Consider the following 224,818-nt stretch of genomic DNA (forward strand, 5'->3'; position numbering starts at 1 on the left):
GCAAAAAAATGTAAAGACTGTGATGTGATGAGGCATATCTGCTGCTTTGCCTTGGTACTGCAGAAATAAAGCTAGGGCTCCGCCAGCCTTATTAGCTAATAAAGGGATGTCACTCTCCCTTGGGCCTCAAGCTTCCACCAACAACAGACATTAATGTTCCGGCTATCAGAGTCGAGATACCAGCATCCTAAAGGTAAAACCACAGTAAAACAACAGTCTCTGTTGTCCCCACTGCTCGGAAACCCACCCACATGACAGTATCTCTCTCTCCTTCCCTCTCCCTCCACCATCTCCTCTCTCCCCTTTCTCCTCTCATCTAGCCCCCCCCCCTTCCACACCTCCTCTCCCCTCTAGCATCTCCTCTCTCCCACACTCCCATCCTCTCCCCCTAACCCCCCTCTCAGAGTGGCCAGTGTGATCTTACGGATAGGCCCTGGCCGGGAGGCAGCGTGTGTGAGTGAAGGAGTGAACCCAACAACCCTGTGTGTACAATCCATTAACGGGACCAGCGTTTGCCTCCAGGGGCTTGTCGCAAACAAAGAAAATAAAGAAGGGGATGTGTTTTTCCCACTGTTTGTGTAAAGATAACAGCCGGGAGCTTTCCCTTTCCAACTCTCCTAAAGAGCTCCTTAATCCCCGCAGAAATGTACATACAGATTGAACGCGTCGGTTGACGTTCAATCTGCCAGTTCTGCTCCGTCGTCAGTTGGGCAGTGGAGTGACACGGGTTGCTGGGAGTTTTCTATCTCTAGGCATCTCTAGGCATCTCTATCTCTAGAATGACATTAGCACACTGGTTGGTGATACAGTTATATGAATCGGGGGAGCTGTCAGTTGTGGTTCACATTTAGTACCTCCAGGTTCAGACGCAGACATGATGCAGACACTCATGAACGACATCCAGCTGCAAATAGCTTGCAATCACATCACCTACATAGCAATCACATCACCTACATAGCAATCACATCACCTACATAGCGATCACATCACCTACATAGCGATCACATCACCTACATAGCGATCGCATCACCTACATAGCAATCGCATCACCTACATAGCAATCGCATCACCTACATAGCGATCACATCACCTACATAGCGATCACATCACCTACATAGTGATCGCATCACCTACATAGCGATCGCATCACCTACATAGCGATCGCATCACCTACATAGCAATCGCATCACCTACATAGCGATCGCATCCCCTACATAGCAATCGCATCACCTACATAGCAATCGCATCACCTACATAGCGATCGCATCACCTACATAGCAATCGCATCACCTACATAGCAATCGCATCACCTACATAGCAATCGCATCACCTACATAGCGATCACATCACCTACATAGCGATCACATCACCTACATAGTGATCGCATCACCTACATAGCGATCGCATCACCTACATAGCGATCGCATCACCTACATAGCGATCGCATCACCTACATAGCAATCGCATCACCTACATAGCGATCGCATCCCCTACATAGCAATCGCATCACCTACATAGCAATCGCATCACCTACATAGCGATCGCATCACCTACATAGCTATCGCATCACCTACATAGCAATCGCATCACCTACATAGCAATCGCATCTCCTACATAGCAATCGCATCACCTACATAGCAATCGCATCACCTACATAGCAATCGCATCCCCTACATAGCAATCACATCACCTACATAGCAATCACATCACCTACATAGCAATCGCATCACCTACTAAGAACCATAAAAACTGAAAATCTCTACGCTGAGAACATGATCCTAATCATTATCATCAGTGGTAGCAGTGCCTGTGTGCTTGCAGCGTTCAGTGACCAGCAACCGTGCCAAAAGCAATTATCATCACTGGCATTGTAGCATGAGTAAGACCACTCCCCTGTGTGACTATGCCGACTGTCTGGCTGTACTACTCCCTCTGCAATCGTCAGTTTGCCACTGAGCCATACAAAATGAAGGGGACATAATCATGTGTGTGTGTGTGTGTAAATGTGTGCGTGCACTCTAGCAGGAGTGTGCGTAACTCCCTGACTTACTCATCTGCAGGGGTGCAACTTTGGTTTTAGAAGTGGGGGGGACATTAAGATTATTATAAATATATATTTTTTTAATCCAGTCTGATAAACACTCCAAACAGCCTACCCGATGTTCAGAGGTGTCCGCATGGTCCTAAAGCACACTGTTGACTCATTTTGTATCACATTCCAATGATAAAACTGGGGCCGGGACAAAAATGCAATTTCAGAATGTGGAGGGGGACATGTCCCCCCCGTCCCCGGTGAAAGTTGAGCCTCTGCTCATCTGTAACAGATTGTTGCAAATAAGAAATTCCTGTAAAGTCTTAATGACTCAAATGATCTGTAATGAAAGAAACTCAGATCTAAATGTACTGTGCTCATAAAGTGTTTTCGGTAGTACATATGATTTATAGGTACTCTTAAGACTGTCCTCCAGCCGAAGAACGTGGTGGTAAGTCAGTCAGCTGATGTTAGCCTGTGAGACCCCTCTATCTGTCAACTTGTTGCATTAACCTTTACACCAGTGCTTCTCAATTATTTTCTGTTACGCCCCCCCTAGGAAGAAGTAAACATTTCGCGCCCCCCCAACTCTCCGCCGCTACTGTAAATAGTATCTTTGTCTATAAAAGTGTTATAGGTACACCTCTGCATAACATTGTATGCTTATTAACATTAAAGAAAACAAAAAAAGAAAGAAATATAGATCAACTTACAACAAAGAATAACTTTATTAACATTGTTTTTTAGTCTGTAACAGAAAAGACTTAAAGTGCATCACTTTGCCTGAAAAAATAAATAAAAATTCAAGCCTTATTTAAACTGTAAACATTTTTTGACCATTAGATACTGAAAAATAAAATAAAATATAATCAATAAATAATAATAAATTCAAATTGATCAGCAACATTAACTCAGGAGCACAATATATGAAACACTCTAACTTATAAAACAAAAATGAATAAAACAATTTGTGCTGATTTTTTTTATCAAAATGAGGAAGTCAGGATTAATGGCTACAATGAGAACGTTTTGCAAAGCGGGACGATTGTTGGCAATATTCGGCACGTTTTCGCTGAAAAAACTCAAGCGGCTTATCAGCGTGATTGGGGTGTAATGTGTTTAAGTGACGCCTTCATTTATTTGGCTTCATGCTGTCCGCTGCCAACATTTTTAGACACAGTAAACATACCGGTCTTTCCTCGTCTCCCACCGTAGTCACAGTGAAGCCAAGCGCTACATACGTGTCGTCATATTTCCTCGTCTTAGCTTTCGTGAGACTTACGTTTGTCTCATTATCTCCGTCTCTCTCCGCCTTTCTTTTCATCCCTGTTAAATATTTTTCCATGGTGTCTCTTAAGGGTTTGTTATCTGCACTTCATATATCCTGCTCTGTGCTGTGTGCTCTTGTTCGGTGCAAAAAAACCCTACTCCCTGCGGCAAAAAAAGCATGTTCCCCGGGGTCACACGCGCCCCCCTGGCATCGCTCCGAGCCCCCCCAGGGGGGCGCGCCCCACTATTTGAGAAGGACTGCTTTACACTGACCTTAACCATGTGAATCATCCCTGTCACATCCATGCATTTAACCCTTAAACCTCCTCCCCTACACCAGCGTATCAAAAAGACTCACGTGTCAATTCTTAGTACAGTAAATAGGAAGACGTGCAACTTCAGCACTAGGCTGTGTGTGTGTATATAATAAATATAAAGAAATATAAAGAAATAAGAAAAAAGTAGACATTAAAAGCACCCATGCCAACACCCATGCCAACACCCATGCCAACAGCCACCTGACGTAATCAGTCCCTGCAGGAATTTGCATGTTTTTTGGTTGTGATAGTTGTGAGAATTTTGTTTTGATTTGCTGCAGCAATTCTGACCTTTTGCATGGCAATTATTGAACATTTTGGTCCCATTTACCATGAAATCTATGACGGGGGAGTGTAGCTTGATTGAACCATTTTATGCAGTAAAAGTGCGGTGATCGGTTTGAATTGCGAACCCTCTTTTTGAACGAGGTGGTCGAAAGTTTTATACAGTAATATTGCGGAGATTTGACTGTTTTTTATGACGTAATAGTGCACTGATTCGTCAAATGTTGCAAGCCCTCGCATAATATGCAAGAAATTGTTGAATTTGCACACAAAAAAATGGCAATGGCAAAATCCTGGAAGGACTTCGTAATGCTGTCACTGATAGCAGTGGAGGCTCTCTCTGCTGCCTGTCTCTACTCTGTGCCTCCCCAGTAGACAGTAGTAGCAGCAGTAGCAAACAGACTCAGAGCCTAAACGGCCGGGGCTGAGGGGACCAGCTTTAATTAAAGTCCTGTCTATCAGCAGGGCCTCGCAATGGCTCCTGGCCCCCACCACTCTGACAGACAGATGCAGGCTCTAATTGTCCGGGCTCAAAGATCAAGTGGAATTCAAATGGTGGAGGATTTGTATGTGTGTGTGTGTGTGTGTGCCCCTCATCCCACCCCGTAGGCTTGGCCAGCTGTGCCAGTGTAGTGTTTGAGCGAGGCGAACCTGAGTAAACAGACACACTGCGTCTGGGACTCAAACCTCCTGCAACCCAGCCCAGCCTGTCAGTCAAGTCTCCTCCTTAGCCCTTAGCGGAGGAGGACACATCTACAATTGACAGTTTTTATTAAACACTTGCTGTCTCGAGGGAAAGACTCAGCGGTTCACTCCATTTCTTGGGTTTGTCAGCTTTTGTTTCTTTCCGTCTTTCTCTGTCTCACTTGCTCTCTGTTTCTCGCTCTCTCACTGCCATGCTCATTCTCAGACTCATTTGCTCCACACAATCTGTCCGTAAACTCTCACTGTCGTCTCAACATTTTACACACTGATACTACAAGCTTGAACTGGTGCTATAATATTGCGCACACACATCTATACACACATTTTCTCTTGTCTTGAGACGGCCTTGAGATCTCCTGAGATTTTAGGAGGCTAGGTGCATTGGTCCAAATCCCTGGCCACTTGTGAATTTTAGTTAGAGTCTACATCGGCAAGTTTCCAGTGGAGGGATTTTCCAGCATGTTCCGTTCAATGGGGGTTAGTCACAGACAGCTGACACATTGTAGACAGGATCAAATACACTCTCACTAGCAGATACTTTAAAGGGGCTAGATATGCCTCTGCAATTCCCGCACATCCTTAAGGGGGTTGGGAACTTGATTAAAATCAATTCAGTGTACAAGCCAGGGCAAGGGAGAATCAGCCATGTGTTAGGTAAGAGATGCGAGGGAAGCAGAGGGAAGCATCGGCATTTGTGCTCGACATTTGTACAGACTTGTATTATGAGTGAAGAGAGAGCAGTGCAGAATGGCTGAACAAAAGCCCACTGGTTTGTGGGAGTTCCCATCTGTTCCCTTTGCAGCACAATAGACCCTCTCTTGCATGACATGTTTTTCTGCTGCTCACTGTTTCTGAGAATGCAGGGCCCCAGCCTAGGACTCATGAGGGAGGGTCAGCCCAGCTGAATAGAGTTGAGATGTGCGTGAGACTCGGCCGGTGTGTGCGTTTAGGTGGGGTGGCTGGATGTTGTGTGTGTGTGTGTGTGTGTGCATGGATGCATGAAGAGGTGTATGATTCTGATTCATGTCAGCTTATGCATGTGACTGATCTGCAGCTATGTGAAGTTGTGTGAGAGAGAGAGAGAGAGAGAGAGAGAGAGAGAGAGAGAGAGAGAGAGAGAGAGAGAGAGAGAGAGAGAGAGAGAGAGAGAGAGAGAGAGAGAGAGAGAGAGAGAGAGAGAGAGAGAGAGAGAGAGAGAGAGAGAGAGAGAGAGAGAGAGAGAGAGAGTGCGTGTATGTGCGTTGGTAACTGTGTGTCTCCGTGTGTGGCTCTGGTTCTTGTATGTGTGAACAGCAGGGACCTCTTCTCTGGTCACATGATTGAGTAGTCATCCAGGTCTTTGAGGCAGAAAGACCATCAAAAGAGCCTTTGTTTACAACTGGAGTGTGGAAATCTTGAACTGGGCTTTCTGCTCCTTCGGGGCTGGATAATGCTCTCTGTGGGGCTTTCCTCTCCCCTTTCTTCCCTGCTCCGCTCTGGGCTTCAGAGGTCATCTCTCCCCATTTCTCTCTGTCTCCCTTTCTCTCTCTTTGTCTCCCTCTCTCTGTCTCTCTCTCTGTCTCTCTCTGTCTCTCTCTCTCTCTCTCTCTCTCTCTCTCTCTGTCTCTCTCGCTCTCTGTCTCTCTCGCTCTTTCTCTCTCTCCTCCTCTCTCTCTCTCTCTCCCTCTGTCTCTCCCTCTGTCTCTCCCTCTCTGTCTCATTCTCTCTCAAACACAAAGACTGTAACACATTCTCTCCCCCTCTCTTTCCCTCTCTATTAAATCATTTTGGAGAGTTAAGTATTTCTCACTGAATCAATCCAGTACATGACCCTCTCTATCCTCGCACCCAACGGCTCCCTCTATCTTCCTCTCTCCTCCCCTCCCTTACATTGGGTATCTGGCAGAAAAAAATGGGGGAATGGGGTGAAGGGGGGGTAGAAAATGTGTCTCCGTGGCAACCTGTTGAATGGCTCTCGTCCTGTGCCTTCCAAAGAGCCCAAGCCATGTGACTGTAAAAAGAAAGGCTTGAATTCCTCCCTGACTGCCCCTGTATTCAGACAGCGATGGGCGAGCAAGGACCCCCCAAGCTCTGGGAAACAAGCTGTCCATCACCATCCTCACTCTATCGCCTATGTTGTTTAGAAATATTTGTTACCTTAATTTAAGGATATCTATTTAACAAATTATTATTTTCAATGACGGCGTACACCGGCCATACCCCGTACGACGCTGGGCCAATTGTGCGCCGCCCTATGGGACTCCCAATCACGGCCGGATGTGACGCAGCCTGGATTCGAACCAGGGACTGTAGTGACAGCTCTTGCACCCCTCTTCCTCCTTCACCTCCTCCCCTCTGGTAGTGAGTGATTAGGCCTGTAAAAAAGAGAGTGTTTTGAGAGTCGACAGACAGAGAAATGAATCTAGTGCTGCTGTGCTGTTTTGCTTAGATATAGCATTTCACCAGCTGCCTGCCTGCCATCCTGGGGCGTGTGTGAAACATAATGTCACCTCTGAAATAAAGGCCTGTTCTGAAAATGTATCTTCCGTCAAGAAAACGTCTAATTTCTCACACACAGGGCGGTTACTGTGTAATGGAGCACTTGACTTCAATGATATCTATTACAGACCTTTGTGAAATGTCAACAATGTATTTTTGTATGTGTGAGAAATGAAGATGTGCTTGTTGAACTCTGCGAGACTGAAATGGAGTGGATCATACAACAGCACTCAAAAATGTTTCACAAATAAATGAAGAGTGAATTATTTGACTTCTATGTATTTTGTTAGAGATCTATCCATATGCCATTTTAGTCATTTAGCAGACTCTTTTTCAAGGGCTTGATAGCAATAGCAGAAATAAGACTGTTATTTGCAAAACAATTCAAAATTACCCTATGCACAGAAGCCTTTCACTGTTGCCTAAAAGCTCCCATACAAAATTCATTGTCTCTGAGACACACTCAAATACAGTTCAACATGATCCATTAATCCTTATGAATACATAACAGACACAGTAATATTACAATAGGTAATTCCAACACTGTTATCACAGCAATCTCTATATCAACACATTTATTCACTATTACATTCCAGACTGTTTGGCTCTGAAAAGGATAGAGATGAGACGCTTTTTTGAGAGCGGATAGCAATTCCAGTCCTCCGCCAGACCACCAATTAGAATGCAGCCTTTAAGATGAATAATGGACAATTTTACACCCAAATCTCATCTTTTTTTGAAAAGTTAGACGGACAGCCTCTTTTGGAAGATTTTTAAGAGATGTGGAGACAGACAGACAGATTGGGGAGGAAGTGACATCGCTGTGGCGGTCTTTTAGCGTGTTGTGAAGGCTGAGTGATGTCTTCTATAGGAAGATAAGGGTGCTGGGGAATGGTGCACGAATGATGCCCGCCGTGCCCATCGTTTAACTGGCATGGGTAAACAGTGGGTAAACAATTCACTGTAGAGAGAGCTGGCCCTTCTGTCTGTGCCACGCCAAACACTCAACTGAGTTTAAAGGAAGACTGTTTTGGATTTCTGAAACTTCCATTATTTTCAAAGACTTGACAAGATGGCGCCGACAGACACGGTCGCCCTGTTTTTATCTCCTAGCCAACTTTTTAGTATTTTGCGTAATTATTTTATTATTATTTTATTATTTGCTCAGAACGTTTGTAATATTATTTCCTATAGCCGAAAATCACTTTTGGACACCAGCAATTTGACCAGAAATGTGACTTCTCTGACCTGAATCCTTTGTTTAGAATCCCGAGGTAGCCCCATTCATCCCGGGTCCTACACCAAAAAGTTGACGCCGGAGTAGAGGGAGAAGAGGTGGGGTTGTGTCAGGCTCAGGTGGCAAGCAAACCATCCATCAGTTCCAAGTATTCATCTATTACTCGCTAACATTCCTGGACAATAAAGTAGACGAGCTCAGGTGGAGGATCTCCTTTCAGAGAGACATAAGGGACTGTAACATACTCTGTTTTATGGAATCATCGCTCTCTTTCCAGACATATTGTCCCAATCCATACAGCCAGCAGGGTTCTCCGTTCATCATGTGGTCAGGATGAATGAAGCAAAGGCGGAGGGGTATGTCTCATGATTAACAACTCATGGTCACCATCAAATACCTGACGCATTACCTCCCGAGATAATTTTCTCGGGAGGTAATGCCGACACCGCGACAGCTCTCAAGGAACTACACTGGACTTCGTGCAAACTGGAAACCGCATATCCTGAGGCCGCATTTGTTGTAGCAAATAGTCTGGGTAGCCATTTGATTAGCTGTTCAGGAGTCTTATTGCTTGGGGGTAAAAGCTGTTTAGAAGCCTCTTGGACCTAGACTTGGCACTCCAGTGTGGGATGGCAGGAAACTTGACCCCGGTGATGTACTGGGCCGTACGCACTACCCTCTGTAGTGCCTTGCGGTCGGAGGCCGAGCATTTGCCATACCAGGCAGTGATGCAACCCGTGAGGATGCTCTCGATGGTGCAGCTGTAAAACCTTTTGAGGATCTGAGGACCCATGCTAAATATTTTCAGTCTCCTAGGGGGCAATAGGTTTTGTTGTGCCCTCTTCACGACTGTCTTGGTGTGCTTGGACCATGTTAGTTTGTTGGTGATGTGGACACCAAGGAACTTGAAGCTCTCAACCTGCTCCACTACAGCCCCGTCGATGAGAATGGGGGCGTGCTCGGTCCTCTTTGTCCTGTAGTCCACAATCTTCTCCTTTGTCTTGATCACGTTGAGGGAGAAGTTGTTGTCCTTGCACCACACGGTCAGGTCTCTGACCTCCTCCATATAGGCTGTCTCATCGTTGTTGGTGATCAAGCCTTCCACGGTTGTGTCATCAGAAAACTTAATGATGGTGTTGGAGTCGTGACTGGCCGTGCAGTCATGAGTGAACAGGGAGTACAGGAGGGGACTGAGCATGCACCCCTGAGGGGCCCGCGTGTTGAGGTTCAGCATGGCGGATGTGTTGTTACCTACCCTTACCACCTGGGGGCGTCCCGTCAGGAAGTCCAGGATGTGAGCCAAGACCAGCCTTTCAAAGCATTTCATGGCTACAGACGTGAGTGCTACGGGTCGGTAGTCATTTAGGCAGGTTACCTTAGTGTTCTTGGGCACAGGGACTATGGCGGTCTGCTTGAAACATGTTGTTCTTACAGACTCAGACAGGGAAAGGTTGAAAATGTCAGTGAGGACACTTGCCAGTTGTTCAGCGCATGCTCGGAGTACACGTCCTAGTAATCCGTCTGGCCCTGCGACCTTGTGAATGTTGACCTGTTTAAAGGTTTTAGCTGATGCTGATGCTGAGAGCTGATGCTCTCATGCATGTTTCAGTGTTACTTGCCTCGAAGCGAGCATAGAAGTTATTTAGCTCGTCTGGTAGGCTCGTGTCACTGGGCAGCTCTCGGCTGTGCTTCCCTTTGTAGTCTGTAATAGTTTGAAAGCCCTGCCACATCCGACAAGCGACGGAGCCGGTGTAGTACGATTCGATCTTAGTCCTGTATTGATGCTTTGCCTGTTTGATGGTTCGACGGAGGGCATAGCAGGATTTCTTATAAGCTTCCGGGTTAGAGTCCCGAATCCAGGTGAAAGGTACGATCCTTATTGATGTCACTTGTTAAATCCACTTCAAATCAGTGTAGATGAAGGGGAGGAGACAGGTTAAAGAAGCATTTTTAAGCCTTGATAAAATTGAGACATGGATTGCGTATGTGTGGTGTGCCATTCAGAAGGTGAATGGCCAATACAAAGGATTTAAGTGCCTTTGAATGGGGTGCCAGGCGCACCGGTTTGTGTCAAGAACTGCAACGCTGCTGGGTTTTTCCACATTTTGTTATGTTACAGCTTTATTCTAAAATGGATTAAGTCGTTTCTTACCCTCATCAATCTACACACAATACCCCATAATGACAAAGCAAAAACAGTTTTTTTTAAACATTTTTGCTAATTTCTAGTATTATTATTCTAGTTCTAGTATTCAGACCCTTTACTACAGCATCAAGTCTTCTTGGCTATGACGCTACAAGCTTGGCACACCTGTATTTTGGGAGTTTCTCTCATTCTTCTCTGCAGATCCTCTCAAGCTCTGTCAAGTTCGATGGGGACCATTGCTGTACAACTATTTTCAGGTCTCTCCAGAGATGTTCGATCGGGTTCATGTCCGGACTCTGGCTGGGCCACTCAAGGACATTCAGAGACTTGTCCCGAAGCCACTCCTGCATTGTCTTGGCTGTGTGCTTAGAGTCGTTGTCCTGTTGGAAGGTGAACCTTTGCCCCAGTCTAAGGTCCTGAGCACTCTGTAGCAGTTTTTCGTCAAGGATATTTCTGTACTTTGCTCCGTTCATCTTTTCCTTAATCCTGACCAGTCTCCCAGTCCCTGACGCTGAAAAACATCCCCACAGCATGATGCTGTCAGCACCCTGCTTCACCGTAGGGATGGTGCCAGGTTTCCTCCAGACGTGATGTTTAGCATTCAGGCCAAATAGTTCAATCTTGGTTTACCAGAGAATCTTGTTTTTTATGGTCTGAGAGTCCTTTAGGTGCCTTTTGGCAAACTCCAAGCGGAATTTAATGTGCCTTTAACGGGGAAGTGGCTACCGTCTGGCCACTCTACCATAAAGGCCTAATTGGTGGAGTGCTGCAGAGATGGTTGTCCTTCTAGAACACAGGTGTCAAACTCATTCCACGGGGGGCCGAGTGTCTGCGGGTTTTCGCTCCTCCCTTGTACTTGATTGATGAATTAACATCACTAATTAGTTAGGAACTCCCCACACATGGTTTGATAAGGTTAATAGCACAATCAATCAATATCAATTCATCAGTTCTACGAATTGTACGTCATCAGCAAGTTACATGTGTGATTGCATATAAAGGCTTTCTTGAGGATACAGGAGGCCTGTTGGGGTGTTTTTATATGAGTTGCTGTATAAACACAAGCCTGTAATATAATAAAGCTATTATTTACCTAACTTTGTCTAACATGCCTGTAGTGAATGCTATGGCATCTGTAATAGCTGTAAGATTGTGTCATTTCAGCGGCAAGGTCGGTTACTATGATAAGGTTGTTATTAAGGTTGGCTCGCGTCTAAAATAGGACAGTATTAATGTGCCCCTTTCCCACTCATAACGATGGTGCTAGGTCATTGAAATGGGACATACTTCTCCTTGTCCCCAAGGTTAGAAGGATGTACACACAAGTCCAGTAGGGTTGGGGTTTTATGACTTCTGTGAATGACAATTGATGTTTTGGGTGAAGAGCAAGAGCAAAGGAGAGAGTAATCTATATTCACATGAGCCGGGTACATTAGGAACGAATGGTGCATGGATGGACACACACACACACACGCACGGATGGACACACACACTCACAAATAAACACTCCCACACACATGCACACCTACAATCAGAGGCACACAGTGCAGGCAAACACACTGGCTTACTTACGCAGGGCACCTCTTCCCATCAGCATACAGATCAGAAGTGACGAGGATGGGAGAACAAAATCAGCTCAAATCAAATCAAAGTACACAGATTTTCAGATGTTATCACAGGAGCTGCGAAATGCTTATGTTTCTAGCTCCAGTAGTGCAGTAGTAGTGCTAGCAATACAATAACAATACACATATAATCCAAAAAGTTTATAAAATAAATGAGAAATGAAGGACTATCAGAGCGAGCAATATCAGAACGAGCAATGTCAGAGTCCGAAATATACAGTGCATTCTGAAAGTATTCAGACCCCTTGACTTTTTCCAGATTTTGTTACATTACAGCCTTATTCTGAAATGGATTAAACACATTTTTCCCTCATCAATCTACACACAATACCCCATAATGACAAAGCAAAAAACAGGGTTTTAGAATAAAAAAAAAACAGAAATACCTTATTTACTTAAGTATTCAGACCCTTTGCTATGAGACTCGAAATTGAGATCAGGTGCGTCCTGTTTCCATTGATCATCCTTGAGATGTTTCTACAACTTGAGTCCACCTGTGTTAAATTCAATTGATTGGACATCATTTGGAAAGAAACACACCTGTCTATTTAAGGTCCCACAGTTGACAGTGCATGTCAGAGCAATAACTAAGTCATGAGGTTGAAGGCATTGTCCGTAGAGCTCCGAGACAGGATTATGTTGAGTCACAGATCTGGAGAAGGGTACCAAAAAACGGAGCAATCGGGGGAGAAGGGCCTTGGTCAGGGAGGTGGCTAAGAACCTGATGAACAAGCTGACAGAGTTCCAGAGTTCATCTGTGGAGATGGGAAAACCTTCCAGAAGGACAACCATCTCTGCAGCACTCCAGCAATCAGGCCTTTATGGTAGTGGCCAGACGGAAGCCACTCCTGAGTAAAAGGCACATGATAGCCTGTTTGGAGTTTTCCAAAAGGCACCTAAAGGACTCTCAGACCATAAAAAACAAAATTCTTTGGTCTGACGAAACCAAGATTGAACTCTTTGACCTGATTGCCAAACGTCACGTCTGGAGGAAACCTGGCACCAACCCTACGGTGAAGCAGGGGGGTGGCAGCATCATGCTGTGGGGATGTTTTTCAGCGACAGGGACTGGGAGACTAGTCAGGATCAAGGGAAAGATGAACGAAGCAAAGTACAGAGAGATCCTTGATGAAAACCTGCTCCAGAGCGCTCAGGACCTTAAACTGGGGTGAAGGTTCACCTTCCAACAGGACAATGACCCTAAGCACACAGCCAAGACAATGCAGGAGTGGCTTCAGGACAAGTCTCTGAATGTCCTTGAGTGGCCCAGCCAGAGCCCGGACTTCAACCCGATCGAACATCTCTGGAGAGACCTGAAAATAGCTGTGCAGCAACACTCCCCATCCAACTTGACAGAGCTTGAGAGGATCTGCAGAGAAGAATGGGAGAAACTCCCCAAATACAAATCAAATTAAATGTTATTTGTCACGTGCGCCGAATACAACAGGTGTAACCCTTACCGTGAAATGCTTACTTACAAGCCCTTAACCAACAATGTATTTCAAGAAATAGAGTTAAGAAAATATTGACTAAATAAACTAAAGTAACATAAGAAAATAACATAACAATACGAGGTTATATACAGGGGGTACTGAGTCAATGTGCGGGGGTACAAGTTAGTCGAGGTAATTTGTAAAGTGACTATGCATAGAGGTATGCCAAGCTTGTAGCATCATACCCAAGAAGACTCAAGGCTGTAATCGCTGCTAAAGGTGCTTCAACAAAGTACTGAGTAAATGGACTGAATACCTATGTAAGTCGTATTTCAGTTTTTTATTTGTAATACATTTGCAAACATTTCTAAAAACCTGTTTTTGCTTTGTCATGATGGGGTATTGTGTGTAAAATGACGAGGAAAAACTTCAATTGAATCCATTGTAGAATAAGGCTGTAATGTAACAAAATGTGGAAAAAGTAAAGGGGTCTGAATACTTTCTGATTGCACTGTACATATCATGTACATATGCAAACACATGCCAATACTTCAGTGTTGTTGTGATAGGTTACACAAAATCTGTCATTTGAAGGCACAACCACACACACACACACCTCTTTCCCTGTGACCCTCAGCCATGTCCTGTCCAACCAGGAAATACTTTTCCCCCGCCCAACCCCAGACTGTTCTCAGAATAACCTGTGGTCTAATTTTACCCTCCTCATCTCTCCATTGTGTTAGCCCGGAGACAAAGGAGAGACAGCCAAGGTATGTTGTTTGAACCTTATATAATCAAACAGACTTTTGTTACTGTTTGGACATTCAATTGTGTAACAACTTGTTGACCCTAAAATCGCCCATATCCTCTGTGTTGCATAAGTCAGATCCTTCATATATTGTATAGTGCAAATATAGTTGTTCAACATGGTTGCTTTTGCCACCGTGGTGTCTGGTCTCCATGGTGGCAACAGTGGGACTGTTGCGGTAAACATGGACGCTGTTTACAATGTGCATTTTAACGAGTGTTCATCTAATTACCCAGCTAGGACAATTAAAAGGGGTGCTGCAACTCTAATTAACATATATATTGGATCAAGAGCCAATTACACTCATGAAGCTGTAATGCTGAGGTAATCTCTGAGGCGTACTGTGTGTGTCTGTGTGTGTGTGTGTGGTTGCATTTGCGTATCTGTGCACGACTCTTTTTCTCTCGTGCGTGCACGCGTGCGGATGTGCGTTTTGATGTTGCGTGCCTGTACGTACGTGTGTGTGTATCCACATGCATCTGTGTGTGTGTGTGTATGCGTGTATGCGTATGCGTGTATGCATGTGCGTAAAAACAAACAGGAAACTGGGCCTTTCCACAGTCTTTTCTCTGTACAGCGTCTCTGGGTCCTGTTTCTGTCTCAGTTAGAAGGGAGGGTGGGCGTGGTGCAGTGCAATGGTCAGCTCTACACTCCTGCCTGTCTACAGCTGCGCTGTAATTAATGCAAGTCCCTCGGTGGGACTGTGTCTCTGGAAAGGAAAACCCTTGGCCTGCAGTTGACTAAACTCCCGGCCCAACTATCCCTCTTCTCTGACCCTCATCAGAGCCTCTCAAATGGCTGATCCCATTAGCTCCAGTGACTCCCCCTCTCTTGGATCTGGTGCAAGTAGAGATGTGTCATAACTGGATTTAAAGTTTGGGGAGAAACTGGTTGTTGGGAAACTGGTCGGAGTGTCCGTGTGATTGGGGAGAGACAGGAAAGGCATGAGAGGATGGCTGGCTGCCAGGACCGAGGAGGGAGGGGAGGGGGATGCTCAGAGGCGGCAGCTGTACTCTGGGAGTGGGATGCGTGCCTGGAGAGTGAGAGTGAGAGTGAGAGAGAGAGAGAGAGAGAGAGAGAGAGAGAGAGAGAGAGAGAGAGAGAGAGAGAGAGAGAGAGAGAGAGAGAGAGAGAGAGAGAGAGAGAGAGAGAGAGAGAGAGAGAGAGAGAGAGAGAGAGAGAGAGAGAGAGAGAGAGAAAGAGAGGCTTCCAGTTTTCACATCCCCCCAATTGGAGGGGCTGTCTGAGTTGACATGCGCTGCCCCTTGCCCTTGAGAGGGGGAGTTATATTTTAAAACCTGCTGTAATGTTGTAATGGTCATTCCACACTCTTGGGAAAAAGGGTTCCAAAAGGGTTCTGCGGATGTCCCCATAGGAGAACCCTTTTTGGTTCCAGGTAAAACTATTTTGGGTTCCATGTAGAACCCTCTGTGAAAGTGGATCTACATGGAACCTAAAAGGATTCTACCTGGAACCAAAAGGGGGTTCTTCAAAGGGTTATTTTATGAGGACAGCCGAAGAACCCTTTTTGGTTCTAGATAGCCAGACTCGCTTTTAATACTGTGTTATATCACCATCATCACTCTACTTTGCATTTGTTTTATGTGATTTACCTGAAATATACACATGGACAAGAGCCACAATTGAATGAGAATTGTGACCCTAAATGTTTATAGGTATTTGTTCTGTAAAATAGGAGAAAGCGATAGTTGTTGCTGATCATATTTTACAACATTCCCTAATGGAGAGCAGGAGGAAAGTTAGACTGAGACAGAGATCAGAGACAGAGAAAGGAACAGGAGAGAGTGTAAGAGAAAGAAAGCGATTGGAGAGAGAGAGAGAGAGAGAGAGAGAGAGAGAGAGAGAGGATAGGTAGAGAGATTATTAAAATCGAGCTAATGATCAAAATCCAGGAGAGTGCCCATATGTTCCACCCCAAAGCCCTCTAACCTACAGAGAAATGAACATAGAGAAGAGTACCCTCAGCCAGCTGGTTCTGGGCCTCTGTTCACAAACAGAGCCCCAGGAAAGCAACACAATTAGACCCAACCAAATTATGAGAAAACAAAAATATAGCTATTTGACACACTGGAAAGAATCGACCAAACAGTAGCAGAATACCTGAACACTGTGACAGACCCAAAATTAAGAAAAACCTTGACTATGTACAGACTCAGTGAGAATAGCCTTGCTATTGAGAGAGGCCACCATAGGCAGACCTGGATTTCGAGAGAAAGCTATGTGCCCCATGCAAACAAAATAAGGTGAAAGATATTACCATATTAGAGACACATTTTCCCACAGATCACACAGACCCATAAAGGATTTGAAAAAAAAATCAAACATTGATAAACTCCCATATCTGTTAGGCAAAATACGTCAATGTGCAATCACAGCAGAAAAATGTGTGACCCGTTGCCATGAAAACAGGGCAACCAGTGGAGCACAAACAACAATTGTGAACAGAACCAATATTTATCTGTTTACTTATCTTAACTATTTGCACATTGATAGAACATGGATAATAATAAAACTTTTGGAACGTCTTCATCCTTTTGAAACCTTGATGAGTGTGACGTTTACTGTCATTTTTTTCTATTTGTTGGTTAATGTTGTTTTTGGTTTATTTCACTTGCTTTGGCCATGTAAACATATGTTTCCCATGCCAATAAAGCCCCTTTAAATCCAGAGAGCGAGAGAGAGAGAGAGAGAGAGAGAGAGAGAGAGAGAGAGAGAGAGAGAGAGAGAGAGAGAGAGAGAGAGAGAGAGAGAGAGAGAGAGAGAGAGAGAGAGAGAGAGAGAGAGAGAGAGAGAGAGAGAGAGAGAGAGAGAGAGAGAGAGAGAGAGAGAGAGACTAACAGGCTGTGATGGAAAGGGGTGGCCTGGCAATCATTGTACTACAACGGTCAAAGTGATCGTTGATGAATAGCAGCGGAATTATTCCTCTTTATGCAAGCTGACATAAAAAGCATTCCGCACGACCTGAGCAGGCTCACAAAAGGGGGCTGTGCCACTGGACAGACAGATACACACACAGGTATTCTGCTCGTCACGTCGACAGCTCAACGCTCACGGTCTCCCTCCGCGGCAGTGGGAAGGAAATCAGTGGCCGACACTGAGACGAAGGAAATCAACCCCACAACTCTGAGACCTCTTCAACCAATACACCTGATGATTCATTCTGATTGGGTACAGGATGGTATTTGATCCCGAACCAGATTTCCGATGGCAATGAAGATTGTATAGCGCACGCACGCACGCACGCACGCACGCACGCACGCACGCACGCACACACACACACACACACACACACACACACACACACACACACACACACACACACACACACACACACACACACACACACACACACACAGATAGTTAGACAGCACTGGGTTTGACATTAGCTCTATTAATATCTGAATGGCTGTGGAGTGACATCTTTTCTGCAGTAACATTTTCATCTTGTAATTGTGTTCTGTTCAGTAACTATAGGGATAGAGTTAGCCCAGTCGTTTGGGGAGTTCTGACTGTAAAGCACATGTACCTTTTGTAATGTTCCCTCCACTAAACCAGAAATGGAAGGTTCAGTTATGCATGACAAGCGAGAGTTGTATCTCTCTTCCACAATCAGAACAAGGCATGATGATTGAATCGGTTCCCCTTTTGAATCCCCTGTATCGTCCTTTTAGATGTTCCAGTCTGTCTTTTCCCAATCTAGACTGAATCACATCTGAACATGCGTTCACCACTCAAAACGCCTGACGAGGACCAAAACCAATGGAAGTGGCATCTGCATTTAGCATAAATCAGTGGAACTAAAGTGGTGAAACCATTTGAGCAAAGACATAAGGGATCTGTTGAAAGCGGCTTTTGAGAGTTAAATGCTACTGTAGGTGTGCACTGTTGCACGGCTAGGCATGTTAGCATGGTCATGGGATAAGCTGGATCTGAATTCATGGGTTCTACCTTCCCGCCACATTGGCTAATGCAAAGCACTCCAAACCGTAGGCTCACTGCAGGTGCTGATAGGGACAGATAGGAAGCAAAACTGCAAAACCAAGAACCAGATTAAAAGGGTTTATCGTCTGGAGCAGATGGATTTGACTGAAATTGACCTTATTGATGTGTGCTGCAAGCTACGAGAAACTGAGCAAGTGTAAACTGTAAAAGCACACCCGAACGCACACACATACACACACCAAACACATGCACACACAAACACATACACACACGTTGAAGCACAACTGTTTACTCACAATCGTACGCACATGCACACACGCACGTACAATGTTTAAAAAATATATATACAAACACACACACACACATTGAAACATACAACACACACGCACACACACCGGAACACACACACTACAGTGGCTGTGGCTGGCTGCTGCGCTGTGCTACTGTGTGAGTTGTGCAGAGAGAGACAGAGAGTGGGCATTTGTGTCTGTGCTTGGCAGAGTTTAGCTGTAGGATCAGAAAGGGCCCATGGCAGCACTGTCACAGCAGGAGGCAGAGAGGAAGTGCAGCAGAGAGATAGAGAAACAAAAGAAAGTGCAGCAGAGAGATAGAGAAACAAAATAAAGTAAAGCAGAGGGATGGAAACAACCTATAAGGAAGTGGTAGCACTGTAATTTATTGCAGAAGAGGATGTTGGGCAGAAAGAGCAAGAGAAATCGAATCAACTTGTCTACCTGACTCTGTTGGTGCCTTGTGATACATGTGGCTAGTTCTCTGGCTCTGTACAAGGACGATTTAGGAAGAGACACACAGAGCAGTGCACAGCCTACTCACAAGTGCCATCGATGACACAAGCACAGGGAAAACGCAACAAGCACAAATGTGACAAGTGAAAACAAATGATCTAACTCAGGCCAGTAACTTTAGTTAGACTTGATTGGCATGCGAGCTAGCAAGCTAGCTACTGGTAGGGATGAATATTTCCCCCAAAATCTACCAAGTTTCAATACCGGGAATAATTCATATTTATTCAGAGAGTGCCGGGGAATACCGCAAAAATCGGAAGTGCCCATTTAACGGTTTAAAACCAAGATATGGTCACTATGCTAGGTTTCTCCCAGGTAGGACTGTTGCTGTGCCACCATGTAAAGATTTCAAAGCAAGTGAAACTGATATTTAGTAATGACAGAGTAACTTTATTATTATTATTATGTTTTATTACATATATATTTTTTTCTTATTATATATATATATATATTTTTTTTTTTTTCCCTTTTCTCCCCAATTTTCGTGGTATCCAATCGCTAGTAATTACTATCTTGTCTCATCGCTACAACTCCCGTATGGGCTCGGGAGAGACGAAGGTCGAAAGCCATGCGTCCTCCGAAGCACAACCCAACCAAGCCGCACTGCTTCTTAACACAGCGCGCCTCCAACCCGGAAGTCAGCCGCACCAATGTGTCGGAGGAAACACCGTGCACCCGCCCCCCTCGGTTAGCGCGCACTGCGCCCGGCCCGCCACAGGAGTCGCTGGAGCGCGATGAGACAAGGATATCCCTACCGGCCAAACCCTCCCTAACCCGGACGACGCTATGCCAATTGTGCGTCGCCCCACGGACCTCCCGGTCGCGACCGGCTGCGACAGAGCCTGGGCGCGAACCCAGAGACTCTGGTGGCGCAGCTAGCAGTGCTCTAGACCACTGCATCACCCGGGAGGCCCTTGACAGAGTAACTTTGATCGCCAATGACATTGCTGTGAATTGCGAAACAGGCTGTTCATAAATTCCGAGCTTTATCGTGTTCCTCACTTAATTCAGCGCATTTCAGCTGTCGGTATAGGCTATCTCAACGCAGAGCACACTCAGAATGCACAAAGCACACCCCGAGTAGACTATAGCGTTGCTGAATCATACAAACGTTGTAACGGCAGTCAAATGACCAAAGTTGCTACCATTGCTAGATGACCTCCAACGAATGACAGAATATCTCTTATTTGGCTAAATCTAGTTGATGATTATACAGATAGCAGATCAGCTCATGAATAACGGGGAGATGAAAAGAGGAAATTGTTTAAATATCAAGGTATCTTAACAGGGACCAAAAAATATCCATATCTACTCTCATACACATTCTCTACCGAAGCTCTCACGTGCAGCAATACGAGACAGCTCAGAGAAGCAGGAGAAATGTTATGGATGTTATATGTTAAAGGTATGTTGACGTGCATAGGCGAGAGGTGCTTTGATAATGCAGCCTATGGATTATAGAATGAAGTTAGGAATTTTCATGCGAGACAGGAGTCAGGATTGGGACGATAGGAAAATAGCCAATATAAAAGGCTTTACAAAACATTATGGACACCTGCTCTTTCCATGACATTGACTAACCAGGTGAATCCAGTTGAAAGCTATGATCCCTTCTTGATGTCACTTGTTAAATCCATTTCAATCAGTGTAGATGAAGGGTAGGAGACAGGTTATAGAAGGATTTTTAAGCCTTGAGACAATTGAGACATGGATTGTGCATGTGTGCCATTTAGAAGGTGAATGGGCAAGACAAAAGATTTAAGTGCCTTTGAACGGAGCTACCACTTCCTCTTGTCCAGCCAGAGATCAATTAACCAAATATATAGACCGAGATTCATTGAAACAAAATCACATTGATTGATTATCAGACAAATCACGGGCTTTTGGTCGGGAGTAGGACAGGCTGAAGAGCAATATCCACTTGTATAACATGCTAGCAAAATGTTCTCATCAGCTAATATTCAGTATAAGCAAACTAAAATAAAGATGATCGTTAGCACTCGCATTAATTTAGCTAACATTTCCCGGAATAAACAAAAATCGTATATTGATTGATTTATCTAGACGAGTCCCCCACGCTTGTATCAAAACAGCGCAATGGCACTTTCCTGAATCAAAAAGTTGCTGAAATTATAATCTAGGTGAACACACACGACTATTGCTTTAAATTAGTTTAAAGGTTGTATATGGTTTTGGGAGTTTAAATTTAGGCAAGAATTTGATATATGCCTACTTTAATCCAATATTGTCATAATTCAGTTGACCATAACTAAGGTGAGTTTTCCTCTCTCTGCCCTTATTCTTGGCCCATTGGATGTTTCCTCGTCTACCCACTCCACTGCCACCGCGTTGTTCTCAATACCAGTTTAAATCACTATAGTTTCCTGTGTTCTACAAATCTGGCTTTTTTTCGGGTTGGGGCTCATTTAATTTCTGTGATGTCAGATGAGGCCTGGGCTCGGACTTCAGCTCACCGGGCTAGGTCGGACTGGGATCGAATTTTCAGTTCTGATGAGTCTCGTGTGCAGTCCGGCAGTGTCAATTGTGCGTGTGCTTTGAATTTATGGCGACTTTGTGTGAAGTAAATACACTAAACTAAAGGCTTCCATGCGACAACCCGTTTGGGTAATGTGCTATTTAATTTTTTTTCCAATCTGCTGCTAAGCATGTTGTATATTTTGTGGAATTGCATTAGTGCTACATTGTGTTAAAAAACAAACTGTTCTGGGGAATGTGAAGAGCGGTCTCTCTACAGTCCGTTGTTAATCCCTTGCTACCATTATGCTAGTTTTCCGTTAGCTAGTTTCCACTAGCATCTAACAGCAGGAGAAACAAAAAAACAGTGTTTGCGAATTGGGCACAGAGCTATGCTCTGCCCCTACCAGATCTGCGAGAAGGTTCTAGCAAGTGTACCCCTCTGTCGTTTGACTGTTGATGGATGTGGATGTCCGGTGCAGGTCCCAGGCTCCCAATGACTGTCATGATTTACAAGTTCATTCCAATTTGCTCTTTAGTGCCATCTGTTCAGTATCTGATGGAGCAGACCCAGAAGATCTGGGCGTTCATTTCAACACCCCAGGATGGTCCATTTACTCTGTTCTGGGACAAAATTCTGCAATCCCCCCCTCCCCAATGGCAAGCAATGTAATATCTGTCAATGCAAACCAAGCACTGGGCGGCAGACCGAACGCCCGGAGCTGCTAATGGCAGAGCAGAAGGTAACTGAACAGCTTGTTTTGAACAATACATTTCTGAAACAGTAAAATGTACTCAAATTGACCACATTTTTATGGACATTGTAAACATAATCCTTAAATTCTATTATATGTATTTTGTTGATTTTTTAAATTTTAAATCACAAGTAGGGCACCGCCCTTGATGCCCTCATGGACGGGCCACCACTGACACAGAGGTTCATGTGAGAACATGACTCACTGACTACTGCCATTGAAACTGAAAGCTAGAGGGGAGGGCCAGACAGTCATGGTCAACAGACTCTCACCATGGACACCGTGGACTCACTGATATGAGTGATAACACAGCACCACTCACTGGCCAAGGCCAGCAAAAACAAGCTTAAAGCAGAATAGAAACCAATAGTAATTCACTCTAGTTTCCTTTGTATATATATATATATATATATGTGAGACTACATCACAACTGCATCACACCTGCCCAGACCCACATGCTCACACCCCAAACTCCAGCTCCTGCATCACTCTCTGCCACACGGCCTCAAACTGCACCATTTTGTTTCTCTCCGTCGCCCACGCACCCTCAATATTTAGATAATAAAGCACTTGCACATCCACACTGGCTTCCATTGTGCAAGATTGAAAAATCTCCACACCTCCCTAATGTGTTTAGGGATATAAGAGGAGAGGCATGGAGTATGCCACTGTTTTGTCCTTAAACAATCCCAAAAAGCACACTCACACACACATCATATTGATGCTACGCTGCTGCTCAAAGAGAATCGAACATACCACTACCACAGAACTAGTACACTCTGTTGATTAAATACAGAGTCGGAGTGATTTAGTCCTGCAGTGCCTTTTCTTCAGAGACTTTTAATCACTGCAGACGTCACTTATTAAAGTATTGATGTTTAGATACAGGAGGCCTTTGAGTTATTTGTTGTTTTTGGCTCCTGGGGATTTGAGACTCGGCTCAGATTGTTTTCCGAAAGTACTTTTACTGTGATTCTATAGACACTGCGCACGCACGCACGCACGCACGCACGCACGCACGCACGCACGCACACACACACACACACACACACACACACACACACACACACACACACACACACACACACACACAGTATGGGGCTTGAGAATGTACCATCTCAGGTCAATGCCTTTTCCTTCCCCTCATCTTCTCTACTTTACCGCATTTTCACAAATCAAAGTTCTGATAAAGGGAACATTTTGCGTTACATTTTCAAAAGTTAATTGTTGCTCCAGGCGTCGAGATTAAACATCGCAGTGATGTGAAAAAGTTGGACTCTGATGAACAAAGTGTTTCTCCTCCAATTCGTTACTCTGGCAGATGAGCCGATTATAGTGGATGTAAATATTAAAGATGCTATGGCAGATTACCCTGCTGCTGCTGGATCTAGATCTGGGTTGCTGCTGGATCTTTTTAAACTGTCAATCAATGGCTTCAGTACACAGAAAGGAGCACAAAGGAAACAATTCAACTATTTGGGTAGTTTAAATTGGTGGGAAAGTTTATGTCTGTCTGTGGTGTAGTCTGGGAGGATACCATTTGGTTGTTCTGTAGATTTGGATGCTGTGTGTGTGTGTGTGTGTGTGTGTGTGTGTGTGTGTGTGTGTGTGTGTGTGTGTGTGTGTGTGTGTGTGTGTGTGTGTGTGTGTGTGTGTGTGTGTGTGTGTGTACGGATGTCAGAAGATTATGCAGTGTGATCCACGTGTGTTCAGACGTGAGTCGCCATTCAATATGTGTTTCTGTAATTCCAGCACACTGGTGATCTTTATGTCTCACATACTAAATAAATCTGTCCATTAAATTGACATTTCAGTTTCCATAGACCTTCATCAGGTTTTGTCTGTCTGTGTTTTCCAGGCGGAGGGAGAGGACAGCCTGAAGAGGATGCAGCTGATGGAACTGGCCATCCTCAACGGCACCTACCGAGACGCCAACATCAAGTCACGTAAGGATGACATCACCGCTCCCCCTCCCAGTCCCTGGGGGGGGGGGCAGGCTCTGACTGACACAGTAGAACAGCCCTTTGTGTGTCCGGGAGCTCATGGGTGTAATTCAAGCTGCTCCTTTTCTCTCACAACAAGTGAAGAGTGCTGTGTGGTGCCATGCACAGTGGCTGAACTGAACAGAGGGTGCTTTTGGCTTGCCATGTTCAGTATTCACCTCAGTGCATTTTCCTATTGGGTGGCACTCGGTCGAGTCGAGTTCTTTGAAGGGGGACGAGGGGAGGTCTGGCTATGACTGGGCGTCCATTTTGTGTCGCTGAGGGAGATGCGTGCGTCATTCCAATCACATGGTGTTTGTCCTAAACAAATCCCTGCCAGCACTGCTGTGCCAGATTCTAACTCAATACTGGAGATGAATGGAGGCAAGCCTTGAATACCTCTCTCACATAGTGCTAAATGCTGTGTAGCGGAAGCTAAGGCCAGTGTGTCCAACAGTTTACTTATGTAGCTTGTTCTCCTATTCCTGACTTATCTGATATGCTTTGAGTGTCCTATGATATGTGTGATAGATGCTAACTTCTGTTTTGTCTCCTTTTTCTCCCTCCTCTCTTCCCCTCTCTGTCTCTCCACACATCCCTCTCTTCTCCTCATCCTGCTGTGCTTCCCCGCTCACTCCAGCTGCCCTTGCCTTCTCTTTTGCAGCGAACGCCCAGGCGCCCCGCATCATCACCGGCCCCGCCCCTATGCCCCAGAATTCCCTGCGCACACCCACCCCGGCCGGCCCCACCCTAATGCCCCTGATCCGACAGATCCAGACCTGCATGCCCAATGGCTCGCCCCACCCGGGCGTCATGACCCAGGGTCCCGAGGCGGGCCTCATATACGCGTCGCCCTACGATTACCCCTACACGCTGGCCCCTGCCACCTCTATCCTTGAGTACCCCATCGACTCCAGCGGGGTGTTAGGTAAGAATGCGTGCCCCTGCGATTGCCCCGCAGCCCCCCACCAACACTACCACCCCCACGGCCAGTGGAATCCCGCCCCCACGCTGATCCTGCGCCACACCTCCTAAATAACCCCCCCCCCCCCCCCAGTCAGCAACAGAAAAAAACATTCCAGCTCTTTACTGCATCTTTCTTTTCACTGTCACGAGACACTTCTCTCATCTAAAAAGCCCTTTAGGTAATGTGTGCATAAATAAATAGGCTGTTAAGTGCTCCACTGGCTCGATGTGAATTATAAGAGGGAGCTGTTTTATTTGGGAAAAGGTCCTTACCCTCCTCTCTCCCGGTCCCCGTATACACACGCGGCCTTATAGCTTTGAAAAAGCCACTTTAGAAAATCAGATTAGAAATATCATATTACTCACACAACGTGACTCCATTACGAATGCTCCCAAAGGCACAGTGTAAACCTGAACTGCTATCAATGCATCAAAATGCCAACAGCAGCTTGTCCAATTGGGTGGAGCACATTGTAAATAGTCCGTCTGTATCGTGTCAGCCAGTAGCAACCAGTTTTCTGCCCAGTGCAGTGGACCAAGCCTCCAACTGTGTGTCTGGGTGAAGGGAGAAGGGGTGTTACTGTGAGGAGAGGGCCGGGGGGGAGGTCGAGGAGCGGCGGAGCCCAGCGAAGATTTCACCCTGTCTCTCTCTCTTGTGTAACCAATACAGCGTCCTCAAAGGCCGAAGAGCTGCCCCTCTACCTGGGGTTTCAGACCTGTCACTTTCCCATCACTGTGCAGCGAGGAGAGCCCTCCAACCGGCCTCCCTTTTAAAGAAACACCCCCTTCCCTCCCTCCTTCCCTCCATCCCCTCACACAACACACACACACCTCCTCCTTCCCCCCCTCTCCCTCCCCGCCACCACACGTTGGACTGGTCGAGGATTGGCCCTCTCTGAACAACCACAAGCCACATGGGGAAGCCTCAGCCCTTCCTCTTTTAACGTCTGTTCAAAGTGGCGTGTGTGTTACTGATCAACCCTTTTTGATTTCCTGTCCTGATGATGATGATGATATATCTGTGTATGATGATGAGGGAGAATAAGCACTGAGCCCCACACTGCTGGAGACCCCCCTTGGGGGGGGGGGTCCCCCGTCACCCTGTGTGGCTCTGGGGCATCGGGAGGGGTAACATGAGGTGAGGGGTCAGCGGAGGTCGGGACAGAGGGGTTACGGAGCCAAGGGAGTGGTGGGGTGTGTTGGTGACGAGGCATCTACTGTAGGCTTGACAGGCTTTATTCACAAAGGGATTTTAGGACTTTCTGTCCCCACACTGACAGTCTTTACTTCACTCTTATCATAATATTCACCAAATTATTCTTTCAGCTCAAGTGTAGCCACTCGAAACAACAGTCAGTGAGTGAACAACATGGCCCTTTTGTATAGAGCTTTTTTGTATCGACTCAAAAGGAATGTCCTAAAATGGCTTTGGGAATAGGGCCTGGTGTGAGATGCTTCTCAAAGGACCGCCAGACACTCCTGGCACTAATTCCCGGTTCCCTTCCTTTATTCTATAGGTGTGGCTTTCCCCACGAAAGGCTAAAAGAATTTCAAGGATCCTTACTGAGCCCCTCATTCGATCTAAGTGTTAACACACAGACGCTTTTGTTTCACAGCGGCCTTTTAGTATATCGAACCATGAGTCAGGCCTATAGCAGTCAGATAGACAGACAGACCCCCTCACTACTGATGTTTACACTGGCCAAACCTCCCCAAAGAGGCACAGCTCTTTATACCATGCATTATGTGTGTGTGGTGGTATGTGCATCCTGTACACACACATCCACACATGTATATGTTGTTTCACTGACTGCTATGTCTGGGCTTGTTGAATCTATACAAATACTGTCTCGCTTTACTAATCACTTAATTCATTGCCTTTTTTCATTTTTTTTTAATAAGAGATGTTACTTTTTTTATTACTGCAAATGTGCCTAAAAGCTTTCGTCTCTGGGCTTTAACCAGAGAGTGAGTGATCAGTATTATATTTCAAACGAATAACTAGAGAGATGCACTTCCTGATGCTCAACCTGAGATTATGTGACTAGTAAAGCTCCCCTCTGTGTGTGTGTGTGTGTGTGTGTGTGTGTGTGTGTGTGTGTGTGTGTGTGTGTGTGTGTGTGTGTGTGTGTGTGTGTGTGTGTGTGTGTGTGTGTGTGTGTGTGTGTGTGTGTGTGTGTGTGTGTGTGTGTGTGTGTGTGTGTGTGTGTGTGTGTGAATGCATAAATGCCTAATGTCTGTGAATCTGTAGCAAGGACTCGAGTAAGCAATGGATCCTTACAGTCAATGCTACTCCATTGTCATGGATGTTACTAAGTCCAATATTTCTCCTTGTTGCAACAAAATATATGAGTATAATTTGTGCCTTAACATGTATTTCTAATGATTTTTCCTAATTTTGTTAGATGTTTGGTCATATATAAGCCTTTATGAAATGATGAATTGAATTGATGGAAATGGTGAAGGATGAAATGACCTAATCCTTGTTTTGGTCATGTTGTTGCAATCCGAGCAGGTGCAGTGACTACTAAAGTTCGAAGGCACGAACTGCGGGTCCATCCTTACCAAAGGATAGTGACCGCAGACAGAGGTTAGTTTAGCTCCTACGCTTTTGTGTTTTATTGCTAATGCCTGCTCACTGTTGGTCCTGATCTGTTTTGCAATATGTACAAATTGTTAAGCTAGTCGTCCCAGTTTGTGATGTGATGCAACATTCTGCACCCCCTTCCTAGTCTTGGCCTCTGAGAACGTTTATTTAGGTGATTCTGAGGAATAGTGACCACAACACAGTAGGATAATGATGCTTTTGCAATCTAGGTAGAGACACAAACACGCATACCTGCATTTATAAAACAAACTCCTCCACTCCATTATTTCGATGACTTTATGAATCTGACATGATGTTGATGACAAATAATGGACTTCTAAAAGAAAGAAGATATAATTATCTGTGTTTTAGTTTGCCCCTCTGTGGAACGAGAAGGTTGCAATGTTATGCACTTAAGTCTTCAACTCCTTATTAAGTGGATAATGTTACATTATAATTGATCAAGTATGTCCATTTTGTATTTATTTGTTTGCGGAAATTACTTTTTGGAGAATCTGACCCATTTTATTGTCAAAGACAACACAAAAGTAGTGGGTGTAGACCTGTCATGTCCTATTTGTTTTTTTCACTGTCTAATTGGACTGCAGTAGCTTCCCATTTTCACTACAGTAATTTAGAAACAAAATTAAAATGTTTATTTAGTGTCAAAAGTCTCAACAACGGCCTTATGAGTAGAGAGGAGTGGACTCGTGGTGGGCTTTAGACTGGAAATAGCTTATTCTGCAGATAGGTAAACAAACACAACTGCCAAACCCTTTACTCTCTGAAGTCTACCCATTTCCTGCCCTCTTTATTTAAGTCCATGCTTTTACTACCCTCACTGAATGTTGAGAATAACTGAGGAAGTTATTTGAGAAGAAACCATGTGTGAAGTTACACAGGCAACTAGGATCTGCAGTCTACAGTGTCTTCTCTTGTTCATCCTTAGACCTCAGTGCTTCATACAACACGTGTGCCTCGTACATACACACACTGTGTATCATCACATTTACATTTCATTACAGATAATTACTCGTGACCTAATCAAGGAAACGGTTGCAATGTGCCAGGAGATTTGACGCCAATGCCAATTGATAACAGCCGTGTATTTATCAATAAGGCTACATTTTAGTACATACATTGAAATAGAACAATCCAGTGAAATTAAATGAAAGTTCAATACCCAAATTAATGAATCACCTTTTTTTGCTGCTAAATGATATGGAACAATTAAAGAGAGAGTTCACCCAAATGACAAAATAACATATTCGTTTCTTTACCCTGTCAGCAGTCGGACAAGGTATGACACAGCAACACATGTTTTGGTTTAGTTTCCCTGACACTGTTTCCACAGTAATCCATTTTGTAATTTGGGTGAATTATCCCTTTAACGTATAGCACTGTATGTTCATCGTGTACAGTCACAGCGTCGCACTTTATACGTTGTTGGACATTGCTTGAATCCTTATACTCTTGAAAAGAAAACATATTTATGCCTATCATCAACATGATCCATCACAGTAATGAGTCAGTGATATTCTTTACAAAAAAAGTTCAGAGACACACAGTATATTATACAAACTGTATCTAAGGATATTCAGATTTCACTGTAGAGCAGACTGTGAATTGCCTCTGAAAACATTACAGACCGAATCTGCCCTAAAACAAATGAGTAATGTAAAAAATAACTGTAACATGGAGTTACTTAAGAAGTGCATATTATTACTAAAAGGTCAAACCTTAATCAACAGTTAAAAATATGATAATGGTAACGGATAGGTAACACTGACATAATTAATGAGAAACCAACATCAGATTAAATTGCACAAAGGCCTGTATTTAATCTACCTCTTCATAGGTTTGGCCCCGTACTCTGATTAACAGTTTTACAACATTAAGAGTTTGGTCAACACTTTATCCAAACGTTAAGGTAATACAATATAATATGATTGACATTTGATTCAGTGCGGTTCGGATGGTGAACCATGAGGCAGGTGGATTGAGTGCAGGCCAACCAGTCAAACCTGTGTGTTTAGAGGCAGGCTGTCTCTGATGGAGGCAGGGGAGGAGGCAGATGTAAAATGGCATCTGAAATGTGGGTTTCTTTATCAGCTCATGTTGGCAAAGATGTTGAACAGTCTCAGTATAGTATCAAATAAGTGCATAAATTTGGGTCTAGAGATTTATACAGTATATTCTGATTTAGATCTTCCTCTGGACATTTTACAGTGCATTTGAAAGCGTTTACAACAGCTCTCACGTTTTCTCAAACTCTTAGTACAGTAAGATGTACAGTCTCTTGTCAATCTGGTGAAGAAGCCACACCTTTCTTCATTTTGCTTCGTTTGAAAAGAGTGACTACGCCACAGAACTTATTTTGCACTGAATGATTTTAAAAAGTCAAACGCATTTTTCATCTCTTCTGGTCCAGTCAGAAGGGCAGACATGTTTAAAAAGTGAAAACTACGACAAACCTCAGACGATGAAATGAGTAAAGTAATACATGTATGATCTAAGCTGAAGAAGTCTTAAACGGACCACTGTGGAGTGGACAGAGAATTCTAGGGTCCACTTGATGGATGAGAAATTGCCAGAGTATGAATGCATTTATTGAGAAGAAAAATCACCTTGAGACATTTTTTTTATGTTTTACTGTAAGCTTCTTTTTATTTGTTGTTGTTGCAAAGAAAATAGTATATACTTGTGGCTTCTTGAAATATATATATAAATATATATATTAAAAATATAAAGCAGGAATGTATATGAAATGTCAGATTTTACTTGTATTTTGCAAAGAAATAGCAAGGATTATTCTAGAGGGCTATTTGTAGGAAAGACACATAGCAGCTTTATAGAACCACTTTAGAAAATGTCCTATATTTTTGAATATATTTTAGGGCTTTATACAAAAGACAGGACCTTTTCAGTGTTTATATGCAAGTGCATTTTATATTATGTGTCCTGTGAATTGTCTATTGTCTCCTAAGCTGAGGGTACCGGCTGAAGTGACAGCTTTAGCATGCTCACAGCTTAAACTTCCATGGCTAGTGTGCTATTCTAGAAAATACCATGTAGTGTTGCTTTGTATCATTAAGGCAAAGATTTTCATGTTTGTTGTAAATAGAAAACATACTTTAAAAAGGCAATAAAAAATTATATTGAGTAAAAAAAACTATACACACTGTTTTGGCCCTAAATTATTTTGTCCACAATGATGTGGTCTTCTTGAATTTCTCATTGTATCCTCTCTAAATTCATTTATTCTATAACAATAAGACTTATTAATATTCATTTCCATCACTACTAGCCGCTTGACTCTTGACCCTCTGAAGGGCTCTAATGACTATTAACAGTCAGTTAACAATAACTTTACTGACTGTTGTCCAAGACTATTCCTTCCTCCATCTCATTTTGATCTTTCCCTCTGCCTTGATTTACTGTCTATTCACTTGACTGCTACTAACAATTAGACATACTGTTATTGTCTTATTTAAATTTCCTCCTTTTTAACATTTGAGCTATGGGGGGGTGGGGCTGTCGTTCATATTATGTAAAATCATGCTTTCGTGATTTTATGACACTGTATTAAAATAGATGAAGAGTTATTCCTGAATTATTGGATTCAATCAACCCACCATATGAATTGTCCTGTATCTATACTAACAAAAGAATGCATTCCTTTTCTTTCTCCTCTGTTTTTACACAACGTTCTCGCTCCAGCGCTCTGGCTTTGGTCAAAGGTGTTGTGAAAGATATGGAAACACGTGTAAGTTGGTCAGTCCCAGTTATGGAGAAATCCTATGGTGGGTTGAATGGATGCAAGGTATAGCTCTGATTGGTTAAGTCATATTGTCATCCTGCTGTCACTAGCCGAGACTAATCTCCTCTCAATCTTTGTTCTTTCCTTTCCTTTTTGTTTCTCTCCTTTATTATTTTTCTCTCCTTTCTGTTTGTTTGTTTCCTAACCCTCCCCCCCCCAGCCGCCACTGGCAACTAACCCCTGACCTTCTGACCTCTGAACTCTTCACACATGATGACCTGGCCATTGCCTGCCCGCAGATCAGTTCTCCGGTAGAAAGAAAGAACACATAAAGCAGCCTTGGCTTGTTACAGTCAGTCATGGCACAGCTTCTCATCAGCCGAATAATGGACACACTATAATGGCTTGGCGGGCCACTCCTGACTGCCCTGCCTGCTTAATAGGGGGACTGACCCTGGCTCTAGACCTGCACTGAATCATTGTTAAGCAATAAGGTCTGAAATGCCCCCTCTGAGCATCACTGAACGAGTCCCCAGCCAGGCAACTTCCAAACACACCACACCATACTCTAAAACACCCTGGTAACGGCTGGTCGCCTCATCCGGACTGAAGATGAAGAAGGCGGCCCCTCCCACCCCACCGACCGCCCAAACCCACCGTATGCATGTCGCCCAGGTGACTTTCCCACTGTCATGGTAACGGAGCTGGCTCTGAATGTATAGCAGCGCGGTGAGGCCTTCCGAGCAGAGTGCATGCACCTCTGTCTCTCTCTCTCTCTCTCTCTCTCTCTCCCGCTCTCTCTCCACCCATCTATCCTTGCCAACTGATTACCCCTCTCCCTTCACTGACTCTATGAAATCCTGGTTCTGTTATGAAATGGAAATTGAGGGGGGTTCATTTTAGCAGGACTTGAAGAGAGACTAGGGGTCAAACAAAGAGTATCAAGCATATAGAAGGTGAAGTACCTGTCCCGTTACCTGGCATTGTTGTTGTTTTTCTACCATGAAGGAAGATCTTGCAGTCAACTGTTTTTTTTAGGATGTAAAAGCCATGCTTGCCTATCTGCTGTACAAATGTATTGAAATTGTAGATACATGTGTAAAAATGGGGGAGAGAACACCTATGTAAAGAAAATAGACACTTTTATTATACATGGGTGCTCATGGCAAAGAGAAATATCTATTTTTCAAAAACATAGTCTTTTATATCTTCAAGTATTGTAAAGAGAAATTAAAAATTAAACCCTTTATGTCATGAAAACAATCATGTTTTCTTTCTGTGGATGGAGAGGTGAAGACCAAAACAACCTTTCATTTGATTTCGGGGTTGAGCATTTAACTGAAGTGGAAAAACAACAAAGTGCCTTATTATGGTTTCTGATATCTGAATGTGTTATCATCAGCCTTTAAGCTGCAGGCCAGGTCAGTACACACAGTCTGTCAGCCACAGAGATGCCCTTAGACGGAGTCAGTCACCTCAGCCTTGTTGTTACACTAGTCAGACACAGTAGGTCTCCTTCCACCATCATTTAAGTGTGACTCTAGGTAGATACACAAGTCCTTTTTGGTGGTTCCATAGAGTAGTAATATCAGTGGTATATCAGTAATATACCAATAGTGTCAGAGTCTAGGGCATTAGACCCTTTGGTACAATGTCCTATCAATGTCCTAAAGCAGGGATCATCAACTAGATTCAGCCACGGGACAATTTATTTTTAAGTGGATGGTCAGGGGGCTGGAACATAACTACAAATAATTTGTAGACTGCAAATTTACCGCAAGAAGCCCAAACAGAAATCATATTTGACTAAAACATAATAATTTCAAACATAGCTCACATTTATATATGATCACAAATATCACTCTATTATTCGTGGTAATACTTTGGAAGAGATGTCCAAAATTAAAATCACTTGGAGCTGATTTGCATGTGTTTTTACAGTCTTGGGGGGCCAATTAAAATCCCCTGTGGGCCAAATTCAGCCCGCGGCCCCGCCAGTTGGGTAACCCTGTCCTAAAGGGACAAATATATGATATAAGAAATCTGTAACATGTCCAGTTCGTATCTGAACTGAGAAAATGATTGGCCTTATAGTATTTCACCGTGACGCCCCTGAGACTCCGGTTGTCGTTGTCTGTTGAGGATGGCCTCAAGAGTTCCCCAATTATTATTTCCAGTAGTATGCTACTCATGCCAGTTCCTAGGTTTTACACACAAGGACATCTTGATATGCATCGTTTTTACTGTTAGTAGTGTTAGAAGTGTCATTCTGGACTGCCTTAAGTAGTTGTCATTGGCATAGACAACCCACTACCCGTGGAGCTGACTTCCCACATCCCTCTACCATGATGTATCTCTCTACCATTAGATGAGGACGTGTCTGTTTCTGCCCTCCTGATTTACTTCCTATAAAGGAGTATTGGGTCTGTAGTCTTACTGCTGACTCGACACGTGCTGTGTTAGTTGGAGGTGAAGGGTTTATGTGATTGTGGTAGCTAGTGATTGACTGTAAAGCCTGTGTGTACTTCCTGGTCTCCACCAAAAGATTGCTCCACATCCCCCTCTTTATTTACTATGCAACAGAATGGCCTCTGGTGGTGTATGAAGAGTTTCTGTGTCTCAGATTGTCTTCATGTGTGCCATTTCTTTTCAGTTTCAGTATTTATGTTTACGAAATGATTCTGTAGTGCAATTGCATATTATTATAATCAGTTATAAATGATGAATACATATGGATTCTCAATCATTATTATGATTATGATACGTGTTATTATCATTGTTATCAGAAGTCATTATTATATAAGATAATGGATTGACTTTGAAGCGAGGCGAATATGAATATTTTACATATAATTGTATTGGTGATAAAAGAATGGTAGCAAACAAATGGTTTCCTTGGTTGTGAGTGAAGATACATCAGAACCAATAAAGAATGGCATCCCATCCCTTAGTAATGTTACTGTTATGCTATTATCAGAGATGTTTTACTTGTGCCATTTTGACAGCATTATTCTTGACTTGGTGTTTTTTTTCTGAGTGTGCAAATCAAGCGTGTTGTACTGTAGGACCCCATGCTGTCAAGCAACTGATCCTGTTAGCATTTCCTCCATGGATGGTGTGCGACCATACCCAAATGATTTCCTATGAGAAAACAATATGTGTATTTGCAGCCATTGTTACAAGTTTATAATGTATTTTTCTATCTTATTTTATATGTGTGTAAGGGAAAAAAATGTTAAATGACTTACATAAACGACAAAAGCAGCTACGTTATTTGTTTGATTTGAGATTCTTTGTAGTTTATTAAATCAGTTTTTTCCTAATCCTGGTCCTGGGGAACCAAAGAGGTGCACACCTGATTCCTCTAACGATCAACTCATCATAAAACCTTTGATTAGTGGAATCAGGTATCTAGTGCTAGGGCAAAAACAAATATGTGCACAACTTTGGGCCCCCAGGACCAGGATTAAGAAACACTGCATTAAATTGACTCCTTGACAAAGTCTTATCTCTATTACTGATTCAGATCATTTAACTTTTTCCTTTCGTCCCGTGTTTTGTTGTGACGTGTTAGAGTTAGCCAGTATTATTTAATAAATGACTCCAAACAGACGTATTAATGAAAATGATCTGTTTTATTACCATTCTGAGGGCACTGCATCATTTTAGAAAGAGAGGCTGTAGGAGTTATTATATACTGGGTGGTTCGAGCACTGAGTGCTGATTGGCTGACAGCTGTGGTATACCACGGGTATGACAAAACATTTATTTTTACTGCTCTAATTACGCTGGTAACCAGTTTATAATAGCAATAAGGCACCTCAGAGGTTTGTGGTATATGGCCAGTATACCACGGCTAAGGACTGTGTCCAGGCACTATGTGTTGCGTCGTGCTTAAGAACAGCCCTTAGCCGTGGTATATTGGCCATATACCACACCTCCTCTGGTCATTGCTTAATTATCATGCATCTGTATAATGTAGTGGTAGTTTGCAGCTATGAAGTGTTAGATGACACATGAACCATATCTATGAAGGAATATAGCCTCTTAGACCATTGGGCCATTTGATTCAATCAAACAAGCATGTTGTTCTCTTAATAGTAACTTATGCAACATCCCTCAATTTCAGAGTATTTGAAATAGTTTTGAAAAATCATGTTATGACTTCTCATTAACTTATTTTCTTTGGCCAAAGTATTAATCTGTGTTTCATTTCAAACCCACCATAAAATACCCAAGTTTAAAGTAAATATGAGATGCTAAGCTCAATGTTTTTCAGGGTGGCTTTGTTGACTTCACTTTGCTACTCCCCTCTACATCCAGGGTAAAAACTCAAAACGATTTTCAATAGTTTGTTATGGATACTCTGAAGTTTCATGGAGGAGTCGTATCGAATCCTAGAAAATGGGGACATCCCAGAAGAAGGAAGCTCTATCTCATTGGCCTAGAAAGTTTATGGAAATGGAGGAAAATGCAAGCGGTGGGTGTGGCACAATTTTGGTAGGTCAACGGTCATAAACAAATTTAACTTCAGGATATATTACTGGAAGAACTACTACGTAGTGTAGAACCACATTTTATATTCAACACTGGCTTAACCAGAATAACAATGAGAAAGGAGCCTAGTGAGTTGACAAAATGGTGACTTGAGCAATAATGCACGGGGGGGTGTGGTATATAGCCAATATACCACGGCTACGGGTTGTTCTTAGCACGACGCATCGCAGAGTGCCTGGACACAGCTCTTAGCCGTGGTATATTGGCTATATACAATCAACCCCCGAGGTGCCTTATTGCTATTATAAACTGGTTACCAATGTAATTACAGCAGTAAAAATAAATGTTTTGCCATACCCGTATTATACGGTCTGATACCTACAGCATAAGACCTACAGCATCCGATGTCACAGGAAGGCCAAAAAGATCATCAAGGACAACAACCACCCGAGGCACTGCCTGTTTACCCCGCTACCATCCAGAAGGCGAGGTCAGTACAGGTGCATCAAAGCTGGGACCGAGAGACTGAAAAATAGCTTCTATCTCAAGGCCATCAGACTGTTAAACAGCCATCACTAACACAGTGAGGCTGCTGCCTACATACAGACTTGAAATCATTGGCCACTTTAATAAATGGATCACTAGCCACTTTAATAATGTTTACATATCTTGCATTACTCATCTCATGTATATACTGTATTTTATACCATCTATTGCATCTTGCCTATGCCGCTCAGTCATTGCTCATCCATATTTTTGTATGTATATATTATTCCATTCCTTTACTTAGATATGTGTGAAGGTAGTTGTTGTGGAATTGTTAGATTGCTTGTTAGATATTTACTGCACTGTCGGAGCTAGAAGCACAAGCATTTCGCTACACTCGCAATAAAATCTGCTAACCATGTGTGTGACCAATAAAATTAGATTTGAGTTGATGTCATATGCCATGGCTGTCAGCCAATCAGTATTCAAAGCTCGAACCACCCAGTTTATAATGTATCTTATACAATGAAGGACACCACAAAATGGGCTTCGAATAGGTGGTAAAATTATCTCCGATCCCCGATGTAGAAGCGGACAGGAACACAGTGTGGTACAGATGTGAGGTGGAGTGCAAATCAATACCCTCCTTCACACTATCTGACATTGGAAGGCATGGAGGATATGTAATTGGGAATTGTGTGATTACTATCTGCTGTCATCTTTAAGTCAATGGAGCTTCCTCAGATGCTCAAATGTCTCTCTACTCAAAAACACACAACAACACCTCTGCTCTAGCAGCCTGCTGTTATGAGTTAAGTTATTGTTATACCGGTTACGCCTGTTAACATTTTCCATATACAACTACTTCTTAGCATGGCAACTAGTCTACAAGTCTCCCTCCATCACAAACACACACATACTTTGTCCATATCCATACCCGCACATTGCAACCCTCACCCTTTCTGGGTTCTCATTCCTTGTTTCACTACTCATTCTCTTTTTCCCCGGTCCTCATCCTCCAATCCGGAGCTTTCCAGGGGAATTGCCATGTCTATCACAGGGTTTAAATTGCCTGGGCTGCAGTGGGCCTCTGCTCTGTGTTGATAAGATGTGCTGGGGTTCCTGGCGGCTATTTTGGGGAAGAAATCGCATCTTGTGTTGCCACCGGGTGTTGAGCCATGAAAGTGTTTGTGTAGAAGAAGTAAAAAGCTTGGCACCCAGATCTCTGATTGAGTTGTGGGATTCTGTCTCTCTCTCTCGCTCTCTCTCTCTCTCTCTCTCTCTCTCTCATTATGGAGTGTTAAAGTACATGTGAGGCTCTCTGGGCATCACATTTTAACTGCTGAGGAGGAGAAATGAGAAGTAAAATGTTGAAGTTCACCCTGCCATAGATCAACAGCAGCTATAACAGCAACACAGCCATGCCATGGGTTAGACGAGGAGAAGAGGAAGAGGAGGAGAGGAGGGTTAGAGCAGAATACTGGCGTCTCCGCTGTGCAGATTGATCTGTAAATTGCTTCAGCCACTCCCAGCAGAAACCTACATGTCTTGCAGAAACCATGCAGTGATCATAGTGTACTTTGTGCTCAACGTGATTGAAATCTAAAGTCTATGTTCCCATGTTAGTGGAGACTGCATTGACGGTAAGCGCTGCATATGTCGGCTCAATCGGAAATGACCTTTACGTTTCTGACGTGGAATCTGTAACGCTTCAGCGATACAGATTGAATAGAATCTTTTGTCTTTCCCTGCCATTTGTTTTATTCAACAGAACAGTACCAGACTCTGGCTGTGATACATCCAATATTCTGCCCCAGAGTGGGGATCAATCAGATCAGACAGAAGTACTCATCCCACTGCTGCTCTGAACCTGCATATGAGAGAGAGAGAGAGAGAGAGAGAGAGTGGTTGAAATAATATTCCCCGAATCAAAATCTGCAGACCACCGCCTCCCATCCCCAACTTGGAAAATGCCCCCCCAAACTCCCCCCCCTGTCCTACTCCTAATGTAACATAATAGAGTGTGTGTGTGTGGGGGTCTAATAAGTAGGTAAATGTCCTTAAGGGAGGGTAGGGACGGGTAGGCAGCACAGCACTGGCAGTGAGGATGAAAGCAGAGCTTGCAGGGACTGGGTAAAGAGTCCTGGGAGGATGTTCAGTCGCCACACAGGATCACCTTAGTATGTCCCAGAGCACTTTTGACCTTCATGTTGAGCTGGCTGGGATCTTGGTCAGCTTCTGCTGGCGGTTGGGAAGACTGAAAAGTGATGCATTGCGGCACCTTACTGGCGTCAGTCACGTCAATACCATAGTACCATTAAAAACTCTTAGCTCTGTTAGTGTCTTTTAAATGTGTCCCCTGGCTGCTCTTAGAAAACGTTATTAAAACATGTTATAATGCGGCGGTCTTTTTAATATGTTCTGTATTCAGTTCACTTCAGTATTTTATAATGGTTTAATTTCCATCTGTTTGAAAATACCCTTCTCACTTCGTGTTCTCCAACCAAAGCAAATGAAACGCATTTGATTGAGAAGGAAAGCAACTCCATGGAACACTGTTATCGACATGTGTAGTGTGTGCCGGGCAGAGCTCCCCTTCTCCGTATTTAGCCGAACCCTTGATTTGAACGTGGCTGCGGGGAGATGTTGTAGCCTAAACATCACATACGAGAGAATGAGCTCCACTTGATTGTGAGAGTGAGTAATTAGCTTGTTGCTTATCTAATCGTTTTGCCCTTTGTTTGGCACTTGTTGGTTTTCACCTCATTAAAATCAGCCTTATCAGGGATTGGCACAATGCACCACCACCTACTGAGCTGTGTGACCATGTTAACAGGGTAATATGTTGTTTGTTCTTCCTGCCTGTAAGGGCATTTAGATCTTTATTCAGTCTGTATCGCTGCAGCGATAGATTGCGTGATAGAAATGTAAAGGTCATTTCAGATTGAGAGGACATACGCAGCGTTTACCGCTACTGCAGTATCCGCTAACGCGGGAACATTTTTATCACGCTGTACCGCTGATTGAATAGAGCCCTTAGTCGGAGGTGGGTGATCAACCAGATTAATGGGGAAACGGGCATTTTGCATTACTGGAATCACACCATGCAGGGCCTTCGGTATGTGGGGAAACTAGTGGAAGAGGATGACATGGAACAACAAAGGATGGAAGAAGATCAGATACTGAGAAAAACATACAAATGAATGGAAATGTAAGAACATTATTGATGTCAGGTCTTTACTGCACCAACCAATAAATGATGGAAAAACGGTCATTTTCATTTCTCTCGACAGGCATGTGGTAACAAGTAGCATTCATTATTCAATGAGGGAAGTGAATGAATAGGTCCTTAATCTCCAAACCAAGAGTGAGCACAGGCTGGATCCAACTTAAAACTCCTTTGTTCAAGAAAAAGGCCCATAAATCAGTGCTTACAAATTTGTTTTCTAAGGTGTCCAAATTCCTACTGATCCGCTCTCTCTCTCACCCTCTCCTCTATCTCATGTCCTCCACACTGGTCTCAAAGAGGAACTGACGCCCCACAGCACTGTTTTCCTGTTTCCACGGAGACAGTGCCTCGCTGAGGTCCTGGGCACTGGGCTTTAACTTATTATTTATTTTTTTGCATTGGTCGGCTCCCAATAATGGAGCCCAAATGAGACAGGAAGGGCACAGTGGAGGGGGGTTTCGGGACAGGGATGGGGGCAGAGAGAAGTAAGCAACAAAAACATTCAGAATTGCATTCATAATGACATCACTACCATTTCCCACAGCGGTTCTCATAGAGCGAGCCCTCTGCCTTCATTCATTGGCTCGGAGTTGGCTTTTCAGGAGCCCGGGGAGGCCATCTCTCCCCTCATCTCAATGCCCTTTTTGTTGCAGAACACAGAGCTCGTTTCTAGGCCCACAGAAAAGCCTGGGTAATTTAGTTTGGGGTTGCCAGGAAGTCTGAGTCCTCTAGCCTGGCAACAATGGCAAATGTTATTGCCTCACTTTGAGGGCCCAGAAACTCCACAGCTGCAAAGCCTGAATTCTAATAGAAACTTTTTTTTTTTGGCCCACTCTCTCACTCTGTCCTTACAAATTCCTTTGAGTGGTTGCAGAGTAGCCTGACAGAAATTAGAAGAGCACTTCTCTGGGCGGTGTGGGTCCCCTCGAGGTTTTAGTGTGCTATAGTTGTTTATCACATTTAGAAAGACAGCAATTTGAATCAGAGGTTGTTGTCTGATAAGCTGTTCCCATATCTCTAGATAAAATAGTATTTGACTTACTATTTATGTAGCTGACATGAATCTGAATCAACGTAAATCAAGAGGAACAGTGAGTAGGATTCCTTTGAGACAAATAGCCTGGGTCCCAGTCTGTTTAGCTATCATTCCATTCCTTGCCCTGCTAAACGTGTTTAGCAATGACACGGAGTACAAAGAGCAGAATGTTAGCAAAACAGGTTCTGGAACTCAGGCTGTGAGACAAATACTATTAGTTGCATGTCTTTTACACACTAAGGGTTCCATTCAATCTGTGTCGCGGAAATTCAGCGTTACAGCCTGATAGAAATTTAAAGGCAATGTTCCTGCGTTTGCGGAGACTGGATTCACGGTAACCGCTGCAGATGAGGGTTTAATAGGAAATGACCTTTCCATTTCTAGCACGCTATCTGTAACACTTGGGGCGATACAGATTGAATTGAGCCCTAATTGTTTGTGGCCCTGTGAGATCTTTTTGGAAGCAGATAAAGAAAACAAAATGTCATTATAAAGTTGAGTTAGTCAATAAACATTTAATTGTGTTAAATACGAGTAGAAGACCTGATAAATAAAATCAGTGCAAAAACTGTTCTCTAACAATTTTTTGTAAAAGGAAGAAAAAACGTCTTCTGTTTCTGTAATGGGTCAAGCTGACTGACTTATTTTTTAAAAAGTGTTTTGCTGCCATCTAGTTGGGGGACATCAAATCACAGGTGAATTATCAACAGTAGCTGAACAATTTAACTCATTGAACATAAACCACACAAAAAAAAATTCTACTCATTAGTCAAGAACCACTGAATAGTGGTAACGCACAATCGAGTTATCAACTTAACTGATTTAGTTGTTCCAATATTCCGTAATCAACTATAGGCCTACTCATTTTTAAATATATTCAGGACATCATGGACCATTTCTTTCATGAATGGTTTATTACAAAAACGCAAGACAAAAACAAGTCAACTGTATTCTAATGGCAAACACAATACAAAAAACATACACCTCTCTATAGGATGTAGGTCCGCTGCATCAAAAAAAGAAAGAATGACAGCGAAAAAAGAAAACGATATGAGTTTCAGAATCTAAAAAGGCAGAGATTGCTGAAAAACAAAAGAGAGGAGAATATTGTTTGCCACTGGAGAAAAAAGGCCAGAACCACAACTGAAAACCAAACCAAATAAAACTGAACTCAATGAAGGTCTGTTTTGAGGGGAACCAGGGGAATTTAGCTCTTCAAACCAACATTAACTTACATAAATACAAGGAAGGTACCAAGCTTTTTTCATCATTTTTTTCTTCTTCAATTATCAGTGTGGGTGCAATAGACTGGGTCTGTGCTAGATACATGCCTCTACACACTTTCAAGAAATAAGAAAAAGAAACAGAGGTTAGAAGTGACAATTAAATTCCAATTTAAACAGTAAAAATGGTATTCACAAGGTCAAATGTCGATAATTGTTCAGAGTACCCTGGTTGTGTTTAAAGCAAATATAAACATCAAACAAGGAGTTAAGTTGAGCACTTTCAACAGATAACTGAACAGTTTAACTGGAAAATAAAATCCATCTGGCTATGCATGTATACAAGCATTATTTGAAAGCTTTGATGATATACAGTAAGTAGTTGGCAGCACTTGATAATATTTCTGTGAATAGTCATGGATTTTGTGAGAGGTTACATCTGAAAAGGTGGAACTTGGGGGCAAATGGGGAAGGCTTTGCCACCGAAAAGATGTTTTCAACTATAGCCATTGTGAATCACATTCACTGCCATTTAAATTGCACCTTTGTTCCCAATTCATAAATAAGTAGTGCAGTTTCCCCTACAACCTCAATAGACAAATACTTGTACAAAATATGAAATCCCTAATCTCAGGAATATTTGAAGGTATTTGTCAAAATACACTGCACATATTAAATATCTCAATTATTCTCACTTTCACAAATGCAATGTTTTACACACACGCACAGCAGATGTAAAAACGACATATATTGTAACTATTCTCAAGATATATTCATCATGCATACATATATATGGAGTCAATTTTATACTTTGTGGTAATTGCAGTCAGTATATGTTGACAAATACCACATATAGTATTTTCAAGTTCTAAGGATATGATTGGACTTCATATTTCGACATTAAATCCTTAAATCAACAATCTGAATGTTCATCCGAACTCTGTGTAGTAGAACTAAACGGTCTAAGCATTCATACTACATAAAAACTTGGTTGATCACTCGATGCTAGCAGTTCTCCAAAAAAAAAGATGCAACAAAGTAATTATCCCAAATATAAAAAGATGTCTTTTGTTTTGTTTTTTCATTTCACCACTGTGTGTTGTCATTGAGATCATAAACAAGTGATGTTAAGTAGGGGATGGGAAAGTAACATGTGCCAGCTTCCTGATTGAAGGATTCATCTTAGCACATTTATTGGAAATGCCTGGATTCAATCAACCTTTTTTAGTTTCTCATAAAGTACTTCACTGTTTTGATTTTATTGATGGTTGGTTTGAGAGTCATAGATTACTTGCGTGAACTGAACAGATAGAGTAAATCTTGAAGATAAACCATAGAAGCTTGATTGAACCAGGGACTGTGTGTGGTGGCATGCAGACATCACATTAATCCCCTAGAGGTCAAATCCTGATTTAGTTTGATAGCAAGGTTCATTTTGACCCTTGTCATGTCACGGAAATAAAAAATAGATTATATACAGAAAAATAGGAAATGGGTTTGCTCAACAGCAGAAACATTTTATAGCAGTTTTATTTTGATGATGTGTAGCAAGGGTGGCATCCTAACACGGCTGATATACTACACAGATGGTACGGTATACTTCACATCTGGCAAGACTCTAGCAACACTTTCACCCTAACCCTGCAGCTAACCCTGACCAAAAGGGAATGTGAACTAAATAAATCTAAATATTTATTTGCATGGGCAGCAGAGGACAACACAGTCAGTGTAATCTAGGAAAAAAAATATGCAATTTGCTGATACCATACCACAAGTCATCATCACACACACGTTATATACTCAAGAGTAATGCCAATTCAAGTCCGAAACAAGATCCCCAAAAACCTCCCAACCCCTGAAAGCCAGAGTAGTAAGCTGTGTGTGGGTAGTTGAGAGCAGACTACTACTGCTCTCACTCAGAGTCTGAATCAAGTGGTGCCATCTCATCTATGCCCTTCCACTGGCGCTGGTGGGCCTCCTCGGCGTGCTGCCGCTTGTGCCTGGAGTAGCTAGACGAGTGCACAAATGTCTTGTTGCAGGTGGTGCATTCGTACTTGCCCCCTGTGGAGTGAGATCTCTCATGGTGGTGGAGGTTGGACAACCTGGCGAAGGTCTTTTTACAGTAAGAGCAGCTGAACTTGTCTCCCTTGTGCATTTGCTGGTGCCTGGCGAGGCTCTGCGCCTGGCTGAAGTGCTTGTCACACTGCTCGCATGCATATTGTCCTTCCTCTTCCTCAGAGACTGATGTTTGGCGCTGCCGCTGGCGCTTGGCAGCTCTTGACCGCTTGTTCTTCTTGCAAAGGGTGTAGAAGTTGGGTTTGTCCCTCGAGCACAACTTGAGGCGTATTTTCAAGTCTGAGGACTTGGTGAGACTGTCTTTACCCTGGGCATAGTTATTCAGAAGATCCTTGACATGAGAGACTTGGTGTTTCGAGAGGCCAATGGAGTTCTTGAAGGTCATGTCACATTGTGTACACGCGTAGAACTTCTCTCCGGGGAGATTCTTCTCGATCGGGAACTTCTTCTCGCCAGGGATCTTCTTCTCGCCAGCCTGCTTTTTATTTTTCCTGCTGCCAGGCGGGCGGCGGACATAACTGATTTCTGCAGGTCGAACACCAGAGGGAATACCCTTCCCTTTTTTGTGGATGAGCCTATGACGCGACAAGCTGGAGCTGTGGTTAAAATCCTTCCCACAGATGTTGCATGGGTAAACTCTCATGCCCCGATGTGTTCTCATATGAGTGCCGAGAGCTCTTCTGCTTTTGAATCGCATTGCACACTGCGTGCATTTATATTTGTTCCCCTCACCTGACCCTGTATCCATTTGCTTGTTTGGGGGTAGGGGTGCCTTTCCTGTGTGCAATTGCTGGTGTCTTGAGAGGCTTGAGGAATGACTGTAGCACTTCCCACAGTAGTTGCAGCTGTAGTTTCCCCCTGGTGAGCTATATTCCCCTTTCTCCGAGCCTGAATCAGAGCCATCTCCAACAGGGACCAGATGGCTACTCCCTGGCTCAGTGTGGTCATCCTCATCAGAGTCGTTTACTATGACACTCTGTTCTGCAATGTCACAGCCAGGGAACTCCTCCTCATACTGGGCAAAAAAGGGCTCATCTGGCTCTGCCTTCACCTGGTCAAGATTCAGGCCAGATCCCTCGTCCGCCTCCTTTTTCACACAGGATATTGTGAACTTGGACCCGACCTCTGCCCACTTGACAACATATTCTATGGGCTGGGTGTCCAGTTCCACTGTGATGAAGTCTGCACCAAGTGCGTCCGGTTCAGACGAAGTCAAATCAGTTTCTGAGTCCTCCATTTGACCTGACCCTAAACGTCAATGTGTGTAACTTGTGGTCTTGTTATAATTACAGGGTCAACAGATTCCACCACTCCTAAAAGAGAGAAAAAAAGTAAAAACTGCTGTCAGCTGCCTAGCTAGATAGCTGTATGTCATCGTAACAAATTAACATCAACATCCAATATCACAAATAAACAAGAACGTTTGAATATCATAGATTCAAACATTGACATAATTGTACTTTCACTATCGAAACGTGGAGTTGAATTGTGTACCGAGGAAGTGCTTTGCATTACGTTGACTGGAGGAAATGAAACAAAAAACGACTGCTTAAGTAGGTGTGGTGCTACGTTAAACGTTTGTATGAGCTTGAGCAAAACAACAAATTATTGATAATTACAGACTGTTAGTTAATACACTACATTTGAGGTTGATTTACGCCACAATGACAGAAAATTACCAGACAAAGCTGCAACAATAAACAGGAAATACAGTAAGGTTTGGGATGAGCACAATGCATGATGGGAGTGGATTAAATCGGCTGTGACTAAAAGGCCGCATTACAACAGACAGATGTATAAAAAATGATTGCTTTCTTGTGCCCAAAACATAATCAAATCCTAAAATGACATCCAAGAACTATAGTGAATGACAAAGCAACATTGTCGCAGGGCGGATGCCGGTAGCTATATCGACCAAAGGGAGCTAGTAATGTATGTTTTATTAATTCCGCATTTTTAGCTCAGAAGGCGCTCTAGCTCAGACTACACACAAATACTCACAGCGGCGTGAATTCATCCCCCCCGCCATAAAAATAGCACCGAGCATTCGCCATGGACTATGTTTTTTGCGTATTCATGCATTATTCAATCGATTTCTCAGACACATATTTCTCTATTGATCAAGCAGCATAGTACTGATCATGATAATACATTAAACAATGAACAGGTCTACAGTCACTGATCATGTGGATCATCTTGGAAGGTTGACAGACTCAAGTCCAGCATCGATGACACATGCAGCTAGAGGGCATATAACGAGAGCCAAGGCTCGAGAGCTGGCTTCATACGATTTTCCACAGCAGATTCAGTGTCATCAGAAGTCCCCCCCCCCGTTACGAGATGGATTTTTTTTGACAGGAATTGCCACCAAACCGTGGCCCGAGCATATCACCCGGCATAATGCTCATTGCAATAGACATGGCAAGATGGCTATATTTCGCATAACCAAGACGTTGTATCGTCATGTTTTAAAATTATAAGGCTGGTTATGTAGTCAAATTTGACGTATGAACAATTATACCGAAAAAAGCGATGGTGCAAGTTAATAATGTTCTCGAGATGACTATTTACCGGGCTTTTATCCTTCTAGATTCGTTGTCTTGACCCTCGACGAAATTAGTCGATTCTGCCGCACCTCTGTCAGATCACAACCAGCGTCCACACGGATATCAAGCCTTGGCAATGGCTGCGTATCGTCACTGATTTTAAATACTGTGGATTGTCTAAACGCGTTGAAGGACAGTGTGTGGCAAGCTAGCCACATGCATTTTCAATCCATGATATATACCGCTCCTGCGCAGCACGCATTGTATCTCGAATTTCATTGGGCAATGAACCAGAGAGGAACAGACGTCATTGGACAGGACATAGCATGTGCCGGGTGTCGTGAAAACTGTAGCAAACACTATTAAAACAGTTACATTATTCGCCTTCAGTCTATTACTTGTTAAGATAACATGTAAATATTACACATTATTAAATTAAATCGTAATAACCTCCACCCTTTCCTTTTCGAACCACCTAAATACCAAATGTATTGTCGAGCCAAACAAAGGACATCGAACATTGGCTTTACGGCTTTTTGAGTGACGTCATTTGGTGGCTGCAGAGACGAAAGGGGAAGCAAATGTCTACTGTTTTCTGATGATCTGGTCCTTCTGTTCTCAACCAGGGAGGGCCTACCGCAGCACCTAGATCTTCTGCACAGACGCTGTCAGACCTGGGCCCTGACAGTAAATCTCAGTAAGACAAAAATAATGGTGTTCCAAAAAAGGTCCAGTTACCAGGACCACGAATACAAATTCCATCTAGACACAGTTGTCCTAGAACACACAAATTATACATACCTCTGACTAAACATCACCGCCACAGTTAACTTCCACAAAGCTGTGAACGATCTGATAGACAAGGCAAGAAGGGCCTTCTATGCCATCAAAACGAACATGAAATTTGACATACCAATTAGGATCTAGCTAAAAAATACGTGAATCAGTTATAGAACCCATTGCTCTTTACAGTTGTGAGGTCTGGGGTCCGCTCACCAACCAATAATTTACAGAATGGGACAAACACCAAATTGAGACCCTGCATGCAGAATTCTGCTAAAATATCCTCTGTGTACAATGTAAAACACCAAATAATGGATGCAGAGCAGAATTAGGCCAATACCCGCTAATTCTCAAAATCCAGAAAAGAGCCTTTAAATTCTACAAACACCTAAAAGGAAGCAATTCCCAAACCTTCCATAACAAAGCCATCACCTACAGAGAAATTAACCTGGAGAAGAGCCCCCTAAGCAAGCTGGTCCTGGGGGCTCTGTTCACAAACACAAACAGAGCCCCAGGACAGCACCACAATTAGACCCAACCAAATCATGAGTATAAAAGGTGAAATAAAATAAATAAATAAAATGAAAAAACGAAAAGATAATTACTTGACACATTGGAAAGAATTTACAAAAAAACAGAGCAAACTAGAATGCTATTTGACCCTAAACAGAGAGTACACAGTGGCAGAATACCTGAACACTGTGACTGACCCAAAATTAAGGAAATCTTTGACTATGTGAAAGGCCGCTGAAGGCAGACCTGGCTCTCAAGAGAAGACAGGCTATGTGCACACTGCCCACAAAATGAGGTAGAAACTGAGCTGCACTTCCTAACCTTCTGCCAAATGTATGACCATATTAGAGACACACATTTCCCTCAGATTACACAGACCCACAAAGAATTCGAAAAACAAATCCAATTTTGATAAACTCCCATATCTATTAAGTGAAATACCACAGCGTGCAATCACAGCAGCATGATTTGTGACTTCTGCCACAAGAAAAGGGCAACCAGTGAAGAACAAACACAACCTATATTTATGTTTATTTATTTTCCCTTTTGTACATCATTACAACACTGTATATAGACATCATATGACATTTGACATGTCTTTATTCTTTCTGAACTTTTTTGAGTGTAATGTTTACTGTTATTTTTTACTGTTTATTATCTATTTAACTTGCTTGTGCAATTTAAACATCTTTTTCCCATGCCAATAAAGCCCCTTAAATTGAAATTTAATTGGAAGCGAGACACTACACTCACTGTTTCCCCCCAGCTTTTTTCTAGTTTAATGAAAGTCAACGAACTATGTAGACCAGACCCAGCTGCTATTGCATTGATGTCTAAGGGAGACACACCCAGTTAAGTAGACCGAAACTGTCAACGCTAAAAGGCCTGCGTGAAGTCTCTTAAATTTATCCACCATCTTGGGTCGGAGTTGAGAAACTAGTAGTACACCCAATAATTTCAAAGAAGCTAACGGTAGCTAGCTAAGGTATAGAGATAAGTATTCAGTAATAGTAAGTTAGCTACCGTACCATACTCAGAAGATAGCTAACGTTAGTTAGCTCGTGTTAAGATAGCCAGAAACAAGACGAGGAAGCGCTAGCTAACATAGATAGCTAACAAACAGCCTGGGTTTGAATTAAATGCTCCCCAGAATAGCTGGTATATAGGCTAATGATAAATTGCAAGCCATTTAGTTACCTTTACCTAGGTGCGCTAATAGCTAATTCCTTGATTAAAGTAAGTTAACTAGCTAATTTCACTAACTAACTGAGCCAGGAAGGAAGAAATTCACAGGTTAATTAGGAAACATGGACAATACATCATCAAGTGGACCCAGTAAGGGTGGTTTCAGCATTATTTGGTGGAGCATCGCCTGAATATTCAAACACTGAATTCGGCGTAAATTACTTCTCAATGTGATATGGAAAGACTGCAATTCAATTCGACCTATTTGATGTGGCAATGAGCGTCAGCTGACTATTGTCTATGTGTTTTTCTCTCCTCACGCATTGACTGGGATGAGCCCCGGCTCACCGTATTTTAAGATATTTTACACATGTGAGTTCCAGTTAGTATAATGAATGACTTTGGTTCACAAACTGGATCTACAATACAACAAATCGGATGTGTTTAGTTTTACTGGGGGAGGTCGGATAATGTAATTATGTGCATGAGCACAACTGTAATTTTAGTCCCTTTCGAATCTGCCATGTCAGTGATTTGGAATTTACATGGCAGGAGAGTAACAATTCCAGCCAGAATAACCTCCAAGGTCCTCTGATAATGCTAGTCCCGTGTTTTGAGAGAAATGTCTGAGTTTGACAGGTGTTGCCCGTGGTTTGAGAAATAAAACAACTGATCAGATCAATTTAACGAAGTACTGCGCATGGCCTATATACTGTATGAAGGCCTTCATGTATCAACTTTCACAGTGAATGCTTTTGTTTATACGTTTTGTGCGAATGCATTCCCATCGCCAAATGCATCATTAAAAAAAATGCGCAAATGTAATGCAACCTTTGCTGTTAATAGATCGCAAAGCCGCATACAACTGAGCTAAACGTTTGGAAATGAAAAGTTAACTTTCTCATCCATAGCCTAAAAACGCATATCAAGTGCGCTGTTTGGTGCACATCTGAAGGCTGGGGGGCATTTAGGACGTCTTCTACTAAGGATCGCTAAACTATCCTAATGATTATGATCACACTTCCTCAATTCAAATATTATGGCAACTATATATGGTTTAGAAACTTTGGAACCAAGCTCAGTGTAGCCTGTTATCGCCTGAACCTGTTGAAATATCTTCACGCCTAGAAAAAACCCTCCATATTTCCGTCATAATGTCCATTTTTAAAATATATATAAATAAAATAATAATTACAAGGGGCAGTTTGGAATAAAATAATCCCGTCCGAATCGTGCTCTGGAATAACGCACATTCTGTGGTAATAATGACATACCCAACGTTCTCTAGTAATACTAGTCCGGTGCTAATAACTTATAATATTACCACAGGACCCTGATGACTTAATTTTACCGACTGATGCCAACAAAGTCAGAGGCCGATTTGAACTGGCTTTCTTCACCATCGGAGGCTGTTCTATTACAGGTGAAATCTTGTTTTGACCCTTAGTCTCGCTCTTGAGCCTGTATGAAATGTCAAATATAATTAAGTTGGATCTCCTTCACAAGTTATTTCTGGATTTGAAAGACAAAGTAGATTAAGAGTTATATTAGTCTCAATAATTTTTTCAGTAGACTATAATTACTCATTCTGGTATCGACCAGCAGAGGGCAGTCTTCACCAATTTGTTCAGTATGTGTCAAAATATTTCATATGGCTGGTTGATAACTTGTCATGTTCTCCATTATGATTGCGCTGGTACAATGATTCAAGGGTTCCATTTGATCTTTCTAAAGGTATTTAAATGCATCTATATGGGTAATAATGTTTAAGCAGCAAGATTTTTGGCCAACCTCAATCTTATCGGTTGTGTGAACAATCTGCAATCTGTATTGATTCAACTAGGTGATTATTTGGGACTTAAATCTACTCAAAGTATACTCTGCTCCACGCAAAGAAGAAAAGCTAAGTGACATGCATGGATAATCTGACGTGACATGGTATGACATTAATCCATCATTTGTAATTATTAACACTGGATCTCCTGCTTAGTTCATAGTGAGGATCTTACTCTGTGGTCCAAAGGTAAACTGCCGATGGGATCAGACCACTGCTAGAGAGAGGGGGGAGAAGCAGTGAATTACATACCTCTACATTTGTTGAAATTGATTCTCACCAAACCTCTTGGCTGAATTTATAATGCTGATAGGCAGCATCATTGTTTTCCCCAGTCGGTATCAGTAATAACACATTGTTCCATGGAAAACTGGATATAGTAGCCCTATATGATGGTGTTCTGTTGTAAATCTGACCTACGTTGTTGCTTTCATTGAGATTATGTCACACTCACCCGGCCATTGAATGACCCTGTGCTTAACACACCTGCGTCGACACACCTAACTTTTTAGTGCTGTAACACAGCTGGGTTTATCGGCCTTGTCAGCGCTCTTGACATCCCGAGCAATCACATGACTTAGTCCCTGTCAGGACAGAAGAAGGAGGGCGAAGTCTGCCTTGGCCACGGATAGATTGTGTTCACTGTAATGCCGGCTCCAACTGGAATATTGGTTTGACCAGGGTCATTCTTTTTCCAGCTGTTCGCTGTTAGAAGATAGACAGACAGTGTCATGTGCAGTGCAGTTTGACTGTTTGTGCATGTCTGAAGCTGAATCAGATCAATCATGAAGGTACAGCAGTCTAACTACATTATCATCTGACAGGCTGTTCAGCGCTTTGCCCGATGATCACCTCAACTCATGGATAACCCTTTTTGATATAGGATTTCCATATAAAGTGAAGCATAACTTCAACGGGCATGCATCAGGTTTTCAATACGCAGCCATTTTACTAGAACCCCTAGTCGTAAATCAACCCTTGTATCACATTGACGTTGTCAGAGTTGGTGTTTAGACTGTAGATGTCTGTGTTTTTAATGGATATGATATCCCCACTTTTAGGCTCCTAAATCTGGTGACCCACCAAGGAGCGACATGGGCGAACACACTTGGTTCACTGGGTGAGTGCCGTCATTCCCCACCAGAGGATTGACGCAGTCGTTGGTGTAATTTGAGCAGTGCCACACATTGGCATACTGTTATTGTTGTTTCTATTGAGATAATGTGGCATTAATTCACCTGTATGCTTTTGTGTCCTCAGCTTGGTTGTACAGTGTGTTTGGGGGTGGCCATCGAGAAGGCACGGGGAGCAGAGGATGACATCAACACTGTTGCTGCTGGGACAATGAAAGGCATGCTGTAAAAGTCCACAGGCTGGTAGAGGAACTTTTTAAAAATTTAAATAAATAAATGTAAAAACAGCAAACAAACACCAGTACAATAGCTGGCTGGATAGTATGATGTTGAATGCAGAACGGTAAAATCCGATTTGTTGTCTGGAAACATTTCCTCGTGTCTCCTCAAACACACACCCACCCACCCACCCACACCCACCCACACACACACACACACACACACACACACACACACACACACACACACACACACACACACACACACACACACACACACACACACACACACACACACACACACACACACACACACACACACACACACCAGACAGACCATGATAAACACTTCTAGATTTCCCCCCCAGCATATTCTTTTTAGTGGAAGCTAATAGAAAATACCAATCTAGGACTTTCTGGTTTGGTCGACCAGGAAAACCTGATGGTTTGTCTCAATGGTTAAACAGGTTTTGACATGCTTCTAATTTTCCTTGTAGATTCCACTTAAAACTCCACCCAGATGTCTGCATGTGATTGAAAGAGGTTGTTGCAGACACCACTTCCTGGTTAGACTGATGACGGGTTCAGTGAGTTTGGAGGGAGGGACAGTAGGCTGTAATTGCCAGATTTTGTTATCATATAGACCGTATCTAGACAGGACACTCCTCTGCTGACAACATTTCCCAGCATGCGTCGCACCAAATTCATGAGGGGAAGTTTTTCGAAAGCTCGCACTGGACTACACTGCTATATCACTGGGAGGGAGGGGCGTGGGAACAGCATCAGCCAGAGGGGTTAAGGACACCCAACTAAATACACAACCATGGGATCAACAACGGGTTTTAGCTTTAGAGTTCATATACTGTTAAGGTTGTCACATGAACACTGCTCCCCTGTCCGAGTTGACCCCACGGGTTTTCTTTGCCAGACAACTATTATTTCTGGTATGAACATGCTTGAAACTCGTCAAACAGACATACTGTCTGTCACATTTTAAACGTTAGACTCACATGTAGTCTCCGTAAAATCTTTCCCTTTCTGACTTTTTATGGTACAAAACAAAGTCTAGTTATGCTACTTTTTTCAAGGTTGATTTACTCTCGTTTATACTCTCTCCATCTGTGTAAAAGCCCTGCTGTTAAAAAAAAACGTGGTTTTGATCACGGTCGTAATATCTCTGTCACTGATGTGTTCAACGTCTAGAATTCCACTCATGCAATGTGTCCATTGGAAATGAATCAAGTGAAGAGGTGCCTGCTTCCAGTTAGGGTTTGTCTTGTCTAGACCAGAGTCATTTCTCTCTGTATGGCCCTGACCTTCACCAGTAAGGACACTCAGATGGAATCTGATCAACATTAAAAACAAATATTATGGACTTGCATTTGTGTGACTTGCTAACACACGTCACTAAACCTTGCAGCAAAACGTCTAGACATGCAGATCATTTCTTACGTCCATTAGGGAAGTAGGATAAACATAGCTAGTTGGACTTTTTGTTGTTGTCCTGAGGCAACTGGCAACCAACCTGCATAATTGTAACATTATCCCATTGTGCTGATGCCTCTGCTAGCTGAGTCTGCCTCCCATTCAATTTGGTTTCAGACTAGTGGTTCATTGAGAAGTCTCTTAATAGTAGTGGTAGTGATTCACACAGCGTCATAGTGGGATATGAATAACAATCCTGACACACACAAAGGAAAATAAATGTTTTGTATCTAGCTACAGTGCCCAACCCTATCACATAGCCTAATATGAAGGGATCTTCATTCTTTTAGAAAAATTCCCTGGTGGTGCATACGGCGTATGGAAATGATCCAAAAGCAGTTCAATGAGGTGTTTTGGACAATGACAGCATGTTTTGCATTCTCCTTGCATCAGTGCTCTGCTCTCATGGTTGTGGGCTCCCTTGTGTGGGTAGGTGGGGTGTTGTAATTCAAGCAACCTCTGTCTTCCTGCCATGGTGACATAAGCACCCCTACTGCATCACACACACTTATCTAGGGGCTGCTGGTTGTGGGTGTGGGCCTGTGGCTACAGTACGAGGACTTATCAGTCTTGTCCCTTACCGCTGTATGGGGCCAGGGACAGCCAACCATGCTGCTACTCAGCTCTCCTGATAAAGACGTGTTGGGTCTGCCTTTGCTTCTGCGTGCCCATAGCAATGGGTTCTCATTGAGACGCTTTGCCATTCAAACCTGATCCTGAACTGTAAGCTGATCTCGTGTACTTTCCTACGTTTCTATGTGAAATCATGCTTAGTGCTGATGATTTACAACATCGTGGTAACTGTCACTCAACCCCGCCTGGTGCATAGGGCATCGTGTTAACTAGGGTCCCATTAACCAATGAAGACATATCCCACTGTTGCTGTTAGCTGTGCGTACTTTCCAGGTTCCATAGGCGTGTGCAAATTCCCACCAACAAACTGCCCTTTTACAATGCCTTTGTCAAGAGTCAGTGTTGAATGTAGACTGTGGAAACATACCTCATGTCTTTGTTCTATTGTGGCTGTGTGGGGGGGATGGTTAGCTGCTAGATGTCTCTGTGGTACTAGAATTCCATTCGTTCCTTCACTGTTTATATTGTTGGTTTGATATCAGTGTTGGCTGGTTAGATTTGACTTGTGTGACTGACAGTTTGTGTTTTTTTATAGGGGGTGTACGTGGACCAGCGCGAGGGGGCCTGGCTCTGTCATCTCTCTATATAACAACTGGGACCACCTGAAGGGAAACCCTCCCACCCGCTACTGATGGAACATTGACCAGTCAAAACATTTCCCCAAATAGATCTTGATTCCTTTGTAGACATATCCTCCCTTTCCGTAATAACTTATCTTGTACCTGAGTGGGTACCCGAGTTAGGCCCCTAAGTTTGCATTAGTTTGACCTAATTTATGCTGTAATGCACATCAACGCTGCACATTCTGATGTGTATCAATTTGTTGCTGGTGTTAGGATTCATTGCTGTGAATATCTGATCAACTGTCTATGCACAGCTTTTCCCTGAATTGCACTGTCTGTAAATGTCACGTTGAATCAGTATTATTGACTGACTTGAATGTTGTTGCAAAGATTGAATGCTGTCTTACTGAAGTGAAAGGTGGAGTTGCTTCCTATGGATGTCTACATAAGTATCTCATTCCACAACTTTGCATGTGGTAATTTGCAAATGTTTGCGTTATTATTCCAAGAGAATGTTACTGTTAATTTTATTACAAAGACAAGTCAGTTTGTTAAACTAAGGGAACATATCAATGTCCTGCTTTCTATAAAAATGTATGATTTCCTTTATCAGTAATGTCTTACCAAGCCATCTTGTGATTTCACCTGACTTGCAAAGATGTAAAAAGAGGCTATCAAGTCAGTTCTGCTCATCACTGTAAACAAATCTCAAGAAGTAATGATTATTTTGCTGTTTCAAAGGTTGCAGTCATTGAGTTCAATCATATTTGACACTGATCTGTATGTTGAATTAGATTGGTCCTCACATTTGTTTACTTGTGACAGGTTTTGCTACATGAAGTTTCTGCAGTTCCAGAAAAAAAAAATGGTAACCGGGCAAAGAAGTTAACCCACTTGTCTCTACAGTCTTGGCACGGTTCTATTGGTCGAAAACCCTTTAAAAATAGATTGAAGTCAGTTTGCAGATTCTATATAGAACACTTGCAGCAGTTGTAGGGTATTCAAGAAATGTGAGCTATGCACTTCTTGACTCAACCCATTTTAGTGAGGGGGTGTCTGAGTAGATATAGGCCATAGGTTGAGGCCGTCACATGCACAGGCAGGGAGAAACAAAAACGCCTGTGCATTGAGTTCAGAGTATGGTTGATCTGTGGCCAAGCTCTGTCATCATGGGAAGACTGGTGGAACTTGGTCTGACATGGCTTATCTAATCCACAATAGTTGGGTACACAACTCCATTGTGACAGCAGCAAATATTGTCATCAGCACAACATTGGTTAATGCTTCACTGTGCATTTCTCCAGACCAACTGCCCATGCTTGCAACTTGGTTTGGGCAATAAAAAGAAGTTCAAACACTTGATTTACAAAAGAAGTCCAACAGAACTCAAGGTGTTGTTTTTATTAAGAGTTAAATATGGTACAACAGCAGAGAAAGTTAGATAAGCAATCATATGGATAGTATGTCATGGTAAAATGTTAAAAATGCACAGGAAAAAAAAAAAATTTAATATGTTAAAAATGAACATGGAAAAACAATTAGAAGCATTCATCAAGCACCATTGTGTTTCTCCTCTCCAACTCCCCATTGCACTTCAAGAGCCATGTACAATACCTTTGATTTACCCACTATGGAGACATCTACAGAGGTAATATGCAGAAAGACATATCAGTGGTTATCAATACAAGGTGTTATTTTTTGATCGGTTCTACCGTGATTACGCAGTAGTCGTTTGCCTCGTTCGATTCAGCCAATCGAAAGTAATTTCAATGGAATTACTATATTGGGCACAACGTTTTCAGCTTGCATATTTGCAACATGAAAACAATCAACTCTTGCACAGCAGTGATAAAATCTCAACTCACAGGGGATACAGGACAGGAAAACCAACACTGTTTTCACAACGTATCCACTAAATACAATGAAGCAAACTTGAGGCACATAAACCAGAACTATAGAGTTATGGTAGTGCAATAAATGTAGATGTATTGGTCATGGAGAACACCTTTAGGGTAAGCTTGTAATTCAGATGACTATTTTGAAGCCATTTAAGAGAAAGCTATACTGGTGTTTAAGACAAAATAATATTTCACCAGATCGGAAGAAAACATATACTAGGAAATAGAAATCAAAGTGTAGCTTACATTACCTGATAGTCTTATTTGAGTATGGGGGAAAACTAGATATAGTCACAGACTGATGGAATTCTGTGAATACCACTAGTGATGTATGCGTGACAACTCTTTACCGCATTCCATAAAAAAGGTTTCTTAAAATAAAATCTCACCTCCCTCACACCAAACATTCATGTATCGAGCTGGTACTTTCTCGAGAATAGAGATTCTCAAAATCACATTGTGAGTTAGCTTTAGATCCAAGGGCCCATCTTGCTAGCTTGACATTGAGAACACTACGATTATAGAAGACAAATTCAAAAAAATCCAGATGGCAGTACATCCACAAACCCCAGCCTCTACTTCAGACTAGAGGCACATCTCAGAGAGAGAGGGGGGGGAATGAGACCCAGACAAGCATTGGAGGAAAAAGTTAATCAAGACATTGTGCGCGACGATCAGCATTAAAGTGGCTCCACAATAGAATCCTAAAAATCTCCTCAAAAAGCTACTGGTTACAGCTTTTACATCTGGAAAAGAGGGGGAAAGGAAATAAAGAATTCAGGAACAAATAATTAACAAATTAGTTCTCAGATAAATATGAATGCCTATTGAGATTCTTACCTGTATAGGTGCAGGGTGTAGCCCCTTCTCTTGGTCTCCACCGATTTTCATACATGAAAATAGATCACATACTGTTGGAGGGGCAAGTCGCTCCTGAAATCAGACCAAGGAACACAGTATTGTGAGTATGACCCAGCTTTAGCTTGAGGCTAAAAAGAGTCACTGGTTAACCAGTGGTTGAGAGATTTCAAAACTAAAGAATGCAAAGACTGAGTTTCCCCAATCAGTCCATTACCCATAGCCTTACTTGAGCATTGGCCCGCTTGCGTAGAAGCCACTTGTCCTCCTCTGGTTCCGTGCTGGGTTGCTCCTTTGTGCTCTCCTGTCTCGGTGTGACAGCAGTGCTACTGTGGGTCTTCGCAGGTACGAGCCAGAACTCTGGCTGCAGTGGTATGCTGAAGGGGCTCACCCACTTGGGGCTGTCTTCCACCCTGCTGGCCTTCTCCTCCCCCTGGGAGGCAGGTTGAGACACCCAGGCTGAGAGGGATAAGGCTTGGGACGTAGGGCCTATGGTCTTGCCAGGCTTGCTAGGGTAGAGCCAGGCCTCCAGGATGCCCTGAACCTTCTGTTCTTGCTCTTGGTGGTAGAGGGTGGACTGTTTGCTGGGGTTGTTTTTGTCCACCGAGACCCCGTTCTTGTCCCGACCCTCCTTCTTGAGGAGCCAGGTGGAGAGGGCCTCTTTGCCGCAGTTCTCATCACACACACACTCGGAGAAGCTGGTGCAGGACGCGTTGGCTTTGCAGGACTGCTGGCCTGGAATGGCCTGCTGCAGCCAGTTGTCTACAGTGTTGGGTGTCTGGGGTGTGGTGGCAGCAGAGGTGGGGGTGGTTTTTAGGCACAAGATTTTTCCCAGGTTCTCAATCTCCACGGACTTGTCACAGCAAGAGCCGCAGTCTGATTTGAGCAGCCAATCGCTGGCGTGGAAGCTCTCCTGGAAAGGGTTGGAGACCTGGGGTGTGTTGGGGGTCTGGGGTGTGGTGGCAGCAGAGGTGGGGGTGGTTTTCAGGCACAAGATTTTGCCCAGGTTCTCAATCTCCACGGACTTGTCACAGCAAGAGCCGCAGTCTGATTTGAGCAGCCAATCGCTGGCGTGGAAGCTCTCCTGGAAAGGGTTGGAGACCTGCTTTTGCCTGTCAACATCAGAGGCCTGGCAGCTCTCGCTGGTGGTCTCCTTGGCAACAGTAGCTGGGGTGATGAGCCAGTCACTCAGTGTCTCCATCTCTGCCATCTCTTCCTCCTCCAGAGCCATTTCTAACTCAGACTCATCAATCTTCTCAATGGAGAAGTTTGAGCTGCTACTTGTGCTACAGATACTGTTGGTTCTCTCTCTGATGGGAGTCTCCTCCTTCAGCAGCCACAGCTCCAGGTCCATCAGGTGGCCCCAGGACTTGAGGAAGTCAAAGGGGGCCTTAGGGCAGGATGACTGGACGACAGAGGAAAGAGAAGAAAACATTACCTTTTTGACTTTGTGACAGTCTGGGTATAAATTGGACCAAATATTTTTTCATGTGAAAATAGATGTAATTAAATATTTGTTTTTCTAGGAACAGAGTCTAGATAAATTATAAGCAACAAGAAAATGTATTTCACGCCTTCTGGTCTCACCTGAATTTCCTTGCGGGGGATCAACCAATCCTGTGGGTTCTTGCTTGACTGGTATCCAACTGGGGTAGTAGTCACTGGACGGTTTCCAAGGAGCCAGTCGGAAAGAGGTGCAGACTCCACCCTCTACATATAAGAAAACAAACAGGCGTGCATGTCAGTACAGTGCATTTCCTTGTGAGTGAGGACTCCATGCATGTAGAACCAAAGGAATCACAACTTCACATGGAAAGGGTCTGTGGCATGGTACAAACCAGTTTCTTAGCTGCGATTGGAAAGCTCTGCTGAAGCCAAGGTTGCTCGCTAGTATTCGATTTTTGAGGGACACTATTCAGCACAGGTCCTACTTCCATGTGCTGGGGAGGGAGAGAGGGAAGTTATGAACATTCTATCCACATTTAAAGGACATGTGGGAGATGTCAGGGTTTTATGTAAGCAGTAACCACAGATTGAGGAACTAGGGCCACAAGGCAGTCAGCGAGGAAAGCATAACCAATACCTTCACCGTGTTGTTCTCAAACTGCAATTCCCAAGATTCCCCCCAGAATATTGATAACATGCAACTGTACACCTTCATAGAACTGTACACCTTCATAGAACTGTACACCTTCATAGAACTGTACACCTTCATAGAACATGGGACTGTACACCTTCATAGAACTGTACACCTTCATAGAACATGGGACTGTACACCTTCATAGAACTGTACACCTTCATAGAACATGGGACTGTACACCTTCATAGAACTGTACACCTTCATGGGACTGTACACCTTCATAGAACATGGGACTGTACACCTTCATAGAACTGTACACCTTCATAGAACAGTATACCTTCATAGAACATGGGACTGTACACCTTCATAGAACATGGGACTGTACACCTTCATAGAACATGGGACTGTACACCTTCATAGAACATGGGACTGTACACCTTCATAGAACATGGGACTGTACACCTTCATAGAACATGGGACTGTACACCTTCATAGAACATGGGACTGTACACCTTCATAGAACATGGGACTGTATACCTTCATAGGACATGGGACTGTATACCTTCATAGGACATGGGACTGTATACCTTCATAGAACATGGGACTGTATACCTTCATAGAACATGGGACTGTATACCTTCATAGAACATGGGACTGTATACCTTCATAGAACATGGGACTGTACACCTTCATAGAACATGGGACTGTACACCTTCATAGAACATGGGACTGTATACCTTAGAAAAGATTTCCCATGTTCTATAAGACTCTTTCCTTGACAACAACTGATATATCAATTTACATGTCTAAATCTTATGAAATGTACCTTTAACATTTACACGTTCACAAAGACTGGCAATGAGTACAGTTTTATGCCTCAGTGTTCAGGAGTTGGTTGTAAACCTCCATTAAGAGCAGATAGGGAGCTTTATGCGGGCAGGGTGACAGAAGAGGCTCAACCGGTAAACACACAGCCAAAGTTTAAACTTCTCAAATCAACATCGGGCATTGGGCTAAATCCAGTCTGAAGTGAATTTTGTTAGTAAGATGTGTGCGTGTGTAATTCTGCTTGTAGCTCCCAGAGGATCACGTACCTGGGTGGCAATGGTTCCAAAGGAGGTGATGGCCTGACGCAGGGAACGAGTGTCAGCCTGGAAGCTCATCTCAGGGGTTTCCTCAGGAGTCAAGTTCAGGGAAGATAACCTGAACACACAGAAGTAGACATTTCAGCCCCTTCCTCCCACAGTCAACTACATCTACCTACTTTACACATGCCAAACTTCAGGTTCTAATGTGACTATGCCCAAGTTATTTATAGAGGTATAATGGAAGCAAATACTGAAAGACTGAAATGATTGCTCAAGCGCCATGACTTAAACACCAACTGTAAACAATAATTGCAAATCCTGACTCCCAAATTACATTTAATTCAAGACAGAGGCCATTGTGGCAGCTCTTACTTTTCCATGCAGCTGGTGAGCTGGTTGGCCAGATTGTTGCTGTTGGAGTTCTCTAGCTGATGAATGAGAATGTCAAACTGGCCTCGGAGCTGTGGGCAGAAGAGAGAGAAAAGGAGACGATCAGACATGACACCGGTAACATGAGGAGAAGGTCAAAAGAGAGAAGAGACTAAATGGAACTTGGTCTTCAGAGGTTTCTGAGCAGACACTGTGCAGTGCAGATATTGTTGTGTTGTGCTGCAGACATGGGGGTACTACTCACACAGTGAAGCTGATGCAGCTGCGCCTGCAGAGCCTCTCCCTTTAGCTGCTCCACAAGGTTAATCTGCTCCAGCAGCCACACCTCACGGGAACGCATAAACTCCAGGTGTCTGCTGATACAGGTGTGAAGCTGGGACTTCACCTGTAAACACAAGAGAAATTAACAAATTAGTTTGCAAAAAAAAAAAAAAAAAAGACCTGCATACACACACAAACACACTCCCAAGTCATGGCTGGGAGATGTCGCTCCTGCTGCTGAAGCTAAGCAAAGTCAGACAAGACAGCACACTGACCTATAGACCCATCAGAAGTCTGATTCTAGCGTCCAACACAGTCAACTACTATATCCACATCAAAGAGTAAGGGAAAACACCTTTGCTTTTACCTATTCCTCTGCTGGGTAGTCAGAAAAAGGCTGGATGATTCTCTAAGATGCAGTGAGACGTGAGCTGCTGCTGCAGTAGTGGATCCTCTGTCGTCTGTGTCCTCAGACTGCAGTAACCTGCCCTCTCCCTGCTACTGCCTTATAAAGGCGGGTCAAGGAAACTATCCGGTGGTCATGTTTCAATTGTTGTCTCTCCGGTCCCTCTGCTCGTCCTCATCACGAGCCACATACTAGTCATTAAAAATGTGGTCACGTCAGGAGGACAAAGACCCGTTTTATCACAGCTCTAACAGGGCTTAGCATATCTGCCACAGTTATGACATACAATAATGCCATGGATCAGTTTGTGGGGAACTAATGACTACCCTGCCATGTTTGCTAGGCTTCCCAGCACATCAACACATACACGCCCTATACCCATCTGCCTTCCTTAAGCCTATGGTGACTAACCATGTTGCTTGTCCTAAATCCCTGAAAACCACTGTGTTTACAGCATAGAGGCCATTGTATTAAAATAAAATGTTATTGCTCACATACACATATTATGCAGATGTTATTGCGGAGTAGCGAAATGCTCGTATGAGCCCAGCTGTGTGCTCCTGACATAACCGGAGCACAAACGGACCCAGTGGCAGTTCCTTCTGATCCACTAGAACAGGAGGGGGGTCAACCCTGGATGGGACCACGGGGCTGTAAGAGGGTCCCCCTGGTGGCTTTACTCACCTCTCTGGAGTTGTCCTTGAGCTGGGCCTCAGCCCTCGTCACCCCACCGATGGCCTCCTCCAGCTGAGAGCGGGCCTGCACACACTGCCTGAGGGTGGCCTTCTCTCGCTCCTCCACAAGAGACATTCTGCAGAGAGACACAGTTCTTGTTACAGGGTTAGACTGATAACACGAAAAAAATGCTATTCTTTCTTTCCAAAGCCCTAAATCCTCCCTTGGTTCAGTGAGCCACTGTCTGCTTTCAGGGATCGATTGTGAGCCGAATAGGGGGTGCTCGAACAATCAAGGTCATTGCCTATACACCAATAAAGCAAATGCTAGTTTAATTCATGCACGAGTATGGAAATATTGTACCGTCAGCACTGAGCCTCAATTTCTGTTCCCTTTTACGTTGAAACCAACAAACAGGAAAGCGAGAGTTCTGTCCCTTTTCACTTCTGCTTTACATCCCTTAACACTAAGAATTTTTGGGGGGGGGAATAAGTATGAGATGTAAGAAATTAAACAAGGTGCACACACTCCCATCACAGTATTCATTTTGTCATTGTGACCACCAACAGGTGTAACTAAAGTGACCGATCAGAGTCCACGCTCCACAGGGAGATGGGCCTACTGTGCTTCAAAATATACTGAGTGCTGTAAACTGTAATAATTTACCTGTGTGGAGACACTTTTTTTAAATGATTTTTTAAAATGTAACTGGGCAAGTCAGTTAAGAACAAACTCTTATTTACAATGACTGCCTACACCAGCCAAACCCGGACGTCGCTGGGCCAATTGTGCTACCTGGAATACTACCTGGAATCGAACCAGGGTGTCTGTAGTGACGCCTCTAACCCTGAGATGCAGTTCCTCAGACCACTGTGCCATGCGGGAGCAATGACTGAGGTAAATTTTAGCAAGGGAATTAAGTTAAAAGGAATATTTAGGCCTTTCATTCTGAATTGGTCTCATGGCTTGTTGTTAACTCGATCTTTACACCAGCTTTGAGGTCTCTCAATTGACATCCCTCACAGGCATAAGGGAGCCCACAACAAAACCCCATCCTAAAACTGCTGCTCAATCACTACCTGTCATACCCATTTTGCTGGGCTTTTGACAGACAACAATGGACAAATTATAGTGAATGTTCAGCATGCCCTCTAGGTCAGGTTCTCAAACTCAGTCCTGGACCCCCTCCCCCGCTGGGTGCACATTTTGTTTTTTGCCCTAGGACTTCACAGCTAATTCAAATAATCAACGCTTGACGAGTTGGTTATCATGATGAGTTGATGATTTGGTCCTGGGGGGGGGGAAATAAACAGTAAACAATGTGATTAGATGTGTTGCAAAATACAGGTCCAGAATCAGACCGGATGCCCATCATTGATTTCACAGATCACCTCAAAATCAACAAGTGGGGTTACTCTTGGTTGTATTTGAATAAAGGTTCAATAAATAAATGTTAAAAATTGAGACTCCAGTGTTAGGCCTATAGCTTAAGCAAGTATTTCAATTCAGCTTAAAATTTAGGCCATAAAATCTCACTCCCACTTAAAACACTTCCCTTTCTATACATCCATCCATGTGAGTGTTTGTTCAAGCAGCTGACATAGGATTTATTCAATACTCAAGCTGCAAAGTTACTGAAATACACTGTTAATCATACAATACGATTAAGTATTTGATCACAGTAAAACGTAAGAGTTAAAAATTCAGTTGTTAGTACACTTTCAACCATATATAAAACCAGTACCTTGCAACAAAGTAACTGCTACAAATGTCAGCGTTAGAGACTTGGTTGATAGTTTGTTAAGAGTAAAAGTAACGGTCTCCAATACATGTATTAGCTCAGGTAAAATGGAGTTCGTCTCTACATGGCTTGAATCGTCAAGGTTGGCTATGCAAGAGACCGGCAAAAAATTACGTATACTTGAAAATCAACCGTACAAAGCCAACCAAACTCCAAGGCCATAGCTACCTCATGTTATGGAATGTTTAGCGATATCTGTCCGTTTAAATCCGCTGATGTTGCTCCCTTCTCTCATAAACAAAAGGATATGAGATAATTGTTCGCTTTCATGATTTATCTTGCCACGAACCACGGCTGATCGCTTCGTCATTGGCTGAGTTTCAGAGCCTACGTTCAAGCAACCAAATCAAATGGGAACTCGGAAATCTCTGACTTCCGACTTCAGAACGTTCAAAAAAATTAGAACTCTTGGGGGGGGACTAGCTCCTACTGGGAAAATATATTTGAACGGTCATCCAACTCGGAATTCCAACTCGGGCCTCTTTCTAGAGCTCCGACTTTCCGACCTGAATCAAATCAAATGTATTTATATAGCCCGTCTAACATCAGCTGAATATCTCTGACGTCGTGATATGGGCTACGTATTTTTCCGAGTTCCCAGATGTTTTGAACGCGGCATAAGTCTCGCATTCCGCACGTACACCACGAATAGGAAAACAAGGGCCCTTCAAAGGCGGTTCTAAGACCGCAAAGCGAATACTTGTCAGCATTTTTCCTTTTGTCAGTCACACCAAAGAAATGCAGAGCAGGCACAGGCGCGTTAACGACACAAATAATGATTTGGTTCATTGGCTGGCTGTAATACAATTACTTACTGTCTTTATTAAGACAATGTGAAGAACTATTGGAAATCCCAAAGCAATCAAGTGAATTCGACATTTCTTGACATTGTAATAACAATTTCCATGTGGGCAACACACTTGCAAAGTTACCAGTGAGGGTCCAAGTGACAGGCTGCCATCCCCAAAAAGTGGGTTCAGTGTTTTAACTATAGTGATACATTGTATCGTGTAATGTTAACTAGTTTTAATATGTTTTGGTAATATCAGTAAGTTGCCCATCACTGTGTGTGTGTCCATAGATAGACAACTTTCACAATCATGTGTTGACAATCTGCTACTGTGGGGTGGGGTCTTCCTAGCCCAACATGTACTATTTTAAGGAACCTACCCTTACTCCTTAAAGTCCAAGAGGTAGACTGGCTCTGGCAGCCAAAACAGCAAAATACTTAATCTAATACTGAATCGATTCTCAATTGCGATACAGTTCTAGAAACATAAAGCCCTATACTTTCATATCACATCAAAATAATTTCACAAATGCAAAATATACACTTACTGTACACTGTTTTAACCGGATTTATCACAGTTGCAGCTGACAGTATTTTTCAGTGACAACACGTTTCTGGCGGCCTTCAAATCCCTCATGGTGTGCCCGATTTTGTTTTAAATGTGGACTCACATTTATTTAGGTATTGTGTTGGGAAGAAAAGTGCAATCATCACCTTGAAAGATTAGGAGCTCAATTCAATCCAACACGCATTGCCGTATTTACAAAGTAACTTTTTCCCCAATATCAAATTAACTCACAGATTGGTCTTGGGTAGTGTATAAAAATGTAAAACTACAACCTGGGCCACCCCTCATAAGTATGCTTTCACTTTTAAGAATTAGAAGTGTGTGGGCACGGGATGAATATTGTAAATAAAGGATCAAAAACTAAAAAAAAAAACATCTTCCCCATGTCGGATTAGATCTCACAATAATCGAACTATGAGCCAACTTTTTTATATTTAATATTGCGTAAAGATTGTTGCTTCCGTCAATGTAATTGTTTGCATCCCCCATATATTTTTGGGGTATATACAGTGGGGCAAAAAAGTATTTAGTCAGCCACCAATTGTGCAAGTTCTCCCACTTAAAAAGATGAGAGAGGCCTGTAATTTTCATCATAGGTACACTTCAACTATGACAGACAAAATGAGAAGAAAAAAAATCCAGAAAATCACATTGTAGGATTTTTTATGAATTTATTTGCAAATTATGGTGGAAAATAAGTATTTGGTCAATAACAAAAGTTTCTCAATACTTTGTTATATACCCTTTGTTGGCAATGACAGAGGTCAAACGTTTTCTGTAAGTCTTCACACACTGTTGCTGGTATTTGAGATAAACTTTTGTTATTGTTATTAGTCCCACAATTCAGCTCCATTCAACCCCTCCCATATATCGCTTAACACCATCCATTTTGTATTTCTATTTGCCATATATTTTTCATCTGTGCTGCGATGCTTCACAAAATGACTGACCCTTTCTATTATCATAGCTTCTACAGATTGTAAATTAAAGATACATTTTTTTGCTAAAATAATTATTATATTATTGATTGACTGACAATGCCTTTTGAAATCACCCATTATAAATCACCCAAGATGGACAAAGGGGGCGTTGTTGGGGCTGTGTTTCTGGACCTAAGGAAGGCTTTTGATACTGTTAACCATGAGATTCTCATCACAAAATTGTCCAAGTTCAACTTTTCCCTGATGCCTTGAGATGGATGAAATCATACCTTGAAGGCAGAACTCAGTGTGTCAGATTGAGCAATGAGCTGTCGCCCACTCTTAGCTATGATGTGGGCGTGCCCCAAGGGTCAATACTGGGGGCCCTCCTGTTCAGCTTGTACATTAATGATCTGCCTTCTGTCTGTACTGGGTCTGAAGTTCAAATGTATGCAGATGATACAGTGATATATGTGCATGCAAAGAGCAAACAACAAGCTGCACAAGAACTCACTACTGTAATGGTCCAGGTTACAGATTGACTCAGTGACTCGTGTTTGCATCTCAATGTGAAAAAAACTGTTTGCATGTTCTTCACAAAGAGGGCAACAGATGCTACGGAGCCAGATGTCTATGTGTCAGGGGAGAAGCTCCAGGTGGTATCTGATTTTAAGTACCTTGGCATCATACTTGATTGTGAGCAGTTGTAATCTGAATAAAGGGAAAAGTGCCATTCTTTAACATGGGATGAGACATTCCTACCAATTTACTAGAGAACCATTCCGGATTTAAGTATAACTTTTGTATGACTGATGAATTTAGTGAGAGGTCTAGTGCTTTAATATTTAATCATTTCTGGCATCTGAATTCATATTCGTTATATAAATAGGCCCTTTTAATTTTGTCTGGCTTGCCATTCCAAATAAAATTGAATCTTTTTTGTTAATATAATTTAAAAAGCAGGTCACTAGGTGTAGGCAAAACTATAAGCAAATAGGTCAACTAGAGTTAATCAGGGTGATTTTTCCACAAATAGACAGGTATTAGATCTTATCCATTTTTTCTCACTTTCTCTAAAAACCTACTGGAGTGAGATCATTTCTTTCTTTCGGGATTTGCATACCAAGTATGTCCACATGCCCATCAGACCATTTTATTGGTAAACTACACGGTAATGTAAAAGCCTATTTTTTGTGTGATCTAATACGTAATACCATAATTTGGTTTTAATCCAGAGGTTAGCAAAAGTATCTAGATCCTCTATGAGGCTGTATTCTAATTGTGGTTTTAGAAGAAAACATGAATCATCAGCGTATAATGAGACCTTTGTTTAAGCCACGGATTTCTAATCCCTTCATATTATTGTTGGATCTAATTTTAACAGCTAGATATGCCGATAGTGGACAACCTTGTTTTACTCCAGTTTAAAACTTTCTGAAATGTAGCCATTATTTACACCTAGGTTTACTATACATAACTTAACCCATAAGAGATTCTACAAAATTGAAATATTCTAGGCATTTATATATAAACTCCAGTTGTACTTTATCAAAAGCCTTTTTTTAAATCAGCTATAAAAACCAGGCCTGGTGTCCCCGTTATTCCATAGTATTCTATTGTTTCCAGTACTTGTCTTATATTATCTCCAATGTAAAAAAAAACCTGTCTGATTAGGATGAATCATATCTGACAATACCTTTTTAAGTTCTATGCGCCAAGCATTTAGCTAGAATTTTTGGCATCACAACACTGAAGTGTAAGAGGCCTCCAATTTTTTAAATGGACTGGATCCTGTTTCAGTAATAATGAAATCAGACCTTCTTGTTGCGTGTCCGATAATCTACTGTTATATAGGAGTGGTTAAAACATGCTAATAATGGTTCTCTGAGCACATCAAAAAAAGTTTGGTATACTTCCACTGGTATGCCATCCAGCCCTGGAGTTCCCAGCCTTAAAGGCTTTAATTGCATCAAGAAGTTCCTCCTCTGTAATTTGGTCTTCACATGAGAATTTCTGTATAGATGTTAATTTTACATTATTAATAGGGGGAAAATCCATACAATTAGCAATTTGTAACAAATTTCAATACATTTTTTGGGGTTGCATTTCTATGTTGAAGATTGAAAAAGAAATTGGTGCATTTTCCCCCATATTCCATCCAGTTCATTTTATTTTTTATAATATATTACAAGATCTTTCTTGAATAAGTTCCTCCATGTCTTTTTGATTTTCCTCTAACTTATTCTGTGCCTCTATGGTACAGTTTTTATTGCTATCTATCTGTTCGTCCTTCAATTTCCTTTGTTAATATGGACTCCTATGATCTAAATTGCTTTTGTTTTATAGATGAGTACTGAATTGCAGGCCTCTAAAAGGCACATTTAAAAGTGTCCCATACAATAAGGGGGATCTGCTGTACCCATGTTATGTCAGAAAAAGGCAATTATAAATTCTTCTGTCCTAGTTATTAACAAGTTATCATCCAGTAGGCTCTAATTAATAATATCCTATTGTTTTAGCAGACTGCACCACCAATCAGTCATAGCAGGTTGGGAAAAAATACAAAAAGTTGACATGACCGCCATTGTAATCTAGCCCTTGTTATGATGGATGTAGCTGTCAATATAAATATATAATCCTCATAGCATACATGTTTTTTTACTTTGTCAATGCACAGATGTGTATGAAGCTGGAAACAAACATTTTGAATTTGGTCATATGCATAAACGTGCCTATTGTGCAACGTCAGTAGTCTAGTCAAGGATACATCATGAAAATTATATTGGCACACTCCACTTACCAAGGCCATTGCCAAATAAGGCACACTGTTACCTGCTTTTATAGTAAGCCTTGAGGTGGTACCAACCAGCACATCTAGAAGGGAGAGTATTTCATACCGAACCCCTCGAGATGACGTAGAGGCACCTTCTCAAGGTGCCTCTACATCACGATTTCAATGGCAGAGTTAAACTGCTAGGGGCAAAGAGAGAGATAGATTTACTACTAAAATATAATCACTTTGCAACGAACTGTCAAAATGAAGACCAGAATTGATGTGTCTCACTAGAACTAAAGTCTAAATCTGTTTTCCAATTAAAAAAAAATAAATTTCAGGAAAGTTACTCTTTAACAAAACCCCCCCCATACAGGACACAGCTTACTCCAATGACTTACTGAATGTGTATTTTTTTGTTTACCTAGGCAAGTCAGTTAAGAACAAATTCTTATTTACAATGACCGCCTACCTCGGTCAAACTCTAACCCGGACGACGCTGGGCCAAATGTACGCTGCCCTACGGGACTCCCAATCACGGCCGGTTGTGATACAGCCTGGAATCGAACCAGGGTCTGTAGTGACACCTCTAGCACTGAGATGCAGTGCCTTAGACCGCTGTGCCACTCAGGAGCTATAATGGAACTTATAGTCATGATCAAGGGCTAGGGTCTTCCAATCTACAAGAGGTGCCATCAATTACACGCATGATCAGGTCACACACACAGCATCGGAGCTTCACAAGCCAAGAAGGTTGCTAGCTAATGATTTGCCTCATTTCTAGCTAACTACCTAGTTAGAAATGCAATGCCTTCAGAGAATATTCAACCCCTTGACTGTTTCCACATTTTGTTGTGTTGCAGCCGGAATTCAACATTTATTAAATAGATTTTTTTCCCCTCACCCACCTACACACACACACAATACCCCATATAATGACAAAGTGAACACATTTATTGAAAATGAAATACATAAACATTTCATTTACATAAGTATGCACACTCCTAAGTCAATACATTGTCTGAGTCTTTCTGGGAAAGTCTAAGAGCTTTTCACACCAGCATTGGAGAATATTTGCCCATTATTCTTTTCAAAATGCTTCAAGCCATGTCAAAATTGGTTGTTGATCATTGCTAGAAAACCATTTAAGTCTTACCATAGATTTACAAGAAGATTTAAGTCAAAACTGTAACTCGGCCACTCAGGAACCTTCACTGTCTTCTTGGTAAACAACTCCAGTGTAGATTTGGCTTTTAGGTTATTGTCCTCCTGAAATGTGAATTCCTCTTCCAGTGTGTTTCCAACTAGAAACACTTATCTCCCTCACTAGCTTTAAGCACCAGCTGTCAGAGCAGCTCATAGATTACTGCACCTGTACATAGCCCATCTATAATTTAGCCCAAACAACTACCTCTTTACCTACTGTATTTATTTATTTATTTTGCTCCTTTGCACCCCATTATTTCTGTCTACTTTGCGCTTTCTTCCACTGCAAACCAACCATTCCAGTGTTTTTAGTTTTTATTTTACTTGCTGTGTTGTATTCACTTCGCCTCCATGGCCTTTTTATATTTTTATTTATTTATACATATATTTGTTTGCCTTCACCTCCCTTATCTCACCTCACTTGCTCACATTGTATATAGACTTATTTTTTTCACTGTATTATTGACTATATGTTTGTTTTACTCCATGTGTAACTATGTGTTGTTGTATGTGTCGAACTGCTTTGCTTTATCTTGGCCAGGTCGCAATTGTAAATGAGAACGTGTTCTCAATTTGCCTACCTGGTTAAATAAAGGTTAAATAAAATAAATAAATAAATAGTATAAAGATTTGGAATCAATTGATTGACTTGAGTAATGATGTGTATCATGTGCAATTAAATGTATTTTAGATATGCTAGTGAATAAGCTCTTGGAAACAACACATTGTTGCCAACTATTCACATCGGAGTTACAATGTTGCAATCACTAGGCAGCCAACTGCCTATAGTAGGAAACAGAGTTGTTATCAATAAGCCACATATAGCACACATGATGAGTCACAACCCAAAGACATTTATTAACATCATCCAGTAGAACTATAAAAATAGTGAGAATTCGAGCTTGAGAAATAAGTGCGCTTCATTTCACAGGAGCATTGTAAAATAAAAGTTCTCTCTCAATGAACCAGCCTTACGAACCCTGGTTTTGGAATATTTTTATTCTGTACAGGCTTCCTTCTTTTCACTCTGTCAATTAGGTTAGTAATTTTCTGGACAATTTTCTGGATACGATTATGATCAGGGTATTTCTTGTAATTATTAGTGATCAGAAAAAAGTAAGCACACATCTTTCTCATGTCACTCAGTCAGTCAAGTGAGGTGCTAATTGGTTTAAATAATTCAACTGGCTAGTTTGTTTGTCTGTAAAGAGAAGAGTACATTGATCCTGGTGCTCTGATTGGATATACACTGCTCAAAAAAATAAAGGGAACACTAAAATAACACATCCTAGATCTGAATGAATGAAATATTCTTATTAAATACTTTTTTCTTTACATAGTTGAATGTGCTGACAACAAAATCACACAAAAATTATCAATGGAAATCAAATTTATCAACCCATGGAGGTCTGGATTTGGAGTCACACTCAAAATGAAAGTGGAAAACCACACTACAGGCTGATCCAACTTTGATGTAATGTCCTTAAAACAAGTCGAAATGAGGCTCAGTAGTGTGTGTGGCCTCCACGTGCCTGTATGACCATCCTACAACGCCTGGGCAGGCTCCTGATGAGGTGGCGGATGGTCTCCTGAGGGATCTCCTCCCAGACCTGGACTAAAGCATCCGCCAACTCCTGGACAGTCTGTGGTGCAGGTGGATGGAGCGAGACATGATGTCCCAGATGTGCTCAATTGGATTCAGGTCTGGGGAACGGGCGGGCCAGTCCATAGCATCAATGCCTTCCTCTTGCAGGAACTGCTGACACACTCCAGCCACATGAGGTCTAGCATTGTCTTGCATTAGGAGGAACCCAGGGCCAACCGCACCAGCATATGGTCTCACAAGGGGTCTGAGGATCTCATCTCGGTCCCTAATGGCAGTCAGGCTGCCTCTGGCGAGCACATGGAGGGCTGTGCGGCCCCCCAAAGAAATGCCACCCCACACCATGACTGACCCACCACCAAACCGGTCATGCTGGAGGATGTTGCAGGCAGAACGTTCTCCACGGCGTCTCCAGACTCTGTCACGTCTGTCACATGTGCTCAGTGTGAACCTGCTTTCATCTGTGAAGAGCACAGGGCGCCAGTGGCGAATTTGCCAATCTTGGTGTTCTCTGGCAAATGCCAAACGTCCTGCACGGTGTTGGGCTGTAAGCACAACCCCCACCTGTGGACGTCGGGCCCTCATACCACCCTCATGGAGTCTGTTTCTGACCGTTTGAGCAGACACATGCACATTTGTGGCCTGCCGGAGGTCATTTTGCAGGGCTCTGGCAGTGCTCCTCCTTGCACAAAGGCGGAGGTAGCGGTCCTGCTGCTGGGTTGTTGCCCTCCTACGGCCTCCTCCACGTCTCCTGATGTACTGGCCTGTCTCCTGGTAGCGCCTCCATGCTCTGGACACTACGCTGACAGACACAGCAAACCTTCTTGCCACAGCTCGCATTGATGTGCCATCCTGGATGAGCTGCACTACCTGAGCCACTTGTGTGGGTTGTAGACTCCGTCTCATGCTACCACTAGAGTGAAAACACCGCCAGCATTCAAAAGTGACCAAAACATCAGACAGGAAGCATAGGAACTGAGAAGTGGTCTGTGGTCACCACCTGCAGAACCACTCCTTTATTGGGGGTGTCTTGCTAATTGCCTATAATTTCCACCTGTTGTCTATTCCATTTGCACAACAGCATGTGAAATTTATTGTCAATCAGTGTTGCTTCCTAAGTGGACAGTTTGATTTCACAGAAGTGTGATTGACTTGGAGTTACATTGTGTTGTTTAAGTGTTCCCTTTATTTTTTTGAGCAGTGTAGTAAAGCTGCATTTGGCTTCATAATTTCACCCGATCACTTCTCTGTTGCGGTCTGTTGGGTTCTAACTTGAAATATCCTTATTCATGTTAACATATTAGAACTGGCTATATGCAAATTTACTGAGTGAGAAAGGGGAGTGCAGAAAGTTTACATTCTGTCAGAACATGTTATGGTTAAATCTCATGTACCCTATGGAGTGGAGAAGGGCAACATCTGGTTTCAGTCACTGATAATGTATGACAGCTGTGAGTTAGGGAGGAGTGAGGAATGTGGGTCGAGGTCAGGTCAGATATTGTGAGGAGGAACAGTCCTATGACATACACACATAGGAGCCAGGGCCATGCCTACACCAATGAGAGGAACCAGTTCCAGTTCCTGCCTAGCAACATGGCTGTCTAGATGTGCAAGGAGTTGACTCTGACCAGTAGAGTGTGGAAATATGTGTGGAAACATGTTGAACAGTTTACTCAAGCCATTTCAGCTTTTGATTTTGAATTAATTTGTAAAAATTTCAAAAAACAGATTTACACTTAGACGTTATGGGTTATTGTCCATAGGACAGTCAATCTACTTCGAATTCAGGCTGTAACAACAAAATGTGGGAAAAAGTAAATGGATATGAATACTTAGTGAAGGCACTGTATAACAATCAAGCTGATATAGTGTATAGCTAGATAGCGATGTGCCCATGTGCCGCATACCCCTTTTCCCATTTTGTTTGACACCAGGCCTCAAACGATACCCCGATAAAGTTTTTTGGCTAATACTTTAGGTTATTACCCGCATGTATTAGCTAGCTAGTATAATTAAACAAATGTAGTCTCCTGACTGCTTCATATCTCTTGAGTTTGTTCAATGAAGTATGAATACTTTTACCTACTAGCTAGCATTAGCGTAACAACAAAATAAGTATATTCCGTAGGAAGGCGGAGGGGGGCAATTCATGAGTCTCGACATAGAACCCGTCGGGTGATTGGTTGAGCCTTCTTGAGTGCGTGACGTCTCACACATGCGCTATAGAGCCATCTGTTAAGCTAGCTCGCAATGCCGGTATGAGCAGTTAGCACCAGCCAAACAACAAGCCCACCAATTGTTATTTTTACCTTACGGTTGTGTTGCTTGGCGCAGCGGTCTAAGGCACTGGATCTCAGCGCTAGAGGCGTCACTACAGACCCTGGTTCAATTCCAGGCTGTATCACAACCAACCGTGATTGTGAGTCCCATAGGGGGGCGCACAATTGGCCCAGCGTTGTCCGGGTTAGGCCATCATTGTAAATAAGAATTCGTTCTAACTGACTTGCCTAGTTAAAAAAAAATAAAAGTGAGCAAGTTAACCCAAATGTTTCAAAGCATAGGTCATGCGTCCACTGCCTGGCCAGTGATCTAGCTAGTTACACTTCAGTAATTAGTTATCCTCCTAAATACGGTCACTGGATACACTAGCTGAGTTGAACACATTTGGCTGAACACAAACTAGTAGCCAGTTGTTGCTGCCCATGGTGGAATCATATCTAACCCATTGGCTCCTGGATACTATGCTATGTCCACGTGGTCTCATAACTATGTGTATGTGACCAATACAATTGGATGAGCTCCTGAGTCTAGCTAACGTCGCGAATTAGCATTTTGCTAGCTGAGCTGTTTTATAAGAAAAACGGATGATATGAATTAATTAGTACAAATTTCAAAAAATAGAATTACACTTAGACGTTAGCTAGCACGCTCTCCTCTGCGATAATATATTAATGTCAGATTCGTATTATAATTAATGTTAACTGTAATTGAAGATGGTGGTTACTACTGGATTCAGATCCGATGGAGATAAATTGTCCGCCATGTTTTGGAAAGGGCTCAGCCTCAAAGAAGGTCAACCAATCACCCGACGGGTTCTATATCGACACTCATGAAACTCCCCCTGGTCATGGCTTTTGACAAATTAACGCCAGATTTGACTTTTTGTAGCAGGTTAGGAGAATAAGCTTAAAGCTAGGAGAAGGGTCAAATCTACTTCTGACGTTAATATGATAAAAGCTGGATCCCATCTAGGCATGAACATAACTTTCGTGCGCTAACGTGGTTAGCTAGCGGAGCTAACGTTAGCCAACTGAATATTTTCTAAACCTTTTAGCTAAATGTTCACATGCCACCGACCACACCTACCTTTTCCCCTTGTATTGCACTCTTGACTTCGAAGACATCGACGTGTACAGCTAAGTTAGTTAGCTGTTTTAAAATATAATTTTAAAAAACCTAGTCAACTGCTCTTCTCCCCGGATAAATCGTCCCGTGTCAGTGTCGTAACTAGTTAGAACAGCAACAAAGTCATACACCCAGCTATTTATACAATGTATCTTCTTAAAATCTGATTTTAAAACTAACATTAACCCTTACCATAACCACACTGCTGACCTGAACCTAAATTTAGACAAAACAACAAAAAAAGGTGTTTTCCTGAATTTAAATTTGGACTTTGTGGCTGTACTATCTAGTGGAAACCTAATGTCTGGGACAAAACGACAGGTTGTCTCGCACGGAAATCTCTCGCGATAGTTGTTCCACTACAAATAAGTGTTTATGCTTTGCTGCTATCTAGAGGTCATTTTTAAAAATGTAATATCTCTGCATTAGATCAATAAGTAGGGCAGGCTGACACGAATGAAAGCACTGAGCTACTACTATATAATAAAAACATCATAATATTTGCTGGACTATTGTATGTACCGGTATGTATGACATTGATAGTTATTTTTTTTGCCAATTGTCAGCCACTTCACCGAAATGCATTTGTGGAGATTATTATATGGATGAGGGTGGGATTATAGAAAGGATATAAGAAAAGAAAATACAATTTTATTTGTCACATGTGCTGAATACAACAGGTGTGGATTTAACCCCCTAGAATCTATGCCTGGTTCTACTAAGCTAACATATGGAATTGTTTTAAAATAGTCATAGACAAAGGAGATTATTGTGGACTACAGGAAAAGGAGCAAACCACCATTCTCATCGACAGGGCTGCAGTGGAGCAGGTTTAGAGCTTCAAGTTCCTTGGTGTCCACATCACCAACAAACTAACATGGTCCAAGCACACCAAGACAGTCGTGAAGAGGGCACAACAAAACCTATCCCCCTCAGGAGACTGAAAAGATTTGGCATGGTTTTTCAGGTCCTCAAAAGGTTCTACCGCTGCACCATCGAGAGCATCCTGACTGGTTGCATCACTGCCTGGTATGGCAACTGCTCGGCTTCCGACCGCAAGGCACTACAGAGGGTAGTGTGAACGGCCCAGTACATCACTGGGCCAAGCTTTCTGCCATCCAGGACCTCTATACCAGGCGGTGTCAGAGGAAGGTCCAAAAAAAAATCAAAGACTCCAGCCACCCTAGTCATAGACTGTTCTCTCTGCTACCGCACGGCAAGCGGTACCAGAGCGCCAAGTCTAGGTCCAAGAGGATTCTAAACAGCTTCTACCCCCAAGTCATGACACTCCTGAACACCGAAACAAATGGCTACCCAGACTATTTGCATTGACCCCCCTATTTTACACCGCTGCTACACTCTGTTGTTATCATCTATGCATAGTCACTTTAATAACCCCAAATGTACACTACCTTTCAAAAGTTTGGGGTCACTTAGAAATGTCCTTGTTTTTGATATAAAAGCACATTTTTTGTCCATTAAAATAATATCAAGTTGATCAGAAATACAGTGTAGACATTGTTAATGTTGTAAATGACTATTGTAGCTGGAAACGGCTGATTTTTAATGGAATATCTACATAGGCATACTGTACACTACATTGAAAGGTAGTGTACAGGAGTGATGGTTGCTGCACATTATCAGCAACCATCACTCCTGTGTTCCATTGGCACGTTGTGTTAGCTAATCCAAGTTTATAATTTTAAAAGGCTAATTGATCATTAGAAAACCCTTTTGCAATTAAGATCTCGCTTTTCTTTAAAAAATATGGACATTTTTAAGTGAACCCAAACTTTTGAACGGTAGTGTACATATTACCTCAACTAACCGGTTGAGTAATATATTTTACTACTGCTCTTTAATTACTTGTTACTTTTATTACTTATTCTTATCCGTATTTTTTAAACTGCATTGTTGGTTAGGGGCTTGTAAGTAAGCATTTCACTGTAAGGTAATACAGGTAATACCTGTTGTATTTGGCGCATGTGACTAATACAATTTGATTTGATTTGATACCAAGGATCATTTAGCCAGTGGCATAAAGTATTTAAGTAAAAATACTTTCAAGTACTACTTAAGTCGTTTTGGGGGGTATATGTACTTTAATATTTCTATTTTTGACTACTTTCACTTCACTACATTCCTAAAAATAAAAATAAACTTTTTACTCAATACATTTTCCTTGACACTCAAAAGTACTCGTTACATTTTGAATACTTAGCAGGACAGGAAAATTGTCAAATCACACACTTATCAAGAGAACATCCCTGGTGTCTCTGATCAATAAACACAAATGCTTAGTTTGTAAAGATGTCCATTTGGAAAATCTGACCATAATTATATCCTCCTGATTCCTGCTTACAAACAAAAACTAAAGCAGGAAGCACCAGTAACTCGGTCAATAAGAAAGTGGTCAGATGACAGAGATGCTAAGCCACAGGATTGTTTTGCCAGCACAGAGTGGAGTATGTTCAGGGATTCTTCCGATAGCATTGAGGAGTACACCACATCAGTCACTGGCTTCATCAATAAGTGCATCGATGACATCATCCCCACAGTGACCGTACGTACATACCCCAACCAGAAGCCATGGATTACAGGCAACATCTGCACTGAGCTAAAGGGTAGAGCAGCCTCTTTCAAGGATTTGGGACTCTAACCCGGAAGCTTATAAGAAATCCCGCTATGCTCTCCGCCAAACCATCAAACAGGCAAAGTGTCAATACAGGACTAAGATTAAATCGTACTACACCGGCTCCGACTCTCATCGGATGTGGGAGGGCTTGCAAACTATTACAGACTACAAAGGGAAGCACAGCCACGAGCTTCCCAGTGACACGAGCCTACCAGACAAGCTAAATTACTGCTATGCTGGCTTTGAGGTAAGTAACACTGAAGCTCCATGAGAGCATCAGCTTGTCCTGGACGACTGTATGATCACGCTCTCCGTAGCCGATGTGAGTAAGACCTTTAAACAGGTCAACATTCACAAGGCCGCAGGGCCAAACGGATTACCAGGGCGTGTACTCTGAGCATGCGCTGACCAACTGGCATGTGTCTTCACTGACATTTTCAACCTGTCCCTGACTGAGTCTGTAATAACAACATGTTTCAAGCAGACCACCATAGTCCCTGTGCCCAAGAACACTAACCTAACCTGCCTAAATGACCCATAGCACGCATGACTGTAACCATAAAGTGCTTTGAAAGGCTGGTCATGGCTCACATCAACACCATTATCCCAGAAACCCGAGACCCACTCCAAATTGCATACCGCCCCAACAGATCCACCGATCATGCAATCTCTATTGCACTCAACACTGCCCTTTCCCACCTGGACAAAAGGAACACCTATGTGAGAATGCTGTTCATTTACTACAGCTCAGCATTCAATACCATAGTGCCCACAAAGATCATCACTAAGCTAAGGACCCTGGGATTAAACACCTCTCTCTGCGACTGGATACTGGACTTCCTGACGGGCCACCCCCAGGTGGTAAGGGTAGGCAACAACACATCTGCCACGCTGATCCTCAACACTGGGGCCCCTCGAGTGTGTACTTAGTCCCCTCCTGTACTCCCTGTTCACCCACGAATGCGTGGCCAAGCACGACTCCAACACCATCATTAAGTTTGCTGTCGAAACAACAGTGGTAGGCCACTGACAACGATGAGACAGCCTATAGGGAGGAGGTCAGAGAACTGGCAGTGTGGTGCCAACCTCTCCCTCAATGTGAGCAAGACAAGGAGCTGATTGTAGACTACAGGAAAAGGCGGCCCGAACAGGCCCCCATTAACATCAATGGGGCAATAGTGGAGCGAGTCGAGAGTTTCAAGTTCCTTGGTGTCCACATCACCAATGAACTATCATGGTCCAAACACACCAAGACAGTCGTGAAGAGGGCACAACAAAATATTTCCCCCCTCAGGAGACTGAAAAGATTTGGCATGGGTTCTCAGATCCTCAAAAAGTTCTACAGCTGCACCATTGAGAGTATCCTGGGCGGTTGTATCACCGCCTGGTATGGCAACTGCTCGGCATCTGACCGTAAGACGCTACAGAGGGTAGTGCGTATGGCCCAGTACATCACCGGGGTCAAGCGTCCTGCCATTCAGGACCTATATAATGGGCAGAGGAATGCCCATAAAACTGTCAGAGACTCCATTCACTCAAGTCATAGACAAGTCATGTTTTATCTACTACTGCATGGCAATCGGTACCGGAGCGCCAAGTCTTGGACCAAAAGGCTCCTTAACAGTTTCTACCCCCAAGCCATAAGACTGCTGAAAATTTCATCAAATGGGCACCGGACTCTTTACATTGACATCCCCCCCATCCATTTGTTTTGTACACTGCTGCTACTCGCTGTTTATTATCAATGCATAGTCACTTCAACCCTACCTACATGTACAAATTACCTCTAACTAACTAACCTGTACCCCAGCACACTGACTCGGTACCTGTACCCCCTGCATGTAGCCTCATTATTGTTATTTTATTGTGTTACTTTTTATTATTTTTTACTTTTGTTTATTTGGTAAATATTTTCTTAACCAACAGTGCAGTTCAAGAAGAGTTAAGGGCTTGTAAGTAAGCATTTCACAGTGAGGTCTACACTTGTATTCAGCGCATGTGACAAATAATGTTTGATTTGATTAGGGATGGTGCCAGGTTTCCTCCAGCCGTGACGTTTGGCATTCAGGCCAAATAGTTCAATCTTGGTTTCATCAGACCAGAGAATCTTGTTTCTCATAGTCTGAGAGTCCTTTAGGCAAACTCCAAGCAGGCTGTCATTTAAAATGTTTAAATTGAACCTTTATTTAACTAGGCAAGTCAGTTAAGAACAAATTCTTATTTACAATGACGGCCTAGGAACAGTGGGTTAACTACCTTGTTCAGGGGCAGAACGACAGATTTTTACCTTGTCAGCTCGGGGATTCAATCTAGCAACCTTTCGGTTACTGGCCAAATGCTCTAACTACTAGGCTACCTGCCGCCATGTTCCTTTTACCGAGGAGTGGCTTCCACCTGGCCACTACCAAAAAGGCCTGATTGTTGGAGTGCTGCAGTGATGGTTGTCCTTCTGGAACGTTCTCCCATCGCCACAGACGAACTCTGGAGCTCTGTCAGAGTGAACATCGGGTTCTTGGTTACCTCCCTGACCAAGGCCCTTCTCCCCCGATTGCTCAGATTGGCTGGACGGCCAGGTCTCGGAAGAGTCTTGGAGGTTCCAAACTTCTTCCATTTAAGAATGATGGAGGCCACTGTGTTCTTGGGACCTTCAATGCTGCAGAAGTTTTTTGGTACTCTTCCCCAGATCTGTGCCTCGACACAACCCTGTCTCGGAGCTCTATGGACAATTCCTTCGACCTCATGGCTTGTTTTTTGCTCTGACATGCACTGTCAGCTGTGGGACCTTATATAGACAGATGTGCCTTTCCAAATCATGTCCAATCAATTGAATTTACCACAGGTGGACTCCAATCAAGTTGTAGAAACACCTCAAGGATGATCAATGGAAACAGGATGCACCTGAGCTAAATTTCGAGTCTCATAGCAAAGGGTCTGAATACTTATGTAAATAAGGTATTTCTGTTATTTTTTTAAATAAAAATGTGCTAAGAAAATTGGTTTTCGCTTTGTCATCGTGGGGTATTGTGTGTAGATTGTTGAGGAAAAACATTAATTTAATACAATTTAGAATAAGGCTATAACGTAACAAAATGTGGGAAAAATCAAGGGGTCTGAATATTTTCCAAATGCACTGTATATATACCTTATTTACATAAGTATTCAGACCTTTTGCTATGAGACTCGAAATTGATCTCAGATGTCTACCCTTACTAAGCACTTAAACTTGGCAATGACGTACTGTCCCCATGAGTGACAGAACATTGCGCCAATTACGGCGCAATGCTCCTATTCTCTGCTGGTTCACCCCACCACCACAGAAATCACTGAGCTAGGCTGAAACACCTGCATTTTGGAGCGGCCTTATTCAAGAAAACAAAAAAGAGACCATGTGTGTATGCAGCTTTATTAACTGAATGATATATATTTTCTACATTGCTTGCAAACTAATATGTGACACGTATTAATGCCAAAATAACAATTTATTTATTTATTTTCTACGAAAATGTGGGTCTCAAAACAGCCCCACCTGCACTGAATGACGGATCGCCACTGGATGTTACCCACTGACGTATGATTCAAAATTCAAAAGGCACTCGCACATCCGAGCTATCTTTTTTGCAGGTGCATGGCAACAGTTGAATAAAATGAAAAAAATAACAAACAGCAGCGTGCGGGTTTCTTCTTTTTTACCCAATGACATGAAAACTCTGAACACAAACCAGTCCAAACCAACTCTAAGCATACACCATATGCGCCTATGTGAACTAAGATCTGAAACGATTTGGTCACTTTGATTTGGAGCAAAGATATTTTTGCTAATTGTTTTGAGCTACATGCGATGCTTTCCATTACAAAGTCGCGCGATATGTTATGTTTACACGTAGTACGCACGACGTGTTACGCGTTGAGTCTGAGTGACGCACCCCCATCTGATTAGGCAGTGTAATGCATTTTTGGGAACAAATATTTATATTTAAAGCGCCCCTGATGCGGTAGTTGACACTTCATTGGTTGTATGTGAGATTGAAAGTGCAGTTTTCTTTTTAAAAGGGATCAAGAACACGTTCACCTGCTCTAAAAGATGGCTTCGTCTGATGGAAACAAAAACACGAACACGGAACCATGGGGCGGTTTTGAGGACAACATTATCCAGGTAACGTTAGCTAGCGAGCTAGCTAGGTAGCGATAGCCAAGAAAATAATTGCAATGTGTATATACTATTATTTTCCTAGCTACATCGCGGTATTGTTACATCTTCTTTAGTGTTGCCAAACTAATTTTTTTCTGTGCAGAGATAGCTAACGTTAAAGTTTGTCCGACAACAATGTTAAGCTAGCTAGCTAGCTAATCATAAACTAAGAAACAGTTTTTTATTTTCTTAGCTAGCTAACTTAATTTCACAGGTTGTGACTGTCTGATGAAAACAACATGAACAATTTGCGCGTGAAACAAATTTCACATACAAGGATGTACAGTAATGTAATAAACGATCTATTACTAGGGCACTGGGTCAGCAGTGATTGACATGGAAAACATGGATGACACATCAGGCTCCAGCTTTGAGGACATGGGGGAGATGCACCAGCGCATGAAGGAGGAGGAAGAGGTGGCAGAGGAGGCTGAAGCAACTGAAGAGGAGACTGGAGAGGATGGCGAGTTTCTGGGAATAAAGGGTATCAAGGGCCAGCTGGGGAGACAGGTGGCAGATGAGGTGAGCTGAGAAAGCTTTGTGATGCTGATGGGCAACAACTTGTCACACACAACATTACCTTTGTTATAAAAAGGGCTTTGCCGTTACCCAATATTGTAATTTCTATCTCAATAGCATTTCTATCTCAATTGTCTGGTTAATGTTGCTGTCATAACTTTGACTTTCATCACACCTTTGTCAGCTGATTTATAATGAACGTTCCCTCATCCTCTTAGGTGTGGCAAGCAGGAAAGCGGCAGGCTTCCAAGGCTTTCAACCTATATGCCAACATAGACATTCTCCGGCCGTACTTTGATGTGGAGCCTATGCAAGTTAGGAACAGGTGAGTCAGTACAAATGTGTTTTGTAATCACGACTTGTAGTCCTAACATGTATAGCATTTACATTTTATGACACTCTTCCTAACATGTACGCCTCTTTTCTACCCAAGGTTGATTGAATCAATGATACCCATCCGCATGATCAATTTTCCACAGGTGAGTGGGATTTTCTTTTCCCATACTATTTTCACAGGCTGGGGAAAGATTTAAATCTAGAAGTTTTCAGAGCTTACCTGGCCAATTAAAGGAAATATAAATGTTTTCACTGCTCTTCTTTTCCAACTGTAGAAGATTGCTGGGGAGCTGTATGGGCCAATGATGCTGGTGTTCACGCTGGTGGCCATCCTCCTGCACGGAATGAAGACATCAGGAACCGTAATTGTAAGAGAGCCCAACTTATACTGGCTTCATAAATGCATGTTAATATGCAGTATACAGATGGATATGGTGTATTAGGTGTAATGAACACTTTTCTACATACAACTGTAGTTGAAGGTAGCATCAACAACCATTTTGACATTAAGAAAGCAAAAAGCATCTGTTCAGAGTTTCAGACATTAGGTACTGCTTATTTAGTACTCTGTTCTGTTCATCCTGTATTGTTAGTTGTCTATCTGAACTTGATTAGGCCTAATAAATGTTTTTCCTCCCTGGACAGAGAGAGGGTACTCTGATGGGAACAGCCATAGGGACATGCTTTGGTTACTGGCTGGGAGTTTCCTCCTTCATCTATTTCCTGGCGTACCTATGCAATGCCCAGATCACCATGCTCCAGATGCTGTCTCTGCTGGTGAGTCAACAGTGACCATAACTCTCCTCACAGCATCCCTGTGTAATCCGTTTGCTATAAAAGCAGTGTGAAATCTCACCGTCTGTTCTACTATGTGCCCCCAACAGGGTTATGGTCTTTTCGGGCACTGCGTGGTTCTCTTCGTCACCTACAACGTCCACTTCCACTCCCTGTTCTACATCCTGTGGCTGGTCGTAGGAGGGCTCTCCACACTGCGGATGGTAAATAGGCAGATTAATTACTTCAAATCCAAAGAGCCCTTTGACACTCACTGTCTGCGTTTTGCGTGGTAAGGCTAAAGCAACTGACTAGACGAACGTCGAGGAGTGAAGTCAGACACTAATGTGGTTTTCCAACAGCAAGGCTCAGATTAACATGGCAGTGATGCCATTGTTTCTAAAAGTTCTTCTTTATAATGTTGAAATAAATATGTCAAACTGAAATCATATGTGTGTAGATTGTTCAATCAAATAGTGAGAGCCTAAAATATCACATTCATTTGTATATATCCACTGTATAGGCCTATATGAATCGTGGCAAAGTTGGTTCCCGTCTCAGTCATTTCTTTGCGTGGGTCAAACAAAAACACCCACATGACTGGTTGATAATAGAGCCTCCCACAATGCAGGCGAAGGCTGCAGGATGAAGTTGGTGAAGAGCAACTGTAGGTGCAAGTCAGACAATTTTTATCCCCATAATGCAACACACTTTGAAAGCCCTAGACAAAATATATCCGCTCGAATGCGCCCACTATGTCAGTGATAGTCAGTCTCTCCCCCTGGCTCACCTTCTCCCTCTCTCTCAGGTGGCTGCTGTTATCTCTCGGACCGTGGGCCAGACCCCACGCCTCATCCTCTGTGGAACACTGGCTGCTCTGCATATGCTCTTTCTGCTCTACCTGCACTTCGCTTATCACAAGATTGTTGAAGGTAAGATTCCCGGAAGGCAAACCAGGACTCGTCTTCACAAAGCGTCTCAGAGTAGGAATGCTGATCTACACTGAGCAAAAATATAAAATGTAACATGGAACAATTTCAAAGATTTTACTGAATTACAGTTCATATAAGGAAATCAGTCAATTTAAATAAATTCATTAGGCCCTAATCTATGGATTTCACATGAATGGGAATACATATATGTATCTGTTGACCACAGATAACTTAAAACCAGTCAGTATCGTGTGTGACCACCATTTGCCTCATGCAGCGCAACACATCTCCTTCGCATAGAGTTGATCAGGCTGTTGATTTTGGCCTGTGGAATGTTGTCCCATTCCACTTTAATGGCTGTGCGAAGTTACTGGATATTGGCGGGTACTGGAACACGCTGTTGTACACTTCGATCTATAGCATCCCAAACATGCTCAATGGGTGACATGTCTGGTGATTATGCAGGCCATGGAAGAACTGGGACATTTTCAGCTTCCAGGAATTGTGTACAGATCCTTGTGATATGGGGCCGTGCATTTCATGAAACATGAGGTAACGCGGCGGAAGAATGGCACGACAATGGGCCTCAGGATCTCGTCACAGTATCTCTGTGCATTCAAATTTCCGTCGATAAAATGCAGTTGTGTTTGTTGTCTAGCTTATGCCTGCCCATACCATAACCCCACCACCATGGGGCACTCTGTTCACAACATTGACATCAGCAAACCGCTCGCCCCCACACGACAGACGTCTGCCATCTGCCTGGTACAGTTGAAACTGGGATTCATTCGTGAAGAGCAGACTTCTCCAGCATGCCAGTGGACATCAAAGGTGAGCGTTTGCCCACAGAAGTTGGTTACGACTACGAAATGCAGTCTAATACCCTGGTGAGGACGAAGAGCACGCAGCTTCCTTGAGACGGTTTCTTACAGTTTGAAATTCTTCAGTTGTGCAAACCCATAGTTTTACCAGCTGTCCAGGTTGCTGTTCTCAGACAATCCCGCAGGTGACGAAGCCGGATGTGGAGGTCCTGGGCTGACATGATTACACGTAGTCTGCGGTTGTGAGGCCGGTTGGACGTACTGCAAAATTCTCTAAAATAGTGTTGGAGGCGGCTTATGATGGAGATCTGAACATTAACTTCTCTGGCAATTGCAAACTCCCTCAACTTGAGACATCTGTGACATTGTGTTTGAGTGGCTTTTTATTGTCCCTAATACAAGGTGCACCTGTGTAATGATCATGTTGTTTAATCACCTTGATATGCCACACCTGTCAGGTAGATGGATCGTCTTGGCAAAGGAGAAATGCTCACTAACAGGGGTGTAAACAAATTTGTGCATAACGTTTGAGAGAAATAAGCTTTTTGTGCCTATAGAAATTTTTTGGGATATTTTATTTCAGCTCATGAAACATGGGACCAACACTTTACATGTTGCGATTATATTTTAGTTCAATGTAAGATCATTTTTGCCTTTTTAAATCTTTAATGAAGGGTGGGGTGACCAAGATCAGCACTCCTACTTTGAGACGCTTAATGAATACAGGCTCCCCTTGTCCAATTATAAACACATTTTAATTGCTTCTATTCAATGATCCTCCAAGTTAGGCTTGGGCAGTGTACCGTGGTATTTTTAAATAAGTATAGTATGATTTTTCAATACCGTCAAAATAAATCATGTATAATAACCTCTGAGGTAGGGATAGGCATTTTAAATAATTTCACTATTCAAACAGTATCATACATTTTTGTCAGATATCCGGACATTCAAAATACACGTTTTCTTCACTGCTGCGCGTTGGAGAGGCTGGCGCTCTATTGCTGCAGCTACAGAGGGCTGTGTGTGTGGCAGTGAGCAGACAGAGGAGAGACGCAGTAGCTGACTCGGCCACATCCACGACTAGCTAACTTGTAGGAGCCACAATGTTATTTATCATCCCATACAGTGCATTCGGAAAGTATTCAGACCCCTTCCCTTTTTCCACATTTTGTTACGTTACAGCCTTATTCTAAAATGGATTAAATAAAACACAATCCACATCAATCTACACACAATATCTCATAATGACAAAACAATTATTTATTTATTTTAAATTTTTGCTAATAGAAAAACCTTATTTACGTAAGTATTCAGAGCCTTTTGTTCTGAGACTCGAAATTGAGCTCAGGTGTATCCTGTTTCCATTGATCATCCTTGAGGTGTTTCTACAACTTGATTTGAGTCCACCTGTGGAAAATTCAATTGATTGGACATGATTTGGAAAGGCACACACCTGTCTATATAAGATCCCACAGTTGACAGTGCATGTCAGAGCAAAAACAAAGCCATGAGGTCAAAGGATTTGTCCGTAGAGCTCCGAGACAGGATTGTGTCGAGGCACAGATCTGGTGAAGTGTACCAAAACATTTCTGCAGTATTGAAGGTACCCAAGAACACAGTCGCCTCCATCGAAGTTTGTAACCACCCAAGACTCTTACTAGAGCTGGCTGCCCGGCTAATCTGAGCAATCGGGGAGAAGGGCCTTGGTCAGGAAGGTGACCAAGAACCCGGTGTTCACTCTGACAGAGATCCAGAGTTCCTCTGTGGAGATGGGAGGACCTTCCAGAAGGACAACCATCTCTGCAGCACTCCACCAATCAGGCCTTTATGGTAGAGTTGCCAGACGGAAACCACTTCTCAGTAAAAGGCCCATGACATCCCGTTTGGAGTTTGCCAAAAGGCACCTCAATGACTCTTGAAAAACAAGATTCTCTGGTCTGATGAAACCAAGATTGAACTCTTTTGGCCTGAATGCCAAGCATCACATCTGGAGGAACCAAGTCACGGTGAAGAATGGTGGTGGCAGCATCATGCTGTGGGGATGTTTTTCAGCGGCAGGGACTGGGAGACTAGTCAGGATCGAGGGAAAGATGAACAGAGCAAAGTACAGAGATCGTTGATGAAAAACTGCTCCAGAGCTTTCAAGACCTCAGACTGGGGCGAAGGTTCACCTTCCAGCAGGACAACGACTCTAAGCACACAGCTGAGACAACGCGGGAGTGGCTTTCGGGACAAGTCTCTGAATGTCCTTGAGTGGCCCAGCCAGAGCCCAGACTTTAACCCGGTCGAACATCTCTGAAGAGACCTGAAAATAGCTGTGCAGCAACGCTCCCCATCCAACCTGACAGAGCTTGAGAGGATCTGCAGAGAAGAATGGGAGAAACTCCCCAAATACAGGTGTGCCAAGCTTGTAGCATCATACCCAAGAAGACTCGAGGCTGTAATCGCTGCCAAAGGTCCTTCAACAAAGTACTGAGGAAAGGGTCTGAATAAGGATGTAAATGTTTTTTTATTTTTTGTACATTTTATAAAAATGTCTCAACCTGTTTTTGCTTTATGGGGTATTGTATGTAGGTTGATGAGGGATTAAAACAATTTCATCAATTTTAGGATAAGGTTGTAACGCAACAAAATGTGTAAAAAGTAAAGGGGTTTGAATACTTTCAGAATGCACTGTATAACAGTGCCTGTCTTGACTGGCGTAGCCTAGAGAACCTAGCCAGCTATAGCTAGCTAGGCTAATTGAGGCCACATTCTGCGCTTTCTCCCCAACCCCATTAGGATAAACAGCCTACCTGTTGGTTGCTCATTGTAGACTACTCCTTCTCATTTTGCTAACTTTTTAATTCCATAAACTTGCATCGCATTAGTGACCTGTCACTCCACTTGCTACACATTGAGCCGCTTTGATTGGCCAACCTAAACTTCAAGCTACACACCTGAAGGCTACCGGTCTTTTTATGGGCCGCACGTCATAAAAAAGTCATTGGAAAGTTTGTTTTATTATATTAGTAGTTTGAAACATCATGGTGTATATATATATACCCTTGTATGTAACAATGTCACATGGATATTTGAATAAAATTTTCCAGTGTTAAATAGAATACCCACACACAATACTCAGTATTGGAATACTATTGTCCGTTCAAATATTCAAATATCTGTGCACATCTCTACTCGGGGGCACACCTGCTTTGAAGGAACAGTGGGGGTGCATGCTACGCCACTGCTGATAACTATAAGGTAACTATCTAAGGTGACAAATAAATGATCTCCAGCTCAGGGCTCCAGCTAGGCATTTGGTTTGCTAACTTGCTAGCTAAGTGGCTAGCTTGCAATACCAAGCTTCTTGGTTACAGCAGAGACAATCAATCAACTCCTGGATCAAGACCCCTGCTGCCTAAATTTGTTTTGTACGTCAATGTGTTTTGTGCTGGAGTTTTTTTTGTTTGGGAAGGAATAGCGCCCCTTGTGTGCCTGTAATACCGTATATCCTGGTATGGTACAGGGACGGTATGAAAATCTGGATACCGCCCAACCCTACGCCAAGGTATATTCCTAAAAGTCCAATGCAGAGGTTTTTTATCTCAATATCAAATCATTTCTGGGTAACAATGAAGTATCTTACTGTGATTGTTTTAAGTTAAAATGGTATAAAAATAAAGTAGCTTTTTAGCAAAAAGCTATTTCTCAAGCAATCAATTTTCTAGGATTGTCTTGGAGTGGTCTGAGGGAGCTAATTGGAGGGATATGTAATTTGAACTAGATGTTATTAGCAGAGAGGTTTGAAACTCTTTGTAATTGGTCTATTAACTTATGCCACCTGGTGATATCGCAGGACAAAACTCAATCCTACCAAAACAGGCTGAAATTCCATGTGTTTTTTTCCCAAACAGCTCTTGTACTAAAAGGTAGTTATCATAATTGTCACAATATTATTTCAACCTCAGAGTGGAAATACCATATAAAACACTGGAAACACTGGTTTTTGACTCCACTGACCTTTTAAACTGGGTCTTGAATTTGATTAAATAAAAATTAGACATTTGTTTTGCATTTTTTTGTCTGAAGGTATCCTGGACACATTGGAAGGACCCAACATGCCCCCCATCCAGAGAGTGGCCAGAGATTTGCCTGTGGTGGCCACCGCTGCTATGAATGCTGTGAATGCCACAGTGAAGACCCTTGGTGTTATCCTGCAGTCACAGTGATGGTGTGTCCAACATCAACGATGAGACCATAGGCTCATGAGAACCTGAATTCCATGGTGGTGGTGTTGTGTAGATAATACAGACTGATGTGAAGGTCAAAGACCATGGTGGTTACTGGTTATAGTTGACATTCATCATGATACATGAACATTGTCTCGACAAACAAATCATCATCAGTTCACAACAACTATTGGTTGTTTATATTGAACTAAATCAAAAAACTACATGGGAGTGAATCATGTTTGTGCTCTTCAAATGATTGACTCCCTTTTTCATAGGGATCTTGTATTTGTTAAAGCAGCTTGAGTGCATTAAGATTCCCAGCTGTTTGCATTTGTTCTCATGTTTAGACAAATTAATATTCAACTCGACACTCTCCTTTTTGTAGGCTTTGTTACACAGGTTTTGGTGATTCTCTAAAATTCTAGACGTTCAATGGGAGGACGGTTCCCTAAGGCTGTGTGGTGCCTTCTATAGTTTCTTCAAAGAAATTATTATTATTATTATCATGTATGATACGGGGTAAATTTAGAGTTTTATCTAGCTTGTTTTACACAATGCACCTCTCTTGTCTGATAACCTAATGAGAAAATAACCAGATATGCAGTTGGTATGTCATATGAGATACTGCATTAACTTATGAATATTGTTCCTTCTAATCAGCTTTTGTTTCACCCAGTCATTTGTGTTGTGCATTATTTGTACTTCCTAACATTTGGGTGGGATGCAAGGTAACCTCTCCTCCTTTTTATTTAAATGTGAAATTGTATTTATAGGGTTATTGTACAAAAAGATACAATGGAAATAAACTTTACGGACCTAAGACATAGTCTTCTGAAAAAAATCAAGAAGTTCTGCAATTAGATCCTAATCTATGAATTTCACATGCTTGGGAATACAGATATGCATCTGTTTGTCACAGATACCTTAAAAAAAACAGTATCTGGTGTAACCACCATTTGTCTCATGCAGTGCAACACATCTCCATTGATTGTGGCCTGTGGAATGTTGGCCAACTCTTCAATGGCTGTGCGAAGTTGCTGGATATTGGCAGGAACTGGAACATGCTGTCGTACACATCGATCCAGAACATCCCAAACATGCTCAATGGGTGACATGTCTGGTGATTATGCAGGCCATTGAAGAACTGGGACATTTTCAGCTTCCAGGAATTGTGTACAGATCCTTGTGACACGGTGCCGTGCCTTATCATGCTGAAAAATTAGGTGATGGCGGTAGATGAATGGCATGACAACGTGCCTCAGGATCTCGTCATGATATACTGTGCATTTAAATTGCCATCGATAAAATGCAATCGTGTTTGTTGTCCGTAGCTTATGCCTGCCCATACCATAACCCCGCCGCCACTATGGGGCACTCAGCAAAGGTTGACATCAGCAACCCGCTCACCAACAAGGCATCATACACGCTCTGCCATCTGCCCGCTACAGCTGAAACCGGGATTCATCCGTGAAGAGCAGACTTCTCCAGTGTGCCAGTGGCCATTAAAGATGAGCATTTGCCCACTGAAGTCGGTTACGACGCCAAACTGCCGTCAGGTCAAGACCCTGGTGAGGACAACAAGATGAGCTTCCCTGATACGGTTTCTGACAAGTTTGTGCAGAAAATCTTTGTTTGTGCAAACCCACAGTTTCATCAGCTGTACAGGTGGCTGGTCTCAGACGATCCCGCAGGTGAAGAAGCCGGTTTTGGAGGTCCTGGGCTGGCGTGGTTACACCTGGTCTGTGGTTGTGAGGTCAGTTGGACATACTGCAAAATTCTCTAAAACGACGTTGGAGGTGGCTTATGGTAGAGATCTGAACATTAATATCTGGCAACAGCTCTGGTGGACATACCCGCAGTCAGCATCTCAATTGCACTCTCCCTCAAAACTTGAGACATCGATGACATTGTGTTGTGTGACAAAACTGCATATTTTAGAGTCGCCTTTTATTGTCCCCAGCAAATCAAATCAAATGTATTGGTCACATACACTAATTTAGCACATGTTATTGCGGGTATAGCTAAATTCTTGTGTTCCTAGCTCTAACAGTGCAGTAGTACAGTGGGGCAAAAAAAGTATTTGGTCAGCCACCAATTGTGCAAGTTCTCCCACTTAAAAAGATGAGAGAGGCCTGTAATTTTCATCATAGGTACACTTCAACTATGACAGACAAAATGAGGGGGGAAAAATCCAGAAAATCACATTGTAGGATTTTTTATGAATTTATTTGCAAATGATGGTGGAAAATAAGTATTTGGTCAATAACAAAAGTTTATCTCAATACTTTGTTATATACCCTTTGTTGGCAATGACAGAGGTCAAACGTTTTCTGTAAGTCTTCACAAGGTTTTCACACACTGTTGCTGGTATTTTGGCCCATTCCTCCATGCAGATCTCCTCTAGAGCAGTGATGTTTTGGGGCTGTTGCTGGGCAACACGGACTTTCAACTCCCTCCAAAGATTTTCTATGGGGTTGAGATCTGGAGACTGGCTAGGCCACTCCAGGACCTTGAAATGCTTCTTACGAAGCCACTCCTTCGTTGCCCGGGCGGTGTGTTTGGGATCATTGTCATGCTGAAAGACCCAGCCATGTTTCATCTTCAATGCCCTTGCTGATGGAAGGAGGTTTTCACTCAAAATCTCACGATACATGGCCCCATTCATTCTTTCCTTTACACGGATCAGTCGTCCTGGTCCCTTTGCAGAAAAACAGCCCCAAAGCATGATGTTTCCACCCCCATGCTTCACAGTAGGTATGGTGTTCTTTGGATGCAACTCAGCATTCTTTGTCCTCCAAACACGACGAGTTGAGTTTTTACCAAAAAGTTATATTTTGGTTTCATCTGACCATATGACATTCTCCCAATCTTCTTCTGGATCATCCAAATGCTCTCTAGCAAACTTCAGACGGGCCTGGACATGTACTGGCTTAAGCAGGGGGACACGTCTGGCACTGCAGAATTTGAGTCCCTGGCGGCGTAGTGTGTTACTGCTGGTAGGCTTTGTTACTTTGGTCCCAGCTCTCTGCAGGTCATTCACTAGGTCCCCCCGTGTGGTTCTGGGATTTTTGCTCACCGTTCTTGTGATCATTTTGACCCCACGGGGTGAGATCTTGCGTGGAGCCCCAGATCGAGGGAGATTATCAGTGGTCTTGTATGTCTTCCATTTCCTAATAATTGCTCCCACAGTTGATTTCTTCAAACCAAGCTGCTTACCTATTGCAGATTCAGTCTTCCCAGCCTGGTGCAGGTCTACAATTTTGTTTCTGGTGTCCTTTGACAGCTCTTTGGTCTTGGTCATAGTGGAGTTTGGAGTGTGACTGTTTGAGGTTGTGGACAGGTGTCTTTTATACTGATAACAAGTTCAAACAGGTGCCATTAATACAGGTAACGAGTGGAGGACAGAGGAGCCTCTTAAAGAAGAAGTTACAGGTCTGTGAGAGACAGAAATCTTGCTTGTTTGTAGGTGACCAAAAACGTATTTTCTACCATAATTTGCAAATAAATTCATTAAAAATCCTACAATGTGATTTTCTGGATTTTTTTTCCTCATTTTGTCTGTCATAGTTGAAGTGTACCTATGATGAAAATTACAGGCCTCTCTCATCTTTTTAAGTGGGAGAACTTGCACAATTGGTGGCTGACTAAATACTTTTTTGCCCCACTGTACACTATATGATACATTTATTAAACATAAGAATGAGGTTGAGTTGTCATCACCACCCGGCTCGTGGGAAGTGACAAAGAGCTCTTATAGGACCAGGGCACAAATAATAATAATCAATCATTTTGCTCTTTATTTAGCCATCTTACATATAAAACCTTATTTGTTAATCAAATTGTGAATAACTCGCCACAGGTTAATGAGAAGGGTGTGCTTGAAAGGATGCACATAACTCCGCAATGTTGGGTTGTATTGGAGAGAGTCTCAGTCTTAAATACATTTCCACACAGTCTGTGCCTGTATTTAGTTTTCATGCTAGTGAGAGCAGAAAATCCACTCTCACATAAGTATGTGGTTGCAAAGGGCATCGGTGTGTTAACAGCACGATTTGCCAAGGCAGGATACTCTGAGTGCAGCCCTATCCAGAAATCTGGCAGTGGCTTCTGATTAAATTACATTTTCACAGAACCGCTTGTTTCAATGAGGCTCTCTTATTCAGATATCGGTAAGTGGACTGGAGGCAGTCTCTCAATTCATAAAAACATAAAATACTTTGCCCCTTGATAACCAGCGCACTTCTGTATGTTGTAAAAGCGTTACATGGTCACTGCCCATATCATTGCATAATGCAGAAAATACACGAGAGTTCAGGGGCCTAAGTTAACCATAAGTTAACCATTAACTAAGTTAACCATATTCACTGTAGTGTCCAAAATGTCTTTCAAGCTGGCAGGCATTCCCTTGGCAGCAAGAGCCTCTCGGTGGATGCTGCAGTGTACCCAAGTGGCGTCGGGCCATCAGTACAGATACCAACACATCTTGACCACCAAAGTCCATTTGATGTCACAGCTTTGTCCAGTACTTTAAAAAATATCCTATTCTGTTATCCTGGTTTCCAGAAGAGGATGTCTTCCTTAATTGACCCTCCATAAACGTAACGGGCATAGCTGGGCTAGCAACAAATGTAGAATTACTGATGCTAGCATTGGATGTGCTTGTGGAAGCAGAACAACTTGTGTCGTCGACAGGTGCAGGTGTAGTACTGCTGGTAGTAGCAGTGCAACCAGTAGAGCTGGTATGTGTCTCTATGGACGCGGGCCTCACTTTTTTTTGACCATTTATCAATTTTCAAGCAAACGGAATGAGCAGCAGCTACGTTTGTCTACATACGGATCATTGGTGGAAATCCGCCGAGAGAGTAACGGTTAAAGTGATTGGACGTTAATTATTTGACTAGGCTACCTGTATTTGACCTTGTGTTGTTGTTTCACTGAACACTAGATGCTTTAATTTTATTTTTGGCAGTGAAATGTGGCTACTCGGGCGGAAAAAAAACATCACCCAAATGTATAGCCCCGTTGGAAAATCTAAATGGACTGTTTGAAAATGTGAATCATATTTATTTGGCATACCCCTGGGTATACCCAGTTTGGGCATAGCCGCCCTAAGCCTATGTGTTCTCTCTTTTTTGTTAAATTGAAACAATAGCTATGGATGACTTTGCAAATGCTTTATACTGTAGTCCTAAATAGCTAAATTGAGGATATATGAATGATAAAGTATGGTCAGATTTCATTTGCTCTGTTAAACCTACACTTTGGAATGACTTTGATAGCAACAGTAAATCTATTTAGCTTTTAAGTGGAGATCGCTCAACAATCATTCTCACGATAGCACATTGGTAATAGTCAGTGATAAATATCATAGCTAAGCTGGGCTGGGCTTGGCTATAACCTTGCTGCCCAGCCTATTGAATTTTATTCTGATAGTGGATCTAATGTTGTTTTAAAGGTACAAATTCAACATATTTTAGACAAACCTTGTATATGTTGAAATGTGGCTACCATGATGACAAAAACCTGTGGTTGAAATTTTACCCTCAAAACAACAGTTTATGTTGATTACTTTTTTTAAATCCAATGTATTTTCCACATAGATTTCACGTCACAATACGGTGAAGATTTTGGTTGAAAAGACGTTGATTCAACCACTTTGTTCCCAGTAGGAAGCGACGGAAAAGATGCTTCAAATGAAAACCGAGATGACTGCGTTACAATTTAAACAGCAGGCTATAGACCTATTTCAATCATATTAAAATACATTTAATGTTCAATCAATTGAGTTGTATTTTGCTACTTGTAGGCTACTATCTGTAATTTGTCTCAATATATTTGATGATGCGTGTCCTAACATATGCACAATGATGTGCCGAATCAGTGATTAAGTGTATTTTTATTGGGTAAGCATTTAAATAAGCAGCCTCAATATTTGCAACCGTAGGTGGTAATATCTATCTAGGAGCAGATGGTTGTCAGTATTGTGAAATGTTAAGAAAAGATTTCAATGGAGACAGCTGATCTGAGAGTAGAGCTCCCTTTCTTTCGATGCTCCAACGCACTTAACGGCCGTTCTCTCTGCGTGGTGTTTGAGAAACGCATGTTACATCTTCGGTCATTGTAGGAAATATGCATTGTTAAAACACTCCTATCGCTATCGGGAAACCGGGCCCAGATCAAAGAAGTGGGGAATACTGAGCTGCTTCACAGCAGTAGCCATCTAATTTTAATAAAGGACTTTCTTTATAAAGAAACACTGCCCAGTCCAGGTGTTTTACCGTACTTTGTCAGTGGAGAAATACATTTCGGTGTTTGACTGTAGAATGTGGATCTAAATGTGAAGCATTTCCAAAATTGAACTGAACAATGGAGACTTGAACGCAGCATAGCTATGCCCTCCACTAGTCCTCTCCTTTCACTCTCCGCTCTCACTAGGGGAACTATGGGATGTGACTGCAGTCTGCAACGAGACATGAGATAGGCACAGTGGAAGGATACTCAGCTGTCACACCCTCAACCTGGGTGACTACCAATGTGCTCGAGGCTATGGTTATTCAGTAATCATATATATATATAGAGTACCAGTCAAAAAGTTTGCACACACCAACTCAAAGATTTTTCTTTATTTTTACTATTTTCTACATTGTAGAATTATAGTTAAGACATCAAAACTATGAAATAACACATATGGAATCATGTAGTAACCAAAAAAGTGTTAAACAAATCAAAATATATTTTATATTTGAGATTCTTCAAAGTAGCTACCCTTTGCCTTGATGACAGCTTTGCACACTTTTGGCATTCTCTCAACCAGCTTCATGAAGTAGTCACCTGGAATGTATTTCTATTAACAGGTATGTCTTGTAAAAAGTTAATTTGTGGAATTTCTTTCCTTCTTAATGCGTTTGAGCCAATCAGTTGTGTTGTGACAAAGTTACATTCTTCAAGAATCAATGGCTATATATTAATACATTAAAAGTCCCTTTAATGGATTTAATAGAATTAATTCAATCTGATGCCAACCAGATGCCATCAAACAGGCACCAATTCACATCAACAAAACTCTCCAATCCATTAATATAGAACAATATCAACACAAACTCTCCTCGCACACACACAAATACATGATTCATGTGATACAGATAGCCTAAACATATCTCATAACAATGTCTTACTATCTAATTATTAACAAGTTACTATCTCATAATAATGTCTTACTATCTCATAACTCTTAGTCGGATTTTATTGTTTAGTTGGCGGGAACGAGCTTCCATAATAGTGTGTTTGACCCAGAGAACAGTGTAATGGGAAGGTTAAGGTTCTCATGAGAGTTTATTCTAGGCCTATTGATTATGATGCTTTTTATTTCAAAACGTTTTTATAGGGAATAGTTATATAACAGGTCTATCTATTTGGTGATCATGTTAGATTATGCACTTACATTAATTTGAGGGGGAAAAATGTAAAGGCCAAGTGCTATCTATCTATGGGTGTGGTATAGACAGGTCAGGTGATGTATTTGGGCAGGGCTAGACCAGCACAGCCCCGGTCAGACCAACGCCAGCACTGCACGTGATCAATAGCAATAACCTACTCTGTACTGAGACCACAGCTATATATATATTCGCCCTCGACTTGCATTTTTTTTCTCCTGAAGAAACAGTTGCTCAGACCTGCAATATTTCCCGACGTCTGCAGCCACACATATTCTTCGAGGAGGCTGCACGCGCCCTTGGCGACTAAGGAAAACGAGCATTAGTAAACTAATTAGAGGGCAACATGTGACAGTCAGAAAACGACTGATTGCAAAGATGTTTCTGATGACATTGAGAAGAGGGTGTCCATAGTAACCGATACCTGCTGCAAAAGGGGCAAACAAACGATCGCCTTTGCTCCAGTGCCAAGCTCAAAACATGACTGGAATGCAACCCGTTTGTTCTGCATGAGGACCTGGAAAACTGCACGACATTCGATTGTATTGGAGCCTGGCTAATATGTATCGACGAATGTATCCATTCATGGCCTGTGTAAGAAGAATCGCTAAGGGTTTAGCGAGCTACGTTGTAGCAGGAGGTTATGTCAGCGCTTGAAACGGCGCAAGGGGGTTTAGGAACGATTTAACTTCAGAACACCTTACCTCGTGTGCTCTTTTCCTATGCATAGCCTAATAAGAAATGCTCAATTAAACCAGCTACAATACAGACAGCCTCGCAAATATCGGATATCGTAAATAGCCTATTGAATTTGAAATGTAATTTAACAGCCTACCGACGTTGGATAATTGTATGCCTACAATGCATGTCCATCTCTGCTGGGCACAAACCTTGAATGTAATGTAGGCCTAGTAGACAAACATTTACCAAAATGCTACCAGGTTCTATTCAAATAACGGGAGAGGCACTGTCGGGAGCTGAGATCAAGGATATTTGTGAAAGCCTGAAAGAGAACAGTGTGAGGCTTTTGTCTATCAGGGGATGTCAGCTTTCAGACCGAGACTTCGGACGGGTGTGTCGCGGAGTGACGGAGTCCCACTCACTGGCGCAACTCAACCTGAACCTCGGTGTGGTCTCCACCATCAACCGAACCAAGCATCTCGCCGATGCACTCAAGACCAACAGATCGATCCAGACCCTTTTGTAAGTAGTATATCACAATTAATAAGTTGTCTGTCTGATTGAATGATTGATTGGTCTTAGTGGTTGATAATGATATGGCTACTGTCTATTCACTCATTGTAATCAGCATGGGTCCCTCAATTTGGGATCCAGTAAGCGCTGTTGCATGTTTTCACCATGGCATCACATGGGGGACCGGACCCTAATTACCATGAGGATGAGCATGAACTCAAGTCTATGTCAAGTTGATGCTTTATGTAGCTTGAAAGCGGTGCTCTGCATTAGGCTATATGTGTAAACATGAGTGAATGAATTGGATGGTCTTCACTGGCACTTTCATATGGAATGATATTCTGCATTTTCCCCTCTTTCTCTCCTCCCATCTCTCATATGCCACAGTCTCCATGGAAGTCCCCTCCTGGATGCAGGATTGGTCACACTTAACACTGCTCTTTCCACTCACCCTTTACTGGTGTCTCTGGACCTGGGGGACTGTATGCTGGGGGACGAGGCACTGCGGCTAATCTGTGGCATGCTGCCTCCGGACGGGGCCAAATCAGGTAGAGCCACGCAACACTGCCCTCACTTTTACTGGAGGTATCGGACTCTGAACCTGCTTGGCCGGCCGAGGGACTGGGGCCTGGAAACAGTAGGCTAGTGTAGAGGTCCTCTCTTGTTAGTGTGTGTGTGTAGGGAAAATGGACGCAGAGAGATAAACACATATATTAGTATAGAAAATAGAGTCCAGACAAATTGCCACTTCTATAGGCTTTATAGAGCATTCATAAAGTTGTTATTAACACTACATAGCTCCGTCACAATTATCTTTTTCCATCCTATATGTAGCATGACATTAGCTTATGAGTGATTTCTGAAGCATCTTTATAGGCTTTATGAAGGCATTATGTTTACAATTAGACTCATTTGACATAATGGAGAAAACACACACTAGCTAGTCAGTGCCTTTACTATATGGCTATATTCGGCTCTGGCTATAGCTAGTTGGTCATTTGATGGTGATAGACTGCCTGTCCCACAGGTCTTAGGGAGCTGACTCTGAGTGCAAACCCCAGCATCACCACAAAGGGCTGGGCCCGCTTGGCCATCGCTGTGGCCCACAGCTCCCAGCTCCGAGTCCTCAACCTGGACTACAACCCCCTGGGTAAGAACCAATCACGAGGACACAAAACCAATTACAGTACTTTATATCAGGGAATTTCTTTATATGGAATCAAGTTCTTAACATTTTAAAGGAATATTGCACTCAACCCAAAGTGCTGCAATAAAAATACTTTATCAATATTAACTATTGTGAACTTCAAGTGTTGGAACAACATGAATGTGTCATCATGCGTAATGGGCCTGTTTCAGAGGTGAAGCACTCTTGAGTTACCGATGATGTCCATTTTATGGGCCAGTTGCCTCCTGCATTACCCAATAATATTTGTTATCTCCATGACATCCACCTGGCTGCTTGCACTAGAGAGAAAGAGAAATAGGAAAGGAGGTCATCTGAAGAACATAATGTCCCAAGTTAACTTAAGGTTACATTTTAGAGGGCATAGGCCTACTTGATACACAATTATAGGGCTATGGTCATTTTGGGTTATACAGGGTATAACATTTGGGTTCCATTTCATCCATCTGAATTATGGAGATCAATGACACTCCTAATGACTGGCACATCAAAATCAATCAAATGTATTTATAAAGCCCTTCTTACATCAGCTGATGTCACAAAGTGCTGTACAGAAACCCAGCTTTAAACCCCAAACAGCAAGCAATGCAGGTGTAGAAGCACGGTGGCTAGGAAATGCTGTAGCAAATTGTAGGGGTAGCCCAGACCAGGACTCAAACCTGGGTTCAGTGACTGTCAGCCCAACACCTTAGCTGTTACGCCAAGAGATCTGAATCCCTTGACGAGGTGTTGGGTTAAGGTGGTTACACTATAGCAAGTCCCTCGTGTGAACTGCCCCTCCCCCCGCCTCACGGGCGCTATCCCACTTCTGACACCAATGTAGTGAACACCGTGGGTAGCCCCAACTGGGACTTGTTTGGGCTCCCGAGTGGCACAGCAGTATAAGGCAGTGCATTTCAGTGCTAGAGGCGTCACTACAGACCCTGGTTTGGTCACGGGCTGTATCACAACCGGCCGTGATCGTGAGTCCCATAGGGCGGCGCACATTTGGCCCAGTGTCGTCCTGGTTAGGGGAGGGTTTGGCCGGGGTAGTCTGTCATTGTAAAATAAGATTTTTTTCCTTAACTGACTTGCCTAGTTAAATAAAGACAAGAGATCTAAACCCCTTTATGATGTCGCTAGGTGTTGGGTTAAGGTCACAATACTTATACTGTTGAAAAGATGTGCATACGCCTGATGGTGAAAGCCGAAACGTACACTCAGTGGTCAGTTTATTAGGTACACCCATCTAGTACTGGGTCGGACCCCCCTGTAGCCATGAAGGGATGCACCTGGTCAGCAACAATGTTCAGATACGCTTTGGCGTTCAAATGTTGCTCAGTTGGTATCAAGGGACCTAACGTGTGCCAGGAAAATATTCTCCACACCATTGGCCTGTACCGTTGACACCAGGCAGGATGGGGCCATTGACTCATGCAGCTTAAGCCAAATCCTGACTCTGCCATCAGCATGACGCAACAGGAACCAGGATTCGTCGGCCCAGGCAATGTTTTTCCACTCCTCAATTGTCCCGTGTTGGTGATCGCGTGCCCACTGGATAGGAGTGGAACCTGGTGTGGTCGTCTGCTGTAATAGCCCATCCGTGACAAGGGCCGACGAGTTGTGCGTTCTGAGATGCTGTCCAAATTTTTTGTTGTTGCCCTTTTTCTCCTCAATTTCGTGATATTCAATTGGAAGTTAGTCCAATCGCTGCAACGCCCGTACGTAATCGGGAGAGGCGAAGGTCGAAAGCCATGCTTCCTCCAAAACACGAACCTGCCAAGCAGCACTGCTTCTTGACACACTGCTCGCTTAACCCGGATGCCAGCCGCACCAATGTGTCGGAAACACCGTACACCTGGCAACTGAAGTCAGCGTGCGTGTGCCCGGCCCGCCACAAGGAGTCGCTAGAGAGCGATGGGGCAAGGACATCCCGGCCGACCAAACCCTCCCCTAACCTGAACGACGCTGAGCCAATTGGGTCTCCCCCGGCTGCGACACAGCCTGGGGTTAACCCTGGGTCTGTAGTGATGCCTCTAACACTGCAATGCAGTGCCTTAGACCGCTGCGCCACTCGGGAGGCCTGAGATGCCGTTCTGCACACCACTGTTGTACTGCACCGTTATTTGCCTGTTTGTGGCCCGCCTGTTAGCTTGCATGATTCTTACCATTCTTATCAACAAGCTGTTTTCTCCCACAGGACTGGCTCTGACTAGATGGTTTTTGTTTATCGCACCATTCTCTATAAACCCTAGACACGGTCGTGCGTGAAAAGTCCAGGAGGCAGGCTATTTCTGAGATACTGGAACCGGCGCGTCTGGCACCCACGATCATACCACGCTAAAAGTTGCTTAGGTCACTCGTTTTGCCCATTCTAACATTCAATCGAACAGTAACCAAATGCCTCGATGTCTGTCTAGCTGCTTTATATAGCAAGCCACGGCCACATGACCTACTTTCTGTAGGAGCGAACCATTTTCATGAACGTGGTGTACCTAATTAACTGTATATCAGTTTATGCTGTTGGAATAAATTAACTATTTATGCAAATACTAATGTGTGTGGTCCTAATCTGTTGTTCTGAGTCAATGGCACCAATCAGATTTCTGTAATTCTCAAATGACAAACTCACCTTCTGAATTCACTCACGTTTTGGCTGTGTTGGGATTCCAGGGGACCAGATTGCTGGTATGCTAGCAGTGGCTGTGGCGTCCAGCAGAACTCTGGAGGTGTTAGATCTGGAGGGAACAGGACTCACAAACCAGTCAGCACAGGTCTGTAGTGTCACCAACATCACCACTAGAGCATAGTCATCTGCACCACTGAGTGTGTGGAAAAACATTACAAAGAAAGTGAGAAGAAATCTGATGAATACTGAACAAAAATATAAACGCAACATGTAAAGTATAAGCTTATTTCCCTCAAATGTTGTGCACAAATGTGTTTACGTCGCTGTTGGTGAGCGTTTCTCCTTTGCCAAGATAATCCATCCACCTGACAGGTGTGCCATATCAAGAAGCTGATTAAACAGCATGAGCATTACACAGTGCTGGGGACAATAAAAGGCCACTCTAAAATGTGCAGTTTTGTCACACAACGCTACAGATGTTGAGGTAGCGTGCAATTGGCATGCTGACTGCAGGAATGTCCACCAGAGCGATTGCCAGATAATTTAGAGAATTTGGCAGTACGTCCAACCTGCCTCACTACCGAAGACCATGTGTAACCACGCCAGCCCAGGACCTCCACATCCGGCTTCTTCACCTGCGGGATTGTCAGAGACCAGCCACCCGGACAGTTTATGAAACTGATGAGTAGTATTTCTGTCTGTAATAAAGGCCTTTTTGTTTGGAAAATCTCATTCTGATTGGCTGGGCCTATGCCGTCCCAGGCCCACCCATGGCTGCACCCCTGCCCAGTCATGTAAAATCATTAGGGCCTAATGGATTTTTCAATTCATTGATTTCCATATATGAACTGTAACTCAGTAAAATTGTTTATTTTTGTTCAGCATAGTTTCATTATGATTTAAAGCTTCCACCCCTGAAATGAAACATTTTGGTCATTTAGCATACACTCTTATCCAGAGCGGCTTACAGGAGTAATTAGGGGTCAGTGGCATGCTCAAGGACACAGACTGATTTTTCAGCTAGTCGGATAGGGGATTTGAACCAGGGACCTTTCGGTTACTGGCCCAACGCTCTTATCCGCTAGGCTACCTGTCGCCTTGTCATGTGAAAATGTGTATTTCATATCATTGGAAAAGACACCGGATTCACATGGATTTGCACCAAGTGAGCAGTTCGGATGTCACTTCAAGCCCAAATATCATACTTTGACTAAAACGATGACTTGACCTAAATCGTTGCGCAACATCATGGGTAAGCTCTGGCCATCGTCTTTCAGCTCGAAAAAGGATTTCTACTGGTGTGGCCATTTAACTTCCATGCCTCTTCTCAAAATGTGGTGCCCATTTCCAGCATTACTAATGCCAATCATCAATTGAAAAATAACTCATTTATTTTCATTAATGTTATGGAGGTAGCTTTTCACATCCCTTATGGTTCCATTATATTTAATGACCTTTAATGTGAATGTAACATTGTTCTATTTCAATCCCACCTATTCTGTAGATTGTAAATTGATTTTATAGTTATATCCACTAGGTGGGGCTGCTGTATATCAAATCTCCCAATTTAACTGTCATCATACCAAAGCCCTGTTCCTCTCATGGTCTAATTTCAAAGTCAGTCTGTTTTCTTAGGAGACGAAGGGGCTTTCATGTGCATGCATATGAGTGTGGAACAACAAGGGTGGGAGTGCTGAACAGAGCCTTGGGCTAGCATACCAAAGTCACCGTCTGGTGGCTGCGAGGCCTCCCTCAGTCTTTGATCAAAGTAAACTTCATCTGGACAGGCAGCTCCTTCTGGTATTGACCCATAACCCTGAGTCTAATTTGCTGTGAAGATGTGCTTACCACACTCAGATAGTGTGTTGTGAGAAAAGACTTCGCCAGCTGTGGCCTGGCAAGTGCAAATGAAAAGTGCTCAAGGCTTTTGGACAATTTATCAATTTCAACAGACTTTCAATTCATTTTCTAGCTACTATGTCTCTCTCCTGTCTAAAGCTAACTGATTTATAGAGACTAGCCTTGACATGCACTTCACACTAAGAAGAAACTTCACTGCTTTTGAGACGAATACTATAAATCTGAAATCTTTTTTGTTACGTGCCGAAGTAAAAAACAAAACCACATACTGAACAAAAATAATCGCAACAATTTCAAAGATTTTATTGAGTTAGAGTTCATTTAAGGACATGTAAATTAATTAATTTGGCCCTAATCTATGGATTTTACATGGGAATGCAGATATTCATCTGTTGCTCACAGATACCTTTAAAAAAAGTAGGGCATGGATCAGAAAACCAGTCAGTATCTGGTATGACCACCATTTGCCTCATGCAGCGAAACACATCTCCTTCGCATAGAGTTGATCAGGCTGTGGAATGTTGTCCCACTCCTCTTCTTCAATGGCTGTGTGAAGTTGCTGGATATTCGCGGGAACTGGAACACGCTGTCGTACACATCGATCCAGAGCATCCCAAACATGTTCAATGGGTGACATGTCTGGTGAGTATGCAGGCCATGGAAGAACTGGGACCTTTTCAGCTTCCAGGAATTGTGTACAGATCCTTTCGACATGGAGCCGTGCATTATCATGCTGAAACATGAGATGGTGATGTCGGATGAATGGCACGACAATGGGCCTCAGGATCTCGTCATGGTATCTCTGTGCATTGAAATTGCCAACGATAAAATGCAATTGTGTTCGTTGTCTGTAGCTTATGGCTGCCAATACCACCATTGGGCACTCAGTTGACATCAGCAAACCGCTCACCCACACGACGCTATACACGTGGTCTGAGGTTGCGAGCCCGGTTGGACGTACTGCGATATTCTCTAAAACGACGTTGGAGGCTTATGGTAGAGAAATTAACATTTCAGTTCTTTGGCAACAGCTCTGGTGGACATTTTTTGCAGTCAGCATGCCAATTGCACACTCCCTCAACTTTAAACTTCTTTGGCATTGTGTTGTGACAACTGCACATTTTAGTGGCCTTTTGTCCCCAGCACAAGGTGCACCTGCGTAATGATCATGCTGTTTAATCCGCTTCTTGATGTGCCACATCTGTCAGGTGGATGGATTAACGCTCACTAACAGTGACGTGCACAAATTTGTTTACAACATTTGAGAGAAATAAGCTTTTTGTACGCACGGAACATTTCTGGGGTCTTATTTCAGCTAACGGAAATTGTGACTAACACTTTACATGTTGCGTTTTCATATTTTTGTTCAGTGTAAACGTACGTTCGCAACCTAGAATAAAAATCCCCACTGGCATGCAGAACTCTACCTACAAAGTCCTCTTATCAACCTCTACTGTAGCCTGTCAGTGTTCCATGACAGCCTCCCTCCCCTGTGCCCCCAGGTATTCCTGGACGTGGTGGAGAACTACCCCACCTGTCTGCGCGTGCTGGTCCTGGCTGAGAACGCCATCAACCCCGAGCTGCAGCAGCAGATCTCAGACCTGCTCTCCGAGGGAGAGGAGGACGACGACAAAGAGAGCGAGGCACGATGCAGCGCTGGCATCCCCACCAGGGAGAAAACCACCTGGGTCCCCCACAGTAGTAAGGGCTGACCTGGCCAACCAAAACACTCTCCTTCCCTGTCCCTTCTTAGTCATAGTCTAGACAGTTCCACTGGGGTGTTCTGTTCAAAATAAATCATTTTCTATAATAAGCTGCTATAAACCCGAAACGTCGGTATAAGTGATGACCTAAAATAACTCTACTAACTAACCATTTTGCTGAAGAATGAGGCCTGTTCCCGTTTCCGGAGTGCTTTAGAGTAGACTGGTAGTCAGATCTGTTTGTGCTTTGGCCAACTTGTTCATTGTCTTTCTGTCTAAGGCTAAAGCACCCTACAGATGTGGCGACCAGGCTAGCTGTGGTGTTATAGAAGTCCTAAACCCGTTTCCGTTGTCTCTGCCCCTTGCAGACTCCCACCCCCAGAGGGTCCTGCTGACGTCAGGTCTAGGCGAGAGCCTACTAGCTGAGACTGAGATGTGATTCCACAGCCTTCCTACCTTTTTAGTTTTTACCTCTTTTCTTTTTGCTAGTCTGCACATCATTGCGTTTAAGATCACCTAGTAGCCTGCAACCAATTACACTTTTTGCATGACCTGTAGCACTTTTACATGACAGAATACATTTTGGAGCAGGCACAAAATCCTTAAAACCCACACCAAGTGACTTATAGGCAATAGTGAATTATTTATTTTAAACATGCACAGTCTATTTATAGTTCCGATTTTGAAGGTTATGTAACCAATACAAGTCCGTATGCTCTGATATATCGACTATATATGATTGTTGTGATGGTCTGATGTCAGAATAAATCTGTTTGTTTACATCTTCTTAAAGACGTTTGGATTCGTGTTTCCTGATTGGAATAGCTTACTTAATAGTGTACAATAGCTCACTGAACACGGGTTTCCTTTGATCTTAATGTACTTTTCTCTCTACTAAATGGTTTACTAATGTTTCATATGAACATTTATTTTGAAATTGTAGTAATAGCCCTAATAACAGGATGATCCTGGGGTCAGCACTTAAACGTCACATACAAAATTATCTGTAACGAGCATGTGGTAATTCAGTATCACACTATGACAATGCAGCAGTGTTGTTTCATCATCCCTGTATACAGTGAGCCCTACCCCCACCACCATCATCATCATCATCCCCCCACTATGGAGGAAAGGCATTATCCCCATCAAATCCCCTTGTTTGAGGCCTTTGTGCCTAAATGAATTTCTAACTGGGCTATATCCATCCATGTTATGACATTCTATTGAGAATTTTTTGCAAACCTCCACATCAATACATTTTAACGCCTCTCTCCAGTGTGCTTAGGGATGTTATGGACAGAGTACCAACCAACATTATCCATATTGTGACATTCTATAGGACATTCTTTCTAACCTTGTCTTAACGCCTCTTTCTTTGTGATGTTGTGGATTGAGGGTACAACAAGCCAACGTTAAAGGCACAAAGTCTTAGCCACAGAATCTCTGCATGACATGTCACAGAACGAAAAATAGAGAGCAGGAATTAATGCCCATTCCGGACCAGCACATTACATTTACATTTACATTTAAGTCATTTAGCAGACGCTCTTATCCAGAGCGACTTACAAATTGGTGCATTCACCTTATGATATCCAGTGGAACAACCACTTTACAAGCATAAACCAATCACTCGTACAATTCACATTCAGTTTCGTTGGTAATCAGTTTCCAAGGAGACCATAATCTTATCTCTCACTGATCTGAGTAATCCAGTGAGGCAGGTTTCTGATGTTGGGGTGCATAAATGAAAACAGACATTTACTGTTACCCCCTTTCAGTGCTCCATTCCCATAGGACAGCTAAATAATGAGTGGAACCAGGGATGGATATCGCGATCAATCTCCCGAGTTGCTAAGTGACAGGGACAACAGAAGCCTGTTTTTCCAGTGTATCTCCTACATCTACTCCTGTTACACTTGAACCCCTTGCTGGATATATACTTTGAGGGCATGAAACAATAGTTTAGGGCACAGTCCGTTTCAATGTTGATTAAATGAATTATATCATTGTGACGGCAACTGTAAGTAGGCTACTTACACTTTTCATAAGCAGATTGCTGACCCTGTTAGTCATCATTGGATGCCACAGAGGACAATGGAATGCAGGCTGGTGGACCATGCCAAACGAACGCTGCATTGCTGGCAATGATAACATCTCGTCTGCTATGCAATCCGATGACGTAGAGAATCTCTAATGCCGGCATCTAATTCAATTAGGGTTCCTTTTTTAATCGCCGTCCCCTTTCTCTGGCAATGAAGGCATTTCAGCCATGAAAATCTAATTTGAGCTGCAACAGGATCTTTCGATGGAGCTCCAATTTCCTAGGTTTTACTATTGTGAGAACATTGGATGGTGTGATATTGAAAAGGAATTGTGCATACCTCATGGAAAAGTACTTTCAATGATTGTCAACGTCCACCAAATGAATACATTATACATTCACAAATGTAAAAGTATTTAGGCTTTTCTGTTTGTATTCATATCAGTTAATCATTGGAGGGGAAAACTCGAGCTGGACTAACATTTTAAAAATGATCATGAACTGCAAGTCCAGGATGAGTCTTATCAGTAGGGGGAACCCTTAGGTAAGAGCTACTGTTCTAATCTTCCAAGGTAAATGTGGCTGAATGTTTAAAACGGAGCTGAACTTCCTGATTTAGCCTCGTTTTCCGGCTCGTTCATTAAGAAATGCAGCTTGTTTGACATCAAATAGCCCATCTCTGTAATTTGTTGGTCCCTAACTAGCCCCAATGTAAATGGGACACTATTTTAATGTTGCACATCTTTTAGTTGTCTCATACAAATATTACAAGTATTTATTATGAATTTCTACAATTTATAGTTGGTTTGAGGTTAATTCGTTGAAGTTTGGAACTATAACGTTAGGTGGGTTGGTTGTTTAGCAACAAAACCAACGCGTGTGCAACTTTGGGGCAAAACAGACAGGGTTGGCTTGGATGGTTGACAACATGTAAACGATACTTAGTCTCCCATGTTTATTGAAAACAAATACATTTGCACAATGAGGAATTGTCTCATACATCGTTGCAGTTGTTGGTTAGCTAGCTAGCAAATGTTAACCATATTAGCATTGACGTGACAAAACACCTCAACTACATGGTATCAAGAACAAGATAAAAACTAGCTTAAACGAGCCACCTACGATTCCCCACATTGCCGCTTCTTTTCATTGTTGCTGGATATCTGGCCATCTAGTTACAACACAGACTTCTGCCCCATTGAAGCGTGCGCATCGTTTGTGACGTTGTCAGCTAACCAGTCTACGGACATTTTAAAGGATTGGCCCATTTACTGATGGTCCCTAACTAGCCCCATAGGGATATCAAATGTCAAACCAAATTGACCATTGTCCTGACGATAGGGTCGCGAGCAGCTGCACTGCAGCTTGGGTTATATGGGCAGGTTTGAAATCTACCCAACCCAAGGAAAACTGTTTTAGTACCCTTCATTCACTGAAATATTTTTTTTCCCTATCTCGCAAATCTCTGTTTTGGACGAGACTAACATCAATTATCGTATTTACACTTTGTAGTCAATTTTGTCACTAGAATACATGTTTGACTCGGATGCCATATAGGCCGTTTTCAAAACAAGAAGTTTATTTTTAGGGGCAGTCGCTCTTTAACCTCTTATAAAAGGAACAAACCAAGTAAAAATGTTGAGGTAACATTGCTACATAACCAGACCACAAATTAAGTTTAAAATATTTAATTTGTTTTAAAATATACATCAGTTAAATTCAGAAAAAAATGAGTTGTTTTAACAGTCTTTTGTATAATTCTGTCCAAGTAATTTTTCTGAGAAAAAAAAAATCACATGATACATATACATGACCATGGAAGCATACACTTACATACAAATCAAAGGAAATCTACAAAGCTACGAATGAACAGACACTGCATCAGGAGAGCGATAATATGCAACCAAAGAACTCAACGGAGCACACTTTTCTTAGTATGAGAAAATAATCTGATTGACACTCTTAACTCCATGCAAGACTGGTAGACAGGGTTTGGTTTGGGACCAACAGTTTCCTCGTAATGGAAAACATCAGGTACCACAGACTGCAGTGTGTCCCCTAGAATCAAATTATAGGTATAACAGTATTAATCCCCAATAAGCACAATCACACCATATATTTTAAATGGCACCTGCAACCAAATAAAAGTCCTGAATTAGGCATGTGTATTTGAGAGTATTTAACATGTATTTCATTCATGTCAAAGGGATCATTTGACAACTGAACACCATAAAAGGAGACGTGGTGAATAATAAACAGCAATGGATGCATACGTTGATGTGACAAGACAGCATCTTTATTAGTATTCATGAACCATCTCATTGCAATAACACCACCCTTGGGCAGAGACTGGCTTTGTCACCTGGCAGAAATGAATGCTGAGAGAGAGCACAAATGCAGCTCAGAATGTATGATTACACTATAAAACCTGCTTCTGTATTCATATTTAGAGCCGGTGTTTTCTAATTGCATAATGTAATACTTTACGCTCCAGTTAGTCAAATATCAATATTTCCAATAAACCCTTGGCACTGTGTAAATATTGCATTGGAGACAAGGCTCCTATGAACAACTGTGACTGGCTGTTTAAGTCATGCTCTGACTAAAATTAACTGTGAGCTACCTGTTAACGGTTACCGTCACAGAGGGATTATCAGTGTGTTTATTCCACCGCATCAGATAGAAGAGGAGCGACGAAGCTGACATTTTTCAACATTTCAGACTAAATTTTAAAAAGCTCCACATGACTGGAGCATCCTGGGAAGGTGACCTTGGATCAAAGAAGAGATGTGTCGGACGGAGATGTGTTCAATTATATTCTTGAAAGAGGAGTCATTAAAGTTGCAGGAGACCAGATGTAAAGGCCTATTTATAATGCTGGGTACATTAGAGCCCCGCACATTTTATCCTCCCCCCCCATTTCAATTTTTGTATTTGCACAAAACCTTGTCTACAGCACATCTGATGAGGCCATTAAATATTAAAAATGTACATTTCCAGTTTCAAGACCATGACAGACTACCATTCCTCCTTTCTCTTTTTGAAGTATTAGAGACCTATTTCTGAGTGTAATAAAACATGAATAATTTAGCCAAGGGTTGTTACAACTATTAATTACGGGCTATTAACAGCACATCTAGACATAACGGAAAGACCAATAAGCAGACTAGGCAAAATCAAATAGCTAAAATAAAAAATAAAATAAATGTTTAAGGCTGTAAATGGGTGGTGACATGAACTGTGTGGATTTGTGAGCCCTCAGTCCCACGTCCCGGCCCGTCACACAACAAAATGGAGTTGAATTATTCAGGGTTCAGGAGTGAAAGCTTCCAACATATTGGATACATTATGTGGAGAGCCTTTTATACCGGAATATGGGGACTCATCTCACTCAGGAGGGAATACAGCTCTCAAATATGACCCCAGTGACTGGCAGCGGCACAGTACTATACAGAACAATGTTTCCATTTCCTTGATATGTCATGTACTTCTTGGTCTAAGAACATAGATTTTAGGGGGGACTGAAACTCACATCTACAGGTACAGGGAGATGGCAGGCTCAAGAGACATCAAGGAGGAATCTTTTCCCCCCAGGTGGTTTCTGTGTTCCAGCATGCACTGCCTGCCAATGGACTTGAAATGATATTACACCATCATCAGCCCATAGACGGTGGCATGAACATATAATACCAGACGGATTAGAGTCTGACTGACACCATGTGGACACAAGAGCATGTCTGAGGGTTGAGAACACTGCACCAGGCGTGCAACTGTATCCTGCCTTATAACTTATAATGTATTACTGCCTTATAACGAATGCAACTGCAGAGCTCCCACTGTGAGCGGTCAATCTAGGATCAATAAAACAACAGGACTGTATCATAGACTTCATAACCACACAATCAAAGAGCTGTTAGAAAGGTCAACAAAAATATATCACTTTTTTTCCCATCAGTAAATCATCCTTGTGTACTAAAGCTACATAGTTGAGTGTCTGATGCTGAACAAATGGAATTAAAATGAACACATTAATTCAACATGGCTGAATGCAGAACGCTAAGTCAATTGAATATAATGGACCAAATGAAAAAAAAAAAAAAGTACACAAAATCAATTCATAAAATCACAAAAATAATAAATCTCTTGATGAATGAATAAATATTCCCTATCCATATAAAAGCATGTGGATGAAAAAGTAACTACAGTGAAAGTAAACATTACATACTGCATGCCATTTATCAAATCCAGTTACAAGTATGACATCCTCTGTGAACTCCCACAATGGAGACTGAGTAATACACCAATCAAAATACTTTCCTGGTTAGGATATTGTCAACGGTAGAATTACCTCAAATCTCATCAACCAGCTGTCATACCTTTTGCCTTTGATTATTCCTTGTCACTTAGATGTTCTGGACACATGTACTGTAGCTGTATGAGATACAAATACGTTACCAACAGAAGTGGTACACAATGAGAATTGAAGGCATCTTCAAAGAGAATTACTTTTACCCAGAGCCCAATGAATACTTGAAAAACACATCCACAAAAATGCCTGGAGATGGATGTCTTGGTTCTTCCAAAAAATACTGATGCCATATGGGTCTTCCATTGTAATACCCCATGTACAGTAGAGTTACCAATAGTACTACCGGCCTGTTTGTTTCTTGAAATGAAAATACAGCGTTGACAAAATCGAATGACAGAACAAAAGTGAAATGATCTTCGATTATAGAGCCAATGTTATTTCTCCATTACTAGTTATGCAAATAATATTTACACACAATGACATAAGTTGCACTCTGAACACAGAGCTTCAGGTTATAGGGGTGTAACGGTTCACCAAACCCAAGGTTTGGTACGTATTGCCGTTTTGGGGTCATGGTTCGGTTTTACAGCGGGGAAATGAAATCAATTGTTGTTTATTTAAGAAAATATAAAGTTTTGGTATTCCTGATTCCATATATTAGCATGAGTCATAATACCTAATGAGAGCACAATCAGGAATAACACTTTGTATTTTCTTAAATGAAAACACACGATTACTCATCAACACTAAAATAAAGTGCAATATGCATGTAAAATCAATATGTAAACATGGCTCAGACATTGTATAGGCCTATGCTATAAGGTTTTCTTACAAAGAGAAAAATATGAACACTTGTGTGACTCTCATAAAGGAGGGCCTGTCTGTAGCACGGTACTTGTCATTTGCCACTCCGGGGTAATGTGATGGGCTGTCACTTTATAAGTAGCGCTCTGTAGCCCTGGAGGTCCCTCAATCTGTAGTAAGCGCAACACAGGGTGGATTGACCAATTCATTTACAACTTCGGTTTTAGCTTGCTTATATAGAGCGGGTACTAACTACCTGTTTGCTGAAATGGGTACGAGAGGGCGAAGATCGTAACGTTGCTCTTGCACTTTTACAAGGTGCTGAAACCCCTAATTTCCTCAACCACCGAAAATGGGCGCATATCCGCGGCTATAAACATACCTATCGCCCTTGTAGTTTCTTTGGCCGGTCAGAATCAGCTGTGAAGGGTTTCTTGAATGTAGAGGGGAGACAAAGTTTTTTTTTTTTTGGGGGGGGGGGCGTTTCCGTCTTGCTCCGGTGGTAGGAATACTGGAGTGATGTTGGCATAAATGTGTCAACATGTTTGAGACGTTGGCAGCTGCATAGGCTCTTCTCGTTGAGCAGTGGCGACATACTCTCCCTGTCCATCGCTGTTGTAATCTACTAGGAAGCAAACATTTTCCAAAACTGGAGATTTAAAGGATGGAGAATCCTCTTGGTTTATCGACCACACCACTCGCCATACAGAACTAGTTCCCGGCTGCGCCTCACAAAAGGATGGTTTGAAATGCAAATTAAGATAAGAATTTTGATTGCAATTTTGAGATATAATATATATATATTTTTTTTTAAATGTATTAATTTGTGTACACAGTGCGGATCGAACCCAGGTCCCCGTACCAACCGGTTCAGTACAAATACGTGTACCGTTACACCACTAGTAGGTCACTCTAGCTCAGAGAACACAAATACATTGTCTGTTCTAGATTATCATTGTCATAATATCTCTATAAATAGTTGAATTAACACCTCTGGCATAAAATGGTTGCTTAAAAATAAAAAGGCCAAAATGTAAATGATTTGAATGAAGAAGTGATTGAAGAAATAATAAAAGTGAACACTTTAGGATAATAGAAAGACAACAAAAAAAATCTATGAAAACTGTATTTTTGTTATCTAGAAAATAAACTTTGGAGTGAGACCTAGAATTCCTGGAATCAAGGGTGACCTTCCTAGTTGTTGTGTGGTGGACCAATTCCAGAGAAGAGAGCCCTTAAGAGTGGGTGCTCAACAAACCAGTGCACACTGCAGGAGCTTCAGAGGGGGATCAGAACAGATCCTTTCTAGGCATTGGGGGGGTTACAAACCCCTCAGACAGAGAGGGATAGGCACTGAGAGTCTGTGTGGGGGTCCGGTCCACCATCCACACCAGACAACAGCATGCACTTGCAAGTGCTCATCCTCTCCCCCCATTCATCGATGGAGGAAAAGTTCACATGTTATCAGATGCCTGCATGACATAACATTTCTCTGGGGGGGGGGATTCAGAGCAAAAGAGAACAAAGGAGGGAGAAGGCAACGACTCCATCCATATTGTCTGTTTTCCAGTCCTGCATATCAACGATCATCTCAAATGATGAGCTGAATCGTAGCTCCATCTGGGCTGTTCCATGAAAACACACTGGCTGGATGTTTACACACAGGAAATGACACGGTATGGCTATATCCTGGAGTCGCCCTTCTCCTCCGGCAACAGTTCGGAGTGTTTGAGAGACAGAAAAACTAACCCTCTGTAGGACCCTTTGTTCTGCTACTGGAGGGGTTTGCAGCTCACAGTGGCAAGAGAAGAAACGCTATGAACTTTGCCGTTCAACTGGCAGGCAGGCATTGCACAGATCTCCAAAGAATCAGCTCTTGAATGTGGTTATTAGAGAATGTGCATATTTCCTGACGAAACTCATGAGAGACAGCAGCACGGACAAAGGTAGGACCAACACGTAGGTATGTTGGTCGACTCGAATCATCCTTCCTTGCTGGTAAGATAGAGTCCACAGAGCAGAGAAGAGTTAGTCTGTCAGACGACATATGATTTGAGAGGAAAAAGTCCCCTAGTCTCAGTCCAGCAGGTTACCATGCTCCTGTGCCCGGGTCAGACTGTCTTTGCGGTGCAAGTGGTGGACTCCCATCCTCTTTGGGCTTTTCAGGGGTCGGCCGGGGGTGGTAGTGGAGGAGTTGCCGGGGAGGGGAGGGGTGTTCTCTGTGTAGTCCTCTAGCCCTGCCAGGACCCTGGGTACTATGACAGGGAAGTCCTGGGGCAGGATGTCTCTCTCCTCTGCAGAGCTGCCTACAGACCCTGTCTCTTCCACAAACTCATTCATCTTGGCCTCCGCCAGGCTGGTCTCCACAGTGATGGCTGTTGACACGGTGTCGCCACTGGCGTGGTCTTGGTCGTTGTCCAGGGCCATCAGCAGCTGCTCGCTCTCCTCTGTAGAGAAGTCTGCTCCGTAATGCCCCCTCCTGGTGTGGAGGTCAGCCATGCTGCTGGTGTCAGTGTCCAGGCTGGACTCTCGGCTAGCAGTCCAGCTGCGAGTGGAGGACCCCTCCTCCCCGTCCGAGTAGGCTCCCCGTAGTGCCCCCCTGTGGGATCCCCCGCCCCCTGGCTTGCTGGTCCGGGTCCTCTCCAGGTCCTTGACCGTCTCGCTGCTGAAGGAAGTGCGGTTGACCAGGGTGCCCTCAGAGGATGGTGCCATCTTCTCCACAAACATGCGCTGCCAGTTGGCCAGCAGGTCCTCCTCAGAGCTGCCTGAGCTGGCGAAGGCGCTGGGGGGCTGAGGGGGGCTGCTGAAGGGGCTGGACTGACTGGAAATGGGGTCTCCTGTGTCCAGCTGAGTAGGTGTGCGGCAGGGGTCACGCTGCCCCCCTCCCCCTGAGGAGGAGGAAGCCCCAGAGCGCCAGCCCCCGTCCGACACAGCGGGGCTGTTGGGCACAGTGCGCTGGCGCTCGTTCTCCTCGTCGTTTTGCACCAGGCTGAGGGAGATGGCCTGGCGCGTTGCGTAGGTGCAGTTGGGCAGGGGGCTGTTCTTGGGGATCTTCACCTTGTCGTCCGAGGAGAACTCGATCACCTTGCGGCCGGGGTAGAGGGGATGGGGCGGAGGGGGGGCTGGGTAGGGGTTGAGCTTCTCAAAGGCCCCACCACCCTCCTCTCCTGGCTGGCCATCTGCTGACAGGCTGCTCTGGCTCCGACACATTCCGTTCTGCTGGAGGAGCTCTTGTGCCTGGTTGCTTTGGGCTGGGACTCTGCTGCTGTGGCGGGGACCCCCATTCTCTCGACCCCCTCTTCCTGCCTCGGCCTGGGGCCCCGTCATGTCCACATGCACAAACACATCCTCTGCCTGGGGTCGGCCTGCGCTGCTGCTGGACTGGGCAGAGTTGAGCACCAGAGGCTCAGGCTTCTCCAGTACACGGGCGATGACGGAGGTGGGCACCACATCGGCAGGCGTCAGGCTCATGGTGTCGGAGTCCTGGCCCTGGGCCCCCTGGGAACTCTTATCCGGCAGACTGGCCTTCATGTGCTTGTTCACCATGTCCTGCAGCTCATAGGGCAGCTGGAAGACAGAGGAGACACAAACATAAAAACGTGACATGTTCCACAGACAGGCAAAAAAGACCATGTCAAAATCAAAAAGTTGAAGGCTATTTTAAACTAGAGTCCCGTGGTACACTAAAGTACTACATATTACAGACGTAACTTGTATAAAAAACATGGTAACAAATAATGAGAACAACTCCCAACTGCAGTATCTCCCAATTCCCTCCATTAAGTGGAACGACTTTAAAAACCTGCTTCTCACAAGGGCTGACAAATCTTTCTCGACTTGCGCTTTTAAAACAGCCTGTGAAGCCACTAAGAACTCACAGTGGGAGTATTTACAACCTCATGTCAAATGCAATAAGCCTTAAAACTTTACCTAATAACCGAGTAGCAAAAACGTAGCACTCATATCCCTCCTATGCAGGGACTTTGTGCTCCGATCCAAATTAGAAAGCGGCACATCTCAGTAGGATACGAGTGGAGTCAGTATTGTCAATAGTTCCAGATTATTTATAAAAGAGCTGCTATGATCCTGTAGTGGATCAGTCTCCCTGTGTAAAAGCAGTGAGTGACACTAACACATGGCAGCCAGATCAGACATGACACTGGGCTGTCTGATGCCGAAAATGGGAATGGAAGAGAACGCAGGGATCTATCTGGTGGGTTACCTTCAGAGAGGACTATCTCAACCTCAATCAGCGCTGTGAAGGAGACTGTCTCCTGTTGCCTTTCTTCCCTGGCCACCAAATGTCTCCTTGTCCCCGACTCCCCATTCACAGGAAATGAATAGCAGAAAGAATGAAAAAAAAAAAAAAATAATCTCTCACCTCTAATGAGATAACTGAAGGGTGGCGAGAAAGAAAGAGAAAGTGAGTAGAGAGAGTAAAGGAAAAAAAAGGCAGGCATCTAGGGCCCTTCTATCACGGTAATACTGGGTGTGAAGAGGCAGGGCAGAGATATTGATTTGTGGAAAATGGGCAGAGAGAAGAGGTGATTCCACAGCACCCACTGCCTGATGCCCTAACGATCCTGGTGAGCAACGATCGGACAGCCCGCCCTCCTCCCGTTCACTTCCTCTGGTCAGCCGGTCGGGGCCGGATCAATAAAACAGCACAGGGCTGCCAGGATGACCCCTGAATTTTATATGACATACCCCTGACCTCTGGGCCAATTACGTATAGAGAGCTAACAGGCTGAGTCACAGGTCATAACCAATGATGTATATACACTAGATGACTGACAAGGAGCGCTGTGTTGAAGCCACTGCGCCTCCATCTTGGCACTCACATTTGTAAAAAATAAATAAAATAAAAAACATTTTGGAAGGTATAGAAATGCATTTATTAATGTCTACATTTGTTTTTTCCACGTTTATTCTAATAGACACATTAATGCATACTTTCAAATTTTATAGTTTGAGCTAAACATATACAGTGCATTCGGAAAGTATTCAGACCCCTCTACTTTTTCCACATTTTGTTACCTTACAGCCTTATTCTAAAATGGATGAAATTGGGTTTTTCCCCTCATCAATTCACACACAATTCCCCAAAATGACAAAGCTAAAAAAGTTTATATAAAAAATAAATAATTAGATGTCACATTTACTTAAGTTTCAGACCCTTTACTCAGTACTTTGTTGATGGGGAGCATCACTTCAGTTATTTTCAGTTCTCTCCAGAGATGTTCGATCAGGTTAAAGTCCGGGCTCTGGCTGGGCCACTCAAGAACATTCAGAGACTTGTCCCGAAGCCACTCCTGCATTGTCTTGGTTGTGTGCTTAGTGTTGTTGTCCTGTTGGAAGGTGAACCTTTTCAAATCATGTCTAATCAATTGAATTTACCACCAGGTGGACTCCAATCAAGTTGTAGAAACATCAAGGATGATCAATGGAAACAGGATACACCTGAGCTCAATTTCAAGTCTAATAGAAAAGGGTCTGAATGCTTATGTAAATAAGGTCTTTTTTTATTTGTAATAAATGTGCACAAAAATTAAAAACCTGTTTTCACTTTGTCATTATTGGGTATAGTGTGTAGGTTGATGAGGATTTTTTAAATTTATTTAATCAATTTTCTAATAAGGCTGTAATGTAACAAAATGTGGAAAAAGTCAAGGTGTCTGAATACTTTCAGAATGCACTGTATGTAAAAAAGATTATCCTAAAAGTATACTTTTTCCAAAGGTTCTAATGTTAATGTCTCCACTACAACAACAAATACGTTTGTCCTTTAAACATTTCATTGAAATACTGTTGATTTACGTTAATTCTTATGCTGTTCCTTCTGGGGAGTGGCAATATGGCCGACCGGTGGCTTCAAAGCCTCATTGGCCAATACATAGCATCAGCAATCCAAGGTTTATATACAGTACCAGTCAAACGTAAGGAAACACCTACTCATTCCAGGGTTTTTCTTTGTTTTTACTCATTTCTACATTGTAGATTAATAGTGAAGACATAAAAACTATGAAATAACACATATGGAATCATATAGTAACCAAAAAAGTGATAAAACAAATCAAAATACATTTAAAATTCTTCAAAGTAGCCACCCTTCGCCTTGATGACAGCTTTGATTTGTTTAACACTTTTTTGGTGACTACATGATTCCATAGTTGTTGTCTTCACTATTATTCTACAATGTAGAAAATAGTAAAAATAAAGAAAAACCCTGGAATGAGTAGGTGTTTCCTAACGTTTGACTGGTACTGTACATCACTGGTCATGACGAGCTAACAAGCAGCTACGCATCACGTCCATGGTACTGTGTTTTAGAGCCTTAACTAAAGACACGCAATAGCTGTAGCAAAAAGTGTTACATTATTCAGTGAGTTAGAGACCTTTTTAGAGACCATTCTTTCCTATAGAACACTGGCTGTATTATTACAGGCACTGCAGGCAATCACCGTGACGTAAATCTGCACGGGCCCATTGATGGCCACAGTCATGGTCATTTTACATGCTTTTGTATTAACTGCTTGTGCGCTGAAAATGTTATCAATTAGCATAAACGCATCAATAGAGGGCCAGTTTGAGGCAAAGTGGGCATACTATATATGGCATAATGCCTGGGTAGACAAAAGCTGAGCTTTCTCATAGAACAATTACATGTGCAGCAGTGTGAATTGGTGCTCACAGACAGCCAATCCACTCTAGGGAGTAGCCTCAGGACTGGGCTGCTGGGCAACTTCTGCAATGCTGTATAATTGACTTGTTTCCTTAGGCAATCTTCAGAATTCATTAAATCTCCCACAGATGGCTGCTGCCCGCCTGATAAGATGATTTGTATACACAGCTTCGTTTCAGACCACCTCCCAGGGAGCAGCGCATCTGGACACAGGATAACTCAATGCTGTCTGTCTGCCCTCCTGTCTGTCTCCTTGCCTGTCCTTGTCCATTCTGCAGGATCTTTTCCCAGGAGGACGCCGTAACCATGGTTATCCATGTTGCCCTTTGGTGTGCTTTTATCGGCTGGTGTCATGCTTCCTCTCCCCCTTTCTGATTCTCTCCTAATGGATGATGACTGTCAAGGGGAGGTTCCCTAATGGTTAATGCTTTGATTTTCGAAAATGCGTCCTCGTCTTCCAAGGCACTTTACTTGTTTTGCGAAAAAGAGTTTGCTGCAACAATTAGACTTAGATCTCAGTCGGTAGACCCAGTACAAGAACTACCAAGTTCTGCTCACTAGTTTCTTATAAGTCCTAAGTAGCTAAGTTGGTCAGAGGGTGATGCTGGAAACACCAAGATATTTGAAATTCCAAGATGCTTCAAATGTATGCACTCATTGTACCTTAAGTCGCATGTGGGGGGGGGGGGGGGGGGGGGGGGGGGGGCATCTGCTATGTGGCATATAAATACACAAAATCAGTCTCGCAAGCTCAGACAAAACATGGGGGGGAAATTGCTGGCTCACTAAGGGAAGTCCATACAATCAACAAGTGTTTGAACAGGCTGCACAACGTGGATGCCTTTGACCATGTGAAATGTGTGTTTAAGTACTAAAGTTACCTTTGGTATAGAACCACCAGGTAAGCAAAACACTCACTCTTTCAATTAACACATGACAAATATAGGAGAGCATAAAATAGTTCCCTCAAAGCACAAATAAGCTGATCACAAAACAAGGGAATAAAATGAGGCGTGCGAACAGATCTGCAGTTTGAGGCAGGGTGTTACGTTCCCCAGCAGTAATACTGGCTGCCACACATCCTGTAATGAATTACGGCAGGACTGGGAGATATATTTCTGCTCAGATGAATTATACTTCTCCTAAAAATAGCCCTGGCTCCTGGCTGCCTGTCACGGCCCTGCGGCGACAACCTGGCTGGCGCATCGGTAGTAATAGTCCTCCGGAGACCAGAGTATCAGTTTATTCATCTACAGTGCTGTCTTAATTCCTAACTGAAGGTGTTCGAGCCGGCAGGTAGCCCTGTGCATCAATGGACTGGAGAAAAGACCCTAAAGTCACTAAGCCGCACCTCCAAACACTGTCTCTCATTTAATAAGGGATTGGATTGTTAGAGCACAGGTAGTGTTGGACTTTGGCACTAAAAGGGAAGCTGCTCATACTAAATGTATTTATTCAAGAGTCTCAGGGAGTGAAATAGGAATCTAATGGATTGTACACCTGAGAAAAACTTAATCTAAGAGAAATTCATAGCACAACACGTTGATTGAGATGGATTTGTTTATTCATACTGACTTCAAGTCCGTTGTTAGCTGATGTGTTGATTACCCAGCAGTCTGTGGTTTAATAGCTCTGATGAAGCCAGTGTTGAACTCAGTGGCTCTTGATTTAGTGGAGAGACATCACTGATCACATTATGGGCCAGAACCCAGAGGTGAGAACAGCGACTGAGGTGCTTCAACTTTTCATTGAAGTCAATGGCAGGTCCAAACTAAGAAAGTATTTCTGGTACTGTATATCGTCCACCTCAGAGTTGATTGGTCAACACTCAAAAAACACACAAAGGCCAGGAGCTGTGATAAAGCGGCCAGGCAAGACTCTGTTTTCTTTTACCCTCTCCCTCTTTCTACTCTCTTTGTTTCTCTCTCTGCCTAGTCCTTTCTGACGCCAGGGTCAGACAAGTCACCCAGGCGACCGTTCTCTCCCCCTCTTTCTCTCTCCCATGTCCAAGAGTGTCACTGCGGAGGGCAAAACACAAAGATCTAACAGTGCCACCATGACAAGTGAAAGGCGTTGCATATATGAGACGTAATCATTCACATCATACGATCAGAGCTGTACTTACATCTGCAAACTTGTGGTTTCTGAAATGGGACTTATTGCACTTCAAAAGCTGCACGGCCAAATTGCAATCTTGCCGATAGCGCTCCTGTCAGGGAGAAGAATAGAACAAAGGGGTGAAAGGGTCGGGGGTATAGAGAGAGAAAAGGATAAAAAAGACAAAATGTTAGAGGTATACTGGAAACGTCCATTTCTCACAAAGCACTTGGACTTTGATTCTCAGAACTGTGGTTGATCTGTTCAAGGTCTCAATCTTACACCCCCCCCCCACACACTGTGGTTCTATACTATACATCTAACTTCATATCTGGTATGAGATAACTCAAAAAGGGACAGTGTGACAACACCCACGTTCAACTCCTCCAGCTTGTCGATGGTGTTCTTGGCGTCCAGGAGTTTGTTGGTGAGCTCCACTATCTCCTGGTCCGTGGTCTTCTTGTCCCTCTCCACCTTACGGAGCTGCAGACGGATAATGGTGGTGGGATGCATAACATTAGAAAAGCAGCGCCATGCATCACTGGCGGATGGATAACCATAGCCAGCACTAGCTGCAGGACTCTATGTTTAAGTAAGCACACATAGGGATTTCCTTATTGATTACAGCTAATGCCTGTCACCTCCTCCAAAGGCTGTTGCTAGCCACTCAGCTCAGCGGTGTGTTGAGAGAGAGAGAAACCAAAAAAAAAGTACAGCCGCAGAAAATGTCATAAAAAACGATCGATGGCACATTATGAAGTGACAAAGTGTGAGCTCAAAAAGGACTCTGGGTCTGAGTCGAGTCACCCTAATAATGCGGTTACTCCCTCTCGCACTCACGCCATACGTTTGGGGAATACAATAACCTAGAACTGCAGTCAAACAGCTGGGCAGGTGACACGCTGTTGTATCGTTAAGAGAGCCAGTGAATCGCTTCAGTTAACATCCAGCTATGTGAGTAACACTAACAACAGGACAGATGGGTTATGCAAAAATCCATAATAGGCAACAATTGATCAAATACTCTGTAGCTTCAGCACTAATATTATCTGATGCATCATTATAAATCAGGATTAAAGGGATTTTCTAATATAACAAGATGTCTCGGATTCCAGGGGTACCACAGGAATAGCTTGTGGTCCTGATTGGCTATGGGTGAGTGTTTTTTTAAGTAACCATGACTTAGCCAACAAATTGGGATTGCTACAGTAGGGACTTCACACTATACGTGCAATATTTCTCAAGTTTTAACAGGGGAAGGGGAAAAAAAACTGTTTCTCTGGGCTTCGGTACGTTCTCTCGCAGAAAACAATCCCTAAACCGCTGAGCTGGAGAACTTCCAGACCAATTAATAGTGCGTGCGGATCCAGATGCTGTGACTCCTCTGTGTGTGTGTGTGTGTGTGTGTGTGTGTGTGTGTGTGTGTGTGTTAGCTAGCGAGCAAGCACAGGCCCAGATCGGTGCATTAATATTCACCACAGGCTCATTATTTGTTATTTTTTAATTGAACCTTTATTTAACTAGGCAAGTCAGTTAAGAACAAAGTCTTATTTACAACGACGGCCTACCGGGGAACAGACTGCCTTGTTCAGGGGCAGGACGACAGATTTTTACCTCGTCAGCACGGAGATTCGATCGAGCAAACTTTTAGTTCCTGGCCCAACGCTCAAACCACTAGGCTACCCGCCCCCCCATTAGAGCCTCCAGTGAGCCCACTGCGTGGGGGTTGGATCTGCACTGTCACCCTGTGAACAGCTGAGAGAGGCCTGGACCACAGCTGCTGTTCTGACCATCTGCTAACACAATATCAACATCATTATTGGTCAACACACCAAGCACAATGTCTTAATCTGGGGGGGTGGTCCTCCCTGCATCTTCTATCTGACATTGTCCATTTACGAGCTAGATGTTAACTGAAGCCTGCACGGAAGTCAGCACTGAGCAGCTCTGTCCAGTTGTTTTAGAGGTCGTGATCGATCGCGCAACATGATTGGACTATGAAAATAGCAAGATCCAATCCTCAGAGGGAGAGGGTGTGGTCACCACCGCTAAATCACACCTGGTAGAAAAGAGGAACCGTCATCCTTCTGTCCATAGAGAATCAGTGAGAAAGGGAGTTACTCAGAGACGTATAGACAGAATGGGACCCAGACTATCTCCTGCTCCACTGGCTGCCGTGTCAATAATTAACCAATTCGCTTTATATATGCTAAACTGAAGAGGCTTAGGAGGAGAAATACCAAATGCACACAGAAATAAGCCAGCCAGCCATTGTGATGCAGAGAGACAGTTTGACTGGGCAATGCCACATCCATAAAACACCATAGTGATCTCTTCTACAGCACTTGTGCTGCAGAGCGTAACACGCCTATGGTAAAGGGGGTATACAGTCTACACCGTCCTAATATTGAGTTGCACCACCTTTTGCCCTCGGAACAGCCTCAATTCGTCGGGGCATGGACTCGACAATGTGTCGAAAGCTAATCAACAGGGATGCTGGCACACGTTGACTCCAATGCTTCCCACAGCTGTGTCAAGTAGGCTGGATGTCCTTTGGATAGTGGACCATTCTTGATACACACGGGAAACTGTTGAGCGTGAAAAAACCATCAGCGTTTCAGTTTATGACACACCGGTGTGCCTGGCACCTACTACATTACCCCGTTAACAAGGCACAAGTCTTTCGTCTTGCCCTCTGCATGGCACACATACGCAATCCATGTCTCAATTGTCTCAAGGCTTAAAAATCATTTTTTAACCTGTCTCCTTCCCTTCAACTACACTGATTGAAGTGGATTTAACAAGTGACATCAATAAGGGATCATAGCTTTCACCTGGTCAGTCTATGTCATGGAAACAGTTCCTAATGTTTTGTACACTAAGCGCACAGAGAGGTGGGGGACTTGAAAACTAAAAGTTTCAATCACTGGGCACACCCAGAGATGCACATATCGCCCAGCCCCTCATGCCCAACGCAACCCCCATGCATAGGGACCATAGCAGAGCTACACAGATAGGATGATCGACTGCGGGACATCTAGAGCAGTTTGCCAGGACAAGACAAGAGGATGGAGAGACTTTCCTAGTTCAGAGGCGACAAGCAGAGCAGTAATGAACATGACAACTGCAATAAATGCTCAGGGGGAGGATGGAGGGAGGGAGAGAAATAGAAATGATTACGCAACTGCGTAGACCCAGGTTTGACTGATAGCAGCCTGATGATGATGAGACAGCCCGTCACGAAGCAGCAGCATGAGAGAGAGGGAGCGAATGAGAGAAACAGACAGAGAGAGAGGGGGGGGGGGAAAGAAAAGAGATGGATGGTGAGAACAAAGACAAAGAAAAGAGATGGATGGTGAGAACAAAGACAACACAGAACATTTTGGTCTCTTCTTTTGGACACTTGGCGAGATCTCCCGTGCGTCATCGGCTAATATGGTTTCTGATTGCGAACTCCTCTAACGCAGCACGTCAGAATAGGTTGAAACAGGCCTGTCATTTAAGCCTCGACTGTTAGACAGTGGTCCATAGGCCTATTCCCAAGTCACACAATCAACAGAACCGGGAAAATTGCATCAATTTAGGCTTAACACAAAAATAATGGAATCCACAAGGATGAGGAAGGATTTGAAAGCTGTGTGCTAGGGATGGCGGCGAGTACGCGATAATTTGATTCAAGGTTTGCAATTCATTTAATCATTGAATCCAAAAATTTACAAATGCAACCATTGTGCAGGTTAAATTAAGCAGTGACCGACAAAAATGTCTAACTGTCAAATGCTGTGAAAACGCGTAAAGTTTTGTTTTCCGTTGTGCATCAGAACAACCAGTAATTGGAACAATAGACAGCATACTGCAAACGTTTTGAGTTCAGCCAAGTTCCACGGTAACATGCAAGAACTCAAAAATGATGAGTACTCAAACACAGACATCGTTTTAACTGCCTATCCCTACTGTGCATTTTTAAAGGCCACCGTTGACAAGGTGAATGTGGGGCCAGAGCATGTTTTGGGCAGAGTAATCCTCTGGCAATTGCAAAGAGATTACCTCACATCAGGGCCAGCCTCACTCACACACACACACACACACACAAACAAACCACCTGTCCCAAACACAAAGCTCCAACTGGCCCATCAGTCCTCGATCGTCTGTTTTCCTAAAGCTACCTCCTCTACAATGACAATTAACAGGGCTGGACTGAAGTCAGAATTAGACAGTAGAATGTTTGTAGATAATTCCACAGTACATCTGTGGTGTGAATCCAGTCTGGGGAGGGCTAGCCTGTGGGTAATGGGCAGTCAAGGGGGGTGGCTTGTAGTTGTGCTCAGATCACTTGCCATGCGGAGAGTTGGCAGTTACACACTACACCAAGCAACATCCTTTATTTCCCTGTCAGTGTAAAACAGAGCAGCTTGAACTTTGATTTTGTCACACAGCTATCACAGAGGGCAGGGGATCGTACCACAGCCACCAGCAAAGGATCACAGCGAACTATTTCGACATTAGTCAATCTACATATTTATGGGAAAATAATATTTGGCCAGTGGGAATGTTTGCTTTGACTAAACGTGATTGGATTAGAAAGAATAGACACAGTATGCACACGCAAACACATACCACCAACATACACACACAGAGACGGGCTAATCAAACAAACATCACGCATGTGTAAACAGCAGCATACATAGAGAGAACATAGATGCATACTTGATGTCCTGACACACAATATCTGATTGGTGGTTGTTAGGTTGTATGGTTGATGAGTCGTATTATAATCATCCAATAAATGTACAGCATCATACATAGTAACCTATGTTTTAAAAAGGGACAGTCTGGGATTTGACATTGTGGGAAAAGAGTCTCTTTGCACATAAAACCCCTGGTTGTCACCTAGTGTGGTTGGGGAGCGTGTGTGAGCTCGCGCACACAGACACACGTTTGCCTGGCGTGCTACCTGGGGGAATAGCAGAGCTGTGGACCTTCCCATCTCCCAGAGGGGCGAGCAGAGACATGGGTGATCGAGAGAATTGACTTCAAATGAAAGGCCAGATCATTCTGTGCTAATCCCTTGCAGCACTCTGCACCACAGAACCTTCCAAAAGAGACCCTGAGGCATAATTAACTGACAGGTGTTGGATAATGGCATAATGAGTGCTCTTAAATTATGTATTTTTTTAAACACACCGCTGTATAGGAAAGGTTCTTTCCCAATAAAGAATAACTCCACTGACCTGGCATGCTGGGAAACTCCTTCGACATAGAAACCTTTGGACATTGTAGTGTTTGCAAATCTACAATACTTTTGACCGGGGAAAGGTCAAAAGGAAAAGCAGTATTTTGGGAAATGGAGTGCAGGTTAAGTTGTGTGTAAATGTTTCCTTTAAAAAAGGTAGTCACCAGAAGAACATGAAATATTTATGGCCAATGAACACCTATAGATAAGCAAAGAGGGCAGGTGGGAGAGGTGAAAGGTTACCAGGGAATGAAGCTTCTCCTCCAGGTCCTGGTTGGCCCTCTGCGAGGCGGTGTAGCTGTTCTGCAGTCTGTGGAGGACAGAATGTGTCTCAGTTAATAGTACCGTGTCTACAGAGCTGAGCCCCATCCAGATAGAACACGTATTGGAAACCCACAGATGCTATGCTGCAGAGACTGAGACACAGAGTCCACTGGTACAGAACGTAGCACTGCAGTAAAATAACAACTCAACCCTTTTCTTTTTCAGTGCAATCGCCTCCCATCATAGTTCAAATTACACGGTTGTCTTCTCTTGTACGTCTTGTCTGGTTGTCAAATGAATAATTCAGATTGCCATATAGACCAGAATTATCTCCACAATGAGGCACCAGAAAACGGGCAAATCCTGCAGTACAAGTATGCATGCAGTTCTCTTGGCAGTCACATCCATGCACATTTAGTTCACTTTATTTCCATTGCTACTCAACAGCAGCGCGGTATGAATCCTCTCAGACTTAATGAAGCCATCAGAGTTTTACTCGCTCCGGTTTTCAACAGGTTAGATATTCGGAACAAATTACGAGAGATGGGAGGAAAAGGGAGAGAGGGGACTGTATTAAAACCATTTCAATAGGACCAATAGCAATTACTTTCCCACTATCCACTGCCTCCTAAATTGGCTAGATAAATTCCTCCAGAAAATGACAGGTTGTGTATTTCATGGAATGCAATTATGGAGAAAATTTAAAAGGGCTAAAATGGCAACATACTGATTTTCCACATAGCTTTGCAGGACATGTTTGAGATGGGCCCTGCAGTCATGTACTGAATAGGTATTGACGTTCCTGTTGTATAGAACTCCTGATTGTGCACCACCTTCATCATCAGTCACTCTCACAATGTGTAATGGTGAGCAACAGTAAAGAGGTGTGGTAGTCCAGAAGTTCAGGGCACTAAAGTACGCCACACCTTAAGATTTCAGTAGACGTGAATCATGATAAACTATGCTCAAGTCAACTCCCTTTGAGACTTAAAAAAACAAACAAGAAACAGATGTTTGGAGAAGAAAATCTATATAAAAAAAAAAAAAGGTCTCATCACTTGGTGATTGTTATATTACAAATATTGCCTTTGTATGGGTTCAAACCCCATCTCACAGAAACCCCAGAGGGTATGAACGCAGGACTGTCGTCTGAAAATCCAACACCTGAAATCCAATCGAAGTCTAAGAAGCACACAAATGATGCTCACAAAGCACTCTGCCCGTCACCCTTTCCACTGAGAGCGGATTACAAGGCCAGAGTCTATCAGCCTGTGATCCTCTCCGTGGTACTCAGGTCTGCACCAGGGCCAGGCTCTAGCCTACTAGTTTCATTTCCTCTTTCTGCCATGAGCCATGCTGGGTGCTCATTTGACCACGCAGACGTGAACGTGTCACAATAACTGCTGTCCCCGGGCCAACTGGCCTCGTGATTGATTCATTGATCGAACAATATTGCAGATGGACACGCGCACTGGTGTAACCTTACTTATATTACATTTAACATTTTACATTTAAGTCATTTAGCAGACGCTCTTATCCAGAGCGACTTACAAATTGGAAAGTTCATACATATTCATCCTGGTCCCCCCGTGGGGAATGAACCCACAACCCTGGCGTTGTAAGCGCCATGCTCTACCAACTGAGCCACACGGGACCTTACAACCCTGATGCAATGACACTAAATAGCTATTGTAGTGTCCAGGGTGATACTCGTGTGTATCGAATGGATTCATAGTACAAAACCTCTGGCTTTTTAAGACATATTTCCCAAAGGGCTGTCCTTCCCAATAACACCAGCATCTCTCATTACCCTCTGGACACATCGGTCGCATTCCTCTCTAATCAAAAAGGCTTCGCTGCAAATCACCGCCAATGACTTTCACTGTCTTTTTCCCTAATCAAAATTGAAAAAACATTTGAGCAAAGCTCACCGATTCCCACCGAGACCACAGCGGTACCCATTTACATTTGACATTCAAGTCATTCAGCAGACGCTCTTATCCGGACTTACAGTATTGAGTCCATACTTTTTGCTCACACTCCCGCTGCATTTCAGGGTTTCAGAGGCTAGACATTGATCTGACTAATGTGCTGATGGACTTCAAATTGGGGAGAGCAATTACAGTCACCTGATGACTCCACTAAGAAGTCAGATTGAATAGTCTGGCAGCCGTAAACTAATCAAATGAAGCCCTCAGAGTCACATGTGAATGCTGCTAATGGGTCTGGTAAACTAAATAAAGAGCTAAATAAAAAAATTGTAGTCGTAATTACAACAATTGGCTTTTCATTCCCAGAGCCTTTTCAGAGATTGATCTCTGAAAACATCTGTGTAACGGTGCTGCCCGGTGATAATCAGATAGGACATACGAGTGGAGCACACTAGTTAACTGATGGTAATCCAATTGAACCCTCATCTTTGCTGAGGCTGCATTTGAATGTGTGATCATCTAGTACGGAAATGCAGATGGACCATCGCATCCCACATAGGCATGTAGCCTCATTCTGTGACTTATTGATGGAAACACTGCAGGGATAATTGAAAGTGACTGGTTGCTCAGAGCGAAAAACAGGAAGATGCCTCTTGATTGGAGATAAACTGGGATGATTGCTTTTGAATGTGACACACACAACACACACACGGGATTTGAAATGAGCAGCCACGTGGTTTTCCCTGGAATCTTGACTTAAATGTGCATTTTCACATTACCGCAACCCAGAGCCAAAGCATTCGTAACAGTAAATGAGCAAATCTATTTCTCCACATACATGTGGACAGCGAGATAAAAATGAAATGGTACATTTACATATAAAGCTATTGGAAATGTATTAGAAAATAATTCAAAAGCAAGCAACATATTTAACGATTAAAATGCTTAAGAAACAAAATGGCAACCATTATCACCCGACAGCAGATATGGGAAAATGTGTTGCCGCCAAGTCCCATTTACCAGCTTCAGCCCTGCGTCCTCCCTCTGGAGGAGTTTTAGTTTCCTCAGTGTGGTGGCGGGAAACGCATTGATCATTACCATGACACTTCATAATAACATAAGCTTTACAATCTCATTAAAGTGAGAGAGTTTGTCTCATTAAAAAGGTGGATTATGCATACCGACCATTTTTGCCTCTTTTTTTACCTGCACTTAAACTCACAAATTAGGAGCAAAAAAATATACTCAAATCTATTTTAAATTGTTAGTTTTTTTAGGAATCAAAGCGCGCATTTTCCAGGCTTTTCAAGACCAACTTCCGTTAATAAGCTTTTTAGTTATCGCTAAACTGTGAACATTTTAAATCTTTATTCAACAAGCTACAAAGTTGTACACAGATGGGACTGGGCCTGCCTTTTACTTCAGAAGTAACTTGATGGACAAGCAGATGTGTAGAGATTGATTTCTTAACCAAAAACTGAGAGGCGGGTTTGCAGGTGTATTGCCAGGGAAAGCAGGAGACGCTTTTAAATCATGAGGTTCTTTAACACCGGAAAGATTGAAGGAAAGACAAATGATAGAAGAACCATGGTTGTGTGCCCGTAATGTGGTATAGAACGAAGAACATAAACAACTAAAACGTCGTTCTGGCTCAACATTCAGGCTCTGAGTTCCAACTCTAAAAAGGACTGGTGGTCATGTATTGTAGAGGAAGGCCTGACGTTGTCACTAACTAGGGCTGACAGAGGAAGTGTGGTCGGGCGCTGAAGAGTCCTATGGTAACATCCTCCCATTGAACAACGTTCTGAAATATAGATAGATACATCATAGATAAAACAGCATAGACTTCCTGGCATCTACATTTTTTCCATGTGGCAGAAACTTAACCCCCCCCCCGCCTCGCTCTCAAATAGACGATCCAACATGCCCAGAGGTTGAAGAAATTAAAGTAACTAGCTGCATAATCAGATGCCTAAGCTCTCATTAATTCAACAGCTTTGATCAGATTCATTAAAAATGGATTGCAGGGGAAGGTATTCATTTCATCTTTCGGTTTCCGAAAAAAGTGAGGTTGGGAGAGGAAGTGAGTTGTGCGGTGTAACGGAGTGAAATATTATCCGTGGCAAGAGTGCTTCCCATATCATTGATAATGGGCTCAGGAAATGAGGGAGGTTAAACTCGTCACCTGCGGAACTTGTCTCTCATCTTCTCCAGGTCGTCGCGCGTGCGACCCATCTCCCCCTGCATGTAGTGGCGGCTGGTCTCAAACTCCGTCTCCATGGCCTCCATCTTGTGGGTGGTGTGGGAGAGCCGCCGGCGAAGGTCTTCATTCTGCTGCTGCAGGATCCTGGAGGAGAAAGGGAGTGGTAGGGAGGTGAAGGTGGAGGGGGGGGGGGGGGGGGGGCAGTCAGCCCAGGTGCAGTGGAATGACTCACAGACAGTACTGTATTCACACATAGTGACTAGACTGACAAGACAAACAGAGAGCCATGGGAACTTGCTTCAGCCACAGAACTCACCCAAAATTCAGGGACACAGTTTATTCACAGTTTATTGAAAATAATGTCAATGGGAATAGAGAAAAAATGCATAATTAACAACTACGATTAACATGAGGGAAAATTGGCATATGTGAAAGAAAGGTCCATGCATATGAGTGAGTGCATATTTATGACAGAAAGTGTGTGTCTTTTCGCTGTGTGTATGGGAGAGAGCGAACGCATGGTTGTCCACAGCACTCGTGTGTGTGTGTGTGTGTGTGTGTGTGTGTGTGTGTGTGTGTGTGTGTGTGTGTGTGTGTGTGTGTGTGTGTGTGTGTGTGTGTGTGGGGTGGCTGCCTGCCTTTGTCCTGGTGTGTCTGTGGAGTTTAATGGGAGCAGCTGTTAGGATGCTGGGGGGACGGAGCAGCTGCCATGGGACAGGACACATCTGCCATCTGCCACAACCCACTGTCCACAATCCTGTCACCACACCGTGTGTCGTACTATGCCACATCCAGCCACCCACTCACTCACTGCTGGCTGCACACTGCGATTAAAACCACTGTTTTCAGGGTCTCTGTCCTACTGGCTCAGACAGACCCAAATACCTAGGGGACCGCTCTGCTGCATGACAGCAGTTAGCAGCAAAAAAAATCTCCTAACTACAGTCCACCGACGTATGTTTAAGTAAGACTTCCAGTGGGCTCAGATTAGGTTGTGAGAGCCAGGCAATTGATTGGGCAGACAGGGGACCACAACAAGAGCGTCCAGGTGCGTTACCCTGTCACAGGGTGTGATTGGGTGTGACAGGGTGGAATGAAATTAGCCCTCGCACCGCTATGTTTTCCCCGTGCTGTGTCTGCAATAGTCAAATGGGACATTTTCCCCACCTAACAGCTGGCAGACACAAAATCTTTAAAAAATCGACAAGCTCCCGTCCAAACTTCCAGAGCAACAGGTTAGTCCTCTTCACTAAGTCGACAGCTCCAGAGGGGAAGGAAGGAAAATGCCCACGTGTATCCTACACATGCAGACACACTTGCCAACCAAAACCAGAGCGGCTCAAGAAAAGAGAACATCAATAATTAATGGTATGTTACGGTTGGTGGGGCGGCAGCCAATGTTTTATTCTATAATTACACACAGGATTTCACTGTTTCTGCACGGTTCTGTTCTGTTTTGGCTCTTTCAGGGCACGGGTTTGAGTAAAAAGGCAGATTGGTTTTGGTTTTTGGCACAGTCTGTGGGTACTACCCTGTACAAGTTTACTTGAGCTAAGTATGTGTGCGCATACACAAACAACACATATGTTGATGTGGATTGTGACATGAGGAACATGAGCTCAGCTCCTATTCAGATCACGGAGAGTGGGTGTGTATAAGAAGCCAAGCTTACGCCTTACGTTAAAAAAAGAAGAAGAAAAACAGCAAAAGGAGCCTTATCCACTCTGCTATGCTGTAAATACACGTAAGCAGTGAGGAAAATTGTACATTAATTATACGGTAGAATACACGCTTTCACAGAGCTGCTGCTGCTAACCAATGCACAGTGTGTATAAAAGCAAGGCGAGGCTACCATTGGATCTAACCTGGATGATTGAGCATTACGGTGCAACAGCAAAAGGCAAAATGAGCTTGTCACAGCATAAAGACGTCTTGCAATTACAGACTACCCAGAACCTGAGTGCACTGCGGTTAGGGTACTTTTTAGGCTGTTACAAACACCTCTAACAGCCTTGCACATCGAGATGCTCCACGGGAGCCAAACAGGAGGAGGAGGAGTGGTAAATTAAGGCGCAATGGAAAAATTGTGATAAGAGAAAATAGATATTCCCAAGCTTTCAGAAAGTATTTTGAAAGACTGGGATTGGGAAACGGTCTTTCAATTCACTTGTAAAACACATCCTTAGAGGTTCAGGGGTTTTACAAGCATTACACCAGGGTTTCCAAACTAGCGGCCCGTCCCAACTTTTCTAACTAACTACATTTTTTCCTTTCTTGTTTTAAATTCTTGGACATAAGACTAAAAGCACCAAAAGTATTCCCACACACAAGAGAGATATACACCGAGTGTACAAAACATTAAGAACATCTTTCTAATATTGAGTTGCCCTTTTGACCTCGGTATCGAAAGCGTTCCACAGGGATGCTGGCCCATGTTGAGTCCAATGCTTCCCTCAGCTGTGTCAAGTTGGCTGGATGTCCTTTGGGTGGTGGACCATTCTTGATACACATGGAAAACTGTTGAGTGGGAAAAACCCAGCAGTGTTGCAGTTTTTGACACAAACTGGTGCACCTGGCACCTACTACCATACCTTGATCAAAGGCACTTAAATATTTTGTCTTGCCCATTCACCATCTGAATGGCACACATTCACAATCCATGTCTCAATGCTTAAAAATCCATCTTTAACCGGTCTCCTCCCTTTCATCTACACTGATTGAAGTGGATTTAACAGGTGACATCAATAAGGGATCATAGCTTTCACCTGGATTCACCTGGTCAGTCTATGTCATGGAAAGAGCAGGTGTTCTTAATGTTTTGTACACTCAGTGTATCCATATGTAAGCAAGGTTTGAAATGATTGTTTTGGTCAAATATTATATCAGTTTGGGCTTCGAGCTCAATTTGCAGTCTACAAATGATTTGTAATTATGTTCCAGGCCCCTTGACCATCCGTTCAATAAAAAAAAAATCGGCCCGTGGCTGAATCCAGCTTTTCATCCCATTAGACTTTGTCCTTGTGATCTTCGAGAGGTGAGAGAAGCAGGTTTGCGCATCATAGTGAGGTGAAGAAGAGCAAACTGCTACTAAAAATGACCACCTTCCCTAGGCCTCTGATGTCTATTTCCCTGACGGCTTCATGGCAACAACATGGTCAGTCATCTTATCACTGTGGCCCTGACATCGTGTGACATCTCTGTCTTTCATAGGGGCCATCCAATGGTAGTCACAAGCCTGGAGATAAAGGCTGGAGGGATGCATTTGTGTGTTATGTCTAGTCAGCCATACATACCGACAGACACGGCATAGGAAGAGAGGTACGGCATAGGAAGAGAGGTAAACAACAACAAAAAATATGCTAAAACACAACGAGCATGGTTGAGCATGTTTGGTTGAGGCTGTTTAAAACTCAGTGAGGCACAGCAAGGTATAGTGGAGAATGGGAAACCATTTCTGACAAAAAACTATTGTGACTTTAGTTTGACTTTTCGGACCTTTTCCCATTCAGAAGAGTATGGTGGAAACAACGGGAGGGAGAGAGGAGGAAGGTCTGTCTGTCAATCGATGTATTGGGAATCCCATTCATCTGAGAAACAGTCCTCTGCAGCATACGCAGTAGACAAACAGCCAACATTCTATAGAACAGCATGACAAAACTCCACTACCGCTGGGGAGAAAGACTCAGCTCTGGCCTCTGTGGAGACTTGGTGCCTTGAGTAACTCTAGGGCAAGAGTGGGTGACTGGGCGGTAATGATTAACAGTGGCACTCAGCTCAGGTCCAGTTGTATTCAGTTAGACACAGAATCATTCAACATCCCACACCAGCGCAGGGGCATCTAGGCCAATCAGTGACATCGCTTGTGTGCCACAAAGCAGCTTATCAGCATTTACCACCACAGGGAAGAGAAGGGGGGGGGGGGGGGGGAATCCAACAGCAGCTACGTCAGCGGCAATTCATTAAGCATTGCTGCCTGATGATGGCCATACATGTGGATAGTAGCCTGACTATATTTACCCTTTACATCTCGTTCACTGACACCAAAGGCCACTTCACTGTAGTGCACCAGAGACAGCGCTGGGCTAGACTTTACTGCGAGAGGCTAAAATGACACATCAAACATGCAGTGTCACACACGCAATTGATAGATTTGGAGGTAATTAGCTGACTATAGGGATTATTTTGGAAGAGGAAGTGGAGCGGAGGAGGACAGCAGGACTGATGGAGGTGAAAGTTTGAGCTGTAATTACAACTAGTGTTCCGTCTCTGTACTAGTGGTCAATCCTGCACGGCTGGTGGTAATGGACTCCCCCACATACTCAGAGCTGCTTTCTCTCATCATTAGCTGTGTGGAGTTTTCACAGCTGGGGGGGGGGGGGGTTCCAGCAGGGAGACGCCACTGATTACATAGATTCACTTTGAGCCCAGGCTGGGGTGGGAGAAGTAGGAGGCAGGGGGGTGTGGGTGACGGATGTTGGTGCTAACAGCAACCTGCTCCTCTTCCACTCTCGCCCACCTGCGCAGCACCCTTCCCACCACAGGGCCTTGTCATCATAGCACCATCTGGAATCAGCCATGTCTCTATGAACCCTCCCTCCACTCAGTGTTACTGACGCAGAAGCTGGGCGTCTGCGTGCGGCCTCCCTCTCCCCAGGAAGTGTCTAGACGGGAGCAGCTGGGGCTTCTGGGTAGGGCTGGCTGTGGCTTGGTGCCAACCTGGCCATCTCCTATAAGCAGTCCATCTACCCAGTGCCATTCAGGTCGCGCCACCCGGGGCTACAGCTTCCCACACAGTAGACTGATCTATACAGTACACACTAAGGTGTCAAAACTGGGCTCAAAGTGAGGCAGGCAAATAGACACAGAAACCCAAAGAAGTCATGCTGAGATTCACTGTTTTCTGTTTGTTTAAACTAAGTCAAATTTAGTATTTTCAATCCTGTGGCTGAAGCATTTCTCACAGAAAACACAGCACATATTTGTCAAACCATAAGGAGATTATAAAATAATGACTTACTTGATCCTGTCTGCATCTGATAAGGAGTCCTGCAACAACATAAACATCCTATTAGTTTGGCCATTGTAGATATGTTTGCAACAAAACAGACATTTTGCTGGACCAACAATCAATTCTGGCTGTAATTAGTAATTTCTTTTAAAAAGGCTCTCCATCTACAACCTTGAGGCATTGAGCTAGACAGACAGTGAACAGACCTGGGAAACATTGGAGATGCACTCCGTGACAACAATACACATTTCAAAAACACTCACCAGCTTTCAAGGACTGAACTAAGCAGAAATTGTACAAAAAAGATTCCACATTTATATTAACCAATTTCGCGCCACACAGAATTCAGATTCCTTGGTAGTTTTCAGTGTTAGCCACATTTCTGTTGAAGCCAAAGGGTTACAGAGATAAGCAGCCAGGGCAGAATTTTACATGATGTCTCTTAGTTGAACAGGCCAATACGTACGCGCCTCACGGAGCTATGAAATCAATTTGACAGCCCCTGTCATTCTGCAAACGAAAGAAAGCCTTCAGTTTACACAGAAGAGCAGCCTGCGCATCTACTGCACTTAAGTGGCTAGTTATCAGCACCACATTTATGAATATTGTATTCTCTTCTCTGTAGAATAATTGCACAGTATTAAATCAAGAATATCTTTACAACATAATGGCCAAGTCTCAACAACGGCTATACAGCGAGTGTACAAAACACTGTCATGATCTTTCCACTGACCAGGTGAATCCAGGTGAAAGCTATGATCCCTTATTGATGTCACTTGTTAATTCCACTTCTAATCTGTGTAGATGAAGTGGAGGAGACAGGTTAAAAGGTTTTTTTAAGCCTGGAGAACTCAATATTTGGAAGGTGTTCTTAATGTTTTGTACACTCAGTGTAGCACTATAACAGAATGCAGTGCATTGAAATAAAAATATCTATAAGCTTAAAAAAGGATGAACTAACATGACAGCTGCACAACACTGACCTTTTCAGTTTGGATTGGACTAGAAAGCTGGCTAGTGAATACCACTTGATTGTTTGTACAGTACGTTTCTACTCTCGAGCCATCTAGGGAAATGACTTACCTTCAGTTATTGGCGAATGTAATTTCAATTTATAATATGACGAGAGTTGTAGCTAAGCAACTCGCATGTTGAATCCGCTCGACACAAAACACATTTGTTGAGAAGGCTTCCAATTATTTTTCTGGAAGGCGTACAACAATGGAGGGGGGGAAGAAAGAACTTCTCCTCACATACCTTGACCTGTGATAAAATAGAAAAAGAGAGGTGTTGTGATACTGTTTCAGAGTGAGGAGGCTGGGGCACGTATTTAGTTGTGGGTTTATCCATAGCGTCCTTGTGCTGTGTTCTGGTGTCCAGCTGAAAGGACTGGTGCCGTTTTTGCTGGTGGTCTCTCTGCCGACTCTTGTCCTCGCAATCAGTCTCACTGCAGCGTCGAGAGCTGGAGTCCCCGCCACCCCCCACACGGCTGTAGATGGGCCCCTCAGCTTTGGGCCTCGCTCCCTCCCTAAGGGGGCCTGCCCTGAGGGGGTCTGCCCTACGCTTCTCTGCATTCTGGTTAGGGATGTCCTTCGGGGGGGGGTGCCAGGTCGTTGGTCGACCTTTTTCCTTCCTGGAAGGCCTGTCCCTGTCCAGCGCCGAGGACCACTCGTCCCACGGCCGGCTCATTGCAGACTTCCTCTCGGCTCCTCGCTTCTTCTTCGCTTCGGGAGTCAAGGGAGAATTTTGTGCCTGGTGCTGAGGCTGGTTTCCCTTAACCGGTCTTGTGTCCTCTTGCTGTTTTCCACCCAGTATTTGCATTCTGGCAGGGCTGATGACCCTGGTGGTAACATCATCCAGGAAGTTGGAGAACTTCAGCTTATTTTCTAGGAATTGGATCATTCTTTCTGAGGTTGCTGAGCTTTGCGAGGTGGAGGATGGGATTATCTGTCTGGTTGAGGTGGTCTTGGCCAGAGACCTCCTCTGGGGCTTCCGGCCACGGCCTCGGCTCTGGCCAAGCATCTCGGCAGACTTGGACTTCCTGAGGTCTGAGAAGCGGACGCCCAGCTGGTTGGGCTGCTTTAGGATCCCCTTAGGAGGGAGGGCTAGTCCCTGGAAGGAAGTCTGCTGGTGGTGCTGACCTACTCTGGGAACCAGGATGTCTGCATTGTCCTTGAAGACCAGCGAGCGCTCCAGGCTGCGACTAGACTGGGCTGGAGAGGTAGAGTAGCCACCTTGCTGGGAGTCATCTGAGCGGAGGTCTACGTCTCCAGAGAGAGCGAGTAGGCCCTCACTGCGGCTCAAGAAACGTCTCATCCCCTGCAAGTCCCTGGCTGCCTGGTTGGCTGTGACGCCCACTTTGATGCCTCTATGGCTGAAGATTTGGGGTGAGGGCAGGACGGTAAGATCCAGGCTGGACAGGCTGGAGACGTCCAGCTCACTGTCCGAGAGCAGAGACCAGGAGGAGGAAAATATATTGCGGCCCTCAGGACTAACTGGGCATTTCAGGTAGGGGTCTGTGAACCGTGTTCGCTGAAAACCTGGAGTATGGTTTGGAATGCGAATTACCTGGCAGGGGTCAGGAGGGTTGGGGCCAGCGGTGTTGGCAGGCGCAGGCGGCGTGCTCCCACTAAGGTCCTCTAGGAACGAGGGCAAGCTGTTGCGCGACTCGCGGTGCTGAGGCGGAGCCTTGCGGTACGGCTTCCTGGCCGGGGTAGCGCTCGTCATCCTTGGTGCTCAGCGTCTGTCCGGTCAGTTATTCCTGCCAGGAGACAAGCATTAGATGTGGTAGAAGCGCCACCAGCCCTGAGCCCTGCCCTGTGCAAAAAGCCAGCTGTAAAGGTCTGTGTCCAGTTCCCCTCCCTTTCTCTCCCTCCCTTCCGACCATGCATACTCTCTCCCTGGCTCTCTCTCCACTCTCCCTCTCTCCTAAAGCGGCTGCAACAAAAAAGTGGTTTGAATCAATAGGCTTTGATGAGAGCAGTAGCAGTGGGCAGTAAAAGAAACGGCTGCCTGGTGCAAACTGTCTGTAGTGGAGAGTGGAGGGAGGGGTATGGGATGCCACTTCAAATAAACATCAAACACAATTCATGTGTCGTGATGGAGTTTGTTTTATTTTAAATATCTGCTCTCAGAATTCTGCCTGCAGAGTATGTGTGTGCATACGTGTATGTGGAATAGAATGAGAGAGGAAAATCTGAGCATGCCCTCAAGCCTACAATTGATTACAAGCAGAAGTGTGTTTCCAATAGAGAAACTCTTAAACTACAGTCCACTGACTGGAAGCATTGTGGGCTAAGTTTAGAATGTAAAAACTAGGCACATTCTTTAGGAAAAGAAGCCACACCCCCCACCAAAATCGAAACCATGGACCACACACACACTGATGCTCCGGAAGGCACTTTTAGGAACACAGGCACACCCACACACACTAGTGGCCGTAAATGACTAAGAAGCTGAACAGGAGAAGAGCCTGTCACTATATCTATTCTGATTGATGACTTGGCTTTTGCTGAGTCACTTTGTAGCCCTGTGGATCCAATTGCCACAGGGAGTGGAGAAACACCAGAGAGCCGTCCTTCCTTCCTGCACAGAGAAGGGTACCGTAGTTCTCTCTATATCCATTATACATGTTACTTATGCCGCAGTCTGATGCACTCATTGCACTGTAAATGCATCCGTATGCTTTCCAGCCGAAACAGTTCTGAAGAGTTTGTGCATATATCATGACATTTTGGTCTTTGGCAAGGTTTTTTCCCCAGTTGTCCGTGCACACATTTTTTAGAGGCAAGCTGAAGTCGGTAGCCAAAGTCTACGCCCCTTCATCAGTCAACATTAGGGATTCTTCAATTAAGTGCAGCAAACATCTTAGCTGGATGTAATATAGCGCAGATCTCCTTGGCAAAAAACGTGAAAAGTAATGACAGATTTGAGTTATCTTGAGGAAGTGTATACTGGCTACGGCATCTCAAAGAAATGGACAAACAGTACTATTGCCGCTGTTTTTCTAGCGAAGGTCTTTTAAGGGAGTATGCGAGCACATACCCGCCAGCCGAACTGAAAGTGTGCCGACAACTTAAGCTATAGAAATCCTCTTAACTTCTTGAGGGCAGGGGGCAGCATTTTTACTTTCGTAAAAATAGCATGCCAAAATTCAACTGCTTATTATTAGTAGATTTGGATAGAAAACACTGAAGTTTCTAAAACTGTTTGAATCATGTCTGTGAGAATAACCGAACTTATGTAGCAGGCAAAACCCTGAGGACAAACCATGCAGAATTTGTATTTATTTGATGTCACTGTCTTTTCAATGAGTTTTCTTAGAGACACCAGATTTCTAATAGACTTGCTTGCAGTTGCTACCGCTTCCACTTGATGTCACCAGTCCTTGGAAATCGGTTGAGGTTATTCCTTTGTGTAGTGAAGAAGTAGGGCTATCATAAATGAGGGTCACATGAAGTAAATTATTTGAGAGAGTCACGTTACGAAAAAAGTTGCGTCAGTTTGTTTTCTTTTTGTATTGAACACAGATCATCCCGTCTTCAAATTGATCGATTATTAACATTTAAAAATACCTAACGTTGTATTACAAAAGTAGTTTGAAATGTTTTGGTAAAGTTTACATGTAACTTTTGATATATTTTGTAGTGACTTGGCGAAAGTTGGAAGCTGTGTTTTTCTGGATGAAACGGTCCAAATAAATTGACATTTTGGATATATATCGACGGAATTAATCGAACAAAAGGACCATTTGTGATGTTTATGGGACATATTGGAGTGCCAACAAAAGAATTTCGTCAAAGGCATGATTTATATTTTATTTCTGCGTTTTGTCGTGCTTGCAGTGTTGAATTATGCTACTCTCTTTGTTTACTGTTGTGCTATCATCAGATAATAGCATCTTATGCTTTCGCCGAAAAGCCTTTTTGAAATCTGACATGTTGGCTGGATTCACAACGAGTGTAGCTTTAATTTGGTATCTTACATGTGTGATTTAATGAAAGTTTGATTTTTATATCATGTTATTTGAATATGGCGCGCTGTATTTTCCCTGGCTATTGGCTGGTGGGACGTTTGCGTCCCACCTGCCCCAGAGAAGTTAAGAGGTTCAGATACAATAAACCAGATTGAAGATCAGCACTAGAGATACCCTAAGAACATGCCACTTCGATACAGCTAAGACCAGAAGTGACTTCTTCATGGCAGGTTAGGAGAATTTACACAGAAGGTTAGGAAAAATAACATAGCAGGTTAGAAGAATTATGTTAAGGTTTGGAAAAGGGTTTGAAGAGGTGTGTTTTTAGGGAGTCCCATCAGCACTTTGCTATGTATCCCTGAAGAGAGCATTCTGAGAAATCTGAATGATTAGGAAAACATTATTATGGAATAAAGGAAGGTCTAACCACCTCTGGCTTGGTTCAAAGATTCCCTTCATTCAAAACATTGCATAATTGCACGACTGGATTATGCCCTGGGGGGACCAATGAACATAAGCCATCGATCAGTCCACCGCTTCCTGGGTCACAGATGCCCCCTCCACCCCTGTTCTCTCTCATGTCCCACAAATACCCCAGCAGCACAGGGGTGTTCATCATGTTGCTATTTTTACAGCGCGTGAACCACCCGGGGATGGGTTCAATGGGGAAAATAAAGGGAGGGAAAGGCTAGTGCGTCACAGCGGAATTCCAACGAAAGATCAATGACCTTCCCTGTGACATGACAGCAGCTTGTGCAGTGGGGTGGGGCCATATGGTCAGAACTAGTGTATGCGACATCAGAGCAGAGTGCCAATCAAATCAAACTATGTGTGTCACATGCGCTGAAAACCTTACTTACAAGCCCTTAACCAATAATGATGTTAAGAAAAATAAGAGTATATTTTTTGGGACTAAATAGGGGGGGGGGGGGGGGTTACAGGTTAGTCGAGGTAATATGTACATGTAGGTAGGGGTAAAGTGACTATGCATAGATAATAAACAGCGAGTTGCATCAGCGTAATGCAAATAGTCAGGGTGGCCATTTGATTAGGCGTTCAGCAGTCTTATGGCTTGGGGGTAGAAGCTGTTAAGGAGCCTTTTGGACCCAGACTTGACGCTCTGGCACCGCTTGCGGTGCGGTGGCAGAGAACAGTCTATGACTAGGGTGTCTGGAGTCTGACAATTTTTAGGGCCTTCCTCTGACAGAGGTATAGAGGTCATGCTATAGAGGTCCTTGATGACAGGAAGCTTGGCCCCAGTGATATACTCGGCTGTACACACTACCCTCTGTAGCTACCCTCTGGGCATGTGCGGCCCGTCTTTTTCTGTAGTCCACAATCATCTCCTTTGTCTTGATCACGTTGAGGGAGAGGTTGATGTCTTGGCACCACACGGCCAGGTCTCTGACTTCCTCCCTATTGGCTGTCTCATCGATGTCGGTGATCAGGCCTACCACTGTTGTGTCGTCTGCAAACTTAATGGTGTTGGAGTTGTGCTTGGCCACGCAGTCATGGGTGAACAGGGAGTACAGGAGGGGAATAAGCACGTACCCCCGAGGGGCCCCGTGTTGAGGATCAGCGTGGCAGATGTGTTGTCTACCCTTACAACCTGGGGGCGGTCAGTCCAGGATCCAGTTGCAGAAGGAGGTGTTTAGTCCCAGGGTTCTTAGCTTGTTGATGAGCTGAGGGAACTACGGTGTTGAACGCGGAGCTGTAGTCAATGAAGAGCATTCTCAAGTAGGTATTCCTTTTGTTCAGGTGGGAAAAGGCAGTGTGGAGTGCAATAGAGATTGCGTCATCTGTGGATCTGTTGGGGCGTTATGCGAATTGGAGTGGCTCTAGGGTTTCTGGGGATGATGGTGTTGATGTGAGCCATGACCAGCCTTTCAAAGCACTTCATGACTACAGACGTGAGTGCTGTGGGTCAATGGTCATTTAGGCAGGTTACCTTGCTGTTCTTGGGCACAGGGACTATGGTGGTCTGCTTGAAACATATAGGTATTACAGACTTGGGTCAGGGACAGGTTGAAAATGTCAGTGAAGACACTTACAAGTTAGTCAGCACATGCTCGGAGTACACGTCCTGGTAACCCGTCTGGCTCTGCGGCCTTGTGAATGTTGACCTGTTTAAAAGGTCTTGCTCGTCTGGAACAGGTGGTGCTCTCATGGATGCTTCAGTATTGCTGGCCTCGAAACAACAATAAAATGCATTTTATTGGCAGCAGGTAGCCTAGTGGTTAGAGCGTTGGACTAGTATCCGAAAGGTTAGCAAGATCGAATCCCCGCGCTGACAAGGGAAAAATCTGTCGTTCTGCCCCTGAACAAGGCAGTTAACCCACTGTTCCTAGGCCGTCATTGAAAATAAGAATTTGTCCTTAACTGACTTGCCTAGTTAAATAAAGGTTCAATAAAAAATAAAATAACAATTTTGCCCATCTGGTAGGCTCGCGTCACTGGCCAGCTCCCTGCTGGGTTTCCCTTTGTAGTCCGTAATAGTTTGCAAGCCCTGCCACATCCGACGAGCATCAGAGCCAGTGTAATAGGATTCAATCTTAGTCCTGTATTTTCGCTTTGCCTGTTTGATGGTTCATCTGAGGGCATAGCAGTTGTTTTTATAAGCACCCAGATTAGTGTCCTGCTCCTTGAAAGCGGCAGCTCTAGCCTTTAGCTCGGTGTGGATGTTGACTGAGGTGGTACACTCCTCAATGCCATTGGATGAATCCCGGAACATATTCCAGTCTGTGCTAGCAAAACATTCCTATAGCGTAGCATCTGCATCATCTGACCACTTACGTATTAAGCGAGTTACTGGTTTAGTTTTTGCTTGTAAGCAGGAATCAGGTGAATAGAATTATGGTCAGATAATGGAGGGCGAGGGAGAGCTTTGTACGCATCTCTGTGTGTGGAGTAAAGGTGGTAGAGTTTTTTCCCCCTCTGGTTGCACGTGACATGCTGGTAGAAATGAGGTAAAACAGATTTAAGTTTGCCTGCATTAAAGTCCCTGGCCACTATAAGCGCCGCTTCTGGATGATATTTTCTTGTTTGCTTATGGCCTTATACAGACCGTTGAGTGCGGTCTTAGTGCCAGGATCGGTTTGTGGTGGTAAATAGATGACTACGAAAAATATAGATGAAAACTTGCTTGGTAGATAGTGTGGTCTACAGCTTATCATGAGGTACTCTACCATGGGCGAGCAATACCTCAAGACTTCCTTAATATTAGACATTGCGCACCAGCTGTTATTGACAAATAGACACATACCCCACTCCTCGTCTTACCGGACGTAGCTGTTCTATCCTGCCGATGCACGGAGGGTGAGGAAAAGCTTTATTTGAGTCTCTGTGTGTGGATTAAAGGTGGTCTAGAGTTTTTTCCCCCCCTCTGGTTACACATGTTGTATGTGTCGAACTGCTTTGCTTTATCTTGTCCAGGTCGCAGTTGCAAATGAGAACTTGTTCTCAACTAGCCTACCTGGTTAAATAAAGGTGAAATAAATAAAATTAAAATGTGACATGCTGGTAGAAATTAGTTCAAACAAATTGAAGTTTTCCTGTATTAAAGTCCCCAGCCACTAGGAGTCCCGCCTCATTCACCCTTTTGTCTTTTCCTATAGCCAACTTTGTAAAACAAAATTTGGCATATACTGTAGAAAACATTCTCTAAATTCTATAGCATGTATCAAGTTCAACTAGACATTAAAATATGACCTTTGTCCATGGAAACTCCAACACCCACCTAACTGATGCTTTTACCATTTACTTTTCAGTGGTTCTCATAGAAAGAATGACTAGAACGTGCATCCCCATCAGAAGTTTCAAGCCTGTTCTAGTCATTCTATTTCTGTGGTTCATCTATCCTCTATCTAGATTGCGAAGGACTTTAACAGTACGGTGGAAAGGGAGGAATTTGGACTTAACACGAGATGTTAAATCGTTGCCATCACGGTTGACAACTCCATTGTGTCCTCCTCCCAGAGTGCTCACCTTGGCGTCCTCCCAGAGATCACCTTGGCGTGATCCTGGACAACACCCTGTCGTTCTCAACTAACATCAAGGCGGTGACCCGTTCCTGTAGGTTCATGCTCTACAACATTCGCAGAGTACGACCCTGCCTCACGCAGGAAGCGGCGCAGGTCCTAATCCAGGCACTTGTCATCTCCCGTTTGGATTACTGCAACTCGCTGTTGGCTGGGCTCCCTGCCTGTGCCATTAAACCCCTACAACTCATCCAGAACGCCGCAGCCCGTCTGGTGTTCAACTTTCCCAAGTTCTCTCACGTCACCCCGCTCCTCCGCTCTCTCCACTGGCTTCCAGTTGAAGCTCGCATCCGCTACAAGACCATGGTGCTTGCCTACGGAGCTGTGAGGGGAACGGCACCTCCGTACCTTCAGGCTCTGATCAGGCCCTACACCCAAACAAGGGCACTGCGTTCATCCACCTCTGGCCTGCTCGCCTCCCTACCTCTGAGGAAGTACAGTTCCCGCTCAGCCCAGTCAAAACTGTTCGCTGCTCTGGCACCCCAATGGTGGAACAAACTCCCTCACGACGCCAGGTCAGCGGAGTCAATCACCACCTTCCGGAGACACCTGAAACCCCACCTCTTTAAGGAATACCTAGGATAGGATAAAGTAATCCTTCTAACCCCCCCCCCCCCTTAAAAGAGTTAGATGCACTATTGTAAAGTGGTTGTTCCACTGGATATCATAAGGTGAATGCACCAATTTGTAAGTCGCTCTGGATAAGAGCGTCTGCTAAATGACTTAAATGTAAATGTTGTACTACGTAACGGTTTGACTCATCCTCCAGAACTCTATTTCCTTGCCACACTGAATTTCTCATGCATGGTGTAGTCAGTGACTCAGACCTCCGTTAAACATTCATTCAGTTATAACAAGGGAAGAGAAAAGAATGTTCTGAGTCTGGAAATCATAAATGTTTTGTGTGTTTCTTCTTCACATTTGAGTGATGAAGCCTAGAGTGATGGCCTACACTACAAGTCCCCATGTCACGCAAGGCATGGTAACCCCTGCACTGGAAAGGAAAGTTGCCTATACTCTTTGCCACCGAACCTGCTTAAATCAACTGCATAATGGGCACCTATTGGCCTGACTAATATTTCAGTTTTTCTGAGCTGTTGCATAAGATGCTGGGGTCAAATAAAAGTTGGCAGATATAGAAAATGTCAGCCAATTTGTCCCTGGTCACTAAAATAACCAGATCAATGAAACACCACATGGATGTACCGCCTGTATTAATGCCCTGCCTATGTTTTACCAATAGGAATCTCTGTCCCCACGTCTCTATCTCTGCCTGCGTGTGGATTTGTGAAATCGACCTCTGTTAAGAAAGCAAATTAAGGCTGGATTTCTGTCACTTTACAGCACTGCGGCTCTTTACGGAAATACACTTTACAGCTGTGTGGCAGCTTTTCTCAATAACAGCGCAGTGGAAAATAGCATAGTGATTTTCCGGGACTTGATGTTTGCCTGGGATTTAAGTGGCAGCACGAGGGGGTGGCAAGTTGTGTTCTATCAGTCATGAAAGAATTGGTTTCTACTCTCAGTTCTCAGCCGCACTCACACACAGGGGGGGTCTTTTCAAATGTTCCGGCAGTTAGAAGCATTAGTTTGTGGCATTTTTAAACGCGCAGGCAACAAGTCCCATTTAATGAACTTCCCTAATGGTTATCCCTGCCGTGTCCTTTTCTTCACATGTCAGAAGTGTCTTAAAGCTTCGCCTGAAAAACAGCATTATTATAACTGACTACGGCCCAGTTTACGAAATCTTATAAAAAGGAAGTCAAACTTCAGTCAAGGATTTTTCTGCCATTGAAATGCTTGGGTGAACCACCTACAGTAAGTGTTTTTTTCGGGTTGCCCAAGTCCTAACAGTGTAAAATAAATAACGCTTTCGGTGTAAACGACTAAAAACAGATAAAGTATGTAGGGAAGACAATGGACCTAGATATGGGCGGCAGGTAGCCTAGCGGCTAAGAGCATTGGACCAGTAACCGAAAGGTTGCTGGTAGAATACCCGAGCCGTCTAGGTGAAAAATCTAGTGATGTGCCCTTGACCAAAGCACATAACCCTAGTTGCGCCTGTAAGTCGCTCTGGATAAGAGCATCTGCTAAATTTCTAAAATGTAATATAATCTTTGAGAACTAACAATCACCTAAATAGAATTACAGGAAATTAGCATAACTGCAAAAATCTGAGATTTTGGGGGAATTGTAGGAAATTTCTCTAAAATGCAGCTGACCGCACCCCTTGCCACGCCCACCACCTAAGCCCCTTTTTGATTCAGAAAAAACCCTGACTTCAACTGATTAGAAAGATGGAATTACTTATAGTGAATCTGTAATGAAAGCCCTTGCTTGGGACATGAAAGTGTTGGAATGCCATTTACCTAAAGACAGTGTATTTGAATGAGCTCATCTTGGTAAATGAGGGTGTGAGTTAAATCAGCCTTGGAATGAATGATCAGACGCAATTACAGTACAGAGATAGGCAGGCAGAGGAACCATGAGTGTATGAAATTACAGCACATCAAATGAAGGGATTCTGATTAGGCAATCTGAGGTAAAGGAGGAAGACATCTCAATACTAAAAGGAACAAAAATATAAAATGTAACATGCAACAATTCCAAAGATTTAACTGACTTGTTCATAGAAGGAAATCAGTATTAGGCCCTAATCTATGTATTTCACAATGGCACAGCCAATTCGTTTTCCCCCACAAAGCCAGAATTAGTTTTCCCCCAGAAAAGACGCCAAACTGCAGTCAGATTAAGACCCTGGTGAGGACGACGAGCACGCAGATAAGCTTCCCTGAGATGGTTTCTTACAGTTTGTGCAGAAATTCTTCAGTTGTGCAAACCCACAGTTTCATCAGCTGTCCAGGTAGCTGGTCTCATACGATCCAGCAGGCATAGAAGCCGGATATGGAGGTCCTGGGCTAGCGTGATTACAGGTGGCCTGCGGTTGTGAGGCCGGTTGGATGTACTGCCAAATTCTCTAAAACAACGTTGGAGGCGACTTATGGTAAAGAAATTAACATAAAATTATCTGGCAACAGCTCTGTTGGACATTCCTGCAGTCAGAATGCCAATTGCACACTCCCTCAAAACTTGAGACATCTGTGGCATTGTGTTGTGTGACAAAAATACACATTTTAGAGTGGCCTTTTATTGTCCCCAACACAAGGTGCACCTGTGTAATGATGCTGTTTAATCAGCTTCTTGATATGCCACGCCTGTCAGGTGGATGGATTATCTTGGCAAAGGAAAAATACTCACTAACAGGGATGTAAACAAATTTGTGCACAACATTTTATAGAAATAAGCTTTTTGTGCATATGGAATATTTCTGGGATCTTTGATTTCAGCTCATGAAACATGGGACCAACACTTTACATGTTGCGTTTATATTTTTGCTCAGTATAGATTGCTAGTGGGTACAGCAGTACTTAGAACATAGAGCAAAATTGACAATAACATACTTTAGAATAGCAAAGCCTAGTCAGTGATTTAGCTTTACTTTTGTGTACATGACATGAAATCTAACAAGCTATTCTGAGCTGACACTGACATGAACAATGATATGCTGCAAGAAGGCCTGAAATATCTCTTAATGAAATGGCACAATCCAATAGCATTACATTTGATACAATTATCACACCACACGATCCCAGTTCCTAAACCTACTGTAAAAAAACAAAAACGGCATCATCATTATGGGAAACCGTACAGCTCTTCCACCTCAAAATAGTCACACAGGAGCAAACATATCCTACGCTTTCTGCAATCAGTAGCATGAAGAACACAGTATCTTCTAGAGCCTTCTGTACGTACTTCACAGGGGATCTTAGTGGAGCTCTGTGGTTCCCCAATGGCGAATGTGCATAAAGGCAGAATCTTGAGGAAACCATTGTTTTAGCACTATCCACCAAGTTTTTAAACTACAGCACGCAATTTGGTTCAATGTGGCAATAACATTTGCACATTCTAAAATTTGGATCATGTATACTCTGCTAATGACCATAGAAAAAAAGAATAGTGGAGAGCAATGTACAATATGGCAAACTTAGCAAAACAAGGAATTTGTGGTAGGCCGCTATTACCAGGTATTTAAAAAAAAATATATATATATATACACACACGTTTACCTTTATTTAACTAGGCAAGTCAGTTAAGAACAAATTCTTATTTACAATGACGGCCTAGGAACAGTGGGTTAACTGCCTTGTTCAGGGGCAGAACGACAGATTTTTTTTTACCTCGTCAGCTCGGGGATTCGATCTTGCAACCTTTCGGTTACTAGTCCAGCACTCTAACCACTAGGCTACCTTCCGCCCCGTCTGGTGACTTATTATACCAGCAACATTTCCCCATGTTAAACCCACACACCTAAACAAAGCAATATACTGTACAGAAACAACCCTAGGTATATCATTATTATAAATAGAACATATTTCTATAAAAACCACCATACCCAAATTCTGAGGTATTCCAGCGATGTCCTCATCCACAGGTTCTTAAGTCACAGGCATTCTGAAGAGATACAAAGGAGCAGGCTGAATTTAGATCAAAAGGTTTCCAGTAAAATAGCTATTAGCTAGTGACTTCATTTTACCCTCCGTGATAGAAAGGATTCAGTGCACGTGCTTCTATGCTGGGTTCCCTCCTCCAGAATCGTGATACACCAAGGGGACCTCGCTAACCTGAGACAACCCTAAAAACATGTGTGGAACCGCTACTTTATCATACCCAGTTACCTAATGATGTCCACTGGGATTTGAGTGACATAGCTCACAATGATACCAGGTTTCAAAATTAGGTCACTGAAAAAAAAAGGGGAAAAAATTTACACACCCAAAACTGTTCCAAGGCACTCTACCTAAAATGTTAAATCAAATATTGAGAGTGTTTCATGTTTGAGTGGAAATTCACGTGAGGCTGATTGCACAGCAAGAACACTTCATACAACATTCAGCACCCCACTTTCACAATCTTCAATTACCTGGATTTGGTGGCAGTTATAAATTAGGCTACCATTTAAAAAAACTATTTTTACGAAACAAAGCAGGCATATGTTTAAGCAGAATACTGTAATTTAACACAATGGGTGTTTGATATTCCTGTATCAAAGAACTCTTGAAGGATATGTATATTTTCAAAATAAATTCTCCTTAAAAATTGGCTAATACAGCTTTCTGGTTTCCAGCTATAAATTTACCACTCTCTCTCTCGGTGTGTTAATCTGCCTTGAGCTGATCACACACAATATTATTCAGTGTAAAAGCGGTCTTTTTTTGTGCTGCTCAGGGCCGTGGATAAGCAACCTTTGCAGGAAGATGTGGCAGAGAATAACAAATGTGAACGCCTGTGCTGTAGTCACCAGCAATGTGTGACAATCAGCTGGTGGTGCCCTGGATTACAGAAACGCCAGGGTTTTTTTCTGGATCAAAATGTGGCTTAGTTGGTGGGTGTGGCAGGGGTGTGTTAGGGGTGTGGCAGGGGCATGGCCATGTGCGTGGCCAATGGTGTGCTAGCCAACTATTCTTTTTTTAAGGCACTCCTGTTGGCCGCAGAGACAAAATATAGCTGTTTTAAAGCTCATATCCTGCAATTCTACACAGATAACATGAATCAGTTTTAACACACAAGATAGATAACATTTTTTTTTTACGGGTGTTCATTTTTTCTGGAATAGAAAAAAGTTGTAATTTAATAAAAGTTGCCATTTTGACAAATTAGACGTGCGGAAATAAAAGCAACTTCTGAAAATTAATACTCGGATTATAGTGATGTGTCTGATCTCGCCAACAATGTCAAGCGTGTTTAGATGGGTGAATTCTAGAGCCAAGTGTGTTGATTTTTAATCCAAGGGTATCTTGCGATTGACAAACATGTTGAATTATGCAAGTCAACACGACAACAACAGTAATTAATGAGGCAACCTAGACAGTGATTGAGTGATTGAGTACAGATAGGGTAGTGTTTAGGTCTTGCAGCCCTGTTCCACCCATTTATGTTAATGTGTTTAATATATGCAAATACAATGTATTTATACAAATGAGGCACAATTTTCTTTATTTTGACCATTTCTTTTGACAAAACCTGATACAAGAACATATTGTTACATTTCACAATAAATTGAATTCCCACCAAAATCTAATTTGTAAAATGGTCTGTGTGCTATAACTGTTGCATTAAAAACATACTTTGATGACTGTTGCTAATTGGAAAGCTAATTTCCTGAAATTCTACACATCTTGCCATGGCTTATCCTATCGGAGTGATTCAAATAGTATAACAAAATCAATGGGGGCCTCCTGTCATGACAAAAATACTCCTGAATGCATAATGACTGTCTAGCTTTTATTTGAGTGATTGTTCATTCTCAAAAGATATAAAAATAGATATTTTTTCTACATACATTATCTTACACAGAATTTCTTTCCCAGTCCAGAAAAACGGTCCAAAAAACAGTTACGTGGTCCGCCCAAGACTTTCCCATGCAGAAAAAAACCTGCACACACAAGTCCACAAACGTGTATGCACATGCATACACTTCAAACAGTCTCAGCACTGTTTGACATTTAACTTAATTTAAAATCATATAATTTAAGCCATAAAAATAATGTAATCATGTAATTTAAGCCAGAAAATAATGGAACATAGTGTTTTCCTCACGGAGGTCACCCAGTGTTTTAGATAGAACACTCTTATAGGGCTCATTTACTATAGAACAAGCCAGTCAACAGTAAGGGAATCAAATCATAAAATAAAAAAAAGATCTAAATTAGAAAATGTACCTTTTTAGCCTGGGGCTTACAGCATAAGGGCACAGCTATGGGAAGAGCTTGACCATAGAGCTTTATGGTCGTCATGAAGCAATCATAGAATTTCTATTTTAAGAGCCATCCTTACGGTCACTCCTGAACAGTGGGTTGGTGTAAGAGTACCCCTTATTGTGATGTGTTTCTCTTGCCACTGCCCTGGTAGCACTCGATTAATAAACTGCTGGGATGTTCATGTTGCTCCTAATCTGTGCTCCCCCTGCTGTCATTCTGTGCTAATGTGGCTATTTAGATGCCTCTCTACTCTATGTCCAGCATCCTGTTACCTGGGCTTTCTTTAACTTTCTGTAACAAATGAATTCGCAAAAATTGATTGATTGATTGTACCGCCATTTTTGCCTCAACCCAATATAGCGACCAATTAGAGCAGCTGTTGGTGGCGGGCTGTAAATGGGTGGTGTTAGGGGGAGATGGAGGCACACAGCTGGTGTACTCAAGGTCACCTGAATTGGTCCAATGAAAAAGCATCTGCATATAAAAGTGAACCTAGCGAGTTTTTTGCAAAAAACCCAAATGAACTAATGTTTCCACTGAGGTGATGGAAGGACAGTGCTCTGTTATTAACAAGCACCTGGACCGGGCGGTGGTGTGCTCTACCGGGCCATGTTCAGTCTTGTTTGGGCTAAGCTTGAATCATTTCAACGGCGGTAGAGAAAGCTACGGTTCATATAACTGAACCCGTGGAAAATAGTCATTATTTTCCAGGGACATTGAGTATGGGAGAGAGAATAATAACCCGAGTCATTATGTTACACTTAGGGCTTTTGATTTGGTGGAACCTAGGTGGCTGGCTCTCCTTCGCCCCGATTATGGACGCATGTATTATGCGTCTGGAGCTACTGTACTAACAACAACAAAACACTAGACATTTACTACAAATATTGTGGCTCTTCTGCCTCATTTACATTTAGTCAACAGAAACATTACCTTCTTGTGTCAATGAATAAATAAACATGTTTAAGCAGGCTCTATTTCAAGCTTACGAGTGAAAAGCATTCTTCACTGAGAAAAACATTGGAGAATATCCCAAACAGCAGGAGGTCCAGTGTGCCATGCAAAACTTAACTGACAAGCAACTCACAAAAAACAGTAAGGCCACAATGTAGAGAAGGGACATTAATGTGTATTTTCACACTATAACAGGAGTGATTTTGTGCATTTTCCATACACAAGAACAAGGGAAACTAAGGACAGAGAGTAATGGATGAAAAGCATACTTTGTGTGTGTGTGTTGCGTGTCTGTGAGGGGGAAGCGAGAGCAAGAAGGCGGTAAGGCAGGATGATAGAGAACGGTGTATGAATAGCCACTCACCTTTAAGAGCGTATGCTACGTGTTCCAGACTGATCGCCCTGGGTGTGTCCCCTTTGGCTCCTCTTCCTGCCCCTCCTCCTCCTTGTCCTCCTCCTCGCTTTCTTGGCATGTGAACCTCTGGGCTACTGATAACCTGAAACAAAAGAAGGTGGATGGAAAAACACGGTCGTGTCAGTACCTCCGAGGTGTCAATCTCCCGACTCGTCGGATATGTAACAAGCCAGACAGAGCTGGGGCTCAGGGGACAGTGTGCGAGGCAAGCCTCATACTGGAGTCTTTCATTCTCTGTCCTTGGCATTCACTCCCACACCGTCTGACTGCCTGAATGACTGCTGCCACACATTAGCTCCCTCTTCTAAGCACGGTGATGCTATTGAGAGAAAATAAGGCCTTGATAATACATTTCTGCTTCGATTGAACCATCGGTCTGGAAGAGAGACCGTAGTCCTTTTCAAACAGAGATCCAGTGTTTCTAATGTGAGCATGATTAAGTGACAACTTAATTACTTTGTTTCCTTGGATGAGCCCTGGAGTTGAGTGCGTGAAGTCATTTGTTCAAAGTAAGGTCACAGGAGCCAAACCGCCCTGTCAAGAGCGTGACTAAAACCCCAGGCCCAGCCAAATAGATACAGTAAACGTGACAATCTCTCACCTCCAATTTATTAAGGCTTACCTTAGGATGTACTGGGATTTTGAATCCTTCATTTGAATAAAATAAATGAAAGAGAGAGTAGCCGAAGACCCGACACATTTGTTGCCTGGGGACGAGAGCCAGTCAGTTTACAGCTCGACTCTGGCAAATCAGGGCTAACTTACTGACTTGTCTCTGCCAATCAGAAAGTCAATGAGACGAAGCTATGAAAGTATTTCCAGCGTTAAAATGTGTGCTACTGCGGATTGGACAAGGTTCAGAGTACCCCTTGGTTGCTGCGTAGATTAAATACTGTAGCCCACAGGTTACCTCAATGACATATTTTGCTTCATGCTCAAGTCATGAACAAAAAAAATGTAAGTCTTAGAAAATAAAATGTTCAGCACTGCAGTGGGCCATAGACTACAGCAGGGTTCTCTAACTGGTGGTCTGCGTCTTTAAATGTATTTCTCTATTTTCATTGGACACAAAAGATAGTAGAAACACCAGGAAATCAGCTCAGAGTGATTTTAATTTAATAAATCTGTTCAAGTATTCCCAAACATAAGAGACGTGATCTTATACAAACTGTAAGCAAGGTTTGAAATTTTTTTTGGGGGGTCAAATATTATATCCGTTGAGTCTTCTTGCGGTCAATCTGCAGTCTACAAATTATTTGTAATTATTTTCCGACCCCCTGACCATCCACTCAAGAAGATTTTCCCCTCATTCTCCAACTCAGTCTTTCAGAATTATTTACAGACAACACAAAACACTGTTCATCGTCAGCCTAAAACATCTTGATTATTGTCCAGTCATATGGTGTGTGCAAAGCTGTCAAAGGCCGGCTACTTTGAAGAATCTCAAATATATTTTGATTTGTTCAACACTTTTTTGGTTACTACATGATTCCATGTGTTTTTTCCATAGTTTTATGCCTTCACTATTATTCAACAATGTAGAAATTAGTAAAAAATTAAGAAAAACCCTTGAATGAATAGGTGTGTCCAAACTTTTGACTGGTACTGTAGTTAAGCTGCAGCTGGCCCAGAACAGAGCACACATCTTGCTCTTCATTATAATCAGAGGGTTAATATTAATGAGTAAAGACTGACTGTCATTCTTGTTTTTATAAGAAACAATGTGTTGGAAATTCCAAATTGTTTGCATAGTCAACTGACACACACGCTTATCCCACCAGACATGCCACCAGGGGTCTTTTCACAGTCCCCAGGTCCAGAACAAATTCAAGAAAACGTACAATATTATACAGAGCCATGAGTGCAAGGAACTCTTCCATCTTATATAGCACAAGTGAACAGCAAACCTGGTTTCAAAAGACAAATAAAGCAACCTCAAGGCACAACGCCTCTCCCCCATGTGACCTACTTGTTGTGTGAATGTACTGACATGTATGTGTAACTGATAGACGCACGCGTCCTTTGTAATGACTTTTCTTTTCGTGTCCAACCCCGGTAATACTAACTGTCGCCATTGGTGTCGGCTAATGGGGATCCTAATAAATCAAAAACACCCGAAGCTAGGATATAATTAAAAACATCAGGTGGAATGTCAGTTCAAATGTCAGCAGCTGTCTTCTGACTGGGAGACACTGCTCTGTTCACAGTAGGCCTACATGGATAAATCACAGATCATAACGCAAGAGTGAGAGGGGAATGAACTGTACTGTGCTATGCATGTGGGGGAGTAACAAGAAAATATGCAAATCCCTTTAAGTATCATCAACAAGACACCACAAGAGAGAACAAAATGCATTTCAGTCATATTGGATGTGGAACTAAGTAGTGAGCAGGAGGATTGGATCTAGTTTATCCATGTTGCTTTATATGAGACATGAAGAAGAATTGTAAATATCATACATGTGATGGATCAATCTGCATCGAAACGGATCAATTTTTTCTGACTGCTCTTCGGTAGACTGCAGAGAGAAGTCAGCAGCCACTTAAAATGGGGCCTGTCAGTGAGAGCTGCCATGGGCCTATTCCTCCTGAATGCACCATATTGCATCACCTTCGTAGAGCACAGGCTCAAACAGATGGACAGACCGGCCTGGACGGAGACAGTGGACACAGCCGAGAGATGACTGACAGTCTTCCATACTACAGTGACATTAGTTCCTCGGCCAGGGCTCAGGACATGTTTGAGTTATGGGGGCCTGAGGGCTGAGGTGCAGAGGGAACGTCCGGCTGGGTCTGGGAGATGTCAGATCACTGTGTGGCAGCCTCCTCACTCTCAGGTCATGGCTTCCTGTCTCCCCAAGGAACATACAGTATGGCACCAGGCAGCAGGCTCCACACAGGAACCACACAGTGGCAAAGAGCGGAGTCACTGGCTGACTGAATGACTGACTGTACAGCACATTTCGAGAGAGCGGCATCCTTAGTACATGCTAGATGAATTGAACTATTCTTTAATTGTATTTTACCACAATGGAACGTCTCGAAATGACCTTGGATTTCATATTCTGTTCAAAACTACCACGCAATCAACTGTGAGGATAGAAGTGTGATTTTCGAGATTCAAATCAACTTCGAAATCCTTTGTCATTTGTAGGAAATAGAAAATAACATGTATAAAAACCACAAACGAGAACAATGAATCAAACACTGTTTACCGGGGAAACTATTACCAAGAGGCTGACAGGTGTGTTTAATTACTGCCGCGTTGACGCTGGTTGGAGGAAACTCTAATGCAGTTTACAGCTTTGAACCATGGTAATTATTTTCCTTTGCCTATTACATTGAAGCTTAAAGGGGCAATCTGCAGTTGAAACGATAACAAAGCACTTTCCCCGTCTCTGTTCTGTTAAAAAGCTGAGGGATGGGCCTGGAGAAATGTAACCACTCTCAGATTCATAGACAGAGCTATGGATGCAAGAATTGACCATCCATGATATTAACATGATCGTTTTAACTATGTTTTCAGGCTATATAGTGTTTGTTTACATTTGCTTTGTTTATAAGCTTGTTTTACTCCAATGTTTGTATTTTGGGTTCTCATGGAGCATGACAGTTGAACTAAGCTCATGAGGCATTTATAAAAATTATATTCTTCAAGAATCAAATGGGTATTAGGGATGCAAACGTCGGTACATTTTGATGCCAACTAACTGACCCTCATTAACCAGTCACATTTTTCCCAAACAGTAAAATGATGTGAACAGAAAATACTTGTATGCATACAAGGAAAGGACATTTTTCATTTCGAGCTTAATGTAAACATGCAACAATAGCCAGCCTATCGTATTACAGTCAAAATGCTATAGCCTATTATTGAACATTCAACTCATGTAATGAAGCAACTAATAAACACGGCATTTTCTTTTCTCAAAATGCAATTTGCGGGTTCTAAACAGGGCACCTAATGCAAGCGGTGAGAGATGAAAATCTTAGTTAGAAACTTAGAAAGATGGGGAATCTAATAGTAACAACTAGGATGGGTTGCTAATATGACTAGGATTGTGCCTTTCGCTTCTAGACAACAAAGTTAATATGAAAACCAGTAGAACAGGAGAGAAATGCTGGTTATTGGCATGAGGGAGTCTTGCATTCACGTTTCTATGGATGGATTTTGGCAAGGCTACTTTGAAACAAGCTAATGCCTGATTATTTGAAGTCAAGTAAAATGTTCAGGTTTCAAACAAGTACACTGCCTCAAGCTCCCATTGGAAAGTGGTGGGTGATGTGCCGATAGCCTGACTACTGTTGACTATAGCCTATGCCAGGGGTATCCAACCTTTTCTAGCATGAGAGCAACTTCAAAAGAAATAAAACATGTCGTTAGCTTTCAAATTAGGCTCATTCTTCTCTTCCCCGGATCTTTAGTGCACTACTTACTCTTGTACACTGTTTTCTGTCAATATACCTAGTAAAATAAATGGTTCATAACAACTATTTATTTATTTAAAAACTTTATCATCTAGGCAAGTCAGTTAAGAACAAATTCTTATTTACAATTACGGCCTACCAGAAGGCCTCCTGCGGGGACAGGGGCTGGATGTAATTAAAAAAATATATATATATAGGACAACACACACATCACGACAAGAGACACAACATAACACTACATAAAGAGAGACATAGCATGGTAGCAACACAACATGACAACATGGTAGCAAACATGGCAGCAGCCCATAACATGGTACAAACATTACTGGGCACAGACAACAGCACATAGGGCAAGAAGGTAGACAACAATACATCACGCAAAGCAGCCACAACTGTCAGTAAGCGTGTCCATGATTGAGTCTTTGAATGAAGAGACGGAGATAAAACTGTCTAGTTTTGAGTGTTTTTTTGCAGCTCGTTCCAGTCGCTAGCTGCTGCGAACTGAAAAGATGAGCAATCCAGGGATGTGTGTGCTTTTGGGACCTTTAACAGAATGTGACTGCTGTACGTGGAGGATGAGGGATGCAGTAGATATCTCAGATAGGGGGGAGTGAGGCCTAAGAGGGTTTTATAAATAAGCATCAACCAGTGGGTCTTGAAACAGGTATACAGAGATGACCAGTTTACAGAGAAGTAGAGTGCAGTGATGTGTCCTATAAGGAGCATTAGTGGTGTAACAGTAAAGCCTCTGTCCCTCTCCTCACCCCTACCTGGGCTCAAACCAGGGACCTTCTGCACACATCAACAACTGCCTCCCACGAAGCTTCATTACCCATCGCTCCACAAAAGCAGCGGCCCTTGCAGAGCAAGGGGAACAACTACTTCAAGGTCTCAGCGCGAGTGACGTCACCGATTGAAACGCTATTAGCGTGCACCCCGCTAACAAGCTAGCCATTTCACACCGGTCACGGTGGCAAATCTGATGGCCAAATGGTAAAGAACATCTAGCTGCTCGAAAGCACCATTACCTTCCGATCTATAAAATACGCCTCCGTAATCTAGCATGGGTAGGATGGTCATCTGAATCAGGGTTAGTTTGGCAGCTGGGGTGAAAGAGGAGTGATTACGGTAGAGGAAACCAAGTCTAGATTTAACTTTAGCCTGCAGCTTAGATATGTGCTGAGAAAAGGACAGTCTACTGTCTAGCCATAATCCCAAGTACTTGTATGAGGTGACTACCTCAAGCTCTAAACCCTCAGAGGTAGTAATAACACCTGTGGGAGGAGGGGCATTCTTACCAAACCACATGACCTTTGTTTTGAAGGTGTTCAGAACAAGGTTAAGGGCAGAGAAAGCTTGTTGGACACTAAGAAAGCTTTGTTGTAGAGCGTTTAACACATAATCCAGGGAGGGGCCAGCTGAGTATAAGACTATCATCTGCATATAAATGGATGAGAGAGCTTCCTACTGCCTGAGCTATGTTGTTGATGTAAATTGAGAAGAGCGTGGGGCCTAGGATTGAGCCTTGGGGTACTCCCTTGGTGACAGGCAGTAGCTGAGACAGAAGATGTTCTAACATTATACACTGCACTCTGAGGTAGTTGGCAAACAAGGCTAAAGACCCCTTAGAGACACCGATACTCCTTAGCCGGCCTACAAGAACAGAATGGTCTACCGCATCAAAAGTTTTGGCCAAGTCAATAAGAATAGCAGCACAACATTGCTTAGAATCAAGGGCAAAGGTGACATCATTGAGGACCTTTAAGGTTGCAGTGACACCAGATTGCATACCAGAGAGAATACTATAGACATCAAGAAAGCCAGTCAGTTGATTATTGACAAGTTAACACTTTTGGTAAACAGGGCAAAATATAAAATAGGCCTATAACAGTTAGGATCAGCTTGATCTCCCCCTTAAAGGATGAACCGTGCCTGCCTTCCAAGCAATGTGAACTTCCCCAGAGAGGAGAGACAGGTTAAAAAAGGTCAGAGATAGGCTTGGCGATGATAGGGGCAGCAACATTAAAGAAGAAAGGCTCTAATCCATCTGACCCAGATGTTTTTGGGGGGTAAAGTTTTAGGAGCACCTCGGACTCAGTGACCGCCTGCAGGGAGAAACTTTGTAGCGGGGCAGGGGGAAAATAGGGAGGAGCATTGGGGACAGTCGCATTAGAAGGGGTGGGAGATGAGGAAATGTTGGACGGGCAAGGAGGCATGGCTGAGTCAAATTGTAATCCTGACTTAATGAAGTGGTGATTAAAGAGCTCAGCCATGTGCTTCATGTCAGTAACAACCACATCATCAACTTTAAGGGACATGGGCAGCTGTGAGGAGGAGGGTTTATTCTCCAGATCTTTAACGGTTTTCCAGAACTTCTTGGGGTTAGACCCAGAGAGAGAACTGCTTCTGAAAGTAACTAACTTTGGCCTTCCGGATAGCCTGAGTGCACTTATTTCTCATTTGCCTGAACGAGAGCCAGTCAGATTGAGTATGCATGTGCCGAGCCTTTCGCAAAACGCAATTCTTAAGGTGGAGTAACTGCAAGATCACGATTGAACCAGGGGCTGACCCTATTTTTAATTCTCATTTTCTTTATGGGGGCGTTTGTTAACAATACCACTGACAATATCAAAAAAAGAAGGTCCAAGCGCCTTCGACAGAGCATCTACATCGAGAGCATCCTGACTGGTTGCATCACTGCCTGGTACGGCAATTGCTCGGTCTCTGACCGCAAGGCACTACAGAGGGTAGTGCGTACGGCCCAGTACATCACTGGGGCTAAGCTTCCTGCCATCCAGGACCTTTACACCAAGCGGTGTCAGAGGAAGGCCCTAAGAATTGTCAAAGACCCCAGCCACCCCAGTCCATAGACTGTTCTCTCTACTACCGCATGGCAAGCAGTACCGGAGTGCCAAGTCTAGGACAAATAGGCTTCTCAACAGTTTTTACCCCCAAGCCATAAGACTCCTGAACATATAATCAAATGGTTACCCGGACTATTTGCATTGTGTGCCCCCACCCAACCCCTCTTTTTACGCTGCTGCTACTTTCTGTTGATCATATATGCATAGTCACTTCAACTATACATTCATGTACATGCTACCTCAATTGGGCCGACCAACAAATGCTCCTGCACATTGGCTAACCGGGCTATCTGCATTGTGTCCCACCCACCACCCGCCAACCCCTCCTTTACACTACTGCTACTCTCTGTTCATCATATATGCATAGTCACTTTAACCATATCTACATGTACATACTACCTCAATCAGCCTGACTAACCGGTGTCTGTATGTAGCCTCACTACTTTTATAGCCTCGCTACTGTATATAGCCTGTCTTTTTACTGTTGTTTTATTTCTTTACCTACCTATTGTTCCCCTAATACAGGCTCTAACCAATAGTGCAAAAAAGGTAAGTAAGCATTTCACTGTAAGGTCTACACCTGTTGTATTCAGCGCACGTGACAAATAAACTTTGATTTAATCAAGCTGATTCTATACCAATTTACAGAGGCCGGGTCATGAAGGAAGGCTTGCTCATTAAAGTTTTTTAGCAAGCGTCTATGACAAATCAGGACAGGTCATGTCTCTGAGCAGCCATTACGAACACAGGCTGTAAAACAGTGATCACTAAATTCAATCCAGAAAACACGACTGATACTGATCAGGATTATTTGTGAGGATAACATCAAGGAGAGTAGCCTTTTCTGGGTGTTTGGAGTCATACCTTGTGGGATTGGTAATAATCTGAGAAATATTTAGGAGTCCCAGTTTAGGTCACCTAGCAGGACAAATTCAGACTAATTGTAAGGGGCCAGGAAAGAGCTTAGGGCAGGTAGGGTACAGGCCGGTGCTGATGGAGGACGATGGCACCCAGCAACAGTCAACAAAGAGCTACTTGAAAGTTTAATACTTAAAACCAGCAAATCAAATTGTTTGGGGACAGACTTGGTGGAGACAACCAATCACCGAAGGTGATTGTTGGTAAAGATTGCCACTCCCACCTTTGGAAGATTTGTCTTGCCAAAAAAAGGTTATAACCAGGAAGGTTAACATCAGTATTCAGATCACTCCACCTTAACCACGTCTCAGTAATGACCAACACATCTGGATTGGAGCTGTGAACCCACACTTTCAATTGATCCATTTTAGGTAATAAGCTTCTAGTGTAACATGCAGAAAACCCAGGCTTTTACGAGAGCAGAAATCAGTGAAGCAGATAGTCAGAATTGGGGCTAGCAGCTATAGATGGGCCAGGGTGTACATGGACATTTCCAGATATCATCAGCAGCAGTAACACAATCAAGGCACGGCAGACGATAGGGAGAGCTCTCCAGTGTTGATTTATGACATGTGCATTAGATGGCCTTATTAATTCAGATTATTTTCCTCAAATTATGTTCTCAGTTTTATTTTTCATGATTTTAGATTTATTTTGTTTTATTCATAAAGAACAAAAGAACAAAAAACTAAATTGGATGTTCTGAGTCCATGTCAATGCTTAAATCACATCAACAACAAAAAAAGTATGCATCTGGAAGAAAACGTAAACATTTGAGTGTAATTCCCCTTTAATAGCACATCTAGCATGTGAGGAATGTGCCGGTCTAGCGATGGTTTTGTACTTGTCCTGCTCACTTCATGGCAAAGTTTGTAAATAACAAATAGATACAAATGATATACTTCCTCATGATATACTTCTGCCAGGTAAGCCTACTTTGCAGTTTACATTTAATTGAGGTTTTGGGGGTAGTATTTCTGTAAGCCCACAAAATGGTTATCACATCAACTGTCGCGCAACACAAAGACAGACAGGGGCCAATATTGCTGGAAATTAATTGGCAGATATTGTGTAAGTTTTGGCTTTTTAAGCCAATAGTTGCTAACCAGGGGTGAGATCATGTCAATGTTGATTAGATAGTAGCTGGGAGCTTGCGGTGTCTGATACTTGTGAGATTTGTTTATGACAGTTTGCGGTGGAACACATGAACATTGCATGTACACTGAACAAATATAAAACGCAACATGTAAAGTGTTGGTCCCATGTTTCATGAGCTGAAATAAAAGATCCTAGAAATGTTCCATATGCACAAAAAGCTAATTTCTCTCAGATTTTGTGCACAAATGTGTTTACATCCCTGTTAATGAGCATTTCTCCTTTGCCAAGATAATCCATCCACCTGATAGGTGTTGGATATCAAGAAGCTGATTTAAAAGCATGATCATTGCACAGGCGCACCTTGTGCTGGGGACAAAAGGCCATTCTAAAATGTACAGTTTTATCACACAACGCCACAGATGTCTCAAGTTGAGGGAGCATGCAATTGGCATTCTGACAGCAGGAATGTCCAACATAGCCGTTGCCAGACACTTTACATTTCTGTACCATAAGCCATTTCTGTACCATAAGCCAACTCCAACTTTATTTTAGAGAATATGGCAGTACGTCCAACTGGCCTCACAACCGCAAACCACGTGTATGGCGTGTGGGCGATCAACGTGTACGACAGCGTGTTCCATTCCCACCAATATCCAGCTACTTCGCAAAGCCATTCAAGAGGCCACAATCAACAGCCTGATCAACTCTATGCGAAGGAGAGTGTGTCGCACTGCATGAGGCAAATGGTGGTCACACCAGATACGGTCTGGTTTTCTGATCCACACCCCTAACTTTATTTTTTGGGGCTATCTGTAGTGTAAGTCATGTGAAATCCATAGATTAGGGCCTAATGAATTTATTTCAATTGACTGATTTCCTTTTATGAGCTATAACTCTGTAAAATCTTTGAAATTGTTGCATGTTGCGTTTATATTTTGGTTCAGTATACTTTCAGAATTGTTTGGCGAGCTACACATACAGTGGGGAGAACAAGTATTTGATACACTGCCGATTTTGCAGGTTTTCCTACTTACAAAGCATGTAGAGGTCTGTAATTTTTATCATAGGTACACTTCAACTGTGAGAGACGGAATCTAAAACAAAAATCCAGAAAATCACATTGTATGATTTTTAAGTAATTCATTTGCATTTTATTGCATGACATAAGTATTTGATCACCTACCAACCAGTAAGAATTCCAGCTCTCACAGACCTGTTAGTTTTTCTTTAAGAAGCCCTCCTGTTCTCCACTCATTACCTGTATTAACTGCACCTGTTTGAACTCGTTACCTGTATAAAAGACACCTGTCCACACACTCAATCAAACAGACTCCAACCTCTCCACAATGGCCAAGACCAGAGAGCTGTGTAAGGACATCAAGGATAAAATTTTAGACCTGCACAAGGCTGGGATGGGCTACAGGACAATAGGCAAGCAGCTTGGTGAGAAGGCAACAACTGTTGGCGCAATTATTAGAAAATAGAAGAAAATAGAAGAAGTTCAAGATGATGGTCAATCACCCTCGGTCTGGGGCTCCATGCAAGATCTCACCTCGTGGGGCATCAATGATCATGAGGAAGGTGAGGGATCAGCCCAGAACTACACGGCAGGACCTGGTCAATGACCTGAAGAGAGCTGGGACCACAGTCTCAAAGAAAACCATTAGTAACACACTACGCCGTCATGGATTAAAATCCTGCAGCGCACACAAGGTCCCCCTGCTCAAGCAGGCGCATGTCCAGGCCCGTCTGAAGTTTGCCAATGACCATCTGGATGATCCAGAGGAGGAATGGGAGAAGGTCATGTGGTCTGATGATTCAAAAATAGAGCTTTTTGGTCTAAACTCCACTCGCCGTGTTTGGAGGAAGAAGAAGGATGAGTACAACCCCAAGAACACCATCCCAACCGTGAAGCATGGAGGTGGAAACATCATTCTTTGGGGATGCTTTTCTGCAAAGGGGACAGGACGACTGCACCGTATTGAGGGGAGGATGGATGGGGCCATGTATTGCGAGATCTTAGCCAACAACCTCCTTCCCTCAGTAAGAGCATTGATGATGGGTCGTGGCTGGGTCTTCCAGCATGACAACGACCCGAAACACACAGCCAGGGCAACTAAGGAGTGGCTCCGTAAGAAGTATCTCAAGGTCCTGGAGTGGCCTAGCCAGTCTCCAGACCTGAACCCAATAGAAAATCTTTGGAGGGAGCTGAACGTCCGTATTGCCCAGCGACAGCCCCGAAACCTGAAGGATCTGGAGAAGGTCTGTATGGAGGAGTGGGCCAAAATCCCTGCTGCAGTGTGTGCAAACCTGGTCAAGAACTACAGGAAACGTATGATCTCTGTAATTGCAAACAAAGGATTCAGTACCAAATATTAAGTTCTGCTTTTCTGATGTATCAAATACTTATGTCTTGCAATAAAATGCTAATTAATTACTTAAAAATCATACAATGTGATTTTCGGGATTTTTGTTTTAGATTCCGTCTCTCACAGTTGAAGTGTACCTATGATAAAAATTACAGACCTCTACATGCTTTGTAAGTAGGAAAACCTGCAAAATCGGCAGTGTATCAAATACTTGTTCTCCCCACTGTAGGTGGGCTGCAAGCTACTGGTAACCCCTGACCTATGCACTCGAATAGCGAATGGGAGGCGCGCTTTAATTACGAGTTGAGTTTAATAAATAAAAAGAGGTCCTTTTTAAATCTTGGACATCAAAACAGTTAACACGCTATTGCATTTATAATTGCTATTTGTTGCGCAATAACTGGGCTTATAAAAGCATGTTTCACTCCAGTACCAGCTTGTGCGCTATATAAAACAGGTGATATTTTACATTAGTAGCCTAAAACATATCTTGACTTGATTGATTCAGGGGGTTGAATACCCGTGTCAGAATCACCTTTGTCAGAAATTACAGCTACAAGTCTTTCTGTGTAAGTCTAAGAGCTTTTCACACCTGGATTGTACAATATATTTTTTTTTTTATTCTTCCAGCTCTGTCAAGTTGGTTGTTAATCATTGCCATTCAACCATTTTCAAGTCTTGCCATAGATTCAAGCCGATTTAAATCAAAATTGTAACTAGGCTACATTCAGATCAGTCTAGGTAAACAACTAGTGTATATTTGGCTTTGTGTTTTAGGTTATTGTCCTGCTGAAAGGTGAATTTGTCTCCCAGTGTGTCACGTTCCTGACCTGTTTTCTGTTGTTTTGTATGTGTTTGATGGTCAGGGCGTGAGTTTTGGGTGGGCAGTCTATGTTTTCTGTTTCTATGTTGGTTATTGGTTGCCTGGTATGGCTCTCAATTAGAGGCAGGTGTTTGACGTTTCCTCTGATTGAGAGTCATATTAAGGTAGGTTGTTCTCATTGTTTGTTTGTGGGTGATTGTCTCCTGTGTCAGTATGTTACGCCACACGGGACTGTTTTCGGTTTTGTTTGTTCATTCGTTTTATGTAGTCAGTTTTCCTGTTATTGCGTTCTTCGTGTTATATGTAAGTTCGTCGCACCAGGTCTGTCTACTTCGTTTGTTGTTTTGTAAAAGTATCAAGTGTTTTTCGTGTTTGTCTTAGTCTTTATAATAAATCATTATGTATTCACAACCCGCTGCACGTTGGTCTAATCCTTGTTACTCCTCTTCGGATGAAGAGAAGGAGGAAGCCCGTTACACAGTGTCTGTTGGAAAGCAGACTGAACCAGGTTTTCCTCTAGGATTCTCTCTCTTCCGTTTCTTTTATCCTAAAGAAAAACTCCCTAGTCCTTGCCAATGCGAAGCATACCTATAAAATCATGCAGCCACCACCATGCTTGAAAATATGACGAGTGGTACTCAGTAATGTGTTGGATTTGCCCCAAACATAACACTTTTTATTCAGGACAAAAACTTTGTTTCTTTGCCACCTTTCTTGCAGTATTACTTTGTCTTTTTGCAAACGGGATGCATGTTTTGGAATATTTTTAGTCTGTACAGCCTTCCTTCTTTTCACTCAGTTAGGTTAGTATTTTGGAGTAACTACAATGTTGTTGATCCATCCTCAGTTTTCTCCTATCACAGCCATTATACTCTGTAACCATTTTAAAATCACCATTGGCCTCATGGTGAAATCCCTGAGTGGCTCCCATCCTCTGTGGCAACTGAGTTAGGAAGAGCACCTGTATCTTTGTAATGACTGGGTACATTGATACACCATCCAAAGTGTAATTATTAACTGCACCCATTTACCAATAGGTGCCCTTCTTCGCGAACCATTGGAAAACCTCCCTGGCCTTTGTGGTTGAAATTCATTGCTCGACTGACCTTAGGTAGTCATTCGAAAAGTATGTTAAACACTATTACTGCACACAGAGTGAATCCATGCAACCTATGTGACTTGTTCAGTACATTTTCACTCCTGAAAAAAAATATTATAATAAATGTCCATTTAGGCTTGCCATAAGAAAAGAGTTGAATACTTATCCACTTTGACATTATGGGGTAGTGTGTAGATCAGTGACACGAACTCTGAATTTATTCAAATTTTTTAAAATGTGGTGTGATTACTTTCTGAAGGAGCTGTACATAAGCACCAGTTTAAGAAAATGTACCTATAGACTGATAAGCATGACTGGACAAATATTTTTTCGGCGGTTAACCGATTAACATCCCTAACTGGGGATGCATTAGCTTTAGCTTTCAGAAATCAAAACACAGACCATCAAAACATCTAAGTTTTAAACCATTTCACCTGCGTTTTATATTGAAAGTCAACTGTTTCTTTCTTCAATAGAGTGATGAGGCGTGCAACTAAAGTTTTTAAATCACACAAAATACATTAGTGCAACACATTCGGCAGAAACTCGTTTTAAATCAGATGACAACAGACAGAAATGCAACGCTATTTGGCTAGCAGCCACACGAGTAAATTAGCTTACAACGGAAAAGCAAGGTATTGTTTTGCAAAAAGGATGCATGGCCATCATATTTCTAGTGTTCATCATAGAAAGTAGCCAGCTTCATTTCCTCATGTTTTGCTTGAAGTTAATCTTCACTACTAATCGGAGAAAAACTACACCTGTGATTCAATGAGGAGCGCAAATATATTTAATCCGAGTGGAGAAGTACAATTATTTATTACTCCTTTTACATACATAATTTGGAGCGAAGCCTGACTTAAACCGGGCAGAATTTACAATAAGAAATGTTTACAAAACACAGCAAGAATTTTTTCTGCGTTTTATCTTTCCTTCTCTGAGTAAAAAATGCATAATCCTGCATTAACGTGACCCCTGCCCTAAAGCGTATTGTATTCATTTATAAGTCAAGAAATGGGATGTAGCAACTGAAGATTGCCCCTTTAACTTTCTCACATTAAGACTACTAACTATGCCTTAGAATAAAGCTAAGCAACATTTGCAATTATGAAACCTTCTTGACCAGGGAACTTTGTATAATGTAGCCTACAAGTAGAAGTGTTTAAACTGTTCTGAAAAACAAGGTTCATAGTCAAGTCAATGTACCAAAATTAAGTGTAAAAATCATCGAGATGGATATTAGGCACTAAGTGCCTTAGCAGCTGAAACAATGATTCCTCCTAAAAAGATTCAACACTAATGCAGGAAGAGTGTACAAAGAAAACATGTCTTATACCGAATAACAGATCTGTCAATGTACAGTATATTTCTAGCTAGATTTAAGATTAGGCCATTGTCCAAAATTGGATCGAGTTCGCTCAAATACAAACGCTTCACATTTCAATATTCTGCTCAAGAGCCCACTCACTACAGATTGAGCCATCTGATCACATTAATTTGTGAAAATCTTAGCATTTCTACTCCGTTAAGGTTAAAGACCAGCAGAATCTTAAACGCGACCAATCCAAATGGACAGTTGAACAAGTCTATCAACTCAATGCTTTGTCTGTGAAGCTCAACAGACACTTGCTCTTTCATCCAGTGAAAATATACTAGTGAATTAGGAAAGTATTCAGACCTTTACTTTTTCCACGTTGTTACGTTACAGCCTTATTCTAAAATCGAATAAATTGTCCCCTCCAATCTACACACAATACCCCATAATGACAAAAAAAACTGATTTTTAGAAAAGTTTGCTAATTTATAAAAATCTTACAATTATTGAAATATCACATTTACATACAGTTGAAGTCGGGAAATTTACATACACCCTAGCCAAATACATTTAAACTCAGCTTTTCACAATTCCTGACATGTAATCCTTGTAAAAATTCTGTCTTAGGTCAGTCAGGTTCAGCACTTTATAAGAATGTGAAATGTCAGAATAATAGTAGAGAGAATGATTATTTCAGCTTTTATTTCTTTCATCACATTCCCAGTGGGTCAGAAGTTTACATGCACTCAATTAGTATTTGGTTGCATTGCCTATAAATTGTTTAACTTGGGTCAAACGTTTTGGGTAGCCTTCCACAAGCTTCCCACAATAAGTTGGGTGAATTTTGGCCCATTCCTCCTGACAGAGCTGGTGTAACGAAGTCAGGTTTGTAGGCCTCCTTGCTCGCACACGCTTTTTCAGTTCTGACCACAAATTTTCTATAGGTTTGAGGTCAGGGCTTTGTGATGGCCACTCCCAATACCTTGACTTTGTTGTCCTTTAGCCATTTTGGAAGTATGCTTGGGGTCATTGTCCATTTGGAAGACCCATTTGTGACCAAGCTTTAACTTCCTGACTGATGTCTTGAGATGTTGCTTCAATATATCCACAATTTTCCTCCCTCATTATGCCATCTATTTTGTGAAGTGCACCAGTCCCTCCTGCAGCAAAGCACCCCTACAACATGATGCTGCCACCCCTGTGCTTCAAGGTTGGGATGGTGTTCTTCAGCTTGCAAGCATCCCCCTTTTTCCTCCAAACATAATGATGGTCATTATGGACAAACAGTTCTATTTTTGTTTCATCAGACCAGAGGATATTTCTCAAAAAAGTACGATCTTTGTCCCCATGTGCAGTTGCAAACCGTAGTCTGGCTTTTTTGGGCGGTTTTGGAGCAGTGGCTTCTTCCTTGCTGAGCAGCCTTTCAGGTTATGTCGATATAGGACTCGTTTTACTGTGGATATAGATACTTTTGTACCCGTTTCCTCCAGCATCTTCACAAGGTCATTTGCTGTTGTTCAGCAATTGATTTGCACTTTTCGCACCAAAGTACGCTCATCTCTAGGAGACACAACGCGTCTCCTTCCTGAGCGGTATGACGCCTGCGTGGTCCCATGGTGTTTATACTTGCTCTTATACTTGTTCTATTGTTTGTACAGATGAATGTGGTACCTTCAGGCGTTTTGGCTGATTTCTTTTGATTTTCCCATGATGTCAAGCAAAGAGGCACTGAGTTTGATGGTAGGCCTTGAGATACATCCACAGGTAGCCCTCCAATTGATTCAAATGATGTCAATTAGCCTGTCAGAAGCTTTTAAAGCCATAACATCATTTTCTGGAATTGTCTAAGCTGTTTAAAAGGCACAGTCAACTTAGTGTATCTAAACTTATGACCCACTGGAATTGTGATAGATTGTCTAAACAATCGTTGGAAAAATTACTTGTGTCATGCACAAAGTAGATGTCCTAACCAACTTCCCAAAACTATAGTTTGTTAACAAGAAATTTGTGGAGTGGTTGAAAAATGAGTTTTAATGACTCCAACCTAAGTATGTAAACTTCTGACTTCCAACTAAGTATTCAGACACTTTACTAAGTACTTTGTTGAAGCGCCTTTGTCAGCGATTACAGCCTCGAGTCTCCTTGGGTATGACGCTACAAGCCTGGCACACCTGTATTTGGGGAATTTCTCTAATTCGGATACAAGTCCGTGCTCTGGCTAGGCCACTCAAGGACATTCAGAGACTTGTCCCGAAGCCACTCCTGTGTTGTCTTTATCCTGTTGGAAGCTGAACCTTTGCCCCAGTTTGTAGGTCATGAGTGCTCTGGAGTAGGTGTTCATCAAGGATCTCTGTACTTTGCTCCGTTCATCTTTCCCCTAGATCCTGACTAGTGTCCCAGTCCCCGTCGCTGAAAAACATCCCCACAGCATTATGCTGCCAGGTTCTCCAGACGTGACACTTTGCATTCAGGCCAAAGAATTCAAACCTGGTTTCTTCAGATCAGAGAATCTAGTTTGCCATGGTCTGAGTCCTTTAGATACCTTTTGGCAAACTCCAAGCGGGCTGTCATGTGCCTTTTACTAAGGAGTGGCTTCCTCTGACCATAAAGGCCTGATTGTTGGAGTGCTACAGAGATTGCTGCCCTTCTGGAAGGTTCTCCTATCTCCACAGAAGAACTCTGGAGCTCTGTCAGAGTGACCACCGGGTTCTTGGTCACCTCCCTGACCAAGGCCCTTCTCCCTCGATTGCTTAGTTTGGTCGGGCAGCCAACTCTAGGAAAAGTCTTGGTGGTTCCAAACTTCTTCCATTTCAGAATGATGGAGGCCACTGTGTTCTTGGGGACCTTCAATGCTGCAGAAATCTTTTGGTACCCTTCCCCAGGATCTGTGCCTCGACTCAATCCTGCCTCGGAGCTCTACAGACAATTCATTCGATCTCATGGTTTGGTTTTGCTCTGATATGCACTGTCAACTGTGGAACCTTATATAGACAGGTGTGTGCCTTTCCAAATCGTGTCCAATCAATTGAATTTACCACAGGTGGACTCCAATCAAGTTGTAGAAACACCTCAGGGATGATCAATGGAAACAGGATGCACCTGAGCTCAATTTCGAGTCTCATAGCAAAGGGTCTGAAAACTTATGTAAATAAGTTCTGTCTGTGCAAACAAGTCTAAGAAGCAGTTTTGATTCTTAATCCATACTTAAAATCAATTTTAGAATAAGGCTGTAACTTAACAAAATGTGGAAAAAGGGAAGGAGTCAATATTTTCCGAATGCATGTGTGTGTGTGTGTGTTTGTACGTACACGCACAAATGTTGGGCACCCCTTCAAAATTTGTGGACTCGGCTATTTCAGCTACACCAGTTGTTGACCGGTGTGTAAAATCACACACAGTCATGCAATCTGAAGAGCTGAAGAGCTCAGTGACCTTCAACGTGGCGCCATCATAGGATGCCACCTTTCCAACAAGTCAGTTCGTCAAATTTCTGCCCTGTTAGAACTACCCCGGTCAACTGTAAGTGCTGTTATTGTGAAGTGGAAATGTCTAGGAGCAACAGCGGCTCAGCCGCGAAGTGGTAGGCCACATAAGCTCACAGAACGGGACCGCAGAGTGCGTAAAAAGGAATAATGGTCTGGTGCTGTTTTTAAATGGTTGGGGCTAGGCCCCTTAGTTCCAGTGAAGGGAAGTCTTAACGCTACAGCATACAATTACATTCTAGACAATTCTGTGCTTTGTGGCAACAGCTTGGGGAAGGCCCTTTCTTGTATCAGCATGACAATGCCCCCGTGCACAAAGCGAGATACATACAGAAATGGTTTGCCGAGATCGGTGTGGAAGAACTTGATTGGCCTGCACAGAGCCCTGACCTCAACCCCATCGAACACCTTTGTGATGAATTGGAACGCAGGCAGAGTCAGGCTTAGTCGCCCAACATCAGTGTACGACCTCACTAATGCTCATGGCTGAATGGAAGCAAGTCCCTGAAGATTGGATGCTGTTATAGTAGCAAACGGGGGACCAACTCCATATTAATGCCCATGTTTTTTTTGTTCTTTTTATGAGATGCTTGACTAGCAGGTGTCCACATACTTTTAATCATGTACTGTGCCATCCTTTAATCATGGATAAAGATTCATACAAAGTTAGACACTCCATAATTTCTGTAGCCACAAAGCGTGAATCTGATTGTACCATTCCACGGATTCTGGCAGGGGTTCAAGGTATGGTTATCTAACTGGCTCAATGCAGGTTGGCCACAAAGGCCAGGTGATTCATCCCCTCTTGGACAACCTAATGCTTAGTACGTTTCATTCTTTCTGAAAGATTGAAACTGAGTCATTTTGAAAGTGTCTGAAATCCAATCTCTTCAAAACGATCATGTTTTGAAAGAACACCGACGTTAAACAATAAAGCCAATATTTGATGTGTCCGGCATAGGTCTGGCTGCCTATGAATCCTGCGGCTCCCTCTGCTTTGGTCTGCTGCCGCCGCCGCTGCTTCCATTCCTCATTATTTTTAATGAGAACGTGGAACACACCTGTAGAGCCCAGTAAGCTCAGACACAAATGATCAGCAGCACTTCACCTTGGGATTAACATTTATCACATATAACTTCTGAATCAGAGACAGCTAAATTATTCACAATCCTTCCATTAAAGGTCAATGGAGAGTCTGAGACGGAACCTGAAGGCGGACGTCACTACTGACTAAATGTACTTTTTTCTCCTCCCAAACTAGATCCGGAGTTTACCAGACTGCCATTTCCATCCCAATATAGTGCTCAATCTCCAGTGCTCCACAAATGGACAGTCTAAAAAGGGGTTATAATGGCACAGCTTGGATAACAAAATAGCGCCCCTTGTGTGCACTTCTGGTAATACTCTATACCCCGGTATGGTACAGAAACGGTATGACGGTATGAAAATATGGATACTGCACTGCAGCCTCACAAACAAGTGACACTCGGTCACACAGGGCAATTTGCACAAGCAGTGCTTAAGCGCATGAATGGTAATTCAGCTCTCAAGTTTGTGACAGCTAATAAAAGAGAGAGCAGTCCTAATTAAAATCAGTAACACCCTCTGTTCATCTCTCCTCTGCACCCCTATCCCCTTTGGGCAAAGACAGAACATTCTAATTGGTCATGGGCAGCACAGGCAAACAGAAAAAGCTGTTAAAATACATACAAACTTCTTGGCACATCAGTTGGTTACGGTCTACTATTCTGATTTAGTTATTCTCCATCTTTGACCTTCGAATGAAATTCTCTTAGACTGGCAGCCTTTCAGTAAACTATGTCCTGTGTCAGTAAACTGCTAACCGCATAACCTAGGTTGAGAGAGGATAAGACTGCAGGAAGGAGAAAAAGAAACGTCTGAGACGCCAGCCTGGTGTGCAATCCATCACCCACCCGAACGAAGTGCCCCGTCATTGAAATAAATAATATGAAGCACAAATGTCAGTCAATAATGAATAAAACCTCCATCCTTGTCATTACCTGTGAGTACTAACAGTGACACCATGATATAAAAGAATGGAGAACTAAAAAATAAATATACATGTTTTTTTTCAAAAGGGCATTTGAGTATAGCCTAATACCATGGCTGTCACTCCATCTCATTCACTATGCCAGCCAAATAACCCCTCAGAGCTTGACGGGCACGCACAGTGGTGTACATTTCACTAACTTAGTCTGCCTGTCACCAGACACAAAAATATTAGAAATTTCAGGGAGAATCTGCCATTGGTCTTTTAACTTGCACACATTTACACACACACACTATTTATTCACCACTGACCTAGGACTAATGAAAATACTGTTCACAATCACTTGTAGCAGACAGTGTATTGTAATTCAGCTTTTTTTTTAATCAAAAGGAATCAGCAATGTGCATTCATTTCCACACTGTGGATACAATCCCTGAGCAGAATAGGACAGAGTAACACAGTATCAACATTACCACTCTATCCAGCACATGCTCAACAAATCGCAGTATCATATGAATTGGAACTAAACGCTTAGGTATCCTTTTCATATCTTTTAACACCTGATTTACTTAACAAAAGGCACATCTCAATAAGTGGTCCAGGTAAGTCATGACATGGCACAAGTAAGGAGGTGGGCCTTTCCTCTGTTGTTCATCAAGCAAGCTGGGAGCCCAATGACATCACAGATTCCATTCAGACCAACTCCTTGAACGCCCGACTCCTTGTAGTTTGCAGTTGTGTCAACAACAAAAACTTCTTTACTCAAATTGTTTTTTACCCTTTAGTATGCGTGTACTTTACTGTATTGATACTTGGGATATCACTAACAGTAAAAGTTCCAAATTAAACAATAAACAAAGGCTATCAGAGCCTGGTGAATGTGGTGGTCTGTGAAGAGAGGGGGGGGAAAAACACACAAAAATCATTATGGCATGGAAGAGTACACATTTATAGGGATATTACAGCAGCAGCAACCAGCCCAGAGGAACCCTGCTGCTGGAATGCAGTGGGGGAGAAGACGAGGCGGCTGTATTACCTCTCAGAAAGGCAGTGGAGGGAAGCCGATCCACCTGCTTAGCTGAGCAATGTTACCCAAAGCCCTCGGAGGACAGATTGTGGCTCTCATCCAGGTGTGACCTCGTGTTTCTCTTTCATTACCCAACACTGAATGAGCAAACACGTACGCACATGAACACACACACACACTGCCTACCTGCACCGGCTCATGCCAATTATCTGGAAAAAGCATGGAGGCACACACACAAGTAGACCCAGTACCTTTTTAACTACACACCATACACAGCACACCCACACACTGCCTTCAGCCCAATTAGGCTAGGCCTACAGTATGTTGAGTTCTGTCGCCATTTCTCTCCCACCGTCTCATCTTCTCCTTAAATCATTAGTGGGAACAGGAGAAATGTCAGTGTCTGCTCTGAGCAAGGAGAGTATTTTTCCTCAAGACGTTCAACAGATGTTACAACAGCTTGTGATGGAGTCTAAAAGAGACACTCATACTTTGGAAACGAGACATTTGGATTCAGATGAAAAGCGGCTAAAAAGATCAAGTTAGAGAACAGAGAAGAAGAATGAGAGAAAGTGAGACACGATAAGAGAAACAGATGAGCTGAAAGACTGGTTGAAAAGCTTCAAAGAAGGATAGAATCAAAAGGAGGAGAAACATAAGTCAGTCTAACGTTTAGGCTATGGCTCAGTGCATGAGAGAGCCAGATGAATCACCTAATTTCCTTAGAGGAAGAAATCAAAGAAATCAAGAAATCAACGGCAGACCACACCCCTGCCATGTTCAAATAGGCCTACCAACCAGGTCCAACCACAAAACTACACATACTAAATGGGACAAGTGAGAACATGATGGGGAATGGGAGCAGGTAGCCTAGCGGTTAAGAGCGTTGGGCCAGTAACCGAAAGCTCGCTGGTTCGAATTAGGGCTGGGTGATATATCGAAATAATGTTTTAGCGCAATGTTCCAAATGCCTGTATCGTTTTTAATGAGTGTTTGTCTTTTTGGTCTTCCAACTCGCAAAGACACCAAGCCTCTCCCCCTGCCCCTCACATCAACGAAAAATCGTCTTCCTCTCTGACAAGCCGTTCCAACTCACTATTTGCAGTTTGGTCCAACATCGGTCATATGGACACCGAAACATTATTTGACCGTAATAGAGAACCTAACCTTTGTAACGATACCCTTTTTATGTCTCAACTCCCAAAACTTAGAGCAGAGCAGACCTTACTAAGACGGGGGTATCAATGAAAACATTTGTGGAAAATGAATGCTCAGTTTGTCACATGCGGCATTGCGCTAGCAGTATTTTTGCCATACTTACATGCTAGCTGTCTAGTCGGTGTTTAATAAATGTGCAATGATCATAAAAATACACATCTATATAAAGAATTGGCAACTCGTTCTGAGAAATATGCATCTTATCCAGGTAGGTCACTTGATTTCAACATCTAAACAAAGTGAACAGGCTGTTGTTCAAACAGTTGGAGACAGACAGGTGTATTCATAACAGCTGTACTAACTTGTCAGCAAGCAAATAGATCCAAATTGTCTAGACTTAATACACTGAGCAAAAACATAAAAACGCAACATGTAAAGTGTTGGTTAAATAAAAGACTCCAGAAATGTTCCATACGCACAAAAAGCTTATTTCCCTGAGATTTTGTGAACACATTTGTTTACATCCCTATTAGTGAGCATTTCTCCTTTGTCAAGATAACCAATCCACCTGACAGGTGTGGCATATCAAGAAGCTGATTTAAAAGCATGATCATTACACAGGTGCACCTTGTGCTGGGGGACAATAAAAGGCCACTCAGTTTTGCCACACTATAACAATTCCACAGATGTCTCAAGTTGAGGGATCATGCCATTTGCATGCTGAATGTTAATTTCTCTACCATAAACCGCCTCCAACGTAATTTCATAGAATTTGCCAGTACGTTCAACCAGCCTCACAACCGCAGACCACGTGTATGGCGGTTTGCTGACGTTAACGTTGTGAACAGAGTACCCCATGGTGGCAGTAGTATGGGCAGGCATTAGCTACGGACAACGAACAATTGTATTTTATTGATGACAATTTCAAATGCACAGAGATACCGTGACGAGGTCCTGAGCCCTGTTGTCGTGCCATTTATCCGCCGCCATCACTTGTACGACAGTGTGTTCCAGTTCCCGCCAATATCCAGCAACTTCGCAAAGCCATTGAAGAGGAGTGGGACAACATTCCACAATCAACAGCCAGATCAACTCTATGAGGAGATGTGTCACACTGCATGAGGCAAATGGGTTTCTGATCCATGCCCCCATCTTTTTTTTAAGGTGTGTGTGACCAACAGATGCATATCTGTATTCCCAGTCAAGTGAAATCCATAGATTAGGGTCTAATGAATTGATTTAAATATTTCTGATTTCCTTATATGAACCGTAACTGAATAAAATCTTTGAAATTATTGCATGTTGCGTTTATATTTTTGTTCAGTATATAGAGATTAGCTACTCACTATGTGTAACCTTTATTTAACTAGGCAAATCAGTTAAGAACAACTTCTTATTTACGTCCTACCCCGGCCAAAACCGGACGACGCTGGGCCAATTGTGCGCCGCCCTATGGGACTCCCAATAACGGCCGGTTGTGATACCGCCTGGATTTGAACCAGGTACTGTAGTGTCATCTCTTGCACTGAGATGCAGTGCCTTAGACCGCTGCGCCACTTGGGAGCCCCAAGTGCTTGAGAGATTGTTTAGGAGTTGTGTTAATGTTCTATAATGCCTGCTATCAGAAGTTAGTCATTATCAGTGGATGTGCATGGTGCATGGTTCTGGTTACATTTAACAAAAATGGCATTTTCATAAACTTCAAAGCCAGTGATTATTGCAACAAAAACAAAGCAGGTTAAACTATTTTGATAAAATAATACAATTATTAGTGGGTCTTATGGATGAAGGCTTATATTTAACCTAAGTATAATTTTACAAGTCCTGCATTTATTCGATTTGTCCCAACTGTTTCAAATGCAGTCTATTGACCTTTTAATAATGCAAAGGCAATTTGTTTATATATATATTTTTTTTTAATAGATAACGTGATATGATTTTTAGGCCATATCGCCAAGCCCTAGTTCGAATCGCAGCACCGACTAGGTGAAAAACCTGTCCATGTGCCCTTGAGCAAGGCACTTAACCCTAATTGCTCCTGTAAGTCGCTCTGGATAAGAGTGTCTGCTTGATGACTAAAATGTTCATGTAAAATGGGGGAATAATCTGACAAAATGATTAGGCGTAGACTGCCTTTTGGGCATGTGGGATAATGGAATAGAACAGATTCAGGGAAAAAGATTGTAGGGGCATGAATACTGGGGGCGGAGACCAGAATAGGCATTGTTTATTTTGACACACTGTAGAGTACAAAATACACACTAAAATATAACATTGTCAGACAGCTTGCTGTGCCTGCCAAACCCCTGCTGGTGCAAACCCACATGTTTGTTTGGATATTTGGGTATGTAGGCCTATAAACAGATCTTTCATAAGGTTATTAATATTATCATCAGAGAATGGAATGTGCATGCAAATGTTTTTCCTCCGGCAATCCTTTTTATCCACCTCTGAATCAAAATAAAAGCAAACTGTACCATTCAACGCTGATTCAAATGGGTTTTCATACGTTTTGACAAGATCTGGGATTTCTGGGATTTATCTGTGCCTCTGGTGCATCTTAGGAGGAGACGAACCAAGGAAGTTAGTGGATGATCTCGAACGGCATAGAGGCTCTGCTCTTCCAAATAAACTTCCAACATTATTCCACAATCCAAGAGACACTTCCAACCTCTGTCCTGGAATCAGTCAGGAGACAGGACTAATTCACAGCCACTGCAGGGGACAAAAGACTGGAAGAGCAGACAAAAAGACAGCTACTGGCAGTTTCTCACTCGGACGCGCCCCCTCTAGCTGAAACTATCCCATGGTGCCATCGGAGTGCGGCTCTGTTGAGACATGCCAGTCCAGCCTCCCCATACAAAGCCGTCTGTGCAGTACAAGACCGAGCTCCTTTTATTAGTAGTCCAATATCATAGGCAAACCCCCAGGAGGCATAATGGCTTTACCGCCACTTCATATAGGAAGTAGGGGTCTGAAAACCACTTGGAGGCCACCAAGAAAATTGTACACGGACACTTCTAATCCAGAGCAAAGCACTAAGGCTGTTGCTTTTATTGCTTTGCAGTTGATTTTCCTTTTTATTTTTCTAACCCGGAGTCAAACCCCATGCTTTGCCTGTCACAAGGCACCGTTTCAACAAAACAAGTCACACACGCGTACGTAACTAGGCGATAAAAAGCAAGGGAGTAAACACTGAACAGTATAACATTCTGGTTAAATCATAAAGGGTAATAGCTGCCAACTGGCCTAAAAAGGCCGATAAAAATAACATCCTCTAATTGCGGTATTCTTTTTCATTACGAGGCAGGCTCAACAAAAAAACAAACACATGCGGAGTCTTTCATTAAAAGTTCATGTTGGCCAGCTCTCCCTCTATACATAATAAAAGACCAGTTTGCACACACAAAGTGCTCCCACACACTCCAGGGAGATGGAAATCGTTAAAACCAGGTGTGTAGCAGGGAAAACAAAAAGGTGGACCTGGCCAATCATATTCATAAAATATTGAGCTATAAATGATTCAGCCATATTAGTGGTAGCAACTGTGAGGATGTATGTCCTGCTTGTCTGAATAATACTACCGGAGAACACAGTGCCTGGCAGGATTCAGGGCTGTAGTAGAGGAAGAGATGGACTCAGGAAAAGACTGCACTGTCCCTAGGGAGTGTCAATTCTCATTCTCTCTCTGTAAGGCCAACAACTGCTGTAGGCGACTGAATGAAACAGGAGAGGAAGTATATTCACTATGGAAACAGGGACATTCCCTGAAGAGAGAGAGTGTGTGTGTGCGTGTGTGTCTGTACGTCAGTGTACCATTGCTATACACTAGTGAGAGAAAACGGTAATCACTTTAAGTTTCTTTTAGAAGGACTGACCTCTGCTTTAATGCAATGGATCCAGAGGTCAGTACAATGCTGATGTGGCTGTTTCAGCCCTAGTGATTCACTGGGCATGCAGGGGTTCCGATAATGTGCAATCAGCGCAAATCACTGGAATCACTCGAGCCTGGCGCAACCTTGGGAGCGCTACGGAAATCTTCAAACAGTAGAAGAGACAAAACAGTGACATTAGAAATGCATATATGCTGCGTGCTTTGGCCATTGTTCAGTAACACTTCTTTCCAAACCAAGCAACGGTCGTTTTTTTTTTTTTTTTTTGATCGTTCAGCCAAAGCACGACTGGTTATATGGGTCTTGCTTCATCATTTATTTTATGAGTCGCTTATAGGTAGTAATAGAGCCAGGCTCAGACCAGGATTACATTTTTCATCAGTATCTAACTCATTCACAGGACACATTCCACACAGGGATGTGTAATGAGTGTATACAGTGTATGAATGAATAAATGGCAGAAATAGATTCAACCTTCAGAGGAGAGCTTGAAAAATAAATACTGTGACCACTTGTTTGTCTGGATGTCAGAACACTACCAGCCCGTGATGCCAAAAACACGGCACAATAGTAGGGCCCTGTTCACCATATCTGGAACAGTGTGTCCAAAGGTTTGCTGGGAAATCACAGGCAAGGACAGCCACTGGCGCTGACGCAAGTACGACAGCGTGGGAGGAGGTGGTGAAAACGAGTGAAAAGAGGAAGAGACTGGGCGAGAGTGAGAGCGCCTGGGAAAGGAGTCAAGAATGTCCTGGCATGAGCTCGGAGGACTGTCATGACGAGTGTGACTGCAGATGATCCTCAACTAAAAAAGGACAGCGCCAGATCCACTAGAAAATAAGCATCTGACCAAATTACACGAGAACCCCTAATCAGATCCACTAGAAAATATGCATCTGACCAAATTACACGTGAGAATCCCTAATGCAAAAGGTTACCGTCAAAAACAAGAATGCCATTAAAATTAAGGAGTTCGACAGTATTTCTTCTTCCTGAATAAAGATAGGCTGTAGTGGAAGGGAAAGTTGCTATGATAAGGGGTGAATGATAAGCAGTGGAGGATGTAGGCAAAGAAGTAGCTCTAGTGGCAGCCAGAATGAGAGGCCTATAGCCTAATGAGCCAGGCCAGTCAGAAGCTCTGAAATGAAGCTACGCTCCTCATCCCGGTGTTGCCGCCAGTAGCAGCTGGCCACACAGACAGTCACACCTGGAGAATCCCAGGATGCAGGGAGTTAAGCCCCAGCCAGCAGAGCTGGTAGCAGTGGGAGGCAGGCACAGAGAGGTAAGCTGTTAGGTTCGGTTTGCTCCTAGCAGAGAAAAAAGCGGCAATAATACTGTTTTGCCCCTCGAGACGCTGTAGCCAGTATACCCATAGATCCATTCTAACTAAGACAAGAAATCTGTAATTAATTGCCGTAATTCGCATGAAAACGAGTCACCTCCCGTTGAATGACAAACACTCCCTACGGTTGACCAATCACTGTCGAAGGGGTTTGCCACAAGAAAATAAAAAAATGTGTGCGCACGAACAGCCGAAAAACCCTTGGCGAAGACCAATATGAACAAAATATATGCACAAACTGTTCCGAACTCTTCGGATAGGATGCACCCGATGTCTTTAGCCTAGCTAGCTAAGGCCTTCAAGACTTTGTGCTGAGGAGTACGGTTTCCCAGCCTCTGACTGAGACACAGCCAGCCAGGTCTAAAAAAGGGAAGGTAAGCAACAGGAATAAGTTAGGGAAGGAAGGTTTGATGGAGTGGGTATGGAGGGAGGGGAGAGGCGTTTTGATTGGCTGTGGTTGTATGCCATTGTAAAAATACCGCAGCAGGCTGTCACGGGCGACAATTCATTTTAAATACTCACAAAATGTGCAAAACGCCTAGATAAATGATTCAATTTGAAAACTGGATATACCGGGATCCATCAGATTAAGAGAGAAAGAAGGTGTTTGTGTTGAAGGACATAAAGGGACTGTGCAACTTCTCCCAAGGTTACTTTTCAAACTGTTTAATGTCGTCTTGAGGGATGGGTGTATAGCCTAGATAAGTTATTCTTACCAGTAAATTTAGCCATTGGCAACACTAGTGAGGAGAAATCGACTAAAAAGACTATGGCCTCAATTGTTTTACTTTGAGTTAACGGAGTTATAAAACTCTCCAAAAAATATATATATATAGGCATATGCTTATTAAAAGCTCAGTGGTAGCCAATGTTCAACTGAATTGTTTGGTGTGACCTACCAAGCATGCACCTGACATGTCATGATAATTGGTTTCAATAATGCCTCAAATGTACCCTAATCAATTCACTGTCATTCAGTGTCATTCATCCCCTTTTCAAAACATTTAATTAACACTCTGAATGTACCTATGTTCAATGATACTAATTAGGTTGGATTACTTTCTAAGAGAGATGGAGTGCGCACGTAACAGTCCACCGCCTCTTCTCTGAAGCAATGACCTTTCACTTAGACATCTGAACAGGTTATAATGAGGAAACAAGTAACTTCATTAACTTCCAATAATCCCTGAGAAGCATTTAAGATGTGAATGAGGTAGGGAGGGAGCTAACAGATAAAATAATAAAGAGCATGGTGAAAAAAAATAATTGCTGTTTAAGTAAGAGATGGCCAAACATCTAGCGTATAGACTGTATAAAATAAGCTTTGGTGGAGTTCGGTTGCAGATTCAATCATTTAGAGAGACGATTTGTCTTGAACTGCTGGCAAACAAACACTATAGTGCAGGTTGTTTATATCCACCTCTGTTTGAGACCAACCGGAAAGTATGTGGCGGGTCACAGATAATTGGAAACGGCCAACTAAACAAACAGAAAGAGAGTCCTGACAGGATGGCAATGGGAGCATGTGGCTGAAGGGTAAATTTGCATAAGAATCGCATGGTGCTGCTTTCTGAAGTGCATTCCACCAAAACGGGGGCACTGAAGGACAGCTCGCGCCCCACGGCTACGGGTTTCAGAGACCATCCTCCCTTTCACCAGCCCCCTGGCTCTTCCCCCTCCACACACACAGATCAACAATTGTCTGCTGAGCTCCCTGGTAAATGGTAGGGACTGTCCTGTGTTCACGTCACTTCCAAGCGCTAGCAGCAGCTTTCTGGATACTCAGCAGCAGGGATAATGAACAGTCACGCAGTAGCCGGGCTGGCTCGGATTCAGCTCAAATCCACTGCCCCAGACATTCCGCTTCCGCCCAGAGGATGATTAATATCTCAGCTACAAATCAGTCAAGTTTTATTACCAGGTCCAACCCATGACGGTGAGTGTCAGGTTTATTGCAAAGCCAGCCCCCACAGACTTGTTTTTTTTGCAACAAATTTTCTTCAATAAAAAAAAAAAAAAGGAGAGGTGGCATCATGGTGAAGAGCACAGGCTTCCGGCACAGCTCTCCTTATTAAAACACAGGTGCAACAAAGATTTCATTTCCACATATTGGTGAACCATTTTATTTTACAAGCTCCAACATCAGCTCTATTCAATCTCACTCTGATCCATCAGCAGCCAATACTCAAAAGTGTAATCTTGCCACAAATCCTAACGTCTCTTTCCTAATTGACAAAACCCAAAGAGAGCTCTATATTACCAAACCACACTCATTCTGATTAGATTTTTTTTTTAACTCCTTTCTCTCAAAGCTGGATTTATCGGGCTCTAAACTACCACGCCAAGCTCATCATTCCACCACTACACCCACAAACCTCATGAGTGTGTGCCTACCACGTGGGCCCCAGAGTGAGGAGAACTTTCTGGGACTGGTGGCAGAGGCTCCCTCTCAGGGGAGACAACGAGCGGAGCAGAACAGCCTAGCTCTTTAGGCTGCTGAACCAGTGTAGTAGAGGTGCCCCTCCTGCCCGGAGCAGACACATAGAACAACAGAAGAGTGCTGTCCACACTGCAGTTAGGACATACAAGTTTGCTGTAATATTTTAACAAGGTCCACTTTTTTTTCTTCTCTCTGCTCGTACTTCTCAAAAAATGAAATCTCATTAAACATTTAAGGGGATATTTTACTCAAATTACAAAATTACATATTGGTATGACAGGAATCCCTGCTTTAGTTTAGTTTCCCTGGCACCGTCTCCAAATGCTTACTTTTGAGCATTTGTGGCACAAATCCCATTCAAGTCATGGTACCGATATTAGCATTTTTCGTATATCATGTTTAAATCATCTATAAATGACAGATTCAGAATCAATTTGAGATACTTTCGGATGATTTGGACAAGATGCACAAAAAATGCTAATATCAGTACCATGATGAATGGGATGTGCCACACACGCTAAAACATTTGCATTTGGAAACAGTGCCAGGGACATAGGGTAATTAAACCAGTGAATAATTTTGTAATTTGTGTGAACTATCCCTTTAATAAAATGCGGATTGCCTTAGCCTAGTTATCCAGCTGAAATCACACACTCAGCTACATCTGTCAACACACCACATGGAGTGTGCATTATAGGTCTTCACGGGTCCCAAAAATTTGACCTGGGGCTTTCCCACCCAGACCGGAAACACATACATTTATTTTTTTAAACGTAGAGACCTGTTCCGAACAGACCCGAGGACATATAGACCTGGTCAGATCCAGTGAGGGAAGCAGCAGAAAAGTAATTTAAGCTACATTATTAACCAGAACTGATAAAGCCCGAGGAGGGAGAGAAGTGCCGCTCTAGCAGGCGGGGAGGGGCCGTACTTTGAGCGAGTGACACAGGGAGGAGGCAGCAAGAGACAGTAACCAACCAAGACACACGTTACTGTAGATTAATAGCTGCCATAGCTAGGTTATTTATCATCAAATATGATTGTAGTACCAGTCTTAACTGCTAGTTAAGCTATCTAATGTTAGCTAGCTAGACTGAGGCTGCAGTGCAAGCGCTTTCTAATCCGACAAATAACTCTTCATAATATTAAGTTGCACCCTACCTGTTGGTTCTTTTAGTTTCGTCATTTTAATTCAATTTTACATTGACGAAGTATCTATTTTCTGCCACACACAGAGCAAGGCTCTGACAGTAGCCTATTGCCGCTTTGATGACTCACGATGGGCCAACAACAAGCTACACTCTCGTGAAAAGCAAGAGCAGCAGCATAAATTATGCAATTTCTCTCTCTACAGCAGCGTTCGGGTCTGTACAGGCCCTTTCCGGACAAGTCAGTTAAAATGTACACATATCCGAGACAATCATATCAGATCCAACCCAGACCGTGATATTATTTAGAATTCTGGATCGGTCTCGGGTACAGGCGGAGCCGTGAAAACATCTAGTGTGCATCCCGTCCATGTTATAACAGCGTCAGTAAACTAAATGTTATCAGTGTAGTGGGGGAGGCTGGGTTTGCCTTTTCCCAAGCATCAATTCCAGGGAAATGTAACTCATTATGACCCGAGATGTTTTGCAATACAGACAATGGCATTCTGGTTAAACCACAATTCAAGTAAAGTTCTTTACAAAAGACACATTTGTACCACAAGTCAAGAAACACAAGGACAAAAGACAGTATGGCTACAAACCAGAAGCAGGGAACACATTTGACTGCGTGGAAGTTTCACTACACTATATTTCTGATGAATGATTGGCCAACAAATACATTGACCACTAGTAGTCTTCTCATAAAACACTGGCAGCCCACTGGTGTGTGGGTAAGTCTCAATGGAAAAGCACCACTAGACTTCTGCTAGAGCTAGACTACTGCTCTCCCTACAGAGACAAGCATGATGGAATAAATGTACCACCCACATATTTTATAAAGGAAAAGGTTGTTGTCCTGGCACCACACGGCCAGGTCTCTGACCTCCTCCCTATAGGCTGTCTCATCGTTGATCAGGCCTCCCACTGTTGTGTCATCGGCAAATTTAATGATGGTGTTGGAGTCGTGCCTGGCCGTGCAGTCATGAGTGAACAGGGAGTACAGGAGGGGACTGAGATACGCACCTCTGAGGGGCCCCTGTGTTGAGGATCAGCGTGGCAGATGTGTTGTTACCTACCCTTACCACCTGGGAGCTGCCCGTCAGGAAGTCCAGGATCCAGTTGCAGAGGGAGGTGTTTAGTCCCAGGGGCCTTAGCTTATTGATGAGCTTTGAGGGCACTATGGTATTGAACGCTGAGCTGTAGTCAATGAATAGCACTCTCACGTAGGTGTTCCTTTTGTCCAGGTGGGAAAGGGCAGTGTGGAGTGCAATAGAGATTGCATCATCTGTGGATCTGTTAGGGCGGTATACAAATTGGAGTGGGTCTCGGGTTTCTGGGAAAATGGTGTTGATGTGAGCCATGACCAGCCTTTCAAAGCACTTCATGGCTCCAGACGTGAGTGCTACAGGTCGGTAGTCATTTAGGCAGGTTACCTTAGTGATCTTGGGCACAGGCACTATGGTGGTCTGCTTAAAACATGTTGGTATTACAGACTCAGACAGGTGTTCGGAGCATGCTAGATAGCTAATTAGCACAGGTGGTCGCATCTTGTCTTCTGTAAACAGGCGCTGTAACATGGAGATATGGCCATGGGGGAACACTAACACACATCAGTAATACGATTTGAAGTGTACTCATTCCAATTACAGGGACTTGAAAGAGTCCTGTATTGTTATTTTTCGTCACTATCTCCCCGAGTCGGGAGTGAATAATTTGCATGCCTACTGCCTTCCTTGGATGTGGTAGCCGTTTTAGGCAGCCTCTCCGGAATCGAACCCTGATTCCCCGTTAACCCTGGTCACCATGGTAGGCACAGAAACTACCATCAAAAGTTGATAAGGCAGAAATTCGAATGAGACGCCAGTGCTGCGAAGGACTACCAAAAGCAGGTGGGGAACCCGATAGCAACCCGTATGGGTTTTGGGTCTGATAATTGCCCATGTCCTCGAAGGTCAGCACTTGTTGGCACGTCTTAGCACTAGAACTGCCACAGTTACAAGTAACATTGGAGCGATCAATGGAACCATAACTGATTTAATGAGCCATTCACAGATTCCCTGTACCGACCATGTGCACTTAGACTTGCATGGATTCATCTTTTTTTGTGAAAAGAATATGGCAGGATCAACCAGGTAGAGCATGAGGGAACAGTCTCTAAAAGAGGCACAGTTGATGAGGGCCCTCCCAGGATGCATCACGTATGCAAATTGGTCAGGAGTGGGACTGATAGACCATCCTCTCGGTGTGTCCTAATACAGAGAGTGAGAACCAGGAATGGAAGTACTACAGCCAGACCCCAATATCTGTCTGCACTATCACTACGGCCAGGTAAAATAACTAGACCCTCCCCAGATGGCAGAGACAGACCCAGAGGATGCTGAAACAATGTTCACCTGCTGAGAGTGAGAATCCAGGCGTGGGAGAATGAATACATACAATTTCAATCAGAACCACTTAAAATGATAGAAATTGCAACAGAATACAAATAGGTCTAACGCAAATAAGTGTTATTTGATGAACAATAAGTTTAAAAATGTCATTATAGAAGTTTATTAACAGGCTAAGTCCCCTGGAGTGACACCATCTTCATGTCACACTAACAGTCTGACCACACCGCTCATGTCGTGTGCGCGTTGCAAAATAAATTTAGAAATCTGTGTTATTCAATTATTGCTCCCACACTGCTCGTGTTGCCAAGGGCTAAAATAGAAGTCCTTTCTATTTCTGATGCAGATCGCGCTGCAAGTCCTGCCTCTCCCATCTCCTCATTGGTTTATAGAAGCAGGTACCCACGTGCCATCTCCTCATTGGTTATACCCACGTGGGTGATTGAAAGACGAACTGTGTTGCTGGTCAGTGTAGTAATACTATGACAGTTTAGATGCCAATCACCATGTTAGTTCAAAGATGAAAAAGCCTGGAAGGAGGAGAGATGACTAGAAACGATTCGGTTGACCGGTTTATTTGTGGATTAATTGTCAGGAGTAGAGGACCTTGTGCATTTCAGGTAAAATAACAACTCAATGTTTATATCCCAGGACAAATTAGCTTGCAAGTGCAAGCTAACTAGCTAAATTATCATAAATGTTTAATGCTTTTCGATGTGTCCCCAAATTAATGTCATTGGTTCAGAGTTTGTTTTGATATTTTAACCTGCGTGTTGGTGATAGCGTTTGGTGTAGGTGAACAAAATAAATGTATGGACGATGGCGCACGCGCGCAGCCGGTTTGGGTTCCGTGTAAGGGGGGGAAAAAGCTCTCACTCCGTTGGAAATCTCAAACTGTTGGTCCATTTTGGGCCTTATTGTTAACAGTAAGCCTAACACTTCACCACAACATGTTTTCGTTGCTTTTTTCCCTTAATTGTACAAATTATTTGCATATATAAATTCAAAAGGCATCACATCAAAGGACTAAGAAACAGACCCCTTTTATTGCAATGAAGTGCAATATTTTGATAAATATTTCTGATATAAAGCTTACAAATGTGTTCAAGCCATGTCTGTACTTCCTTATTGCAGAATCCTGCACAGCACAATGGTGCACAAATGCTGGTTCATTGTTTAAATCACAGAATTGTGTCACACTAAGTGGACATTGATTAAATGTTGGCCCTAAAAGCAATCAAAACTATTTGGAAATATCATGAATAGACTGGGGGGGGGACTATTCTTTCTTGAAATACATTTCTGTTACAAATTAAATTGACTTAAGTTCAAAGTTTCACTACCTTACCTGGGACAGTCACACCATTGAACACTTGTCACGGTTGGTTCATTGTAAGAAAACACATTATACACTGCATGAATTGACTCATGATTCAAGTAAAAATAAAAATAAATAAAAAAGCTTTTAGTATTGTATAACAATTTTGCCATTATGGATTTTTTTTTTAAATGGGCGTCTAGTCAACTACCCATATCAAGTTTTGATTTCAACTTTTAAAGAAGGAATTGTCTCCCGACCTCGAATTTCATGAGGTTTTCTTGAAAGTGAAAAATGACAGGTGCTTAGATCAAACGATATGGACGAATCAGAGTTAGCAAATCTGAGGCCATATTACTTTAGCAATCGAGATAGTGATGCATTGACAGCATACTGGCATACTCATTATGCAGATTCGGTTGCAAAACGTTTCGTCAATCGTTTACATTACTAAGCAAACGAGTTTCTATTGGACAAATTCAAGTAGGTCCCTCCCCATTTCGTTCCGTTTACCTTCGTTTGGTTTCTTACACCGTAAACGTTTTCTGATGCAAAACGTAATGAATCCACCACTAGCTCAGTGCCATCAATATCAGTCAACGGTGGATTTATCGGTCAGATCAAATCATAAAAACATTGAGTAGGCTTTAAATACAAACGGGCACCTCTGTCGATACTTACTCACACGACATAGCCTGCGGCAATGTCCGACTCAATGATTCACAGTCGATGCAAATGACTTAGCCAGTTAAAACAAATGCAAAATATCTCCGATATCTATGTTAACAATTTAGCTAAAATTAATAAAAATAAGCCATCGATTTGTTGTCATGATTAACCGGTCACGCGATAACGAAAGTACATCCCCATCGAAATCCTTTCTGTGGCCCACTTCAAAAGGTATTGTATCGAATTCTGTTCAAAAATAACACATCTACAAACGTTTGCTTGTTTAGATTATTATAAATATAGACAGCTAAACTTAAATCTTACCTGTTTAATGTCTGCTGTTATAGTTACCCCAAATAATACATTTTTAAAAATCAGTGTCAGAGGGCTGAGTCAGATCCGTAATAAACTTTATCCGCTCTTCTTAGGACGGACGCTGTCTGCAGTTTGGTCGCAAGGAAGGAAGCTCATGCGCTGTAATTATTCGATCACGTTGCGTAGACTAGACTCACGAATGACAATTATATAAGTGCCTAACCATTAAGCACTTACACAAACGATAACAAATGGTTTATTCTCTATTAAACCGAAATTCAGCTATGGTTGTTCACGGCCAAAGTTGATCTCCTACCCTCTTCATCTATCGCCATCTTTACCCGCGGGGTACGCTGGGTAATCCTAGGAATCCCCACGCAGTGCGCGTCCTGACGTTCATGATATTCTGGAAATGGGATGGCAGGTGGGCTCTTCCAACTTTGCGCTAGCTGCAGCACTTCATAGGCCACTAGTTTCATGGTAGACATAATAAGTGAAGGTGCTATTTTTTATATCAATTGAAGTACATTAATTTAATAATAGGCTAAAGGGTTAAAGGTTTAAATGTTAAACGTTTATAGCAAAGTGCCCAATAATCTACTTCATGATGTCAATTAAATTAGGCCTACTGCCCAACATAGGCCATTTAAGCAATAAGGCCTGAGGGGATGTGATATGGCCAATATACATACCATGGCTAAGGGCTGTTCTTAAGCATGCACAACACAGAGTGCCTGGAAACAGCCCTTAGCCGTGGTGTATTGGTCATATACCACAAACCCCTGAGGTGCCTTAATGCTATTATAACCTGGTTACCAACTTAATTAGAGCAGTAAAAAAATACATGTTTTGTCACACCCATGGTTACTCTTTTTTGTATGGGCATTAGCACAGTATACCTGATCCCAATTCTAGTTCCAAGACAGCAGCAATTAGAAAAAACTAAAAAGTAGTTTTTGCTGATTTGTTGGTTCATTGAACCATGTCGCGCGCTGTAGTTTAAAAACTCTGTAGATAATGCTGAAACGATGGCATCATATCTGAATTTCTCCATCTTTATGCATCTTCACCATTGATCCCAAGTGGAAGACAAAACAATAATTCATAATTGTATTTACAGGATAGGAAATCCCAAAATATTTCAAGTAATATCTGAAATGTAGGCTACTGCAGGAATCTTTGTTTTTTGGACAAAATGAGCCAGAACAAAGCGTTGGGAGAAAAGAGGCTGCCCAATTCTGATTATTTTTCCACTGACATCAGCCCTTTTCACACCAGATATTTTTCTGATCTGATTGGTCAAAAGACCAATTAGTGAAAATAAGATCAGAAATGGGCTGCCATTGTAAACACAGTGAGGGTCCTCTGGGCTCCTGATGTGTTACACATAGAGGCTGAGCAGCAGGTGGCAGTCTCAGATCCTAGTTGACACATTTGTGGCTCCATGAGCAAAGATGAGCACTCCTCAGAGCAGAAAACCAGTTCAGTTAACTTCATCAATGATTGCTCATTCCAGGCGTCCTGCCATTTTAAACTGAATCAATTATTACACAGGGGTTGGCAATGGTATAGGCTATATTTGGACAAATAAAAAGTGTTTTAAAATTGTTATTTTACTCAGCAAGTTAGTTAAGAACAAATTCTTATTTTCAATGACAGCCTATGAACAGTGGGTTAACTGCCTTGTTCAGGGGCAGAACAACAAGTTTTTACCTTGTCAGCTCGGGGATTCGATCTTACAACCTTTCATTTACTAGTCCAACGCTCTAACCACTAGGCTACCTGCCGCAGAATGATTAACCACTTTAGGATTATATAAGATTAAAGTAGGTAAATGATATAAGGCACTTATGGTTGTCTCAGAAGTCATTGTTTAGAATCACTAGTTCTACAACATTTCAAACAATGTTGTCAACAGCACCTTGCCATACCCTCTAGTAAGACAATTAATTAACCTGCATTCATCTTTCAACAGCACAAAACAATGCTCCTGCAGTTGCATATCTCTCTATATTCTAATGTGCTGGTTGTTGTTTGGTTTCATCAGGTGAGGAGGCCCTTTCCTGTCAGGCCCAGCAGGAGTTTGCATACTAATGCTCTACCTGCCTGTTAGAAGTGCAGACAGCTGACCTGAGAACAGAAGGTAGAGAACACGTGTCACGCCATAGGGGTCAGAGTCCACTGGCCCAGCACTTCAGCAAGCCTCACATCATGACGGGGAGCAGGCTGGTGAGTGAGTCATTTGCATTTTAGGTGGAGGAGCTAGAAAAAAATTTGAATGAATTAAAAACAATGAGTCATCATGAATAATTTCCCCCAACACATGAGAAAACCAGCAAACCAGAGCGTTGTGATCACTGTCTCCTCATCAAACAAAATCCTCTCAAATCTGCACAGGCAGGTGGGTGGGGGGGGGGGGGGGTGAGCAACAGAGAGAAGCGGATTACGGTAGTTGAGATATTGTTTATTTAGGAATAATTAAGAGTCGCATGAAAAGGTAAGTGCTTTCAAAATACAATATGCAATTTCATGGTAGAACATGCCCAAAAACCTTTCACAAAGCTCTGTAGGCATATTACTGAAAACATAAACTGCAAGGTCAAAGAAAACTTTTGGAAACACGGCAGTTTGGTAATTCCGTTTTTTTGTGTTAAAACAGCAAAGGAAACCATTGTACCATCACCCAGGCTTTGTTTTTACCGGTGGTGGAAAAAGTACAGTTGTCATACTTGAGTAAAAGCAAAGATACCTTCATAAAAAATGACTTAAGTAAAATTGAAAGTCACCCAGTAAAATAATACTTGAGTAAAAGTCTAAAAGTATCTGCTTTTAAATATACTTAAGTATTATAGATAGCCAGGGGCACACTCAAACACTCAGACATCATTTACAAATGAAGCATTTGTGTTAAGTGAGTCCACCAGATCAGAGGCAGTAGCGATGACCAGGGATGTTCTCTTGATAAGGTTGTGAATTGGACCATTTTCCTGTCCTGCTAAGCATTCAAAATGTAACAAGTACTTTTGGGTGTCAGGGAAAATGTATCTTTAGGAATGTGGTGAAGTAAAAGTAGTACTTTAAAGTCTTTTTACGTAAGTACTTTAAACCACAGATTTTTACTACAACAACCTTTTGGATACATTGAGGATGTAAGCATATTATGTGTAAATACACTAAGATGCTAAAATGGGGATTCATCTGTTTTTTAAATATTTTTCTTTATGTTTAAAAGAGAATCTAAATTATAATCAAACTAGACCAAACCTAAACTAGAATCCATTCCACAATAGGCAACTTTGGTTGTTTGTGTTAACTAGATGGGAAGGGTTATATTAGTGTGCCACACATAAAAGTATAAACATGTTTTGATTCTAATATTCTCATGAAGAGGCAGCATGAACCTTGAGAGAGCCACCGTTTCCCCTTTTCACACCAGCAGGTTCAGCCCCCGGCTATGTTTGTTTTCCTTGGTTGGAGAACGTTCTGGCTTGCTGGAAAACCCATTCGTGGCACAGCGGGAAAATCTGCTCCTCTTCCGCTGTGGTGTCGCAGAGCTTCATGTCACTAATGTGGGTAAGGCAGAGTGACAGAGCCTGCCAGATCCTTTCCCCTGTTGTCTTCTGATGGAGTGTCATTATGGTTTACAAAACCGACATGCCTGTTCCGCTCAAGTAGTGGCAAGGCCCCTAAATAACTATTTACAATTCTCAACATTTGAAGTGTTACAAATTGTTATTCACCGACATAAACAATGACTGATTGGCTGTATAGCTTGTTGAATGGAGGTTTCAGAGCTCTCAGACATTACATTTCACAGAAGAGTGATTGAATGTAACCCCTGTGTCGCTCCTGGACATCTCTAATAGGATGAAATGAGACAACAGTTACATGCTGCCTTCAAATAAATGAGAGGGAAATTCACTATATTATCTCTATCTCTAGCATTAACAGACATAACCACAAGGGGAGGATTGGTAGCAGAAATTACGCTCCTAATTGTCGATGAGCATGGAGGGGGGGTCGGTTGGGCTCACTTAGGGTGACGTGACGATGTCTCATAGGGATGTTTTTGAAGGTCTATGTCCCTAGAGGAAAATGTGTGATAGCAGTGCAGCAGCTGGAGCTTTCTCCGGTTATCACTCATTCTTTCATACCTCCATCCCATTCATTTTTCCCATAGGGATTTGACCCTATTATAAACACTGTGAGTATACAAGTTATTGCACATGTATACCCTTTAGTCATGTGTCATTGGAAAACTTAGATTCACACCTATCCATCAGACACATTTTCGGAATGTTCAGATGGACAGTACTTTGATTTTTGACCTCTAGGGTACATATCAGAATTACCTGTATAAATTGCTTTAAAACGGCAATCCTGTTACATTTTAAACTTTGTTTGACATGTGATTCTGAAAGCTCATGAAATTACCTTTCAAATGATATATAATATACAGTAACCAACTTTGAAAGCACCAACTACAACTATTGTTTATAAATCCCCCATATTCTGCTATTGGCATTAGGATGTTGGAAGCTTAGCCATATGTTTTTGGATTGTAACTTTGGTGATAGAGGCACCAAATTTCACACAAACAGATAAAACAGGTTTTACAAATATTTGTAAATACAGGGCTATCACAGGATTCAAACATTAACCACACAGAAGCCTTTTTCCAATATTGCCGACTTATTGGATGAATTTTGCATGACCATACCTGTATAAAATATAATTGTAGTATGCCCAATAATATAGTAAAATGTTCATAGTGATGTAGAATACACAACCAAATGAGCCAGGAGTGCCAGATTTACAAAGATGTTAAATTATTCACACAAATGTGGTAAGAATGTGCACAAAAAGCTGTCCGAATCGCCGATTTCTGATTTCTGTCTTGATCCTTAATTGAAATATTTAATATTCAAACATTTACAATTTATTTATACATGTAAATAGTCAGGAATTTAAGATGATTAAAACGATATACAATGTTGTCCTATCAACTGTTTTCATTATGAGAACTATAAACCTTCTACGTATATTCCGTTACCATGTAGTAAATCTGATGTTGGACCTGTTAAGGCCAATTATATTACTTTTAGTATTCTATTAACAGACCAATCTGCTATGGCCTCAAAGTAAGAATAGATCTTAATTTAGACTATGTAATGGTTTGCTGCTCTCATCATAAAGATATTAGGTTAAAACGTATTGGCATTCCTATTGAATTTTACATTGTAATGTATGCAGTTTATTTTTTTATGAAAACAGTTAATAGGACAACATTGTATATCATTTGAATCAGATCACATGCATGACTTTTCACATGTACATATCCATTTTAAATGTTTGAAGATGAAATATTGCAATTAAAGATACAAAAATATCACATTCTTCCCAAAATTCTGTGAATAATTTAACATCTCTGGCATCTCTGGAAGATTTTAAGATATTAATGGGCATACTACAGTTACATTTCATACAGGTATGGTCATGCGAAATTGATCCAATAAGACCCCATTGGGTTGTTTGGCGGCCATATTGGAAAAGGGCTTCTGTGTGGTTAATGCGTTAATCCTATGATGGCCCTGTATCTACAAATCTTTTTTTTTTAAACTGTTTTAGCTGTGTGTGGGAAATTTGGTGCCTCAGTCGCCAAAGTAATAATTCAAAAACATACCATAGTTGATTAAGCGGAACTCCGAGGAGAAATATTGGATGATCAGTTATCATGGTCAAATCATATTGACAAAGTTGTGGAAGTGGGGTAAGGTACAGTACCTTCAGAAAGTATTCACACCCCTTGACTTTTTCAAAATGTTGTTTTGTTACAGACTAAATTTAAAATAGATTCAATTTAGATTTGTCACTACACACAATAACCCATACTGTCAAAGTGGAATTATGTTTTTCGAAATTGTCACAAATTAATAAAAAAGTAAAAGCTGAAATGTGACGTGACCCTTAAACCAGATGGCCGAATGAACTGAGAGCTCAGCACAAGTAATGCCCAATTCTTAATTTTACCTCCACTTCAAGTTAAACCCATTAGCTTTAGTCAAAAAAAGCCATGGCGGCTACAAAAGGCGACATTATTTGTGATATTTTCACCCGGACTCGAGCAATTGCCGCGGGAAAAGTCTCCAAGAAACAGCTAGCTTCAGAAAAAGCATAACCATCAACCCGGGGCGAATCTTATCCATGGAAAACTCACTGACAGACACCATGGAAACATTAGCATCTGCTAAAAAGAAAATAGAGGACCTGGAAAATAGGGGGCGAAGGAATAACTTTGTTCTATTAAACCTGGCCGGAAAAGAAGCGGGAAACATACCACTGATCCGCTACCTGCAATATGAACTCCCCGAGTGGCTCCACCTGTCCACCGACAGGCCCATAGAACTCGAGAGCTCACCGAGCACTGAGGCCCCCACCAGCAGGGAGTCAACACCCGCGCCCAGTCACCATACCTTTCCTGAGATTCACCAACAAGGAACAAGTCCTATAGGCGGCGAAAATCAACACCATACAGTGGGAAACGCAAACTCACTTTACACCAGGACCTGTCAGCTGGAATACTTAATTGACCGTGGCATCTTCAGGGGATTCAAATACCCAAACGAGCTCAGGATTCTTCACCAAGGAGCCCTGCGACACTTTCAAATTCCAGAAGAGGCTAAATGTTTTTTGAAGGACAATCCTGGCCACTGAGAAATGGACCAATGACTAAAAGCGATTACTGTTATTACTAATGGAGGTAAGACAACATATAGCCGTAGTCCAATGACCCACCCGCCCAGCTAAATGTCATTATAGTCGTCTATTTCTTATTTATTTTAGCTGAGAGAGGGATATGCCCTATAGGCTAACCTCGGCCTACTAACGTTTTAGCCTACTTGTATTTCCTCTTTTATTTCAAGTGAGAAAATTATCAATTTACGGCTTTTCATCTTGTCTGTAGAACATAAGCTAATTGGCAGACAAAGTGATCAGATACTGTCAATTTATATTAGGCCTATAGCCTACTTTTTTATTTGTATTTATCACATAGGCCTTCACAATTGAGAGCCTGTCGATTACGACACATCTACAGACCTAATGAGAGGCTGTGTGTCAATTTTATGCCAATGTTTATGACCGCCTTATCCTGTCGATATTTCGTTTTAATAATAACAAATAACTTATCCTATTCCCTCTTAGTGATTTGCTCCCTCATGTCTGTTTTATTTAGTCCAAACGATTAGGCGTATGTCCTTTGGGGGATGTATTTGTTAGCTGGTCTATTGATTTTATTTACGTCATTTCTCACCATTTTTTTTACTGTGGTCTGGATGTGGGTGACGTTGTTACTTACTTACTGCGGGGCAGAAAGGATGAGGCCTTTCGTTCTCTCTCGGGAGATGTTGGGCGTTGCGAACTAACGGGAACACAGAATTGTGACTAAGAGTGGGGTTAACAGATCCAACAGGATATGTCGAGTTGTTTGGGAACTCGGCTGGGGCGTTCAGAGATTGTTATTTTATGTACACCGTTTCTTTTTCTTTTATGTGATCGGAGCAGTAACTATTATCCACCTATACCCAGAGATGACTTGCACTAGAGTTCGATTACTGTTCGAAGACGTTGACTAGTACCTTAACTCTACTGACATGGAACTGCCATGGGCTAGGTCATGCAATAAAACGGAGAAAAAATACTATGTGCTCTCAAAAAGGAAAAAGCAGACAAGAGACACACCTCTGTGATGCTGAACATGCTAAACTCCACAGAGCGTGGGTGGGACAGGTGTATTTCTCATCTTTCAAATTAAAACAGTAGAGGCACAGTCATACTTATCCATGAGCATGTTCCATTCATAATTGACAAAAACATATCTGATCCAGAGGGGACATTTATTCTGATAACTGGGTGACTGTATGTGCAATCAATTACTATCTTAAATATATATGCCCCTAACACTGATACTTCTGCTTTCATGTTGAAAATGATAACCCTGTTCAATGAGCATTGTGTTTCCTTTGGAGTGCTGGCTGGAGATTTTAATTGTACCCTCAATTCAACTCTGGACAAATCATCTCAAGTCCCCACCACAAACCCTAGATCGGCAAAGATGTTGAATTCTCTTACTAAAGAGATGGGACTGATAAATATCTGGAGAGCGACTAATAGCTCATCTATGGACTATACATACTTCTCCAATGTCCATTATACCTACTCTCGTATAGATTACATTGTTATTCCAAAGATTTTCCTACATTTCCTACAATCGGACCCATAGCTCTTTCAGAGAACGCCTTTGTCCACCTCTGCTTTGACCTCTGTAAACACATCCCGATGTCAAAGTGCTGGAAATTCTACACCTCCATGTTATCAAACAAAGCATTCCATACATTGGTTACTACATGGATAGACAACAAAGACTCTCCTGTTTCTCCGGCCACAATGTGGGACGATGCCAAAGCCACAGTAAGAGGTCATCTAATTGCATATGCTTCCTTTAAGAAAAAATAAATGGAAGCACACAGGTTAGATCTTGAGAGGGAGCTGAAACGCTGTGAAAAAGTACATAAACAACCCCCAGACAGCGCCTCCTGGAGTCAACTTAAAGCAGCCAAACTAAACTAAACTTGGACTATTCTTGGGAGATAAAAAAAAAAAAATCTTTACCAAACAGAAATACCATTAGTATAGCAATAGGCCTAGCAGATTGCTTGCTTACCAATAAAAAAAATAAAAAAAGAGCAGTCAGAGCGTACAGTCATGGCCATCCGAACAGCAGATGACGAGGTCACATATGATCCAAATGAGATCAATTTAACTTTTCATGATTTTTACTGCAAATGATATACATCTGAGAGAAAAGATACGGATGCAGAACTCCCTTCCTTTCTAGAGGGAATCTCCCTACCTAAACTATCAGAGACCGACCAAGAAGATCTCAACTCCCCCTTCACTCCTGAGGAGGTCCTAGAGGCAATTATCTCCATGCCACCTAACAAGTCCCCAGGCCCAGATGGATTTCCCAGAGAGTTCTACAAAGCTTTTTGGCCCCAGCTTAGCCCTATGTTCATGCCAATGCTGGCTGGTTTTTGCAAAAACTGAGCTCTCCCAGATTCTATGTACACAGCCCACTTTACAGTGTTGCTCAAAAAAGACAAGGACCCTCAAAAAAGACAGGTACTCTTCGATAACATTCACCGTCTTTCAAATAACATTTTATTGGTTACATACACATATTTAGCAGATGTTATTGTAGGTTTAGTGAAATGCTTGTGTTCCTAGTTCCGACAGTGCAGTAATATCTAACAAGTAATCTAACAATTCCCCAACAACCACCTAATACACACAAATCTAAAGGGGTGAATGAGAATATGTACATATAAATATATGGCTGAGCGATGGCCGAGCGGCATAGGCAAGGTGCAATAATATATACATATGATATGAGTAATGTAAGATATGTAAACGTTATTGAAGTGGCATTGTTTAAAGTGACTAGTGATCCATTTATTAAAGTGGCCAGTGATTGGGTCTCAATGTAGGCAGCAGCCTCTCTGATTAGAAGCTGTTTTTCAGTCTCTCGGTCCCAGCTTTGATGCACCTGTACTGACTTCGCCTTCTGGATGGTAGCGGTGTGAACAGGCAGTGGCTCGGGTGGTTGTTGTCCTTGATGATCTTTTTGGCCTTCCTGTGACATCAGGTGCTGTAGGTGTCATGGAGGGCAGGTAGTTTGCCCCCGGTGATGAGGGCGGTGCAGTTGCAGTGCCAGGCTGTGATACAGCCCGACAGGATGCTCTCGATTGTGCATCTGTAAAAGTTTGTCTGGGTTTTGGGTGACAAGCTGAATTTATTCAGCCTCCTGAGGTTGAAGAGGCGCTGTTGCGCCTTCTTCACCACACTGTCTGTGTTGGTGGACCATTTCAGATTGTCAGTGATGTGTACGCAGAGGAACTAGAAGCTTTCCACCTTCTCCACTGCGGTCCCGTCGATGTGAATAGAGGCGTGCTCCCTCTGATGTTTCCTGAAGTCCACGATCAGCTCTTTCGTTTTGTTGACATTGAGGGAGAGGTTGTTTTCCTGGCACCACTCCGCCAGGGCAGTCACCTCCTCCATGTAGGCGGTCTCGTCATTGTTGGTAATCGGGCCTACTACTGTTGTCGTCTGAATTCATGGGTGAACAGGGAGTACAGAGGGGGCTGAGCACGCACCCTTGTGGGGCCCCTGTGTTGAGGATCAGTGAAGTGGAGATGTTGTTTCCTACCTTTACCACCTGGGGTTGGCCTGTCAGGAAGTCCAGAACCCAGTTGCAGAGGGCGTGGTTCAGACCCAGGGGCCCGAGCTTAATGATGAGCTTGGAGGGTACTATGGTGTTGAAGGCTGAGATATAGTCAATGAACAGCATTCTTACGTAGGTATTCCTCTTGTCCAGATGGGATAGGGTAGTGCAATCTAGGTTGTCAGGTAAGCTAGAGGTGATATGATCCTTAACTAGCCTCTCAAAGCACTTCATGATGACAAAAGTGAGTGCTACGGGGCGATAGTAATTTAGTTACCTTTGTTCTTGTACCGAAAGTGGGGACAGCAGACTGGGATAGGGAGAGATTGAATATGTCCGTAAACACTCCAGCCAGCTGGTCTGCGCATGCTTTGAGGACGCGGCCAGTCAGTGCACGTGATCAAAACAATCTTGAAGCATGGATTCCTATTGGTCAGACCAGCATTTAATAGACCTTACCACAGGTACTTCTTGTCTGAGTTTCTGCCTATAGGAAGGGAGGAGCAAAATGGAGTCGTGATCTGACTTGCCGAAGGGAGGGCGGGGGAGGGCCTTGTAGGCATCTCGAAAGGGGGAATAGCAGTGGTCGAGTGTTTGTCCAGAGCAAGTACTACAGTCAATTTGCTGATAGAACTTCGGTAGCGTTTTCCTCAAAGTTGCTTTGTTAAAATCCCCAGCTACTGTCACGACTTCCGCCGAAGTCGATTCCTTTCCTTGTTCGGTCGGCGGTCGACGTCACCGGCTTTCTAGCCATCGTCGCTCCATTTTTCATGTATCCATTTGTTTTGTCTTGTTCCCTGCACACTTGGTTTTCATTTCCCAATCAAATCATATGTATTTATTCCTCTGTTCCCCATCATGTCTTTGTGTAGGATTGTTTTGTTTTACGTGGTGTATGTTCGCATACGCTGGTTTGTTACGTGTTTTTTTGTTACACGAAGATTGTTACTTTGTTAACTTTATTCAAGCTGTATCTATTTTTGCGCAATTACACTTTTGCCTAGTTTTGGATGGAGGTTTTTGACACAGTTGCGTCCTACTGTTATTCTCTCCTGCCAAATAAAGTGTGCGCCTGTTCACAACTCTCTGCTCTCCTGCACCTGACTTCTTCACCAGCAGCGCCCAGCCTTAACAGCTACAAGAAATGCGGCCTCAGGATATGTGGTTTCCAGTTTGCATGAAGTCCAGTGTAGTCCCTTAAGGGCCGTCATGGTATCGGCTTGAGGGGGAATATACACGGCTGTGACTATAACCAAAGATAATTCTCTTGGGATGTAATATGGTCGGCTTGATTGTGAGGTATTCTAGGTTGGGTGAACAAAAGGACTTTAGTTTCTGTAAATTATCACAATCACACCATGAGTAGTTAATCATGAAACATACGCCACCATCTTTCTTCGTCCCGGAAAGATCTTTATTCCTGTCTGCGAGATGTACTGAGATCCCAGCTGGCTGTATGGACGGGGACAGTATATCCCGAGAGAGCCATGATTCCATGAAACAGAGTATGTTACAGTCCCTGATGTCTCTCTAGAAGGAGATCCTCGCCCTGAGCTCATCTACTTTATTGTCCAGAGACTGAACATTAGCGAGTAATATACTCGGAAGCGGTGGATGGTGTGCATTCGTCCTGAGTCAGATTAGAAGTCCACTCTGAATACCTCTTCTCGCGTCTTAAATTGCCCTGGGGGGGGGTTACGAACAATGGATCCAATTCGGGAAAGTCGTATTCCTGGACGTAATGCTGGAGAGTTACCGCTGCTCTGATATCCAAAAGTTATTTAGGGCTGTATGTAATAACGCAAAAAAAAAAAATTGGGCTAATAATGTAAGAAATAACACACAAAAAAAATACTGCAAAGTTGCTTTAGAGCTAGAAGCAGAGCTGTCATGTCTATCGGTGCCATCTTGCCAATGATATTATGGATCAAGTAAACTAACAGAAGACCACTGTCCTGCTGTCTTCACTGGATGCTGAGAAAGCGTTTGACAGGATGGAGTGGAGTTTTCTGTTCTCAGTCTTAGAAAAGTTCAATATGGGCCAAAACTTTATTAAATGGATTAAGTGTCATGTTTTGTCATTGATTATCATGTCTTGTCTCTGTGCTTCCCTTCTATTCGTTTCCCTCTGCTGGTCTTATTAGGTTCTTTCCCTCTTTCTATCCCTCTCTCTCCCTCCCTCTCTCCCTCTCTCGCTCTCTCTCTCTATCGTTCCGTTCCTGCTCCCAGCTGTTCCTCATTCTCCTAACTACCTCATTTACTCTTTCACACCTGTCCCCTATTTTGCCCTCTGATTAGAGTCCCTATTTCTCCCTCTGTTTTCCGCTTCTGTCCTTGTCGGATCCTTGTTTGATGTTTGCTGTTCTGTGTCCTTGTTCCGCCCTGTCGTGTTTTTGCCTTCTTCAGATGCTGCGTGTGAGCAGGTGTCTATGTCAGCTACGGCCTGTGCCTTCCCGAAGCGACCTGCAGTCTGTGGCCGCGTCTCCAGTCGTTCCTCTCTACTGACGAGAGGATTTCAGTTTTCCTGTTTTGGATTTACCTAAGATAATATCCAGGAGTATCGGTTTTTGTTTAAGACTGGAATAAAGACTCTGTTTCTATTAAGTCGCTTTTGGGTCCTCATTCAGCAGCATAACATTAAGTCCCTATATTCTCATCCAAATGCCATGGTGACTACTAACGGTCTGAATTCTGACAGATTCCCTTTGGGACGTGGCACAAGACAAGAATGCTCGCTGTCCCCCCTGCTCTACTTATTGACGGGGAGTTTTTGGCTGAGTTGATAAGGAGCAATCCAAGTATTATGCGTCTGCAGCACAAGATTTCGCTCTATGCGGTTGATGTCTTGCTTTACATATCCAACCCTCAGAAATCCCTCCCATTTTAGACACAATTGCTCAGTACGGCAAGTTTTCAGGATATAAGATACATTTTAACAAATCTATTGTTTGCCCTCTCAATCTTACACTCACCAGCTCTATGAAGACACTCTGTCTGTTCCAATGGAAGACACAGGGGTTTCAATACCTTGGGATCTTTGTAATATCAGATTTTAATTGCCTTTTCAAGGAAAATTATCTTCCACTCCTGGATCGATCAAGAATGATCTGCGAGGGCTCCCGAGTGGTGCAGTGGTCTAAGACACTGCATCGCAGTGTTAGAGGCATCACTACAGACCCTGGTTCATTCCCGGACTGTATCACAACCGGCCGTGATCGGGAGTCCCATAGGGCGGCGCACAATTGGCCCAGCGTCGTCCGGGTTAGGGGAGACTTTGGCCAGAGGGGCTTTACTTGGCTCATCGCGCTCTAGCGGCTCCTTGTGGTGGGCCGGGTGCCTGCAGGCTGACCTCGTTTGTCAGGTGAACAGTGTTTTCTCCGACACATTTTTGCGGCTGGCTTCCGGGTAAAGCGGGCGGGTGTTAAGAAGCGCGGTTTAGCGGGTCATGTTTCGGAGGACGCATGACTCGACCTTCGTCTCTCCCGAGCCCGTTGGGGAGTTGCAGCGATGAGACAAGATCGAAATTGGGGAGAAAAAAGGGGGTAAAATACACAAAAAATCTTTGAACCTGGATCTTCCTCCCAGTTAGCTTAGTCGGAGGAATCAATGTTATCCGTATGAACATCTTCCCTAGATTGAACTATTTATTTCACATGCTCCCATGCTATCTCCCAGTTTCTTTTTTCATCACCAAATTGATATGGCGCAATAAAAAACCTAGGATCAATTTCCCTTTCCTGCCTTCAATTGTTCTACTGTCCTGCCCAAAGATGCTACATGCTAACATGGATCACAAAGAGACAAGACTCAATGTGTATTCAGATAGAGGCCCAATCCTGTGGTTCATTGCCGCTAAGCTCAATTATATTAATTAATAACTTTAGTGAGGTGGGCAACATATCAAAAACCTTTGTGATTTACAGAACCCTACTAGCATGGAAGGACTGTAGGAAATATCTTGGCATTTCCTCCCAGATATGCTCCTACTCGCCTATAGTATGCAACCTAGACTTGCCAAAAGCCCTGAGTGATGCCAACTTTAGTCTTTGGCATGCTCTAGGGATCAGGACCTTTTCAGACGTGTTTCAGCAAAAACACCACTACACTGAAATTCTTTCAAGAGCTCTCAGTGAATTCAATATCGTCAAATTAGACACGTAATTTCCTCATTCACTTCCAAGGGGAGGTTTAGAGCTCAGCTGAATAGGTTGAGACCCTTCTTGCTACAGCACAATCCATCAAAGGCAAAATATCTATAGACTCCTTTCTGAGAATGTTGGCTCCTGCTTTACTCCTTTGAAAAGAATCTGGGAAAAGGACCTTTGTCTGACTATCAGTGATGAGTTATGGGCGGATGTTTGCGACAGGGTATACTGCTCCTCTACTAATGAAATAATCTAACTATACATTTTTGTACTAAAAGTGGAACCTATATGCATGTATTGGAGTTGTAGAGAGATTACCAGATTTTGGCAATCTATATATACTGCTGCACAGAAAATACTAGATGTACAGTTTGATATGAACCTGTGTCTCTATCTTCTTTTTTTTTTTTTTTTTTTTTTTTTAATTTTTTTTATCCCCTTTTCTCCCCAATTTTCGTGGTATCCAATCGCTAGTAATTACTAACTTGTCTCATCGCTACAACTCCCGTACGGGCTCGGGAGAGACGAAGGTCGAAAGCCATGCGTCCTCCGAAGCACAACCCAACCTAGCCGCACTGCTTCTTAACACAGCGCGCCTCCAACCCGGAAGCCAGCCGCACCAATGTGTCGGAGGAAACACCGTGCACCCGCCCCCCTCGGTTAGCGCGCACTGCGCCCGGCCCGCCACAGGAGTCGCTGGAGCGCGATGAGACAAGGATATCCCTACCGGCCAAACCCTCCCTAACCCGGACGACGCTAAGCCAATTGTGCGTCGCCCCACGGACCTCCCGGTCGCGGCCGGCTGCGACAGAGCCTGGGCGCGAACCCAGAGACTCTGGTGTCTCTATCTTCTTAATGCCCAGCAGGACTTTGTTCTTGATCCCGACAGAGAAAATGTGTTTATGACTACCATATACTTTGCTAAGAAATGTATTCTCCTACTGTGGGCTTCTAATTCTTCTCCTACATTTAAAATGTGGATTGACCAGATTGTTAACTTTCTTCCTCTTGAAAAGATCACTTATGACATCCACAAGAGACAGCCCAGGTTTGATAAACTCTGGTCTCCATTACTCAACTATATTTCAAATTGGACAGAGTGAACGGGGTGATTAGGGAAATGAGTGTATATACATGTTGTGTAAGGTGCTGTAAAAACGAATTATTTGCTCGTTGTCTCAGCTAAAGCTGGAAATAGCTAACATGATCACAGCACTTAGCTAACATGATCACAGATAGTGCTGCTGCAAATGTTTTTGTTTTGTTTTATAGTTTATTCTATTATTTATGTATGCCACATCTGTGAATGTGGAATGTGTTTTGGGTGTTGATTGAAAAACAAAAAAACGGAATGTTTAATTGGAAGAAGAAGAAAAAAGGTAAAATGTCTTGAGTCAATTATTCAACCCCTTTGTTATGGCAAGCCTAAATAAGTTCAGGAATAAACATTTGCTTAACAAATCACATAATAAGTTGCATGCTCACTCTGCAATAATAGTGTTTAACATGCTTTTTGAATGACTACTTCATCTCTGTAACCCACACATACAATTAAATGTAAGGTGCTTCAGTCGAGCAGTGAATTTCAAACACAGATTCAACCCCATAGACCAGGGAGGCTTTACAATGGCTCGCAAAGAACGGCACCTATTGATAGATGGGTAAAAATAAAATAAAAAGCAGACATTGAATATGGTGAAGTTATTAATTACACTTTGGATGGTGTAGCAATACACCCAGTCACTACAAAGATACAGGTGTCCTTCCTAACACAGTTGCTGAAGAGAAAGGAAACCGCTCAGGGATTTCACCATGAGGCCAATGGTGACTTTAAAACAGTTACAGTTTAATGGCTGTGATAGAAAACTGAAGATGGATCAACAACATTGTAGTTATTCACATAAGTATTCAGACCCTTTGCTATGAGACTTGAAATTGAGCTCCGGTGCATCCTGTTTCCATTGATTATCCTTGAGATGTTTTACAACTTGATTGGAGTCCACCTTCGGTAAATTTAATTGATTGGATATGATTTGGAAAGCTGTCTATATAAGGTCTCACAGTTGACAGTGCATGTCATTGCAAAAACCAGGCCATGAGGTCGAAGGAATTGTCCGTAGGGCTCCGAGACAGGATTGTGTCGAGGCACATATCTGGGGAAGGGTACCAAAACGTTTCTGCAGCATTGAATGTCCCCAAGAACACAGTGGCCTCCATCATTCTTAAATTGAAGGTTTGAAACCACCAAGACTCTTCCTAGAGCTGGCCGCCTGGCCAAACTGAGCAATTGGGGCGATGGACCTTGGTTAGAGAGGTGACCAAGAACCCGATGGTAACTCTGACAGAGCTCTAGAGTCCCTCCTTGGAGATGGGAGAACCTTCCAGAAGGACAACCATCTCTGCAACACTCTACAAATCAGGCCTTTATGGTAGAGTGGCCAAGCGGATGCCACTCCTCAGTAAAAGGCACATAACAGCCCACTTGGAGTTTTGCCAAAAGGCACCTAAAGACTCGCAGACCATGAGAAACAAGATTCTCTGGGCTGATGAAACCAAGATGGAACTCTTTGGCCTGAATGCCAAGCTTCTCGTCTTGAGGAAACCTGCCACCATCCCTACGGTGAAGCATGGTGGTGGCAGCATTATGCTGTGGGGGGGGTTCAGTGGCAGGGACTGGGAGACTAGTCAGGATCAAGGCAAAGATGAATGGAGCAAAGTACAGAGAGATCCTTGATGAAAACCTGCTCCACAGCGCTCAGGACCTTAGACTGGGGCGAAGGTTCAACCTCCAACAGGGAAGGTTCACCCTCCCTAAGCACACAGCCAAGACAACACAGGAGTGGCTTCGGGAAAAGTCTCTAAATGTCCCCCAGCCAGAGCCCAGACTTGAACCCGATCGAACATCTCTGGAGAGACCTGAATATTGCTTTGCAGCAACGCTCCCCATCCAACCTGACAGAGCTTGAGAGGATCTGCAGAGAAGAATGGGAGAAACTCCCCAAACACAGGTGTACCAAGCTTGTAGTGTCATGCCCAAGAAGACTAAAAGCTGTAATTGCTGACAAAAGTGCTTCAACAAAGTACCGAGTAAAGTGAATGTGTCATGCTGGAGCGTCATGTCAGGATGAGCCTGCAGGAAGGGTACCACATGAGGGAGAAGGATGTCTCCCTGTAACGCACAGTGTTGAGATTGCCTGCAATGACAACAAGCTCAGTCCGATGATACTGTGATACACCGCCCCAGACCATGACGGACCCTCCACCTCCAAATCGATCCTGTTCTAGAGTACAGGCCTCAGAGTAACGCTCATTCCTTCGACGATAAACGCAATCCGACCATCACCCCTGGTGAGACAAAACCGCAACTCGTCAGTGAAGAGCACTTTTTGCCATTCCTGTCTGGTCCAGCGACGGTGGGTTTGTGCCCATAGGTGACATTGTTGCCGGTGATGTCTGGTGAGGACCTGCCTTACAACAGGCCCACAAGCCTTCAGTCCAGCCTCTCTCAGCCTATTGCGGACAGTCTGAGCACTGATGGAGGGATTGTGCGTTCCTGGTGTAACTTGGGAGGTAGTTGTTGCCATCCTGTACCTGTCCCGCAGGGGTGATGTTCGGATGTACCGATCCTGTGCAGGTGTTGTTACACATGGTTTGCCACTGCGAGGACGATCAGCTGTCCGTCCTGTCTCCCTGTAGCGCTGTCTTAGGCGTCTCACAGTACGGACATTGCAAATTATTGCCCTGGCCACATCTGCAGTCCTCATGCCTCCTTGCAACATGCCTAAGGCACATTCACGCAGATGAGCAGAGACCATGGGCATCTTTCTTTTGGTGTATTTCAGAGTCAGTAGAAAGGCCTCTTTAGTGTCCTAAGTTTTCATAACTGTGACCTTAACTGCCTACCGTCTGGAAGCTTTTAGTGTCTTAACGACCGTTCCACAGGTGCATGTTCATTAATTGTGTATGGTTCATTGGGAAACAGTGTTTAAACCCATTACAATGAAGATCTGTGAAGTTGTTAAATTTTTACGAATTATCATTGAAAGACAGGGTCCTGAAAAAGGGACGTTTCTTTTTTTTGCTGAGTTTATAAATGTGTTATTTCGTTATTTTTTATGAATTAGCAACCATTTAAAAAAACTGTTTTTGCGTCATTATGGGGTATTGTGTGTAGATGGACAATTTAATCCATTTTAGAATGAGGCTGTAACCTAACAAAATGTGGAAAAAGTCAAGGGGTCTGAATACTTTCTGTGGTTGACACTACACTCCAAAAAGCAAGTCTTGCAGGCTCTAGTTTTGTCTTATCTTGATTATTGTCCAGTCGAGTGCTGCAAGGAAAGACCTAGTTAAGAACAGAGCAGCGCACGTCTTGCTCTTCATTATAATCAGAGGGCTGATATAAATACTATGCACGCCTGTCTCGCTTGGCTAAGAGTGGATGAGAGACTAACTGCATCACTTCTTATTTTTATAAGAAACATTATTGTTTTGAAAATCCCAAATTGTTTGCATAGTCAATTTATACACTGCTCTGACACACACATGTACCCTACCAGACATGCCACCAGGGTTCTTTTCACAGTCCTCAAATCCAGAACAAATTAATTTCAAGATGGCTGCTACCTACATTCCGGTTAGCAATGTGAAGCATAAACGAAATAAACGTGGAATACGTTGATACACACCGAAAGCCGGGACTCCACAGATCATGAGGATATCTTATTTGTCTGCCTGTAACCTACCGTTATTGATCACCAGCCTCGAGAGTCAACATTTTTATTTTACACGTTTTCACCAAACAGAAAACATCTTATAAGGTAAGCTTCGATTTGGTCTGTGTTTGAGCTATAGCTACATGGGGGGATCAAATTGATCCTTAGGTTGGTAGGAACACATCTGGCCTATTGCCATCCGATGATGTATGACTTAATGGCAACATCGAATGTCCACCGAGTGACAATATCTTTGCGCATCAAAAAAATGTTTGAGAGATGTTGGTGTTGCACAAATGTTGTTTTTATAGTGAAAAATATATTTTAGGCACATCCAGTGTGCAAAAACAGTGCAATTACCACATTCGGACACTTTGGAATGGTTGAAAGGACTCTAGAATGTATCTTGGATTCCCCATAACACCACCACAATGCTTGAATGAGGTTGATATAGAATATATTGTGTTTTTATACTGAACAAATAGAATTTAGGGATTGCAAATATGTAATAGCACTGGAATTATCTCATTTACAGACATATGCCACTTTGGAGAGGTTTAGGGACACTTGGAAACGTCCCGTGACCACACCTGACACCATTTACTAAAACATATGCCCGTTTCTAGTTGTTAGGTCTATCAATCCCATTTTTTTCTGATATTGTTCACATGTTGTGGGAGCCATCTGATGTGTTTCCAGCTCTAGTCATCAATAATTCACTTATAGCTTGTCAATGAAAGATGACTTTCAAAATAAAGAAAATGCGAAAACGGTTATTTTGTTTGTGCTTGATCTTGTGTATTCTGAACTATGTAACTCCTATCTTCTGATCATTTCCTCACAATCTCCCAGATGTCTTTCCAAATATACTAAGTTTTTGCATATCAGAATCATGTAATTACACATGAATAACAGTTATTTTGGGGTATGGTCTATTTAGGCGGAAATCTACATTTTGCCGTTACATTTACGAGTTAACACCATGCCCGTGAGTGTGCCAAAGTGCCATTCCCTCAGAACCCTCCACCCCACAGACAATTCAATCACATCTTTGACTGCCCTGAGGACACCCTCGCCCTTAATAGGTCATTATCCTTGCCTCAATTACAAGGGAGTAATCAGCAATCTGCTCCTAATTTGCCCTTTATTGTCCTGTCTGATTAAGGTTTTAAGGTCCCGTGTGGCTCAGTTGGTAGAGCATGGCGCTTGCAACGCCAGGGTTGTGGGTTCATTCCCCACGGGGGGACCAGGATGAATATGTATGAACTTTCCAATTTGTAAGTCGCTCTGGATAAGAGCGTCTGCTAAATGACTTAAATGTAAATGTTTTACAGCTGTGAGGCAGCTGGTTTGTGAGGACCACCTGGTGGGCTATAGATTATGTCCATTATTCTGATGTAGGAAGAGACAATGCCCAGTCCCAGCCTCACCCCAGCTGCTTCAGAAACAGGGCCAAAGCCCATCTCCGCTCTCTGGAGCATTGGGAGCTATGGCAAGTATGTGCATTAGTTTGGTGAATGACTCCCAACTTTAGCAGCTGCTCTTGTCATTATGGTTTCTACAACACTGTTATTTTAGATTGTCTGCAGTGCTGTTTTCTTTCTAATGCTCATGTTAATGATGGAACAGCACATTAGGGAGTTAGCCTACATTGAGTATTGGTGTAGTTTAGGTCAGGGTGCTGCATGCTGCATGTGTCGCAGCGTGTGGAGTGGTAGAAGATGACAGCGCGGGTGAAAGTGTAATCTCAGGGAAGTTCAAACTTCCAAGTCTGAATTTAAATAGTGACAGATCTCATCACCTGACTGAGCTGGTGCCTCCCCTGCTGCAGAATGCAGCCGATTTCATGAGACAGTGTGAAGAGCAAGAGACAAACTCTATGTCATGAAAACACAACACCAGTCCCACATCTAGGTGACAGAATATAGAGATGTATAAAAATAGCTGTTTTATGATCGACTCATGTTTTGCATTACGATAATATTATTTTCTACACACCCCATTATCCACCTCTTTTTCATGTTTTTTCAACCTCATGTCTTCTGAGATAATTGGTGGTCCATGTAGTCTTTGGGGATGTGTTGTTTTTCACACATCAGGTGTTTATAGGGGAGTGGAGACGGAAATCGTTTTCTCACTAGAGTATAAAGTGACAGTTAATGCTAGGTGTGTGATGAACACTGACTGAGTCATGCCTGCTTCATCGTTTATTGGAGGCAAGAATAGACACAAACTATCACCTAAACGATGATATCATCAGAGCATTCAAGAACTGCCTTCGTTTTGTACAGGGCTCTGTTAAAGGGAATATTTCATATTTGTGTGGTTAAAAGCTCAATGTAGACATTATAATCTCAATCTCAAATAATTTGTGGGTAACAATTAAGTACAGTTGAAGTCGGAAGTTTACATCCACTTAGGTTGAAGTCATTAAAACTCGTTTTTCAACCACTCCAAAGATTTCTAGTTAACAAACTATAGTTTTGGCAAGTCGGTTAGGACATCTACTTTGTGCATGACACAAGTAATTTTTCCAACAATTGTTTACAGACAGATTATTTCACTTATAACTCACTGTATCACAATTCCAGTGGGTCAGAAGTTTACATACACTAAGTTGACTGTGCCTTTAAACAGCTTGGAAAATTCCAGAAAAGGATGTCATGGCTTTAGAAGCTTCTGATAGGCTAATTGACATAATTTGAGTCAATTGGAGGTGTACCTGTGGATGTATTTCAAGGCCTACCTTCAAACTCAGTGCCTCTTTGCTTGACATCATGGGAAAATCAAAAGAAATCAGCCAAGCCCTCAGGAAAAAAATTGTAGACCTCCACAAGTCTGGTTCATCTTTGGGAGCAATTTCCAAATGCCTGAAGGTACCATGATCATCTGTACAAACAATAGTACGCAAGCATAAACACCATGGGTCCACGCAGGCGTCATACCGCTCAGGAAAGAGACGCTTTCTGTCTCCTAGAGATGAACATACTTTGGTGCGAAAAGTGCAAATCAATCCCAGAACAACAGCAAAGGACCTTGTGAAGATGCTGGAGGAAACAGGTACAAAAGTATCTATATCCACAGTAAAACGAGTCCTATATCGACATAACCTGAAAGGCCGCTCAGCAAGGAAAAAGCCACTGCTCCAAAACAGCCATAAAAAAGCCAGACTATGGTTTGCAACTGCACATGGGGACAAAGATCGTACTTGTCCTCTGGTCTGATGAAACAAAAATAGAACTGTTTGGCCATAATGACCATCGTTATGTTTGGAGGAAAAAGGGGGACGCTCGCAAGCCGAAGAACACCATCCCAACCGTGAAGCACGGGGGTGGCAGCATCATGTTGTGGGGGTACTTTGCTGCAGGAGGGACTGGTGCACTTCACAAAATAGATGGCATAATGAGGAGGGGAAATTATGTGGATATATTGAAGCAACATCTCAAGACATCAGTCAGGAAGTTAAAGCTTGGTAGCAAATGGGTCTTCCAAATGGACAATGACCCCAAGCATACTTCCAAAGTTGTGGCAAAATGGCTTAAGTACAACAAAGTCAAGGTATTGAAGTGGCTATCACAAAGCCCTAACCTCAATCCTATAGAAAATTTGTGGGGAGAACTGAAAAAGCGTGTGCGAGCAAGGAGGCCTACAAACCTGACTCAGTTACACCAGCTTTGTCAGGAGGAATGGGCCAAAATTCACCCAACTTATTGTGGGAAGCTTGTGGAAGGCTACCCAAAACGTTTGACCAAAGTTAAACAATTTAAAGGCAATGCTACCAAATACTAATTGAGTGTATTAAATGTCAGGAATTGTGAAAAACTGAGTTTAAATGTATTGGGATTGTGTTCTTCGGCTTGCAAGCCTCACCCTTTTTCCTCCAAACATAACGATGGTCATTATGGCCAAACAGTTCTATTTTTGTTTCATCAGACCAGAGGACATTTCTCCAAAAAGTACGATCTTTGTCCCCATGTTGTCACGCCCTGGCCATAGAGAGGCTCTATTTTGGTTAGGCCAACATATTTCTATGTTTTCTATTTCTTTGTGTTTGCCGGGTGTGGTTCTCAATCAGAGGCAGCTGTCTATCGTTGTCTCTGATTGAGAACCATACTTAGGTAGCCCTTTTTTCCTCCTGTCTTTGTGGGAAGTTGACTTTGTTTAGGGCACATAGCCTTTAGCTTCACGGTTTGTTTTTGTAGTGTTTATTGTTTTGTTCGGTGTCATTTTTATTAAATAAAAGAAAATGTACGCTCACCACGCTGTACCTTGGTCCACTCCTTCTTCATCAGACGAGCGTGACACATGTGCAGTTGCAAACCATAGTCTGGCTTTTTTATGGATGTTTTGGATCAGTGGCTTCTTCCTCACTGAGCGGCCTTTCAGGTAATGTCGATATAGGACTCGTTTTACTGTGGATATAGATACTTTTGTACCTCTTTCCTCCAGCATCTTCACAAGGTCCTTTGATGTTGTTCTGAGATTGATTTGCACTTTTCGCACCAAAGTACGTTCATCTCTAGGAGACAGAACGCGTGCGTCTCCTTCCTGAGCGGTATGACGGCTGCATGGTACCATGGTGTTTATGCTTGCGTACTATTGTTTGTACAGATGAACGTGGTACCTTCAGGGGTTTGGAAATTGCTCCCAAGGATGAACCAGACTTGTGGAGGTCTGCAGTTTCTTCTGAGGTCTTAGCTGATTTCTTTTGATTTTCCCATGATGTCAAGCAAAGAGGCACTGAGTTTGAAGGTAGGCCTTGAAATACATCCACAGGTACATCTCCAATTGATTCAAATGATGTCAATTAGTCTATCAGAAGCTTCTAAAGCCATGACATTTTATGGAATTTTCCAAGCTGTTTAAAGGCACAGTCAACTTAGTGTATGTAAACTTCTGACCCACTGGAATTGTGATACAGTGAATTATAAGTGAAATAATCTGTCTGTAAACAATTGTTGGAAAAATTACTTGTATCATGCAAAAAGTAGATGTCCTAACCGACATGCCAAAACTCTAGTTTGTAAACAAGACATTTGTGGAGTGGTTGAAAAACGAGTTTTAATGACTCCAACCTAAGTGTATGTAAACTTCCGACTTCAGCTGTACCTCTGCTGCAGAGGATAAGTTCATTAGAGTTACCAGCCTCAAAAATTGCAGCCCAAATAAATGCTTCACAGAGTTTAAGTAACAGACACATCTCAACATCAACTGTTCAGAGGAGACTGCGTGAATCAGGCCTTCATGGTCGAATTGCTGCAGAGAAACCACTGCTAAAGGACACCAATAAGCAGAAGAGACTTGTTTTGGCAAAGAAACACGAGCAATGGACATTAGACCAGAAATCTGTCCTTTGGTCTGAAGAGTCCAAATTTGAGATTTTGTGTTCCAACCACTGTGTCTTTGTGAGACGAAGAGTAGGTGAACGGATGATCTCCGCGTGTATGGATCCCACCGTGAAGCATGGAGGAGGAGGTGTGATAGTGTGGGGGTGCTTTGCTCGTGACACTGTCTGTGATTTATTTAGAATTCAAGGCGCACTTAACCAGCATGGCTACCACAGCATTCTGCAGCAATACGCTATTCCATCCTGTTTGAGCTTAGTGGGACTATCATTTGTTTTTCTACTGGACAATGACCCAACACACTTCCAGGCTGTGTAAGGGCTATTTGACCAAGAAGGAGAGTGATGGAATGCTGCATCAGATGACCTGGCCTCCACAATCACCCGACCTCAACCCAATTGAGATGGTTTGGGATGAGACCGCAGAGTGAAGGAAAAGCAGCCAACAAGTGCTCAGCATATGTGGGAACTCCTTCAAGACTGTTGGAAAAGCATTCCACGTTAAGCTGGTTGAGAGAATGCCAAGAGTGTGCAAATCTGTCATCAAGGCAAAGGGTGGCTACTTTGAAGAATCTCAAATATAAAATATATTTTGATTTGTTCAACACTTTTTTGGTTACTACATGATTCCATATGTGTTATTTCATAGTTTTGATGTCTTCACTATTATTCTACAATGTAGAAAATAGTAAAAATAAAGAAAATCCCTTGAATGAGTAGGTGTGTCCAAACTTTTGACTGGTACTGTATTTACAACTCAGGAAAATAACCTTTTTGACTGCACTGGGTCTTTAAGCAGCTAGGCCATTCCACTAATTCGGAGCCTTTTGAGAAGTGTAACTTGGTTATTTCACCTTTAAAAAATTATGTCATAAAGAGCAAATGTTCAACTTAATAAAAAACATGTTTTCCCATGCTATAGTAAATACCTTTTAAGTGCCAAATAAAGTAACAGGGTTGACCATAAGGTTGACGAGTTCATGTTAAATCAGCCATAAATCCCCTTGTGACAGGGTGAATGGACCTTGTGTGCAACAGGGAGTGGTAATTAAATGCAAGCTTCACAAAAAAAAATTTTTTTTTTAAACAATTGGAGCCTGTCTAGAGTAGGTTGGTTGAATGTATTAATTATGATTAAATATCCTCAATTCATAGTATTATCTGTGTAAGAGTGATGATCTAGCTGTCTACTGTATATGGTTTTGGGGGAACTGGAGAGTTCACCCGGTTGCTGTTCTGTGTATCAAGTGTCATCTTTAGTCATCCAAATTCCCTCTTTTCGGCCCCCTGCCCTTGCTCCAAACCTTTACCATCTGCATGATTGATACCCAGTCTTACGAGGTATCTTTGCCCCCTCCTTCAGAAGTCCTGTATCGGGTGTCCAGATATTAAAGGAGCTCTTCTTCTGATGGTGACGCAGGCTCCTTGCTGGGTTGTCAAAGGAAAACACGCATGAGAAGCACAGCAGTACCTCTCACTGCTCCCTCCACCTTGAAATCTGGCACTTCTTTTAAATAGCTGGAGGGGTATTTATAAAGAGAAACATCAGAGGTCTGACATGTGAACTGGCTGACAAGTGCATCTCATTGAAAAATGGCCTTGGTCTAATGTCTGAGGTAATAGTGGCTGGGTAGAAGGGTTATAGTGTCTCATCTTATATGCTGTACATACCAAATGTTACTTTCCAGTGACGGCTGAAGGAAAGTAATAATCAAGCAATATTGGATGTCACTTTAAACACACCCTGTTGGTGCCATGCAAAATCAATACCTCAATAACTATGATACTGTAGACCATCACTTAATACGTTGACACTAAATGAATATGAGGCTGATGCTACAGTATCTGTTCAGGCCAGGGAGCATATGAAAGATAAACCCAAGACTAAGAGGTGAGTTACAGTACACATGGTATATAGAAACAACACACAATGACCCGTGGCATGGTTTTCATGTCACACACTCTTTCACAGACAGGTCCTGGATCCTCTTCCCAGTCACATTTTAAAGCCCTTCGCTCTCTTGTTTGAAGTGGAAACCCGACACTTGACGTATCTCCTGTCGCTCTCCTGCTCTTATATGAAGCCTAACATTCTCCGGTCCAATCAGTGTAGTAGGACATTGTTTCCTTCTATAAGGGTAACAGTGAGTTAAGATGAGAAAGGTGTAACTCTCTTATCATTGTCTTACTATTGTCATGTCCCAGTCATGAGATTGTACCGGTGCATCAAGTCTGACACCAACAGGCTCTTGAACAGCTTCTATCCCCAAGCAACAAAATAGCTACACAGACCGATTTTACCTTGTATCTTTATTGACCTTTTTATTTCAGTATTTGCACTGTCTCTATGCACACTCACGGGGCCCTACACACTCACACACACTGTCACTCCAACACACACACACAAACACTCACTCCATCATTTGCACATACATTTATACTGACTACACATCCACACACCCACTCACATGCAAGCTGCTGCTACTCTGTTTATCTTACATCCTGTTGCCTAGTCACCTTACCCCTATACATACAGTATCTACCTCCATCACTCCAGTATCCCTACACATATGGTATTGGAACTGACTTTTTACATATTTCCTGTATATAGTATGCTTACTTACTTACTTACTTTGTCTATTTCATATTTCTTACTCTTTTCTTATTTTTTTGTTCTTTCTAGTAATACATTGTTATTATTAATTATTGCATTGTTGGGTTTTGAGTTTGCGTTTCAGGCATTTCACTGTACTTGTGACATTGAAACTTGGAAACTATTTTGGATTATTGACCACCAGTTGTCACAACCTTCCCCTCACAAACTTCCGAACCTAACTGACAGTACTAATCTCTGATCTCCTCTATCAATTACTAAGATTTGGAGGGCAAAGGCTGAGTAATGAAGGATCAGTCATTAGGCCCCAAGAGAAACTGTTTTCACTTCTAGGCAGAGGCCGTGCATTGAATAGTTTTATGGAAAGCGGTCAATACAGATGTAGGATCTTAATTTGATCAATGAAGGACATTTAAAACGTGTAGTGCATTTGAGGTTTAAAAAGGCTTCTGAAGTTTTTCATTTCCACTTTCAAATGTCAGACTTGAATTTCTCTTATGAAAAATGGTTCACTCCCTATTCATTATAATCCACATAACAATTAACATTTCCTGTTGCTGCAGGATTATTTTCATGCTGTAGCAAACTGGCTCAAATTAAGATCCTACAAATTAAGATATGTGACCAACACTTCAGTTACGCATATGGTCCCTCATATAACATTGCCAATGTGCAATACATCTAATTCATTAAATATAATGGAGACCTCCCGTATGCAAAATTGTACATGACTGAAAGTAAATGTAAAGAACTTCCCGATCTTTATTTCATGGACACTGCTATTTCACATCCATCTTCTTATTCACTGCACAGTTGTATATACAGTGAGCTCCAAAAGTATTGGGAGAGTGATAGATTTCTTTGGTTTTGGCTTTGCCCTCCAGAACTTTGGATTTGAAATGATACAATGACTATGAGGTTACAGTGCAGACTGGGTATTTTCATCCATATCAGGTGAACCAGTTAGAAATATCAGCACTTTTTGTACATAGTCTCTCCATTTTTAGGGGACCAAAAGTATTGGACCAAATTCACATATGTGTATTAAAGTAGTCAAAAGTTTAGTCTTAGGTTCCATATTCCTAGCACGCAATGAATATATCAAGATTGTGACTCTACAAATGTGTTGGATGCATTTGATGTTTGTTTTGGTTGTGTTTCAGATTATTTTGTGCACAATAGAAATGAATGGTAAGTAATGTATTGTGTCATTTTGGAGTCACTTTTATTGTAAATAAGAATATTTATTTATTTTATTTAACTAGGCAAGTCAGTTAAGAACAAATTCTTATTTACAATGACGGCCTAGGAACAGTGGGTTAACTACCTTGTTCAGGGGCAGAACGACAGATTTTTACCTTGTCAGCTCGGGGATTTGATCTAGCAATCTTTCGGTTACTGGCCCAACGCTCTTACCACTAGGCTACCTGCCGCACCAATAGAATATGTTAGAATATGAATAAAATATGAATAGAATATGTTTCTAAACACTTCTACATTAATGTGGATGCTACCATGATTACGGATAATCCTGAATGAATCGTGAATAATGATGAGTGAGAAAGTTACAGATGCACAAAAATATCATACCCCCAAGGAGCGGCCTGAGTGGAAAGGAGGTTTGGAACTCTCTTTCTTATTGGTCTATTAACTAATTTACCTCCTGGTGATGTCCTCAGGCGGTCCAAACTCCATTCCACCACAACAGGCTGAGATTTCAGGCGGTCTTTTCAAACAGTTCTTACGCTAAAAGGGCATTATCATAATTTTCACAATTTCACAGTATTATTGCAGCCTCATAGTGTGGAAATATAAAACACAGAAAAATCATGTTTTTGACTGCACTGGGCCTTTAAGCAGCTGGGTCATTACACCAATTCGGTGCCTTTTGAGAAGTGTAATTTGGTTATTTCACCTATTTTTCACAATATGTCCTAAAGAGCACATGTTAAACTTAATAGAAACATTTTTTCCCATCTCAATAGGTTAAATAAATAACAATACGTGTTATATAGTGCCAAATAAAGCTACAGGGTTGACCGTAACAGGATTGACTGTAACAGGGTTGTCTATTTCATGTTAAATCAGCCACCAAATCCCCTTCTGACAGGGGGAATGGAAGCTTGTGTGCATGCCATGCCAAGGGCCATTTTATTAAGGGTAATTGCGTGTTGTTTGTATAACGTGTACTGTAAGTCACCTCTTAGTCTTGGGTTTATCTTTCATATGCTCCCTGGCCTGGAACAGATACTGTAGCATTAGCCTTATTCATTTACGATCTATGTATTAAGTGATGGTCTACAGTATCATAGTTATTGAAGTATTGATTTTGCATGGCACCAACAGAGTGTGTTAAAAGTAACATAATATTGCTTGATTATTTTACCTTCCTTCAGCAGTCACTGGAAAGAAACATTTAGTATGTACAGTTTTTAAGATGAGACACTACAGTATAACCATTCTGCCCATGCACCATTACCTCAGACATTATAGTAAATAAGAATAGAATATGTTTCTAAACACGTCTACATTAATATGGATGTGACCATGATTACAGGATAATCCTGAATGAATCGTGAAAAAGTTAGACGCACAAGTATCATACCCCAAGACATGCTAACCTCTCATCATTACAATAACAGGAGAGGTTAGCATTTTTGGGGGGGGGTATGATATTTGTCACTCAAAATTATTTCTAAACGGTTCACCCAATATGGATTGAAATACCCTCAAATTAAAGCTGACAGTCTGTACTTTAACCTCATATTCATTGTATCATTTCAAATCCAAAGTTCTGGAGGGCAAAGCCAAAACCAAAAAAATCTATCACTCTCCCAATACTTTTGGAGCTCACTGTATATACTGTATAGCCCGTCTATAGAGATTGTTTTTTAAAACAGCTGATTTAATTAACAAAAAGTAAAGTGACCTTAATTTCAACTCCTGACGCAATCAATCAGGGTCCATAATTCTTTGTACAAACCACAGGCTCCTGCTAAGAGTCAGGCAGCACTGCTATATCTCCCTCAGAATTAATAAAAGAGAGTGGCTGGATTAGGCCTGGAGATAATTAGAGAAAGGGTCTTCCATCAAACACAGGGATTAGACTTCACACTTTATTAAAGTCAAGCCACTAACTGAAATTCCCAAGACACTGCAGATAACATTCAGTCTTGTGGGGTTAAATGGGACATTTTCCTTCAAGATGGAGAGAACAAAAGGAGGAAAATCCTTTGATGAAGAGAAACCAAACTGACCATGTATGTTCTGCATTTCGAATATCTAATGTGGACTTTGATAGCCAACCCAGGATATCTGCTTAGACCAGCAAACAGATGAGGAGAATGGCTGCATTTCCAAGAAGCTCAACAATGCACTCTCAGCATCATGCCAGTAATTGTCAATTAATTATACTGTTTGTCCTTCCTGGAATCAATTAGCCTCTGTAAGGAGCTCAATTAATACATGGAAATGCTAAACTCTCTTCATAATAGGGTCCCTAACCTGCAATGTTCTCTCTGAGCCTCTCAGGTCTCTGTTGTGCCTGAATGGGAAGGAAGGAACTGTGTGCATCTTTTGCGGGGGGAAAATCTCATTAAATGCACACCATTGCAGTTATGTTAATAACTGCGTAAACTCACAGAGCACAGTTGGAGAGAAACAACTGTTGCCCTGGGTGATAAGTCTGGTGGCAGCAGCACAGGCATTTCCACTCTAATAAAAACGTTTTAAAAAATGATCTGAAGTGCATGTGCTGTGTAATCTTTTAACAATATAATAATACCTGCGATAATTTTTAAAAGAAATGTAGACCGACATACAACTTTGGACGCACAATCATTTCATTGATCTAATGTTATTACCCTCTAATCAATTTGCAAACCAGTATATATCATCGCCATTTGAATACAGTTGATATTGGCATGATATACAATCGTGTCTCTGTTGTCTCAGCGCCCATCTCACTTCCATTGAATTATGGGTAGTAGTGGAGTGAGACACACGAAGCATGTTGAAAGACCTCTGCCCCGCCAAGGAACGACGAGGTCCCCCTGCACCTCCTGTTTGCACCCCACAAGCAACACAGCATGGCATAATATAATCCAGATGAAAGGCAGAGTTCTCTCCCACAGCCTCAGGGCAGAGGAAAACAGGGCGCTTAATTGGTGCTCTCAGCACTGTACAACCGGCTTATTGGTTTTATTCGATGAAGCACTTTTCTTATCACCTCTCGGCAGGTATTAATAATGCTGCTTGGAGTGTGCTCATTGTGGCGCTGGGGGTGGATCGGGTGTCGACACGAGACCCCCATAGTAGCGGCCAACAGGTGTGAAGGATGTTCCTCTGTGTGTATACATTACTCCCGCTGCGCACTGCCTAGTGTCTATCTGTCCAATGTACACGAGTCATCTATATTTAGTCATGGCTGAAGACAGCATTGAAAGTTGATGTTATTCACTCTTTAGTCATCATACAGCCCCAGGGGAGAAACAGAAGGCAGGAACGGTTCCAGGGATAAGCGACGTAAGCTCACCCCCCCACACCCCCCACACACACACACCAAAAAAAAAAAATATTTTTGAAGGAACTCATTCGGGGTCTCAACTTACTATTGGGAGTAAGAATAGTAGAATATACAAGGTGAAATTTCGAAATCTGGTTGTGCATCAGCAGTTTTTCTCTAGTTATGTCAGTCACTGACAGTCACTCAATTAGCCCATGTCAGCTAACAATTTTTAGATTGGTAGTTAGTCTAGCCAGCTATCTAAACTTGTAGTAATGATGGCCGAATACCAACCAGGCATGTATGGCAAACTACAAAAAATAAATATCTCTGTCCCATTGCTAAATGTGTAGAATTGCAGAAAATGTAAATTTTTCCCTCCAATTGGATGGATTTTGAAAAGTGTGCATGTCTTTGTTTGTATGCCACGATGCGGGGTGGGACGGGTCCCCGTAACCAAATCTCCCTTAGGGCCCCCAAAAGGCTAGAACAGACGTTGTGCTGTGCCGAAAAGCTCATGTAAGGGTGTTTAACTGGCGGCAGAGAAGTCAGACGCAGGAGAGAAATAACTGTGTTTCCAAAGGCGCAGTTTATTTACAAAAAAACCCACAAGAAAACATCATAATAAAAATCAATGGGTAACATAACCCGCCACACACCAGTACAGACGTACACATACACTTACAATAAACAATCACCGACAAGGACATGAGGGGCAACAGAGGGTTAAATACACAACATGTAATTGATGGGATTGGAATCAGGTGTGATGGAAGACAAGACAAAACCAATGGAAAATTAAAAGAGGATCAGCGATGGCTAGAAGGTCGGTGACGTCGACCGTCGACCGCCGAACACCGCCCGAACAAGGAGAGGGAACAACTTCGGCGGAAGTCGTGACAGCTCCCCCCTGACAGAATTCTTACGGAGCCACTCCTTAGTTGCCATGGCTGTGTGCTTCGTGTCGTTGTCATGCTGGAAGACCCAGCCACGACCCATCTTCAATGCTCTTACTGAGGGAAGGAGGTTGTTGGCCAAGATCTCGCGATACATGGCCCCATCCATCCTCCCCTCAATACGGTGCAGTCGTCCTGTCCCCTTTGCAGAAAAGCATCCCCAAAGAATGATGTTTCCACCTCCATGCTTCACGGTTGGGATGGTGTTCTTGGGGTTGTACTCATACTTCTTCTTCCTCCAAACACGGCGAGTGGAGTTAGACCAAAAAGCTCTATTTTTGTCTCATCAGACCACATGACCTTCTCCCATTCCTCCTCTGGATCATCCAGATGGTCATTGGCAAACTTCAGACGGGCCTGGACATGCACTGGCTTAAGCAGCGGGACCTTGCGTGCGCTGCAGGATTTTAATCCATGACGGCGTAGTGTGTTACTAATGGTTTTCTTTGAGACTGTGGTCCCAGCTCTCTTCAGGTCATTGACCAGGTCCTGCCGTGTAGTTCTGGGCTGATCCCTCACCTTCCTCATGATCATTGATGCCCCACGAGGTGAAATCTTGCATGGAGCCCCAGACCGAGGGTGATTGACCGTCATCTTGAACTTCTTCCATTTTCTAATAATTGCGCCAACAGTTGTTTCCTTCTCACCAAGCTGCTTGCCTATTGTCCTGTAGCCCATCCCAGCCTTGTGCAGGTCTACAATTTTATCCCTGATGTCCTTACACAGCTCTCTGGTCTTGGCTATTGTGGAGAGGTTGGAATCTGTTTGATTGAGTGTGTGGACAGGTGTCTTTTATACAGGTAACGAGTTCAAACAGGTGCAGTTAATACAGGTAATGAGTGGAGAACAGGAGGGCTTCTTAAAGAAAAACTAACAGGTCTGTGAGAGCCGGAATTCTTACTGGTTGGTAGGTGATCAAATACTTATGTCATGCAATAAAATGCAAATTAATTATTTAAAAATCATACAATGTGATTTTCTGGATTTTTGTTTTAGATTCCGTCTCTCACAGTTGAAGTGTACCTATGATAAAAATGACAGACCTCTACATGCTTTGTAAGTAGGAAAACCTGCAAAATCGGCAGTGTATCAAATACTTGTTCTCCCCACTGTATATATACAGTGGGGAGAACAAGTATTTGATACACTGCTGGCAGGGGGGAGCTTTTCAGCAGCAGGTATCAGAGAACAATGAAAGTGAAGCATTTTCCAATGAAAGACTCACAGTCAGTTTTACATTCTGTAGTTTCTTGTGGTTTGAGGTATTTCTCAGACAGTTCTTACACGGCCTTCCTGGTCATTAGGCAGGATTAGGCGGCCGTCTATGGCGGCAGACTGACTGGCTGGCATTTTCTGAGCTGAACTGACCATCAACACATAAAACTTCACATAATTCTGCCGAAAAACAATGAAATTCTCTCAACCAGTGGCATATGAGCTTTTTAAGTGAGTGCTGATGCCACCCTTTGATAAGCAAAGCTCACTTTGTCAAAGGCAGGGGAGCAAAGTATTTTGCTTGTCCATTCCCAGCATGCCTCTCCGGGGTGCTGTTGGAGAGACGCATCTCTGCAGCGCTCCACCAACGTTCTGTCAAAAAAAACATAAATCATATATATAGCAGATATAGGATATGGTAGAAAGAGTATGTATCATTTTCTGTAGCCTACAGGCTGGAGATGAAATGTATGACAATGTACTGAGAAGGACACTTTTTACATTATGCAGGTTTCTCCGATCAAATATCCTAACCTAAATGGCGCTCAATTGGATTTAAAAATGAACTGTCATATTAACAAGCAACATATCTTAAAAACAGGACAGGTCAAAGTAAAATGGACAATATGGAATGGACAATCACAACTGTTGTCCAGGAGTTTCATCCCATTGTCGTTTTCAGTGGTTTCAAGTTTGTATCCGTAAATCTTTGACAAGCTGATCATAGCGAAAAAGAAAATACTGCGTCATTTCCCGCTGTGTAAACACATTGCAAATAGGCTTGTGATAACTCCTGATAAAGTTGGGAAGCTGATATTCAGAGCTTAAATAACCAAATTAATTATTCACAGGAATCAGGACTATTAAAGCCAATGCAATTGCCTATTTTACAAACGGTGGGCCTACCACATGGATGGGCATTCATAAAATTCCATTGCGGGGGACATGTAAGACTACACCCCAGTAAGCACAAGCC

General features: G+C 42.8%; 6 protein-coding genes and 1 long non-coding RNA gene across 24 annotated transcripts in view; 4 read left to right on the forward strand and 3 right to left on the reverse strand.

Moving 5' to 3' along the window:
- LOC139562310 (KH domain-containing RNA-binding protein QKI) overlaps window positions 1-35,241 on the forward strand; it is a 97,365-nt gene extending 62,124 nt beyond the window's left edge. The window contains exons 5-9 of one of the 6 annotated variants that reach the window (XR_011672340.1): window positions 24,193-24,280; window positions 24,957-25,244; window positions 27,798-27,872; window positions 31,590-31,672; window positions 31,850-35,241. Coding sequence is in view for 4 of the 6 variants with exons in the window: in XM_071379905.1 (XP_071236006.1) it covers window positions 24,193-24,280; window positions 24,957-25,351 (483 nt within the window). In the remaining 2 variants the exon portion in view is untranslated. The other 5 variants (XM_071379908.1, XM_071379907.1, XR_011672339.1 and 2 more) reach the window with 5 other exon arrangements.
- Window positions 35,242-41,772: 6,531 nt separating this feature from the next.
- On the reverse strand, window positions 41,773-46,933 carry LOC139562129 (zinc finger protein 135). The gene is made up of 2 exons (XM_071379495.1): window positions 46,748-46,933; window positions 41,773-45,489 (listed from the first exon to the last, which is right to left on the reverse strand). The coding sequence occupies exon 2, from the start codon at window positions 45,411-45,413 to the stop codon at window positions 44,013-44,015; it is 1,401 nt and encodes a 466-aa protein (XP_071235596.1). The 5' UTR covers window positions 45,414-45,489; window positions 46,748-46,933; the 3' UTR covers window positions 41,773-44,012.
- Window positions 46,934-48,904: 1,971 nt separating this feature from the next.
- LOC139562599 (uncharacterized) lies at window positions 48,905-56,423 on the forward strand. 5 transcript variants are annotated; one of them, XR_011672414.1, is made up of 5 exons: window positions 48,905-49,003; window positions 50,533-50,626; window positions 52,099-52,157; window positions 52,298-52,413; window positions 55,042-56,423. It is a non-coding gene; the product is annotated as an uncharacterized lncRNA (long non-coding RNA). The 5 variants fall into 5 exon arrangements; XR_011672413.1 differs by lacking the exons at window positions 48,905-49,003; window positions 50,533-50,626 and adding exons at window positions 50,851-50,937; window positions 51,047-51,141; XR_011672415.1 differs by lacking the exons at window positions 48,905-49,003; window positions 50,533-50,626 and adding an exon at window positions 50,845-50,937.
- A 32-nt stretch (window positions 56,424-56,455) lies between these two features.
- On the reverse strand, window positions 56,456-76,058 carry ncoa4 (nuclear receptor coactivator 4). Of its 5 annotated transcripts, none has more exons than XM_071380406.1 (10): window positions 75,753-76,058; window positions 62,735-62,861; window positions 61,628-61,768; window positions 61,366-61,454; window positions 61,000-61,108; window positions 59,664-59,765; window positions 59,413-59,535; window positions 58,055-59,230; window positions 57,808-57,900; window positions 56,456-57,713 (listed from the first exon to the last, which is right to left on the reverse strand). In XM_071380406.1, exons 1-10 carry the CDS (start codon window positions 75,788-75,790, stop codon window positions 57,708-57,710), a joined length of 2,004 nt encoding a protein of 667 aa, XP_071236507.1. In that variant the 5' UTR covers window positions 75,791-76,058; the 3' UTR covers window positions 56,456-57,707. The 5 variants fall into 5 exon arrangements, with proteins under 5 accessions (XP_071236507.1, XP_071236510.1, XP_071236508.1 ...); XM_071380409.1 differs by lacking the exon at window positions 75,753-76,058 and adding an exon at window positions 74,696-74,717; XM_071380407.1 differs by lacking the exon at window positions 75,753-76,058 and adding an exon at window positions 64,695-65,024.
- A 6,250-nt stretch (window positions 76,059-82,308) lies between these two features.
- yipf3 (Yip1 domain family, member 3) lies at window positions 82,309-91,031 on the forward strand. The gene is made up of 9 exons (XM_071380170.1): window positions 82,309-82,579; window positions 82,928-83,137; window positions 83,353-83,459; window positions 83,568-83,613; window positions 83,746-83,838; window positions 84,116-84,247; window positions 84,355-84,468; window positions 85,053-85,176; window positions 90,069-91,031. The coding sequence occupies exons 1-9, from the start codon at window positions 82,508-82,510 to the stop codon at window positions 90,206-90,208; spliced, it is 1,038 nt and encodes a 345-aa protein (XP_071236271.1). The 5' UTR covers window positions 82,309-82,507; the 3' UTR covers window positions 90,209-91,031.
- Window positions 91,032-91,826: 795 nt separating this feature from the next.
- Window positions 91,827-106,987, forward strand: lrrc73 (leucine rich repeat containing 73). Of its 2 annotated transcripts, XM_071380172.1 has the most exons (7): window positions 91,827-91,964; window positions 98,683-98,847; window positions 99,226-99,386; window positions 99,866-99,988; window positions 102,677-102,777; window positions 105,995-106,193; window positions 106,564-106,987. In XM_071380172.1, exons 3-7 carry the CDS (start codon window positions 99,323-99,325, stop codon window positions 106,632-106,634), a joined length of 558 nt encoding a protein of 185 aa, XP_071236273.1. In that variant the 5' UTR covers window positions 91,827-91,964; window positions 98,683-98,847; window positions 99,226-99,322; the 3' UTR covers window positions 106,635-106,987. The 2 variants fall into 2 exon arrangements, with proteins under 2 accessions (XP_071236273.1, XP_071236272.1); XM_071380171.1 differs by lacking the exon at window positions 91,827-91,964 and having other exon boundaries at window positions 97,759-98,847.
- An 8,303-nt stretch (window positions 106,988-115,290) lies between these two features.
- tjap1 (tight junction associated protein 1 (peripheral)) lies at window positions 115,291-190,446 on the reverse strand. Of its 4 annotated transcripts, XM_071380166.1 has the most exons (11): window positions 190,080-190,446; window positions 153,916-154,048; window positions 150,233-150,291; window positions 139,336-139,528; window positions 136,777-136,805; window positions 131,742-131,903; window positions 127,605-127,671; window positions 125,314-125,343; window positions 122,504-122,611; window positions 122,157-122,240; window positions 115,291-116,916 (listed from the first exon to the last, which is right to left on the reverse strand). In XM_071380166.1, the coding sequence occupies exons 4-11, from the start codon at window positions 139,492-139,494 to the stop codon at window positions 115,426-115,428; spliced, it is 2,130 nt and encodes a 709-aa protein (XP_071236267.1). In that variant the 5' UTR covers window positions 139,495-139,528; window positions 150,233-150,291; window positions 153,916-154,048; window positions 190,080-190,446; the 3' UTR covers window positions 115,291-115,425. The 4 variants fall into 4 exon arrangements, with proteins under 4 accessions (XP_071236267.1, XP_071236270.1, XP_071236268.1 ...); XM_071380169.1 differs by lacking the exon at window positions 125,314-125,343; XM_071380167.1 differs by lacking the exons at window positions 150,233-150,291; window positions 190,080-190,446 and having other exon boundaries at window positions 153,916-154,049.
- Between the last annotated feature and the right edge of the window lie 34,372 nt (window positions 190,447-224,818).

This window comes from Salvelinus alpinus, chromosome 32 (genome assembly GCF_045679555.1).
Source record: "Salvelinus alpinus chromosome 32, SLU_Salpinus.1, whole genome shotgun sequence".
Lineage (NCBI taxonomy): Eukaryota > Metazoa > Chordata > Actinopteri > Salmoniformes > Salmonidae > Salvelinus > Salvelinus alpinus.

Excerpts from the sequence above, each read along its gene's own strand:
- LOC139562129 (XM_071379495.1), bottom strand. The coding sequence starts at position 45,413 with ATGGAGGACTCAGAAACTGATTTGACTTCGTCTGAACCGGACGCACTT.
- ncoa4 (XM_071380406.1), bottom strand. The coding sequence starts at position 75,790 with ATGTCTTCGAAGTCAAGAGTGCAATACAAGGGGAAAAG. Across the intron at positions 61,769-62,734 it reads TCAAGGACAACTCCAGAGAG|GTGAAGTCCCAGCTTCACAC; the intron begins GTGAGTAAAGCC and ends TTGTGTTTACAG. Across the intron at positions 59,766-60,999 it reads TTGGAACCATTGCCACCCAG|CACATGGAAGTAGGACCTGT; the intron begins GTACGTGATCCT and ends CTCCCTCCCCAG.
- yipf3 (XM_071380170.1), top strand. The coding sequence starts at position 82,508 with ATGGCTTCGTCTGATGGAAACAAAAACACGAACACGGAACCATGGGGC. Across the intron at positions 84,248-84,354 it reads TCCAGATGCTGTCTCTGCTG|GGTTATGGTCTTTTCGGGCA; the intron begins GTGAGTCAACAG and ends TGCCCCCAACAG. Across the intron at positions 85,177-90,068 it reads TTATCACAAGATTGTTGAAG|GTATCCTGGACACATTGGAA; the intron begins GTAAGATTCCCG and ends TTTTGTCTGAAG.
- lrrc73 (XM_071380171.1), top strand. The coding sequence starts at position 98,576 with ATGCTACCAGGTTCTATTCAAATAACGGGAGAGGCACTGTCGGGAGCT. Across the intron at positions 98,848-99,225 it reads AGATCGATCCAGACCCTTTT|TCTCCATGGAAGTCCCCTCC; the intron begins GTAAGTAGTATA and ends CATATGCCACAG. Across the intron at positions 99,989-102,676 it reads CCTGGACTACAACCCCCTGG|GGGACCAGATTGCTGGTATG; the intron begins GTAAGAACCAAT and ends TTGGGATTCCAG.
- tjap1 (XM_071380166.1), bottom strand. The coding sequence starts at position 139,494 with ATGACGAGCGCTACCCCGGCCAGGAAGCCGTACCGCAAGGCTCCGCCT. Across the intron at positions 131,904-136,776 it reads TCAGATGCAGACAGGATCAA|GATCCTGCAGCAGCAGAATG; the intron begins GTAAGTCATTAT and ends TTTCTCCTCCAG. Across the intron at positions 122,612-125,313 it reads GTCAAACCTGGGTCTACGCA|CTCCGTAAGGTGGAGAGGGA; the intron begins GTTGCGTAATCA and ends ATCCGTCTGCAG.